This window comes from Rhamphochromis longiceps, linkage group LG1 (assembly GCF_057381845.1).
Source record: "Rhamphochromis longiceps isolate RC_006_pf linkage group LG1, R_longiceps_female_GT1.1, whole genome shotgun sequence".
Taxonomy (NCBI): Eukaryota; Metazoa; Chordata; class Actinopteri; order Cichliformes; family Cichlidae; genus Rhamphochromis; species Rhamphochromis longiceps.
In genome coordinates this window covers 8,944,701-9,197,341 of record NC_140557.1, presented here as the reverse complement: position 1 = coordinate 9,197,341, position 252,641 = coordinate 8,944,701, and the positions used below count along the sequence as shown (strand labels likewise).

The 252,641-nt window shown below is 40.0% G+C and overlaps 7 protein-coding genes and 1 long non-coding RNA gene across 15 annotated transcripts; 3 read left to right on the top strand and 5 right to left on the bottom strand.

Annotated features, from left to right (window-relative positions):
* Window positions 1-17,525: 17,525 nt before the first annotated feature.
* On the top strand, window positions 17,526-25,170 carry LOC146678254 (uncharacterized). The gene is made up of 2 exons (XR_014913900.1): window positions 17,526-21,880; window positions 24,921-25,170. It is a non-coding gene; the product is annotated as an uncharacterized LOC146678254 (long non-coding RNA).
* On the bottom strand, window positions 22,693-32,324 carry gpib (glucose-6-phosphate isomerase b). Its single transcript, XM_085424247.1, has 18 exons — window positions 32,134-32,324; window positions 31,835-31,925; window positions 31,545-31,613; window positions 31,209-31,328; window positions 30,957-31,040; window positions 30,714-30,860; window positions 30,524-30,595; window positions 30,390-30,434; window positions 30,239-30,292; window positions 29,029-29,089; window positions 28,744-28,787; window positions 28,457-28,609; window positions 28,209-28,338; window positions 27,573-27,649; window positions 26,134-26,262; window positions 24,108-24,183; window positions 23,572-23,638; window positions 22,693-23,135 (listed from the first exon to the last, which is right to left on the bottom strand). The coding sequence occupies exons 1-18, from the start codon at window positions 32,250-32,252 to the stop codon at window positions 23,012-23,014; spliced, it is 1,662 nt and encodes a 553-aa protein (XP_085280373.1). The 5' UTR covers window positions 32,253-32,324; the 3' UTR covers window positions 22,693-23,011.
* A 2,410-nt stretch (window positions 32,325-34,734) lies between these two features.
* Window positions 34,735-76,243, top strand: garre1 (granule associated Rac and RHOG effector 1). Of its 3 annotated transcripts, XM_085424233.1 has the most exons (15): window positions 34,735-34,837; window positions 48,740-49,074; window positions 49,610-50,178; window positions 58,774-58,986; window positions 59,579-59,719; window positions 59,982-60,077; window positions 60,414-60,575; window positions 60,796-60,954; window positions 64,607-64,704; window positions 67,719-67,844; window positions 67,929-69,046; window positions 70,029-70,194; window positions 72,417-72,554; window positions 73,267-73,342; window positions 74,174-76,243. In XM_085424233.1, exons 3-15 carry the CDS (start codon window positions 49,675-49,677, stop codon window positions 74,492-74,494), a joined length of 3,318 nt encoding a protein of 1,105 aa, XP_085280359.1. In that variant the 5' UTR covers window positions 34,735-34,837; window positions 48,740-49,074; window positions 49,610-49,674; the 3' UTR covers window positions 74,495-76,243. The 3 variants fall into 3 exon arrangements, with proteins under 3 accessions (XP_085280359.1, XP_085280269.1, XP_085280322.1); XM_085424143.1 differs by having other exon boundaries at window positions 48,740-50,178; XM_085424196.1 differs by lacking the exon at window positions 34,735-34,837 and adding an exon at window positions 48,036-48,175 and having other exon boundaries at window positions 48,740-50,178.
* A 989-nt stretch (window positions 76,244-77,232) lies between these two features.
* On the bottom strand, window positions 77,233-78,436 carry ss18l2 (ss18, like 2). The gene is made up of 4 exons (XM_085410922.1): window positions 78,276-78,436; window positions 77,868-77,944; window positions 77,700-77,784; window positions 77,233-77,611 (listed from the first exon to the last, which is right to left on the bottom strand). Exons 1-4 carry the CDS (start codon window positions 78,342-78,344, stop codon window positions 77,549-77,551), a joined length of 294 nt encoding a protein of 97 aa, XP_085267048.1. The 5' UTR covers window positions 78,345-78,436; the 3' UTR covers window positions 77,233-77,548.
* A 4,028-nt stretch (window positions 78,437-82,464) lies between these two features.
* On the bottom strand, window positions 82,465-92,133 carry lsm14ab (LSM14A mRNA processing body assembly factor b). Its single transcript, XM_085424057.1, has 9 exons — window positions 91,804-92,133; window positions 91,033-91,196; window positions 90,079-90,229; window positions 87,858-88,040; window positions 87,352-87,432; window positions 86,878-87,057; window positions 86,609-86,756; window positions 84,754-84,994; window positions 82,465-84,290 (listed from the first exon to the last, which is right to left on the bottom strand). The coding sequence occupies exons 1-9, from the start codon at window positions 91,925-91,927 to the stop codon at window positions 84,267-84,269; spliced, it is 1,296 nt and encodes a 431-aa protein (XP_085280183.1). The 5' UTR covers window positions 91,928-92,133; the 3' UTR covers window positions 82,465-84,266.
* A 4,047-nt stretch (window positions 92,134-96,180) lies between these two features.
* LOC146678249 (transcription initiation factor TFIID subunit 4) lies at window positions 96,181-200,994 on the top strand. 4 transcript variants are annotated; one of them, XM_085423932.1, is made up of 15 exons: window positions 96,181-97,620; window positions 99,015-99,187; window positions 115,114-115,266; window positions 116,421-116,573; window positions 117,250-117,372; window positions 117,914-118,003; window positions 119,058-119,267; window positions 124,040-124,115; window positions 125,194-125,308; window positions 131,861-132,030; window positions 140,725-140,855; window positions 149,066-149,191; window positions 154,876-154,932; window positions 170,153-170,275; window positions 198,742-200,994. In XM_085423932.1, the coding sequence occupies exons 1-15, from the start codon at window positions 96,207-96,209 to the stop codon at window positions 198,913-198,915; spliced, it is 3,288 nt and encodes a 1,095-aa protein (XP_085280058.1). In that variant the 5' UTR covers window positions 96,181-96,206; the 3' UTR covers window positions 198,916-200,994. The 4 variants fall into 4 exon arrangements, with proteins under 4 accessions (XP_085280058.1, XP_085279823.1, XP_085279906.1 ...); XM_085423697.1 differs by lacking the exon at window positions 115,114-115,266; XM_085423780.1 differs by lacking the exons at window positions 115,114-115,266; window positions 154,876-154,932; window positions 170,153-170,275; window positions 198,742-200,994 and adding an exon at window positions 149,380-149,526.
* A 1,631-nt stretch (window positions 200,995-202,625) lies between these two features.
* kctd15b (potassium channel tetramerization domain containing 15b) lies at window positions 202,626-228,438 on the bottom strand. 3 transcript variants are annotated; one of them, XM_085423578.1, is made up of 5 exons: window positions 227,781-228,438; window positions 224,951-225,126; window positions 218,320-218,464; window positions 213,470-213,775; window positions 202,626-205,078 (listed from the first exon to the last, which is right to left on the bottom strand). In XM_085423578.1, the coding sequence occupies exons 1-5, from the start codon at window positions 227,787-227,789 to the stop codon at window positions 204,920-204,922; spliced, it is 795 nt and encodes a 264-aa protein (XP_085279704.1). In that variant the 5' UTR covers window positions 227,790-228,438; the 3' UTR covers window positions 202,626-204,919. The 3 variants fall into 3 exon arrangements, with proteins under 3 accessions (XP_085279704.1, XP_085279617.1, XP_085279537.1); XM_085423491.1 differs by lacking the exon at window positions 227,781-228,438 and adding an exon at window positions 227,444-227,773; XM_085423411.1 differs by lacking the exon at window positions 227,781-228,438 and having other exon boundaries at window positions 224,951-225,168.
* Window positions 228,439-246,050: 17,612 nt separating this feature from the next.
* chst8 (carbohydrate (N-acetylgalactosamine 4-0) sulfotransferase 8) lies at window positions 246,051-251,494 on the bottom strand. The gene has a single exon (XM_085423081.1). The coding sequence runs from the start codon at window positions 250,081-250,083 to the stop codon at window positions 249,004-249,006; it is 1,080 nt and encodes a 359-aa protein (XP_085279207.1). The 5' UTR covers window positions 250,084-251,494; the 3' UTR covers window positions 246,051-249,003.
* Window positions 251,495-252,641: the final 1,147 nt, after the last annotated feature.

Genomic DNA, 252,641 nt, shown 5'->3' with positions numbered 1-252,641 from the left:
GGAGTTTATCCATCTTCTTGATGCATGCTCAATCATCCAGGTAGGTATATCCCCAAACGTTGATTCTGTTCATTTGGACGTAGCATTTTCAGCAGGAGAAACGCTACATCACTCATCCAAGTGACTTCTTCAGTCTCAGCTGACTGCAGGTTTCCCCAATCTTATAAACAGTACATTTGCATAATGACTGAAATTAGCACCACTGAAGGAACTGGTCATATCATATGACGCTGGTTTGAAGCCATTTACGTGAAAAGGGAAAGGAGGCCTAAGGGTACATCTTTTCACCATATTACATATTACTACTGTGATTGCAGCCATTCCCCAACTCTCTGTGAATGGTACTCATGGCCATTGATCTGTGGTCTTTGATCAGTGGTTGTTGATCAATGGTCATGAGAATTTGCATAATTATGATGAAGGAACTGACCTCCCAGCCTATTGTTCCTTCAGTGGTGCTAGTTTCAGTCATTATGCAAATGCACTGTTTATAAGATTGGGGAAACCTGCAGTGAGCTGAGACCGAAGAAGTCACTTGGATGAGTGACGAAACGTTTCTCCCACTAAAAACGTTACGTCCAGATGAACATAATCAACTTTTGGGGAGTGAATCCATCGATCCTGAGAATGGACTGAAAGTTGTTTGATCAATCTCCCAGCTATCATGCAGAACATGAACATCAGAAATATTTCTCTATTTCAAAGCCACAAACTATGTTTGCAAGTGTTTAAACATGAAAACTCTGGGAAATTGTTTTGGGACAGAAGGAATCTTGGCTGGAAGATGACTCTGGTATCAAAACATAGGTAAAAATAAAAAAGAGACCTTTCAGATGCTATGACTTGTTATAAAAAGCCACCTAGTCACACATCTTGAAGAAAACCGATATAATATCCAGGCGACCAATGCTTGGATCAGTTAACATTATAGACAAATAATTGGTGTTGTTTTCTATTGAAACTGTGATAAATCGCAATACAGTTCATGTGTATCTCCTTTGACAGGTGAAAATTGGACCCACCCTATATTTACCTCAAAGACCTGTAACTCTGACAGTTTTCATAGTATTATTGTTAGATATACAAACATTATTGTACATAAAAAGATCAGTTAATATGAATGTGGTCAGATGGGAACTTTTTCAGTTAGATTTTACATGAAATCTCCTTTTTTTCTTCTGTGTTCCTGATATGACCCTGCAGGATTTACCGGCTCTTAATGTCAGTGTTTTACAAATTCTAGTGTGCTGATACAGCCAAAAATAAGACTGACATTATGAAATAATAAATAAATCCTTTAATTAAAAACTTTAATTACAACCTTACCCCCCCCCCAACCACCTTCCCGCCCCCGCTCAAGTGGGAACAACAGAAAGTCCCACACAACATCATTAGTTGCATTAAATATGTGCAAGTGGGCAGTTTTGCCCGCAGTTAGTAAAATACTGTGATATAATCACGTCCTTGCACGCAACCCTGTAGCATGCCATGGACTCTCTCTCCTGGGATACAGCCGAGATCTCTTACGGTCAAAAGTCTGAAAAAAAAAAAAGACCATCAGAAACCATTTATCTAAAAACTAAAAAAGGAAAAGACAAACTAGAAACAACTAACAAACACAAATTTAAACACGATGGCATAAAATGATAGAGATAAGCATAAACTATGTCTGCTGGCTGAAATCCACTGATGAGGCTGATCCCTTGGTACTGACACTTTCAGAAAACTGATCTAGTGCACAAACGTTCCTGTAAACATCACATTGGCAAGATAAACCCATACTGCAGGGACAAACGTGGAATTTCCAAAGCTTTTTAATTACAGACATGAAAACAGCCTGAAGTCAAGCATAAAATATTTAATGCATTTAGAAGCACAAATATTTTACATACTGGAACAAATTGGTTATATGCTGACAAAACCTCTGGGCATGAAATAAAGCAGTAAAGATTATTTTTCAATTTGTGCAGCTAAGTTATAGAGTTAAAGTTGTCCCTCAATGGTGCTTCCCTTTAGATCTTACAACTGTCATGCAACTGCTGGGTTGTTGGGATGAATGAAGAGACTGCACCCCTGTGGTGCAGCATTATACAACATTTGGGCTAATTGGAGCATAAAGTAGGTTCATTATCTCTGCCTAATGTCAGATATTAAATTCTGAATATTCTCCGGACCCTTAGGCTAAATACATAAAACCCATCCGGTACAAGAGCAGTTAAAATATTATCGGTTACTAACGGGTGATAGAGAGTCTCCATTAGATGTTCTTCAAGAGAGGTCTGTTGTGTTTTTCTTATTTCCTCTGAATGCTCACTTCAAATGAGATTGAGAGTTTCAGAGAGTTTGAGATGCTCACTTTTTTTCACCCTTGGCTCTGTATGATGCCGAATAGAATGGATGTCCCTAATATTGTGATTTCAGGTACACAATACTAGCTTTGATTGCAGAAAACCTAGCCTCCTGCTGTCTGAACCCTCTGTTTATGAATGGAAGGAAATCTGAGGACATCTGGAGAGGAAGTAAAACAGCTTGTCTGAGGTAGAAGATGAATTGATGATAAAGTATGAAGATGAATCATGCAAAGCTAGGTGCGTCCAATGATGAAAATATAGACGCTGAAAATGAGAATTATAATTTCCCTTTAACTTTGTTTCAGATTTAACATTTTAACAGCCATACTATAAATAATTATGACCTCTGTGACTGAATCACTGACTTTAATGCTTCTATAAATAAACTTATAAAAGTGCAGACACGGGCAGATTTGGTAAGATGGTCTTTAATTGGAAGGGAAGGTAATACAGTTTTTACATGCAAACAAGTCAATTAAATTAAAGCAGGTGCAGAGATTAAAGACAAGCAGCGGGTCAGAAAAAGATGCTTGAACAGAGCAGTTGAAAGGGAGAGTGGCTTGAGCAAAGTGGAAAATCTGACAAAGAAGATGTGGGAGCAGGGGGTAAGAGTGGGTGGGGATGATCAGGTTACGGTGTGATGCCGCAGGTAGGAATGTTTGTGGGCATCTGAAGGAGGAATAGATCATCAAAATGACTGCAAAATGTTATAGAAGTGCAGGAGCATGGGGCAGTGGCTGAACAAGAGGACTGTGTAAATAATCATTCTGTACAATATGATAACTTTTAAATCTACAACTGCATAGTTCACATTTCTGTATAGCTGTGTATCTCATATTTCTGTATAGTTTTTTTTATTTTATTCATTCATTTTATTCATATGTTATTCATATTTATATCCTGTTCATAGCCTGTACATACTTATAGTTATAGCATATTCATAAGATACTTCATACCGTGTACATTATAACATACCATAATAGACCCATTTCTGTAATATACTCACATATCTATATTATTGCTAATATATATTTGTAATATATCTATATCATGGCTAAAGCACTTCTGGATGGATGCAAACTTCATTTCGTTGCCTTGTACCTGTGACATGTGCAATGACAATAAAGTTGAATTCTATTCTATTCTATTCTATTCTAAGAGACAGAAAAAAACACCTTAGACGCTTTCAGCTGAATCTGATTGTATTTACTTTTATTGTTGCTTTGGAGACATGAAATAAAAAATGGGTAAATGAGGAATGTGTCACAAAGCTTTTGGGGTTCTAAAAAAATCACAGCAAGGAAACTAACACAGGAAGTATGAGTAAAAGTGGCTAGTTTATAAATGCAGGTCAGGAAGGTTTTTTCTCAGTACACTGGGTCACGATGACAAACTGCATAACAACGAGGGGAAGTGAGCACTGAATAAAAGCTTCTTTTTTTAAATTTCTGCCAACATTTCCAAGAACATACTTTTACACAAATAATAGCTTATCATTGGCTTTTATCAAATATTCCTTAAAAATATTCTCCACTGAAGAACACCAAGTGCATCTTTTCTCAAGGTAAAATGTTCTCCTTTACCAAATTCAGATCCTTGGATGATAAGATTGAACGTTTTCTAGACAGATCTGATTTCAGACAGAAAGAAACCCAAACACAGACAGAAAATCAGGTGGCACTGCAGACGATGGTAGGGGAAAAAACCTTTAAACAGGATAAATCATACTTGACAAAATCTGAGGACATAGCCACAGACTAAATAAGCAAGCAGTTAAGGCTGACCTTAACTAGAAAATAACAAGGGTTGGAAAAGAACAAAGGAAGGAGCTGAAAACACGGAAAACCGCACAAGGATCTTACCTTCAAAATAAAACAGGAAGTAAACTGAAAGTGGGACTGGGATGACACTGACAGAGCCAGAGGGGAACACAGGGGGCACATGAAAAAGGAAACAAAGCAAAACAAGAAGTGAAATGAACAATAACAATCGAAGAATTAATATTTAACTGCACAAAAAGAAGAGGAAATGTAATGTGACTACAATGAAGTTTGTGGAGAAATTCTTCCTATATGATCAGGAGCTGAGCAACCATATTTTTGGCACTAAGGTATTACCTTATAAAAGTATGAAATTATTTTAAATTCATGATATATGTTGATGTTTCTATGCATTTTCTCAGCTAGCTCTGTTTTCACTTTAGTTCTTTAGTTTTGCATTATTTCATTGAACTTTTCCTTTAAAAAAAGCATGCAAGGCTTTAGCTTTAGGTTTTAGGCAGGTAGAGATTTAACAGATGTTTTTGCTGTAAGCACCTGCCTTCTGAGGCTTGAAACGGTGCTAATGACAGCAAAGCAAGTGAACAAAAACCATAACAATGAACCAACAATGCACTAAAAAATTCTTTGGAACTGAAAGGAAACTGCAGTTTTAGGCCATAACCCTCTGTGTGTTCATCAGTATAAGTGTCATCTTATACTTGTTGCATCTTCAAAAACAAAAATAAAATAACTGAGACTTACAATGGAGTATGTTGCGACTTGTTTACTGAACCTTCTTTTCAGTACATGTACAGAACATCAGTGTCCATTTTTACTGCCTCCTACAGGACACTCTCTTCTTCCACTTTCTTACAACATAAATGTAACACAGAACCAATACTGCCTCTCCTTGCGTTACCATTGTAACGACACACTCATTCTGTTTCTTTCAGATGAATAACAGGAATTTAGGATGTAGGTATCTATGAATAATAACTATTATGCATACTCATATATTTATATAACCAACTAATTTCTTGCGATACCACAATACTGACATAAAAAGTCACGCCTCACTGTGTAGTGGTTGTGTAAAAGTAAAGGAGCATGCCACAAGTAGCAGTACTGTCATTTCTCTGAAGATCCTGCAGGTGAGTTGATGGGATTTATTAGATGCAGAAGTCCCTTTTTTTTTTTTTTTACTACTCACTGGCTAAATTACTGCTGTCTGGCTCCTTCCCCCTCTTTTTTCATTTTCAGGAAATACTTGTTGGAGAGCAAGGCTAAAAAAATCCAGTTATAAAAGACTGAATAACTTTAATATAAAATGAAAATGAAGGAAGGAGACTTCACCTGAACAGAAGTTGAAAGAAAATAAAAAACTTGCTCGTTCTTTGTGGCTTTCAAACCACTTGTCTGAAAATGTAATTACAGTAGGGGCAGCTGTATTTATGAGTCTGTGATACACAGTCTGTTTGAGATGTAGATAAAGTTTGTGTGGGTGTACATGAAAGTGCAGCTGCCCACTGACTGAGCTCTCCGGTGTGCTGAACAGTGGTGTTCACTGTGAGGAGCTCTCTGGTGTTGGTTGACAGCTCCATGAGTCAGGGCACAAAGCGCCCTTTATGTGTGTGAGGGTTCCACCCTGAGTGTGTGTGCGGTTGTGTGTGTGTAAGCTTGCAGAGGTAGCCGAGCCCCAGGGGATCGGCTATGAGGTGAGCTCTGTTACACCGCACAAAAGAACCGAAGAACACCTTTCCTCTGGAGCACACGGCTCCCTCCACTGCCAGGAAATGAGTGAAAAAATTCTTGCCACAAGATTACCTCACACATGCTGAATCCTTTGTTACTGATGCATTGTCTCCTTCCTGCTACCAAAAATTCCAGCCTCAAGAAAAAAGGTGATGTGCAGAGCTGTACTACAGAGGAATGATGTTAAAGAGTATTACCATGAATATTTGGGAAAGAGACAGTGAAGATAGGTTAAGCACAGTGGTGATGATAAGTGAGCAAAGTTGTGTCTTCACTGCTGAGAATGACCACTGCAGATGCAATGTTTGCTTTGAGAGTGTTGATGGAGAAGTACCGAGAAGATGCAACAGAGTTGCACTGTGTCTTTGTGACTCTAGAGAAATCATATTATACAGTGCCAAGAAAGGAACTTCAAGAGGAAGTCGAGAGTGACAGAAAAGGCTGGTGGAAGATATGTGTGAGGACAGCAAGACAGCGGTAAAATGTCTGGATGAAGTGATGGATGGGTTCAAGGTGGGAGTCAGATTATATCAGGTATCAGCTCTGAGCCCCTTCTTGTTTCAGACGGTGATGGACAGAATGACAGATGAAGTCAGCTAGGATAAACTATGATGTTTGCAAACAATACTAATATTAGCAGTGAAAGTAGAGAGAAGAGAGAAGAGAAGAGAACCTGGAGAGGTGGAGGTATGCAGTGGAGAGAAGAAGAATGAAAGTCAGTACAAGAAAAGACAGAATGAGTGTGTGGATGAGAGAGAGACAGGTGGAAAGGTGAACAAGCAAGGAGTAGACGTAGTAAAGATGGATGAGTTTAAATACCTGACGTTAACTATCCAAAGCAATGGAAAGAGCACAAGAGTGATGAAGAAGAGAGTACAGGCAAGGTGGAGTGGGTGGAGACGATGTCAGGGGTGATTTGTGATAGAAGGATAGCAGCAAGAGTGAAAGGGAAGATTTATAGAATATGACCTGCTATGATGTGTGGCTGGGAAATGGTAGCACTGATGAAAAGACAGGATGCTGCCCTGCAGATGTTAAGATTTTTATTATAAGGGACTAGAACTGACAAGATGAGAAATAAGTACATCAGAGGGACAGCTCAGGCTGAGTGGTTTGGACACAAAGTCAGGGGCAAGTTTGAGATGATTCACCACAACTGTATTAAATTCTGTGTTCCTGTTCTCCTCTGTAGATGTAAAACACACAAAATAGTGAGTCTTCATCATCTTCTCATCAATATAATTTATTTAAGTTTCTGCATCAGTAGCAGATAATATTCCGTACATCCCCTCACTCCTACAAAATAAAATGTATTATTGTATCTATAAAGGTACAAGAACAACATCCCCCTCCTGCCATCTTAGATTTTATATACTGTAGATTTCATATAGCTGAGCAGTTGGAGCAAATTCTAGGAACTTGAGTTACTGGCACTCTGCACTGATTTTATTTTTGTTGTAACTTGGGGCCAAAGATACCACCATTGTACCCTCAACAGAGGGTACCATTGTGGTTTGTAGTCAGTAACTGTAAAAAACAGTCATTGTTTGTAGCTTAAAGGAGACCAGTCTTGAACATGTGCTGACAATTTTTCCCCTTAATGTAACCATATATATGAATACATATAAACAGACTAAAAAGTACAAAATTGGTTCATAATGCCCTCCTAGTCTTTCTGAACACTCAGAGCTTTGTTTATCTCACATCTGCACCTTCTGTTAACATGCAAGCATGCATGCATTTGAACTCTGGAAGGAAACCAGAGCCTCCAGAGAGAAATCACCAGGCATATGGGAACAAAAACTTTTAAGATTCCAATGCAGAACCTTGAGGAAAGAAACTGTTAAAAATCTAAGACTAAATTAAAACATTTTTTTTACCTATTTCCTATTTGATTTCAGCCAAACATAGAATGTGTTTCTTCATATTTTAATCTGCAAAAAACATATATTTTGACCCTCGAAAAGGTACACTGAGTTTCCTCGAAGTGCAATCATTAGCTGTGTGTAGTGCAGTCATATAGCGCGTACCTGTAGGGAAATGAAATTATTTCTACTGTGAACCTGAAGAAAATCAAATTTCATGCACTGAAAATTAAAGAGAAAAGACATTAAACTGGCAGGAGCTACACTGGTTATGAGTCACTTCATAAATCATTTCAGTTATTGAGTGTAAGCACTAAAAGCAAAGTTTTGTTTTTCTCTGCCAAAACAACGATGTGTTAATTTTTTAAAGTGCATACTCAGTACAACAGCCATATAAAATAATACACTTGAAGAAGTCCGCAGCAGTGCGACTTTTCAGAAACTACGCTGTTTTTTCTGTACACAGATAATACTGACAAACTGTTTGATTAAAGGTGACACAAATTTTTACACAGAATTCACATTCAGTGCAGGTGTAATTTATTTGGCAGGCAAATAATTAAAATCCAAGTGCCAGAGTATGCCAGTAATTTATTAATTTAAATAAAGTAATTTGAATGAAGATCTTTGACCAAAATCAGAGTTCCAAAATATGTGAATATTATTTAATCCCCCCCCCCCCCCTCCCAAAACAACAACAAAAAAAATCAGGACTATTTGGACTATATTTTTTGTAGCTTCTTCAGATTATAATGTTTTCATTCTGCCCATTAAAGAGTTCAGAATATAACACTATAGCCGGTTAAAGCCAACATATTGGAACTGCTAGTTTAAGTTAGATTGTTATAAATATATATATATATATCTATTAGGGGTGCAACGATACACAAAATTCACGGTTCGATACTTTGGTGTCACGGTTCGATATTTTTTCGATACAAAAAAAATGTTCATGCCTTTTTAATTTGTCATTTATTAAAATTATAAATATATATATTTAACTCAAAAGTACAGTTTTTAAATTTAATGTTGCTGAAACAAAAATAATTAAAAAAAATAAATATATCTGATTGAGGAATCACTCATCTTTGGAAAAGAGAGTTTATTACAGAGAAATGGCTCTTTCCAAAATAAAAGCTATACTATACGCTTCTTCTGGGCTATATTCCCAGCAGCATATTGTAGCGGGTCAGGGCTGTTCGGGGTTCTGTTTGTACAGTTATGTTTTGTTTATGTTGCCATAGTGACGGGTGACGCCCTCTCGCTGCGACGGTGTGTCCTTCCGGGGTCAGAGGGCGCCCTGTGTGTTGTTGTTGTTGTTGCTGTGCGGTTGCCGCGCTGAGCAGTTAGCTAGCGGCAGTGTTCTTCTGCAGATGTCAATAAACGGCTGTGCTCCCTGGCTAGCTCACGGGAAGCAAGACCAAACAACACCTCCGTCTCCTCGTTGTCTGAGCTCGCCACATTGGTGTCAGAAGTGGGATGATGGTGGCACCCCATGTTCTGACCCGAGTGACTTTTCCCCCGCCTGTCGTGACCGGCGGTGCGCCAAAAGAAGGCACCTGGATATTTGCAAAGTGAAAGCAAAAAACAAGCGCAAATTCAAACGCGATTTCAATATGTCACATATTGACAGTGGCTCACCGATGCCAATGACATAATTACCCAGCTACATTTCCGAAAGAATGCAAAAGCATTGACATATATTTTTCCTTCCTACAATAGCCCGATGGGCAGGGCAGAGATAGATTTTGGTAGCCCGACTGGAAAAATCGCTAGCCCGATTTTGCAAGCCCTGTGTTACAGGCATGGCCCTTTAAGGATGAAGCCTGATGGGAAATGTATTCGGGATGTGTGTAGCGGGACTGCCTGGTGTGTGTGTGTGTGTGTGAAGAGAGAGAGCGGAGAAGGGGAAAAAGTAACGGTTAGCTACAGAAGAAACGGAAAGAAAATAAATAAAAGGAATATAATAACTCCCTCGACAGCCAGAGTTGTGTCGGCGATGCTCGCTGTGAGTAAACTGTTTCAGCCCACTGTACGCTGTGTTCGTGCCTTAGAGAAGAAATAAAGTTCGGTGAAGCAGTTTCCTACGCCTCCTTCGATCTTTTTGCTAGCGGAGTTGACCTGTATAGTAAGCTGTTGCCGGCTACGAGTCAGTTACGGAACCTTCAAGTAACTGCCAGAGGTTTCCTTACTACGGTTCGGGGCCGCGGATCTGGCGCGGTAACACCTGTATCTGATTGAGGAGTCACTCATCTTTGGAAAAGAGAGTTTATTACAGAGAAATGGCTCTTTCCAAAATAAAAGCTATACTATACGCTTCTTCTGGGCTATATTCTCAGCAGCATATTGTAGCGGGTCAGGGCTGTTCGGGGTTCTGTTTGTACAGTTATGTTTTGTTTATGTTGCCATAGTGACGGGTGACGCCCTCTCGCTGCGACGGTGTGTCCTTCCGGGGTCAGAGGGCGCCCTGTGTGTTGTTGTTGTGGCTGTGCGGTTGCCGCGCTGAGCAGTTAGCTAGCGGCAGTCACTTAAAAACATAGTTGTAAATGATATAATATATTCTGACATCTCCCCCAAGTTAAGGCAATTATATATAGATGGTATTCGATTTTGTGATGTTAAATGCAACAATAAGTTTCTTAGATCTTCATTAAGGAGGCTTTATTCTCCAAATTTACTTAGACGTAATTACATATTAAAAGATTTCCAAAGGGAAGAAATTGAAAAAATAAGAACTGATTATATCACCTTCCCTATCCCTCCTAAAGGGAAAGAAGTCCAATTTAAAATCTTGAATAAAATTTACCCGACAAATAGACTCCTTAGTGATAGATTCAAAATAGAAACGGGTAATTGTGTATTTTGTGAAACAGAACAGGAGGATTTGGACCATCTATTCTTTTTGTGCAATTTTATACAAATATTTTGGTTGGATTTTCATACCTGGCTTTATTCCAGTGGGATTCAAATTACCCCATTTACCTTAAATATGATAATGTTTGGAGTGTTTTTGAAAGAAAAGAAAGCTAATTATGGTGTTAATGTGTTATTAATCTTGTGTAAGTATTTTATACATAAATGTCGCTTTTTTAAGATTAAACCAACACTGGCTCACTGGAAAAACGACCTAAACCTGTTGGTTAAATCTTTGACTTTAGTTAAAAAGAAAAAGGCTGCTTTTTTGTTTCCTTTGTAGAAGATTTTGATTTAGTGAGTTAATAATCTGTTAATTTATGTGACCCCATCTTTATATTTTATTTTCACTATATATGAAAGTTGCTAATATGTAAGAAATGTTTATTCTCTGAATCTGTAATATATGGTGCATTTTGTTTGTATGTTTATATTACTAATAAAAGAAAAAAACAAAACAAAAAAAAACAAACAAAAAAACCAAAAAACTAAAAAAAAAAAAGTTAGCTAGCGGCAGTGTTCTTCTGCAGATGTCAATAAACGGCTGTGCTCCCTGGCTAGCTCACGGGAAGCAAGACCAAACAACACCTCCGTCTCCTCGTTGTCTGAGCTCGCCACATTGGTGTCAGAAGTGGGATGATGGTGGCACCCCATGTTCTGACCCGAGTGACTTTTCCCCCGCCTGTCGTGACCGGCGGTGCGCCAAAAGAAGGCACCTGGACATTTGCAGGACTTTGTGTGGGGCAATGGGGTCGTCGGGGACGACTGACCCCTTAGGCGGGGGCTATGTAGCGGGTCAGGGCTGTTCGGGGTTGTTTTTTTTTTTTTTTTTTTTTTTTAATAAACTTTATTTAACAAACAATGAGTATACAACATACGAACAGATGAAGTATACAAAACAACAGAACATGAACACACAAAGCCAGGGGTAAAAGAAAAAGGTAACAATTATAAGAATACACGCAAAAATTCACATACATAAATTGTTTTGAGAGCCTTTTTGTTGGTGGAGTCTGATATTGATTGTATGTACATTTCCACATCCTTAAAATAATGACAGAAATATGGTGTTTTGTTAGTAAACTTACATTTATGGATATAAAATTTAGCTAAAAGTATTAACAAATTTATCATAAAAAAACATTTATCATGCTTCTTGGGGAACTTAAAGAAACAGAATAAAACATTTTCCCATCGTAAAGAAAACTCCCTTAAAATATGGACAATAACAAACCTGCTAAATTCCTTCCAGAATCTCTGTGTAAAAGAACAGTACCAAAAAAGATGTGTCACAGTTTCTGGATGATCCCCACAGAAAGTACAATTAGTATTTATGTCCCTTTTAAATTTTACCATGTAGTGACTGGCTGGATAACATTTATGTAGAATTTTAAATGAGACTTCTTTTACCTTATTTACAATCAAATATTTATGGGGGACCATCCAGACTGTCTTCCACTTGATATCTGGAACAAATCGGTTCCAATAAGATATTATATATGGGAGAGAGACGATATCTTCTTGGAATAAACTACGTATTCTTTTATTGCTATTACCAAGTTCCTGTGAAAAGCAGATTTTTCCTATTGGTGACTCAGCTGGACCAGAGAGAGTGACTGAGGTAGAGATCGAGCTGTCAGTGTTTTTATATAACATTAAAGTCCCTGAGGGTATGGCACCAAGCACCATTGAGAATTCCTGAACACTGATTGGAAAATTATATAGTGCAATAAAGTCGTTGTAAGTAAGTAGTTGTCCCTCTCTATTAACCAGCTGAGCCACCAACAGGATCCCATTTTGGATCCAAGTTTCCAGGAAAAGTGATTTATTTTTATATAAAATATCTCTGTTGTTCCAGATAAGGTATTTGTGAGGTGAGAAGTTGTGTTTATAAATGAGGGTCCACGCTAAGAGGACCTGCTTATGGAAGGATGAAAGCTTTACAGGGAGTTTCTCAACATTGTAATTACAATTTAAAACAAAATTAAAGCCACCAAAACGAGAGAAAATATAATATGGTATAAAGTTCCAGATAGAGGTAGGGTTTTTAAGAAAATGTTTAGCCCAATTAATTTTGAAAGTGTTATTTAAAGTAGAAAAGTCTAAGACGTTAAGCCCACCTGATTCGTACTTATTCATCACAACAGTTTTTCTAATATAATGCGTACGGTTTTTCCATATAAAATTAAAGAGCATACGGTCAATATCTTTACTAATTTTCTTATCCAGATGTAAGGAGAGAGCAGCATATGTTAATCGGGATAACCCTTCAGCTTTAGTAATTAACACTCTACCTTTCAAAGACAAGTCCCTTTGCAGCCACTGGTTGAACTTTTTTAGGGTTTTCTGTATAATTGGAGTGAAGTTTGAAGAGCATCTTGATTTTTGGTCTTTGGATATTAAGAGTCCCAAGTATGTGACTTCTTGTTTAACAGAGATATTACAGATAGTATTTGCAGGGCAGTCTTTAATTGCTAGTAACTCACACTTTTTAAGATTTAGGCATAAACCAGAGGCCTCAGAGAAATCACTAATCACAGTAAGGGCTGGAGGGATTTCGTTTGCATTCTTCAAGAAGAGTGTGGTGTCATCGGCTAACTGGCTGATGACGAGCTCCTTATCAGCTATGGTGATTCCTTGTACAACACTGTTTGAAATATTAGTTGCAAGAATTTGTGTACAAAGTAAAAATAAATATGGTGAAATAGGACATCCTTGGCGAATACCACGTTTCAGGTCAAATCTCGGGGTGGAGCCGTTAATCATTTTAATAGAACTATTGCCATTTGTGTATAAGGTTTTGACAGCTTTACAGAAAAACTTGCCAAAGCCAAATTTTTCCAAAGAGTGGAAAATAAATTGATGTTCAATTGTATCAAAAGCCTTATAAAAATCCAGGAAGAGAATGAAACTATTGTCAGGTATCAGATCAGAGTAATCAAGTAAATCCAAAACCAGTCTAATGTTATTAGAAATGTGTCTGTTTCTCATAAAGCCTGATTGTGTCTCATCAATAATTGTTTCCAAGACCTCTTTAATTCTGTTAGCAAGTATTAAGGCCATAACCTTATAGTCATTATTAAGCAGGGAGATGGGTCTCCAATTATCAATAAAGAGTAAGTCTTTGTTTGGTTTTGGAATAAGTGTTATGAGACCTTGAGTAAGAGAAGGGGGGAGGGTGTTATTCTCTATACTTTCTGTAAAAACCTGCAGTAAAAATGGAGCCAGGAGATTAGAAAATGATTTATAAAACTCTGCAGTCAAACCATCTGTGCCGGGAGATTTATTGGCCTTAAGTGCAGAAATGGAATTACAAACTTCCTCCACAGTCAGAGGGCTGTCACAATAACTTCTATCTTCCACAACAATAGATTTTAGGTTTTTAATATTATTGAAAAATCCTGTTGAGACAGCCTCATTATATTTTGAGTCGTATAGTTTAGTATAGAATTCGGCACAGAAATGTGAAATTTCTCTAGGATTGTCAGAGACAATGCCATTAATATTTAGTTGATGAATAGAGTTTGTTTTTGATCTGTATTTTTCAAGTCTGAAAAAGTAAGCAGAATTTTGTTCGCCCTCCTCCAGCCACCTCTTCCTGGATCTTATGAAAGCACCCTCAGCCTTGCGTCGATATAAACCGTCCAATTTATTTTGAAGTTCTAGTAAACTTAATTTATCTTTCTCTGAGATTTCTTCTGGGGACTTCTGGTAATAAGAGGCAATTCTGCTTATTACTTCTTGTTCTTCAGCTTTCCTTAATTTAGCAATTTGACTCCCGTATCTTCTCAAGAATTTGCATGCTTCAAATTTAAAAAGTTCCCAATTGGTACAAAAGGACTTCTCTCTGTTAGCTTTGTTCCAATAATAAACAATTAAGTTATTAATCTGCATGTTAACCATTTTATCTTTTAGTAAAGAATTATTTAACTTCCAATAAGAGAATTTATGAGGTATAGTATCCAGTGTAAACATTTGGACGTTAATGTGAATTGCTCTATGATCAGTGAGGGGGGTGGCAAGTATAATAACGGTAATATTATCTTTATCAATACAGTCAGAAACAAGCCAAAAGTCAATACGTGATTGCCTGGATCCTGTCTTATTGCTCCAAGTAAAGAGTCTATCATCTGGAAATTTTTCTCTCCAAATATCCACAAGATTAAATTTTCCCATAAATTTTTTTAAGTTTGCACTGTATGAAGACTGCTGCCCTGGAGGCCACCTATCAACCGTATTGTCTAAAGCAATGTTAAAGTCTCCACCAATTAAGAGGACTGAATTTGGGTATTTGGAGAGCCAGAAATTAATTCTTTCTTCTAAGGAGTCAAGTAATTTATCATTTTCAGTTTTATTATTGTAACCATATATATTTACTGCAATGAAAGTACTGTTATTGTGTCTGATTAGTGAGCAGAGGTAGTGTCCTAAGGTGTCACAGTCAGAGTGTAACACATCTCCAGAAAAAGAATTTTTAAGCGTGGCAACTCCAGCAGAACGCTCAGAGCCATGGGACAACCAGACTTCATTACCCCATTGTGATTTCCAAAAATTTGTATCAGCAGGTGTGGAATGACTCTCTTGGAAAAAGCAAAAATCTGTTTTAAATTGTTTGGCAAATAAAAACAAAGCTTTGCGTTTACATGTTTGTCTTAAACCCCTGGTATTAAGAGAAACAAATGAAAAAGACAAAGTTATTAGAAAAAAGAAAGAGAAAAAGTAAGTTCTAAACTTCCACAGCTAAGAATAGATCTATAGGATAAGGGGACCGGGTGCTGCACAATTTAGGTAGTAGAACAGTAAAAACCCTGAGTGACTAAGCTTACAAAAATACAGTTTTTAACTATCTACTATGGTTTAAATATAGCTTTTTATAGATAAACACACTCTTCAACACAAAATAAAATTTTAACCTGAGGGTGAAAATATCAAGTTCACCATGCAAACAAGCTCACAGAAATGTCATTTCGGAGACTGAATAAGCGTCTCTATGAAGGAGGGAAAACTTCTGATCCACTGATGAATCCTCGGCCTCCCACGAAATAAGCCGGCTTACCCTCCTTACGGGCTTTGTCTATCATCGGCCACAGTTTGTCACGACGTTCTCTGTCCTCCCTGGACAGATCTTCAGCGAACCTCAAATGATTGTCCTGCAGGTAGGAGGATGTTTTGGCTGCTTTCCATACAGCATCTCTGTAGATTCGGGAGGTGAACTGCACGATGATGCCTCTAGGTCTGGTGCTACCTTGTCGCTTGGCTCCGAGTCGGTGTACGGTGTCGATAACGTCAGGCAGCCTACGATTTTGTTCTGGCAGAACAGACTGGCATATCACAGTCACCTTTCCCCTTACGTCTTCTTTCTCAGCCTCCTTGACTCCATGTAGTCTGAGATTCCACCTCCTGGAATATCTTTCCAACTCAGATATTCTCTGTTGGCAGTTGTCCACTCGACCTTCCTCTTTAGTTACTTTTTTTTCCAAGTCGCAAACTTTCCCCTTCATATCTTTCATTTCCGCGCACACAAAATCAATCGTCTTTTTGAGACCCTCAATCTGGAGCGTATTCTCTTTCACCATGTTCGAGTTCTCTCTCACCATGCTCTCAATGTTATCAGACCTGGTGTTTATTAGTGCCGACAGACGAGAAATTATCTCATTTACATCAACTGGGTCAGAGCTGCTGCGTTCGTACATCACCTTCTTCGGAGCTGGCGATTGGAGAGGTGTAACAGGGAGAGGTGGGAACTCATCCATTTCTTCTTCGGCTAACTTGAGTGCCACCGTAGTGGCTGCGTAGTTATGGAAGCTATCCATTAGCACGTTGCTGGACGTAGCACTCTCCTCGTTAGCATTCTCAGGCGCTATCTTAGACTTGGAACTTTCCAGTCCCCTTTTCGCTCCTTTCTGATTCGGCATTCTGCTGCTTCTTGCCCTATGATTGCTGTATCTTCTCTTATTTAGTGAATTGTTAGTGTTAGCAGCATAAAGCTTAGGTTTTACCGTTGTTCACGAACTTTCTGTGCAGAACTCGGTAGAAAGCGTCTACTCACTCCGCCATCTTGGCACCCCCCCCTGTTCGGGGTTCTGTTTGTACAGTTATGTTTTGTTTATGTTGCCATAGTGACGGGTGACGCCTTCTCGCTGCGACGGTGTGTCCTTCCGGGGTCAGAGGGCGCTCTGTGTGTTGTTGTTGCTGTGCGGTTGCCGCGCTGAGGAGTTAGCTAGCGGCAGTGTTCTTCTGCAGATGTCAATAAACGGCTGTGCTCCCTGGCTAGCTCACGGTAAGCAAGACCAAACGACACCTCCCTCTCCTCCTTGTCTGAGCTCGCCACAATATTAAACATATCAGGTCCCCATAAGGAGAATCATGTGCTAACGGCTGTCTAAATGACTCGGGTAAAGTTTGTAACATGCATGCTTGTTGTTTTTGTCTGCTTCCACTTGTCTTTGCACTAGGATGATGTCGGCGTAAATGTGCAGTCATATTCGTTGTGTTCCCACTAGTGCTCCGTTATCGAGCTACCCCTGCGTGGGGCTAGACGGCTAACACGTTAACGAGCTAACTGCTCGCTAACACACTAGTTCCCACCCATGTAATTGAGCATTGCGTGGCACATCCAACATACTGTTTTACTTTAGTCCATGACGCGCTTACCTTCAGGGTCATATGTCACATGAAAACCAAAATAATTCCAAACGCCACATCTGAATGAGGGTGGGGAAGGTTCAATTTGCCATGTTGCAAGGAGAGCTTAACTTCTGTCTCGCTAGCTTGCCCTGCGCTTGTCCTTCTGATGATGCTGTCTGTGTTGAGCGCTCAGTGGATCTGCGCTCGACAGTGCAGCCTAGGCTGAGTAGTCGAACGCAGATTTACTGAGCGCTCAACACAGACAGCATCGTCAGAAGGAAAGTTGATAAAATAAATTACAAATTTTGCATTGTTCGATACATATGCGTACGGAACCGAAAGCACTGTATCGAACGGTTCAATATCGATACGAGTATCGTTGCACCCCTAATATCTATCTATCTATCTATCTATCTAGATAGATAGATAGATAGATAGATAGATAGACTGTCTTACTGTGTTTGAGGGTGCAGAAAGACATTTTAGGAAGAGGTCAGAATAATCTGAGAAGATCAGACTTTAATCACTGTATAATTCCTATTTATCCTTTTTACAATCACTTCCAGTATGTTTTAAATATCTTTGAAGATTTTATTGATAACTTTTAATTGGCCTCACTACCTTGCTCCTAGCTATATCTCTGACTTCTTAGTACCATATGAACCAGTGTACACTTTGGGATCCTTGGGAAGCGGACTTTTATCCAGGCGCATTGGAAGGGTCTCCCTGAAGAAATTGGCTGAGTCAGTTATTTTAAATACTTAAAACACACTTTCCCGATTTTACAAGAGTTTGAATTTCCATTGAACAGACCTTATTTACAAAACAATTTCTGTTATTTTTGCAACGTCTTCACACATTTTTTTTAATGTCAATTTATTTTGTTGCTCCTGTGAAGTTTGGATTTTGAAAATTGCTATAAAAATAATAGTTATTATTTTATTTCTAAAGAAATTTCACTAGACTCAAATCTCTTTTCACCGGGGTTGTATCCAGAAGAAACATAATAAGACTATAAATTAATAAACATCAGTAATATGTTAGTTTGATTAATGTTCGTTTTTTAAGTATTTTATTTAAAGTATTTTTAAATAAAAAAGCTGATAGTGTTAATTTTAGGAAACACATCCCCTCAGAGATTACGTTTTGTGGAATAAATAAGACAATTAAGCCAAACTAGACAGAATAACAAAATAACAACAACAAAAAACAAACCCTCTCCGGAAATCGGTAATCTTTTCCTAACAATGTTAAAGACATGGATCTAAGACGGCCATATTTAGCGATGTAAAATGATTTTGACATCCTTGAACAACAGGAACCGATTTTTGTCTGTTTCCTATTTTTATTGCTTGATTTCTTTTTGCTTGTTTATTATTTTTTAATGATTCTTTAAAGATAAAGATGTTAACTATAAACGGTCAACCTCCTAATCGTTCACTCCAAAGATCAGTTTTTTCGACATCTGCTAGTCACCCTCCTCTGTGTAGCGTCTTTTGTGGCTCTAAAGGGATTTGAGAAAATAACCCCTCACGATGTCATCATCATTATGCTGGGCAGGGCTTGAAACCTACTTTAAACAGGAAGTCTGACAGACAATTACCAGTAATTTAGTGTCTTGTTTATTTTGACACTGAGTGGGAAAAGAGCCAGATTTCTGTCATGTTAGAGATTCACAAGCAAAAACTACAACCCCAAATGTACTCCACATGTTTACTGATGAAGATGGGAATAGTGAAAGATTAATGAACGGGCCAAATGCTGCAGTTTAGGGAAGGCCTTATCTTCTCGACCTAGTAGAGCCGCGTGATGCCTCTGAGAGAAGATGGCAAACAGACAAAGAGGGAAGGAATGGAAACAAACAAGCATATGGGGCCTTTAGACGAGTTTGATGTGTGGTTGTAGTTAATTACTACACTACTTCAATTTACATTACATGAGTAATTGCTTTTTTGAGGTTTAGCTAGCAAACTAACACTAAATTGTTAACCAGAAACCAGTAAATAAATAAGAAAGAGCACAAAGGTGACCAATTCACTCATTTACAAGACTTACTGAAAAAAATCTCTTATGCTGAACTATTAAATTTTGAAGGTTAAAATAAATAATCGTATCTACACTGCTCTAGCTCGAAGCTACACAGTCATGTCAGCTTGGTTTGAAATATGTCACCACAATCAGAAATAAAAGCTTTGATGTACAAATCTTTTAAAATAAATCAACATTCAACACAATCCTTGTGTTTGTCGCTGTGATATTATGTCTCCTGCAGACTAACAGAGGTTGATATCAGCGTGGGAGTATTATGTATCTCTCACTTTGTGATGCTGACTTAGAGCCAGATGTTGGTCAGTTTATCTGCAGAGGCAACAAAAAATATGATTCTTACAATGGGTGCTTAGTATGCAAAAACCCACACAGAAAACCAGATAACTGACTTTGGGCCTTCCCAGAGGGAAAAACCAGCCCAGCTGTCTGGTAGCTTGGCAGGGAGAAACCACTAAAAAGCAGCCTCTGATTGACCTGTGAGGTCAAGGGCATCTCAAAGAAGTAATTCTGCTATGAAGGATGCATATGTTTGCATGTGATGCTTTATGCCAGAACTGCCTGTACACTATCTGTGTACTAATGTTGGCAACCAATGTTTAGCGTTCTGCTTTAATACCTGAACAAAATCACACAATGTGCACTGGCATGTAGCTGTAATAGTCCTCAGGATTTTGTTCTTGTTGCGGTGATGGTGAGAATGCAGAGAGCAGTTTTTTTCGATGTGGTCCTCAAAATGGGGAGCTGTAGAAAGTTGAGGAGAAACATGGAGTCTGAGCAGTGGTTAGCTGAAGCACTCTGAGGCCTCGTGCGACTCCAGCAGGCTTCCTTTGCTGCAATATGACAAGCTCTGCCCACGTACTTAAGTTAATCTTTATATAACTCCTGTAGTCATGGGAAAAATGAAGCTGGGCTTGACACGATGGCTTTTTTTTTTCTTTTCTTTTTTTTTTATATCCTCCAGAGTTTTTCAGTGGCTGCTTTCAGTGGCAGCATCAGACTACAGAGTCAGAAATCGGTCATGTGTTTGAAAGGCTAATGTTTTGCCCAAGAGAATATGTTCCCTGAAGGTTTCTGGCAGGGCAGCAGAGTTAAACTCATGCACATTACAAGCATGCCAGTGAAGGTCAAGTGAGAATGGCAGCTGGCTGAAGACCTGCAGGCACTCTCCTCCTCTGAGGCCTGAATTTCCGAGCTTTTTTACATGCACGGATGCTGACCGTCAAACTGCTTCCACTGTGGCGCACGATGAATACAAATGTGTTGAGAACATGCTGATGAAGAAAACATGCATCTCAGAGGATCTTTCCATACAACAACAAGCACTTCATGCCATCTGGAAGAATTCCAGTTTTGTGCTCCAAAGCTACACCTGACATTGTCAGTAACATTATGGCAAGCAATGTTGAAGGGGGGCAACTCTTAAACACTCCAGGAGGAAAGAAAAATAACCAAGTGGCCAAACCAATAGAGTATGAAGTGGAATGTGAGGGTGTGCAGCGGCATTGTTCAACAAAAATCTCAGGAACGCACACAGATCCTGTTTAATGCTTTCCCGCTGCAATTTGATTCCACTCTCCGCTGAACCGAGTCGGCCCTGTTACTTCTTCATGTTGATTTGTTACAGTTTGTTTATTCCTGCCTCGAAAATTAACCTGTTTTGAATAATAGTGCGCAGAGTAACGCAGAAGTACTAGAGGCTTTCGCTATTTGTGGATGCAGGTGCACATAGGAAGAAGAAGTCTTTATAGGTGTGGCCATGTTCAACTGTTTAGATGTCACAAGGATGAATATTTCAGCCTTGCTTTTGGCCAAATAGCAGATTTTTCTGGTGAATTGTTCACTTATTAGTTGCTGATACGGGCTGCTATTCTCAAGTAAAACAGATAGAGTCATATGTATGATAAATTCCATTATGTAAGTCTCAGTTGATGCATTTTTGTTTTGCTTTGATTGATTGATTGATTTGTTGATTAGGCCCATAAACTGGTTGTGCTGTCAAAAGCAAAAATGGTTCATCAAAAACTCTGTCTTTTTTTGTCAGGAGTTCCTTTGTTTTTTCCCGGTCTGTTATATTTTTTGAAGATAGCTCCCACTGTGTTACTGTTTTTGGTTAAATGTACACTCGCTTTCAGGTTAGTCTGTGTCTATTCTTTAAATCGTGTCCAGTTTCTCCTGTTACAACCAGGTTCAGCAGCAGTTGTTTACGGAAACATTGCTTTTAATTTAAACCACTTACTAACCTCAGTTAAAAATGACAACTTAGAGAGCGTAAAGGCAAGAAGTGGTATTTTCCCCAAGATTTGAAATGAAACTCGCACTGTCACTGCGAGGTAAGTAAGAGGGATGAAATATTTTCACTCCTGTTCAGGTGCTATAACGTTTTCTTCTATTTTGGAGATTTTTACTGTTTGCTTTTTGTATTTTATTAGTTCACTGGACTTTCTTGTTTCAGTAAGCAGAGTTGCAGGTTTGCTCAGCCTCACCACCATGATGTAGCCAGGGCTTTGCCCCTTCATCTAGGACTCAGCTGAGAGTCATCGAGGGATGAGTTTCAGTGAGAAAGGTAACACCATTTACAAAGAATACTCCAAAATTATCTTCTTTTTTTTTCTAGCTATGAGTCGAAAATGTGTTCTTTTTGGACTGATTTCACTGATAATTCACAATAAGGCAGAATGTTCTCCTCAGACAAACTCACTTTCTTCTGTATCTTGTTTCAGAGCTAGAGATAAAAAGCACAAGTTAGATTTGAAGTACTGTATTGTTGCCTGGCAACAGGACTGAAAACCCAGCAGTGTCTGGGGGTCTCGGTTTCTTTTTTAACTTTCTGTTTGTCCTTACACACACTCTGTAATTGTACCCGGCAGTGGGTTTAAAGTGAAGGAAACACCGTGAAATATATTTAAGGCTCAGGCTGTTTTGTGCATCAAACAGTACTTAACACAATCATGATTTATTCAGAAGCAAGCTGCCTCTCATACAAGTATTATATGTGATCCTTCTGTTTATCAGGAGAATACAAGGAGATTTTGTTACATGTGTCCAAAACGATCATAAAATTAAATTCTAGTTAAACATAGTGCTGACTGACTTGCAGTCCAGATGCTGTTTAGTCCAGTTGTTTGTTTTTCTCTCTAAGCTAAATGGATGCTGTGGAGTCTGGGGATTTGTGGGGAGGAACAGTACAGATGGACTGACCTTTGACCCTTTGTTCCACTGAATAACTAGTTGATTACTGGGTGGCTCATTTGCTCCCAGCAAATAAATCTGGCACTCTGATGCCATCTAGTGGTGTACTGCTTTTTGTTAGTCGCACGCTCACATCATCATTACATACATGTACATATGTATGAGAAAACCGAACATATCTACATATTCTGTGTGAAGATTTTTATTTCAGGAACAAAATTTCGTGTAACAGTAGAGACAGAGTGGGGGCATGCTTCGCTCTTCCTGTCACGACAGTCTAATACAAAAAGCTTTTCCTCTCACAGTGGTAAACGAACAAACGTGGAAACGACAGCATACTAGACAGTCACGATATTCATAATGCGAGAACAAACATACAGAGTGCTTCAGCTCAACTGCGTGGGAGTGACCAGCTGCCACTGCGGGACTCCTGTCCACGCAGCTCCTGAGCTGATAAGATAGATAATACTGTGGAGTCAAGGGGAAGTTATTGAGGTCACTCAGCTCAGGCAAAATTCTTCTTGAGGAAGTTGATTAGTCCGTTGGTGGAGGAGTCGTGGGAGTGAATCTCAGCAGTGTCCTTGAGCTCAGGCTCAATCTTCTTGGCGAGCTGTTTGCCCAGTTCCACTCTAATAATGCGTGTGTGAGGGGAGAAGACATAAATACAAGAGATATGATGGGTTCAGTCATGTGTTAATACATTTTGGAAAATCTGCAAAAATGTATCCACAGTGCCTCAATCTGAAAGCTGCACAGTATAACATTAGGCGTCAGACTTCTCTTAAAGCTTGCTTATTTGAGCACAGCAGCCCCTGGTGTTCAAACCTTTGGGTCAGACAATGAGAAGAAAGTTGGCCTAAAGTGGGGGAGAGGCTTGTTTCGGAAAGGGGATGAACGGAGGGGCCTACACCAAGGCATAGTAAATGTTAAATAAGGTTAATTCTGACTGTGAATCATGCAAAATTTCAGCAGAGTCCAGGAATAAACATGTGGAGCTGCGAATTAGCACAAAAGAGAGACTTTTATTAGGAAACTTGTTGTGTATGCTGAAAGAAACAGACTCACCCCCACTGGTCAAAGCTGTTGATCTCCCACATTAATCCCTGGACAAAGATCTTGTGCTCATACATTGCTGCAAAAATGGGAAGAATAATCACAAATTCAACAAATGAAATGAAAACAAAGATTGAATTTCTGAAGCAGCACAATAGAGCTGTTCAGAATAAAACCTGCTCAGTTAGTTTCCCATCATAGGTGCAAACACACTGACTGTTACTATGCAACAGTGTGCAACGTCCTGACTGAAGCTCAGCTGGAAATTGCCGCTCTTTGGCTGTTTCAGGAAATTCCCACTGTGTGATCATTACCACCACTGTCTCAGATATCATTTATTATTGTGCAGTCCAGCGCATTTAAAAACAGTGGAAATTATTTCGTAATGTCTCATTTTCAGATAAAACTAACCGGGTTAAATTAGATAATGGTATATGTAGAATTAAATTGATTAAAACGATGTTTAAAAGGACATTAAAGCTTCAAAAGAAATTGTTATTGGTAACGTTACCAATGATAAAACCAGTACAGTGACAAAAGTGGTTTACCTATAAGTACTCCAAGTGTATATGGAGTCAGTTTCTTGAAGATGATTGAGTTGGTTGGTCTGTTTCCCTGGAATACCTGCGGCGATCAAATAGAAACATTTTAGAATACAATTCACTATTTTGCAAAAATGTTTTTTTTAACAAAGTATACATTGCCATGTCCATACATGTCACTGGAGGGCACTGTCCCCCTAACACAAGATATTCATGGAAAGTTTTTGGGGGGGTTAACTTTTTTAGCTGTTACAATGACTTGACTTTAATTTGAACAAAAATCAGAAGTCTAGTTTAGACACAGATGTAAACATGGTACTTAGCTGTCAGGGCTAAAATTAAATGTTTAAGATTGGTTCAAAAGTGGGTCATTGTCATTTCAGTTTAAGTTTCAAGTTTAAATGTCCACCCACCATGTCACCATCTCAGATTTGCTTATTTCTAATAGGCAATTCCTATTCCTATTTGAAACATATCTCGTTACTGGAAGCTTTTATTTATTTATTTTCTTTATTTTGGTGAACTGAACTGAAATGACACAAGTGAATATCTCTCAAGATCTGGAGAGGTCGTGGTGTGTGTTTTATTGTCTTCGCCTTTCCAAGGCGGAACTGGATCTTGATTCCTCGCCTCTGAACCCGCCCTGAACACACACCTGTGGCTCATTTACACTGATGCTGGCAGACTACTTAAGATGGCAAGAGAGACTGCTTCCTTGCTGGATCGTCACACTACCTAGCATCAGTGTAGCCTAGCCTTTTGAGTATTCCTTGTGCTGTCCTAGAGCTCCCTCCTAATGTTGTTTTCCTCTGTGTACAGGCTTTCTAGATTCCCTGCCGGCTGGATTCCTGTGGATGTGTGTGAGTGAGCATGAGCATTTTGGAGTGGACTATCTGAGTGAGTTGTGGATTGAGTTGAAGAGGAGGGTGCGTGCACCTGCCTTGGACCTTCCCTCCCCTTCAGACCCCCCTCTACTCCCTGGAGCCCCGTGTTATCTGTCTCACTGTATATATGTATATATCCTCACTTGGTGCCACATTGTAAATAAACCCTCACCTTCTCTCTAAAACTTCAAAGTCCTGTGATTGAGTCCTCTGCCTAATAATCTGTGACAATCCCCTCATTTTTTAAATTGCAAATACATATGTCTTTGGGGTTTTAGTACAAAGCTGGATCGAAATTTAATTTGAAACCAGTGTGATTGGACAGGCAGATGATAGAGGATGACATTTAAAAAAAAACAAATATTAAAACATGAATGAAATTCTGTTTTTAATGCAGTTAACTCTGGTTTTCTGTTGCAAAATAAGCTTACTGGCTTGTGGACAGTCAAAACTGAGGTTTTTTTCACAAGCTAGGGTGTTGCTAGTACATTATAGCAAGAAGGTTCAGAGTTTGATTCTCCTGGTTGTCTGAGGAGTTTGAAGATGCACTTAAATGGTTTCTGAAAAAGTCTGCATCCTTGATTCAGACTGTGTTTGTTTGCGGTCCTCTTTGGATGAGATACATATAAGCTAAATCATCAAAGAAGTCAAAGGCAATTTATTCTTCAAATAAAATCAATAAATGCCTCCATTGTCAGACCATGGTCATATTTAACCTTTAAAAAAAACAAACTCCAGTGCATTTCAGCAAAAAAGCCTTCAGTAAGCCTCCAGGGTTATTTGAAAAAGAGAGTGCTTTGAACTTCTTTGATGTTTTAGAGTTTGCAAATGTAGCGAGAAGAAAAGGTGTATTTTCATTTTTCAGCCAACGTTAGACATAAAGAGAGATGTGGGTTTTTTTTGGTTTTTTTAGATGTCTTTTCACTTTTCAAAGTGACACAGTTGTCTTCAACATCTGTTTACAGAGTTTTTACTGGGTGAGTCTCTCTAACCTGCTGTCAAAAACAATTTGCAATCGGGTTTGTAAAAGCAACATGACAGGGAGCTCTCCTCTTAAGTTTAGGTTTTAGTTTGTTGCTGTTACATGCTATCAGCAGCGCAGCAGGTTCATTATCTTTGATAAGGTAGTTTCTCTTTATTCTACGTACTTTGTGTGGTAGGATTTTCTCCAGAGCCTCCCCACTCAGGCCGCTTGCCTCCAGCTCCCTCTTGGCCTCTTCGGTAGTCTTACCTTTCATCAGAGCCTCTGTCTGAGCCAGGAAGTTGGCCAACAGGATCTACAGTCAAATGAAACAGGCAGTTTTAGATAGTGTATTTCCTACATGATTAACAAACAGATAAGTAACAAATTAAAATAATATATTTAAAATGTCTCAGTATCTGGAACTGAAAGAATTCAGCACCATTCTTCTAAAAGATACTCCCTCATTTCTGGGACACATCAGTCCAAAATCTCCTGTACTTGTTTAGCTGGCCCTCGTGCCCTTCGAATTGGGGCATAGTGATCCTGAAACTGATTTCTCCCATAAATATTCTTTAGAATAAAGGTGATCACTCAGAGCAACTTTTCATTGATTTGCGCTGACCCTTTTTTCTAAGGACATGAGTGGAATCAAACCATTTTACAAAAATGCACAGCATAAAAGAACCAACAAATCCACCGCAAAGATCAAAAGTTCAATTTGTTGCTGCGTCTTTAAATAGATGTTGGCATAAACTGGTTTGACCACTATGACAAATTAGAAGGAAGCAGAAAATAAATTGAAGGTCAGTGGCTTGCACCTCAGCTCCAGTGCGCAGCTCTTGTTCTGATGCTAATGTCGGAGGTCTGACAATCACCTCAAGGTGCCAGTGCAATATCATATATGTTGCCAAATAACTTGTCTTGGAGCTTTGAGAAAATGCCCACAAAAGTTATATCAGAACATGCAGCTCTCTTGGGAATAGTTTATTGTGACTTTTCGTAGCTATTTGTTACACTGATTTTAATAATTTCTAATTCCACCCCAAGCTCTACCTCTCGGACAAACCTTATCATAAAACCATCATTTGAAGTTTATGCTTTGGACTTTCATCTCACAAATCCAACAAGCAGCCTCCGCCAACCACCGTTTAAAACAATTAAAAACAGCTCTAATATTGGTCTCTTTATCTAGCTTTATTAAATCTACTAACATTATGCATCCTATTAGCTTGTATGTGTTGCTGAAAAGGTGGTGTATTGGCATGCTTGAGATTTTTTCAGAAAAGTAGTGCTTACGGTTGACTGTGAAATATCTAGGAGGAAAGAAATTCCACAAACTATCCTGTAGCAACAGTGGAATCCTATTATAGTACCACATTTCAAGTCAGTGAATTCTTTCACAAATATTTATATAAGTAGACTGCATGGCTAGGTGCTTACAGGGAAACTAAAAGCACTGTAATTTTAAGATTAAGCGGTATGGCTGAATACTTTTGTCTATACAGTCTAGTAGAGTAGTCTAGGATGTGGTCAAACTCATTTAATATCCTAAACAAGAGACAGACTTCGCAATATCTGCATAAATGCTGCTTTAGACAGATACCTCTCTAACATCAGTGATACCTTGTGGTGCAGGTTGTCTCTGATTGGATGCTGTGATTGAGCTGGAATCAGGAAGTCACAAGGCACCATTCGAGTTCCTGAAATGAACATGTTGAGTCGCATTAGTGACAAACTTAACCAGGTAGCAAACTGGATTAAAGTCCTTTAGTCTGTGGGCTACATGCAGCTCAATTTGATCCTGGACCATTAAGATAATTCCAGTTCTTTAACTGTATATAAGTTTACTCTGAAGAGTTTCACCTGCACTGAAACCATAATATTTTTAAATGAAAACACACCTTATCACTTTCCCTCACAAATTTTGCTAGACAATAGAAATGTATATTTCTTGGTAAATTATTATTTTTTTCTTATATGCTGAGTGATACAAACAGAAATAATCACCAGCCTGAGGTGTCTTAAGACAACTGACAGCAATTTCAGTGATATGGCTCAGATTTCCACATTCACTGAGTCTGTTAATTACATGTAACTAAACTACAATAGTATATACTGTTTTTATGATTCAACAACTCACCAACCTCCAGAAATACTTTAATGTGCTGGTTTTTGTACACAGTCTACATATTTGACAACCCAGGACCAGAAAAAGACCAGCTGAATCAAATGTCTGTTGCTGCTCCCAGGTGGAGTTACCTTGGTGGATGAGCTGGTAGAAGGCATGCTGTCCATTTGTTCCAGGCTCTCCCCAGACTATTGGCCCAGTGTGGTAGTTCACACGTGTCCCATGATTAGTAATGTACTTTCCATTTGACTCCATGTCACCCTAGACAACAAACACTCTCAATATACAATGACTCACTTATATTATTAAAATAATCTATCAACTCTATAAGTTGATTTAAAATAATGTTTTGGATCACTTCTGCATTGTGGGGACAGACCTGTTGGAAGTAGGCAGTGAAACGGTGCATATACTGGTCATAGGGCAGCATAGCCTGGGTCTCAGCGTGGAAAAAGTTGATGTACCAAATGCCCAACAGAGCCAACAGGATGGGAGCGTTCTTATCCAGGGGAGCAGTACGGAAGTGCTTGTCCTATATATGAAAGGGTAAACCTAATTTACCTTTGTTTTCTGTATCATTCTTTAGGGAAAAAATCATAACAATAATTTTCAATATCAGGCAGGTGAAGAAGTGACACTTTGAACATCTCATTATGGTGTACCCACCATCCAGTGTGCTCCTGACAGAAGCTTCTCAAAGTTGTCAAAGCCTGGAGATCAGATGCACAAGAAAAGTTAAGTGATTGTGTAGACTTTTAGCACTGTACTTGGGATGAATATGATTGCTGGTCCACACATATAAGTTTTCATATATGTTTTAGCAATGATTTTAGATACTGACATAAAAATGCAAATATTTCTCCTCAGGATGGACCCAAGTAACCTTGGTATTCCTGTAGTTTAAGCCCCAGCGAGCTCCCTGAAATGTGTGGGTGTGTTTACTGTACATACCAATGTGCAGGGCAATAGCCATTCCAATTGCAGACCACAGGGAGAAACGACCACCAACCCACTACAAGAAAACACACAAAAATTATACAATGTTTTGTCCCATTTTAATAAAAGGAAGCCAAGGTTATGCACATATGCAATTAAAATAAACACCACACTTGATCTCTATAGCTTTGTTAAATAGTAGCAAGAAATGTATGATTTGCCTCTCAGCCTGGCTGGGGGGCTTCTTTGCCTCCCTCCTGCTGTGTGCCCAGCCTGGAGGCTACGGTCTGTGACCGGCTCCCGGTGCAGACGGCTCCCTGTTATAGTGTTTCCTCACTTGGCACATGTGTACCCAGCCCAATTTTACTCTTTAAGTGTGCATGTGTGCGTGTGTGTGTGTGTGTGTGGGGGGGGGGGGGGGGGGGGGGGGAATATGTGTGTATTCACATTGTTTATGTTAATGAGAGTGTGGGGAGTGAGTTGGAGGGTGGGGTGGGGTGGGCTGCTTTTAACCATGTAAAGCACTTTGTGCTACATTTTTTTTTTGTATGAAAAGTGCTTTATAAATAAAGATTGATTGATTGATTGATTGATTGATTGATTGATTGATTGCTTCAGTCTTAAATCTTTTCCAAAAGTTCTTTTAGGCATTTTTTCTCCCTTCTTCTCTCTTTTGGACTGAAAATACTGTAGACTAGAGGCGGACAATACATTTTTCCAAGGGGCCACATGAGAAACTGGGACTGATGTCGAGGGCCACATCAATAAGCTTAACTCAGTTTCATTTGATTTTAATTTTAGCTCTTTATAAGCTTATTGTGGCAGCCCTCTATAACAGTCCCAGTCTCCCATGTGCCCCTTTGGGAAAATTGATTGCCCACCTTTGCTGTAGATTTTGTGCATGCAGCCATTTTCTCCTGACATAAAGGCCACATTATAGCTGTTACCTTTAAAATACCAACAATGTAACTAAATGCAACTCTCTGACCTTTGATGCAACTCAGCCTTTACAGTAACCTCTGCAAGAGAGAAGGTCACTACCAATAATAACTGAGACTGAAGAGCTTCTGATTACCCGGCAGCTGCTGTTCAGAGAGTCTGTCTCACCTACTTCACAGGTCAAAAGTCTGCTTTATTTATAGCTTCTACTCTCGCTCCATGGCACCGTGTGGACGTGAAAAACCTGCATACAGTGTGTGTGTTTTAAAGCTCAAAGGGCACTCACGTCCCAGAACTCGAACATGTTCTCTGTGTCGATGCCAAAGTCTTTCACTTTGGGCTGAAGGGGAGACAGAGAAAAACAGAAAAGTTAGTATTAGAATGTGTAGATGCAGCGAGAGGCTTATTAACCCTGAAAAAAATTTGGTACAACTTACACCATTGGTGGAAAGAGCCACAAAGTGTTTGGCGACAGCAGCTTTCTGTTGAAACATATCAAATTTATAATTAAGAAAGACATCCTTTTAGTGTAGTAATGAAACTGTGCTGTGCAGGATTGCTGCAAACTCACATCTTTGGCATGTTCGAGGAACCAAGCTTTGGCCGACTCAGCATTTGTAATTGTCTCTTGTGTGGTGAATGTCTGTATATATAGGAATACACATATATTCATGCAGCAATTTATAAGGAACTTTCTGTCTGTGCTTGAAGATTTAGCAATAAATAAATAAATATTCCTCATTTCTTCATGAACATGCTACCTTGGATGCAATGATGAAGAGGGTTGTCTCAGGGTTGAGCTGTGCCAGGGTTTTGGCGATGTGGGTGCCATCAATATTGGACACAAACCACACACGAGGTCCATCTTTTGAGTACGGCTTCAGGGCCTCAGTTACCATCAGGGGGCCCTACAGGTCATGGTAAGGGAAAAAAAAAAGTCAGGCCTATTTGTGTTATTATTAATATATGTAAGATTAACAGATCTTTCAAGCTAATCCACTCACAAGATCAGATCCTCCAATTCCAACATTAACAACATCAGTGATGGCCTTCCCTGTGTAGCCCTTCCACTCGCCACTGCGAACTTTCTGCAACACATAAATCGCAAACATTATTTTTGTGGGTCTATAAACTGCTGATAGCTGCATCAAAAAATTCATGAGCAGGGCTACAAAACTGACATAGTGAATTGTTTAAACAGTTCTGTGGAAGAGCTTTTGTTGTGATTTTGTGCCTTTATTTTTGGGTTCACTCACATGACAGAAACCCTTCATTTTCTCCAGAACCTTATTAACGTCTGGCATTACATCCTTCCCATCCACCATGATGGGAGTGTTGGAACGGTTCCTCAGAGCCACATGGAGCACAGCACGGCCCTTCATTTCCACAGCACCAGGAGATAAATGTTAATATACACAGACTCTTACTATCAGCACTGAAGCACTGGGTATTTTTCTGCTGGCTGCTTACACTGCTCGTGAATGAGAAGTGAATGGGTTTTTCAGCTTGCATTTACTGTACTTAGTGTTCATTTTTAAGAGAAATAAAAGAAAGAGTGTTAAGCGAAGTTATGACTGTTTAACAACGAGCACCTCAGTGAAGTTTATCTTCTCTCCAGTAAACATCTTCTCTCTGGCAGCCTCAATGCCTCTTGACTTGGCCTAATGAAACAATAAATATGAATGCTATGTCAGTAACAATTTGGGAAGTTTTAAACTTATGAGCAGTCCTTCAAAGAAACACAACTTAAGTGAAGATGAAACTTGTATCTGATGAACTGACCCCCACTTTCTGCTTGATGAAAGGATTGATTGGCTAATGATTCGGTAATTAATATAAACAGTTTAAAGGCCACAGATCATTTAAATGTAAATTGAATTACCAGGTCAACCAACATTTTCATAACGTCCTCTGTGATGAGGTTCTTGGAGTAATCCAGAAGAATGTCTCCATCCTCAGTTTTCAGTGTGAGGCTATCGGAGACAAGATGAGGATATTTTCTGAGTATCAGTATCCAGACAAAAACTATCATTTTGTCGTTGTGTTGAGGTTTGACATGTGTGTAATGAAGCCACACAGAGGTCTGTTATGTGAACATGTCAACAGATGATAAAACAGAATTAACATTAACTTACCAAATACATCAAACATATCTAAATGTATTCTGTTCTTGTTTTATACCTGAGCTTGTTGAATCTCTCCTTGTCAGCCTCAAACATGTGCCTCATGTTGAGGCCCAGGGCGTGGGCTGTGTACCACTCCTGCAACTTTTGAAAGTTGGGGTCCTGAGTAAGTCCCATGCTGTCCAGAGAGGGGGGCTTGCTGTGCTCCACTGTGCTCAACTATCTTGGCTGAGTGCGACTGAGCAGGTCAGAGAGAGAGCTTTTTGAAGGGCACAGTCTAGATCTAAACTTGCCCCTCCTACAAGAGACATATAATATCCATGACCTGAGCGTGTCACACTTGCCCACTGTCTTGCAGGGTTTGAGTGCATGTAGTTCACTGTGCCACACGGATCATCACACAGGTCAGACAATGTGTTGTACCTTTTCTTATTTTTCTCTTAAATGGTTATACAGTAGTCAAATAGCCAAAAATGGCCACAGTTTAAAATAAGATCAGTGGATGACATAATCACTGTAAGTCTCCAATTTCTTTTCACTTGTTCTGTATCTGTGAAATTTCAGTGAGAGTGGACATCTCTAATATGCCCATCTCAGAGACAAAGAGCACAGCAGTGAGCACAGCAGCCCCTTCCAACTTCTGTTTGTGAGGGGAAGCCAGTCACAAAAAATGGAAGGTGGCCATAAATGTTAAGACTCAGTTAAGTTAAAACTCAGTTCATACTCATTTAAAACTGAGTATAAGGGTTGCATTTATGCCCAAGGCAAAGAAGAATTATATGAACGCAACAACTTTTCATTTTGTAATGAACTACTAATTTACATTTAGTAATATTCTTCTCCAACTATATGTGGGGGAAAAGGAAACATCCAAACTATAGACTAAGCTTTTCTCGCAGGTTTCTCATCCAAACCTGCATTGTAGTACGCTGCACTGAAGTCCAAAAACAAGCATATTGGCTTGTTACTAGTTATGCCTTATTTAGCATTACTGTTCTACAGCTAGTAAAAAAAGACAAGCGACCATTTATGCTCAGCTAGTTCTTGGTAAATGTGTGTAACATAATGTGTTTTAATATGCTTGATTTCAGTACGTGCATATTTTATGTAACACATAGCGATTAAATCAGTTGACCTAACAGTGCAAATTGTGGCTCCTCTTTAATTATCTAAATCTGAAAGTTGTAACCCTTGTTGAGACACTGCAGATCCAGATCAAGTGCAGGCGGTATCCTTTAAAGCTGTGCAGGTGTCTGCTACCTGGAGAGGTTGCATTGTTAAAGACAAGTTTGAGACCTTAGCGCCCCCAAGTGTTCTTATTTAAGCATGAAGTACAAGATGTAACATTCTCTAACAAACATTAGGGGGCGAGAAAACCTTATCCAGAAGCAGCATTAAATTGTGCTGGATTTTATTTCGTCTTAATCTTCATTCCATGTAGTCACAAACCCGTTCTACACTTCAAGCAAAAGATATAATGCGATTTTTTTCTCAGCTCACTATTTGGGTTCCCTTTCATTTGAATAACTAGGTTTCCCTACTTTTTCAATCATGATGTTTGATGCTTTCCATGTTTATTCTTACTTCGTGCCTTTGACTATATTGGTTATATTTATGTTATTTATAGTTATCGTTATTATTTATATTAGTTAGAGTTATATTACAAGAATCAAAATTGAAGTGTAAGGTTTAGAAACTAAATTAAACAATATGGTAACGCAATCTTATATTATTTTTAAATGGTATTTAAGGCGGTGTTGTAGGAAGACAAAATATCCGGTTGTTCAGTCTGACGTCACTAGCCGTGTCTGGGTCTAAACTCCGCTGCAGGTCCATATATCAAACGATCACTATGGCATTATTGAGAGTTGAAAAACTGTCTAAAGTCTTTCATCTTTAATAAAATGATCAGCGTTCTGCTCTACCAGGTGTAACAATTGAGTTTAACATCCAGGCATCCATGAAAACGGAATTTATGACATTTAACGGAGTTAGAAGTTAGCAGGGAGTTAGCTCGCTAGCTTCTATCTAAATACAATATAGCATGTCCTGACTGCAGGGTTTTGAAAACAAATTAAAACGTACATCTCTGTTATCACTTCCAGCATAAATGAAGACAGAAAACTAAACAGCAGTAACGTTTGTAGGGTTACTGAAGTTGGGCTAGCTGGTATATAATGATGTGCTACGTGACCGCTAGCGACACAGCTGTGTTAGCATAATATAAACAAGCTAACTTTTTTTCCACTCGATAAAAGTTAACGTGAGTGTTCTCAGTGGTCAGAAACAAATGTAATCGCATGGCAGGATGCTGTAAAAGGACCAAACTTCAGCCAGGAGAACAACTGAGATAATCCATCCACAATACGAGGTTAGTCATTCATATACTGCTGCATGGGCTGGGCTGTAGTTACATCGTAAGGTTTTAAAAACTGAGCTTAAATAAATGATTAGCGGTAATAAAAGCCGAGGGAGGTCAACAGTGGTCGCTGACTGTTTTAGGAGCTTTTTGAGATCAAACAGAAGAAAATACATAACATTAAACATGTTAACAACACAAAAGCCATATTAAACGCAGACTACTTTAGACCCGGAAGTAGGAGTCGTCGCGTCATCACTGAACAACCGGTATCTGATAAAATATTGCTGATTGACGGTTTTATTGTGAAAGTCTCAGCGGAAGTGTGAGTTTATTGACTTGGTTTTGATAGTGGTCACACAGACAGGGAATTCGCTGTCAAGAGGGTGGATGCCTAGAGCTGGTAAGCGATGCTTTGATTAACTGAACGCGTACTGTAATAATTTTCTTGTGTTTCACGGGAGCTTGTTTTGTCTTGGCCGCGGTAGTCCCGGCTGTTTTGAGTCTGTGGTGGAGCAGCACCGGGCCGCTTACGTTAGCTGGTGCTTTCTAGCAGCGCTTACAGTCGTGTCGCAGAGAGCTAGCTGGTTTGCTAACGCTAGCTCGCTTAGCTGTGTAGCTAGCTTGATTAGTACTGATGTGTCCATTATCGGACGCACCTTTATTTGACGTGCTTATTTTTCTAAGTCGTGTTAAGCAAAATAATGCAACCCCATAATCGCTAAGACAAGTGTTTTCAGTGAAGGCTCCAGAAGGACTTGACATATTTGTGCAACTGAACGCTCGTATGTACACAAGCCCAATTTCATGTGTGCTGATAAAGCGCATCCGCCTCGGCTAGCGAAGGAGGAGAGGTGGGTTGACGCTGTCTTTTGTTTCTGTTAACACTGCCCCTTGTTTATATCTGTGCACGATGCTTCAGATTTGATCATCGTCTTGACACTCTTACGTGCGAGATTGATGTAACAAGCCTTAAGCTTTTGTAATAACCTGGATTGACTGCGTGTCCGATAACGGACCTGGGCGTTCTCGGTTTGAAGTTACGCGCTGCAGTCGGTGATCATCCGCCGCACAAAGATGGAATGCAGGCTAACGTTAGAGACAAGCTGGCGACACGGACGTTATTTACGGTTCCTCTGGCTACATACTTGTTTCTGTGCCTTTCTGTGCTCCGGCTTGCTAGCTAACACGAAAGCGAGCGTCTGGTTCTAAGTGGCAGGCGGCTGAGTGTCAAAGACCGGGGAAAGCAAGGGACCTAGTGTGCTGGGTACCCACCGGGGGTGGCATTTCCCCGTCATTCGCTTATCCAGCGTTTGGCGTGTTGATGCCGCGAAAGGCTTTCCGGCGACACCGCGTTTAGGGCGTTAAAAGGCCGTATTAATAGCTGCGACATAGTGTTCCCATGACTTGGGCCATGTCATCGCAGAGTTTCGATGAAACCGGCTAACTGCGCTTGCGGGGATTCTGTTACACCTTCCTGCTAAATAGTGATCGTGTTTGACAATAACCCCCTTACAAAACTAGCTAGCTAGTTGGTTTTCTTCCCCGCTGGGGTTTCAGGATTAAGTAACAAGCTGTTGTAATAATAGCCCTAGAGTAGCCTTGCTGTGTTTAATAACACGTACAGAGCAGAGCAGCAGTAATGCTGTAGAGGTCTTGATATCGTATCCTCAGACATGCTATTATGGTCTTTTAATACTCGCCTCTTGGTTTACATTAATTTCGATATATTGACCTTAAATAATCGTACTATAAGTAAAGTAGAAACTTGATGTCGATGTTTTTATATAGTCTCTACAGTACAGAGAAGATGAGTGGAGTTGTATTAATAAATAACGTTGCCCCACTTCTTTGGAGGGGTGTAGCCATCTACAGTCTAGCCAGATGTCTGTCGTTTGAGATCGTGTGGATGTGCTTGTGGTGAAAGTAGAAGCTGTCCTACTGTCTGATCGTGTCTTGGCATAGGATATCACCTATGATTTGAGATGTCTGTGCGCTGATTGGCTATTCATACGTGCAAGGTTTGCCATGAGCAGCCACTCTGATGAAGACTGATAAAATTGTTGTCATTGCATGATTCATATTTTCTTGCTTGTTAGGTAATAGGGGTGTGCAGTTAATTTGATTTCAATTACAATTTTTGCCTTCCAAGGGCTTTTAAATTAAGATAATTGGTATAAAATCCACTTTAAGGCTCTTCTTTCACCTTTGAGGAGCCTCAGTTGATTCCCTGTTAAGCTCTGTTTGGTTTAGTTCAGCTCATGTCAGTTGAATTATAATTAATATTCATGAAGATCAACTTCATTAACGTATTTTCTTGAAGTTTAATAAAACCACTGTTTTTCAGTGGCTTTGTTGACCCTAACACACAATTTCATCTAATATTGTCCTATAGGTGGTTTAGGTTTGCTGCCTTCCAAAGTAAAGATGTTATCATTGAGAAATGCCTGTAAAAGGCTGTGATCTTTTAAACTTTTATTGAAAGTTGTTTTCACTCAGATGACTGTGTTTGTCACTGGTGTTCAATGTTTTTTGTTGTTGTTGTTTTTTTATTTTTTGTTAAAGTGAAGATGTATGGTAAAGCCAGTACGTTCCTTTTGTGGAGTTTTGCATGCATGTACAACTGTCATTAAAACAACCCTGAACCTTTGTGTTGACATCTGCCACAGCTGTGTCTCTGTGGAAATACATGCTTTGCACTGCAAAATTCCTGTCTGTTTTAAACTCAATTCCTTTGGATAGCCTTTGTGCCTGAATGGGCACCGTAGCTGGTGGACTAGCACTGAGGCTCCAGTTGTTTTCATACTATTATTTGTTGCCAGTATTTGTCAACATGTGATATATATGACCTGGAGTGCCATTTTCCTCAGTCTAACTTTAAATCCGGATACATGTATGAGGAAGTCAGCAGTCACAAGATTACTGTTTGCACTTGCATCGGGTGGAGTGCAGGCACTTCATGGGCCTGAATGATATTTCCTTAAACAAAGGAGTTTTATAGTCATTATTGTTCCACGTCAAATTTATGTAGGTGAGTCTTACAGAGACATTTCCACTGAGGGGGAAGTAGGTGATAAACAGGAATTCCTTCATTTTGTGTATTTAGTTTTACTTAAAATTTTTCATTTAGACCAGAAAGATTTGCAAGATGTTATGTAGCCAGTAACTACAACTTCCAGAAAGTTGGGAGTCTGTGTTAAATGTAAATACATTGCAATGATTTGCACTGTTTAGAGTTTGCGTTTTGTACGTAGGATTTAAATCTTGCATTCAGTTGGATAGTTCAAATACTGGAACTGGGAAAAGTTATTGCTTACTGAAAAATGGCTTTTCTAAGCTCAAAAACAAGCTTTTAATGGCGATTACTCATGGGACCACATCTGGCTCACATATAGCTAAGGCAAAGAATCATCTCAAGTAAAGAGCCTTTTTTAATGTAAATGTTTGTATTTTGTTGTTATTTTTGGCTGCATTTGAAACAAATGTAATTAAGCTTGAGTAAATTAACTATAAATTAAAGGTTACTTTTTTTTCTGGTAATTTTTGTTTAATACATGTAAAAAGTTCCTTGGTAGGTGCTAATTGATTCCCTGTTGCCATTAGCTGATGCTGTGAGTGTGACATGATTTTGACATATAGATGTCTCTAGACTTTGACTTTAATCAAACATGTGAAATTTGGGACAGACTGGACAATTTACATTTCACATGTCTCTGATCATATTAAATAATTTTCAGCTGCAACCCATTTTATTCTGTTAATCTTTTTCCTTTGTGTGGTTTGTGTTTGTATTTTCCTTTGGATGAATAAAACTAACAGTATTTATGTGTGTCAGAGGGCTTGGGTCTACCTCTTTCTCTTACATGGGCTGTTTCAACTCTGTCTGCTAGTGTGTCATGTACGTCAGGACAATATGGTCATAAATATTTATCATGATATATATTTGAAAATTTGGGATAACAATATAACTGATGATATAATTGATGCAAGACAAAATACTTTACAACTCCACAACTTTATTAGTGCAAAAAAAACCCCATCAATGTATTTTCAATTAAACAAGCAGCTAACAAGCATACAGTGCGTATTACTCTGCAAGGCTCCTGACTACAGTAGCCGTAATGCTCTGACAGTCCATCAAGCGGTCCATCCTTCGTAGCTTACGAAAGTCTTACTAAAACATTTTTTGACAAATTTTTGAGCGCCATGTACCACATAAAATTGGTTTGAGCTAAGTAAGCACAACCAGAATTCATACATAAGGTGCACCAGATTATAAGGGGCACTGTCGATTTTTCAGAAAATCAAAGGATTGAGGGAGGGAGGGGGCTTCTTCCTTGAAATCTCACCCTTGTCTCCTGGGAAACCAGTTTAGCCTTAGTTTGTGGTCAGCTATTTGCCCCTCAGTCAAATGTTCCCAGTGAGAAGCATGACTGTTCATGCACCAGAGATGATCAAATGAAACAAGACTACCATGAAACTCTATAGAGAAACTTCTCTTTATTAATCCCTGCAGAAAATATGCAGCTTAGACGTTGGGATCAGTTACTAAAAATCAAGCAGTGGAGATGGCAAAGATTTTATAGATTGTTGTAAGGTATTTCAGTAGTGAATCAAACATTTGTCCAGTGTTTAAATGTTTCATAGTCTGCACCCTGTGCCATACCTGCCAATGTATTGTATTGTTTTGAAGCACTCAGTCAGTAAACAGCCTTTCTTTATCCTCTGTGCAAAGGATTGTCATTTACTGAGTTTTGTAACTGTGTGAGAATTAGGAATGATAAAATCTGTAGTGATTTATGGGGTTGCTTTGCTCACTTCAAATCTTTGTTTTGTATTTGCTACGCAACGCTTCAGGAACAGTGAACCGGCTGCTGACAGCAAAGCGTCAGCATTTTGGTTGTTTTTCACATCCTTGATGCCAAGATCTTGTCTTTGAATGTCTTCAAAAGTCTGTAACTTAAATGCAAATTGCGATCAACATGCATATTTTATAATTTTGAGCTTTAAAATGAGTTTTTATTCCCATTTCATTTTGGCTTTTTAAATTCACTTTTGTTTTAAATAGTTTTCAGATTTTTGTTAATTTAAATTTAATTTGTTGTTTTGTTTACTTTAGTTTTCATTAGTTTAATTTTTTAATTTATTATAATGTCAATGGTATTTTTTTAGCTAAAAACTTTAAGTTCAGAACAGATATTACAATGCAAGCAGCTGACTCAGTCACTTCCTCCCACTGTCCAAAGAAATGCATGGGTTAGCTTAATTAGCGATTCAAAGTTGACTGTGTTTGTGAATGATTGTTTGTCAGTCTGTATCCCACCTTTAAGCTAATAGCAGTTGAATCAACTCAAGATAATTAATTAGCTGTAGAGCTGGGCGATAGAACGATAACGATATGTATCGCGATATAACTTTTACTCGATAGAGAAATTAAGCTATCGCGATAGACCTCGCCGCTCTTGTCCTCTTTAAAAAAAAAAAATAAAAAATAAAAAAAAAAGGTCAGCCAATCCAAACTAAGTAGCGCAGAGCCGAACCAATCACAGCCGCAGCGTCACGTCGCGTGACTTGTTACGTACAGCACAAGTGCCAAGCCGCACTTGTGTTTGTTTGGGAAGCAGCCAGCGGGTAATGGAGGAAATGAGTGTGCCGACTAGAAAAATCAACCGAGCGTGACCGAAGAGAAAACAGATGATGGTTCCAATGCCGGAGAGATTGTCGAACGGAAGAGCCATAGAAGTTCCGTAGTGTGAAGGTATTTCGGCTATTTCAAGTCTGACAAAAAACAGAGTAGCGTGCACTGTAAATTGTGCCGAAAGCAAGTCTGGAAATACAATAAACTGGTGCATGCGTCACACTGTGCGCCACGTTATTGTTTCGGTGAAATGAATTTCTACAATACTGTTACTGTTAATTCTACTCTCTGCAGTGTTTAAATGCTTACATATACACAGTTACTGTCCGTCCACACATACGACTCGGTTCTGCTTCTATGCCCCAGCTTTGTTTACTTTTTCCCACCGAGGCTTCTAGACTTCTGATTGGCCAACATTTCTGCACGGTTAGGAATCTAGCTCCACCTGCTGCTTTGGCATGTTCATAGCAGCGTTTTCCTTCATTTCTGCCTTTATGTGTGGACAGGATTATTTTTTTTAAAACGAAAACGGAAAATCTCCGTTTTCAAAAATACCCGTGTACGCGTGGACGTAGCCTCAGTCTCTGACTGGAAGCGCTAATTCGTCATTCGGCTTTTGTCAGACTAAAGTAACTGTTAAAACTGTTTGAAAAGCTAAGCTATACAACAAGGAGAGATTGAGAATTTCCTTTTAGTTCTCAGTTTATTTGATATTGACAAAAGTTAGTCAGTTTTGTCTGTTATTCTGTAAAACAAACTAAGATTTATTTTTAGAATTAATATTTTGTTTCTAAGTGGAATTGACAATTTAGTAGTCTGTTTCGTTTGTTCTGTTTTGAAACTTAAACGCTTTAGCGGCTGCCTTTTGTGTAGTTTGCAATATTTGCCTTTATTTATCTGAAAAAGTCTCATGTTCCTTAAGTACATCTACCCTGTTGAACTTATTATGGGAAATAAATATTTAAATAAAAACAAGCTGCTGATTATTTCACATTTTACTTGTGAGCAACGGCACATTTAAATCTTACAAATATAGTTATTTGGCTTATATCGTGATAGATATCGTTATCGCCTGAAATGAAAAAAACATATCGTGATATGAAAAAATCCCATATCGCCCAGCTCTAATTAGCTGTTGACAAAAGGGATGCGTACCAGTTTAATAAATTTATATAGCTTATTTATTTAACAGTGGGGTCAGATCAGTACTTGGTATAAGAAGATGCCTTAAGCCATGGTCTCGGGATCGAATAAGAAGTGGTAAAAGCTAGATTGGTGCAGCTATATTAATGATAACATGCATAGTGCTATACTTGGCTTGATTTTCTTTTACTACCCTATTTAGATTTACGGCTTCTGTGACACCTCTATATATTTTGTCATTGTGGCTAAACGGGAAAGGTAAATTCTATCTTTCTTTTTGGCTATAAATACAACTCTCATGCTTGGCATGTAACACAACCTGCAATCTCAGTATACAGTCTGCTCAGTTTAGGCTGAGGAAAGCATTTTCATCCCCACAGGTTGCCACCAACCTTTTATGAATGGAACTGACGTCAGAGCCTTTCATCACAGCTCTCACTTATTGAAACCCACTGGTTAGGCACAGTAAACATGGTCTATTGTACAGAGTTATTTGAAGAGGGTATTTGAGCTTATTCCGATTGCTTAATGTTGACTGTTGAAAGGTATTTAGGCTTTGTGCAAAAGCTTAGATTAGATCAGATGAGATGGGACTTTTATTTAATCAAATGAGATTCATGCATGCATGTCAGCTGACATCTTGATTCCCCGTTAGACTTTAATAAATTTGTGACATATGCTTTTTGTTTGTTCTTAGGGTGATGGAATGTATTAATATTTAATTAAGTCAAAAGCACATGTTGAAGTCTGTGCAACACAGACGTATGAGGCCTGTGAGTGTGTCCTTTGTGAGTGCGGCCTGTTCACTATTTTTATTGGAGCCATAAGCTACTTACAGTGTGTGTGTTAGGACACTACAGGTTAGTCTAATATTATCCAGCCAGCTGTATCAGCCTCTTGACTGATATGTCTGAGCAAACTCATAACAGTGGTACTTAAGCAGTAGGAAAGGTTTCACTACTGCTTTATAAAGTGCAAATTCTGCCAAAAAATACAATTTAGCAGAACTGGAAAAGTGTTTAGAAACAGTCTTTTGTAATACCTGATTATAAAATCAAATTTATTTTTAGTTTCAAGCCAAAAACGGGACCAAAACATAATTAGTTATGGGAACAAAACCACAACAATCAAAACCCGCAATGCCTAAAAAAACAGGGCCAGGATTAAAAAGAAAGAAGAAGACGAAGAAGAAACAGACTATATTGATGGGGGGAAAAAGTTGTTATTAATATTAATATTAAATTGTAGCCAAGACCTTTATTTTTCTCTTCCTCTTACAAAGTCATGCAGCTGCATGTGCAAGTGTGCATGTGTGTGTTTTTTCTGTGTGCTGGTATGAGGACACCAGGGCTGCCACAATACTCTCCTTGTGCTCTGTGGGCAAGAGGAGCCTGGCTCAGCTCCTATCACACAGTTGCTCACGGCACTTGTCCTGTCATTCGGACTGACCTCCTCGACCTGTCTGCCGATTCTCAGACTTCACTGTGACTTATCTGCTCTTTGGAATGTCTTCAGTAAAACACACAGTGTAAACTTTGCCTTCCATTTCAATTAGTGCATCATTTTTTAAACATGCATTTTTCATGTTTACATTACATTTTGTGGAGATGTTTTGCAGCATATCAGTTTTTCTGGCCCATTTTTCTATACTCGTATGAACCCACATTAAGAGTGTTCTTGGGGAAATGCATTCCTTTGCTTCATTGGCAACAGATGTAGAGGAGGACATTTTTTTACTTTGCGCTGAACCTTTTGGAGTGTCTAAAAACGGGGCAGTGTGGACTTTCAGGGCAGCTGTTTTGCCCATGAAGGCCGAAATAGACTTCATGAGAGAGCTAATGTCGGGCCTGTGGCTTGAGCATCAGAGGGCTTGTGTTTGCCTCCCAGTGGCAGATGGATAAGGAGCTGTCAACATGGGTAACAGCTGCCCCATCTACAGCTATTAAGCCACCTAGCTTTGAAGTAACAGTGACACAAATATGGCAGAGTATCCAAAAGTAACTGCTGTTATGAACTCTGAAGGTTGCATTAATTAACACAAGGGTGTTTTAATGTTGTAAAACCTATAGAGAAATTTGAATAAAATAAAATGCAGACCCCTGCCAATAGTCAAGTAGAGCTGATCAGTATGAATATCTGTTACAATACAAGTGTAGCCCAGACAGTATTATTTAAGTAGTTGTGGCATTTCTGAATTATTATCAGTATTTCAAGGATTTGTTGCTATTATACTACCTCATTTTTAAGGTAGTCCTTTGTAAGCAGTTGTTTGGCCAGCAGGTTGTAAAGACAGGTACCATGACTTTACTACATGCCCAGTGGCATACTTGGCTTGAAGTTTTTGTTACTGGCGACAAGGAGCTTGCTCCAGGAAACCTAAACCCCCTTCCTGTTGAAGTTGAGCAGCTGACATGTACGGCGAGTGGGGAAGTAGGGCTAACATTAGCCCTAAGCGGCTCCTGCTGGAGGAAGGACACTAAAGTGGGCTGGCAGAACTCCAGTGCATCCGGAGGGACGCTCTTATCACACGTGTTTGTTTGGGTGCAATCTCTAACACACTGTGCCCTGCAACAGGAGGCTGTCAGCCAACAGAGCTACCCTAAGAAGCCAATAGGCCTCATTAATATTGATGCCGTGTCTGCTTCTCTTGGGATATCCTCTGCCTGCAGAGTTTTGTTGCCAGGAAGGAAATGTAGACCATGAACACTCTCTAATAATGTCACTTTGTTGTTTGGGTTGAATTGAGTCTGACTTACAGCACTCATTTAATGTGTTGTTACTTTTGTTGTTCACAGCCCTAAAAAAAAAAAAAACAAGAAAAAAACATAACAAAAACACAACTACTGAACACTGGTATAGAATGATGGGCCTGCCAAATAAGATGGCATTTACTGACATTGGCTGAAAAATGTAGTGTGTCACCAATTTTAAGCTGGCTAAATGATTTTAACTGTGCTAGATTGTGTGACGAAGCTATTCACTTTTTTTTTTCTTTTTTTTTTTTAAAGTGAAAGATAATAGAACCACATTCCTTATACTAGGCTCAGATTAATACCATTGTGATTGTAGGGTAATCTCGATAGTATGAAGTTAATTGACAAATTTTTTTATTTGAATCAGCATTTTGTTTCTTCATTTTTTTTCCCACTATCACTGCTTTTTTGTTAATCTTAAGAGTTTCACTTCCTTTAAGCATATCTTATGACACTGTCCTGGGCAACATCTAGAGCTGAAGTGCGAAGTGGCATATAGACTTTAGGCTGACTCCAAAAGGGGGTCAGTCAACATAAGCCCCCTTTTCCATTAGTGCCGACATGGATCGACTTGCCGCAGTTCGCCATATTTATCAGGGTTTTCAATTACTTTATTGTACCTGGTACATAGTACAAAAATAGTACCTGCTTGGCCATGATTCCAAAGTGATCTGAGCAGGTACTGAAATGTGACGGCAGACTCCGTGGGACTGATTGGCTGGTTAGTGGTGTCACTAGATGAATCATGAGAGCATCTCTTTCACGAAAATAAGTCTGACGAAAAGCCACAGTAGCAGGTTTATCATCACCTTGACGTCGACCTTTGTTGTAGCTAATTATGTCACGGAACACTCAGGTGTATTGCTATAATGACGACCACACACATTAGGTGGTATTCGATTGTAATTGAAAACCAGACGATCTGAGTAGGGGCGAATGGAAAAGGGGCTATAGACTCAGCATTAAAAATCAAAGTCAAAGAATTCTTTTACTATTGGTGTATAGTTTCCCAATTTTTAACTACTTAGATGAGGGTGATTTTTCTTATTATCTTATTAATTTTTTTTTTAAAACTCATCCAACTCCACCTGGATTATTGACTTAACAGTTGCTTTGATTGGCATGTGTCTTAACACAGGGAGATGAAACCAATAGGTGTCTTGTACTTAGCTCACCAATTACTAGATAGCTAATCAAGCCAAGTAGTGTTGGCTGATGAATAACCACTCCATGTGCTTGTCCAAATAAAGGAAATTACAGCTAAAAAAACAACAACCTAGCATCGCTGCAGCCACAAGAAGCGTGGAGACTTCAGAATGTGGACTCACTTGTCACATCACAATAGCTGTCAATCTTTATACTAAAATAATATTATTGTCAGGCAACATTGCCAACAGTACTGCTCTGAATGTTTGACAGATTTGTTTTTAATTACCACTGTTAATAAAAACGTTACATCCATGTCTTTGTTGTAATGCACTGGCAGCTTGTGTTCCCTTCAGGTGGATTTCAAAGAACTGCAACTGAAATTAATTCATTTAAATACATCCATGTTGTCTCCAGCTACCTGGGTCCGTATCCACAACAGGGTATAATCACTGCTTAAGAAACGATGTCCAGACTTCTCTCAGCCTTGGCGTCCAACTTTTCTGGTTGATAACTGAGACATTCTCAAGCTAGCCAAGAGACTGTTTCTTTATTTTGACCTGGGTTGGACATGTTTGCAATGCCTCACCTCAGAGGCCTCCAGGAGGCCCTCCCGAATGACTGAGGTCCTCATCCTATCACTAAGGAGATTCAGGAGGCGGGAACAGACACAATTTATTTCTGCTGTTTGAATCTGCAGTCTCATTCTTTTAGTCATAACCCACAGTTTGTGAGGGAAGTAATGCAGATTGACAAGTCAGTGAATAGCTTTGCATTCAGATTGGCCTTCAATAAAGCAAACTGGTGCATCTATAGCACTGTAAATGCTAGACCAATCCACGTGTTAACCTCTTACTTTACTTCTCTGCTATTTGTAAACAAGAACCCTGAGATACTTGACTTCCTCTATTTGAGGCAGCAAATCTAAAGAGGGGAAAAAAAAGAATAATTTCATGAAGATTAAATATATCCAACCTTTGTTTTTCCAAACCACGTTCCTAAAGCTGTCTAACTGCTGTCCACAATTAGTTTTAATTGTTTCCAGCTGTGTCCTGGTCCTTTACGTCATGCTGTATGACTAGCAAGCTAGTTTTGTTCGATGTGGTTTCCTCACTGACCTGTTTAGTATATTCATCAAGTTGTTTTGAAAGAAGACTAATCTTCCACCCATCATTTAGCCAAAAATAGTGTGAATGTGTGAGAACAAAAGTAGCCAGCTCTGGGCTAGCCGAGCTTAGGTTTCACATTTACTTTGTAGAAGCTTATATCCTATTACTTATGTCAACTAGCAGGCATTGTGGGCACCTGGCAGGTTCTCACTGTGCCAGTAATCCCTGGGATTTAGAGGCCTGCTGCACTGTTGCCCTAGTTAGCTGCTCTTAACCATTATAGACAATCATATAAAATTAAAATTTGCTATTCCTTCATCAAATACTTCCTAGAGAAAAGTTTTGTTTGTTTGTTTTCCTGAAAGAGAGCGTATCTACAATGCCTAGAATTTCTCTGCATAACTTGGTAGGTGGTAGTATAATTGATATTTTTGTACCACAACTAGATCTGAAAATTTGGAAAGAAATTATAAAGTAATGACAAATAATCATTAATTCAGGCCTCTAAAATGAAAGGATTTCCTGCTTTTCTTTGTTATATAACCCTGCAACCCAAATATTTTCTGGTCTGTTTTAGAGCTTGAACAAATAATTGGTTAATTGAATATATAGTATAATAAAGTTAATTGCATTACATTCTTGATACAGATGTGGGGTATTAGATCTTTGAATAAGCACTGACTAATTTAAATGTACAGCCAAGCTCCAGACTGGTCATCCTAGTTATCCCTGCAGGGTTTGTCTTGTAGTAATCACCCAGTTTTGTTTAGGAAAAGGTTGGCGTTAACATATTTCACTGAATCTTCGTCAATTGTAAACATGCAATACTTGCTGAACAAGTGTTGGAGATGAAACCTCCTGACTACGATGTACATTTGTGTGGTTGTTTTTAAGTAAGGTGTCCTTGTAGCAAATTTTCAAAATAATAACTGAAAGACTAACTACTGTAATGTAAGGGTTAAAAAAAATTGAAAGCACATTTCCCTTGTCCCTTCAAGAGGAGGTCAGTAGTTTCCCTTGGCTCTGTCTCTCAACTCAGTGGCCCAGGACAGATAAGGGTGGGCTGATTTTTGCTGGGCGTCCCCTCTGTTTGTGAAAGGAAGTGAGGTTTTGAAGGTCAGGCGAATGTTGGCGGAGATGCGTAATGGAAGCTACCCTGTATGTGGGACTACCACACAGCTGCTAAACCTACAGTGACAGCATCCTGGATGTGTTACCTAGCTGGGAATAATATATATTTTTTTTTTATCTGCCGTTCCTGTTTCATTCCAAAACATAATTGTTTTCAGTGTGATGTTACAAGATAACAGTCAGATTTCTGCCTGGTATATGGAAAGCCGTTTCATGAAGAAAATGGTCGGTCAGGATCATGTTCAGTGTCCTATTGACTTTATTGTCATAAAGAGTGTCTGTTTTAGTCTTTAGTGCCACGAAGCTCTCTGCAAGTGCATAGCTAAGGAACTGGTTTAATGGGAATGTATTCTTTGTTCCTTCCTAAAACACTGCGACCTAAGATGAGAAAAAGGTTATTTTACACCTGCGGATTTAAGGCATGTTTCTTTTGGATCAGTTTACATGAAATGTTTATTTATTTAACTTATATGATTCCAGATTATGTTTAGTATTGTTTTATTGTCAGGAATCTTATTAACTGTGGTTTGTCTTGAGACCTTCTAAATTGCAAATCTTCTGACAGTCACAAGCTAGAAGAGAAGTGAGGCCAAATCCACTTTAATGTTAACAATATAAAATATTATATTCCTAATTCAGTGAAAAGGCCAAAGGGAGATGGAAAAGTCACACAGAATGAGAGTATTGTGACTCCTACTACGTGTAGTTCAACAGACCCCGCAGTGTCTTCCAACAATGGCTTCATGCAGGAATTTCTGTCTGCAGCTGTGTACTGCTAAACCAGACACTGCCAGAGATTCTTTGCACAGACGCTCAGTGAGGTATGGTATTAGTAATCGTCTAGAAATGTACAACTAAAGCACAGCTCTTTACCAAACTGTAATACAATATTAGCAGCAATTTCAGGGAATTGTGGCTGATCGCATCCTTCCCAATCAGTTTTCTAAAATAAAAGCCTTTGAGTGTCACTTCTGGTTTACAACACATAATGGGTAGTACAACTTTATGGTTGTGGTTTGATATCACTGATTGGATGTCACAGCAACTGAACAAAACTAAAGCAAGTTGATATTTTGTGGCTTGCCTATTGTATTGTAAAGTATACATGCTTTCTCTTATTGCTTTCCTTGTCACCATCCAGTAAAGGTTTCATACTAGAATATTAGTTGTTGTTTGAAGGCACATTACTTGACAGTTTATACCTGCGCCATTCTATGTACTAATCCTAAAACTTTAGAAGTCAGCTGAAATTAGCCATGTTTTGATTTTTGTAGAGCAGCCAGTTTATTTTAGGTTGTCACAGTAAAGCAGTTGAAATTAAGCTCATCCTTCCTCTTTGACATGATGTTAACACTCTTCTGTGTCTCTGCCCTTTCCTCCCTTAGGAAATGACCTAGAGGCCTTACAGATACATTTGTGCTTTTGTCGCTCTAATCTGCATCTGCAGAGAACAGCGAGATCTGGAAGCACACTTGTTTCCGCGGTGAGTAATATCTACCTCAGCCAGCAGACGTGGAGAAACCGGGAAGCTGCTGGAGACTTCTGACAGGCAGACAGAGCTATCAGCTGGCCGCTTGCTCACTGCCTGCCGTGTCCTGCTTTGTGAAGAGGATTTGAGACGGACTGGATCTGTCTGCCCTTCGCCTCCCACTGCTCCTCTGCCAGCCACTGCAAAAGAAAAGACGAAGCCACATCCTCTGATTCCAGCATTTACTTGCTTGTGTGTTGTTTTCCTTTTTAAATTGCCATTTTCCTTCCGTGCTGTTGACCAGTGTGTCATTTTCCTCGGATTCATTTTTGCTTTCAGCTTTTAAAATAATTTTCTACTTTTACTGGCTGAAGCTGGTATAGGTTTATATATGTAAATACATAAGTGTATATACTCTGCATACTGTATGAAGGATTCCCCCCCCCCCATTCTGAAGGAAAGTTAATGCACTTTAAAACTCGGCTGTAATACTTTCCTCCTCTATTATGATCGTTTTGTTTGAAGCTGAAAACAGAGTATCTGGACCTGTGTCTTTGCTGTTTTTTAAGCTAGCATGATGATTTTGCAGCAGGGCTGCATGTGAGTATTTTACTCAGCTTGTCGGTTTTTGATCACCCTTCAGCCTCACCCACTTCTAAGTTGCCTCTCTACAAGGCATACTGAGATGAACCTCTGTGAGGTAGAATCCTTGAGCTGTCTTTATACCTAACTTGAACAGTTTCAGGGCCGTTGAATTTGGCGTTTTGTTTTTTTTTTTTCTAAAAAGGACAAGAACACTTTGTGAGGAAAAAGAAACTACAAACAGGAGCTTCCGGTGCTGTTGCACCACCTATGTATTGTTGTAGTGCGCAGGAAAGTAAAATGGACTACAAGCGTCGCTTTTTGCTCGGCGGGTCCAAGCAGAAAGTGCAACAGCACCAGCAGTACCAGATGCCTGAGCTAAGCCGGACCCTGAGCGCCTCTCTGGCCTCCTCTTGCTCTGCCTCTTCACCCATGGGCACTGGGGTAGGCATGTCTGGCAGCTGCCACCCACCTCCTTCTGGCACCTCTACCGCTGTTGCCGATATCCAGCAAGGCATCTCAAAATATTTGGATGCTCTCAACGTGTTCTGCCGGGCCAGCGCCTTCCTAACAGACCTGTTCAGCAGTGTGTTCAGGAACTCTCACTATTCCAAAGCAGCTATGCAACTGAAGGACGTGCAGGAACACGTCATGGAGGCCGCCAGCAGACTGACAGCAGCAATAAAGCCTGAGATCGCCAAGATGCTGATGGAGCTGAGCGCTGGAGCCGCCAACTTTAAAGACCAGAATGACTTCAGCCTGCAGGATGTTGAGGTAAGTCTCCAAATCACACGCAGTCTTTCTATGTGAACTTTTAAAGTCCACATGGTTCACAAAGACAACGTCAGATTGTTTTGACTTCAGTAAAAAACTGCTACAAAGAAATTTTAACATCAATGTCTAAATTTTGTTAACTAAGCTCACAAGCTGGGGTACTAAAGTTAGCCATGACATACTTTATCATATTCATGCACTCTGGAGAGGGGGCTAAGATGCTTAGCTGGTCTCTGTTAGAATGCTCGCTTCATGAATCAGAGTTTCCGGGCTCAAATAACATTCTAATTCCCAATGTTAAGCTGGTGTCAAGATCTGAGGGTGAGGTGTGAAAAACACTGCGGATGTGAGAAGAAAAACAGTTTTTGTCACCACGACATCTTTCACCAGTACTAAATTTGTTGAAGTGCACAATGGTTAATGCAGGCTGCAGCAGAGGTGTTCCTTATGTAAGTTTAGTAAAGGGTCTGTAGACTGTTATCCAGAGGCTCACTGCTAATGTCATTATTATCTTGCTGTCTTCTTTTTGTATGTCTCCCACATTGTCTTTTATTTTTTTGCTGTAACAGTCCGGTGCTATGTATACACACAGTGGTGTGACAGATTTGTCATAGCAAGATTCATCAAACGGCATCCTGATCTGCATCTGTCATATTTTGAATAAAAACTGTGTTTCTGCTCAAGAGAGTTGAGGACTCTACAAAAGAGGAAATACATGGAGTCTATTGGAGACTAAACTGTCAATCCAAAAAATAACAGCATACAAATCCTATAGTTCTTATAAAAACCTGTTCAACTTTTTGTATGAAATCTAGGCTCTGTTTGACAAACTCTCAACTCAAGCCAGGTTCTTGCACACAGGTTAAATAACTTGCATTACACCTTTCAGGACACAATGATAAAAAGAAAATGGCAAGACTAAACAGGTACTTGTGTTTGTAATGGATAATAATCATCGGTTGATTATGGAAAATAAGGTATTTATCGTCGCAATTCCAGTTTTCAATTTTGCTGTAATTGTGTTGTCATAATAGTGTCTTCAAGGGTGCTGTGAGCATCGAGTAACTGAATCTTAATCTCTGCACCACACCCAAGCAGAAAAAAGCCCATATTTCCTAATGTTTACTATGCCTGCTTCTTTTAACCTGCATTGAATGCACATTTGTGAGCCCGTGGAACAACCTGTAAAAAATCATTGTGGCAAGGACATTCAGACCCAAGTACACACAAAATTGTTTCATGGGAGAAAACACTTATACTTGGTAGTAGACTAAAAGTTAGAGAAAGCAAAAAGTTGAATGGATAAATTTAAGATTTCCCATAAAAATGTTGGATCTGTACGAGAGCTATTTGAAACAGCTGATCACATTCGTCAGTAACATTGTAGTTTGAATGCATGTAACTGAAATTTGTGCCATTTCCGTTACATGCATCATTCGTAACATTGCGCACACATACTGTCCGATTAATTTGCAGTATGTGTATAATGTTAGCAGTGGTAACACCAACAGCCTTCTTTATTTGCAGCTTAACATCCACCTACCCATTCAGAATGTGGTTACACATTGCGCCAATGCTTATTCACCAGCTTGTTTCGACACACCTTATCCAACTGTTCATTTTCTAGATCAGAGTACTGCAGATTTGCACCAGCTCCTGGGGCTGTCATTCATCTTACTTTATTTTATTTTTTTACAACTTCCCGTAACACAATGAGGGGAACTGCTTCCTGATGGTGGCTGTGTAACATTTTAGCATCTTAGGTGTTGTGCATTAATTAAATATCAATGATTAATGTAACTCAGCAATCAGTATTTCTATTGCTGAATAGCAAGAGTAGCAGTGTTTAAACATCTAGTCTGGGTTTTTGTAGTTTGTGTAAAGATATTTTTATAGACTACACACAAATATTGGCAGAACTTAGACCAAGACTAGTCAAATTTCCATACCATTGCAGTGTGCCACAAATGACTTTGTATAGTTAAATACAACACTATAAAGCAAAAATTATGGGGATATTACTCAATCTATGCTACATGATAATACTTTATCATGTAGTAGGAGAGCTGCTACATTGCAGCGGCCAAGACACTGGAGGGCCTGCAGAACCTCAGTGGATGTGGCTGAGCCCAAAACAGGAAACACTTTTGCACCACAGTTGGTAAATCTGACTCTCTGTGGTCTTGGATATGCACAGATGAATATTAGAGGAAGCCCAAGTCTGTGAAAGTTTAGACCGCACAGCTTGGCACTCACATGTGCTGTCTAGCCTCAGGCATAAAAGGTACATTTGTTAAAATATTGAGAGAAACGTACTAATATTTTACTTTACAATGGCCTTTTTTCCAGTGTGTCAAATACATTGATCTCAGAGAAAACACTCTCCACAATAATGTTATGGTTGTAAAATGAAGGATAATGTCCCATGTGAACAAAAATATTTGAGGTAAGTAATCCAATAAGACTCTCCAGTATATTTTTTTAGTAAATATTTTTTAATTTTAGGACAGTGTTTAGAAAAGTGCAGAGTTATCAGATTGAAGTGTACAGCATACGTGCACGGGTTTGTGATGAGTCATCTGCGGCTCATGTTTGTGTTTCGGTTTTGCATTGTTTTTAACAAAATATCTCTACTACTATCGGCCATGGTGTGCTTTGGTAGAAAAGAATTCGCTATACTCAGATTAGACTTGTTTAGACCCAGCTCATGATAATTGCAGCTAATTCAGTCTGTCTCGTACAATGTGTTGTGTTTGTGACTGTTGAGGGGATTTTCCTTTGTCTGCATGACTCGAGGAATGCTTTTTGGCAGTTCGATTTATTATGAGGTCTTCAAAAAGAACCAAATGCATTTCTGGTTTTGGAGAGTTGTGGTATGTGAAGCCCCCCCCCCCCCCCCCCCCTTCTTTCCCTTGCTCACATCTTCTTCTCCTATTTCTTTCTTTTTTTTGGCCCCAGGCCTTTTTTCACCCCCTGGTTTGTTTTGTAGACCAGGTCTACAAAACAAACCTTCTTTTTCCAAACCACAGCAGAGCTTTCTGAGCAGTCAAAGTGAGTCTACTGCCAAATATGCATGAAATTGTCACGGTTTGTTTGGAGGCTGTTTGCTGAGCTTGTAAGTTTAAACCGCAGAGCAAAGACCAGAGGCAGATGGTGAAGTCCTCGCAATCAGAAAGACCTTCATGGCTGTTTAAGTCAGACGACTGAATAAGCACTCTCAACTTGGTGCACAATGGAAACACTGGAAAAACACCACCTTGGTCTTCAACTGTTAAAAACACTCTGAGGATAAACCTTTCAACACGGTTAAAACTAGGGACGTGGACAACATGCACCATACAGTCTTTCATGAGCGAGATTTTAATTTAAAAAAAAAAAAAGTCTACAGTCAGCCTAAACAGATGCACAACAGTTAGTTTGTAATGAAATATGGCATATCCTGCTGCTCACATGTTGGTGTAACAACATTTCTGGGCGTCCTTCTGTTTCCAGTTCAAACCAAAACAGATTAAAGGTTTAAAATAACCCCATGGAGTTTTTGACCAAGGGTGGGTCCTCTATCTGTTTGTATGAGAGCAAGCAGACTGACAATCTGATGTCCCCGATAAGGTGTGACGAAAAGTATAAGCTGGCATACACAGATGTAAACAATACAGGATTTAAAACATCAAAGAGCTAACTTTAAAAAAAAAAAGCAAACTATATGATTTATAAGGTCTCTACAAATATTAGATTGTAATAAATAATAAAATAGGCTCTGGTTAGAGTGGCCTCTAGGTCATAGCAGGTCTCCAAAGCAGAGCAAGGTCCACTGTCACTACCTGCAGTTTAAGACAACACCAAGATGGCCAGCTTGGTAGCACTTCAAACTTTTCAAAATAAAAGTGGCATCAGTTGTGGGTGATGTCTTTCTCAGATGAATTTAAAAGATGAGTCAGTTTAACATTTCTGAATGTTTATCAAATATTCTTGGGCAGTCCATCCAAGTTAAAATCCATTGTTATTACGGTCAGTATGTGAGATTGGGCAATTAATGAAGTTATTAAATCTTGGCTTTTTCACAACTGAGAGAAACGTTCATGTTTTATTCAATTAACATGCGTGTTTCTTCAGAAAATGCGCGATAGTAATTTATAAAGAGTGTAAACAAACAATAACAACCAAAGAAGTGTGTATGATAGAGGCTGGCGCTCCATGTAACAGTTAGACCAAGCTTAATCTGCAATATCCTTTTCGTTTTACACAACGGAGACCGCTCTGCTCAAATCTGACAATCTAAGAGAAAGCATTGGAAATGAAGTATTTTTTTCTGTCAGATCATAATGGCCATTTTTAAAATTTTCACAGCCGACATCATCCTGATTGCATCAGATCTGCTAATATTTACTTTGAACCCAGCATTAGACCTCAAGAAAAAATGTGCTCGGCACGATACTTTATATATCTCTCTTAGCCTGATTGTTGTGCCATTTAAAGATGAACCCCATTTTAACCAAACTATGAGATTATATTGGATTTTTTTGTTCTGCTTATTTGGCTGATGAAGTTCCATCCACATGACTTTAGAGTCCCGCAGAACAGCTGTTTTACGTTTTTGAAGACTAGAATATCCAATAGGCCACTTCTGAGAAATGTAGGGGTCAGGATAATTGTGACCTTCCTGTTTCTTAGAAATGATTGTGTAAGGGGGAAGATGCAGAAAAAAAGAAGTGAAAAGCAAGGGAGAAAGCAAAAAATAAATAAAGCATGACCAGTGACATTAATGAACAGAGGTAGGCTGCTTGTTTTCTTTTGTAGATCAGACAGCAATGCAACCCCACTATGTAAGCATCTGGTTGTTGTAATAGCTTCACTCTCCTTTTACCCAGAAAAGGTCTGGACTTCAGGAACTCTACTCTCCCAGATCTGGTGTGGTGATTGTGCAGGTGTTCTCAGAAAATAGAAGTATAAATGTTGATGATTGATTCATGATTCGCCTTGTTTGGTTCTGAGGGAGGCCAGCATGAGCTTGGCTCTGCTGCACTCACTATTTCTCATATTTTCCATGACTGTGTGGGATACTGCACAGCCAATCACATGTGTTATCCATTATCTTATGCTTTAGCCATGTCCTCATTTTTTTTTTCTTTCTTTGCTTGATTATAGCAGCCTTTGTAGCAGAGTAGTTTTTGATTTTTTTGTCAGCATGTGCTCATTTTGTTATCTTCATTAAGATATGCTGGTGATATCTACCTCGGCCCTCATTATCAGTGTTTGTTATGTTATTTTTCTGTTTGGCAAGCATACTATATCTCCATTGAATAATTGACCTCTGATTAGTTGCTTTAACAGCAACAACAGGTGTTTCTCATGTAGTGTACCCTGGAAATGAGCCCGTATTTATCAGATCTCCAACTGAAGGTGGCAGGGGGATAGGCATCATATTATCGTACATAGTTTAGTGAATCTAAGAGTTTTGGCATGAACTTGCAGTTATGGATTTCATTTTGAGGACTGTAGCGACGGAAGTGTTGGCTTCTCCACCTTTTGCTGGTAAGTTGGAGTTCACTGTCGACTTTTGTACAGTTTTTTTTTTTTTTTTTTATTGGCCTCAAAGGATAAATGTTGCTCATTTCAGTGATCCAGTAATGATTTTCCCAGTACTACCATAAAGGTTTTTCAGTTAAATATCCAACAGATTGTCAGTAGATTGCTTTGGAATTTTCTATAAATATTTAAGTCCCCCAGACATTCTAATTTAATCGAATTTAACTCATTCTATTTTTTCCTCTGACTTCTCACTTTGCACCATCAGCAGATTGAAATATCACAACTGATTTATATAACAACACCATCTCCCTGATATTCATGGTCCACATTGATGTATCTTTGTGATGAGTTGTTCAGAACGTATATATGTAAATGTGTATTTGCAAAATTGAGAACTTACTTTAGTGTGGCAGCATTTAGAACTAAGCAAAGACTGTGATGATGCATTGTCATTGTAGATATAAGCATCTTAGCATACTGACATTAGTTTTTTAGTCTAGAGCAGAGCTGTGCCATATAATATCTCAGAGCCACAAGTTTTCCTCTGAACTTGTCTTGTTTCTTTTCAGTCCAGGACCAGCTTGTTGTTATTTTAGTTGCATTATGAGGAACAGATTAAACAAACCACATGATATACTGACATTTTCAACTTTCAGACAGGATACTGACTCTGAGTCACAGAGAAACTTCTTGTTTGGTAGTTTTCTTTTCTTTTTCTTTTGGTGAGCTTTCATATTGCTTGTTGCACACTATATAAAAAACGTTTCTTTCATACTTACAGGGGTTTTCCTGGCTCAGAATGTTCAGTGAGTTGCATTACTTTCTCTGAACTGTAATTAAAAAAAAATGTAGTTAAAAAATTGTCAGGAAAGGTAGGTTCTCTAACTTGTTATGCTTGTTATAAGAAAACTCATTTTATAGTTCTACCTCAGGCTTGCTGTGGTAGAACTTTATTTATCCAATGCGCACACTGACTCAGAAAACATGTTGACATCTATAATTTTAAATGAGATTCCCAGAATCCAGTCAGTGCCCGAAGAACTGAAGTCTTGCAATCAGATTTTTATTTTTTATTTTTAATATAGAAAATGAGCCAGGAAGATACAGACCAATTAAAATAAGTTGAAACTGAGTTGCATCAGTAATTGGGAGGTATAGAAAGATTCAAACTGGTACTAATCAGAGCCTCATGGTGTAAGGTGTGATGATTCTTCAGTCTAAATATAAAAGCACATGTTTCAGTGTGTTTTCGCCTCAGCAAACAGTTCATCGGTGGAAATCAGAGTTTGTGCCAGCTCAGACTCTGCAAAAGATGCTGCTTAACAGCCTCTTCGTAGGTTTTCTCTTTTGCACAAACCACAATTAAACTTTGCAAAAGAACATGAAAAGAAGCCTGAATATTCAGAGGATATTTCTGGTCAGAAGAGCTCATATAAATTTGTTCAGTTTCTGTGAGGTCCAGCATGTTAAACATGAGCCCTGCTTGGAATACCACAGTGCATGGTCTTTGAATTTTTCCAGCACTGCTTTCGTATGGAGGATTGAGTGTGCCTTCAAAAAGACTTCATATGAAAAAATGGAAAAATAGACTAGAAGCTTGTCAATGAAATGTGTACCCACACATAACAGCGAGAACTACATTTGAGTTCCCGCTGTAATTATCGTAAACTTAAACAAAATCAATTTCATTTGAATTTTATATTTAGTTACTCTAAAGTTTCACTCTTGAGTCATTTGATATTTAAATGGAATCTGAATGAGGCAGTAAATTCCAAAGTCATGAGCATGTCAAATATGATAATTTATTTGGCAACGTGTCCTATTTTGTAGTTGTTACAAAACCAATGAAACTCCAAAGTCATGGCGGTTTTATGCCTCCAGTCATTTGTGCATCTTAGTTTTGGTGTCCGTGAATTGTGTTAAAGAATGAAGATGGCTTCGTTGTTGTTGTTCCTGTCTGCCATCATAAAGCAACTGCATATTTCTTACTTCAGAACTCAGCCCTATCCCTTGAGATATTTTCAGCAGGTATCTGAAAAAGAAAACCCTGTGACCGTAGCGAACCCACGGTGTCCTATTTCTCTTATTTTGCAAACTGAACAACAAACAGCTTGTCTGAACTCAGCAAGCACTTGCTTGGACACACTTTGTAGTGGAATGATGTCAGTTATTATTGTCAACTTTGCACATGCTTTTCCCACATGTGTGGAATAGTGGATTTTTCTCTCCTTGCTATAATGTTCTTATATAATTATCTATTTATCTATCACTAAAGTTTACTTTATCGTTAAGTTTAGGTTTGCTAAAATCTGGTAAAATGTTGTATTTTGGAAGTTGATGTATTGGTTATAGAGATTTGGTCTTGCCATCTTTCACATTACGATTCTTAAGTTTGTGTAAAAAAACAAATAGGAAATAAGGTAGCAAAGTGTTTCTGAAAGAGAACTTAAGTTTATTTGTTGGATAAGTTTGAGATTAATAGGGCATACAATCGTTGAAAGCAGTAGCCAGACTTTAATCTGCCTGGTATTCATTTGCTGTATGTGTGTATAAACAGTTTAATGGTTGTCGCTAGCATGTTTTTCAAAGCATTTATCTTAATATGCTGCAACTCGAGCCAAAACACATCATGCCTGCGCAACATCCTGCACCAAATTTACCGAAACAAGCATATATCACAGCTTTTGAGGTTTACCTGTCAAGCATGATGATGTTTTGTGTATAGAAAATAGTTGACACACTTCTTAATTCCTGGAACTTTATGGTTGAACAGGCAGGAAAATGCAAAAAAAAAATATTAGATGGAGAAATAACTTGTTGGTAAAGCAACCAGTCATTACTTGACGAATGCTTCATTAGATAGGCGCAAACAAAGCAGCAAGCAGTTTTGTTTTAATCAACAATAACGAAGCCCAGAGGCATGTGGACATACAGGATTCCACCTCTATGCTGAGGGCATCCATATTGTTTGGTTTCTCAAACATCTTGACTGAGCCACATTCAAATAATGAGTGCTCTTAGACTTAAGGTATGTTGTAACTGTAATCTCTGTGTTCTTTTTCCCAGGTACTAGGTCGGTGCTTCCTCACGGTGATGCAGGTCCATTTCCAGTTTCTATCACAGGCTCTTCAGAAAGTCCAGCCCGTGGCTCAGTCTTGCCTGGCCGAGGCTCTTGCCCAGGCCCAAGAGCGCTGTGCCAATGCCCGCTCCCAAAGCTCTGACCTTGGGCCCCTTACAGAGCTGGAAGAAGCTTCCCGCTCATGGAAAGGTGCAGCTGAGGTATGCAGCCACAGCCCCAGGACTTTTCCAGATCTAAGCTTTGGAAATGTGTGGTTTGTCTGTGTGAGGTGAAAAAAAAACAGCTTGCTACACATTCCTGAAAAATGCCAACAATTTATGATTTCCAGTCCAAATTTCCTATTTCCTCTTTTCTAGGCTGTAGCCTGTCTGTAAACTTGCATTGCTATGTTCTTTAAAGCCTATCTCTATGTAGGAGAAGCTGTTTTGTAAGAGGACCCAACTGATCTCCTGGCTTATCAGTCTCCAAGGACCCTTTCAAGATTTGTTGTATACAGTGAAGCAGAGAGGAGAATAGTGGGTTGATTGATTTGTTAAACTCGGGCATGCAGAGTGTTAGCCCTGCAGGGAATCAGCCTGGATAGAGGGAGACACCAGAGGGCTCATATTTCAGAAGCTACACAAGATAGGGTTTTTGCAGCATTGAAAGAAAACTATCAGTATTATATTAGCATTATACATTTATTCTCAAGTACTTCTTGCTTGTGGTGAGATTTTGTTGCAGTGCAACATTTCATTGATGTTCCTGCTGTAAATTGACCCAGAGCTCTTTTGTATGCTGCTGTACCCTCAGGCCACGGCGAGGCTGAGAGAGAGGGGCCGGGACGGCTGCCTGGCAGGCATCCAGGTTCAGCAACTCTTTTGCTCCAACAACACAACCATCCCTGAGCACCAGCTGAAGGAGCTCAACATGAAGATTGACAGTGCTTTACAGGTGCAGTATGAGTGTATAGATCAGGCTAGGAAATGAGTTGCTGTTATTCCAGAGTTAGACATATACTGAGGTATGTTTTAAGAATCAAATGGACTTTGGTCTTTGAGGTTTTCTTTTCATTTTAATGGAATAATACAATGGAACTAGATGAAGTCTTATATTATAAAACTATAATATAATTACTTAAAAAAAAAACGCAGAGAGGAGAAATAAAAACTGTAACATATTAAAGTAACTGATCATTTTCTTCTTCCCTGTCCAGGCTTATAAAGCAGCATTAGAGAGCCTCGGTCATAGTGAGTATGCTCTGAAGGCAGGCTTTCATCTCAACCCCAAAGCTGTGGAGGCAGCCTTACAGGTGTGTTCACTATCACAAATTGTAACCTTTCCATGTCAAGGTGGCATGCTCTCCCCATGCTTGTGTGTGTTCCCTTCCCTTCTGCTATTGTAGCGTGTTCGCTTAATTCTCCCGTCACTGTGGACTGGAGTTGGTGGCTGTCCACTGTTCCTAATACTTGCAATGATTTAATGCCTGTTAATTTCCCAGTAGCATAAAGTTTGTTTTTATGGTACTTGTATCATTTTAGTGTTGACACAGGAGTTGATTAAAGAATATTACGAACATATCTCATGTTTTTTGCTGTAATGAGTGTTTTGGCTGTTGTGTGTTTATATCCATGCGTGTGTCGTATAGGGTTGTTGCAGTGAGGCTGAGGCTCAGCAGGCGGGCAGGATGCAGACCACCTCGCAGCCCATTCAGTGCGAGCTGCCCACCATCCCCGTGCAAATTGGCTCACATTTTCTCAAAGGAGTGTCCTTCAATGAGTCAGCAGCTGAAAACCTCAAATTGAAAACGGTATGATCCTCATCTCGTCTACATTCTGTTGTTTTTTTTGTTTCATCATCAAAACATTTTTCAGTGTTTTGAGTGATAACCTTAGCAGATATGTAGGCTCCTGAAGTCTCAAGTTGTTGTTGTTGGGGGGGGGGTTTAATACAGGTGTCTATATTGTAACATCAGCAAATATTTGTGATAGGCTGCTTTGGTAATGGACCGCCATGTTTTGTTTCTTTAGCACACGATGCTGCAGCTCATTAAGGAGGCCCTTGGGCAGAACGGAGTGACACCCAGAGATGACTCTCCTGTCACTGAGGTCCTAAACCAGGTCTGCCCATCCAGTTGGAGAGGAGCTTGCAAGACAGCTGTCCAGCTACTGTTTGCCCAGGCTGGTCTGGTGAGTATAGATGTTAGGTCAGAGCACCATTCAGTAGTGTTTGTAAGAATTTCAAAATCAATGGAAAAAAAAAATAAAGTGACTTTTATTATTATAAATATTCCTCTAGATTTTTCTCAGTTTTTCTAAATGCTTAAGAAAGTCACCAGAAATGTAATTTATTTAAGTTATTTTATGTGTCTATGCCAAATGATGACTGGTCTTGTTAACATCCACTGTGTAGTTGGTACCTCAGAACAGTGGATAGTAGGTGGAATACCTGTGTGAACAGGCTTCTTCACTGCCACTGAATCCTCCATCTGAGTATCTGGTGGTTTGGCTACTTACATCCCATTGTTTGTCCGACTTGTACTGAAGATGAGCAGATCTGTCTGCTTGCTTTGAGGCAGCCAGGAGGTGTAAACGAACACCAGTGACAGACAAAAGGGAAGAAGCATTCCTTCAGCATCTGGGTGAAGGATAGGCTCGTCTGGACGGGTCTGACGAAATTCAAACAAAACTCCCCCACCCTTCTGTTGAAAAGGAGAGTCGTGGGCAGAGCCATCAGCAAGTCTTTCCTCAGAGTAACACCAGTGTGTTTATGCTTCACTGTTTATTTCCTCTGTGTGGTCTGCCCTGCTTTGTGTGTCAAAACGGAGAGCTTGTTCCCGTCCAGCCCCATGCTAACTGTAAAACAATCCCTATATGATGAATGAGCGCTTTGCATTAGCTCCTTATCTGAGCCTATTACCACCAAACCCAAAATAGATCTTGCAGCGAGTAAGCATGGACACCCACCCTCGCACACGTTGTATCTTCTCCACACATTTACTCACATGCTCATTGTCATGCAATGCACCAAATATGACTCCCACAGAAATGTTTCTCCTCCCTGTTTTCTTTACGCTCATGTGACAGTTACAGTGAGAAGCACCGTTTCTGTTGTGTTCCTGGCAATGTTGCTCACTTTTTTTATGGCTGCCAGAGTGCACCAAAACAACACGACCTTGTCTGTTCTGCTGCATTACTTCTCTGTGTGTGTCTGTTTCAACATATCTGACCAACTGACTGCATCTGTGTGCGGTTCTCACATAGTTTGCCCCCCCCCCCCCCCCCCCTTTTTTTTTTTTTAAAGGATGCACCTGCCTTTTTAATAACAATAGGGTAATTTCCTGCAATACAGGAAATAGACTCCTCCCACCTTCACTCCCTCTTTATGACCCAGCTACTCAGGTCTCAAGGAGCCAAGGCCACTTTCAAAGAACTTGCAAATATATTTGACTCCCAGCAGACAGGAAGGCTTACCTGTGTGTTGTGACTTGCTGATTAAAGTCATTCACCTTTCTCACCTTGAACTCTCGCTGCTAAGTAGGAAATTAATGAGAGGTACCAGTAACTAGCATTTGACTTCTAACTATTTTTCCACAACATACCATGCCTGGAAAAAAGTCTTAAATTAGACTGACATTTTCTTTGAGCATAAGTCATGTCCGGTTGCTTTTTAAGACTGTGTCAGTGTGTGTTGCTGTATATGTGAAGCAAGAAAACTTAAAATATAGAGTAACTTTTTTGATTTCTAAACTGTGACACATTTATATTATCTCTGACAGAACAGGTATACATTTTTACTTGATATAAAAGTGTCATGTAGCAGCATTATGTGTTTATTTCCTGAGTGGGCAGAACACGACAAGCCCAGGCATGTCTGACAGCAAGTGCCACATGTAAATGGTGAATCGACTGGTTCTTATATAACGCTTTCTACTCTACCTGAGCACTCGGTGTACTTTATAGCTCATTCACCCAAGTGCTTGTTTTCTGTGCTTAAGTGCTTTCTATCTAATATTCACACGCTGATGAATGCATCGTAGAGAAACCAGGGTCTCGCAAAGATACAAGAATACAATTTGAGTTTATCTTGCCCAAGTACCTCAAGTTGGGCCTTTTTAGGGTTTGAAACCCACAGAGATGCAGTGTTTGGAGAAAATGCATCCCAGCTGTCCGATAATCTTGACACATAAGGGATAACTAAGGGTTTTGACAATGGTCATGACAAATGCATATTAATGATCAAGAAAATGACCTCGCAGCCCATTTGTTCGTCAGTGGTGCTAGTTTCAGTCATTATGCAAATGTTTAAGGTTAAAGAAACCTGCATTCAGCTGAGGCTGAAGACGTCACTTGGATGTGTGATGAAACATTTCTCCCACTAAAAATGCTACATCCAGATGAACAGAATCAACTTTTTGGGTTGTCATGAAAGTGTTTTACTTCATCTGACAGAGTATATACACTTGTTTGTTTACTCATAGTTGCCAGAGTTTGTCTCCTCTACATAATGTTTAGTAGGTTTTTCACTTGCACGTACAGAAATGGCCAACAAGTTAATGTCACGTCGTAAGCGGTCACGTGTCCCCAAAATCTCTATGCAAGCCTCCAAGGATGGTTTGGTAAAAAGGGAGCTACTTCAAATACTTCAAACCTCCAAATAAGCACAATAAAAAGCAAGAATATGCAAGAAGTGCAAAATAGGCAATAAAACTGTTCTCACTAAAGGAGGAAACGGCAAACTTGTTTCACCAGTTAAGGGTCGAGCATGAAAGGAGGAGATGCTAGCAGCTGGTGACATGTAGACCCTGACCAGTACAGGATTTTAAAAGTTCTATATTCCAATATATCAGCCACTATATTTATTTTTCTCAGACATTTGAACTATACATAGATTTACTAAACATTTGTCATGTGTAGTTATTTCTGAGTCCTTGCTAAGATGATATGACGGTGCACTTGAGAAATGTTTTTACGCCAAAAACAATCTTGTCACAGGAACTTGCGGATTACTTTTTTCCTCCCAATTCTGCCCAGATCAGCTGATTGTTGTGTTCGTGGCGTTCCAAACATGGCACTAATAGGGAAGTGCTTATGAAGTTATTTGCACGCTTGAAGAAGTTGATCCTGGTTTTTCAAATGGCGCCAACAGGGAAGTTATGCAGTGACCTCTGGTGGACAAAATATGCAACACTGATACTGACTGAAGGGTGTTTCTCCCAGATCTTCTTTACTTTAACTTCATTTTAACCTTAAATTTAATTTAGAATCCATTATAAATGCAGATATGAATATATGAGCACAAAGATAATATTTGCTGAGAATTGGTCTGAACTGATATTTCCGGGGGGACAAACTGTGAATGAAAATTTCTGATATCGTTAGATGGTGGTAAAGGAGGGTTTTAATCAGCTGGGTAAAATTGTAATTGTATCTGTCCGTATTCTGTAGGGTTTTGTAGAGTTGGTGTCTTTATACTCGCCAAGTTTGACGTCACATATTTGTAGCACTTTGGACGGTCTTGCATTTCAGTTTTTGTAACCTAGTGCACTGGACCACTGCACTGCAGATGGGTGGAAGATGCGAGTGTACGTTGGGTCAGTTTTTACCGCGATTTTAATGATAGTCCTGTACTGAAGTTAAGAGAGCTACAGATATACAGAGGGAAATGGTGCAACAGTTTGAAAAGAAAAAACTTCGTGGAAAATAAAATAAAAAATGGCAAAAAAACTTAGCAGCAATCCAGCACAACCTTTTTTTTTTCAGAAGATAAATCACAATAATGGAAAGAAATGGCAGGAAAGGTTAAGATGGCTAACAGAAGGGTATTTCTGTGTCCTGTCAGGTGGTTGTCGATACTGCGCAGATTGAGAACAAGGAGGCCTATGCTCCCCAGATCACTCTGGAGGGATCCAAGGTGGTGGTCCAGGTTCCTTCTACATGGTGAGTACAACGTGAGAAATGCAACACACAAGTTGTTTTTATGAGTTTTTTTTTTTTTTTTTTTTAACGTGGCATATAGGTAATATGTATACATTCTTTAATTGTTTTTGTTTGTATACATGTTATTCAGCCTTTTTGCCAGGAAATCATAATTAAAACAGGTACCTGGGCTGTTTACTACAGTCGCAATCAAAAGTTTAAGATCACCTGAAAAATGGCAGAAAATTATATTTATATTTTATTATATTTTGCATTATTGGATCTTAACAAGCTTCCAAGTAGAGCGTCAACAACAACAAGAAGAAACAGGAGTGAGACAAAACAATTTTTGAGCATGCATTTTATTGAAGACAACACTTAAACTGAAACAGTTTAAATAGTTAATGTTTTACAGCTGATCAAAAGTTTCAGACCACATGCCTTTAAAAGGTGAAATCTGTGCAAAAATGTGGATTCATTGTCATTTTCTGTCAGGTAGTCACACTGTCATGACGTTCTGATGGTAAAGGCGAAAAACCTTTCCCTTTATGAACGTGGTCGGGTTGTTGAACTGCATAAGTAGGGTCTCTCGCAGTGTGTCATCGCTGCTGAGGTGGGGCGCAGTAAGACAAGTCATGTGGAATTTCTTAAATGAACTTGAGGGTTATGGAGCAAAAAAGTCCAGTGAAGACCCAAAGAAATTTCACCAGCAATGAGGCAGAGGATCCAATTGGCTGTCTGTGAAGACACTGGACGATCCTCGACCCAAATTAAGGCGGTTAGTGGTGCCAACTGCAGCCCCATAACATCAGACTGCATCTGAGGCTGAAGGGGTTGAAAAACAAAAAACGTCTTCAAAGGCCTCGTCTCCTTGAGCGCCACAGACCTGACCGTTTGGACTTTGCAAGAGAGCACCAAACATGGGACATTGAAAAGTGGAAGAAAGTTTTATTTTTTGATGAGAAAAAATTTCACCTTGATGCAACGTTGCTGGCATGACAAGCAGATCCCAGCAGATGTTTTCTATGCGCCACAGTGGGGGGAGCGCCATAACGGTCTGGGGTGTTTTCCTTTAATGGAACAATGGAGCTTCAGGAGGTGCAGGGGTGTCAAATGGCCGCTGGCTATGTCCCCATGTTGCAGAGAGCATCCTTCATGACTGAGGGCCCTCATCTCTGTGGTAATGACTGGGTTTTTCAACAGGACGATGCTACAGTACACAATGCGCGCAGGACAACGAACTTCTTCCAGGAGAATAACAGGGGGTCATCCTGCATGTTCCCCTAATCTAAATCCAATTGAGAACCTTTGGGGATGGATGGCAAGGGAAGTAGATGCCCTTCGTGCAGCCATCTTCAACACTTGGAGAAATGTTCCCAGGCACCTCATGGAAACGCTTGCATCAAGCATGCTGCAACAAATTTTTGAAGTGATCAATGGTGGAGCATTGTTTTCAATAAATTGCATGCTCAAAAAATGTTTTGTCTGACTCCCCTTTCTTCTTGTCGTTGAAGCTTTACTTGGAACCTTGTTAAGATCCAACCATGGAAAATGATTTTTTTTTTCCCCCCATTTTTTAAGTGGTCTTAAACTTTTGATTGGGACTCTATCAGTTCTTCGTCACACTGGCTTTTAATAAGTGTAAATTTAGGCAACCTTAAAAAGCTGCATCCCAGTGCTGTCTTATTTGGCAGTTGGTTTTATGATGGCAAATATCCACCGTAGACTGATTTTTATTTATTTATTTATTTATTTTTTTAAATAAATAAAATAAGATTGATGAGGCCAACCACTAGTTTTTGAAGACAAGTTATGATGGCTGGAACCAGACAGGATGAAAGACGGGCTGGATCTTATTGTGAAACAGGGGACAGACATGAGCATAGTCTGCAGTCATCAGAAAAGTGTTTACTGAGATCACAGACCAAGAGAGCTGAAAGTTTGTTTTTTGTTTTTTATTTGTTTTTTATAAACTTCTTTACAACAGGAAGTCTTTTTGCAGCCAGAAGAGTTGCCCCCTGCTGGCCATTAACAAGAATACAGGTTTAAAGTATTAATGTGTTGGCTTCACTTTTCAGAGCCAGAAGCTTTATTCATCCTTTACAAATTCTGTGGCCAATGCTGATGTTTAAATAGATGACAAAAAAAACAAACAAAGAAAAACTGCTCTTACACTGCAGAACTTCAACTTTACTCATTTATAGCATCAGCTGTAAATTTTCAAGCACACCTACACATGTGCTGACTGAGCTTTGGGTAATAAATCAATGCATTAGTATCTGAACCTTTTCATTGTGGGTTTGTGAGCAGACAGCAGAATTTACAGTCCCTTAGTAAACAGATAAGTAACATACAAATCTAGACTGTTGGAGACAGTTGAAAATTGAAGGCAAGTAAATTGAAGTTGGTATTATGGAACAAATCAACACATGCTGTTGATTTGGACGGTTTTATACAGACTTTAAAGCTTAAGGCTCAAGAGGGATTGAGAATGTGTTTGATATAAAATATTTAATAAACAGTGAAATGCTGGTTAGTGCCTTCATACTTAGGTAGTATATAAGAGATTTTTGTGTAAATGATGTGTACTTTAAAACTAAGCCATATCATTGGTATTTGTGGTGTTAGAAAAGTCAAACTGGTTTTTGATTCAGAGCACTTTTATAATGGTCCTGGAAGAAGGTGTTTCTCAGAGGCTTTTATTTAACTGACTTTTTTTTTTTTTAAAGTTATGTACTCTAATGCAGTGCTGATATTATGTGTGTTGTAAATCAAGTCAAACTAGTCAAAGCAAGTATTATTTTAGGGAATAGGGGAAGTATTTCTTCTTAAAACCTCTGTGTCGTGTCACAGTACATAGTTTTGTGATGAGTTTGAGTTTTTTGTTTTAATAAAAGGAAGTGTGGGATCTTTTCTTGTTTATAAATATCACATGCCAGATATTCATCTCACCTGAGCCTTTATGTGTAAGACATACTGTTGGACTCACAGATCATGTCCTGTCCTGTTGTGAATGTTTGTGTCTTTGGGTTCAGGTGTTTGAAGGAGGACCCAGCTACTATGTCCTTACTCCAGCGAAGCTTGGACCCAGAGAAGACACTTGGTCTTGTAGACGTGCTTTACACAGCGGTGTTTGACATCAACAGGTGGAAGGAGAGAAAGTGAGTAGATGTTAGTAATGATTAACGATTTCATTCCATGTTTTGACTAGCTAACACACATTTCTTTTCTCCTGTCCACAAAAGAGAGCAAGCCTTGCCCACTATTCAGATACAGCTACAGAGAGAGAGCCCAGACTATGGCATCCCCACAGACTTGCCTCCAGGTACCAGCTCCAAGACCTCTAGTGGACTGCCCAAAACTATATCAAAGCTCACTTCCAAGTTCACAAAGAAAGTCTCATCCAGCTCAAATAGCGGAGGCAGTTTTTCCATCCCTAGTACTCCATCTCGCAGCATGCTAACAACCAGTAACTCTGAGGACAAGGCAAAAGGCATGGGCCACAGTGATGGGAGGCTACAGAGCATCCTGCAGATGGGCAGCCTGCCTTGTACCTCTGACTCCACTCAACAAAACCAGCTGGCCAACGGTTCAGTTTCTGAAGACCAGGGGATGAACCTGCCCACAGACCAAGAGATGCAGGATGTCATTGACTTTCTCTCAGGATTCAACATGGGCAAATCCCAGCAAGCCTCACCCCTGGTCAAGAGGAGGAACTCTGTGGCTTCTGCTAATCCTGCTGAGCTGAAGCCCCCAAGTGGTCCTTCACAAGCCACCTCATCAATCTCTCACAGTGCCCTGCAGCCTCCAGCTCAGACCCTGCCTCAGCCCCAGCCTCAGCCTCAACCTTCACAGCCAGTACAGAAACAACAGCCTCAGCCTAATCCACAGCCGCCTCCCCAACAGCAACAACAGCCCCAGCAGCAGCAGCAACCCCCTCCTCCACCACCTCAGCAGCCCTCCCCACAGGCCCAGCACCTCTACTACCAGCACCTCCTGCAGCCCATCACTCAACAAGCGCCTCCCCCGCAGCTTCCTCCCCAGCAAACCCCACCCCAGGTCTTACCACAACAAAGAGTGGCAAGCAAGTGGCTGGGCACTTCTGGACAACAGCCTCCGCCGCAAGGACCCCCAGCAGGGCTATCACCCCTAGGTCCCATTGGGCAGTGGGCATCATCTGGACTGCCAGACTTGAGCTCAGACCTGTACAGTCTGGGCTTGGTCAGCACCTACATGGACAGTGTCATGTCAGAGATGCTGGGTCAGAAACCCCAAGGACCTCGTAACAATACATGGCCCAACCGGGACCAGAGTGAGGGAGTGTTTGGAGTCCTGGGGGACACATTGCCCTTCGACCCAGCAGGTGATGTTTACCTTACAGTTTCATGTTTGAGTTTACATCCATATGAAACAGAGTGAACATTTATTTATATAAGAACAGCTCAACTCTTTAAGTTAAAAAGAAGGCAGACACTCACATCCAGAATATGAAGAAGTTGAGAGCACAAAAATCAGCATGACTAAATTCACCATTTTTGTTACTTGCATTATGCATTTTGGTAGTGATATCCATTAACATACTATGTTCTTATTAAATAAACAAATAATGTTGATTGTGATGAGATGAGGGAACAAACCAAAGAGCCTTTTATTTAGTTTTCTTTCACTGGGTTAGGTTAAGTTTCAGCTAATCCTGCAGCATTGATGGCACTGACTTTCATTATTTTAAAACCTCAGAGAAGCTTAGTAGTGTCTCTAACACTTTGAAAGGTATAGCTGGAGACAAATGTTCAGGAAAGGGGTGTGGGTGGCCTGAGTCTCCCTACAGTACAATCAAGATGAAACCATTAAGAAGATGGTAGTGGGTATCAAGCTGACTGTAAAAAGTTTTTAATTTAAATTCAAATCTTAATCGTGTCATAAAAGAAAATTAGCTTTCAAACATCAGCTGATATCAAAAATAAAGATGCGACTACCAGACAAATATTACTACAGTGCATAAAAGACACTGTAATTTGACTAAATTGAGCAGATTTTTCTTAAAACCTGAAGGGTGACATAAGACACCTGATATAAATATTGGTCAGGTACGATGAGAAGTTGTGGCTAAAACTGTAAGTTGGTGATGTGCGCTGAATTTAGCTTGTGTCAGTTATATTTCTTACAGTGCAGCACACTCTTTTGATTGCGTCGAGGCCCATTGTGCAGAGTTGACTTAAGGCTATTGTGATTTTTCTGCTGTGGTAGACAGTCTGGCTGAATAGATTGAGCTCCAGGGAGCGAAAGAGAAAAGCTGAGGGTGTCAGAAACTCATAGTTGTGTTTATCCTCCCTTTCCACGCGCAGTTGGCTCGGACCCGGAGTTTGCACGTTACGTCGCCGGCGTCAGTCAGGCCATGCAGCAGAAACGGCAGGTACAGCACATTCGCCGCCCCAGCAACACGCGCAGCAACTGGCCAATGCCTGATGAGCAGCACAGGACCTGGTCCCACCCAGAATACTTCAGCGAGGGGTTGGTACCCATACATCTGCTTTTACCACTCATTCATTGCCAGACAAGTTGACATTTTAGCACGTGTCCCACATAGGGATGTTTAAGAATATATAATGACCCTCAATCAACCAAGCTATTTCAACTAGAATCTGAGTAAGGGCCTTTTTATTATGCATGGTTTTAGTTATTCAACCAATGCTGTTTCATTTATATGTGACAGAGATTCTAAAAATGCTCTTATGTTATTGGTTAAAAAACACCAATTCTACAAATAAATTACATTTTATAATATGTGTCTATTACTATTTCAAAAACAGCTGGTCTTTGGTTCAACAGTACTAAAACCCAAAACTTTGGGTATGTCTAAGTGAATTCTACAGTATTCTGTTATCATTTTAACTCAAAAAATATCAATAAACAAATTGTAATAAAGTCATCATGTTTTTCATCCTTTTCCTTCCATGCTTCTATTTAAAACTGAACCTAAACAAACCTTTGTAGAAAGGTCATTTGTTTATTATTGGGATCTGACCAATCAGTATTATATGTCAGTATTAGCTGTTTGCCAATCTATCTCTGTCAGCATTCATAAGCTGATAAATGAAAAATTAAAGAAAAGAAACCATGTTATGAATATTTACTTAGTTTGTCATAGTTAAGGTCATTCATGCATGTAAACCAGTAATAAGAACCGCGGCAAATGTTAAGATCATTTCTTTATTTTTTGTATGTCAGAAAGCAAAAGAAAATCAGTCAATCAACAAATGTCAGTTTTGGTCTTAAAATTCAGTTACACTCGGTCTATTGTAGGTAAAGATCTTAACATCAAACATTCAATTAAAAAAAGTATTTTTCTTATAAGACAAACTGGTAGTGAGTTGTTTTTAGGAGGAGTCTTTTAGCAGCACTGCACTTACAGGGGTTAATTTATAAGATTTTAGTGATTGGCTTTAAGGTTTGTTGTGACCAGGTTTCAGATAGCATCTCAGAGCTGCTCTCCCCTGCCACTGTGTGCACAGCCTGAGGCAGATAAGAACCTTCTTGCTGTTGATGTCTCTGAATTTAAGATGAGCAGATCATGGTTCTGCTGTTGGAACACCTAAGCTCTGGATAAATCTGCCTGAGGAGCTGTTATCATCTTTTAGCTCAAACATTTGTTTCTGCTGATATCATTCCTTTGATTGGCCAGCCATGGTTGCATTCCTGACATTGTTTTCACTTTGAGAGTCTGTCTCTGTGTGTGTGTGTGTGTGTGTGTGTCATTATGGCAGTGCTCCTGTGAGGCAACTAGCACAAAGGTGTTTTTGAGGACTTTTAAAAGTGTTTGTTTTGTCCAATTAATTTAAATCATGTAAACAGCATCCAGAAAGTCATTTAGGAAAAAAGAGAAATACACTATACAAAATAAAGTAAAATGCAGTACAATATTGTTCTATCTTCTGTTGATGTAGCTTTGACAAAATCATATACTCTTAACCACAGATAAATAAATGCTTCCAGAGCCAAGAGCCTATGAAGTCAACAGTAAAGTGTGTACAGAGGTCAGGGCAGGGGGCTGCCCCATAGATTTTTGAGACTGGAAGTCTTTTTGCAACCAACAAAGGTCACCCCCTTGTGGCCATTGCAAAGCATGCATGTATCAGCAACTTCACATTTTAAAGCCAAAAGCTGTAAATGACAGCAGTATGCAGCATCGTGCTGATTCTCAAATGTGACAAGTACAGATCAGTGCTTTCCTGTTTATATGTTTGCAATGCAGGGATGTCTGACTTTTGGTAGTTTGAGAACCAGCATACTGATGGGTTTCACATATGGTACATTTGTTTTGAAATGTGAAAGCTTTCATCGTCGTGGGCACTGGCATAGTTTTAAACTGTCAAACTGTGTCATGTGATGTTTTGATTATGTTTTTAATTTATCCAACATTAGCAATAAGTGAGGCATTTAGCATGTTTATCCTGGGTGCTCTTGTTTAATTCCACCCACATGTGACACACCATCCTGCTCACAGATGCAAGCAGATAGAAGTAAACAAGCCATCATTGCAGTTATGCGATCTCACTTTTAAACCCTATGCAAAAATGTATCACTTTTATGCAGCTTTTGCTTTGAATAAAGGCCGAGAGATACTGGGCTTTAAATTCATATGTTTAAGTTGTCTAATTTTGTTGGTTTTGTTATACACAGTTTTTAGTAACTAATAGAGAAATTGCTAACACCTTCTCTGGTTGTGCCCACAGTGATGCTGTAAACAGTGGTTGGTCAGCCAATCAGGGGGACTCGGCCAGCTCTAGTGACGAGACATCTTCAGCCAATGGTGACAGTCTGTTCTCCATGTTTTCTGGGCCAGACCTGGTAGCTGCAGTTAAACAAAGGCGGTAAGTCTGAAAGTCATCCACTTGTGGTGTTTATCTTGTTCTGTCTTCCTGGTTTGGTCCTTATGGAGCCCCGCAAGGGACATGGGAGAAGAAAAAAATAAAGCTGAAGTTTTGCAAGATCTTGCAAAAGTTTTGGCTGCATTCTTCAGAGGCCGCCAGCTTGAAGCTGACCGGGAGGTCAAGGCACGATGTGCCGGGAGTGCGGTGTTCCCCCCGACTGTAGTGAGCCTCGACCTCCCGTTAGCTTCGAGATGGTGGGTAACAGACGTCTCCTAAAATGTCGGAGCACTTTTGCAAATATGTGATGTCATGATAAACCGAGCAGATATTTGACGTTTACACAGCTACATTCACGCCTCAAAATATCTTAAAAGTTTATTTTGTGACCCACAAAGCGTAATATTAAAACTAAGTAGCTGCCGCCATTGTTGGAAACGAATTGGCTGGGCCGCGCTATGAATTCTGGGATAGGTTGGGTTACGAAGGATACACTGACTCGGCCTTCAAATGTGACCTGCAAAGTATGCAGTCTATTTTGCGAGATCTCGCAAGACTTTTGTTTGCAAAGGCTCATCGTAATTTGTTTTTCTCCCATGTGTCTTGCGTGGCTCCGTAGGTCATCGTGTTTATCTCAGTAAAAATATCTGCTGCAGTTTAACATTCATCAGATACTCTTTGTGAGTATGTTCAGTGTAGATTTCTCTGTCCTCAGGAAACACAGTTGTGGTGAGCCTGAGGTGTGCACTCTGCCTTCACCACCTCTCCATCACATCGGCGACGATAGCCAGGTAAAGTTTGAACCCCTCTGTGCCAGTGAAATGTCACACTTCATTTTATTTTACGCTGGACTAATTATAGATTCCTGTGTTTAAGAATGGTTCAGGAACTCCCCCAAAATAATAAATGTGTCAAACGAATGTGAACAAACAGCTGCTATGAGTCCTAAATGTCTAGGTATCAGCTGAACTACACCCAGATCATACTTTTATGCAATACCTGTTTGTACCACAGGATTCTGCAATGAGTCTGTGTAACATCCGTATAACCAGGCAGGTCATTAATGGTAGCACACAGTGGATGTAGCCACCGTGACATCATGGATTGGTTAGGGAAGTCCCGTTATGAAGCGTTTTCAAGCAAGGGTAGGAATTGGCTCCAGAAGTGCATAATAGACTGCTGTGAACATTCCCATGAAATCCTCCTTTCTGACTCTTGGAATTACCTGGATTTACAAAATGAGCCTAATATTCTGTTTAATATGATCTGAAAGTAGTGATTGAGATTATAAAGTCACCAGGAAAATACTGAAGTCACAAATGTCAGATTAAGTCACGTTCACTTCCTCTTCATTCTCAAACCCAGAAGCTACATCCGTGTTTTACACACATACATTAAAAGATGGCTGTTGAGAGAAAAATTACAGTCTAGGAAAAGCCAAAACCTCTTGAGGAGATTGGGGTAGGGCTGTAAATTAAAAGAGCAGGAGCACTGGTGAAATGCTGCCCCCTGGTGGGGAAGGTTTAGAAACAGTTAGCAGAAGATGATTACAAAAACGCCTTTAACCATTTCTACTATTTTTGATTGCATGTTGACTCGTCATGTTCCGGCCTCCTCCACAGGACAGCAAAACTAAAACTTGGCCTCCCAAAGCACCGTGGCAACACTCCACCCACACCAACACCATGCCCAATCCCAGTTCTTCCTTGTACCAGATGAACATCCCTCCTTCTTCCCAGTGGGGCGACTCCATGCCAATGCTCCAGTCTCCCGTGTGGTCTACTGCCAGCGACTGCTCCCCCTCCACCGGCATCTCCTCTGGTTTTCCGTTCACCCAGCAGCAGCAGCAGCAGCAACAGCAGCAACATAAACCGATGACCAAGGGCTTTAAATCCTTCCCCGTCAAGCATGAGCACAGACCCTCCTACCTTCACCAGTACTGATCCCGATCTAATGTCTAACGAGTCCACGGTGAAGTGCCACAGAGGACCCGTAGCTCTGTTACATGAGCCACTGAGTGGGCCGAGCTACAGCCATTAAACTCCACACCCAGCGAATTGGAAAATTTCAAAAGCCTCACAGGCAACGTAAAGTATACACACTGGCTTGACATTTTTTTGTATCTATATTTTTCCATGTCAAACATCCCCATCAGAAAAAGATGTATTTTGAAGTTTTTCAAACTGCCATGTTTTAACCATGAAAGGTGCGCATGTCGTGCTGGCAGCAGTTAGTCAGGTGGTCGTTTCTCTGTCTGTCGAGCAGAAATTTCCTCAGACAAGAGCTGGAGACGTGCAAAGCCGTCACCCACTTGCTTCTGCAGCTAAAAGTGTGTGTGTGTGTGTGTGTGTGTGTGTGTGTGTGTAGGGGATTACAAGGGGGCAGGGGCTTAAAATGCTCTCATTTTGCCCGTAATAAATATACTGTGTCTACATAGCTGTAACTGCCAAATCTCATGCAAGATGACCCAGAATACAGCTACCATCTACTGTTTCATAGCTTGTAAAATAGTGAAGTTGAAATATAAATATTTAGTACTTTTTATTAAGAGGCTTTGAGCAGGCTCAGCATAAATATAGTAAGTCACTGCAGAGGTGTAATTTGAGAGAAATACACTACTTTTTCAACAACTGACCAGAGTTAAGAGTTATAGCAGTAACTATGTGCCATGTTGGTATCGATAGCACTTGCAGAATATTATTTCCAACCAAAGCGTTGTTCGGAAGACGAATGGTGCTGAAGAGATGAGAGGCAGTCTGAGATTATTGATCAACATGAAGTTAAACACCCTACTAGATGTGAGCATTAGGGAACATCTTCATTTCCTCTTCTCTAATTGGCAGTTGTTGGCTCCAGATTGACACTAACTCCCATAAACCTAACGTTTCTTCTTTGTTTAATAACACAATATTTTTTGTGTACAATTATTGACAGTATTAATCTTATTTTTGTATTTTCTTACATGTTATACCATACTGTATGTTAGTATTCCTGCAGACATATTACATAAAACATTATTTTCCACCTCCCAATATGTGAAAAAAGCACATGTTTTTCCTACAGAGTTTAACTACAGCATCGATCTATAAAGGTTACCAAATACGCCATGCTAAACACTAAAACATTGTGTAACGAGGGTGGGTTTTTTGTTGTTGTTGTTTTGTTTTTTCAAGCCCTTGTTTCCTCCGTTCCTATGGCAGTGGGCTGTATTTAAAAGCCCAGAATGTTATCTTTTTGTGATGTTTGCGGATGCCAATGTTGCCTGTATTTATGAAATGACACCATGTTTTCAGAAAACTAACATACTTAACATGTTTACAGAGAATTGTTTGCTGTATATACATATAAATATATATCTTTTTATAGTTAATGTGCTTTGCACAATCAAGATATAGGGTTTGTTGCTTTTTGTCTGTGTTATCTCCCTAACTGTTGCAGCCTTTTTTAAGACATCAGTACAGACCTTGGACTGTAACTGTTAGCTTCTCAGCTGTGTCAAATGGTTTACTAGTGGCTTCTAAAAAAAACACAAAAAAAGAGAAAAATAATAATAAAAACATGTTGCCCTGATAGAAGATATGAAGGGGGGCTGCTTGGCTTATGTTGCTTATTGTTCTCTTGAGCTGGCAACTGAATCTTTCCAAGTGTACCAGCAATGCAAAAAATAAATAAAAATAACTAGCAATTCAAAATGCTGTTGTTTTTTTAAATTTTTTTTTTTTTTTTAAACATAAGTCTCTTGCTGGTTTTCATTTTTTTCCTCCCGCTTACTTCACCTATCGTCTGCTTTTTATCTGGGCCTGGATTACAGGGACTGCAGTCTAAACAGACCTCCTCCTTCACAGCTGTGTGCTCCAGCGCCAAATGGAGAAAACACACAGCCATTCCTAAGCCAGGCAAAAGATATCTCTCCAGCATGTCCAAGACACAAAACAAGACAAGGAAGCTTTCTTAATCGAGATACAGTTGACCCTCAAAATTTGCGGGGGTTACATTCCTTTAAAAAACTGCAAATTCTGGATGTGGTTCAAAAAAAGCCTTTTTTTTTTTCTTTTTTTTTAAATTTAAGGTTAGTTTAAACCCTAAATATGCTTTTGTGTGGCGTCTTATGGCTTTTAGAACAAAACGAACAACATGCAGATAGCTACACGCAGAGATGCATTAAGGAGAGCTGAATTACGCTCTCGGATTGGCTACTTTCTGCCTCTGAATGGTATCTCACCATCTCAAACAAAGATATCCTCTGAAACAAAACTGCAACTTTGTGGGGGAATACTGTAGCCTGTGTTGTTAGTTTCTGTATAATGTAACTTGGATATATGTAGGTGTGGTAGCTTTCAAGTTGTAGCTCAAGGCCTCAGAGAGGAAAGAAAAACAGCTGGGGTGTTCTAAACCAGAGTGATAAAAGATGCTCCTGCTGAAAGCATTTAAGTGGATGTGAACTCTACACCTCAGGTTTACTATAACTGCAAGCCCTTGTGAAACCCTACACCTGATGTGCCCCTTCCTTATAAATTTAAGTACCTAGTGCTGTTAACACACCTTTCACAGATATGAATGCTGAGGAAGGTGTTGGGTTGACTATAGGTTGTACAGATTCTGCAGAATAATTCAGGCGTAACAGGGGAATAGTGTGCATCAATACAATATAAAATCTGAAGAGACAAAAAGCACTCATGACTAGTGCAAATAAAATTTTATTTTGTTTCCAATTTTGTCCGCAGATATCCAGCTCGACCCTGAAATGGTTTACGTCACTGAAAACAGTTTTTTTGTTGTGAGATCATTCTCGACTGGCAGGGTGCTTTGAGAGGGCATTTTCTGCCAAGGCTAGAGACCTTTTTCCTGACAAATAACAGGAGGTGGATCCTTTGCTTTCATTGTCCATATCTCCAAGTTTTGTGAACTCCACCTTGGCAGTTTCTGTGCAATTATGCTGTCAAATGACCACAATCACATGCTTCTGAGGAAGAATGCAGCTGTCACAGAAACTGCAATCAGCTGCCCTCTGTGTGCCCATTCACAGCTGCTGCTGAAGCTGATGTGTCATTAGATGTGCACTAGAAACGAAGACAATAATAGAGCATTAGAAACAAGCCACCTCCATCCTCATTATTACTGCTGCTTCTGTGTCTGGGCTGTGTTTACATTTGATGTGGAAGCTGCACTGTCGGGACTTGCATCAGCTATGGTTGCCAGGTAGACAATGTTGCGATGCAGAATCTGTTGGTATCTGTTGGAAAATGGAAAAAAATAAATAACAACACTATGAAGTCAATCAACAGCATTAGTGGAGGAGAGGTTTGTGTAACTTACTGCACACACTCGACCGCGCGTCCTTTCTGCATGTACTCTGTAATGCATCTGATCAGTTGATCGTTTTCATCCAGTAACTGGAACAAAGCAGAGAATCCGGCAGGACCAGAGAGAAATTTAGAGAGCGTAAAGCCACTTACAGCAAAAAATGACAAAGGTTTTCACGGAGTATTGAACCATGTTAATTAGATAAGGCCCTACCACAACCACTTTTAACATTTTTTCTAAACCCGTCACCGGGACAAGTCCGTGTAAAAAGTCAACAGCCAAATGCGAAAAGGTTACCAATTTCCCCCCCAAATAAGGGTGAACGTATAAACCTGTTAGCAAGCTAATTGCTAATCCAAGAACGATCGAGACATAAAAACAACGTAAAAGCTTCTAAAATATACGTTCTTGGTGTCTTACCCTCTGTATCGTCTCTTGGTTGACTGTAGCTTTTCCTCTGAGTTTCTTTGGTACAAACACAATCGACATGTTTAATTTAATCCTACTACAACGATTTCGCTTTTACGACGCCAGCTGACCGGAGAGCTTCTTCTTCGTGGGACGTATTATGTTCGACTCACACACGGGGAGGCAGGCACAGCCCAGCGGCCGAGGGAAACGTCAGTGGCGGGAGCCGACCAAAGATGATATGTGCAGAAAGATGGAGCACTCCATTGCATCGAAGGCTGAACGCTAGATTAAAGAAGCTCGTTTCCGCCACTGAAAAGACGTACTATCGCATTGTTTAAAAAAAAATTAGATAACCTAAAAATTGTAGTTTTTAAGTCGAACTTTAAATAAATTAATTGAAATTTTGACTTAGGAATCCCCAAGTTTGTTGCAGGTTTTGATAGATTAACAATAAACTGGGGAGGAACTGTCAGGTGTTCAGCTTGATAAAGATGTCTTTCACGTGCATGTATGTGTATTTGCATATACACTCATTTGATTAGGTACTAGTGATGGGATTTCCGGCTCTTTCGGCTTGGCTCACTAAAAAGAGTCGGATTTTTCGGCTCCCAACTGGCTCTTCAGGTTGTTTTGTTGCTTTAATTAATTTATTATTAACAATAATATAAAATTATGCACAAAAGGAATTACTAATGTAAAAAAAAAGTGGTTTTATTTATATATATTTATATATAAATATATGCGGTGGCCCCTAGAGACAAAGCACATACACGTAAAAACTCCAAAAAGCATGTACAAATTCCAAAACACATTTCTAGCGTTAACTGACCTTCCAAAACAGAGCTACCTAGATCACTTAAATTGCACAATTGAAAGCATATGTGTATTGTTTGTGTATTTATACACAAGCATTCATATATATTCAAATAATTTTAAAAAAATGTTCATTTACCTGTTACTACCACACACCAAATCCGTTCGTTGGTACTTCCTGGCTTGTGTAGCCACTAGGTAACAAAAGCTCAACACTGCGCCTAGCTTTCTGGAGCACTTCTGTTGTCTTTTGTAAATGTCTTGGAGTTTGTACGTGCTTCTGAGTTTTTAAGTGTTTTAGAGTGTGTACGTGCTTCGGAGTTTGTACGTGCTATGGAGTTTTTAAGTGTTTTGGAGTTTTTACGTGTTTTGGAGTTTGTATGTGCTTTGTCTCTAGGGGGCCACCATAAATATACTTTTATTTATTCACTCCACATAAAATATAATAAATAAATCATATAATACAAAAAACAACTATTCACATTTCAATTTTTAACTATTTAAATTTTCAGCTTTTTCCTTTTAAACAAATTTTAAGTGAAACAACACAAAACACTGCAAACCACAACACAGTTAAATATAAATTAAATTATGAAAACAAAAAGAAGATGCATATTCTCTCTCATATGGGCCTGCATGAATAAACTTTTTGAATCCTTTATCATCTGCAACTGAAAATAGTTGTGGATGATTAGTATACCTTTCTAATGTGACGTTGTTGTCCCTGGCTCTCTTTCTTTCTCTCTCCCTCCAGCTCTGTTCCTGTGCTACTGAGAGTGTAACTACCGCCCCTCCCCCCCTCTTCCCACCGCAAAGCACAAGGCTCGCGTGCAGAGTGAAGCGGAAAAAAGTGCAAGAGAGAGGGTGAGAGACAGAAGGAAAAAAACCAAGATTCCCAATAAGGAGCCGGCTCGAGTCGTTCACTTCAAAGAATCGGCTCTAAGAGCCGTTTCGTTCGCGACCGACACATCACTATTAGGTATGCCTGATCCACTGTTTGTTTACCAAATATGTAACTAACACACACACACACACACACACACACACACACACACACACACACACACACACACACACACACACACACACACACAAAACAAAGACACACTTTAGAATGCTTGAACGCTCCTTGATAGGACCTACATGTGATATATTATAGTGCTTAAAAGGACCTTGAACTGACAGCAACCAAGAAAACATTGGAAAAGTTTTGATAGAGTTTTACAACAACAACCAAAACCATTTTCAAACGTTTCTCACCAATTTAAGAGCAAAAAAACACATTTCACCATGTCATGTGAAATATTTGAAGGGAGCATTTTGGGAAACCACTACAAGGTAGAAGCTTTTCTTGGAGAAGGCACCTTTGGTCTCGTAACCAAATGTCAAAATACAAAAACCAAGCAAGCAGTGGCTATTAAAATCAACAAGAGCAAACCTGAAATTTTGCAACAGGCAAGGTGGCAGGTATGTCCTCTGTGTGCAGCGATTCCTGGTACCATTGTGCAGACGATTTGGTATAGAGCACCCGAAGTTATGCTTCATATTCCATATAATGAAGCAATTGACATGTGGCCTCTGAGCCGGCTAGCTGTGGAGCTTGCTACAGGGTTGCCACTCTACCCTGGGAAAATGGATTATGATGTTTTAAAATCCATCACAGACACTCAGGGCCAGCCACCAGACTATATTCTAGACTGTAGCATGGCCACAGAATATTATTTCAGAAAAAACGACCACAGCGAACAGCGCTGGACATTTAAGACAGAAGAGCAATTTCAGTATGAGACAGGATACCAATCCAAGGACACTCGACATATAACACTGCAGCATCTTGATGACCTCAAACGAGTAATCACAGTTAGAACAGGACCTGAAAGTGGCACAGATTTATTGGTCAGCCTGATTAAACAGATGTTGGCCTTGCTTGCAAACCAGCGCATCAAACCCTTGGAGGTTCTCAAGCATCCCTTTTTTGACCCTGGCCTGAGAGTTCCCCCTGCATTAAAATGAGGAGCAGAGGGGGACACAAGTCTCCAGCATTGCTTCTTTGACCCCAGACAAAAGTGACAAAACCACAAGTAGGGGTTGGAAAAGGTAATCAACAGCAGAAATACAGTGCAAACAATGCAAATCCAATACTCCTTTAAACCTGATAACAACAGCTTAATATTTTAACAAAAAAATAATCAACTTGCTCCAATATTTATCACCTTGGCTTTTTTTTTTTTTTTTAATTTTCACTCCCTCCACCCCAACCAGTCACGGCAGATGGCTGTCCCTTCCTGAGCCTGGTTCTGCTGGACATTTCTTCCTATTACAAGGGAGTTTTTTCTCCCCACTGTAACTTAATGCTTGCTCATAGGGAATCCTCTGATTGTTGGAGTGGCCAATATTGTAGGACAGGGGTCTCAAACTCCAGTCCTCAAGAACTACTGTGCAGGCTGCAGGTTTGACAGGAAGAGTTGGAGTAAGAGAGCCATTGCTAAGAGGTCAGAATAAGGCAGAGAGGCTTGCCTGGGCCATGAAACACCACCATCGGACTACTGAAGACTGGAAGAAGGTATTAGGGACTAATGAATCAAAATTTGAAATCTTCAGTTCATCACTCAGGATCTTTGTACGCTGTCGGGTAGGTGAAAGGATGGTTCCACTGTGTGTGGCATCAACTATCAAACATGGAGGCGGAAGTGTGATGTCTCAGGCTGTTTTGGACCCAAGAGCTTGAAAAAGAAGGAAACTGGACTTGTGTAAATTTGCAAAGATGTTTCATCTCTCATTCGATTTCCCAGGAATAATGTTTAAATTGTAGATCATCCTTTGTTTTATTCTTTATGCTGCTGTAGTAGTAATTTTAATTGCAAGATTAACTGAAATGTCCTAATTACCAAAGAAAGTCATGTCTCAAACCTATCAAGCTGACAGAATCTGACTTTAGATCAGCGGTTTCTGAAACAGCCCAGAGGATCTATATATTTGATATCTACCTAATCAGGTGAGCAGTGGGTGAATATTCTTTTATCATGATTTTTTTTTTAAAAATTTGATCTTTTATTGACCATCGTATCAAAGAAAAGCAAATCTGCATGTGAGTTGTGTGTATTTGCTATGTCAACCATTTTTGCTATTTATTGCTTAATAATGCCAATTGCTGTGCAATAATAATGTAAAGACTCCAAACTCCAAAAAGACTCAAATATGAGAAACCGTGTTAAGGCCTTTTTTTTTAATGTTCTAATAGGCAAGTTCTTTAAAAATACAACCTTACAGACTGCGCCCGTGAGTGTGTACAGGAACTTCTGCAACAAAGGATGACCTAGATGCAACTCACTGCAGGATTTGTGGGAAAAATGTAGGGTCACGTGGAAAACAAAAAACCAAGACGTAAATCGTACAACTCTTTATTTTATGTAAAAACTCCATTTTGCTTCTCAAGAAAACTATTCCTGTTTTACAATTCCAGTGACTGGAAGCAGTAGCAAACATATGAAAACATGTCAGTTGTGAATCGTTCAGTAATATTTTGTCTCAAATTTAATCCTGCTGGTTATTGAGAAAGCCCCTATAGAATGATGCTTTTTACGACTACCATGCAGTGATCGGCTGTCTGTGATTAATCCGGTTAAACGGCCCACTTTCACCTGAACTGTTCTGTTCTAAACAACCAAAGCTACGGGAAAGGATCTATTTCACCTTGTAGTGCTTTTGATACTTGTCTGAAAAGGTAACCTTTTCGTTAAAGGGAGAGCTGTACAAAAACCCACCACTCTGAAGGCACTCCCTAAAGCACTAAATCAGAGCCAAAAAGAAAAAGAGGCATCCCACCACATCCAGTTCTTGTCCCTTTGTTCAAAGTCAATAAAAATAAATTCACTTCAGAGAACAATCACACTGACCACAATGCAACAAGAGCGCTACAAACAAGCTGGAAGGCTGACACCTATCAGCATCGCTGTCATTTGTTTGAACATATGCTTTGAGACATCATTTAATCCACAATATTTCCCATTTTCAGTAAATAATCTGACACAGCTGAGTGTAGTAACAGTAGGGAGGGTGGGGGAGACGACAATTCAGAGGACAACACTGTAAGACAATTCAAAAGTAAGCTGAAATTAACAGAGGACTCCACATGTTTGGGACATTTAACAGGTACTTAAATGATAACACATACTTCTGGCAGACAATCAGTTTAGCTCAAACACGTCATTGTTTTGGGTTTTTTGTCAGTTTTAACCTGTTTAGGTGTCCTTCCCTACAGGAAAAACAAAACACCTTCTACAGATTTTACTAATAATGAATATTTCCTCAAAAAAGGTACAAATAACAGGAAACTGTTAAAAAAAAAAAAAATTTAAAAAAGAAATACGGCAGTCAACATATACATCTATACCTAATATGCTGTAAACTGCATATATCAAATGAATGGCTGCACTAGGCTGCCAACCTAAAGCTGAAAGAATTCATCTGATTTATGAGGACTGACTGATCTACTTACTGAATACATACGTCTTAAAAACTAGGAGGGACTGGGGTTTTTTTGGTGGGCAATAAATTTGCTGTGGAGCAGGAAGAATAAAATGAGATCAGAATACATTCAGTAAAGTTCAGATTTTTGCTTTTTCAGCTGGCTTTGATCTCACTACATTTGAGAATGAATTAATGAAAAATAAAATGCTTAAAGTCGAGAAAGGATACTGAACACATGCGTCTGAGAGGAGAAAAAAAAAAGTGCAACAGGTGATGCATTGAATTTTGGTGTCAAAGAAATATATCAAACGGAGTCGAGGGGAACTGAAAAAAGATAAAATAAAGCTATCGATCACACCGACTGTGATCCGCTCACAGTATCAGAGGGCACTCTGGATACAGCATTCAATATCAAACAATACTGTAAATTAAGAGAACAAACTCCAAAACATGGTATATTTACACGTGTTCCTGTCCATCCGGTGACTGCTTATCAAACTAATATTTCTGGGGCAAAAAAACTAAACAAAAAACAAAAAGCCTCATTGTGAAGCTGAGAGAGGGAGCGGCACTCTCACTGCCTGAACAGTCCACCGTGGTGCTGGTGACCAACAAGATGTCTTCATTTTTTGTCTGTTGAATGCTGAGAAAATTTGTAGGATGAATATAATTTCATGATGACTGGCTACCATTCATCGTGGATCCATCACTGCAGTACTACGCAGCCACCTTGTTCTCCTTCTGCAAAAATGCAAAACAAAAGTTAATCATTTCTTCCAATCTGCTTTATTTGCTAGGAAAAAAAATACATGTGAGATCTTCAGAGAGCATAAGTGATGGACACAGCCTCGATGACACCTCACTGTTGAGCAAAAATCCTGGTACGATGCCTTAAGATGAACATTTTTGCTGTCATGATAACTGAAGAGCGAAGTCAAATGAAACTGGACTTTCACTCTTAGAATGGCCATATTTTACACAATGAACTTAATGTTTCAGACAATGTCCTTAAACTAGTGAGTTCTCAAGCTCATTGGGAAGGTGCCTACTGATATACTGAGTCTTTGTTGCTCACTGACCCCTACAAGACCACAAGGGTGGCCACTGAACAGAACACAATGCACTAGTAAATTGCAATTTACTTTTCACATCTGGAAGCTAAGTCCATCTTATACCGTCTATAATGAGTTCATAAAGGATTTACCCTGTATTCGAAATCAGAGAAATCCCGGCCTCCTCTGCCACCTCTGAATCCGCCTCTGAATCCAGGTGGAGCACCTCGGGGTGGTCCGAAGGAGCCTCTGCTTACCGGTCGCCCTCTGCCTCCACGAGGCCCCATGAAGCCTCGACCGCGGAAACCACCTCTTCCTCGGTTGTGCCTCAGAGGGATGCCGAATGTCTCAGCGTTCATTCGTCTCTCTTCAGCCCAGGTTGGCCTACGATCCCTGAGACACAGACATCAATAAGGATACAGATTTTTTTTTTTTTTTTTAAAGTCACATGAAAATAAATTTACACGACATAAAGCGAGGCATCACAGGCTAACATGAAATTTTTTTAAATCAAAAATTCATTAGAGAGTGAACAAACCAAGCATTAAGAACTAAAAAAAAAAAAAAAGCGGCTGTACATTAGTGAAGTTCCAACTTTGAGCAGATGACAGAACATTAAAAAGTTGTTTTTTTTTGGATTTTCCTGCACACACGAAAAACCCAAACATCTTTAGTGCTTCAGTGGGCGGCAATGGATGGACTAGTAGCAATTCGGTGTCCCATTCACATGCGAAGCCTCGACTAACATAGAAAAATTCTCCCTTTGGAAAAACCTCTTTCACTTGTTTTATTGAAAGAGATAGAAACAAAAGTCTTTCAGCGTATTGATTAAATACAAAGCATAGTTTATGCAGAGGCAGACTGCAGAATCTCCAGAGGGGCACAAAAAACACAGATTCTGACCTTTTTTTTTTTTCTTAAGTGCAGCTCTACACATCTTTGAAGAACCTTGCTGACAGTTCACATGCCAAATCTGCTTGTTGTGTAAATCTCGATTTTTTATTTTATTTATTTTTTTAATATATATAATCTGGCCGGGCTGAAAACACAAGTGTATCTTTTTAAATCTATTATGACTACATGTGAGACTTCACATGAGAGATATAGACGGTGCAACTCTCAGATAAAATGAAGTGCTCTGTGACTTTCTTTTTTCAGTTTCTATTAGGGCTGCTCAATTAATCGAATTTTAATCTCGATTACGATCTGGGCTTTCAACGATCATTAAAAATGACTGAGCCGATTATTAGTATTAGTACCAAACGACTCACGGACCGGTACCGGTCCGAGGCCCGGGGTTGGGGACCTCTGATTAAGAGGACCCGAGAGAAGCTCGGAAAGCTAAGCACAAGTTATTTGGAGAGGAGAGTGACTGCTGTTGATTGAAAAGAGAGGTAAAAAAACAAAAAACAAAAACCTTTAGTGGTGTGGAAACATTATGGGTTCGCGGAGTCAGACGTGACTTAAGTAGACATAGTGTGTAAACTTTGCTACAGTGTCGTAGCTGCACCACAGAGCAACACTGCAAAGTTCACTAAACATAGATGTTTACATTTTTCATATTGCAAACATTTGCACTGTTATCAGTATTTGCACACTATTTTATGACAATCTTTAAAGTCATTATTCAATACATTGTTATTGTTAAATAAATATCGTCAAATAATCGAGATCTCAATTTCAGTGAAAATAATCGTGATTATCATTTTTGCCATAATCGAGCAGCCCTAGTTTCTATTATTCATGTACCAGTCAGAGTTGCAACACCAGTTGTTTAGAAGACTGCAGCAGGTTCACTCTTATCAAAAGTGGTTTTAGATGCCCTGTTACAGGTCTGGGAAATTTTTGATTGCAGAATATTTAAAATTTGGTTTCCCTTATATTCGCTGAAAATAAATTCTACAGATGCGGTGACAAAACTTAAGTCACTCAAATCTTAACATGCCCTTGTGTAACTAATCCACCACAGAATAGATTAAAAATAAATAAATGGATGTATTGAGGTACCTGGTATCATCACAGGACAGGTTATCAAAGAAGGACTTTGACTTGTCATAGTAGCAGGTATTTATCACAGCCTCCTCTTCCTCAGCAGCACCTTCATTGGCTGGATGCTCTGATTCCTCTCCATTGAGTGCCTTTTCAGTTTTGTCATCTGTAGGAAGAAATGTTGTAAAATCAAACAACTTAAAATGGCAGAAATGTTCACATATGTATCATGGTATATTTAACCTCCAATTTTAGTTGCTGCAGTTTAGAACTTGTTTAAGTGGTACCTTTGAGTTTGAGCTTGTTCTGGAGCTCTTTGTCAATCTCGTCTTTGTGAAACTGGGCGTTGGCAGTCTCAAAGTCAAAGTCTTCGTCAAACTTCACTGTGCCATCCCTGCGCACATTTACTTTGCCTCTGCTGCGGTTTCCTCTTCCACGGCCACGGCGGTTAGAAGACTGAACACCAGCTGAGAAACAACAGAAACAAACTTAAGTATTAAACTTTAAAAAAGAAAAATAGTGCTTCCCACTTGATAAATTACAAAAGTACATTCTGAGGGAACTTTTGAGAATTGGCTGACGTGAAATTAGCCCAAAGCATTTCAGGAAAGGCACTGCCATCCCAACATGAATCCAATAAAGCTTTTCATTATATATTTAAATTTTCAAAGCTGAGTAGCTACAAAATAAAAAAGATGAACACATCAGTAAACAGCAGTAAGTGTTGTGGACATTACTGACTGAAGGTGCAAATTACTCACCACCTTGGCGCTTGTTGGGATCCCGGTTTTCAACTGCACCCTGCTCATTATCTGGCTGCGCTACCTTCAGAACCTCAGGAGCTGAACAGGAAAAGAAAATAGTCATCAATTTAACTTGGCAGGGCTTGGCACTGAGGAAGACAATAATATGAGCTTCAACTGCAGCATGGGTTCAGGTTTATTTGTATTTGTTAAAAAGAATAAATTCAGAAGTTAAACTCTAGTTTTTGGTTCTGTAGAGTAGCCACCTTGTTTATGACTTGCCTGATTAGGCTGATTCTCTATTAACAGCAGTATTTGATAGCCAGTGCTAAATTTTAGTTCTTTCCACACTAACAAGCTGATAATTAAAGACACCAGACAATTTGTATTCTTTACATCCTGTGGCTTTGCATTCTTAAAATAAATAAATAAAATGAATCAACATTACTGATTAATGTCTCTTTTGCTCTGTTATGAACTTACTACAAATAACTTTTTAAACCAGCCACAACCTACACTTTTACCTTTTCTCTGCTCCAGGAGGTCTGGAGGCTTCTGGATGCCAGTGGTGGTGGTTCTGGAAGCTGCTGCCCCTGTCTGACTCCGCTGTCCTGCAGGTGGAGCTGGGGCGGATGATGGTGGGGCCTTCACTGACTGTTCCAGGGTGGGACTCTTTCTTATAGAATCCAGCTGGGGACTAGTGCGTCCTGCAAACAAACAAACGGCAATTAGAAGCTGTTCCAAAGTAGCTGCTGTTATGGAGGGGGAAAAAAAAAATTCACATTAAAAGTGTTAAGTGAAAAACATACTGTCCATTAAAGTCCTGCTTGTGAAGGACTCCACAGTGTAAGCATTTCCCTTGTATTTGTAATAGATTTGTGTGCAGTGTAAAACATTTTTGGAGTATTTGTGAGTAAAAGTAACCTTCACCCCAGTCTACTTAAAATATATAATACACGGTAGTAGTGAAGATGATTCTGTCAGAGCTGAATGATAAGCTTCAGCTACTCACACACTTCCATTTTACTGGCAGTGGATGACACAGATGTTCACTGACAAAAAGGTAAAAATCCAATCTGTACATTTAGAGAAAAAATCTTCACCAGTTTATTAGAAGTATGATGCATAACTGTCTTTGCTGTTTCCAGTTCAAAACACAATAGGGATCAGGTGTGTAGCAGGAAACTCAAAGCAGCATGCAGCTGTGCTCTATTCAAATGAGCAGGAATCAGGTGTTGCTCCAAATTTGCTTGAGAAACAGATGTTTAGCTTGTCTGAGGTCACTACGTAGCATTTAGACAGATATCAGCAATGAAAGATTTAACTGCATCTGCTACATTTCCATCCAAGAGAGTGTTTGGACAGGTTTGAACTTGAAAAACCTAATGCTTTTTAATGTGGTTTAGGGCTGCTCGATTATGGCAAAAATGATAATCACGATTATTTTCACTGAAATTGAGATCGCGATTATTTGACGATATTTATTTAACCCTTTAAGACCTACTATAGAACCAAGTCCACCAGAGCTTATATTATTTTTTTTACATGTTGTAGTGCCATTTGTGGGAGCATTTCAAGTTGCTAAATAACTGTTATAGCCCATATTTTAATAATATGTATGCATTAAGTCCATAGTAACTACATTAATTGCAAAAAAGTGCAATAAACTACAAAAAAATTTATATTGTTTTTGTTTTGTTACATATATTTCTACTTGGAGAAATTTAAGAGGCTTATCCCTCAAAACTTTAAATACAAAAAAGTTGCAAAAAATAGTTTACAACAACAGGAAATTTATTTTGAGTGTCTTCATAGTTTTATCTTGGAGATACATCAATTTTTATATACTGCAGGAAAAACAAAAAAAAAACAATCCTATGATGCAAATTTGCAAAGAAAACAGCATGTGCATCAAAACAAACTATTTCCAGCAGTGCAAGCATCCCAGAAACTATTCAGAAAAGTCAAACATGACCAGTAGAGGTTTTTAAGGCCTACAAGTAAAAAACTACATTTCCACGAAAATGACGTCACTTCCGGTTTCGGCCAGGAAATGGCGGACATGCGACAGTTCGCGCTGACGTCTGTTTCACTGTGGGAAGTGTTACGAACAGCTGATCGGATCGGCAAAGCGTGTTTCTGGAATATTATGTTTTTGTTCCTGCAAGCACTTTTTATGCAATTTTTGCAAAGCTTTATGTGGAAGGAAACCGTGACCGAGGACAAGCTGATGGCACAAGATGTAAGTAGAACTCCTCCGGTTTCATATGCAAAACAAATTATTGCGCTAGCTTACGTGGTTCAGGTTCTACAGGGATTTAAAAATAGTTACACAAAGCGGAGCATGCTGCTCTGACCGGATTTAAAGGGTTAACAATGACTTTAAAAAAATAATATAAAATAGTGTGCAACACCACTGAAGTTTTTTTTTTTTTTTTTACACCTCTCTTTTCAACCAACAGCAGTCACTCTCCTCTCCAAATAACTTGTGCTTAGCTTTCCGAGCTTCCCTCGGGTCCTCTTAATCAGCGGTCTCCAACCTTTTTTGCGCCACGGACCGGTTTATGCCCGACAATATTTTCACGGACCGGCCTTTAAGGTGTCGCGGATAAATGAGGGAGGGGCTAATAATCGGCTCAGTCATTTTTAATGATCGTTGAAAGCCCAGATCGTAATCGTGATTAAAATTCGATTAATTGAGCAGCCCTAATGTGGTTGACTTGCTTATTTCACACAGCTCCTTACCAACTGCTCCAGTAGATCCAAACTGTTGAGAACCAATGGGTGCAACACCAAACTGGCTGTATGATGGGGCAGGAGCCCTGCTGAAAGGTGCATAGGACCCAGGAGCCTGGAATGATGGAGGTGCTGCAGCACTTGAGGATCCAATTGATGACTAGACAAACAAATATACATCCAGTTAAAAACATTACAAGACTTTTAAACATAGCTGTTGACCATGACTGAAAATACTATGATACGATTATAAATGTCTGATGCCTACATTTCAAAACAACAAATAACACAAAATGAATGGGCAACTGTTGGTTGGACACAAAGCTGTTAATAAACCTATGTACATCTTAGAAAGTGTTATCTAGAAGATAGATAAGATACCATATCTAGAAGGAAAAAGGCCTGACTCTACTTTGAATACACTTTATTTTAACAGACTCCTTTGTTTGTGAATCTGGTTTTCAGGGCTTCTACAACAAGTGGTCACTTTATTTTTTTGTTGCTTATTGTATTTTCTAATTGGTTTCTTTATTTTCTTAAAATGTGCAATAATTAAAAACATTGATAATCACTTATTTTCTGTAACAAAGAAAGAAAAAGCAGTAAAACAATAGTTGTCACTTTCTACCTGAATTTCTTTATAGTTGATCCTTGTAATACACAGGTGTTTGAAATAATGTTAACGATGGCCCTACAGCAAAGTTCCTTTAAAGCAAGCTTTGCAACTCAAAATGCCACTAGGCAATTATTTCAGTAATTATTTTGAATGATTACCTCAATTGCTATTATTTAATTATAAAATCACACACACAAAAACTCTACATACAGAATAATTAGTGAGTGTCTCTCCCTTATGTCTCAATAAAGCCATGCCTGTGCCACCATGAGCTAGCATACAAGAAGCCTTAAAGAAAAGCCTTTATACAGCTGTTTTATAGTAATGGAACGCACCAATTGACTTACTTGGACTATGGCAGGGTCCTGCGGCAGGGCACTGGTGGCTTTTGGTGGCTCACAAACTGTTAGGTCTTTAATATCACTTCCTCGGAAGATGATGTACTCAAAGACCTCATCCCGAGGAGGAATAGGCCTGTCAGTGGGCCGATCCTCAGTGCCAAAGGAGCGAACTGTAGGGAAAACTCACAGGTTAACTTACACGACTTTACTTTTATTAATTAAGGAGGAGAATTTCCTTGCGTTAAGAACAAACACTGTTGACTTCACATTAACTTTCAATGTTAGAACTGAATATTATGAATTAGCGTTGGAATAAAGACTAAAGAAAACAGACGCCTCAAGTTATATCAATTTTTGTTAACCACATTGTTCAAAAATAAATTCCACATAATATGAGCTCGAGATAAAGTTAGTACTCTTCCCATACGCACAGTCTACCAGGTCTTAGCGATACTGTCAGACAAGAGTATTATAATCAGAGTTTCTAAAACGCATGTTAAAAAATAAACACTAAAAAGAGCCAATAAGCCGCAATTAATGCTTTGACAAGGTATATCTGGTGGTAATTATGTGTCACTTGGTGCACATCATTTGACTTTACCACAATTACAACGTAAACAAAGGACTACAGCGCTTAACTATAGCGCCAGTTAGCTCTGTTGGCTAACTAAAAAGCTAACCAACAAAGCCAAATACCCTAAAAAATGCTGTTCTCCTTCGCTTAACACTTTTACGCTCTTTGAGTCTTGTATTCCCTCTCTGTGTGCCTTAACTTACCTTTAGCGAGAGCTACAGTCGAGTTTTCTGTGTCAATCGTGTACAAAATTCCTTCATAGCGGATCTCGGCCTTGGAGATGAGGCTAATTTTGCTGCCGAGGTACGGTGTCCCTCCTCCGCTCATCTTCGTCCTTTAACTTTATTTACACGCGTACTTCCGAAGAAAACGTTTTGTGTCACACGAAGCGTCGGATGCGTTCTTTTCAGACCTGCAGTTCTCAGACTACATAACATATATCGTCAAACGACACTATGAATCCCGCTCGCAACTGATCTCTACCACGACATGGCCGTTTTCATTTTCCTTCCCCTGCCGCAAAGGATTTTGGGAGATAGGTAGAGGCCTAGTCAACTAAAGTCGCCTCCTTTTCCTCTTCCATCCCTTCCACTGTTTCCTTTGCTTACAAATAGAAACGAATGATGTGACAAATATATTTTTAGCGGTACTAACATTTTCGATACAGTTTTGGCTTTTATTTTGTAATTATTATAATAACATTTCCTCAAAGGGATTAAATAAGTCACTAAATAAGGATACTTAATACAGGTTTGAAATTTAACCACACAATAATCTCACGATATTACACGAGATTACATCCGGAGGTTTAGAGCAGAAAATTTCGCAGCCATTAAACAGTCTACATTTTTTACGTGTCTCCCACAGCTGTGATGACGCTGTCCCTGCAAGGCAGTTCATTTTAAATGAAAAATAATAACAACGGTTATTTTTATTTTAACGTCAATGTCTTTAGGCAGAGGCTTCTGAGCAGTTATAGTTAGGCTAACTCAAACTAAATACTAATTGTGAAAACATTTTTACTTAACCACAAATAAACAAATAAACAAAAATCTAGATTTCTTAAAATAATCAGAATAAATAAAAAACAAAAAACAAAAATAAAGTAAAAAAACACCCCCCCCCAAAAAAAAAAAGGAAATGTCTTTAGCTTTAGCGTTTGATATTATGCCAATAAAACTGAAACTAGTTATTCCCTGGCCAAACAAATTCATAGTAATGTCGTGGTGATGTAATGTTGCAGTGTTGTGATTTATATTAAAAAATAATGCTTTCAGTTAAATTGAAGTTATTTAACGTTACTTATTGGGTGTTTTGTCTTGTTTTGGCAGAACATAAACTGTAGCTATAACTGTACAAAATGTACAAACATTTCAAAAAATTATAAGAAAAAAAACTCCATAATTATTGCTTATAATATTATTATTTTCCAAAGACAAAGAGGAGTTGAAAAGGGTGCAGAGAGAGTTGAGGGGACTGATAAGGAATGGGAAGGACAGCTACAGGCAGAAGATGGAGAACCAGCTTCAGCAAAACAACGGTGGTGAAGTCTGGAGAGGCCTCAGAACCATCTCAGGCCACAAACAGCAGAACTCTCTGCCTGGGAGGGATGTGAGGTGGGCGAATGAACTGAATCATTTCTTCAACAGATTTGATTCAACCATGAGACAGTCTACAACATCGGCTGCAGACTCACCCACCCCCACTGCTGCTGTTCCACCTCTGACACCTCAGACACTTCACACCTCCTCTATTCACCCTGCTCACTCCCCCCCACCCCCAACAACAGCATCCAATACACACTCAACACAAGGCTCCAGCCTGTCTCTCTCAACCACCCAGGTTAGGAGGGAACTGAGGAGGATTAATGGCAAGAAGGCAGCGGGCCCAGATGGCATCAGCTCGAGGGTCGTCAGGTCCTGTGCGGACCAACTGTGTGGGGTGATGGAGCACCTCTTCAACCTGAGCCTGAGGTTGGGAAGAGTCCCACAGCTCTGGAAAACCTCCTGTGTTGTACCAGTGCCAAAGACTTCACGCCCCAAGGACCTCAACAGCTACAGGCCGGTGGCTCTGACATCCCACCTGATGAAGACCCTGGAGCGGTTGGTCCTGGCTCAGCTTCGGTGCCTAACAAGCTCATCACTGGACCCACTTCAGTTTGCCTACCAGCCTGGCATTGGCGCGGATGATGCCGTCATTCACCTCCTACATCGTTCCCTCGCTCACCTGGAGACTGCTGGAAGCACTGTGAGAATCATGTTCTTTGATTTCTCCAGTGCCTTCAACACTATTCTTCCCTCGGTTCTGAAGGACAAGCTGGAGAACTCTGGAGTGGACCATCACCTCACTACCTGGATTTTGGACTACCTCACCGACCGACCACAGTATGTGAGGACTCAGGGCTGTGTGTCGGACAGGGTCGTCTGCAGTACGGGGGCCCCACAGGGAACGGTTCTGGCTCCGTTCCTCTTCACCATCTACACTGCAGACTTCTCCCACAATTCCACCCAGTGCTTCCTGCAGAAGTTCTCTGATGACTCTGCAATAGTCGGCCTCATCACTGATGGGGACGACAAGGAGTACAGAGGACTGACTCAAGACTTTGTGGACTGGTGCCAGCTGAACTACCTCCAGATCAACGCCAGTAAAACCAAGGAGCTGGTGGTAGACTTCCGCAGGCACAAGCATTCTCCACTGCAACCACTGAACATCCAGGGTATGGACATTGAGGCTGTGGACAGCTACAGGTACCTTGGTGTTCATCTGAACAACAGACTGGACTGGACTCATAACTCAGACGCCCTCTACAGGAAAGGGCAGAGCAGGCTGTACCTGCTGCGGAGACTCAGGTCGTTTGGGGTGGAGGGCCCACTCCTGAAGACCTTCTATGACTCTGTGGTGGCTTCTGCTATCTTTTATGGTGTGGTCTGCTGGGGCGGCAGCATCTCTGCTGGGGACAGGAAGAGACTGAACAGGGTGATCCGAAGGGCCAGCTCTGTTCTAGGATGCCCTCTGGACCCAGTGGAGGTGGTGAGTGACAGGAGAATGGCGGCTAAGCTGTCATCCCTGTTGGACAACGTCTCCCACCCCATGCAGCAGACTGTGACAGCACTGAGCAGCTCCTTCAGTGGGAGACTGCGGCACCCACGGTGTGGGACGGAGAGATTTCGCAGGTCTTTCCTCCCCACTGCTGTCAGACTCCACAACAAAGACTTTAACTGAACAAACACACACATCCACACATGTGCAATAACACTAAGTGCAATAATCTTTTCTGGCATCGTTGTATTTTTACTCAGTTGTATATAGCATTCGTATTCTATTTTTATCTTATTGTATATTTTTATTCTATTTTATTCTACTGTATATAGTATATTATTTTATTCTATTCTGTACAGCTGTGTACTGTATTTATTCTTATTGTATTCTAATTTTTGCGTCATAACTTTTGCACTGTCCACTTCCTGCTGTGACAAAACAAATTTCCCACGTGTGGGACTAATAAAGGTTATCTTATCTTATCTTATCTTATTTTAGTATTTAACTTTAAATATTACTGTACTTTTTACTAAAATTACTGTACTGTACTTAATATAATATACAACTTATTACAATCTTTCAATCTACAACAATCAAATACAGCTACCATATATATTTTTTTTTTAAAATTTTTATGGTCATTGTTGTTGTTATTTTAACTACTATAACAAAAATATTCCCAATTATTCCTGATTCTTTTCTCATAATTTCATTTCATTTCAACCCTGCACTGCCTTGCTATGTTGAGCCACTTTAAAGAATAATTTAATAATTTATTTATTATCATATTTATTATTAATATTTATTATCATATTTTAAGAAATTCTAATCTTATTATTGTATGTTGGATTAAAGACATTTTAATTTAATTTAATACTTCATATTTTTATTTAGTCATATTTTACCCAATTGTATTTATTTTTTATTTCATATTAGTTATTGCCAAATTTCTTTTTATTTGATCTAAGATACAATCCTAATGATTTAGGCTATTATTTTACAGATTGTGTTAACTTCATTTTTAACGGCTGTAAAAAAGTAATTTACTAACTGTTTGGATAATAAATGATATATTTCCCATCTTACCTTTTGCAAAGGTAAAAGAAAAGATGCACAGAAAAGGGAAAAACAATACCAAAATCAGACCTAATAATTATATAACTTCTGTGTAACTGCTTTGTTTCAGATCTGTTTTATTTATTCATTAACTTAGTAGCTTTATGTACATTATAACTGTCTTATATCGTTTTAAAATAATCTTTGCTTTCTTCCTGAACCTTTTTCTTATTTATATATCATTTTCTTTAAATATGGTCAAAGCTCCTCATATTCTACTTTGGGATGGCGGTGTAACTGCACGGTACTTAGTATGATTACTAATTAATACTCCGTGAAGGTAACACATAATAAATAGGATACAATAACCACAGACTTACGGCTACACCTAGGACGCCCCTTCCTCCATTTATACCCCCCTTATTTGATGACGTCAGATCCATTCCCACAATGCCTAGTAACACGCAGGCGCATTGTAAAAAAAATAGAAGACGGCTATCTGTGATCAGAGATGGCGGGCGCCTCCGACCCCCTGGAAGATATGCTCTTTTCGGAGGTGGATGAAAAAGCTGTGAGCGACCTAGTGGGCTCATTGGAGTCACAGCTTGCTGGACAAAGCAACCCGGCTGGTAAAGCAGACGAAAACGGAGGCGCTGGCTCTGTGGCCCCCGCTAACCATCACTTAGGAAAAACGCTACCAGCTCCAGTGAGCACCACAACACTAGAACAACAACAACAACAACAAGGACGCCGTAATAAAACTGAGATGCGCCAGGAGATCAACTCTAAAGACGTTAGCCCGGATAAGACTGTCACATCTCCTTCACCGGGCTGCAGCCCTTCTTTTGGCGAGCCTTCCACCACTTCGGGTGACTGTGTGAGCGCCACTAGCAGCGGCTCGCAATCACATGGAGCATCCATCACAACACTGACTGCATCTGGTGTGTCAACTTTGGCATCTCTGCCGCCAGCCAGCATCAGCACCACCACATCCAGCCAGGGCTCTAAGGTTACCGTGGGCACAGGTGAGACGTCGACGGGAGCAACCCCGCCGAGAAAACGCATAACGACGCCGCGGAGGAGCGCTTCGGCGCGGATAAAGAGTTTGAACGGCGCAGCTGTAACAACGCGGAGGAACAGCAACACAGCGGTGGTCGACAGCGTTAGCCAAGTGGATACGAGTGCAAGTACACCAAACTCTGGACGACCCGTCACAACCTCTATTAACACTTCGACGTTCACCTTATCCAACGCGAGCCTGCCTGTGGGTCAGTCGGCTATTGCTCTCGACAGGGGGACTCCTACTATTGCTTTGCATAGACTCCCGAGTCATATTGTTGCCAGTATAGCCCAGAACGGCAACGGGACCAGTGTTTCGGCCTTGGTCCAGCAGGGTGCTCGTATAGGACCCGTTACCTCTTTAGCTTCCCCGGGGAACCAAACCAAAATGGTCACAGACACTGGGGCTTCCAAAACAGACGATTGTCAGTCCAAAATTGTAATGTTAACCCAGTCTAGCGTTGTCAACTCTGTAGTAAATACTGTTTCCACTTCCTCTCCTCCTCTTCCTCCTCCTCCTCCTTCTACTTCTTCATCTATTGTCACACCAACAACTACTACAGCTGCAGCAACAACAACAATAACAATAACTCAGCCTCTGAACTCCATCACACCTGCTGCGTGTGTTACAGGGATGGCAACTAGTTCAGTATGTGGAGCTGGTCAGACCACATCGGTGACCACCACTATTACTATGGTTAGGCCAACAGCTCCCTCCCCAACACCTGCTGTGGCCACATCTGCACAGTCACAACCCCGTCCTGGACTTACAGCCCCACAAAGGATTGTAACCCCCCAACTGATTGTCAGACCGCCTCAGCAGCAGACCACCATTCAGCTGCCCCCTGGGTTTACCATCCCACAAGGTAAGGTTAGCAGGAGGGCTAACAACCAAGCCAGAGAATCCTGGTTGTGGTTGTTAAAAGGGCTCGGTGTGTGTTGGACTCTCCCATAATAGAAGATTGTGTGTGACATCCTCCGGATTTTCCCTGGCTCAAAATAGGCCTTTGGGCATGAATAATCTACATATATGTATGGCAAGGAGTGTTGTACCTTACATAACAGAAGTTTGTGGATTTCCATGTTATTTCTGATCATTTGCTAAATAAATCTGTGTTTTATGTTTGACTAAATGTTTAAGTAAAATATTTTCATTACAGTCCTGGTGATTTTCATTTACACAAAGGTCAAAGTCAAAATTTTTTGGAAACAGGAAAAACCCTGATTTTCTTGTTTGGTTTGTTTGTTTGTAATTGGAAAAAAGATAAAACCGGGGTGAAAAAGACAGAAATCAAAGTATTTATACAGATAGATGCAATAAGCACAAACACCTTGTGTGTGTGTGTGGTAAACCTAGAGCAAAAAACATCAATTTAAATGTTTATTTATGCAGGATAATAATAGTACACTGAAGATGAGTAGAATCACAAAAGACCTCTAAGGAAACTTTGAGAGGCACAGAGAAATGCTTTGGGCAGCTCTAGTGTGCAGACAGTGGCCACTGATGCTTTGAGACTGCAATATGTTGTCAAAAAATATTTGAGTAGATATTGTTTTTTTTATGTAGCTAACTTTTGTTATTACAACAACAATTCAGTAGTCCAGGATTCCAGTAGTTCAAATTATAGCTTACCCAATAGATGAGCCATATTTATATCCCTTATTTAGCTGTTATATTTTAAACAGTGTAAATTCAATAGAAGCTCATATTCTGTACTTGTAAAGGGGCAGGTAATAACAGAGGAAAGTGGTCATAATGGTTTTTGTGCTGCACTGCTTGAATGAGTCATCTGACCTCAGAAATAATAGCTCAGTTACATTTTCAAGAGCATGATCAGAACATGCTGTTAACCTTACTATTGACCTCATGTCCTTTTCTCTTTATGGAAATTCTGCAAAGATAAACAAATGTGTAATAAAATATTTTATCACGGCCAGGTGTGGGGTTATAATAACTGCAGTCCTGGTCCTTTAAAACGAAGGGAGAGTTTGTGTAATTCGCTCATGATCAGAGCCTGAAGCAAATACTTCAGTCTTTGATTATAATATGTGCACTACTGTAACATCTTACAAAGTCTAGATCCTGTCATGAAATATTACTTTTGTAAAATTGCAGTGTTTTATAAGGTTGTAGTGCAGTGATATACCTGCAGTATAACATGTGAAATATACAGTATTTTTTTTAGTGGCTGCTTTAGCTGTTCTTCTGCGGTATTTATGTTGTGGTGTTCTCTAATTTATGTTTCCTGCTCTTCCTTAGGTATGGTGTTGGTACGCACAGAGTTAGGACAGCTGGTGATGGTTCCCCAGCAGGCTTTGGCTCAAGCTCAAGCACAAGCACAAGCTCAAGCCCAAGCCCAGGCCCAGAACAACATTTCTCCACGACCTGCTACCCCCACCACAGGGACATCCTTCAGAGTAACCTCTCCACAGGTGAGACCACAGAACCCACATGATAGCTGGCAGCTGTAGACTCTCACTGCTGCAACCAACGGCACACAGTGTTGCTGTTCAAATGAGACAAAAGGAAGGAGAAAGACAGAAAAATCAGAAAGATTATTATACTCATTTGCAACTCTACTAGTGTAGCGTTGCATTGGTTTAACAGTTTAAAATTATCCATGTTGTTAAACTAGACCTTTACGCTGGCCCTTGTTCAGTTGTTTGAAACAAGCCATTAGTTTTGCTTCTTCAAGCCAACCTTCTGATTGGCTGCCTCTTGCAAACAGATGGTTTGGTTTGAACTGCGAATAGGTGGGGCCAACTTCCCATTTGATGCAATTTGTGATTCTGGGAATTTGGCAGCTATCTTGAATCTTGAATGAGCAGACACCCATAACTTTAAATTCACTAGTTAGTGGGACATTAAAAATGCATGCACTAATTAAATCCAATACAAAGCTCTTCGAAAGTTTAGTAAATCTTCTCCAAAATAAGGTTAAGAATTAAGTTTTCCTGTCAGATTGTATTCCTAGTACTCAACATTACAGCTTCATTACTGGCTCAGTCCAGAGAGCTGATGTGAAAAAAGCATCTCTACGTATCCCACCAGAGCACTGAACAAATGGCATGCCTATCAATGTGAAGGATATAGTAAGCCAAGAGAAAGTAAAACATACATGCACCTACATTTTTCCTATGATAACATTTGCCACAGCACACCTGCTGTGACTGCCTACCATTTACATGGATAAGTGCAAAAACAACTAGTTAAAGTTTCCTTTTCTGGGTGCTGATCTGCTCTTAAGTTGTGTATGCACTGGAAATGAGTTGCTTGTCAAGCATCGCTTTAAAACTGCCTGCTGGTCACTCGCAGATATTCCAGGCTGTAGTGTGGATCCTCTAATGTATTTAGAATCAGAATCAGAATCAGAAAGGGTTTTATTGCCAAATGTTGAGCAGGTTTACAACATTAGGAAATTGCTGGGGTACTTAGTGCAAAACATACTGTCAGACAACGCTTAAATAAACATAAAAATAAAAATTAAAAGTGCTAAGTAGATAGATATATACATGAGTGCAGGTGGTGATCAGTGCCAAACATGGAATGATGCAGTGAACACAGCGTAGGGTCATGTGTAAGTGGTGGGAACAGTCATACGGTTATTGTTCATGTGTCCAACAGCAGAGGGGAAGAAACTGTTCTTATGGCGAGAGGTTCTGGTGCGAATGGACCGGAGCCTCCTGCCTGAGGGGAGCAGGTCAAACAGACTGTGTCCAGGGTGAGAAGGGTCAGCTGTGATCCGAGCTGCACGCCCCAGTGTCCTGGAGGTGTACAGGTCCTGCAGAGATGGGAGTCTGCAGCCAATCACTTTCTCAGCAGAGCGCACAACACGCTGCAGTCTCTGTTTGTCCCTGATAGTGGCTCCAGCGTACCACACGGTGATGGAGGAGGTGCGGATGGACTCGATGATTGCAGTGTAGAATTGCGTCATCGTCCGTGTTGGCAGGTTGAATTTCTTCAACTGCCTCAGGAAGTACATCCTCTGCTGGGCTTTCTTTATTTTTTTTGACACTTTTTATTTGTTTAGGAACATTTTTATGCAACAAGATAAAAGAAAAAAGAAAAAACAGAAACAGTATGAGGTCATGGGAAGATAACATACACCTGTACATACATCTGCACATCCACACATACATACGTCAACAAGTCTGCATTGCTAATTCTATGCATCAAAGGGTGCTGCCACAAGCTGTAAAGTCCAGCCATTTTCTCCACCGTCTCCTTCCCAAATCTCCCTGCAGTCGCAGAGTGAAAGTCATACATTCCATCAATTTGACGTCTTCCACTATAGAGGTAAAAAGTGTTACAGTGGGAGGATCTCTACAGAGCCAGCGTTTTGTTATGGCCTTCTTCGCAGAAGCCAAGAGAACTTTCAGAAGGTAAACATCATCTGCAACTAAATCGTCTGTAAAATATCCCAGATACAATGAGGTAAATGTACAAGACACGTGGAATCCCAACACCTCTGTAATTATCTTTATAACTTCCGTCCAGAAGGGTCGTATGAGTGGGCAGGACCAGAATATATGACCGTAATCAGCCATGACTTCCCCACAATTCCTCCAGCAAAACGCAGGTGTAGCACTGAATTTAGACTTCTGTTTAGGCGTTATGAAATAGCGTATAATGTTCTTCCAGCAGAAGTCCCGCCACATGTTGGAGTTAGTCGTGGTAAACTGTGTCTCCCAGATCCGTGCCCACCCATCTTCTGTAATCACAATGTCCATTTCTTTTTCCCATTTCTGCTTTATGTAAATCGTTGAGTGCCCTTTGAGCTTAATCAGACATTTATACAGTTTACTTATCAAGGCTCTGTTACTCCCAGAGTCATAAGCATCAATGAAAATATTAACAATCGAGAAGTCTCCACGGACACAGCTCTTCAGTCTTTTGCCAATATAGTCACGGAGTTGCAAGTATTGAAAAAAGTCTTGTTTCCCGAGATCGTAAGTCTTGCATAGGGTATCAAAAGCCATAATTTTAGATTTTACAATAACCAAACACCCAGCAGTGATTCCATGCCACACCCATTGTTTAAATCTACTATCGTGGGAAGCAGGTAGAAAATCAGGGTCATACGCTGGCCACCTCAGAAGTTTTATCTCTTCCTGGAGTTGCGCCTGCTTGACCACTCCCCTCCATATTTTTAATGTAAAAGTGACCCAGTGGCTGGGCGTCAAGGTATCGTCCAAATCAGAAGCCGCGTGACCAAGTCTAGACTGGATTGGCGTGTCTGAGAGAGACATCTCAATAGTCTTCCACCTCGCACAAAAAGATGGATTACACCAACACACCAAGGACCTCAGCTGAGCAGATAAGTAGTAATTCCTTAATGAAGGTAGAGCCAAGCCCCCTTTGTCTTTCGGCAACTGCAAAGTAGAGAACTTCACCCGTGGTCTTTTGTTAAGCCAAATGAATCTCGAAATCTGCTTATTCCATTCCCTGAATTGCTTCTCTGGAATTTGAATAGGTAAAGCAAGAAAAAGATAGAGTAGTTTGGGGAGAATATTCATTTTAATTATCTGTATCCTGTTGCCAAGGTCGAGAGGGAGCAAGGCCCAAATGTTGAGATCGCTATATATTTCTCTATTAATACGACTGTAATTAATATCGTACAGTTGTGTCAGATCTCTAGGCAGAAACACTCCCAAATATTTGATAGCAGTTGCCTCCCAATTAAACTTGAATTTTGCCAGTAGTGTCTGGTCCGGAGAAAAATTAAATGACAGAACTTGAGTTTTTTTGACATTAAGGACATACCCTGAATACAGGCCATATGTTTCCAACATCCCCATTAATACTGGTATACCTGAGCTGGGATCCATGATTGTCACCAAGACATCATCTGCATATAAACACACCTTGTACTCGTCCCCTCCTATTACAATCCCTTTCAACGATGTTTCCTGACGTATAGCCTGGGCTAGAGGTTCGATAAACAAGTTGAAGAGGTAGGGGCTTGCTGGACACCCCTGTCTACATCCTCGTTCTAAAAAAATAGTATCGGAGAGGCTACCGTTAATTTTTATTCTGGCAGTAGGGAGAGAATAAAGAGCTTGGAAACATCTTATAAACTCGCTACAGAAACCAAATCTTTTCATCACTAGGAAGAGGAAGTCCCAATTCACTGAATCATATGCTTTTTCAGCATCGAAGCTAAGAATAATTGAGCTTTTTTTCTTATTATTAATGTGTTCGATGATGTGTAAAGCTCGTCTAATATTATCGTGGGTTTGTCTATTTTTCAAGAAACCCGTTTGGTCTTCATCAATCAAAGAAGGCATTACAGCATCCATTCTTCGCACCAAAATAGTTGTGTATAGTTTATAGTCTAAGTTCAGGACACTTATAGGCCTATAAGATTTGCAGTTTAGTCTATCCTGTCCCCCCTTTGGCAAAACCGATATGAAGGCCTCCTTCCAAGAGGGAGGTACCAGACCTCCTTTCAAAATGTAGTTAAAACTAGTTTCCAACAGGGGAAGAAGGCTTTCCCTCATGGTTTTGTACCATTCGGCAGGGAGCCCGTCGGTACCTGGTGATTTATTGGATTTAAGGCTGGAGATAGCTTTAATTATTTCTTTCCGAGATATTAAGGACGTTAACTTACTATTTGCTTCTCGACCAATCGTAGGCAGGTCTAAGGAATTCAAAAAGTCAGTCATCTTATTTACATCACCCTGAGTAGATTGACTATATAAGGATTTGTAATACTTTTCAAACGCTTTTTGAATTTTATCCAGGTCAGTTACAACATTGTTACCAACCGGGTCTCTAATCTTATAAATATTATTTTCAGCTTGCTGTTTTCTAATCCGCCACGCTAACTGCTTCGCCGCCTTAGGCCCCGCCTCATAATACCTCTGTTTCATGAACCTTATGTTTTTCTCTACTTCTTCGCTCAATATCTTATCTATCTCCTGCTTAATCTGTCTGATCTGGTGGGTTACTGTAGTATTTTTATCCTTTAGACCTGACTGTTCCAAGGCCATTAATCTATTCTGCAGTTGTAACAATTCTTGTGACTTTTTCTTTTTAATCATGGTCGACCACGCAATTATTTTACCTCTGAGGACAGCTTTGGCTGCATCCCATACAATACTGTGATTTGTCTCTCCATTATCATTGTCCTGCAGGTACAAGTTAAGATCGGCTGTCATTTGTTTCACAAAAGCGGGGTCATTTAACATACCGGTATTTAGTCTCCACAAAGTTGTCTTCCGTGTCCCGTCCAAATGTAACGTTATATAAAGTCCACTGTGGTCAGAGACATCTCTTGGACCTATTCTGCAATCTTTTATCCTGTGTAAATCCCTATTAAACATAAAACAGTAATCTATCCTCGAATACACTGAGTGTCGAGCAGAGTAAAAAGTGAATCCTGACGCTGACCCATGGATAGATCGCCACACGTCAATAAGCCCTAATTCCGTTAACATTCCTTTAACCCGTTTCCCTCCAGACGTGCTTTTCCTGTCCCTATTATTTGAGTCTAATCTGGGATTTAACAGTAAATTAAAATCTCCTGCACAAATAAGAGTTCCCACCGTTTCCTTAGAGATCAAATCAAATATCTTCTTAAAGAAGCTTGCGTTGCTTCCTGGGGGTGCATAGACATTTAATAGTGTGACCGTCTTATTCTCTATTCTACCTTTTACTAAAACAAACCGACCTTCCTTATCACTTATAGTAGATATATGTTCAAATTTTATTTTATTTGAGATAAGGATAGCTACTCCTCGTTTTTTCCCGGCCCTATACGATGAATAAAATGTATGTCTGAAACCCATCTTTTTTAATTTCTCATGTTCTGCATTATCTAGATGAGTTTCTTGCCAATATGCCAAGTCTACTGTCTCCTTTTTCAATTTGGCAATTAATTTGCTTCTTTTAATAGGGCTATTCAGGCCATTTACATTTAGTGAAAGCATTTTATAGAAATTATAAGCCATCAAGTGGATATGTGGAATACAACATAATCAACCCAGACCTCAGAACATCACAACCAGAACTCACTGAACAGCAAACACACAAAACATTAACAGGAGCTTCCAATACAAAGGATATAACAGTATCCTTTGACATTGAGGGGACTGGCCACAGGGTGGGGCCCCTCATCCGACAAGAGGGGAGTGACCGACAAAAAAGCCAAAAAAGGGCAAAAAATAAACGAAACAGTCTCTTATCGCTACTAGACATAACGTGGTGGTTCTCTAACCATGTCCGTAGGCACCAACCTAAAGAAATATGAATTCTGAAGGATACGAAAGTCAGTGTTCCTGCGGTTAGATTATCAAAACTCTACCGCCAGCTATCTCACCGTTGTCCCGCCATCAGCTGTTCACTCGTCTGCTGACACTTTTGCTTGCTCCCTCCGGAATGCTTGGAGTTTTTCCCGCACGTGCTGCTGGAAGCCGCCCCCGCAGTGTGCTGTCTGCGTTTCCCAAGGAAGTAGCTGCTTTATCGTGTCCTCTGTCATCCTGTTGGTTTGGTTCCCCAAGGTGATCTTACCCACGGCTATTCCCCGCTTTCTTAAATCCTCGGCAGCTTGGCTCGCGGTATTATATAGGACATTGCCTGACGCATAAAACACTCGCATCTTACTTAGTGGTGTCTGGAAACGGATCCCGTTGTCCTTCAAAGCCTTCTTAACTGGGATATATTCCCGTCTCCTTTTCTGCACTTCCAGAGAGTAGTCATGATCGAAATACACCCGTTTGTTTTGGATATGTACCCCTTTGTTCCACGCCGTGCGGAGAATCTCTTCTTTAACAGAGAACCGGAGGAAGCGCACTATTATTGAGCGTGGTGGGGCGTTCGGGGGTGGTTTCGGTCCCAACGCGCGGTGTGCGCGCTCAATGCCGAGAGCACGGTCCGGGCCGAAATCTTCGCCTAGGTGTTCTTTGATCAGATTTTCAACAAAGATAGTCACCGACGAGCCCTCCGAGTTTTCCGGTACGCCGTAGATCCGGATGTTCTTGCGTCTAGCGCGGCCCTCCATATCGGACACCTTTTCCTGAAGCGCCCGTTGATTTTCCAACAGCTGCACAAGTGTATCCCTAACACCAATGTCCCAGCGTTCCGAGTCAGCCTGCTGGGCTTTCTTTATGACGGAGGTGATGGTGGGCTCCCACTTCAGGTCCTGGGTGATGGTGGTACCCAGGAAGCGGAATGAGTCCACAGTGGTGATGAGGGTGTCAGTCAGGATGATGGGGGGGAGTGGAGCTGTGTGCTTCCTGAAGTCCACAATAATCTCCACTGTCTTCTGGGCATTCAGCACCAGGTTGTTGTGGCTGCACCAGGACACCAAACGTTCAACCTCCCTCCTGTAGGCAGACTCATCCCCGTCCAAGATGAGTCCACCGTTCGAGATGAGTTACTAGTAGGTCATATGTTAATCAACTGTGTTTTTCACTCTCATTAGTAATCTCTTCAGTTCCTTGCATCAAAGTTTATTGCGCGTCCACCCACTTCGCACTTGCAATTGTAGTTATTTTCTCTGTAGTCTGAAGTCGTAAATGTTATTCAGTTTCTTTGTCTCTGGTCACTAAGTCACCATAAATCACTTACAGTGTGTGGAACAGCTGTCCTCTTGGGTAAGGAGGACAGAGGTGGACCAGCCACCAACTTTAGCAATTGAGTGTTCTTCAGACGATTTCTAATCAGGATTCTTCTCATCAGGTTGTTGTTTTTTTTTTTTTTTTTTTACCTGAGCCATAGTGCAGAGACTTTATAATGTATGTATGTATGTATTTATTTATTTATTTCCATTGTCACTCATAAGGAAACACTTCTCTGTTTCTTCTTTTTTGGTATCCATTTGTTGAACTTCATCCACTTTTTGGCTTGCAGCTAGCAGCACTCAGTTTAGAGTCATTCTTATTCAGAAACCTACACAAGTGGTGAAATCTAAACTTGCTGACACACATTATGGGTAGAGCACGCAGGAGGTAGGAACCTGTAGAAAACTACGCGTGTTAGTTACACAAGGGCTCATTCTGATATTACTCTGACTTTCTACTAGGAAGCTGGCAGGTTAAAGTCCATTTAATGTCTGATCTGACATGTCTAGACATTTGCGCTCTCACACTGATAAAATGAAAAGGTGAGGTTTTAGCCTTGGGGAATCACTTTTACTATCCCGACTTCAGTGGGAGCTCATTCATCTCTGTGGAGCCAGAACAGAGAAGAGTCGTAAATGACCCTGTGGTTTTCTTGAGTGATGGGATGACCCAAGGGATATTTGACCGTGACTTGGAGGTAGGAAGGAGCTGCCCTGTTCTTGGCATGTAGATAAGCAGGAGAATTTTGAATGACTGGAAGCCAGACAGGTGTACATGGAAGGAGAACTGTGCAGGAATACAAGTACTAGGCAGACATCAGCTACTTGGACTAATGGTAGTGGCCTTATGGCACAAATGTTGTCTCCAGCATTTTTACTAGTCTGGGGTAATTTTCGCATAAGAATTTTGGACAATTTAGAAAGTGTCCGGGTGTTTTCATCAGTTATTTTGTCTTGATGTCCATTTCACATGCACTGCTTGAAATACTCTGTGGTTTAGGTGTAGGAACTATCTGGATGGAGTGCACAGGAGGCAGCACATATAGTGTCCACTTGATAGGTCTATTAGGTAATTGTTTTCTTTTTGTTTGTTTGTTTGTTTAATTTAAGGGCGATCGTGGCTCAAGAGTTGGCCGTTCGTCTTGTAATCAGAAGGTTGCCGGTTCGAGCCCCGGCTCGGACAGTCTCGGTCGTTGTGTCCTTGGGCAAGACTCTTCATCCGTTGCCTACTGGTGGTGGTCAGAGGGCCCGGTGGCGCCAGTGTCCGGCAGCCTCGCCTCTGTCAGTGCGCCCCAGGGCAGCTGTGGCTACAATGTAGCTTGCCATCACTAGTGTGTGGATATGGGTCGATGACTGAATGTGTAAAGCGCTTTGGGGTCCTTAGGAACTAGTAAAGTGCTATACAAATACAGGCCATTTAATTTCGGAACTGACAGGTTTAAGACTACATTTGATACCTGCCTACTCGCGTGGAACTCGGTTGCCTACTCTTCCTAGAAGAGTTCAGTCCCTGCGTGAAAAGAGGAGATACCTCAGAAGCCTCACTGTTGAGGATAGAATGCAAGATGGCCATCTTTTATTGCAGTATTTGCTGCAAATGCTATTTTGTTGTTCAGGGTCACTCGTAGCTTCCTCGCCAGCTGAGCGAACAAGACATGAATGTATGAGTTACGACTCTTAATAATCTTAAAAAAAAGACCCGAAAACAGCCGACTCCTAGCTACTGTGCTGTGACTGCTCGCTGCTCCTGAAACGTTAGGATGGAGCTCAGCGATATATCACATCACATAAAGCAGCGAAAGCATCTGAATGCAGATGTGCATTTTGCTTTTGGGTAAATAATTCTGCAACCTTCAGAAAAAGTTAGATGGGATTTATTTTTTTTAATAAACAAGTAAATAACCTGCGTAGTAAAAGGTGTCCAGATGTTGTTCATCTATCAATGAATGTCAGATAAATGATTGAAATGGAATCGTATGTTTTCAGTGAGACAAACAGAAAAACAAATTGATTGCAGACATATAGTAGAATTAAAAAAAACCTCTAAATGAATATCAGATGAAACAGAAAGGCCTGATGGTAAGAGTGATAGAGAGTTTGTATAATTTTTTTTTAGCAGCGTATAGAAAGAAAAGGAGATGTTTCACTTTAAAGCATATTTAAAATGCCATAATAATAGAATTCAACAGATGTGTATCTTTACTGTACCTCTAAAACCTGCTGATATTCCACTCTGTGCAAACTCAGCTTACACCAGTGCCATGCATATGATTTACTAAGATTACAAAAACATCGAACTCCAATCCTCATGGGCACATTTCAGGTTTCTTTCTCTCCAGCTCTGCATAATTTCCGTCAATGTTAATGCCACAGGTGGTGACCTTTGTAAAAGAATAATCTGACTGATGAGATTTGAAAAACTGTGATCTAATTATACGTGTGTTCACACAGTCGATGTTGGGTGGGCACCTCCTCATTAAATGAACACTTTATTAGTTGTAGACCCTAATTGGGGTGTGATTAATGCGTTAAACTGTGTAATTATAACAAAAGAATATCCTTGATTTTTTTAATCTATAGATTAAACTGAGATTAATAGGTGAATTAATGTCTCAAGGCTTTTTAATGACTCCATGGGGTCCTCTCATCAAAATTTAACGAGCTCCTGAATCATTAATTGGAATTTGCTTATTATCACCTGTGGATCCATCATTCATTTGATAACTTGAGCTTGTGCTGGTGGCTGTACACCTTTGGAGCTTAATTGCTTTTAATAATGAGGTTACTTGATAGTTGGTCCCCCACAGTTCTCTTTAAATCAAGTGGGACAGCTGAAATGGGCTGGTGACAGCAGAGCACTAATAGAGCTGAAATGTGTGCACAGCTTAATATTTGAGCGTGTTAATGTCTCTGGGCTAGTTTTTCTGTTATTGATCTCAGAATGCAAAACACTACCTCTGCAATGTGAGATGGTGTGTTTTATCGTAGGCCATTTTGGGTGAATATTGTTCCCAAACTATTATTACTATTATTACTAATAACTATTATTCCCATTCCCAAACTACACCCCAAATCTGTTAATATTCAGATATGCGGAGCTGGAACCAGTAAAATCTCGATTATTATGAAAAACCTGCAATCAGTTGTCTAACTGGTTAAATTAGTAGTTGCTTCAGCACTTGTATTGGTTTAAATACACAGGTTTTGTCTGCGTGTAAAAAACAAAACAAAAATGTTGGCACACCACAGAGGATTTGGCCTTACTCTAAAGAAAAGTCAGCATGACTGGGATATTTTTACCAGTTTTTTAAGAAGGAAATACACTCTTCATCTTTTTTTTTCAAATAATAGGAATATGCATAGACCAGTTATGTAGGGTGAAACCAGCTTATAACTCTAACTATATGTAGACTAGTCATGCTTACCTGCATAGTTATTCCCTCGAGACCTGTTTTTAACCAGGAAAAAAATCCTGGTACACACTCAGTGCTACTTACAAATTGCTAGTACTGGGCTTTTTAGAGAGTTTGGTCCATTTGGTCATTTGTCAGCTGCACATCCATGATTGGAATCTCCAGTGCTACTACATCCCAAAGGAGCAGTACTGCATTGAGATCTAGTGACTGTGATTGTGATTGAATACAGTGAACTCATTGTCATCTTCAAGGAACCAGCTTGACATAATCTTGCTAGAAGCAACTTTCAGAAGAAGGGTGCGCTGTATTCATAAAGGGATGGACCTGTGAGCAGCAATACTCAGGTAGGCTATGGAGCTCAACGTGTGCTGAAAGAAATCCTGAAGGCAGAAGGGTGTTGAGCCCCGTACTTGGAATTTGTGCTGTTAAGTGTATATCAGTTTTTTTTCCTGGTTAAAACATAACTTTAAGCGATAACTACACTGGTTTACATATAGTTAAATTAATATTTTTCATCTTAATTATCTGAAATTTATGCCTGTTAAGTGATAACTCAAAATATTTTGGCCATTCCCATCTGATCTCTGGGCATTTTCACCAAGAGAACTGCCTCTCTGAATATTTTCTTTTTCACACCATTCGATGTATACTCTAGAGATGGTTAGTGCGGGAAATTCCCAGAGGATCAGCAGTTTCTCAAATATTCAGACCAACCTGTCTGGCACCAACAACCATGCCACGTTCAAAGTCACTTAAATCACCTTTCATCCTCATTCTGATGCTCGGTTTGAACTTGAGGAGAATATTTTCTATGCATGCCTAAATGTTTATTGCCATGTGATTGGCTGGTTATGATTGGTTCATATCTGTTAATTTGCTAAATCTCAAAGGTTTAAATCTAATATAGCTAGTTGTTGTCTTCCCCCCCCCCCCAGGCTTTCAAGGTTGCACTTTTCATTATAACCCTAACTGCAAAGACAAAAGATTAGCACTAGAGGGCAGCATTTCATTGCCTATTTTAACTTGACGTGTCTTTTACTCTGAATTTTGATGACTGTTTGTAGTGTTTGCTGATCACGTTGGGCTATGGTAAGATATCCATTCATGCTACCTTATATGATTTCTCTCAGTTTTACAACTTTATATGAAATTAAAATAGAGACTGAAGAGAGTTTCACTGCTCTTACATAAGGTGCAAGAAGAACTGATGTTGAATTTAAGCCTATAATGTTATATACATATAATGCAAAGTATCGTTGTAAACTTTAGTGTTCAGGTGTTTAGTGTTATTGTGCTCTATAGTGGGTAGTATTACATTTTCAGGTAGGACTGAACTGAGAGACATAATGTGATATATTTCAAACCTAAGTCTAACCTCAGGTGCTCTGTTACTTTCATAGTGTAAAAAACTGTAAACTGTGAATCAGAGTCAGTGTCACACAGAGCATGGTCAGACATTCATCTCCTTAAACGTCATGAACAGAATTCTGCATTAGCTGCACAACAATCCTCTCTGCTCATAGTCAGCCAACCTATATCCACCCTGATACGAACCCTTTTCAAAAGAAAGTCGCAGATTGTCATCGCCTGTCACAGTTGATGACAAATTAGTGGGCTGCGGCGTTGCCATCTCGACAGGAAAAGCAGTAGCAGGGAAATGAAAGGGAATGGTGTTTATTCCCAGAGCTCAACCCCTCTGTCGGCCTGTCACTCTTCCCATGACCCTAAGGGGAGAAACGGAAGGCATCCTGAGCTTCCTTCCTTCCATACCTGTTAAATCATTCATCATCCAACTGCCTGATTATTTTAAAAAGCTAACAAGGCTTTGGTTCTCAAGTGCGTTTGTGTGCGTGTGTCTGTCTGAGGGAGAGAGAGTGAGCGAGAAAGTGGCATAGCTAGCGGTGGGATGCACCCTGTGGCTCTTAGCATCACCCTCCTTACCCCCATCGCCTCATCTCTCATACACTCACTTCCTCCAACTCTTCAGTGTAACATTCATTTGGATCCTACTAAACTTTTAGTGGAGGCAAACCCCCTCCTCCTTCTTTCTTATCCCACTTCTTCTCCTCTGCACTGTAGTCTTTGTTTCTTTTCTTCTGTCTGTGACAAGTGCAGTTAATCGTGTGCACGAATTTGTGTCTGTTAGCGTGCTTTGGTCTGTCTGTGAATGGAAGGCTGAGTGCCAGAGGTCAGGGTTGAGGCCCTCCTGGGTTGTTTTGACTAATAGACAGGGTAGCAGGGAAGCAGCCAGGAAGTGTTTATGAACGTTTGTCTGTGTGGTGTGTGTGAGTAAGAGATGAACCTCTTTGGCTTTGTGGCACTTGGCACTGTCCTCCTCATTCGTTCTTCTGCTTTTCATATGTTAGCAAACAATCTTAGGTTACGACACATTTCAGCACTAGCATGAATCCTTTTATAAATGCTGCATTTGTCAAGTTCCATTCATTCTTCCAGTCTTCATTCAATTGCGCATACCGTATTTCGATATGTCACTGTGCTTTGAACCTATTCCACAGATTTTGCAGCCTAACCTGAATTTATACTTCATGCTAGTATGTAGTATGTTCATGCTACTGTGCATCTGATTTATTCAGGTTTTTCAGCCTTTTAATAATCTGTGTGCCCGTAGTTTGCATTTTTATGCCTGGGTTAACAACAAAACAAGCTAACATACCTAAGAAATATTTGAGTTGTCTGAGTGCTTTTGGCCCTGCGTAAATATGTGATGAAAATTTTTGTTTATAGTACAAACAGTATGCATGTAAACATCCTCAAATTGCAACTCGGAGTCAGCAATTTAAGCTCCCAGTTAATGTGTCATTTGAAATCTAATGAGCTAGAGTAATACGGTACTAAAGAGAATCTGCTGAAATATCCCTAAACATAATTTATCTGTATGAGTTGAGTGATTAATTCCTACTTGTGTATTCTGTGTGATCCTTTTGCACTCATTGGTTTTGTCTCTGTTATAGTAAAGTGTGCCTTAATAAATTGCTTGCAGTATTGCCTTACTTTTCTGCAACAACTTACAGTGGAAATTCTAGACTGTATAAAAGCATAATAATAAGAGGAATGTTTTATACAGTCATTGACACTTAATAGTGAAAGGTGAGTTTCAGAAAAGTCATATTCATTTTTCTGTTTAATTATTTGTTGACTAACCCATTTGTGTGTTTGTTAGGTCTTCTATTCATCCATTAATTTGCTCATTAACTCACTCGTAGTGCATATCAAGTTTAATAAAACATTAAAATGCGATGGTCAGGTGTGTTGTACACAAATATCTGTGGTCTTTTAAATGTAGGCAGGTTCAAACTTTAAATCTGATACTGTTAATATACTGTACTTGATGCACTTTGTTTTTACATATTTTCCTTGGTGCCAACATCAAGGTTAGGTGAGTATTTAGATGCTAATATCTGTATTGGTTAAACAGATAGAGGACCCAAGCTTGAAGGCTTGAAGTGAAGGAAGAAAGGATTTCTCTTTTTTTTTAAACCATGCATTGTGGCAATGTTGGTCATCATTCAGCCAAAATTGTCACCTCGCAGAAGAAATTTGGCAATATATATTTCAATTTAATTCAATTTAGTGTTATTTATACAGCACCAAATCACAAGAACAATCACCTCAAGTCACTTTATGTTTTAAGGTAGACCATACAATAATACATACAGAGAAAAACCCAACAATCATATGACCCCCTATGAGCAAGCACTTTGGCGACGGTGGGAAGGAAAAACTCCCTGTTAACAGGAAGAAACCTCCGGCAGAACCAGACTCAGGGAGGGGCAGCAAACTGCCGCGACCGGTTGGGGTGAGAGAAGGAAGACAGGATAAAAGACATGCTGTAGAAGAGAGCCAGAGATTAACAAGTGTGATTCAGTGCAGGGAGGTTTGTCAACACATAGTGAGTGAGAAAGGTGACTGAAGAAATACTCAATGCATCATGGGAATCCTCCAGCAACATACATTCTGCAGCAAGAGTCAGTACTCTTGCTGCAGAATTTTGGATTAACTGAAGGCTTTTCGGGGAGTTTTTAGGACATCCTGATAATAACGAATTACAGTAGTCCATGCTTGAAGTAATAAATGCATGAACTTTACATGCTATACTGGGGTCTCATCATCAGCCCTGTTTTGTGATTCAAGGCCACATCACCCCCTTGGTTCTCTTTGCCATGTTCGAATCCTGAGCAGTTTTTGTAGTGTGGCGTTATTCTTCCTGGGAGGCCACTGCTGTTGGGGAGTGCCTTTGCAATAATTGGGTGTGCACCAATATTTGGGTTTTTATAACCTCTCTGTCACCATGAGTCTCTGGACTCAGCTTAGGGCTAGGTGATGATCTATATTTTAATTTCATATACGATTTTGCTTTTGGTTTGTGTTATTTGTTGTATTACAGATCAAGAGCACCTCCAGGGTTTCTTTTGTTTTCAGTAGCAGGGCATTTTCAGTCCTCCTTAAAATCTCAGACTCACTCCAAATTTAGTTCTTGAGCTAAGATGATTACATAAATCTTTTTGTACAAAAAGTAACTTTTTAAGGTCTTCTGTAAGTGAACCTGTTGAAGGATCATTAATAGTTACCTGTCTGTTGGTTGTTCAGTTACTCTCCACAGGTCCGTGCAGGTCCCCTGAGCCTCATGTTGCACCTGTTAGCTGACAGCAAGTGATGGTTGTCCTTACGAAACAGCCTCCTTACTGCATGACCTTGTTTGCCTCTACCACATCCACCTATTTTTCACATGTATTTGCTTTTTAAAATTATTTTTATTTTTTTTATTATATTCAAAGTTTAAATATTTCTCCTGTAAAAGGACACATTTATTTAGTCAATGGATAACTCAAGGTTTCCCAGCAAAGCATTTCACTGTAATGAAATCATCAGTGTTATTCCCTTTACCTGTCAGTAGTTTCAGTGTCGTCGCTGATTGATGTAGGTCTCCTCTGGAATCAGACCCCAGTAGTACGTCACTGTGAGCCAGCGCCACCTGACCAAAGTGCTTTCTTGAGTTAAATCTTCATGTCGACAACATGCTGCCACCTTCCTTCTTCTTTCCTGCTGTCATGACCTTTTCTCATCTGTCTGCAAGGCACGATACTGCTCTTTTCTTATTCTGTTGCCCTGTCTCTCTCTCCCTCTCTCACACTTTCCCCCGTCTTTTCTCTGGCTGCCATCCTTCCTCCTCACTCTTTTCTTTCACAGCTGAAACTGGCACAGCATCACTGTCGCTGTGTTTCTTCCTTTGTATCTTTTAAGGTGGCTTGTATTCAGTTATCTCTCCTGTTTCTCTTTCGTCACCTACTTCCTCTGATATATTTATTCTGAGTTCTGTCTCTTTTTCCTCTTCCTTTTTCTTCTGTTCTCCTTTTTCCAGCAATCTCCTGTGACCTCTCAGGCCAGCAGGCAATGTCCTTTGACCCCAGCCAAGATGGCACCGTCTCCTTCTCCTACTCCTTCCAGCCCTGCCCTACAGACTTCTTCTTCCTCTTCTTCTTCTTCTTCCTCCTCCTGCCCTGCACTCCGCCCAGTGAGACAACTCCTCCTGACATGTTATTCAGTCCTCTGCCTGGCATTTTTTTCCTTTGCTATACCAGATAACTGCCTAGAAATAGTGCTGACTGAGTCTAAAGTTTACTTGAAGGTTGTGTACAAGCTGATAATTGACTTCTAGTATTTCGGAGGAAATTTTAGTAAAACCCTTTTCTGTATATATTATACCTGATGTAAGCACTAATACTCACTACTATAATTAAAATTTATTTAGTAACAGCAAAAAAATCATGGGGACATTTTTTTAAGTATATATCAATTATGTAACGAAGTAACAACTTCCTGTTGTTACAGGAAAGAGGATCCTTAGATTATATGGATGTCAGGTCCAGTTAATTGCAAATACCTAGAAGAATTTAAAAGTGATTCCAAAACAAAAAGGGTCTTAGAAGGTCAAACCATTTATTTTCAAAGTGTGCAGACAAAAAAAGGAAAGTATGAGTCCCCTGCATTGATGCCCTAGCTACACATAATGCATAACCTGTACTAAATACTGGCACTTATTGGCAAGGAACTAGAACACAGTATCCTCTGATCCAGATCAAATTCGGATTGTTTTGATTTAACCAAAACTACACTACATAGTCACATCACAAATATAACTGTACACGTAGCCTTGTTACCATCTACAGTATATGTCACTCAAATGATAGGACCTTAATGTGTCCCCTTCATCTGGCTGTATTCACACCTGTATTTAGAGCTGTCCACTTATGACCACGTCACATAAGATGTATTTTATTGCCAAGTGTGAACAGGCCCTGAGAGATTTAAAAGAGGTGATGAGGGCCTTAGAGTGAGAGACTGCTGTTGGCACCTCATGAGCAAAATTGTGTATATGAATTTTATTCAACTGCGCACACATCATTATGGGTAGCCAACATTTGTTACAGATCTTCCAAGTCAGGTGGGTGACGATTTAGAAAAGCTTTGATGTGCTCCTGTGCTTCCCTGCCTCTAGCTTGTCACCTCCTCCCCTTCTTCCTCCTTGTCTGTTAAGAGATGTCCACCAAAGTAAGGACACCAGATGTGACAGGAGCGCTGTGGCGCCTGCCTCCTGTTCTCTGTGGCCTTGCTGGGAGCGAGGCGTCACGTCCTGTTTATCTCTCTGTCTCTTCCTTGCTCTTCCAGAAGGGCCCTGTGGCACCGGTCGTGGCTGTGACGGCTCCGCAGCAGACCCCCGTGGTTTTGCCTCCCCAGGCCCCAGCCCAGCCTGCCTCCCAGCCAGTGCAGCCTGCACAGCCGGGAATTGCCACGGCCTCTGGAGCTTCTGTCGCATCCCAGGTCTGTTTCCTTTGCCACACTGCCCTCCTCTCATCCTCCTCCACTACCGCCCACATGCCACCCTAAAGGGTGAGGGCACTGTCACAGCTGCCAGGAGGCTGGCTGTGTCACAAGCTCAGACCCGGACCTACAGCTACACCACGTCACACAGCTGGCCATGGACAAAGAGTCTTGCACATGCTTGCACTCATACATTCACACTATTGCGTACTGACCCAAGGACATAGAAAGACATAGAAGCACAGATTTACCACGAAGTCACATGTATGCATATTCTCTCTCTCTCTCTCTCACACACACACACACACACACACACACACACACACACACACACACACACACACACACACACACACACACACACACACACACCTGTCAACCCAGGTGCTACATTTTAATGTCCTGAATGTAGACTATTCACTGAGTTGTGACAGATACTTTTCAGCCTCTTTTATCAGCCAAGTTAATTCCACTCTTTAAGTTAATATTTAAGGACATGCACCGCAGTTATAGGGCCACTTCCTCTCTGCTTATGTTCTGATCCATTGTTTTACACAGCGACTTTGAGGTTGGGATTTGGTAGTGGTGTCACTGGGGTTTTTTTTTGTTTGTGTGTGTGTGTGTGTGTGTGTGTGTGTGTTTTATAGAAAATGAATTATTTTGTTGTCTTCAACAGGAAATGCAAGAGAATGTTAAGAAGTGTAAGAATTTTCTGGCCACACTTATCAAGCTGGCATCTCACAATTCTCCGTCCCCCGAGACGTCTAAGAACGTCAAGGCTCTTGTTCAGGACCTTCTGGTGAGCTTCACAAAACGCTGTTCATATCATATAGGAAAAACTAAATAATATCACTTGTTTAGATGGGACAATTTTGGGGCAAGTATTAGATTTACAAAAACTGCTAGGGACCTGCCGTATACCTCTTTTTTTTGTAGGCAAATAATTTTAACACCATGTTTCTCATGTATCTAACTAATTTAATGAAATCATAACATGGTAAGTGTGAGTCCATTGTTTTGGGGGTTTTTTTCCCTTTTTGTTTTGCGGTGTAACATATTTTAAATTTTACATTAAAATTGACACTTTTCTGTGTCGTTGTATTAAATATTTCCTACCTGTAGATGGCAGCATGAAACTCTTTCCGAAAGTCTCTTTTCTGTGTCATGAATTTTCATCTCATACAAAATGTGCACCTTAAGTTGTACCCTGAAGTTTCAGGATGGAATGGTTGATGATTCCTTCTGGTGATGGGCTTTCATCTAACTGTGCTTATACCCTCTGGTGTACTGCATGGCTTCTCTTTTGAAATTTAATATATTCTTTACTCTTAACCTGACAGGATGCCAAAATCGAACCGGAAGAGTTCACCAGCCGACTACAGACAGAGCTCAAGTCATCTCCGCAGCCTTACCTGGTACCCTTTCTCAAGGTGAGGTTCTTGCTAGTTAACTTCTTTTTTTTTAACCTTCTTCCTAAGCTATATCATCCATAAAACTGATTCCTACACTGACTAATGCAATGGCTCATTGAGCTCATCTTCTTTATAAGTCTCTGAAAGTGCCTATCTAACATTGAACCCTACACCTCTGTCATCAAGTAGTCTTCTTAACCTTGGGCCTGTTTATTCAGTTTATAGCACCTGTAGATACTTGAAATTCTCATCCATCCATCCATCCATCCATTTTCTTGTGCTTAACCAATTCTGGGTCCTGGGGTCTACTTGAAATTGACCCCTAAAATTGTTTTCTGAACTGCCCCTTATCTTTCACCTCTACTTATTCCCTAACTTGGCTCCTTAAGCTGCCCCTCATAGATTTTTCTGAAATGATCCCCCTAAAGTAGTTCTTTGCATGGGACCACAGTCAATGTTAGCCTGGTCTGACAGTTGAATGAGACACACACACACACACACACCCTCCCTCTGGCCTGACTTCTGACTGCGGTGACGGTGGCCCCTGCAGCCATTCCAGTAGCCAGCAGGTTTTTTTCAGCCAGCCATGATGAGCATCACATCAAAGCACTCACCCGCCCAACAGGGCCACAAACACATGGTGTCAGGCAATGTTAGGTCATTTACGTCAAAAATCTGCCCTAAAATATTCTCTAGCGAACGACATCAGCTCCTTAGGTCAACTGACAGTGAGTTATCATGCTAATAGTTATGGTAACACTGTATACAGTTTTAAGCATACTGTAGGTTTATTATCCTGAATGCAAATTAAACAATTTCAGCACACAAATAAGCATTTTTTTAAATAACAAATAAAAGTCACATGAATCATTGTGCAAACATTCTACAAACATGTGGTCACATGCATCTGCAGATATTTTTTAGCTGTCTATAGCCATATTTTTTTGATAGCATTATGCTAAATTAGCCAGTGACCACAGCGGTAGTTGTTGCAGCTGTGTATGGTGCTTTGTAATGCATGTCTATTTCTCTATATGACTGTAAACTCTGGCTGCCCTCTATCCATCAACAGAAGAGCCTCCCAGCCCTGAGGCTGTCTTTGCTGAATAGTCAGCAGTCTCTGATCCAGCCCCCGCAGCAGGGACTAAAACCAGCACCCTGTGGCACCCCTCCTGCCATCGTCGCTGGGCCAGCTGTCCGTATACGCCACCCTAATAGTGTCAGCACCACTACGGGTGCCAGTGCATTGCCCGCTGGGACGCTCGGACATGCAGCTGCAATGGTATGTATAACGTGGCCCAGTTGGAAGAGTATCCAGTGCAGACACAGTCATCACAATGTTTAAATTGGGAGTTGCTTTTTAAAACTTTTTTGTCCAAACACAAGAGTTTGTTCCCCAACATCACAGTCCAAATGAAACTACATGTGATCTTTGAAGTAAAACATAGCAAATATAAAGATCGATCCTAAAATGTGTAAATGTTCATATGTGTTTCATTTGTTTTTTGTTTTTTTAGCCATGTCCAGGAAATGTGTATGTATGTATGTATGTATGTATGTATGTATGTATGTATGTAAGGTGTCTGATAGAGCAGAAGTTGTACAGTAAATGTGACGCATTTTCCCACAACAGCCCACCATGCATTTAAAAAATGGTAAAATGCAATGAATCCAACCTGCTGGGGGTAGTGTGCTTGTTGATGATGGGTTTTGTTATTTTGGAGCAAGTCACAGTGTGACACCCAACTCACAGATTCACTGAGGACTCATATATTTAAAAAAAAAAAAAAAAAGGGAAAGGGTGACCCAGGCCTACCCATTTTCTGTCTTTAGAAAATATTTATTTTGTCTTATAGGTTGTTTGCGTAATGTGCAAGTGGCTCCACTGACCATAGCAGATGGCAAAGCACAAGTATCCAATTAGAGGTACTCAATTTACAAACTTTGCTGTTACACTGTTAAGTTGCTCAAAATGGGAGGTGAGAAGAAGTACTAATAACAATGTCTGGGTTGGAGAAAGAGCCAGAGAAAGCATATGGAGAAATAAAACAACTTTTTAACAGAAAGGTTTAATTTTAAAAGATGGGAAAGCTAAGCTATGTCTAAGAATAAAATAAAAAATAATAAGGCAACAACAGATTATTCATTGATACCACACTTCTTCACAAGCATGATATCAACTCCCAACACTTATGAAGCTCGATCACCAGGCTGACCAGCTGCTCTCACTGGCTTTTTATACGTGAATGCTGAATGCTGAGTGAAGTCAGCTGTGACACCTGAATTCACCTGAAAGCAGCACAATACACCCACACAACACCACATAGTAGGTCTTTTAAAGCTATGACATAAGGTTTGTCTCTTTATTTGTAGGATTTTGAAAAATTTGTCAGTGAATTTGGAGGATTTTGTTGTCAGACTAAAGTAGTTTTAAACATGAAGGTTCAGTTATTCCACAAAGAAGTCATTTGGAGGCATTACATTAAGCTAGGAATACATATGCCTAACACAGAGGACTGTATTATATGTCTTTGTGAGCTTTCTGAAGGACTATTTAAAGATCCTTCCCCCAGTTTAATGGAAACAGTTTAACACCACCATCTGTCCTACAAATCTGTGATATGATTCTTGGTATGCAGTACAGTCTCTGTGATGGTTAGTCACACCCATATGTTGCAGATTATAAAAGTGTCATGATTATTTGTGTACAGGAGTCAAAGAAGCAGGAGATTCAAAAAACGACAGGAAGTAAACCTACAAAAACATCGAAACGCCACGAAACCTGGGCTGAGCGCACACACTGAGGAAACACAGACACTACAACAAAAGGGCAATGTGAAATTGTTGCCTATTTATACAAACTGACACGCTCTAAGAGATAATCAGGGGAATAGGGAACAGGTGGGGAACGAGGAACAGCTGAAGACAATTAAGACAGTTAGGAACAAGACCAAGAAGACAAAAGACTACCAAAATAAACCTGGAAGTCACTGACTGACAAAGAGACAAGACTCTAACACACTTGAACTTGACACAGGGGAGACAAGGGGGAAGGCTCGGAGAAACACAAGAGATTATAGAAAAGGTTGAGACCATCTCAACCTTGCCCCTCTAACTTTGTCTCCAAACGCTCAACCTGTGCTGTCCCTCTGATATACTCATTTCTAATCTTGTCCGTTCTGGTGACTCCTACTGAAAATCTTAACATCCTCTACTCTGCCACCTCCAGCTTGGCCTCCTGTCTGTTTGTCAGTGTCACAAAAAGAGGCCGAGCTTTGCACCTAAAGGTAGAAAAGAATTCAAAGTCCCAACAAAATTCATATTTCAGGGTCAAAGACGCAGTACCATGACAGAGGGGGACTGTACCAAGAAGCAACAGCCTTACTTTTTCTTTGGTTTTTTTTTACCGTTTGTCTGATTTAGTTTCCAGATTTGATTTGATTGTTTCAGTTATATTTGAAATGTTTAAATTTTTTTAATTAATATTAGCCTTTATAATCATAATACTGTAGTCGGTAGTGCCAGGAGCAGATTTAATAAGTTCAGACAAGGTATTGCAGAACAAAAACCTGGCTCAGAGTCAATGCCTTCTTTTACTTAATGTATTGAATAATATGACAATATTAGCAAAGACTAATAACATGGACCTTTCCTCTATATTTCTAATTGGTTTGGTATTTTTGTTAGTTATTTTCTGTTAGTTTTCTATCCCCAGTTTCAGATCGTGGTATAGTTTTAGTTAACTATAATAACCGCGTTGTGGATACTGAACGTGTGTTTGTGTCTGTGTGTGCAGATGTGCTTGTACATTGAGAATCATGCAACCCCACAGAGCCCAGATGTCTACAGATGGGTCAAGTGAGGTCAGACTCAGATTGGTCTGGTCCAGGCAGAGTAGTGGGCAAGCTAGAGGGGTGTCTCTTTTGTATTTCTCTCTCTCTGTTTCTCTTTCCTTCTCCCTCCCTTTTTCTTCGCTCACTCCTTCCTGGTTTACTTGGGCTGTCACTTGCATACACACACTTTCTCTCCATGCCTTTCACTGTATCTGCCCCCGCATCACCCTCTCATTTCTCTCCCTCTTTCCCTCCCTCTACCCGTTAACCGTTGAAGGGTGAAGCGAGGTAACTAGGTCAGCCCCAGGTCAATTTTAAAGCAATGTGGCGGCCGCAGTCTATGTCCAGAACATGCCTCTGGTCTCTCGCTCTCCCCTTCTCTCTCTCTCTCTCTCTTTCTCTCTCTCTCCCTCCCTCCACACACACACACACACACACACACACACACACACACACACACACACACACACACACACACACACACACACACACACACAACCGCAACATAAGCTATCACACAAAACATTAGTAAATGATCGCCGCTGGCACGTCAACAGTCTGAAACCAGAACGCTAGTTGAATTAGCCTAAAAAAAATCTGTTCATACTACAGTGTTATGGGAAAGATTTCTTGTTGTAGTAAAGTAGAGTATATAGATGTGGGCTTACATTATTTAAGGTTTCTTATTTAATTACAATTAATGCTCCAGGATATCCAATAAGCCACAATCATTTTTGGTTTTGAACCCACAACATTTGAAACAATGCTGTGTTTCAAATGTCAGGGGTTTAATTAGATAAAAAAAGAAGTATTCTACGTTTCTAAACACATGGAGGATAGACCACTTAATAAAGACATTATTTAGAAAATCAAAATTAGATATTTTTAAATTATATATATATATATATATATATATTTTTGTATTGTGCCAAAAGCTATATGGGAACTAGACCATAAACTTCCTTGGGGCAAATTTTATATGAGGTGAATGGCCTTGATGAAAACTCGAGAGGTGTAAGTAGGCCGCACCACCACATACCATAACAGCTCATTCTTCATTGCAACAGTGTGCAGCGTCAGTACATGTGATGTTCTATGGATGTTTGAGCTAAGAGGTTGAAATAATATATTCTAACTTTGCTGGTCAAGTTATTGGGCATCAACAGCAAGGAAAATGAATAATTAATGAATAATAAATAGACATAAATAGTATTTTTTCTGTATTATTGTTTGAAATCTGTTTCTCTCTTTACATAAAACTAACATGTTATTCTTTAATCTAAAAAACATCTAACATTTAAGATCGCTCTAGATGTTAAATGTAGGAAATATGAATCATATGAAAGATGAGCAGTTTAGGTTTAGTGTTATTCCTTCTGCCCCTGATTCTAAAACTTCTTACCTGAGGGTTTCCCCTCTCTCTTAACTGTGTCGCCAGCTGGCCAGAGGTGCTAGCTATCTTTGCTCATTCTGAATGTATTTTTCTCCCGTTCCCCCCCTTACTCGCAGACCCCTGCAGTGGATCTCTGGGGAAAATGGCCTCTGTCTTTTTTCAGTAGCTTGAACAGTAATATAGCATGTGTCAGGGAATGGAAAACAAGGCTAAAAAATATGCAGCAAGAAGCAAACTGGTAGGAATGGATGGCTGAGCCTGAGGCTCGGCCCGTAGCTGCTACCAAGGAAGGAAGTGACTCTAATAGCCCAGCATACTCTCCCACCCCCCGCACCTTCTTCTTCTACTACTTTTTCTTCTTCTCAACTACTTTTTCACCGTGGCCTTGACTTTTTATTGCCTTTGTCTTATCTGCAAATGCAAGAAAATGTAGGTCATATACAGTGGGAGAAATCCATCCTTCTTGTGCATTTAATTTGATCTCTAGTTTCTCTGTACTGTGTGGAGATAGCCACTGTAGAATTCACCACTCTTGTATGTATTATGCATTTATTCTGTATATACTGCTGGTATTTTCACTGTGTTACAATTGAAAAGAAATCAATATACAAAACTCAAGTGGGTCTAGGTCTACAGATTATGTTTTTTTCCTATCCAACTATGACAAAAAGTTTGATTTTTCACTTTCGGTTTTGGGGATCACACAAAAATTGAGCAATGCTTTAGTAGGTGTTCAGTTTCATCCTTTTTAATTTCCATTCTTTATCTCTTCCTTCTCTCCAATTGTTTCCTTCTGAGAAATGCTACAATAAAGTTTTGCTTCCTCAGGGTGTCAAGACAGGAGGCGCTGTTGGTGGCCAGGTCCGGATGCCTGTGGTGATTACGCAGTCCATCAGAGCGCAAGGTAAGACATCTGCAGGCCTATTACAGACACATTTGATTGGGGATTGTACATGTAATTGAATTCATTCTTATACCAGGCATTTGGAGGACTAAAGTATAGAAAGATGAAAGATTGAACAAACATTTCTTTATATTTTTGGAAACTTTGACTCACGGTTTTCCTCTGATTCTGTTATGCAATATTTACATCCTTCGATTAAGACACCATTGCAGGAAAAATATTCAAAGACGTTCAGCCTTAGTTTAAATGATGAACCAATAAAACAGGTTATATAGCCTAAGATGGCCATTAGTGAAACCGTAAATGTTCTCTCGGTAGGCTGAAGGATGTGTAAACAGGCAGGAACCATAGAGAGAACAGGTGTTTTTTTTGTGTTTTTTTTTTTTCCTGTCTGGTTATAAAGCCTTCTCAAACATTTGCGCTACTGCTTACTCACACTGATTCACAAACACTCTTCCCACAGAAGCCCACAAATATCGCCCCAACACCAACCGGGTGTAACGCTCCCCTAAGAGAGCTCTGTGCTCTCAAGTGGTGTGTGAAATGAGTGTATGTGTTTGTACCTGTTTGTGCTTGTGCGTTTGTGTTAGTGTGTGTGTGCGTGCGTGTGTGTACAATCGGAGGTGCATACAAATTTGATCTGCCCCCTTCCCCAAGATTGCCTGCAGTGAAAGATCTGTAGGTTGTTTTATGCCCATAAATTGGAATGCGGGGATAGTTCTAAAAATACTTTCCTGTGCCTCTTGGCTAGGAACATGCCTGTTAAAATCAAGTTTAAATTCACTCTGGCAGTCCTTGTGCCTCTCTGGAAAACGTGTCTCGGAGCAGGATGCGGTTTAGGAGTGTAAGGAAAGGCGGTGAAGTGCAGTGATATTGACAGAGCGACGCTCTCCGCACCAACCTGGGGAGAGCGACAGCCCCTCACCCTCACCCCTGTGAGGATGACAGAGACAGCTGAAGGTAGTCGTTAGACAGAATAAATATTTGATGCAGATAGAAGGGGACACTTCAATGATAACATTAAACCTTTCCTTTTTGTTTAGTGTTTTCTTCTTTGTTCCCCCCCTTTCTTTAACAGGCACAATGGGAAAGGGAGCCATAATCCAAGCAGGCAAAAGTCCCATGGGCCTGCCTGTTCAGATCACCGGGAATCAGAAAAACAAGCTCAATGACCCCGGAGGAGGCACATTCAGGTACAACTCCTCTCGCCAGGAGAGTGACTGTGGAGCATGTTATTTGTGGCTGCCAACACATGGGGGCAGCATTTCACTAAAAAGCTTCTGCATGACTACAGGCTACACTCTCAGCTAAGGCTGTGAGTGTTTATCTGAGTCGCCTGCCTGGCCACCTGGCTGCCTGCCTGCCCGACTGGTTGATCGGTGGTCCTTTCTTCCCATGCCCACCACATAGCAGCACACTGTCAGTTAACAGATCACCCTCACGTTCGCCTTCCTCGTGTCACTGTCACAACTCATCGACAGGATTCCAAATGAGCTACCGCTTAATTTAGAAATAAGATAATTGTGCCCATATGGTTGGAATTTCTGGATGCGGTTCTGAAAATACCTTTTGGTTAAGTCAAACATACAGTATTTAGCCTGCAGCTTTCCTCTCTCTCTCTCTCTCTCTCTGGTCTTGTCTCTGCTTCAGCTGTGCCTTTGTCTCGAAACATAAAAGGTTCATCGCCCACATGCTGGCCTTTGCGGTCCATGTTTTGTGTGAGTCTTTATGTGTTTTATGTTTGCATACATTCCTCTATTTGTCTGTGTTTGTTTGTGTCTCTGCTTGGGTGCACATGAACATATGTGTATATTCCAGAAATCTAAGAATTTGTGTGTGTATGTGTGTGTGCATATCCAGCGTGCTTGTACACATGTATTGACAGGTGCCGGAGGTTTAGGATTGCCCCTGTGTGACTGGGACAGGGCAAGAAGAGTCTGGGTCACATGGGCCAACGGGTTCATGGTAATGGCTCCCATCTCCTGAGGGGAAAGGCAGCGCCCTGGGCTCTGATTGATAAACCAATAAATCTTTAGCTGCGTTGGTAATTAAGCTGTCAGGCTCGCTTGTTACTGGCGACCTTTTTCCCCCCTGCCGTGATCACAGGGGCCTACTACACACAAATGCACTGGTTTCAACACAAGTCCAATAACACACAGTACCACTGTCACGGAAGAATCATGTCAATGATATTTTGTAGTTTATTTTCTCTTTATCCGGGTCAGGTGACATTTTGCCTGCTCTTCATTTTATGCGTTAGACACTTTATTGTCTATATTGTGCAGTCAACCATCATTGTTTTCATCCCTTTATTTGTCTCTTTCGTTTTCTTCCAACGACGCATACACGCTGACCTTTCTCACCATCACACTGTTACTTGAAGTCACATATGACTTTTCTGACTCCGATATAGATTTAACTGTTTGATGAGTTGACCTCCGTATTGTCGAATTATCTTCATTTCTCACTGTCGCTCCTAATTTTCCTCTTTACTGAAAAATGCCTGTGCGTTAAATTCTTAACTTGTTAATGTTTCGGCTGGACCTCGGTTGGTTGCTGTTGACTGAAACCTCAGTTAGAAATCGCTGTTATTTTTTTATGCTGTTACGTTTCGTACCTGAGGATATAAACATGCTGGAACAGAGCTCATTGTTACAAGGTGATCCATCTGACGCCACACTGTCTTCACACCACGTCCAGTCAGACGCGATGACTTGTGTCTGTGAACAGACGCTGTTTTTCATGTTTACCATGCTGAAAAATGCAGACAAGTTGTTAAAAAAAAAAGTTAATTTTGAGTTCCTACAGCCTTTTAAAGACGCTAATATTTAAACACCAACAGCAGGTCATTTGCATAAAATAGTCAAGTAGATCAGATTTAATTAAAAAATGTGTGCCACTGACATAATTTCAGTAATTACTTAGAAATCAAAAAAGGATTAAGACAAGTGGCCAGCACACAAAAAAGTCTAAGTGAACTAAAGTCAGGGGGAATTTGGACATAAAGCCATTTTGACTTAACTGCTTCCTTAGCAGAATTAGAGGGGTGTAGAAGGTATCTGTTGACTGTAATAAAGAAACAAAAAAACAAACAATGGTCAGTCAGCATCTCCGTGCTCTCCCCCACCCAGCCTGCACCATGTTCAGCTGCAGTCTGGGACTGATGTGTGTATGGCTGTCACTCTGAACCGCTGGTCCCAGCAGGCCAGCTGTAGCACAAACACACACATACACACTGCAGGGCTTGTGGGGTTTCCAATGTAGCTACAGCCTTCTGTGTAAGTGCTTGTGTCAGTGTGTGCGCATGTGTGTGTAGTTTACAGTACAGAGTGAAAGCAGCTGTCTCTGCGTCCCCCCCTCTACCCCTCCTCATCTCTCTGTAAACACTCGACATCCGCTGTAATCACTGGCGAGCCAGCCGAGGCCCTCAGCCCTCTGCCAACCTCCGAGCTCAGCCTCAGCCCCTCAAATCCAACCCTGTGCTTCATGGTGGACACACATCCCTGCGCATTAACGAATACTGGCATGGTTGCATAGGAAAAGACACACAGATACACATGCAAAATTAGGATCAAAAGTTTTCGTTCAGATCCAGTGGACGCAAAAGTCCACCAGCTCTTTTCCATCATGTACCAGCAAACTGACTTCATTATGCTTTGCGGTTATATCCTTTGTTGCTGTATAAATTGCTATGTGATGTGCCCGTTTTGCTAAGAAGAACTTTAAAAGTAAATTAGAACTTAAAAGTGATCTCTGAAAAATGTTGATGTTGCCACTTGTAAGCACGGCAACCACAAGATTCGATTATGTTGAGATTTGGGGGAAAAATTGACGAAGAATGAGCAGAGGTAGCTAGCACCTCTGGCCAGCTGGTGACAAAGATGTTCAAAAACTCCAAAGAAAGTGGCAGCACTCCACATAGATACAGGAACGTTTAAAATGCTACAAAATATATTTATGACTCTTAGCATTGATCAGATCGTCACCTACATCACACCATTTCCTTGCCAGGTATTTTAAGTGCTTGGGAATATTAACAGCCTGAGTGTTGTAATGAATTAATAACACTTACCCATTAAACATGAAACAATACTTGACCTGTTGTTGGTCTTTGGAAGGCTCTTAAGCCTATGCTATCATTCATTTTGGTCATTAACACATGTCCTGTCAGCTGCCCATTGAACTTAAGGCTGTTTTATGGAGAATACTTCTCCAGTGGCGCATGTCTCTCAGTGTGGGCACAACAACATGCATGGCCTGGGTGTTAGTCACAGGGATCAATCAGGGCCCCCTGCCTGGGCACAGAGACCTTTATCCACAGGGATAAAGGGGGTGGATCAGTGTGGTAGTCTTGGAGAAGGGGGAGGGGGGCGGAGGAGATCTGAATGCACCCCACACCTACACAACCTCTAAACAGCAAGTGCAATTCTCCAACCTCCTATGGCATGCCCTCGCTGAAACACAAGCTTGATGTGGAAACGACATGCATATGTATTTATGTGGCCTCTGGCTCCGAGTCCCTGAGCCAACCCAAACCAATAACTGAGAGCCTGCTCTTTAGCTTCCGTGGAAGCTAATTGCACATCTGCTTTATTAGTGCAGAGATATAGTCGGGAATATTTTGCATTTCATATCTCACTCTCTCCTTTTAATGTCAGACCTGTCTTTAGCATTCTCGTTTGATTTCAGCCTTGGTGATCTCAAATGGCCCTGAAAACAGATCATCAAAGAAAAAGGGATTACCAGAATTTTTGGATACTGGTTGATATTTTGTGTGCCGATACACAAAATGTTAACTCTGCAGATCCATTGTAAATAATTATTCAAACTACACATACATTTCCTGTAAAGAAATCCTTGGGCTATAGTGCAGCTATAGCTGTACCATCTTGATTTAAAAATAGCACTTTTTTCCTGCAGTATAAATTGGAGATCTTGACCCTATGGTATTATTTTATTTTTTATTACTCAGATAATGAGACTCCATTAGTACAGTGAATACATCTTTTTCCTTTATTCTTCTTTTATTCCAAATAAGTTAACTTTCTTTGTCATTTTTAGTCAAATTATTTGAAATAATACTACTAATAATAAAATGCTCAACTGTTAATCCATGTAATATTGACCAAAAGAATCACTGAAAACCTTTTTATGTACTGAAATTGTATGTACTTGATTTAATTCAGTGGTTCTCAAACTTTATCTCACATGCACAACTTCAGAAGCCGAAACAACACCCTACACTTCTAATTTGTAATCAATCATTAACAATAAAAATGGATCCAAGTTGACCTTCAGTGAATACAGGTTAGAATGCTGTCGTTCCCTTTGTAAATCACATTAACTCAGCTTAGTTTCATTCGATATTTTCCCCCAGTGCTCCATGCCCCACCTGGAGTGGCTCAGTGCCCACCCCACAGTTTGCTGTAATATAACGGTTCATGTAAAAGTAGCCTAGCCAGTTTTGCAGAGATTTTCTAGTCTAAGACTATGTGATGTGTTCTGCCAACATGAGATTTCGGTCTCTATCTCTGTCTTTCTATCTTTGTCATATGCAAGAAATATATTCATCTATTCTCAACCCTGAGAAGAAAAGCTTTTCATAACCTGAACCTTTTCCCACAATGTTTTTAGTTCACCTAAAAGAAGCCAGATTAAAAAAAATGAGTAAAATATTTTTGGAACCACGAGTTCAGTGCACTACACGACTGTAATGAAATTTGGCATGGTGGTGGGTAGTTAGCACTACTACTGCCTCACACCAAGAGTTTCTTGGGTTTGAATCCACAGGTCATCTGGGGCCTTTCTGTGTGGAGTTTGTGTGTTTTTCCCTGTGGCTTTGTGGGTTCTCCCTGGGTACTCTAGCTTCTTCTCACAGTCCAAAGACATACATATTTGGTTAACTGGCAGTTCTAGGTGTGAATAGCTGTCTGTCTCATTTTAGCTTCCCAACAGACTGGTGACCTGTTCAGGGTATACCCTGCCTCTCACTCCAGCTGGGGCAGCTGGCACAGGCACCAGCCCCCTTGTGACCCTTAATTAGACAAGCAGGAGACAATGGATACATGGCTATATAAAGCAAAACCTATAATTTTATGTCCTGACGTTCAGTTTACAGAAAAGACTTATGATTATTGTCATTATCATATTATCATCACATTATTGTCATCAGGTAGAGATTTTTGCATTGGTTTTTTTGATCTCTTTGGATGCATTGATACTGAGATTTTGCTTTGGCTTTGAGTGATCTTGTGTAGTCACTTTTCCATCATGGACATTGGCCTGATGTGTAGTTTTTAGTTTTTCTTTACTTAGCTGGTTGAGTATGGCCTAAGGTGTGTGTGTGATTTTAAGCCAGGTCAAGTTATCCATAAGGACGTGATAAAGAAAGGTGCACAGCCTGAGGTGCAACACAGATCATAATCCTATGCATCCACGCTTGCGTTGGTGTGTAGATTTTCTCTGTGAAGGCTTAATTAGAGAGCTGGAGGAGAGGAGGAAAAGACGAGAGAAGGTTGAGGTGTGTAGAGTTCAGGGAGCTACTCTAATCGTCTTTGTCAACCTCCTGCCGTGGTGTCAAGTTTCATATCGGCTCTCCGCGGCCGCAGTAAGGAGCAGGAGGGCCTCGGTGGGGTGGACTTGGCTGACGGTGTGTGCCCCGTGCTGCACACATGTGTACGCAAAAGCACAGCAACACACACGTAAACTCTGTCGCAAACCACAACAGTGGCATGAACGTAAATGACTACGGAGGTTAGCCAGTGAGTGGCAAGAGGCCACTCTGTGTGTGTTCTGTGGTTCTTTGTTCTCTCCGTCAAAGCCACTCAGAAAATCCGCTCCTCGCTCTAGGCCAGTCCTGTAAGCACAACATGTCACTGCTCTGCTAATTCAGGCCAGGATCATAATCATTACTTGCCAAGTATAATAATTGTAAAGGAATTTTTCCCAGTGACAACTCACAAAGAAACTTGCAGCCTTTTACAGAATATGTAAACCTCTTTGAGAAAGAAACACAGTGACCATAGCACACATTCTGCATGTTTATACTCCTTTGTCTTTGCTAAACTGTAATACTGTGTAAACATAGTGAAGTCTGCATTATGACCATGAGAAATGACCAGTGCTCTGAGAAAATACATCACTGTGTGTTGCACATGATTGTGTAAATAGAGTTTGTTGACATTAGTCTATAGCCAGATTCATTGCAGCTCTTTGCCAATTCTCAGGAGCATCCTTACCGAGCAAAACACAGCTTCCAAACGCTCTTCATCTCCCTGACTCTCAAAGTGTTGACGCAAATAGACCCTGGAATGGGACTTCTGTGCCATTATGAGCAACGTATAGCCCCTTGTAACAAAACTAATGCATAATTTTGTCCAGGCAAATATCCCTGTGAAAAATCTCCTAGTTGACAATGTAATGTTAGGGTGTGAATACACAATTAAGGATAGTGCAAAATGAATTTTCCTGGTGATTTTGGAGCTAAAAAGAAGAGAAAATATTTTGAACACAGCTTCCAGTAGGAGTCAGTAGAACTGTGACAAGGGCCTCTCAAGTTTTCTGAGAGACCCTTGGAGAGCTGTAGAAATTTCACAGGCTTTACCTAAAGTAAAACTTGGACAGATGCATATTCGTCTTGTTGCATGACAAAAATGTGTTGTAAAAATGTACCACAATAAAATGCGTGTTTCCGTATTTTTTTTGTATTTTCGTATTTTTTTACCATCTACCATCTCGTCCTTCAGGGACGATGATGATATCAATGATGTGGCTTCTATGGCTGGGGTGAACCTGAATGAGGAAAGTGCCAGAATACTCGCCACCAACTCTGACCTCGTGGGAACGCAGATCCGCTCATGTAAAGACGAGGCCTTTCTTCATCCGGGGCTGCTACACCGACGAATTCAAGAAACAGGTGAATCCTGACCACTCATTGCAGAAGTGACATATAAAGACGTGCCAAATGTATTTGCCCCCTTCCTGGTTTCTTGTTTTTGCATATTTCACACACCTGACTATTTCAAACAAATTTAAATATTAGACAAAGTTAATCTGAGTAAATACAAAATGCAGTTTTTAAATAATGATTTCATTTGTTGGGAGGGGGGAAGCTATGTCATAAATTAACTGTAATTAACCATGCTTTCTGGAAAGTTGAGTACAATTTCATTATTTACACTTAGGCCCGATTACTGCCAGGAGCCTGGACAATGCCTGGACTTTAGTGCAATTGCAATGGTTGGCATGAGCTTAAAACAGGTTGCTCATGCTCAAAAACCCTCCATTGTGGCTGATTTAAGACAACTCTGCAAAGACAAGTGGGCCAGAATTCCTCCACAATGATGTCAAAGACTCAGTGCCAGTTATTACTTCATTTCAGTTCTTGCTGCCAAGGATGGCACAACTAGTTATTAGGCTTAGGGGGCAATTACTTTTATCCAATACAGCCAGGTAAGTTTGATGAACCTTTTTTCCTTAATAAATGAATCTCATCATTTAAAAACCTTATTTCCTATTTGGTCGAGTTATCTTTGTCTGACATTAAAATTTGCTTGATGATCTGAAACACGTAAGTGTGACAAAAATGGGGGAAAATAAATAAGAAATCAGGAAGGGGGCAAATACTGTTTCACAGAACTGGAGCTTTTAGGTGTTCTTAATGGCAGATAAAAATAGTTACTGATGCAGTAGGAAAATTCCTCATGTCATGTCATGATAAAAAGATTCTCTGTTGCCTTTTGTGTAAGGACCATGTTGTTTTTGTATTTATTGTGTCATCACTACAGACAGTTTTGATTTTTTTCTCCTTCTGTGGTTCAGACTGAGCATTTCTTGTTTGGCCTTGGTTTAAATTTGATACACTTAAAAATTCTTTCACCTCCTTTAATGAATTCTTCAGTGGCTGTCTGAACTCACTGGACCCCAGGCACATGCATAAATACTTTATGGGTTTGTCTTTTGAAGGCTGGCTGTCAGATTGTCCTCTGGACTAAAGGAACAGAGTTTAGAGGGATGTAACTTGCCAGTGAAATTTTGAATCTTTCTCGGCTTATCAGAGTGTCAAGATCCACTAAAAGCGCACAATATTGCCTGAGCTAATCAATATAGGCGGAGAAGTCTTGCTTGTATGCAGTATCACATACGAGTGATGGTGTCTTCATTACCTCTTTTTGCTAGCGGCAATCCATTTCATTGCTTGATATATACCTAAGGCTGTAGCTGCACGGTAAAACCTGTGAAAACGTGTAATGAGCATTATTGCTCAAAATAACTGTGCCTGGCATCTTGCTCCTGTGCATCAGATCAAAAAACACACAGTATAATTCCACGTGACGGGGAGTCTAGCACCCTCATCTTGTTTTTATCTCAATTAAAGTATCTTTAGTGTAGCATGGAGGCCTGCGGGTCATGTTTCATTACGTGGACCCTTGGCATGGTTGTTATCCCGTCACCTTGGGGTAGAAGAGTTGTTTAAAAATATAAATCTTTCCTCGGGGGGGGGGGGCACACAGCATGATACGGGGCAGGAGGCTAGGGCGCCCCCTGCTGGGGAAGTGGCACTTATGCAGCTTTGTTGTGTCAGTGATTGGCCCCTCCACACTCCCAGCTGACAGCAGTCCGAGGGAGGCTCCCCGAGCCTGCCAGCTCCACTCAATCAGAAAGGCTCGGCTGCTCTTCTTCCTGCAAAAGCACTAACTTTGTTCCGATTTAACATTTAGCATCCTGCAAAAAACTTAATTGTGACCTTTCCTGCCCTGGTTGCCCCCATGGAAACACTGGTTGTAGTAGCTTTCTTTCTTTTCTTTTCTTTTCTTTTCTTAGATGTCTTAATTTCCCCTTTCTAACCCCCTTTTGATGTATTTTCTGAATTGTGAATTCAAGAGGGGACTGGCTCTTTCTATCCCCTTCTTTATTTTCATCTTCATGTCTCTCCGTGTCTTGCTTCCTCTCCTCTCTCATTTATCTCCTGCAAACAAACACTTGGGCTGCCCTCGCCTCCCAAACCTGTCTCCCTTCTCTCATAACTCTCCAGGCTTGTCCTTGAGCTTGTGGTGGTGGTGGTGGTGGTGGGGGCTGCAAAGCTAAAAAGCAGCACTCCACCCCCATCTCAGGAACCAGAACACAGGCACAGCTGGAGTTCTCTAGGAAAGCTCCTCAAAGTAATGATAGTCCACTGGTACCTTAAAGGTACACACACACACACACACACACACACACACACACACACACACACACACACACACACACACACACACACACACACACACACAGGGAGCCCACATTTATTGAAAATGTTTTTTGTTTTTTCATTTTTTTAAAAAGCTAAATCTTAAGATGAAATACAAATAATGTTTTGCTGGCTTATTGCCTTTTATTTGTATTTGGAATATCTATAAGTAGTATTTCCTGCTAGCTGCTAATGATCTCTAATGCTGCAAACCCATTTTAATTTCTTTTCTTTTTATCAAGAAACTTGCATACCCTGAAGTGGCTAACACAGACATGGTTGGCATTAGAGTATATTTAACCATTGAACATATCCCTGCTTAAATTCGTTTCAAATTTGTACAAAATAGTACATTTTACTAATAATACAAAAACCTTCTTAAGCAACATTACCAAATCTCTGTTTTTTTTTTAGTTTGATTTATTATACAGAATATAACAGGAATGAGGTACTTATGCCAATCCGCTAAGCTTTTTAGCACTAATAGTATTTGTTTGTGATCTCTGAGAAAGAATTATCACTATTGCTACATATCCCCGATATAAGACATCTATCGTCCAATGACGATATAAATCACAAAAATGTAACATTTTCTGTAAATTCTGTGAATCTCGGGCAGCTCGACTTGCGTGAAGTGTTTCCAGCTTGGCATCGTGTACCTGGAGTCGAGTGTTTTAACGATGTATGAAACTATAAATTTTTAGACATAAGTTTTAACGGCCGCTGTTTTCTTTGTAAGCTTTTCCCCGCAGTGTGCTGCGGGGAAAAGCCTGTTCTAACGTTTGAGTCTAAGGTTTATTTTTTTAGCACCTGACGGCTCTTTTTTGCTTCTCATCCGTAAATACTCTGCATACTCTTTCACGTGATTCAGTTTATTTTGAAAAGTCTCAACAGGATCTTGAGCTTTATTGTGAAAGGTTTATGTGGAAAATAAACAAGCGGACACGCGATGTTTTTACCACAACGCATAAAAACAGGCGCTTGTGTCTGTAGTGTGGTTATATTAAATATAAGAGAAAGAGAGAACTTTAAGAAATTAATATAGCCACTACAGTGACCATGAAAACGATGAAAAAATATTACCGTAAACAGTTTATTTTGCTACACCACGAAACAAACAATAGCGATAGATGTTTTTATGTCATCATCTTATATCGAACAGCCCTACTGCTACAACTCCTGTGGTCGTAGAAAGATTACCAGCTCTATAGAAGCCTATTGGCAAACAGCCATCTGCTCTCTTTCGCTGAACTTTTCTGATTTCTGAGTGCCAAAATGCAATTATGTGTTATTAAATATAACATGAAGTTAGCTTTGTAAATGATAGACCTCAATAATTGCAATAAAACAAAGCATGCTGTATCATCTATTTCTTATGTTGTTAGCCAAATGAAGGTGCCGTGTCCTTTGTTTTGACATTGAGCACTGCCCTTGACTGGTGATGTAGCTACATCCATCTTTTATATCAGTGTATAGTTGAGCTGAACTAAGATACTGGTTGACCAGTGTTATTGGATGGATACTACATGCTAATACTGTCCAACTTGTCCAGTATAACAGGGTTTCTCTGTAATTTTCTTACTAGTTAGTGAAATACTTTGCTGAAAAGAATTAACGATTCTTTGTCCCATTTGTTTTTTCGGCTCTGCACCTGCTTCATAAGAGGAGGAGAGAAGACTATCTTAAACTCCTTGGCTTTTGTAGTACAGTGTTCAGACTTTGCTTTTGTGAGTAATTGTTTCTCGTTTGCTGTAAGAATTTGCTTTGGTCTTTTCTTGGCATAACATCAAGCATATGTAGAATGGGTGTGCCTGTAACAGGAAAGTGACTCTGCATGATGGCATCTCTGTCATTTGAAAATGGAGTGGTCCTTGTTGTGGTCTTACTTAAATACTGACTCATGACGTGCAGTAGAGAAGTTTTTTTCTGACTTTGTAGTGGTCAGTTATGGTCAATGGATGCTGAAATAAATATCAAAACCAGTTATGGAAACTTGTTGTGTATTTTGAGAAGGAATGGCATAGTTGCAATTATTTTAGATATAAACTACAACAGATGGGACTTGTCCATTTTCACTGCCAGGTACTTTTCAGGGAGACTCTTTTTCCAATCAATACCAGCAAGTTTCACAGGAACTAAAAAGTCCAAGTATCATTGCAGATTGAGTCTCATCATGAGATTTCACTATGTCTGTTGTTTTAAAAAGTATTTGGCAGCTGAATAAACAACTTTCAATTAGCCAAATTATTTGGGTTTTTTTATTTATCAGTTTTTTATTTATCAGAGTTGACATGTAATACATGCAGATTTAGCGATGAAGAACACAAATATGTAAATGGTAGCCTGTAGGATTAACTTTGGTTTACTGACTAGTAAACTCTAAAAACTGACTTTTACTGTGTCATGTAAATAAAAGTGGGGGGGAAAAGCCAAGGACAGTTGGTCACCTGGTGGGGTCTGAAGTCAGTGTAGCATGTTATTTTATTTATTTTTTTAAACAAATATTCTTTCAGTTAAACCAGCTCCAACAGGGAGTTTAGGTGTATACCATTTGTTTGCAGTTAGATTTCTTGCCATCTGGACTTTTGTTACGGAGCCACTCAGGGAACTCATAAGTTTTGAACACAATATTGATGTGTCATCATCTTGTGATGGTTTTTAAACTTTTAGCAGAATTGTAGACCTGTTATTTTTTTTATGTGTGGTTTACCTTTTTGCTTATCTTGTGTATACTAATATGTTACTCATATGCACACATAGGAATTTTAGCAATGTGTCAATGCAGACAAGAAAGAAAAAGACTGCTTGCAAGGAAACATGGTTGGTGGTTAAAACAAATTTAATAAATAAATATTAAAAAATCAGTTTTATGTCTTTTCCTAAACAAATTTTTGGTGGAACACATTGTGAATTCAGAGAAAGTTTTGAAGAAGAATTTCTAAGGTCTTAAAAACCACAGCACTCCGAGAAACCGGCTGCATTTATGCTAAGTTAGGCAATTACACAATCTTGGATATACTTGAGTTTTGAGTTTTTAAAACATCCTGTTTCACAGACAGCTTCTATTTTGACAATATCTGTTTATAAATTTAATTTTCTCCAGATAGAAGCATTGGAGGTAATGTCAGAGGTAATGTCACCTTGTAGAATCTATATATCAGTTTTCAATATAAATGTTTAGTTCTTTATTTCACTGAACAACACTGCCATCATTAGTGTCAGTAGTTTGGCAAAAAAAATCATACACAAGGTAGCTTAAATGAGTTGAATTAACCACGCAACTGGAAGTGTCACAGTCTTTGGTGCTTGTCTTTTTATTCTTAATGCTATTTTAATCAGAATTAAACGAAATGTTATAGCAGATCATTAGTCGTTTTCTCGCTGTTTTACATGCTTTTTCTAGGTGAAGAATAATGATCTGTATCAAGTTGAAGAATATGTTTTTGTTCTCTCTCTGCGGCTAAGTCTCTTAAACTTTGTCTGAAATATTAATGTCCCTGATAGATTGCATTTTTTAGGGAGCAGGAGCCTATTAGCGTTTTTCTTTGACCTTGTGACTTTGCCACATGTATTGCCACTGTAATTATAAGGCTAACAGGGCTCCTTCCATCCGTTTCAAAGCTTTAGCTGCTGAGAAGTGTATGTATTGTTCAGCTGATTTAAATAATTGGTGTGGTTTACTTAAAAGGGTGCCAGAGAGAAAATTATGTTAATGGAATAATTTAAAAGGAAGTTGGAAACAGATAGTAACCCTACCAAAGTCTGTCCTCCTCTCTTTTGTTATGACTTCAGATGAGTTTTGCTCCAAGGAAACTAAATTATCCTTCTATGAAAAGAGATGGTCAATGTCGTTTACACACTTGAAGGAGATTAGCTGGTAAAGCCACTTGAGAATTTGCACTAAGACTGTGAAACAAATTAACTTTTCTGTGCAATGAGTCTTCTTTCTGGGAGTTAATTGCACATACTAATCCAGACAGTTTTTCTGTATGAATGTGTAAGTACAGTGGGTGTATATGTGTGCATAAGTGAAGGTACTCAATGGAGTTTGTGGTCATCTGTTGATGTGCTTTTACTTCTTGACTTCTTTGGGAGGGGTGTGTGAGCTTGTGCACTGGATCTGAAAAGTATTCACAGCATTTCATTTGTTCCAAATGTTGTCATGTTACAGCCTTAATCCAAAATAGATTATAATCACTTTTCACCAAATATCCCATAATGACCAAGTAAAAAGTGAGGTTTGAAATTCTTGCAAATTTATTAAAAATACTAAACATAAATATAACATGTACGTACATATTTACATCCTTTGCACAATACTTTGTTGAAGCACCATCGGCAGCTAATACAGTTTCAAGTGTTTTAAGCTTGGCGCTACAAGCTTAGCAAAACTGTTTTTAAGCAGCTTCTCCCATTCGCCTTTGCAGGATCTCGCAAGCTCAGGCAGGTTGGATGGGGAGTGTTGGTGCAAAGCCAGTTTCAGATCTCTGCAGAGATGTTCAATCGTGTTCAAGTCAAGGGCTCTGGCTAGCCCACTCAAGGACATTTACAGGCTGGTGCCAAAGCCCCCTTTTGTTTTTGGCTGTGTGCTTAGGGTAACTGTTAAAAGGTGAACCTCTGAGGTCCAGAGGGCTCTGGAGCAGGTTATTTTGTGTAGGGATGGTGTTGGCCGGGTGATGAGTGATACCTGGATTCCACTAGACATGACACTTAGCATTCAGTCCAAAGAGTTTCTCGTGGTCTGAGAGTCCTTCAGGTAGCTTTTGGCAAACTCCAAGCGGATTGTCATTGGGCTTTTGCTGAGGAATGGCTTCCATCTGGCCACTCTACCGTACAGACCTGATTGGTGGAGGGCTGCAGAAATTATTGTCCTTTTGAACTGTTCTCCACTCTCCACAGAACAATGCTGGAGCTCTGTTAGAGTGACCATTGGATTCTAGGTCACCTCCCTCTCTCTTTTAAGGCCCTTCTACCACCATTGCTCAGATTGGCCAGCCGGTCATTTCAAACTTCTTCCATTTATTCATGACTGAGGCCATTGCGCTCATTGTGACCTTAAATGCTGGAGAAGTTTTTCTGTACCCTTTCTGAGATCTTTGCCTGGATATAATGCTGTGTCCGAGGTCTACAGACATTTCCTTGGACTTCATGCTCTTTTGTGCTTTGACATGCACTGTGAGCTATATGACCTTATATAGGCATGTGTGTCTTTCCAAATCATTTCCAGACAACTGATTTTATCTCAGGTGAACTTCAATCAAGTTTTAGAAACATCTGATAAAATATCAGTGGAAACAGGATGGACCTGTATGTATATGTTATATATTTGTTTTTTATTTTTAATAAATCTGTACATCAAACAAACTTTTTTTCCCTTTCTCATTATGGGATATTGTATTTATAATTTTGAGGTGAAAAGTTAATTATTCCATTTCAGAATAAGGCTGTAATATGACAAACTGTAGAATAAGTGAAGCATTGTGAATATTTTACAGATGCACTGTATGTGTTTTAATTCTACCTGCTTATCTGCTGCTTTTCTTAAGTCTTAGCAGCAATTTAAGTGACGATATAACAGTGACTTATGACCTGTTTTATAACATTAAGTAAATTAAATGTGGAACAGATGTTACATTAGAAAACTCCTTGTTGGTAAAGTGGAGGATCAATATTTTAGGATTTAATGAAATAGATGAAATTATAAGAAGCAAAAGTACTATGTACTGGTGTGTCCAAAGAATGCATCTGTTTGACACTAATGATGTACTAATCCAGTGATTCCCCAGAGTTTTAGGTTCTGTTTTTAGGACATATATGTGAGCACATGTACACGAGTCTTCGCCATTTATGTTTGCAATCAGTGGCCTCTCAAATGAGTCTCTCATCCTTCAGATGAACTCCAACTTCACCTTCTTGGCCTGCAGCTGGCAGTGATTGTCCTTGTTCTCTTTGTGTAAAGGCACATGAACCAGTTCTTCAGTGCTGCAGCAGGTGCTAGTTGAAGTGGCCCTTCACCTCAAAGTAGGTCTCCAAAGAAGAAGGGCTTTTGGTGCCAATTGCAGAGCAAGATAGTGGAGTTAGAGTTTCTCAAACTGTAGAGGGGGACCCTACTCGAGAAAGGAATGTTGAAAACTGAAAGAACACCACACCGGAAATGTGCTTCATTAACTTACTAGTGACAAAAAAAATGAACAAATGCAAAAAAGGACTTATTCTCTCAGACAAATTAAAAATATCTAAATAAAAATCCTAAAATAGTCTCCATATGTATTTGAGCAGTTGTTGATAAACCTGGGCAAAGTAAGAAATATTTGCAAAACCCTATCTGATCATAGAAATGTCATCTTGTCCTAAATGTGTGTGTTAATATATCTTTCGCAGCTAAAAAGTTTGGAATTACGGAAGTCCCCATGGAGACAGTGACATTCATCTCACACGCCACGCAGTCACGGCTTCGGACGGTAGTAGAAAAGGTTTCTACTATCGCACAGCACCGACTGGACTCCTGTAAGGTAGGACGTTTGCAAATAAATATGTTCTGCCCCCTACACACACACACACACACACTCAAAAAAGATATGTTGAGGGGCTTGACAAGGGCTGTCACTTTGAGCTCAGTACAGTTTCAGCATGAAAAAAAATGTAATAATCATGCAGCTGCATTTCTGAAACCGTAGTCTTACTGTTGCATGTCACTTGAGTGAGGCAAATGAAGCACCACGAACTGAAACACAGCAAAACACAATAAAAGACAACTATGATCAGATCAGCCACCTGCCAAGATTTAATTTTATGAGCCTCATACTTTATAACAAGTATGAGTTTTTTTGTGGTGGCCGTTATCCAGTGAAGGAGGGTAGAGTGAACAGAACAATAAATGAGTACATGGGATTGATTACATTTGAATAATAATGATTTACACTGACAATGAAAAATTGATTATTTGGGGGGGGGCTTTCTCCTTTTTATGGGAATTATTTCCTGTCATATGAATATACCAATGTACTGCTATGTGTCGTAGAATTACAGTATTTATAGACCTTTTTATAGCGATATTGTGATAATACTGAATAATGAGTGACTGTGTGTCTCACACCCTTACCACACATGCCCCAGCATGCAGCGAGTACTATCCGGTTTATTATAAGACAATCTGACTAAGTGCCTGTTTAGGTAGTAGGGGTGCAACGATACTCGTATCGATGCTGTCTGTGTTGAGCGCTCAGTGGATCTGTCAAGCGCAGATCCACTGAGCGCTCAACACAGACAGCATCATCAGAAGGAAGAGCGCAGGGCAAGCTAGCGAGACAGAAGTTAAGCTCTCCTTGCAACATGGCAAATTGAACCTCCCCCACCCTCATTCAGATCTGGCTTTTGGAATTATTTTGGTTTTCATGTGACGTATGACCCTGAAGGTAAGCGCGTTATGGACTAAAGTAAAACAGTATGTTGGATGTGCCACGCAATGCTCAATTACATGGGTGGGAACTAGTGTGTTAGCGCAGTTAGCTCGTTAATGTGTTGGCCGTCTAGCCCCACACACGGGGTGATCAGGGGTAGCTCGTTAACGGATATTTGCCATGTTGTGGCGTTAACGTCATTTTAATGAGATTAACGCTGACAGCACTAGTGGGAACACAACGAATATGACTGCACGTTTACGCCGACATCATCCTAGTGCAAAGACAAGTGGAAGCAGACAAAAACAACAAGCATGCATGCTACAAACTTTACCCGAGTCATTTAGACAGCCGTTAGCACATGATTCTTCTTATGGGGACCTGATATGTTTAATATTGTGGCGAGCTCAGACAAGGTGGAGACGGAGGTGTCGTTTGGTCTTGCTTCCCGTGAGCTAGCCAGGGAGCACAGCCGTTTATTGACATCTGCAGAAGAACACTGCCGCTAGCTAACTGCTCAGTGCGGCAACCGCACAGCAACAACAACAACACACAGGGCGCCCTCTGACCCCGGAAGGACACACTGTCGCAGCGAGAGGGCGTCACCCGTCACTATGGCAACATAAACAAAACATAACTGTACAAACAGAACCCCGAACAGCCCTGACCCGCTACAATATGCTGCTGAGAATATAGCCCAGAAGAAGCGTATAGTATAGCTTTTATTTTGGAAAGAGCCATTTCTCTGTAATAAATTCTCTTTTCCAAAGATGAGTGATTCCTCAATCAGATATATTTATTTTTTAAATTACTTTTGTTTCAGCAACATTAAATTTAAAAACTGTACTTTTGAGTTAAAATATATACCGTATTTTCACGACCATAAGGCGCACTGTGCTAAAAGGCGCAGTCTCAGTTATGTGTGCCCTTACTGTATTTAACACACACATAAGGCGCACTGGATCATAGGGCGCATACAAGTACCGTATGCGTATTTAAAAATAAAGCGGGAGCAAACCTGAATTCGGTACCTTACTCACATTTCTATTGCCGGTAATCGTCATCATCAACAACACACAAGCATACAAGTGTGCATATTTAAAAATAAAGCAGGAGCAAAACTGAGTTTGGTACTCACATTTTTATCATCAATCAAACCCATCGAAGTCCTCATCCTCTGTGTCTGAATTGAACAGCTGCGCTAAATCTCCATCAAACATGCCAGGTTCACTGTCTTCACCGTCAGAGTCACTTTCCGTGCCGTGCGGCTCCTCGGAAACGATGCCGGCTTTTGCGAAAGCTCGAACAACAGTGCCAGCAGACATGTTAGCCCAAGCATCTACAATCCATTGGCAAATTGTGGCGTAACTCGCCCGGCGCTGCCTTCCACTCTTAGTGAAACTGTGGTCTCCACCGGTCATCCATCGCTCCCAGGCCGCTCGCAGCCTTACTTTGAACGGGCGGTTCACACCGATGTCCAGCGGTTGGAGTTCCTTTGTCAGGCCTCCTCCCGGAATGACAGCAAGCTCACAGTTCATTTGCTTCACAAGTTTTTTCACATCGGCTGTGAGATGGGCACGCATAGAGTCACAGATCAACAGCGATGGTGATGCGTGGAAAAAACCACCTGGTCTCCTTACATACACCTCCCTCAGCCACTCTTTCATCATTTCCTCATCCATCCAGCCCTTTTCATTTGCCTTAATGATGATTTCTGCTGGAAACTTCTCTTTAGGCAAAGTCTTTCGCTTAAAAATCACCATAGGCGGCAGTTTCTGTCCATTAGCATGGCAGCCAAGCACAACAGTAAAAGAAGACTTTTCATACCCCGTTGTGCGTATCGCTACCGTGCTGGTCCCCTTCTTCTCCACAGTGTGACTCACCGGGATGTCAAAAGTGAGCGGGACCTCGTCCATGTTTGTGATGTGGCTGGGCTGGATGTTTTTGTCGCCGATGTGTTTGCTGCAGTAGGAGCGGAAGATGGCCAGCTTTTCCTTATAATCCGCTGGAAGTTGCTGCGCTACCGTAGTCCTGGTCCGGATGGAAAAATGGCACCGTTTCATAAAACGAAAGCACCAAGACGGACCTCCTTGGAAATGTTCAATGTTCATCTCTTCAGCTAGTGAAACTGCTTTTAGCCGAATGGTGACCATCGAAACGCTTCTCCCGCTCGCTCTTTGCTCGATGATCCACCGCTCGAGTCTTTCCTCCAACTCGGGCCACCTCGCCTTATGTCCGCGGAAACTCAGCTGCGTTTTCTTGACCTGCCGGAGCTTGTTTTCCAGCTTCCTCCATTTGCGAACCATCGATTCGTTAATCTTAAATTCTCTCGCCGCTGCTCGATTTCCATGTTCCTCCGCGTAGCTGATGGCCTTCAGTTTAAACTGTGCTTCGTAAGCGTGTCTCTTTGCCATTTTCAGGGTTGTTAAAACAACGATGTCCTGCATAATGCACATACCTGTTCTTTTATACAGGTATGTGCGATTGTCCCGGTATATACAATCAACGCCCACACTTCACCCTTTAACGTTCTCATGGTGTTCTCTACTATGTCCTCCTTACAACACATAGGGCGCACCGCGCTATAGGGCGCGCCGCACTTTTTGAAGAAAATCTAAGACTTTTAAGTGCGCCTTATGGTCGTGAAAATACGGTATTTATAATTTTAATAAATGACAAATTAAAAAGGCATGAACATTTGTTTTGTATTGAAAAAATATTGAACCGTGACACCAAAGTATCGAACCGAACCGTGAATTTTGTGTATCGTTGCACCCCTATTAGGTAGCTACCATATGATTAAGGGCAGCAGAGAAAAAAACACATCAAACGTATAGTTTGAGATTGTAATGTGTAATCAGAGTATGGTGGTTTATACACTCAACAAAAATATAAACGCAACACTTTTGTTACTGCTCCCATTCCCCATGGGATGGACGTAGAGACCTAAAATTCATTCCAGATACACAATATAACCATCCCTCCCAAACAGTGGTCACAAATCAGTCCAAATGTGTGGTAGTGGGCACATCTGCTATATTGAGATAATCCATCCCACCTCACAGGTGTGCCACATCAGGATGCTGATCTGACATCATGAGTAGTGCACAGGTGTACCTCAGACTGCCCACAACAAAAGGCCACCCTGGAATGTGCAGTTTTTTGCGCTATTGGGGGTCTGGGGACCCAGAACCGGTCAGTATCTGGTGTGACCACCATTTGCCTCATGCAGTGCAACACATCGTCGCATGGAGTCTATCAGATTGTCAATTGTGGCCTGTGGAATGTTGGTCCACTCCACTTCAATGGCTGTGCGAGGTTGTTGGATATTCGTGGGAACTGGTACACGCTGTCGTATACGCCGGTCAAGCACATCCCGAACATGCTCAATGGGTGACATGTCCGGTGAGTATGCTGGCCATGCAAGAACTGGGACATTCCCAGCTGCCATCTGCCCTGAACAATGTAAACCATGATTCATCTGTGAAGCGCACACCTCTCCAACGTGCCAGACGCCATCGAATGTGAGCATTTTCCCACACAAGTCTGTTACGGCGACGAGCTGGAGTCAGGTCAAGACCCCGATGAGGACGACGGGCATGCAGTTGAGCGTCCCTGAGACGGTTTCTGACAGTTTTTGCAGAAATTGTTTGGTTGTGCAAACCAATTGTTCCAGCAGCTGTCTGGGTGGCTGGTCTCAGACGATCTTGGAGGTGAACCTGCTGGATGTGGAGGTCCTGGGCTGGTGTGGTTACACGAGGTCTGCGGTTGTGAGGCCGGTTGGATGTGCTGCCATATTCTCTGAAACGCCTGTGGAGACGGCTTATGGTTGAGAAATGAACATTCAATGCACGGGCGACAGATCTGGTTGACATTCCTGCTGTCAGCATGCCAATTGCACGCTCCCTCATTGCTTGTGGCATCTGTGGCATTTTGCTGTGAGACAAAACTGCACATTCCAGGGTGGCCTTTTGTTGTGGGCAGTCTGAGGTACACCTGTGCACTACTCATGATGTCAGATCAGCATCCTGATGTGGCACACCTGTGAGGTAGGATGGATTATCTCAATATGGCAGATGTGCCCACTACCACACATTTGGACTGATTTGTGACCACTGTTTGGGAGGGATGGTTATATTGTGTATCTGGAATGAATTTTAGGTCTCTACGTCCATCCCATGGGGAATGGGAGCAGTAACAAAGGTGTTGCGTTTATATTTTTGTTGAGTGTATAAGGTAATTGTCATGTTTGTTCTGGTTTATAGTCTTTTCAGCCATCACTGAGAGGACAGACAGGTTTCTTGAACCTGCGTTGTTTATACATCGTAAGCTGCTTTTATGGGCAGAACACAAGAGCTGAAATTAAAGAGAAATGCTGCTGTAGTTTTTTTTGGCACCACTTTATCATGATATGACATAAACTGTTGATGAATGAAAGGTTCAGTCAACAATTTTTTCCTTCTTCTGTTCAGGGGCTGCATACAGTGTTACAAAGGGCCACCAATGGTACTAAATGAATCCTAGCTAGACTGTCACCGTACTTAGAAATACACAAAACACTCAAGATAGGGAATAAAATCCATGGGGATATTGTAGCAAACATGCAAAACTAAACTGCCATGGATATGAAGGCATTTGTATGCTTCAACAGTCATGTAAATACACACTGGCATATGCACATATGCATTTTTTCCCGTTTACTTGTTAACTCACAGACAAAAATGGAACTATAAACACGTAAAAGTTAATGTCAGAACTCTTATTTACCTTTAAGTTAATACAAAGCGCCAGAGCTCAGAGTTTTCAGCCAGTCAAAACTTATAAAAGAACTTGTAAGTGCCCGTCTACCTACAGCTGCATACTTTTGTTATTATTGGTGACTTTACTTCTTGTAGCCCTTAAATATAACTATATAACCACATTTAATTGGTAAACATTAAAGCACAAATTCATCTCTGCTGGAAGGCTATATCTTTGCATCGTTATGAGAAATGGGGGTGTGTCGGGGGGGAGAAACTTTTGAAAATGTGTTTTTCTTGATGCCAAGACGGGAGGATGAGGAGGAGCGAGGAAGAGCATTGCTACTGCTGTCCCCGTCTTGTTTTGTGATTCTTCTTTCCATTCGTTCTTTGCCTTTTTTGTGGTTTTGTAAATGAGGTGTGTGTGAAGGAGGCATGAAGCACTGTGAGCCCAGCTCTGTTGACATCAGCAAAAAAAAGAGAGAGAGAGAGAAAAGACCGAAAGACAAAGCGGCCTTAAAGTGCAGCCGGGCTTCGGCAGGAGCGGCGGCGGGAGGTACGGCAAGAGTGCAGGCTCAGCGCTGCAACAAAGAGGAGGGAAGCTGGATGAGAGAGAGAGAAGGAAAAGGGGGGCGGGAGAGTGGAAGGGGGCTGGTGATGAGTCTCCTCTGATGTGTCTTTGTGCTCTGTGCCGCTCGGCGTCTCTCATCCACTCATGGAAATACACAGAAGAGAGTGATATAGAAATCAAGTGCAAGCAAGAACAGAGATGCATGAGACACATGCAGTCACACAGAAACATGAGAAATAAGCAATTATCCTATTAACTTTTGATGGCCTAAAAAAGTTGTTTTTACTCTTGCCTTTCTATCTCCCAAGTGGGAAGTGATGTGACATTGGTAAAGAGAAGCAATGTCTGTAAATAGAAAAAGTTTGTTGATGTGTTCAGACTGGTGGTGTTCCAGTTGACTTGTGTTTTAAAGTTTCTTTTCATTGTTTAACCAAAAAATGCTGAAGGAATTATGGTTGCTTCTCAACAAATAATTGATTTTAAATATAGATTTGTATGGTCATAGCAATCTACTGTAATTTTTTAATACAATAGTTTAAGAAGATTTAGTTAATCTGGAACTACAGTTAGTCACTGCGCTGGATAAATATCCTATCTGTTTAGGGGAAAAGGATTAGAAAATTAGGTGGATTTTTTTACACCATTAAATCAAAATCAGTGTTTTTAAGGTAATTAGTAATGATATGACATATTGAAAAAGGCGTGACACTGCATAACAACAGTCCACAGCCTGTTGAGGACTGTTCCCTCATTATTGCATGACAGCTTAAGCAGATAAAACATCTGCAGTTGATTCCAAGTGTTGAACTTGCAGAAGGTATATTTTCACTGGAACTCTTAATATGAGGTCCAGATAGATAACAGCGTAAGTGAAGAGAGATGTCAAAAACCTTAGGAGTGACCAAATAAACAACCTGGTACTTTCTCAGAAAACGTGAATGTACTGGCCAGCTCAGTAACTTCAAATCATCTAACCAAGTCGAAACCAGATGAAACCTAGACTAACTTGTACCAGAATGATGGGAAGAGAAAAGTATGGAGAAGCATTATCCCAAGCATACCATATTCTCTATCAAAAAGGGTGGAGTCAGTGTTATGGCTTGGGCATGTATGGCTACTATTAGGATTCAAGTGCACAAGGCTTTAGTCTGCTGAGATTCTACAAAATGCTGCAAAACTGATCGGGCAGCTCTTTACAATACGAATGAATAATAGCCCAAAGTATACTGCAAAAGCAGATGGGATATTCTTCGATGGCCAACTCAGTTACCTCATCTCAACCCAATTGAGAGTTGAAATTCATTTTCTGAAGACAAAATTGTATGCCGAGAGAGAAACAAGCAAACAGCAACTGAAGGTGGTTACAGGAAAGGCCAAGGAGAGCATGCCAAGGGAAGAGACCCAGCATTTGGTGATGTCCATGAGTTCTAGCCTGCAGGCAGTCAGTGACTGCAGAGGATTTTCATCCAAGTATTGAAAACAGTTCATATATTTAAAATTATGTTACCATGTCCATTTACTTTTGAGTGCTTAAAAATGCTTTAAGTCCTAAATGGTTAATGTGATAGTTTTGTTAAACCCCTCCAATTAAAGATGATGGTCTGTAATTCAATCACATATTGATTGATTTAAAATACACTGAGGTGGTAGAAAACTGGAAAACTGTGTAACTGTCCAAATACCTACATACCTAACTGTGTAGTATTAAATGTGCTGCCCAGGGAATATAGATGTACACTAGCAGACACGTGAGAAGACTAACCTCAAATGTAAATCATGAAGTAAACAAATCATTAACAGCGAGGAAGAGTCTTCTAAGTGTCTTACATTTGAAATATTCTGTTTTCTTATTAATATCACAACCATCTTGACCTTATTTTCAGTTTGAAATATCTGAACTGAAGGCAACCCAGAGTTTTGAAGTACGTGGCTAAAGCCTTAGAAGTAGCTGCTGAGTGGGACTTGTTCAACTATTACCATTGAAACAGTAATTATTTCTATCTGCTTGTCAGGACGATGAGTGCTACGAGCAGTCTGCAGACGTTCGCTCTCAGCTTCGCTTCTTTGAGCAGCTGGAGAGAATCGAGAAGCAGCGGAAGGATGAGCAGGAGAGAGAGATCCTTTTGAAAGCCGCTAAAGTAAGTTACTGTCGCCTTATCATCCTGTTGTGTGTGTGTGTTTGTGTGTGAAAGTTATGTCCCTGTGCAACAGTGTGAACTTGTGTACCGTTGTGTGCATGTGTGAGCATGTTGCTCGTGTGCAGGCCCTGACAGATGAATTAGAGTGTGACACCAGTGGATGAAGTGACCTCCCTTTGTCCTCCCAGGCTCCTGGCCTAAGGGCTCCTCTGTCCTGGCTCTTCCTCCCCGGACACAGCAAGGAGGGGAAAAACCTTACACAACCCGCATGCACTATGAAGCTAACAAACACACTTATCCGCAGCATGTATTACCTGTAAAACATCCTTCTATCACAAGTCCTGACAGCTCAGGTGCAATCTGTATCACCTGAGCTGTTTTCAAAAAATAAACAGCAAGTCAGATCAGATCATCCAAATGTTTTTCTAATGATGTGCAAGAAGTTAATCATTTTGGGGTTTGTTTGGAATAAGATAGCATTAGAAATTAAAGACTGTTCTTTAGTAATATCTAGTCTTACCCACTGGTGCTCAGTAGTCATGGGTCAGACCTCAAATATCTTCAAACTTAATTCATTTTGATCTCATGTAAAAAATAATATAAGATTTTGAGAAATTCTGTTTGTAGACAAGTAAGTGACAAATTAAGGGAAAACCTGAACATTTGACCCCTACAGTGAGGGGTTCAGGGTTCAGGGACTGTAATATAGTGGGCACATTTTGCCCTAACGATAATGTAACATTTTTTATTTACCTTTTTATAGGAAGCGCCTTGAGACAACTAAATAAAATGAAATTGAAATATAAAAAATAGCCTGAAAGATTTATAAAAAATGGAAGAAGAGAAAATTGAACGAGGCAAAATTACCTCAGTTTACCTTAAGCTATACATCAACTGTCCTATTTACAATAGGCTGGATCACACATCGCTTTCTCTCGCCGTTTCCTTGCAGCAGCTACAATGTATCTGAAGCCAGAAGCACCTATACAGCTGTTCCAATCTTACTACACAGTGTATGTTAGGAAGGGTGGATAGTGCTCTGTTAATCCAGGGAGTGGTCTTAATTCAATTCAATTCAGTTTTATTTATACAGCGCCAAATCACAACAACAGTCGCCTCAAGGTGCTGTATATTGTCAGGTAGACCCTGCAATAATACAGAGAAACCCCAACAATCATATGACCCCCTATGAGCAACCGCTTTGGCGACAGTGGGAAAGAAAAATTCGCTTTTAACAGGAAGAAGCCTCCGGCAGAACCAGGCTCAGTGAGGGGCGGGGCCATCTGCCACGACCAGTTGGGGTGAGAGGAGGAAGACAGGATAAAAGACATCCTGTGGAAGAGAGTCAGAGATTAATAACAAATATGATTCAATGCAGAGAGGTCTATTAACAGATAGTGAGTGAGAAAAGTAACTGAAGAAGAAATACTCAATGCATCATGGGAATCCCCCAGCAGCCTTACACCTATTGCAGCAAACTTTACATGGTTCATAGTAAGAGCAAAAACCTAACCTATCTATACTTTTCAAGGAGTTACTTAAAGGCTTGAGTGTGAAAATAATGGGAATAACATAGTTTGGTTGTAACAGTCAGCACAGCGTAACCCGACTGAATACCTGTAGGAGATTCTGGAACAATATCAGCACCATCATCAAAACTTAAATAACCGTTTGAGTAGTGATGTTCCATCCCTTTTGTAGAAGTTCAGGAGATTTGTGCAATCATTGCCAAGGTGAGTTAAAGCTGTTCTGGCAGCACTTCTCCCAAAAGCTTTCTAAGACTCAGTGTTATTGTTGTTTTGTTTTTTTCCCTTAATTTGTCGCCCGTCTCCATAAACATCTGACAAAAAAACTCAGAACTGCCTTTGAGCTACTTCCCGCTGCAGTATTTTTTACAGGCCTTTACCCTGATGATGCACACACATGGACAGACTCACAAAACAATAGCAGCTATAATATATTGGTGGAGATCATCAAAGAATTAGCTGATAGGTTTGTTGGGTTTTGCAAAAACATCTAAAACGAAGCGTGATCCATATTTAATATTAACCTACAAACCTTAAAAATAATGATTTACTTTCAGTGTGTAATAGCAAAAACCTTTTGCTCCATGTGTAGTCAATTGAAAAAACAAAACAAAAGTTTTTTCATCAGATGACAGATGAGGTACACTTTGCTAGGACAGGGTTGGATCCTTTTTTGCATTCAGAACCACCTTAATTCTCTGTGGCGAAGATTCACCAAGGTGCTGTAAACATTGCTCAGATTTTGTCCGTATTGACGTGACAGCACTACACAGTTGATTTGTCATTGAATATGATGCGAATGTCCTGTTCTACTATATCCCAAAGGGGCTCTGTTGGATTGGTGCATCTGGTGATTGTAGAAGCCATTTGAGTACAGTGAACTTAACCTTTTTGTCTCTGTGACATAGCACATTATCTTATCTCAGCAATGGTCAGCAATACTCAGGTAGGCTGTCCCATTTAAATGATGATAATTAAAGATCCTTGAGGTAAAGGTGGAAATACAATAACGGAGTTTTATTTTGATTATGATCTCCTTTATAAACAAGCAAACAAAAATGATGCATAAGCCTAAAAGGTGGTGAAATGTGAAACTGGACAATAGTTAGACACCTAATTCTCTGTTCTTTAAAATTGTTCCAGATTGAAGGTTACTTTCGTCCAGTTAAACATTGTAGCACAGGACATTTAGAACAGGACTACTTGCCCTAGCCTTAAAAAAATGATCAAAACTAATTGGGTGCTAGTAGCACTGACACATGGCCAGTATTCTGATCTCAGCTTTGTGCATGTAAAGACATTTGTCTCTCAGTAAAAGAAGATCACCACTGACCAGAAAAAGAAAGAGAATCTTTTGCAAATGAAAATGCCCTGCAGTGTAACATTAGCAGAAGCTAGGTTAATTTAATTAATTTTGAATGGAGCCAATGTCCCACAGTAAAGATTCTCATTGCAGCACACCTCACTGTCTTAATTGCATTATTACGCTCCAGTCCTGCCATGCAGGATATTAGAAAATCCTCTAGTTGATGAACAGGGCCACCAAACCCCATGACCTATCTGTTTTTTTTTTTTGTTTTCTGTTTTTTTTTTAAGATGGAAAAAAAAGACATTGCCTCAGCAGGAAACTAAACTGTAAAGTTGGTTGTTTAAAAAAGAAAAAGTGCAGCTTTAGGATCCTCTTTGTCATGTCACAGTTCTACATGGTTGAGCACTGTAATCATTTTTTTTTCTTTGGAAAGCTCTCTTTATTAACAGGATTACTGAAGAACTTTTGCAAATGTAGCCAAGTTCTGTTAGAAGGGCTTACCTCGGGGCTGTTTGGATTGCCTGAGCTTTGTTGAGGAAAGTCTGACTTCACCTCAGAGCCACGTCTGTGGCTTTTTGGCTCTTGTTGCCATGGCGTTTCAGTTCAAGGAGAAGTTTGGAAAGAAAATTGAACGATATACTACACAAACAGTGCTTGATAATATTGTAGTACTTTCTCTATTATTTAATCATGTATTCGTTTTACTTTTCCTGCTTTTTTTCCCTTTACAGCTTTATAGGTATCACATCTGTTTTATGGTACACTTGCTTTGATACTCTGCAGCCAATATAACAGACTGATTTAAGGGAAAGCAGGAAAAATCCATCCTAAAACACTTACATACTGTTAGGGAGTGGCTGATGATTTAACTTGAATTTTTGGTTCGATTTTTCTGACTTCCTCTAATAACTGTTTCACTTTAAATGTTATGTTTTTGGCTCAGTTCACTAAACTAAAAAGGAGCTTCTTTATACATAGTATTTCATGTTCATCCTTCATTTGAGAGATATAGATCGCTGAATATGTTAAAACTCTCAATAATTCATAATGTTATGTTCTTATATTGCATAAGTGAGCCATTTATTGACTTAAAGTTTCATAAAAAGAAAGATTTACGGTGAAGCTTGATGCCGGCGGTTTGTTGGTGGATATTATTATTTTTTGCCTGTAATTTGTAAAGGAAATAAGATTGATCAGATTTATAAATACTATCAGCGGTAACTTAAAGAAGTATGACAAGTTTCACTCTAAATATTTGGGAGAATATGTTAACTTTGCTGTTTCCACATAGAACCCAGAGCTTAATCAAAGAAAAATAACCCTCTGATTGTCCTCATAATTCATTTTTGGCAACAAAATGAAATTTCAACATTGCAAAACAGCTCCAGAATACATTCCCAGACTGTTTGTATACTATACTACACTGCATTTTTTAAGCACAGTACACTCAATTACACAAAACCAACAAAGCTTGTCAGCATTTAGTACGCAGTCCTCTTTTCCCTTCTCGACTCTGTTCACTCCTGTAAGTGGGGAAACCAGGGCAGCTGACAGAGGAGATGTAAAGCATGCCAGTGGCACCACTGCCCTTTGTAAACAGTCCATCTGTACCTACCCCTCCTATCCTCCACCCACCTCCCTGCCTGCCTCTTTGCTGCTCGAGCGCCCGCTAATTTGACCTCTTGAATAAGAAACGCACTGAAATAATCCTTTCCACCCCCTCCTCCTTCCTTCACAACAAGCCTTACCCTCTGCTATGCCAGCCATTTACAATATGACTCAAGTCTTGAGGGATGCTCTGGCCGACTGGAGGGCAAACACATTAGTCTTAGTTGAGATACCGACCACTACGTGAACTGCCTGATATATTTAAAGCCAATTAGCAGTAAGGCTATGAAGAGCAGGTCTCCGTCCATCAGAGGGAGTACATAAGGAGAGGAAGGGAGGTAATGTTAAGGAGGGAATAGGGATGGCCTGGCGTATGTTCTCACTGATTTGTTGTTTGAAGAAATTAGATGAAAGTAAGATAGCTTTTCACTTCACTGAGATGGAGGCTGTATTGTAAAAATAAAATATGACAGGTTCTCTACATATGTAGAACTACACGATTAACCTTTTGCAATGTTTCAGGGAATAAAATGAAGACATTATAGAGCTACCAAAATCAGGTTAGACAGTAACTGAGAGCTTTGTTTGCACAAAAACGTTAGGGTCGATCAACTTATGCTCATCTTAATAGGGAAAAAAATCAAATGGATAGATTATTTCCAGATTAACAAACAACACGCAATTACTGTGTAGTGCCATAATCTGCCTCTGTTGCCTGCAGTGGTCAGCTGTACATGTACATTTGGCTGCGTGGTGAAGGATTCCCAGGGACAAATACATTCACCCAGATCTTAGCAGCTGATTAAAATAGAAGTGCTGTGTTGTTATACCAGGGACACACACACTCACACAAACACAAAGCAACGGATAGCCACACTGGCTCTCAGTGACACATAGACAGCTACTGCCACTGATAGTCACCAACATCCTTTCCCCCTTGTGTGTGTGCACGTGTGTGCGTCCTGGCTCGAGCAGAATTTTTAATAACCTCTTTTGATTAGAATCCCCCTCCAGCGGCTTATTTAGGGCTGGATTTGGAGCGGGTTTAAAGGCCACTGCCCCCCGGGGGGCGCTCCATTGCTGTTCTCTGAATTCAGATACAATGTCCTTGACACCTCTGTATCCTGTTCTCATTTTGCACTATTTTTGCTGCCGCAGCAACAGATGAGTAGCGGAGAGGTTGTGGGCTCCTTAAACCAGCTGTTAACCTGTGTCCCCCCCCCCCCTCCTTTGCTCCACAGAGTCGCTCCAGGCAAGAAGACCCAGAGCAAGCTCGACTGAAACAGAAAGCTAAGGAGGTAAGCTGCAGCGGAGATCATTACCCTTGACATTTCCCCGACTCCAACGTATTAATTTTTCATGCCTCACTACATATGTAATGCCATTTAAAGTCCGACTTAAAAAAGTTTGAAGAATTATTCGCGTAGATTGAAGCCCAAGTGTGGAAAATGATTTTCTGCGCACCCAAGACACCCTCCACTTCTTCCACTCCACTTCTTTTTTCTTTTCCTCATCTGTGTCGTCTCACAGCAGTGTAAATTTTGACTAATTGCTTTTCATTGGGCCCGGTGTCTTTCCATAGATGGTGTCCTTTATTTACTGTTAATTTCTCAACTCACTTTTGGCACATCTGTATCTCGTCTTAAAAGTACATTTGTATTAATTTTATGTAAATTTTGTTGCCACATAAAAGTGCGATTATCTTAGCCTACACAGTGCAACAGAATTTATAGTGAGAGAGCAAAATGGATTAACTTTTTATATCTGTTTGTAAATTAGTCCAGTTGCAGCGATGCATAGTTCAGCAAAAGCATAAAAGTATATGATGAATGAGGTTTTAAGATGTACCAGTTCATGGTCTGCAATAACTTTTCCTAGTAAAAAGTAGTAAAAAGAGTTATTTCCTTTTCCAACAGGCAGAGGCATAACACTTAGCTCTGCAAACTGGGAAGTGTTTAAACTGGTATAGTGCATTTCTTTTCTGTACAACGGGGGCGCTTCATCTCAAGTGCAGGTCTTGTATAAAATGAATTCCCAGTGGAGCTCAGAAAGTAGACCACACCGTGTTTTAGTGGATGGTTAATGTTGTTTACGCAAAGGAAAAGGAAATAGCACTTTCACAGCGGAAGTTTGCCTTTTTAATTTTTTGTTTTGTCTTGTTTTTTTGTTTACACCCGAATAACTTCACTGGGTGCTTTCAGTCCTTGGCTTGCTAACAAAGATCAAGAGGCCTGCGTGGAGCTTCCATTGAAAAGTCTGAGTAGGCAGGAGGATAAAACGAGCAGCATTCACCTGTTGTTGTTGTTGATGTAGAATGTAAGGAGCACACGGGGTTTTGTCTAACTTGCTTACTCTTTTAAAGCAAGCCTTTTGTTTATTTAAGTAAAGTTTACTGAGCATGCATGCACTTTTTTGACTTACACCATCATTTATACTCACACAGTTCTACACTTTTGGCCACTTATATTAAGGATTAATTGCATCTATCTCGTTCAATGGAAACTCTTGTATTGTTGTTTGGCCAGAATATTTAATTTTAAGATGCACTTAGCCAGAGTGTGATATTGAACTTGTGACCTTAAAGTGACAAGTGCACTTACCTCAGGCTACTTGCGGCACTCGATCGTTTGTCTTCTTCTCTTCCGGACATTTCTTTCTAGCAACAGTGAGCCCTGCTGCAGTTTAGAACATTCACACTAGATCTCAGCCTTCCCATAAGCCCCACATATGCAAATGAAGCAGCGTAATAGGCAGCGCGATAGGTTTGCCCCAGGGGCCATGTGATCAAAGTGGATCTCCTCCCTGTTAAGTGGCAGTCCGCTCGTCATCTGGATACGGCCAGATTAGTGCCTCGTGAGGAGATGCCGCGTGCATGTATGCACATTTTCATTTTCATCTGGAATTTTAAGAAGGTGGTTTGGAAATTGTTACTTTATGTAATGCTTTCTCCCGCTAGATAGAGACGAGGAAAACTCACCAACCCCTCCAACTGCCCCCACCCCCACATACACACACATACACACACATTCAGCTCCCCTTTTCCACCCTCCCTCACCTCTTTCTTTTTTGCTTAATGGCCGTCGTTTCTCAGCCCCCGTGCCGCTCCAGTTTTCATCACCTGACTGGCTCAAGGGGACAGAGCTGGCTGTTTGTGTCACTGCAGAGTCTGTCGGCAGCTCACACATCTGCGCAAATTTCATCAGGATAATGAGCCCGAGCTACTCTTCCAGGCGACGGGCAGAGGAGCCGACTCTCTTTAAGCCCTTCTCCCTGATCACACACACACACACACACACACACACACACACACACACACACACACACACACACACACACACACACACACACACACACACACACAGTCTAACACATATGCACACGCGCACACACAACCACTACCACCAAACAGTCATCATTTTGGGGAGATGGAATTACAGAGTGTTATATACTCGAACCAAGTGTTGGCATGTAAATTGAGCTGGCGCATGATTTGTTTTTAAAAAGGCAGGTACATTGTGCTGTGAAACTACTTTTGCAGACCTGAATCAGTGCTGGAGCCTGACAGCCAGGTGTTAACCATGACTCGCAAATAAATTGTATGAATTGAAATGCTCAGGCTGAATGTCTAGTTAAGTCATTTTTAAAATCACACATTTACCTTATAGAGTTTGTTACATATATAAAACAACTGCGTCATCTTACCCTCATTTAAACTGCTCTCTGGGAGTTTAAGTGTTAAAGAATTGTAATAGGTGGGACACTGGTGTTGTGGCCCACTTGGGGCCTTTCTGGATTTTGCATGTTCTCCTTGTGTCCCACCCAGCTAATAGGTTGGTTAAGCAGGAGAAAATAGATGGATGTATATTTAATATGTATTCATTATCAGTGTTATGACCAAGTTTTACAAAAAGCAGAGATAACATTTTTGACTCCTGTTGAAGCCAAAGAAATTAATTGTTTTTAACTACACAGCATTGTCTCTGCCGATTGTCCATATTTAGCTTCCCAGCATGCACCTGTCTTTTTTTGCCCCACATAGTATCTTTGCCTGAGGACCCCACTTACCTTCAACCCGACGAGTGGGCATCACACCCTGATTAGTGCCATGATTAGACCAGAGTTTTCACTTGTAGCAAAGAAATGTTAGAAATTAATAAGCAGATTTCTGGGACATTTATTAAATGCTCTCTAATTGATGAACCATTTCTGTTTTGAACAGTCCACGAGCTTTCTGCTGGCCAGAACACTAACTTTGTTCAGACTGCCTCATAATTTAGGCACTTTGTTCTTAAGTTTACAGAGACTAGACCTGTGTTTCTAAGGGGATAAAACCTTCTCTTTTTAATTATGCAACAATCTGTACCTCTAGCCCTAACCTTAGGACAGACTTAGCTTCACTAAAAAAAAAAGAAAAGAAAAGAATGCCAGAATACAAAAGAAATACAGTGTTCTATTCAGTATGGGTTGTAATGAACATCTTATGTTCTAGGTGTTTCCAGCTGAGCTGCAGGATTTTAGTTTTGTATATTGATGTAGCTAATCCTGTGATTGTGCTTATGTATATAAACCAGCAACCTGAAGCTCAACCTTGTCACCAGCAGTGTAGTCTGGTCAGATAGTTGTTGGCAGAGGTTTTGTGTGCGATAGGCTTAGCACTTCTGTTTCCTCTATTCACTACCATTTGGCCGAAAGGTCAGATGGGCTATTTCAGAAATGCCCCCAGTAAAAATCAATCGGCAAATCGTGGAGCTCAGTTCCTGTTTGTTTTTGTTGTTGGTGGGTCTGTGTGTTCTGTCTGTTCCATCACTGAGGCAGGGGGCCAAGCAATGCCTAATCATTGAAAGTGAGAGAATAAGCGAGAGAGAAGAGAGAGAGAAAGGAGGAGACAGAGAGACAAAGAGATGGAGAGAAAAGAATACTGAGGGTGGGGGCAGTGGCGAGATAGAGAGGGCGTTAAGGCCAGTGGAGATACATCACAATGTCAGAAACACAGACACACTGCAGCCACAGATTCATCATCACAACCGCGTCTGCAGGCACAACTGGATGCAGGAAACGAGTGAAGTGGAGAAGAGGTGTGGAGAGAGGACAGGACAAGAGAGACGAGGGAAGAGAAAAAAGACAAATTGGCTACTACAGCTGGCCAAAATCTGGCCAAAAGCTCCTGTTTGAGTTTGTTCGACCCCGAAAGCAAATAAAGCCACGAACAGTAACATTTCCACTATATGGCACAGTTCATATAAGTTGATTAAAAACTGTCACTAAAGCATTATGCAGTACCTACTCAGCTTCCACTACGATTCAAATTGGACAAATGATAATCATAATAATACCAGCTGACTTGGGATGAAATTGATTTTACAGCTGTGCAGCTACAGGTAATTTTTACCTGAACTGGTGCATTGGGGAGAAATTTAATAACTCAAGTGCCACCTGATCATACTTGGCAATTGCTTCATAAGTAGGCTTGTAATGGTGTGTAGTGTGACTCTTTAGTGTATGTCCTACATAGGTTTCTAATAGAGTCACAAAGGTTTTTTTTTTTTGTTTTGTTTTGTTTTAAATGGACAGATCCACATGTGTTCTAGTACATGTTGTTAAAAAATGTTGTTTGCAACTTGTTTTCCTTGAAGCAGAGAACAGTGTAGGCACATATTTTATGGGATACAGCATGCATCAAGTCAGATGACCTGTGCCATCTGTATGTGAGGCCACACCTGTACATATGTACATCACTTCTAAGGGTTCATTGCAGTTGTTTGTCTTCACCAAGCCCAGTTCCACAGCAGGTCCATTATTTGCTGTACCTTGTGCCTCTCTTTAAGTTAGTTAATCTAGTACAATACATATTGGATATGGATTCAAGACTCACAGAGAAGCCTCGTGCTTCACCTGAGCTACAAGGACAGTAGTGCAGTTAGGATATATCGCCTAGTGAGCTGTCACATACTCATGGTGGAACCAAAGATAAGGTTTGCAATGATAACCAACAGACTGCAGCAAGATGCAAGTTTATATCCCTTTCAACAGAATCTATGACGCTGCATTAGCCTTGATCGAAATTGCGCTATCTGAGAGTGAGGTAAAGGAAGACCTTTGTGACTGTAAGCTTTTGAGAAAGACTTTACTATGCTATTATATTTATGAATGCTTAAGTTTTTGTTAATTGATATTTATTCAAGTCATTATTAACATTTTTTAAATAAATAAAGAAAAAAGAAGTTATAATATGAAGAAATAAATGTTGACAATCAAGAATTCAAACAACACATCACCAAAGTGCTGTTTAGATAGAGATTTACTTCTGGGGATAAAAATCCACAATCTCCAACAGCAAATAACGTAATCTTGGCAATCCAAGAATAAAATATGGAGGTTGCCCACCACCTTTGTGGAAGTGAGAAGCAGTGGAGTTTTATATCAAAAAATATCCATAAAAATCTTATCTTGAACAAAAATAATTATAGAGAGTTAAAAACATATGTTTGTAATGACGAGTTTGTGTGCAAAACACAAAACCGATGTTTCTGTTTTTAAAATGAGCTTTAAAAAAAGCTTAAAAAAGCTTTATTTCCAATTTAACCAGCCAGCACACCCATTTAAGAAGAGCAGAACCACCTAGCCTTATTCTTTCAGACCCAACATGATAGGCAGAAATACCCACTTGCGAAATAGACTTAATTGACAGAATGTCTTCAAAAAGCAATGAAAAAAGTCTGAAAAATTCTGTCATTTACACCACTGCTTCAATGAGTGCCTTTTATAAAATAAATGTTATTTAGAAAGAAGAATTATGGCTACATAAGGAGCAAGTAGTTGATTGTTCACAACACACTTGAAAGCTATTAAAGAGGCTCCCTTCCTGTAAGCGCGAAGTCATCCACATTCCCCAATATAGAGTAAGAGATGAGAGCCAGGGCTTTGCTACCAGGTTTCATCCTCTGATAAACTGGCTATCTCCTACTGTGGCTGGTTAGCACTCTCAAAGGGCTCCGGGTCAAATAACCCCTCAATATACTCCATGTGGTCAGCCCACTTACCAGCAAGGACTTCATCCCAAAGCTCCTCAGTGTTGGACTCAGACTTTTCTCAACATCTTGAGAAATATGACATGCATTTTCCAGGATTAAATACTGAAGCTGAGGACCAGTCTGATGCTCAGCTGGCTCTCCTATTGTGCATTATCCCCAGACTGGACATACCTTGTCCTGAATCTTGGTGTGCAAAGATAAGCAGCATTGGAAGACTTCTCCGGCTTCCGCTTTGTGATCTTATTCAAACATGATGATGGCGAACTTAAAAAAAAAAAAACGAAATAAAAAATTGTGCTCTGAGGGCAGCCAGGCTCACTACTTGTAGCTTGCAAGTCCAACCCTGTGGAGGAATAATAGAATAGCATAAAAACAAATTTAACTATGTTTTCCAGGAAGTGCTTCACATTTGTCATCACAAGTCATGTCCTTTAGGGTCTGAATAGAGGATGTTTTCAGACAGGTGTCAAGGTTCTGTGATATCCCATAGAGAGTGAATCTGGATTTACCCTTAGTCGAACAAGTGTTTCAAAATTCCTAAAAAGAAAAAAACAAACAAAAGACTTAGATATTGACTTATATTCTTCTCTAAATTGAAAAGAGATCTACATACATCTTAAAAATGATTTCCCAGCATTTTATGCCTTTATTAGACAGTTGATGTTGTTAATAATACAAAAACAAATAAGTGGGGCATTAGTCAAAGCTGTTTGGCTGGGAGGTTGAGGGAGCTCATGGTTTAACACTTAAGCCACTGAGGTCTTAATTTTAGGTGTTTTTGCTAAGATGCTTGGACAACTGCAGACGTGAAGCTTGTGTGCTGTTGGAAAAAACGAAAAGCGCAGGAGGATTGAGATCCTTGTGAGATGATCATCCTTGCTGTTTTAAGCAAATACAAGGCAGGACGAGAGACGCACAAAGGGAAATTAACACCGCAGAAAGCACTAAAACTACAGAAGAAACTACTAAAAGTGAACATTCAGCACATTTTCAGCACTTGATTCAAATTCTTTTAGTTTCCACAGCAGAACTCTGTGGTGAGATTTAGTAACAGGGTGTTTCTTAGAAGCAGCGGGGGGCTTAGTCAAGCTTCCCTGGATAAATAAAGGTTAAAAAATGGTTAACACAGTCTGTCTCCCACTGCCAGCCCAATCACTGGCAGACCTTTAGATGATGTGGGAGGGAGCGTAAGGGAGTACATGGTCTTCTACTCTCCTCTTCTCTCCTCTCATTCTTTTTCCATTCTTCCACATTACCATGCCCTTGCAGCAACACTCCACTTCTAGCTTAGAGTGATTCCAGAAGACTTGTGTGAAACCGAGAGCTCTCCAATGGGAATCTCAAAGGTTTTTGTTAGAATAATTTTCCTCAAATATTTTTTCTTCTTCAGGCATTGAGAGATTTTTTTTGCCCATTTGACGCAGCAGCATTGCTTGAAATGTCTTGAACCTCTACCAAATTAATTCTGCTCTTGCTCAACTTTGAACCTTGCATGGCTCCAATTAAAAGCCTGCAGGTATATATCCTTCCTGAGGTGCAAACATATATGTTAGAGTCTGAATTCACTTAGACCACTATTCACGTGAGATATGCAGAGCCTTTTTCAAAGGAATATACTTTACCCATATATTGCCTATATTCTCAAGAACTGTTTGCATTAATGTTTTGTGTTATTTAGATCGTACCCGTTTGTTCAGCCAGTCCTTAATACACATATACATGTGTTTGACTGGCCTTGCCTTCGCCACAAGTGACCAGGTCGTGGCGAAACTGGAATCCACCCACACTATGAGCCCCATCAGCTGCAGCCTCACACTTTGTCAGAAGACGATGTAACAGCCCCTTGCTTTTTATTAGGCCAGTTATATCTCCGAGTTCATAGGCTCTCATCCTCTGGCCCTCCTCAAACTGCTCTGCTCAAAGGAGCGCTGTCCCCCATTAGGTAGGCCCCAGGGCAAAAGCCTGCTACCCTCCTCCACATTTGCTCCCTCTCCATGCTGACTTTCAAAGAGAATTCCTGCTGTTATGTGTGTCCCAATTCATAGTTATTATATTCTTGTCTTCTAGCCTTACAGATACACAATACATTCATTTCACTTGAGCAGCAGCCATCGTGGTCAACTTGCACAATCATGGTTACAGGAACATGCATGTGTGCTTCTTGAGTATATTTTATATATTAGGTTCTTTAAAAAAAATCATTTTTCTAAAAAAAAGAAAAATTTAACAAGAGTGCTTTTAATCTAATATGTTTTCAACTTGATTTCAATTATTTTTCTGAAAGATCACGAAACAGGTTAAGATGGATAATTTAATTATCACATAAGAAAGGTCTGTTTTGTAGGTCCTCCAGATATGCAGGCTACTTAATAGTACACTGTAACCTTATTTTTTATTTGTTGCTTTGTTGTCTGTAGTTCCAACTTCAGTTTTTTTTTCTTCACCTCAAGACATATTACATGAAAAAAAAAAATAGAAACAGGCTTTAAAAGTACCTTTGGTGTTCCTGTGTGTTTTCGAATATTACAAAGTGCTGTAATGAGAAGGAAAACAACAAAAAAAGGAGATTTTTTTTTTGCCTCAGAGGGAGATAGCGACTCGTCTAGTTGCTGTACAAGCCTGTAGGTTCACTTTTCTCTTTGTGCGCCGGAGCACTCCTTGGGACTCAAGCGACAAGGGAATTGGGCATGCTGAGCTATGCTGAGCTATGCTGGTGGCGAGGTGCCAGCCTCCTTTGCCTGGGATATAAGTGAGAGGGAAGCAGGAGGCAGGACATGTTTCAATTAGGCAACAAACACCGCACACAGAGGATAGGAGAGGGGAAAAAATAGCTTGCCCACATCAACTACCTTCTCCCTCCTGACCTTTCCCAAAAATACACTTCCCTGAACTGCTGTGCCCCACCTTTCTCTTTTTTCTCATTTAAAATCTAAAGAGTCATTTTTGTGGAAATCTTATGGGAAGGACAGTAGCGGGGGTCTTTGAGAGGTGATGCTAAGTGTGCCAGCTCGGCCTGCATGTTTCCATTAGATTGTCATGTTGGCTAATTAGAGAGCGGCAGCATGATTCACCTTGTTAATTAGGAGGACTTGCACACCATGTGCCTAGGGGCGGTGTGGGGAAGAAGAGCCCAGCCTCAGAGCCTCCTAGTCGCCTGCTGCCTATGAAGATTCCCCTTCTCATCTACCTTCCTTTCACTCCTTTTTTTTGATTTGGAAATGAATAAATCATTGAGATCGTCCTCTCTCAGAGTGTGAATATCTGAGTTCTCATCTTTTCCTGGATGCAAATGAGGCGTGATCAATAGAAGGTGACGAGCGGCAAATCTAAATGTTAAAAAAAGAGAGCAAGACAGGGAGAGAGAAGATTGCTAGACGAAGCACAGCAGCATAGAACGAGACAAAGCGAGAGAACATTTAAAGTAGGAAATTTTCCCTTAGATAAGCAGTATTTTTAATGATCACTCCTCTTTCCCTGTCGCTCCGGTGTAACACTGTCAGAATCTGCTTAACACTGATTTCTGGCTCCTTCATTAAACACCGTTCCTTGGCAAAATGTGTCGTGCAAATGTTATTATTTATAGAAGCATTACTTACTCCAAAGTAAAGGCACGAAGTCTGTAAGACATATTCAATTTATTCATGTATTTCATGCAGTGTCCCTTTATACATTTTAATTCCTGCAAATAAGTTGCATATGAAGAAGAACCACAGGGCTGTGATAGTGACACTCACATAATGACCTTAGCTCCAGGGACAACTGAGGGCTCTAAATAATTGGTCCTTCGCCCTGGAAGGACTTCAGACATACTCAACTTCAGAGGAAAAGGAACACACTGCGCTAAGACTATTAGATCTTGCACATTTTGCTCCATAGGTAAAATACCACAATCACAATTTATGTGCAAAGAATTTATGATGAAACTGAATTTCAAAACAGTTTATGTCGCTTTGTTATTACATTTTTAACTTTGGGTGATTTATTATCTATTATATCTGTCTATATTATCTATTGCCTATCTATTCAGAAAGACTAGTATCTTTGCAAATCCAAAGTTTTAAGTGCCGTATATAATGTGTCAGAACATATTAGTAATGCACACTGAATATCGCATAGTTTAACTTTAAGCGTTATAAATATTATAAATCTTTAAATATAAATTCACTATAATAATAATACAAAATATTTTATGGTGTTCTCCTATTTGCAGTTCAGTTTGTCTAATGAAGCCAAACATGTCTCTATCCACACTTGCCTACATTAGCAGGTCGTGGCTCAACTCGTCTCTTTGTAGTGTATGAGTGCAGATGGAGAAGGGAAACCTGATTGGTTACTGCAAATGGCCCCTCTGCCTGCAGCAAACTAACTGCCAGGCACTTCACATGAAGAAAGGCCTCAAGATGCGGCTCACAGATGTTCACGTAATGTCGGCCATGTGGGTGTCAGGTGAATGAGTTGCATGGATTACAGACATACATAAAAAACATACATAAAATGTCAACACACACACACACTCTTATGTTAGTGGGAAACTTAGACAAATGAACACGCAATGTTACAAATACCTGAATTTCAAAAGCAGTCTTTATTAAGAAACCAAACAAACAAAAAATCTATTATTCGAATTCATGCTAAAGAAAAGACATTGCCTTTGCATCAGATTAATTCATTCATATGAAATGAATATAATATAATCAAAAATATTTAATGTGCACATATCCTTTTTTCTGTTTTGTATTAATTATTAATAATTAAATACTAAATAAACATCAGTCTGTCAGACCTACACTGCTATGCACAGTTACATATAGACATGCAATAGTTTCCCAGTGATAATGTCTGCATTGATTTAGCAGAGATTTTTTTCTTTCATGCAAATATTACAAAATACCAAACCATTCTTATGAACAATCAAAAGTTATTACTTTTTTTAAACCTTATATTAATTTTATTATTACTTCATTAATAAATAATACAAAATAGTGTCATCTACACAAGGTCACATGACAGTCTAACAGAATGTTACAAATTTTAGAAATTCATCTAACATTGTCGTGTAAGACTGACACTGCAATCCCTGGAACCACACTGCCAGTGAAGCTAAAAACTAAAACCTTATTGTGTTTACTTATGGTTCCATTAAAAAAGAATAAATATAGTTTTTTATAACTACATTTTGCATGCATTTGATTATATCCTGGTCCTGTGGACGTAATGTACTTGAAGCTGTGTAATATATCCACAAGTGTATTAGAGGCAGACCATAGACTGTTTCTGTAAATCCGTGCGCAGACTTTTTATCTTTTTACAATTAGTGAGTTGACACACTGCCAGTTAAAGCCTTCCTGCCTTTCTCTTAAACTGCTGGCATTGACTACTGTTATCATTAATTTAACACTTTTTATGTAGTCAGCATCAGATGACTTATTTTTAATGCTGGCAATTTGGCTGTATTTTAAGAAAAAAGTGATACACTTTAAATTTATTGAGACTGGGTAGTTTAAAAGAGCAAAAGACAATATGCTGTGGTTGTAGTATTTTGGTACATTTTTGTCTCTCAAACTTTTCTACACTATTAGAAGATAAAGAATGAATGTAGAAACTGCAAAACAGCGAAGTTTGTACCCATCACTGTTTAAAAAATGTTTGCACCAGGGGCCTTGGGTCCAAGAAAGACATTCACCAAATACAACATATGCTTTGTCTATATAGTAAAAAGCTGCCTGCTTTGTTGTATTGGATCAAAGCTTTTGAGGGGTGTTTGGAGGGGGTGTTAGGACAGACACTAACTGAAAACCCAAAAACCCATGATCTTCCTTATACACTATATTGTGGGCTTTGCAGGGCGAACAGCCCTTTAGCTTCCTTCATAGCCCTGTAGCTGCTTGTGACGTCAAGGAGAGCATGTTCTGCTCTAGCAAGGACATCTGTCTGTAAGCGTCTGGAGGGCCGCAAGCAGTCCCCCAGGCCAGGAGCAGGGGGAGAGGAGAGAAAAGACTTTGTTAAAAACAGCAGAGATGGAAAACGGCAGGTTGGCCATCATGGCTCCTACAGCTTATCCTCCTCTTCACTCCAAGCGTGTCAGACCGCTCTAAGGTTCTTTCTGTATTTTAGACATTTTTGCATCATAAGGGGGCATACTGCTCTTTCTTCTGTGATAAGAAAAACCCATGTTATTTCTTACTTACGTCTTGACAGATACTTTAACGAATCTATTAAGGGCGCAGAGCTCGAGTTAACTTGTAAATAATTCATGATGTTGGGAAGCAGGTGACTGAAAAGAACAAAAAACAGTACAGTTGATCACAGATCAAATCAAGAGGATTTTCCTATTTTTTGCTATTAAAAATATGAGTAATAAAATACGTGAACTTCATAAATTTTAAACATGCTTATACAACAGGTTTCTTCTTATCCTGGGAACTTAATCTGCAGTACAATGTTATAATAAATCATTTTAAAAAGCTATTTAAATCCAGTAGTCATAATTTACATTTACAAAAGCAAAGGAACAGTTTAATTAGAACAATTGTAATATTCTCATTAACTGTTTTACCTTACTTTATAATTGCCACCTGCGCGTATATAAACTTAAATCTCATAGCAAAGCTGTAGATTGATTTTCTGGGTTATCTCAGAAATGTTCTACATCTCCTGACCTTTGCTAATAATTTGACTTTACAAGTCCCATTTCCTTGCCTACAAAGGGCATACCGGCAGACTGGAAGCACTGGTATTTAAGTGACTTCAGAACAGCAGATATTTATGTGGTACCATTGATCGGACTTGGCAAATGTATGCATCTTGTCAGCTGGTTATTTTCCCAGTCCGGGAAGAATTCCAATGGTGACCTTTGCAGTTTTTGGCAATGATTGTACCTATCGCTTAACAGTGCTGACAGCGTACTCCAGAAGGTTCAGAGCGATTATTGCACTTAGAAGTCACGGTTCTGCTTTTTTTGTATTTCTACAAGATTAAAGAATGTGAAAAGATGTCCTCCTGCAAAAAAATAAAAAATAAATCATCAGCATTGTCAGTCTGTAAAATCTTTTTCAGGAACATCATTAGGAAAGATGAATAGCTCTGTTTGTAAAAACATACTAGAAGAGACTGACGGTGTATTTAACAGTATGGTGTCAGAACCTTATTACTGGATCTTGGAAAAGGTAAATATTTTTGCTGCTACCATTTTAAGTCAAGCGGTTTTACTGTCATTCCAAACGTGCAGTGGTACAGTACACAGTGAAACAGGACAATGTTCCTTGCAGGCCATGGTGCTACATATAACATACAACAGACAATCAAGAAAGGTTTACAAAAGGGGAGTTCATAGCATTTGTACACCTCTGTGTGACCATATGAGCATACATATGTAAACATTTAAGGGTAGCCAGAGAAAGTTGTAAGGCAAAGCAAGTCTGCCCCAGCCCTACTCAACTCTGGCTTGTATCCACTGGCAGTCAACAAAGGAAGGTAGACTCTGCATAATGGCACCAGATTGAAATCAGAAATAAGTCTCCCACTGTCACGGCGGCCACTTTACTGATGGGAAACGCAGACTGGAGGGTTGCAGATGGTAAAATGAAGTCTACATTCATCATACAGTCATAAATCTGAAAATGCAGGCAGTTGCTGTGGGCGCTGGGAGCCCATGCCTGGTGCCAACTGCCAGCCAGAGTTGCCGGCATCCTGGTGCCATCAGTGAGATAGCGGACCTCACTCACTCTCTTTCTGTCTCTCGCTCTCTCACTCTCTATGCTCTGTCACGGCTCACTTTTCAGTGGGATTCTTTAAGGTCAGGCCTGAAGAGGTTTGTCTGTTGTTTGTGGCAAAGCCTAATAAGGATAACAGTGATAATATTAATGCAGCCTTTTCCATGTAGACAGGGGCAAAAATCATATCCACTCTGTTTGCCATATCCAGCCACAATCCCTAGTGTGTGACTCTATTCTAATGCCTGTATACATTTGCATGACTTTAAGAGCCTGACTCAACATTTGTCCAAATTGTTACTATTAGTCAAAATCTTTATTTTGACCACTATCCAATGTAAAAGGAATAAATAAATGTAGTTTATTCATTGAGCTGGTTGGTACTGCTGCTATTATTCCCCCTACTTTGTGTTGTCAGCGTGTTTGAATCTTTCAACATTCCGCCGTGCTAAATGTGAAGTGGCAACACCCTAAAGGGCATGCCTTGCCAGCGGGATTTTAGGAAAAAATCAGAAGCAACTGCATGCACATTTAAGATCAGACTTTGTACACCAAAGCAACCTTTTACAGAGCGCCATCTGAAAGTAACATGAAATTTTCCCCTGATCAGACAACATACATGCCTCACGCAAACACCAGTGCCCAGCGAACACATGCTGAGAGATAACATAAAAGAACATGAAAGACATCAAGGCGCACATTGATTGTCACTGTACGCTTCAACCCAGGCCTCACTCCCCCAGCGGGCAGACACGCAGGCAAGCTGGTGGGTAGGCATTCCCTGTGCTGTGGCCAAGATTGATAGGCATGTGTGTGTGTGTGTGTGTTGTGTGTCTGTATACTTTGTTTGAATGTTGAAGGGAGTGCTGACACCCTCTGTACCGTGGCCCCAGGCCCTCACACCTCCACCCAATATAAAGGGCAGCTCCCAGCAATGCTGGATTCCCCCTCAACCCTGAGGGTAGGCATGACATTACCTTGGGCAGTGCCTCCCCGCAACCCCCACACATCCTCAGAACCATGTGACTACACACACATAGTCTTTGAGAGGAGCTCGGTTAATGGCTGAGAACAGTCTACCATTTTGTTTTGCTCAGGAAATTCTACTTATACAGTTCAAGAAATCTTGTTTTTTTTTTTTTTTTTTTGCAGTCTCCTTTAATTCTTATTCTTACATTTGATCTTAATCTTATATGCCTGACAGTTGTTGTTGTTTTTTTGAGCCTCTGATTGCAAATTGCAGTTTGGGGGTTAGTATTACTGGCTGGCTATATGTAACTGCTATGGTGCCCCTTTATTTGGTTTTGGGTTCATCACAGGGAGATGGTGATATTTTGAAGTTTTGCTCCATCAGTATGCACAAGTAAAAAGTTTAATTTCAGAGTTCGAGATCGAGTTCAACATTTATTGTCAATGAAGAAGCCCAGTTAAATTAGGAATATGTCAACATTGAGAGTGACATTTAAAACAATACAGTGATATTGATGAGAGATCTGTTATTTTATACTTCTTATGATATTCAAGAAAAGGAATCTTGAATATCATAAGAAGTATAAAAAAACGATCTCTCAGCATTATGAAAGAACAACAAGTACAACAACAGTAAGTACATTTGGGAGGAGCATTAAGCTAATGTGTCTGGATGCACTGCCATGATGCAAATTTATTATGTGCATAAGACTTAGAAGAACTGAACAACATGTGAAAATGTGGAAATACTAGATGTGAATCTTATGTTCATAGTAAGGTCTGATTGTTTCTTATGTTTTCACTAGATGCAACAACAGGAACTGGCCCAGATGAGGCAGCGGGATGCCAACCTTACAGCACTAGCCGCCATTGGACCCCGAAAAAAACGTAAAGTGGATTCACCGGGGGCCACGCCATCAGGGACAGAGGTGAGAACTATATTGTCAATGTTTTTTTTATCATCACCAGTTTGTAATGCTGACTTGCTATCGATCTTTGGGAAATTAACAGTCGAGAATTTTGGATTTAATCTAATTTAATCAATCATGTTCTACTATTTCTAGTTAGTGGACATGCCTAGGCAATGACATTGTTATCTTATTTGACAGAAATCTGTGCACTTTCTTGTTATTTATGAGGAACTGATAAGATAAAAATATTTTTTTAACTATGAAATTTTAAATAACTAAATTATTACATGAAGAAGAAGAAGCGGTGTCCCAGAATTCATAGCGCGGCCCAGCTCAGTTTCCAACAATGGCGGCAGCTAGTTAGTTTTAATATTACTCTTATTATTCTTTCTGAGTCACAAAATAAACGTTTATCATATTTTCAGGCGAGAATGTAGCTGTGTAAACCTCAAATATCTGCTCAGTTTATCAAGACACCACATATTTTCAAAAGCGCTCCGATGTTTTCGGAGACATCTGTTACCCACTAGCTCGATAGCAAGCCGGGGGCTAGGCTCACTAGAGCCGTGAGAACACCGGACTCCCGACAGATCTTTTCAAACACACCGCTGTCTTTCGATGCTCAGGTTAAACATGATATATAAGTCACTTAGATAACTTAAAAATGTTATTGTTTGGCTTATTTTAGTATTTTATTTGTTCCTGCGTAAATCGGTTTGGCTGAGATTAAAGTTATAGTTTTTACATGGCTGAATAAACGTCAAGCTGACAGCTGATCATCAGAAGTGTGAGATGCTCGAGAATATTCTCCGGTGTCTTGTTATACAGTGGGGCAAAAAAGTATTTAGTCAGCCACCGATTGTACAAGTTCCCCCACTTAAAATGATGACAGAGGTCAGTAATTTGCACCAGAGGTACACTTCAACTGTGAGAGACAGAATGTGAAAAAAAAATCCATGAATTCACATGGTAGGATTTGTAAAGAATTTATTTGTAAATCAGGGTGGAAAATAAGTATTTGGTCACCTCAAACAAGGAAAATCTCTGGCTCTCACAGACCTGTAACGTCTTCTGTAAGAAGCTTTTCTGTCCCCCACTCTTTACCTGTATGAATGGCACCTGTTTGAACTCATCATCTGTATAAAAGACACCTGTCCACAGCCTCAAACAGTCAGACTCCAAACTCCGCCATGGCCAAGACCAAAGAGCTTTCGAAGGACACCAGGAAAAGTATTGTAGACCTGCACCAGACTGGGAAGAGTGAATCTACAATAGGCAAGCAGCTTGGTGTGAAAAAATCAACTGTGGGAGCAATCATCAGAAAATGGAAGACATACAAGACCACTGATAATCTCCCTCGATCTGGGGCTCCACGCAAGATCTCATCCCATGGGGTCAAAATGATCATGAGAACGGTGAGCAAAGATCCCAGAACCACACGGGGGGACCTGGTGAATGACCTGCAGAGAGCTGGGACCAAAGTAACAAAGGTCACCATCAGTAACACACTACAACGGCAGGGAATCAAATCCCGCAGTGCCAGACGTGTTCCGCTGCTGAAGCCAGTGCATGTCCAGGCCCGTCTGAAGTTTGCCAGAGAGCACATGGATGATACAGCAGAGGATTGGGAGAATGTCATGTGGTCAGATGAAACCAAAGTAGAACTTTTTGGTATAAACTCAACTCGTCGTGTTTGGAGGAAGAAGAATACTGAGTTGCATCCCAAGAACACCATACCTACTGTGAAGCATGGGGGTGGAAACATCATGCTATGGGGCTGTTTTTCTGCCAAGGGGACAGGACGACTGATCCGTGTTAAGGACAGAATGAATGGGGCCATGTATCGTGAGATTTTGAGCCAAAACCTCCTTCCATCAGTGAGAACTTTGAAGATGAAACGAGGCTGGGTCTCCCAACATGACAATGATCCAAAACACACCGCCCGGGCAACAAAGGAGTGGCTCCGTAAGAAGCATTTGAAAGTCCTGGAGTGGCCTAGCCAGTCTCCAGACCTCAACCCCATAGAAAATCTGTGGCGGGAGTTGAAAGTCCGTGTTGCTCGGCGACAGCCCCAAAACATCACTGCTCTCGAGAAGATCTGCATGGAGGAATGGGCCAAAATACCAGCTACTGTGTGTGCAAACCTGGTAAAGACCTATAGTAAACGTTTGACCTCTGTTATTGCCAACAAAGGTTATGTTACAAAGTATTGAGTTGTATTTTTGTTATTGACCAAATACTTATTTTCCACCCTGATTTACGAATAAATTCTTTACAAATCCTACCATGTGGATTCATGGATTTTTTTTTTCACATTCTGTCTCTCACAGTTGAAGTGTACCTCTGGTGCAAATCACTGACCTCTGTCATCATTTTAGGTGGGGGAACTTGCACAATCGGTGGCTGACTAAATACTTTTTTGCCCCACTGTATTTTAGATAGCAAGGAGTTTATTAAACTTCACCGAAACAATCTGCAAATTTCATTAAAATTTAATAAACTATCATCTTGTCTTTATTTTTAGTTAGCACATACCTTAAACACTTAAAGCTGTAAGCTAATGATAGTTATATATGAGCAGATGCTGCTGGTGCAATAAGCTGAACGTTTTATGTCCAATGGATGATGATCTGATTAGTCGACTAATTGCAAAAATAATCGGTGACTAGTCGACTATCAAAATAATCGTTTGTGGCAGCCCTAGTATCCATGTACCACGATGAAGCTCGCATAGCTTATAAATGTTGGGCCATGGCTGGAAGACCTAAACAAGGCCCAGAATTTGAACAGAAAAAATGTGCGAATGCCAGATATAAGTACGCTGTTCGCTTTATAACTAAAAATGAGCAAATGCTGAGAGCAGATTCTTTGGCCAGGAAAATGCTGTGTAATAATATGGCAGATTTTTGGAAAGAGGTGAAAGCTCTTAATAACTGTAAACCATCTCTACCATCAACTGTTGAAGGTGTTTCTGGGGCAGATAACATTGCAGCATTATGGAGACAGCATTACAGTGCGTTGTTTAACTGCATAAAAAGTGATCCATATGAGGACAATCTTGACATGAGTAATGACACAATAAGTGTAAGGACACATGAAGTATATGAAGCCATTCATAGGTTGTCTGATAATAAATCCTCTGGTTTGGATCACATCACTGCAGAACATTTAAAACATGCTAGTTTAAGGCTAGCTCCTCTTTTAGCACTCTGTTTCACTGGGTTTATGATTCATGGCATATTACCAGACTCAATGCTGTGTATTTTACTGGTACCAGTTATGAAAGACAAAGCTGCAAAAGTGAGCTGTTTGGATAATTACAGGCCAATTGCACTAGCCAGTATTTTATCTAAGGTGTTAGAAAGAATCTTGTTTGACAGAATGAGTGTGTTCATCTCTTCTCTGGATAATCAGTTTGGCTTCAAACCAAAGCATGGCACTGACATGTGCATATATGCACTCAAGGAAATAGTCAGTTTGTATAGGGCTAAAAATTCATCTGTCCTCATGTGTTTCATTGATGCCTTTAAGGCTTGTTAGATTATTCTGTTATTATATGTTACCTTATATATGTAATCAAAATAGTTGAATTATGTTAACTGCTGTAGATCATGTTATACCCTTTAACATAGAGTGTGTGAGCTGTATGTAGTTTAGTTCTCATTATACTTTTGAGTTAACAGAACATATTCACATATTAGTTCATTAGATAAATGTGCATCACTCTGTATCCTTGATCTGCTGGGAATGTGTTACACTGTTTTCTTGACATGCTTAATTGTTGAATCATGAAGAGAAGGTTGTAAGCAGGAGACTCTGTGTCTAAAGACAGGGGAGATAGATAGACCACATTCCACACCCCCACCTTACAGAAAGCAGAGAAACAACTGCCGAGGTCATAACTTAGGCGCTGTAACAGAGAAAGAATGTGATGTTTTGGCTTTTACGACTAGATGGGGGCCACTAGAGACTATAAAAAGCTGAGCAACCCGTCACCATTTTGAGACATGTGCCTGACCCTCTGGTAGCATCTCTCCCGTCCGGACGTTGTAATGCTCTGACTGTTGAATTGTATGGAAATAAATGATTGTTGATTGAGCATATATACACCGAGTATTGTCCTTCCTTCAGCCCAAAGATTCAAAGAATTGGGTGATTTCAACAGGCTTTTGATCGAGTGAACCACAGAAAACTTTTTGATAAACTGAAGAGACGGGGAGTTCCTCAATACATCGTGAGGATTCTCTCTTACTGGTACGCTCATCAGAACATGCAGGTTAAATGGGGAAGCAGTATTTCTGCCCCCTTTGGTGTCAGCAGTGGTGTTACACAGGGTGGGATTTTGTCTCCAATTTTATTTAATTTATATGTTGATGATTTGTCCATACAGCTGAGAGCCTGTAACACTGGGTGTATATTAGGTAAAGCACTGATAAATCATCTTATGTATGCAGATGACCTGGTTGTTTTTAGTCCAAGCAGTGCTGGGTTACAGGATCTTCTTAATGTCTGTACTGAATATGGTGTGCAATATGACATTGAGTACAATGCTGCTAAAAGTGCTGTTTTGATATGTAGAACCAAGCAGGATAAACAGCTAAATTTCCCTTTGTTTAAACTGGCACAAAAAACTCTTGAAGTTCATAAAAAGGTGAAATACCTCGGTCACTTTATTACTGAGCAAATGAATGATGATGATGACATATACAGACAACGATGTAAGCTCTATGTGCAGGCAAATACTATTGCACGCAAATTCAGCTTTTGTTCACTTCCAGTTAAAGTGGCTTTGTTTAAAGCGTATTGCACACCGCTATATACTGCCCCCTTGTGGTCATCCTACAAGCAATGTAGCATGCAGAAGCTGCATGTTGCATATAAATGATGCGATGAGAATCCTTTGCAGGATACCTAGAAGTGGTAGTGCCAGCCAGATGTTTGTAGCTGTGGGTGTCTGGACTTTTAAAGCACTTTTAAGAAAGTTAATGTTCAATTTTAGAGAACGACTGGATGGTTTGAGTAACAGTATAATTGTAGCACTTACAGATCCGACAGTGAGTGGTTCCCGTTACTCATCCAGTCTCAGAAAGCACTGGTTAAAGTGTTTGTGTATTTATTGATTTATTTTAAGTAATTGTGTTTTATGTATATTATGGTTTTATATTTTTACAAATGCTTTATATACTTATTTATATACATATATATATTTAATGGTTTATACCTTGTGTTGGGGGGTGGGGGGGGGGGTGGAGTTGTGTGTGTGTTTCTTGTGTCTTGTCTTGTTTTTATGGACATGAAGTCTGCCAATAAAGATTGAATTGAATTGAATAACAATAAACATTTCAACATATTAGAGTTTTACCCAAAGACATTGTTTTCCCCTCAAAATATTGCTTCTTTGTTTAAATTTCTTGTGTAGGCAGTATTCAGTGGTAATTTTACATAGTCGTGTCATCCCCAACTGCGGTAAGTACTCGATAGTAAAAATGAGTCACTGAATATCTTATCTGCAATACAGTGAATAAGAATAACAATGGATAACTGCAGGTAATGTTGTGGTTTCTGATACTGACTGCTGGTCAGATTGCTGGAACACATCTTAGGTGTTCAGTTTTTAATGCCGTCTATTCTCCTGAATCTAATTACCATCTTGTTGTTAAATCATACTTTTCACATTTCAGAGAATGGTCAAGTTTTTTTTTTTTTGGTAGTCATAAACTTGGCACTTGGTAATGGAAAAAAAAATTAATTATTGCAAATTTTAAGCCTCTGCTCAACGTTATGGGATGCAACTGCTATAGAGGACACCCAAATGCAAGACATGAGGCCAGGTTATGAAAGAAACAAAAAAATAACCAGAAAAAAACTGATTATATTTCATGATGTGACTCTCAATTCTCTTGTTCAACTTTACCACTAAGTGCTTTCTTGGAATAAATTTGGCTACAGTGAAGACCATTTGAGTGCAATGAGCTTGCGGTCATTGCGATGGTCATATCTGCTAATACAAATTATGACCCTACAGTTGTGCTGAAAAAAGTTTGACATGATCTAAATTTTGATGCGTTATCCTGCTGGAAGCAGCCATCAAAGGTGGGTATACTGTGGTGATTATTCAGGCAGGCATTTAACTGTTGTTCCGTTGGTGGTAAGGGGCCCAGTTGTGTTCATTGAAAATATCCACAACATCATTGTACCACCAAACTGAACTGTTGATACAAGACAGGATGGATCCATGCTTTCATCTTAGTTAAGCCAAATTTTGATCATGTCATCCAAATGTAACAGCAAAAACCAAGACTCATCAAAGCAATGTTTTTCCAACCTTCTGTTTAGGGGTGGACGATGCATTGAATATACTCGATGTATTGCGAGTTTTTCAATGTATGCTTGTTAAAATAGCTTTATTGTAACCATCCAGTATAAATAGCCATGGCAATATTAAGCTGTCTGCATGTAATTTACTGTGAGTTCTTTTTTCTCCCACACACTTCAAATGCATCATTAATCCAACCAGAAAATTGTCTACCTGGCAGACTACACTGAGCATGCGTTTTATATACTACCAGATAGGGAAAATATGGCGACAGCGGAAGTTTCAAACAAGCGAGGGAATTTGGATTTCACATGGAGGGTGTTGAACAAGATGCGGTAACTTGCAAAACATCCCGTAAAACGATTGCCGCAAAAGTTAGCAGTACCACGAATTTATTCCTCCAGCTGAAAAGTCATCCACTGCAAAATGAGGACTGTTTTAAACTCTGCATGTCAACGTCTCCTCACACGCCAAAGGAAACGTTAAATAAACCAGCTGTGATACCTGTGACTATTCTTGGTCAGTTGTTTTTAGACTTTTATTATCGTTTTTATAATTTTAATATGTTATAAGCACAAAGAGCATTTTTAAAAATTCAGTTGTTTTATTTTCTCTCATTAACCTCATAAGACCCGAACTCTTCCACGGCATGCATTTTTAATTTCTCTTTCATATTTGGTCATATTGGGGCCCAATGAATATAAAAACAAAGAATTACCAGATTTTTTATTTTTTTTTTACCTTATTTTTGTTTTTAAGAAAAATAAGAGCCACATGAAGATATTTGTTTAAAATGTTGATAGAACAGTAGCAGTATAATGTCCTCATAAGTGGATATCAGGCCCTTGTAGAGCAAAATGCTCTACAACGTGCTCTCCGTTGTTTTTTCCCTGCTGATTTTAGCATCACACAGCACAGCTTCTGTATCACGTGGTATAAGGCTCCGCCCTTGTCATTTGTTGAGCAGGAAGAGTGAGCGCTTGTTTTCATGCAGAGTACGTCCCTGATCAAAATGCGGTATAATCGTCGTTGTCGTCGTCTTTTTTTTTTTTTTTTTTTAAATCGTTGTCATTTGGAAATGAGATCGCACATAAGTATGAATCGAGATCGCGATTTTCTAACGATTAATCGTGCAGCCCTACTGGAAAGCCAAACAAAACACACATTAAGAGGCTCTAATGCCCGTGTCTCAATCTCGCGGCCTATGTCACCTCTACTTGCGGCCCGCATAATGAAAATATTTTTTAAAATTATTGTTCAAAAATTCTTTAATATGAAGGCAATAGGCAGAGTGTTACAGGCATAGCCCTAAAGAATGTAGCCTCATGGGCAGCGTAGCCCAGCTGTAAGTAAGCTGTTAAGACTCAACTGTACACTGTGTTCGTGTTTTTCTCCTAAACAATAAGTTCCGTTGGAGCAGCCTTTCAATGCCTCTCTCTGTCTCTCGCTAGCAAAGTTGACCCAGACAACAAAGTAAAGCTAGTTTTCGGCTACGAGCCCAACACGAACCCGACATATTAGCCAGAGGTCCCTTTACTACAGTTCGGAGACGCGGACATATTTTATATACACGCGGAATAGTTTTCTGTACGAGATCGCTGCAAAAAGTGCAGCTTTACCTAATGTCCATCCTACTGTTACTCATTTATATTAAGATTTAAAAATCTAGTTGGTTTTGGTATGGTGAGTAGCCTTCTGTAATAGTAAAAAAACACAGCAATAGTACATTCATGTAGTTGTAAAAGCATGATAAAATATTACGTAATCCAAAATATTCAGAATACGTTAGTCTCATTGAGTAACGTAACAGAGTGCGTTACAAAATACATTTTGGGGCATGTATTCTGTAATCTGTAGTGGAATACATTTTAAAAGTAACCTTCCCAACACTGGAAGCAGGCATGGTTTTAGAACTACTGACACAACAGGCGTCGAGAGTAGCAATGACAAGCCACATTGACCGTGCGACATTCACATGAGGTTTATATGGGTGCCAAAAGGGTTATTGTCATTTTGCACTAAAGTTATTCATTTTATTTCATATTAATACATATTATGAACATTTTGAGCCAGGTAGTTCATTTTTTTAGCAGAGGAACAGTTTAGCAGAGGGCCAAATTTTCATTACCAGATGAATGAAACGGAGCGTTTCAAAAACAGTCGGGCCTGTGGCGTGCATCAAATGATCAGCGATGATTGCCTACAAAGAAATGTCCAAGGAGTGAGTAAATAAAGAGGATAAAATCTTAATCTTTAGAGTGATGAGTCAGTACTTTTCTTGAAATACCAGGAAGCAGGTTTGTCTTGCAGACTAGTTTTGTTGGTCTTATTTATGCCTGTCTTTATCTTTGAGCTCAGTTGTGTTCTTCTACTGGTAAGAATGATTTAAGTTTAGAGATACATCTGAAGACTCAACCTGTTTCACTCAAAGTTAGGAAGGATGAAATGATGGATGTAAGGAAATATCTGCACTGTACAGACAGCACAGCGACACACTTCTATGTGACTTGCCTGTTATGGTTTTAATTAACCTGAACTCTGGTATTACAAAGAAAACTCTTCCGTTACAGGTTCCAAAAGCAACAACCTTAGTATCACATTTCTGTAGCACAGGGTTATACATGAAGTCATGCCTAGTTGCTGTACCAAATCATATTTTTCCTTTACGCAGCTGGGAAATATTTAAATTCCACATATTCATCTGTAAATATGATGAATCTAAAATAAGCCTGAATTTTGAATGTCAATTGGTCATTTTAATAACCTGCTTATCGAGTTGCATCTTCACATCCTTCGCTTAGCAGCAATATGCTGCAGAGGAGCATGGTAATGCAAACGGTAAAAAAGCATAAATAACAAAATAAAAGCATTATTTCTGGTCCTTGAGTACAGTGCCAACCTCTTTCAGAATGTTTTACCCTGATGGGTATTAGCCCCCGACCTCATGCTGCATTAGAAAAAAAAAAAACCAACCCTGAATTTTCAAACTGTTTCCCTAAATGCAGTTACACAACATAAACATGAATATACATTATGGCAGAGTTGTTGGCTTTTTTATGTTTTTCTCCCTTTTTTAATGTCCTGTATATGTTTAATTATACGGCATAATAAAGTGAAGCCACAGTGTGCCCCTCCTCTGGAGTGATTGCAGAGGGGGCGGAGGAGGAATCTTAACTTATTTTCACTTCGTTTTCACCTCCTCACATTTCTTCATTTCACATGGGCTGGAATCGCCTGCGGCGTTCTCTTTCCCTTCTCCAGAGCAAAGTGAATGTGACTTTTCTAAGGGGGTCACAGGATGCCTGGAGGCCTGTGGGTGTTACTGGACTGTTGCCTGCTCTTAGCTTCACTGAGGGGCTTGTCATAGATTTCATCTCCACAAAAATGAGCCGGGGGCCCTGGCCAGGAGCACAAGCAGCCAACGTTATGAAGGGCCCACGCTGATTATTTCCCTCTGACATCGCATCCTGAGCTTTCCGCATTAATCCTAGACAAAGGCAGCCCTTCAGTGCTGTGCCAGAGCTCAAATTAGGAGCCAGATAATGGCCTTGTTGAGATCCTGTTCTGTTCACTGAGAGGCAGAACTCCTGCTGAAATCCGCTTTTTTTATATTCCTTTACTCCTGCTTATTTTTTCACTAAACAGACCACCTTTCCACCTTGTTTGGACTGTGACGGAATTCACGTGACACAATTTTGCTTCTTTCCCCGCAGCCCGATCCCCCCTTTCAATCACCTTTAATGTGATGGCGGCTTGGCCGCAGTTGGGCCTGTGCCTGGATGTAGATCGCTAGAAGCTGTGAAATTGATAGCCAGTCAAGACTGGAGTGTCTGTCTCCAGCTTGATCTAGTCTGCAGGAGGGAACAAAGGGGGTCTTACAGGGCTCCTCGGGGTGGATTAGTTCCAAGGAACCAATGGCTGCGGCTGCTGGCTGGCTTGCTGGAAGAGGGCCTGCTGTGGCCCCAGTGGTGGGTCAGCACACAGGCAGAGGGTGCTCAGGCGCACATACTCCAACTCTGCCTCCAGCTTAATTGTTCCGATCCTACAACCCTTACCCAGCTATCTGCACACACAGGTTCAACACAAAAGTCAAGGGTGAGCTACCAGTTTTAGGAGTTTGTGATGACGTGTGCTAGCAAAGGGTGTTTGAAGTTGTATGGAGAAATGACCTTTGGCCTCATGAATGCTTTAACAAGTATAGAATGAAAGGGAATTAACTTTTAGGATCATTACTTCTACACATTACTACTGCATCCTACACAAAAGTCAACTCTATTCCATATTCAATTCTTTTCTCCAGCCACCAACATTTGTATATTGTATGTAAAAGCTGGTAAGATGGTATAGATATATTACAGCTTTTACAGAGCTATTTTTGGCTTGTCTGTCTCTCATCCTTTACGGACTTGAGTTCAGTGAATAAAGGATGAGAGACAGACAAGCCAAAAATAGCTCTGTTTATAATGATTATTCCATGACACCCTCTGTACTCTGTCCTTTAACACATTTAATACGATTTGAACACTTTACTGTTTCATTTCCACCCATTGATTTTTGTATGTTGTGATCTCCTCTCATCTCATATGGTGAATCCTGTCTGAACTGAGTTGCTGCAGTTTTGCTAGCTTATGATAGGCAGAGGCTCCTCTGTACATCTAAGGTTAGCATTAAAGGTTCTGCGATGTAAACTGTGCCTCAGTGCACAATGTCCTGCAGTGTTAAACATGCTCAGAGCTTTGAAACATCCTTGACACATTTATGAGCTCTGAGTTATCATCCAGGCACTTAGGCCATTTATCACATCAAAGGAAGAGCTTTGTTTGTTGACGTAAAAGCGACAATAGCAGCTAAATTGCCCCAGTTTGTACAGCCACACTGGCTTTCTCCTATCTGTCTCAACCAGGCGCAATGCGAGGGACAAAGGTAGGCGAGCGATTTAATAGTGAGCACAGTCTATTTTTCCATTTGAATTCATTTCACCTTCTTTCTTTGAGGCTGTAGATCAGAAAGAAGGAGTGAGGCAATAGAGTGAGAGGCATGGGGAGAGAGGGGGAAAAGCACAAGGAAAACTGATGCCCTTTCCTCCAGCTAAATTAACAGGAATCACGTGGAAAACAATCTGAGTCTCCAATGAAGGAGGGAGGGGGGGGGACCATTAAAATTAGCCCCAAGCTATGGACTGCACCCAATATCACTAAAGCTGCACTCACTACAGATGTGGAGGCTGGCTTACAGGCAAACTATGCTCTGTTCTATAGCTACAATTAAAATCAACCTCGCTGCCAAAAAATAGGAGGGGGAAAGAGGGGGTAGAAAGGCAGACATGGAACATCAAAGACAGATTGAAATGTGTAGTCAGTAATAAGAGTGGTCTCCAAGCCCCGAGGTTCTCCACGGTCCCCTTGTTAATGAGAAATTTTGACCTCTGGTTTGTAAGTTAAACTTGTAATCTCGGTTAATGAAGTAAATCAATCCCAACTCGGGAGTGTTCAGTGTCTCTCCCTTTGCCTTCGCCCGCCAACCTCCCCTCTGTCCTTCTCTCTTGTGCTTTTCTCCTTTGCTTACTCCTCCTCCTCCAATGTCCCTCCCAATGTGCCGCCTGGGAGTAAAATGTCCAGGTCTTCAACCAGACAAACAGGAAACTCTGAGAGTACAAGGCTTCCGGAGCTGGAGGGGGTGTGTAAGGACTCAGAGGACTACGACCAACCAGGCTGTTTGGTTAAGAAGGAGACAGGCCAACCGAATGATTGTAGAAGGCACAGCATAAAGGAAAACACTTGCTCCTCCTCCTCATCGCTTTTTCCTTTCCATCTTTTTCCCTTCTCTGTCCAGAATCTGTTGGGGTTAGTATATGGTTGGAAAGTCGTGGCTACTTGCTAATGTTGAAGGAGCAGGGGCAGTAATGAGCAAATATAATGTAGTCACAGCAGCTGCCTCCTGTTTTGTACCTTCCTTTTGCTCCTCTCCGAGTCATACACCAAGTGGACGGTTTTAATGGAAAAGACAGCTAACTTAACCTTCTTGTGGAGCTCTGTTTTTGCCCTTAACCAAACAGAGCCTGTTGTTAAATCCACTGGGAGCCTTGACATTAACCCCTGATTAGCTCTTGCATTTCTAAGATTTTTTTTTCACCTCTAATGCAAGTAAGGGTGGGATCTGAGACGAATGCAACGACTTTAGCATGACTTCTGTGAGGATGCAGTGAAGCATAAGGATTCCTGTGTGAGCTCCCCTTCTCTACATACTACATAAATATGATTAAAGAGGGCACGGAGAGGCTGCTATTGGTTTCATAATGTCAAGAAGATTTTAATGTTAGTTTGACTTTACGTCTCAAGGCAATTCAGTATTTCTACTAGTGAGGACACAAAGGAGACAGAGTTGAGTCTTCCGAATGGTTACAGGGGTTTTTTGGCCAGATGCCATCCGTTTTGAGAGCTTTAACACGGTGAACTTAGCCAACTTTCTTTTCCCCTACACAATGCGGAGCACAGTTGTATCCACTAGGATTTTAACATTATGTTCTGTGGGTTAAAGCATTTAAAATACAGCTATATCATGGAAAGACAAAACTGTTGGTTTTTGCTTTAATTATATCAAATACTTTTCTTTCCACTCCCATTCAGTTCCATTGTGAGCTAACGTGAAACATTAAAACATGAAATTCATGTAATCAATAGATACGCAGTTGACCTGAAATGCTTAAAATCATAGTCAGAGGTCCAGCATTTTAGTTCTAGGTAACAATAGACCGATTTGCAAGGGATGGCATACCTCCATACAATAGTCACACTTGTCACATACGTTTGCGAGCATGTCTGGAGTCACTTCAGGCACTGCTGTTGTTATGCAACCTACCGGCAACACCTGAAAGTCACGAATCCCGTCTTTTAATAGTACATGTTTCAGTCATTACCGGTGAACAACTGTAGAATTAAAAAAACTCTGACATTGGATGATTTTTTTTTTTTTGATACACCTTCCATGCGTGTTTAATATACACCACATGAAAATTGTTGTTACCAAGTCTCTGGACTGCTTCTTTGGGGGCCACTAATGTTTGTACTCAGTTTTGTACATGTACATATCCAGCAGATATTGAGATACTGAGAAATTTTGTAAAACCTTTTACTGCTGGAGGTGCTGCAGGAAAGGTCACAGGATCACAAAGTTGTAATTCGGGTTCCTACTTTTTCCCACCATGGTTATATATGAAAATGTTTAACTAGAAATTCAAGAAAAGTCAAGATCATCAAAGTCTTAGGATTAATCCTCTGGGCATTTTATATGCATGTCCAGCATTTAATGGCAGACCAACAGTTTTTGAGACATCTCAGTCAGCACTAAAGGGTCGGAATAGCAAAATGACTACCCAACCATCATTGCCTTACATGAAACCAGTGCTGCTAAGATGATAAATAAGCACAAATTTCTAATAAAGATTTTGATAAACTTCAAAAATTGTTATCTTCTTTATGGCCTCTTGCTTTAGGATAATAGTTATGAATATTTGTGCAGTTGCTTATCCTGTTTTAACATGATGGCAGGATTAAAATAAACTTTAGTGTACTTTTATTTCTCAATAGCCTGTTTCCTGTTTGTTTCTACACCTCTACATATTTAAACATATTGAACGTATTTAGGGGGCATATAAGATCTTACTCATATGGGTGTATCACCTTCTTTTCTTTTCCCTACAACTACAACCAGTTGATTAAAAAAATAAAAGGTTTAGCTCAATATACTTTACATTGAAAATATAATTATAAAGTTCCAATGTCTTTTTGTTAGTGATTCCTAAATAGAGCATACATCTATACATGTACATGGTAGTTTTAACACAGTAGTCTCCTTATTTAGATAAGAAGCTTCTATATATTCATATTCATGCCAAAGTAGATATCCCCCTCATTTCTGCCTTTAAAACTTTGCCCTGAAATAATGGTTAAATATACAGTTTTGACAACAAAGTTGAGCCCCAGGCACTTAAAAGATACCCATCTTAAAGAAATTAATTACCTCCCTTGTTAATCTTGATATAATTAAATTTCTGAAGAATGAAATTTGCTGCATTTTTTTCCCCCTCCGCCTCGCTGCTATGGAGGCGGCTCTCTAGCTAGCCTGCTGGCCAGGGACGTGGGGACAGCCTAACATCGTGGGCCCCATGCTGTGCTATACCGCACTGTGCAAACCCACACTCCTCATCCTACGCTTTCACCACTCATAGGGATAGGCAGTGAAAATGCCTCAATCACTCTTTGCCATTCTGTGCTGCTTATATTTCCTCCATCCTGGAGGAGATGGAAACTCCGAGCCTCAAGTTTCTTATTCTTAACATGTGAGAATGGCATCGAATGACTCGAGAACGCAAGAGCTGCTAATAAAGTTGTCAACATAGAGCCTCTGAAACTTACATGGTGGAGCCCTGGAGAGGCATACATAGAGAGTTCTTTTTGTTATGGCTCACTTAAGAAACTCCTGTGCCTTTGTGTGACTTACTGTCGTTATTTATAGGACCTCCTGCGATGCTGTTAGATTTAACCCTGATTGCCTTTTGCAGCACAGCACTAGCATTACAAAGGAGGAGTGCATTTTAATGTTGCTATGTATTTAGGTTTGTTGTCATTCACTGTTATTTTATGTGCACTCCATTGTCAGCGGTCTAGGTTTAGGTTTGATCCCGTGGAAAAAAGAAGAAAAATATAGTAAAGATGCTGGTAGGAGGGCAGAAGAATGCCAAGACGGGAGGAAGAGTAGCTGTATGTATGGAGATGGCAAACTACAATTGGATGCTAGAAATGCCTGATCAGAGCATAGAACAACGACTTTATGGAGGTGCACATCACGCATCCTGTAAGCAATTCCTCTCCACTCATAGGTCGGTGCTAAATAATTTAGAACAATCTTCACTGTGTAATAGTTGAACTATACTAGTTTGCACTTTCCTATTTTTCTGCCAGAAATAGTTTCTGTGTAACCTACAGACATACATTTACAGTTGTTTGTATATTTAATAATATATGTGGGAATATATGTGGAAACGAACCCTTGAAATTTAAATAATAGTATAAACTGCTTAAAAAGGTAGAAATTGTTAAGTTTAGTATAATCTATCATGATAGATGTTATTTTTACTACAAATATCACATTATTCTAATGTTTTTAGAAAAATTAAAAATATATTGCTCTTAATCGAGGTAATATTTAAGAACTCCAAGTCACTATTTCTAAAAATATAATTTAAAATGCCTTTATTCTTATAACATGAACATAACAAGTTTCATTGTACAAACCTTCATGAGGGAGTTAAACAGAACTCCTTCCATTTCTTCCAACCTTATTGTGTGTTTTACACTTAAAATGCTATTCGGGGATTTATACGTTTCTGTAGAAAGCAGTATAGAAAGAACAATTAAATTATAATTTATGTGATTTTATCTACTTTCTATTATTAACATGATGCCAATGTTAGTGTCTTTAATTTTCACCTATCATGGTTATTGTCAGTATTATATTAATATCACACTGGTTGAGCAGGTAGGCAGAACTGAACTTGTCCTAATTTTGAAAACAAAACCAAAAACATGTCCTAACACATCTTGGGCGTCAGCTTTACCATAGATATTTGATGCATATTTTAACCAGCCATGTCGACTCAGTGCCTTTTATCAGCTTAACTGTGAGGTGGATTGATGTTAATTATATTCCCTAACTACTAACTTAGTGATATACATACTAATAATAGTATGTATATCACTATGTATATCAGTAATCAGTATCAGCAGGTGTAAATTCATATTATTCACGCTTGGTCTACAAAAAATGTGTACATCTGTAACTAAAACTGAAGCTTCAGATATATTTAAAAAGTTAAAGGTTGAGGCAAAATTGAAATCCAGACAAGCAGATATTTTAGTCCCAGGCTTAAACCGATCAAACAGCTGATCATTACCACTCCTAAAAGCTACTGCCGTTTTCTACCCACCATAAGTCAAGTCTGACTTTGTTACTGCAACCCATTGAAACCTTTTTCTGTAACCCCCCTCTCTGAGACAGGCCCTGTTATGGCTTTCAGTTACACAATACCTACCCTTCATAATCTGGATGAACAACCACATGATTTACATGCAGAGAATGTCCATGCATAAATATCATATCTGTTACAGCTCCCTTGCTGTTCTTCATCTGTTTCATTGTTTTTGTTAAAATGTTGTTGTGATACAGTGTCCTTTATTTTGTATTTTAACAGGAAAACAGAACATCTAAAATTAGCTTCTGAAAATGGTAAAAGAGAACAAACAAGGCGATCCATTAGTGAGGATGGGTTATTGGCTGACTTGCCTCTTCTCATGGCGGCCCATTAAAAGTGGTAATGTCTGCCTGCAGCAGTGCCTGGGGAAGAAGAAGGAGGCCATGGAAGGCATATTTCACATGCATCAGACACTGGAATTAAATAGACCAATGTTCCCTAAAAAGACTGAAGTACATCTCTTTCTGATGTGTGTCCCGGGCAAAAATTCATTGATCTTAGAATGTCCCTTGGCAATTATAAAATATTAAATCCAAGTCGCACTTTTCGGCTCAGCTTAATTTTTTTTCCTCGCTTTTCACTGCTTTCCATTTGACCAATTTAGAAAAAAAAGTTAGAAATGGATGGCGTGAAAAAAACGACACTGATAATAAAGGCTGTGCACACTTTCAGATGTCTTTTGTTATGTTTCTGTATTGTTTGTGCAGAACATCTCACATCATTAAATGAATTGAGGTCCCAGCAAAGCTAGGAGTGTCTGAAACATGTCTTATTACACCATCAGAGCTGTGTTAACCAGGAGCACTAGTGATTGAAGCAGACAAGGGAGTTGACTCCCTGTATATGACATCTTCATTTTGAAGCACAAGGTCTTCTGAGTCGCCGATGCCTATTTCAGCGCTCTGGGGACGACAAATATTTGTCAGCTGCTTTCCATTAGGTCTCTGGCCCTTGTGCTCAACTCCCTGGCCTCTTTATGTCCCTCAGAGATTACAGAGGGGGTCTAACAGTTAATTGCCCAAATCATTAAATTTAACATATATCTCAATAAATATAATCAGCCAGCTGTTTGACAAGGTACACAGTTCATTAAGTCCCATTGCTTGTTTGTCGTTTCCCTAATTAAGATTTAGAATCGATCATTGAGTGTGTAATGTACAGTGTAGCTCGGTTTGCACAGGGAGTCTCTCTGCTCAAATGAAAAGGAATGGCATCCGCTTGCTAAAGCTTTACCATTTAGCACACTGACTGCAATGGGAATTAGACATCCTGTGCTAATTAGGGAGGCCAATTAACTGTGAAATTCAGGCATTTTTGACAAATAATCTCAGCAGAGTTCAGACATCACCATGCACATAGATGTTATGAGCCCTGAATGAAGAAAGGATAAAGGCTTATGGCTCTTTCACTGTTTTTGATGTCGGCATATGTTGCTCCTGTTGATTTTGCATTTTCTTTTTTGTGTCAAGTGTCATTCACTCTAACCTACTGTCTCCCAGGTTGGCTTAATATGTTTTACATGCACGTCTTGTAAATTCCACATTTGCTGCTCAATGGCGTATTCTGAGTTTAATAATGTACTTGACTACGACACAGACAATAGACAAATACAAAACAATCTTGTCTGAATAAGAAAAGAGTTGTAATGACCATAGATTGCTGCTACTTTTAATATTGCCAGGGCTGGCTTTGGTTTAGCCTCTAAGAAGAACAAAGATGCTGCGGTTGGGCATGTTTGGCAACATTTGACCACTTCTCGTTTTTCCAAAAAAAAGGAATTGGCATCATCAGAAAGCTTCAGTGTTTCTGTGCCTCTCATTCCCATTTTGATTCATGATCACATGTATATTTTAGATTGCATAAATTATGTATTTGTTGGACTAATGAACGGCCTCCACTGATAGAACTTTGGGGGAGTTGTGAATAGCTGGCTATGGTCCCTATCGTCCGCATCAGCATTTTGATTACATGTCACGGCATTTCTGAGCAATGAGATGTGGTTTGGCTTTAAAAGGCTTGTCTGGCCTTTGGAAAAAAATTTTATATACACATACCACAAGGTCCAGAGAGCCACAGAATGCAAACATACCTCCTGGGCTGGCCTCTGTCACTACACATGATGACTTTGTTGTGTGTTTGCGTATACATTTGTATCGAGGTATGTGCAGTTATGCGTGTGTGGTCTTGACTCATTGACAACTATAAAACAGGCCCCTGCTGTCTTTATTACCTGTTCAGCCGGTCCTAACTGCTTTGTTCCTGCAGTACATAGAAACACATTTACCAGTGCTTGCGTTGGCATTTTCTCTTCACTTGGAATCTAATAGAAAGGCGCCATTACACCATGGAAGGCAATGGCTTTGGGTGCACGCTGAAGCTGTTTGGATACCAGGCAGCGCCGGAGGTGTGTTTGCTGGGCGCCGAAGGGTAGCTCCTGCAGCTGCCCGCCTCAGGTGCAGGAAGAATTGAGTACTTTCTTTTACAAGATGTGTAATTATTATGGCAGACAAGAGTGTGGATTTATACCAAGTCAATATGTAGATAAGCACTATACACACATATATACACACAGCTGCTTGGGAAAGGATGCTGTTGTATGTGGTATAATAAAGCAGGTTGCCAAAATGCTGTGCAGGTAGGAAGTAAGCCTTCTGGGCCTGTGGAAGAGCAATCTGATGGGAGGAATGAGGCCTCCAGAAAAGTGCCAACAGAACCATAATGAGGAGCTCCTTAACTGCGTTGAAATTTTGCAAAGCTGCCAACCATTTTTACCCCGTTTGCCTCCCACACATCTGGATTTTTTAAATTAATTGCATATTACTCTATACGATTTGAATTTCGACAAGTGTCACATACCATATTGTTAGTCAAAAGACTTTTTTGCTTAACAAAAAAACTAGTAGAAGTACAATATAAGTCGGGCATTTTACTGTAACTTTACTGTAAGTTGATTTAACACCATAAATCCCCAGACTGGTAAAGAGATTTGTTTCAGAATAGCTTAGAAAACTTTGGCAGCTTCTCCCCTTCAGCTTTTTGGATAAAAAACAGTGACACTGGGGGTCACGAATGTTCACAGAGACACTCTATTTAAGTTTTGGTTCATCTTTCTGGGCCATCTATATAAAACATGAAACTCCACTCTTTCCCCTGAAGAGCGTGGATTTTAATCAGACCTGCTCTTCAGACAGCCATTTTCCTGCTGCTCATCTTAGCAGGCGCTGCATCAGGTGCACGGGGACCAGTGTCAGCAGCACGGGAACGAGCCTGTGATGGCTAAGTGATGTCAAAAATGGCCCCATTAATGTCAATTTAAGATCAAGGGCCGATTCATAGCGCGAACCTCTGCCATAGATGTGCTCTCTAAAACCCTACATCTGCAAATCTACTGTGGCTCCTTGGTGTGTTCCTTTTCTTGTAAGTGAAATGTGTCACTGCTCATATGAGGATTTATGTGAAGACTGACAGCTCAGGATACAGCACATGTCTGCCGAGCAGCGGGAACTGTTGTGCTGCTTTTCGTGTCTCATCCTGTGCTTGAGTCAGTGTCTGTTATTGCGCATGGGTTCTGTGTTATTCAGTGCCATGCTATTTTGCTAGTGTACCATTTTCCCTAATTAGGCCATTTGCAGGATGCGTTCTTCTTAGTATGGTCATTTATGTTTGATACCATTCTGAACCGATAGGCTTTTGTTAACTGGTTATTCCTATTTGGAACGTTTCGCAAAGACATCAAAGGGTGGACCACAAGCCTCATTTGGCAACTTCTCGTAGCTATCCATCGGCTGCAAAACACCCCGGTGCCTTGATTATTAACTCAGTCACCACCCTCTCATTCAACTTGAATTAAAAATTAAAAACCAGCAGAAATGACAGTGCCACACCATTGAAAGTAAAGTGTGTAAAACCAACAAGGGCTCATTAGCGAGTAGTTCTGAAGACAAGCATTCTGACTAGAGACTCATTACACTTCTCCTATTTTAACTCTAATTGGGTTCATTTTATATATGAAACGCCTTGAATATTTAATGCTGAAAAAGTTCTACTTCTGATACTTTATGTAGCCAAAGATACTTGGCCTGTGTTAATTGTCCAGGTTATCAGGGAGGCTGTTAGCAGTTTCGTAGCCACTTGTGCCTCACTATAGAAAGTGCCAGAGAAGCAAGACATTGAACACATTGCTTGGTGGGTTATTGGTTGGATTATGATCTTCAGACAAATAAAACATTTATTAATCACAACAGCAACAAACGCACCATCTGGATCCTTGTTATGTTAGCTGTTCTGCTGGTGTACTACTCTGGTTGTGGACAATATGGCTTTCCTGTCATTTAGCAGATAATAATTGGCAATATGTGAACAAATGTTATTACCCCCAAATCCTAAGCGGGGTTGCCAACTTAAGCTACAAAGCCCCACCTAATAAAGCCTTTGTACTATTTAACAAGTTGTTCAGCTAGCCAGGCTTAGAGCATTTTAATTAAAAAGATTAAAAACGGTGTTATGGTTTCTTCCTCTAGTTGCCTTCACAAAATCTTTTGTTTCTCTCAGGTTGAAAAGAAAGAGAGAGGGGAAACAAAAGCAAGATTGTGTTTCCAGGCAGGAAAGTTTGAAGTTCTTTGTTTGGAAGTAAGGTTCCGGGTGCAGCAGACTGTTTAGCTTGGTGACCCTGTGACTGTCTTCTGAGGAATTGTATGAGCAGCCCTGCAGAATAGTGCTCCGGGGTCGGCTTTCATCTTAGCAGTAACCTGTGGACTCAGGGCGATGGAATTGCAGCTTTGTCAGTACACTACTAATTAGAAAATTCCTGACCTCGAGCAAGATGTTTTAATTATGTGTTGTGTCAACGAGTTTGCAGATTTAATCCACCGTTGATACACACTCAAGTGTGCAAACTGTGTCGCACATTGTAGTAGATCAAGTGGAATGGAGCACTTTTTTTTCTACTTCGTCTTTCTCTTCCTCGTGTAACCTTACGCCTTTCCTGCACCGTGTTATTCAAGAGCCATCACATGCTTAAGTAGCCAAATTAGACGTGGAGTTAATGTGTTAGCTCGTGAAAAAGCTGGTCTGATTCGCTTTGGTTGTGGGAGGCTGAACAATGTGACAGTATTGTGCTGGGTGTGAGCTCTCTGTTGCAGTGAGTCAGTGTGAGGGAAGGCAGGAAAGGGTTAAACAGAAATTGAGCGGGGATGCTGGGGGCAGCAGTGCTGCAGAACATAGCAGTGTTCGTGCGAAGGCAAGTCATTTCCCGAAACACTGCAGACACATGGCCTGCGGCGCTCTAAAACCTTTGGAGACCAAAATGGCTTGCAGGAGTTAGAAGTAATAAGGTGTTTTTTTGCCTTCTTTCTCCTTGACTGAAATTCTGCACGGTTGCTATGCATTGCCATGGAGCTGTGTAGCTGTTTTTATGGTTTATGTGGGTATTAAGATGCTCTGCAACTGGCCATTTTTGAGATTTGTTGTTGTTTAGTTGTGAAGCAAATGGAAGTTGTTTGTTTTGAAAGTAATTCCCTCATCCTTTTTGCCATGATCAGAATGCTAGACCTCACTCCTGTCCCATTGTGTTTTACCCTTTATTCTTTTAGTTTTTCTTTTTACTGTTCACAAAATGACAAATTAAAAATAACATGTTTGTGACAAGAAAAGAAATATATAGCAAATGGGCTTCACTCGCCTCCATTTTTGAAAGCATGGCGACACTGGCTGCCTCTTATTTAGAAACCTCTGATAGGAACAAAGGCCATCTGCGTCAGTGCATGAACATAAAGCTGTGGTATTAGTCCATTCTGACCTCTGTGATTATTGGTGGACTGAACCAAAACCCTTTTCATCCTTTCCCCTGGTTCTGTTAATCTTGGCTGCCTTGTCTGCTTCAAAGGGGAGCTCCGGCATATAATCTGGGTATGTACATCTGTGAATTATTATTCTAATTCTTTATACGTTTATTAGAGCTGAATAAACTCCACATCAAATACATCACTCGGGCAATGTCAGAAAGCCTGGGGCAAATCAGCCGACATCTGTTAACTCTTTCAAAATGGCCTCATCCAGCATGTCTGTGGGCGTAGAAGAGCGAGAAAAGGGAGAGGCGAGAGAGAAAGTCTCTGTTGCTGATTAATGGCGCCCGGAGAAGAGGCGTTTCAGGCCGAGTGTGGAGATGAAGCGGGGCTGCACTCCCACGGCTGGGCTACACACTGTAAACACTGAAGGGACGAGGCAGCGTTCCCCAACTGAAATGCAGCATGGAGGAAAACATGTGGGAAAGCTTTGCATCCTGGCACATAGTCAGTCAACCAGGCAGTCAGTTAGTCAGCCCTTCAGTCAGTAAATGAGTCGGTTGGTCAGTGAGTCAGTCAAGCTCTGAGCCAGTCAGCCCAACAGTCAGGTCTTCAGTTTGTCAATCAGCAAATCTGCGAGGCCTTCAGTCAACCAGCATGCATGATAGTTTGTCAGCACATCAGGTACTCATCATGTGAGGAAGCCCAACAGGAGTAGGACCTGCAAGCCAATTTAAAGGATCTAAACACCTAATGCAAATATAATTGGAGCACTAAATCATGACTTTGTGCTCTTAAGAGTGACCGAAATATGAAAGAGAAAATTTTCATAACTAAATAGCAGCTATCGTTAACTTCCGCCCAGTTTTTAGCTTTAAAACACTACTTGGTTTAGCTTTTGCTTCGCTTATTTGTCTATGTTATCAGCAGTCTATCATTGTTGTTCTATATATGTCCTCATTGCCTGAGGCTTAGACATAAGAGCTATCTCACCACCAAAGTAAAAGATAAATGTTGTATTATGAACAGCTTCTATTTTTCTTAACCAAGAGTCTAGTATTTGTCTTTTAGCATGACAGCTAAGCGGTGTTTTCTCCCCATGTTGCAGTTTTAGTTAATACAGCGTGATTGTTAGTGTGTTGTCGCACACTGGTACATACAGTACACCCTCTCTCACCACCCAGCCTCTGTCTGCAACTTCTGCCGTGAGGAGTGGAGTGCTGAGACAGCAGGTTGGACTGTGCAGGGCCGAGCAGCTCTGCGTGCCTGGCAAAGTGGGCCATTAACCCACCGCCCTAAGGTGTGACCTGGGCCAAATCCAATATTGGCTTCGGCATCAAGGCACAGGTGCCACTCAGGGTTCAAAGACACAGATCAGCAAGAAACCCACCACCACCGCTACCCTACCCCCTTTCCCTTAAACAGTAAAGGACTGAATGTAAATTGCATACACATACAAGCACCACTACTGTTACTGTTCAACTGGAGATAATAAGTCAAAAATAAGGGCAAGATTAAGAAAGACAGAGAGTGTAAATAGAAATATGAATTGAAAGTAAGTTTAGCAAAATATGAATTCATTTTAGTTCTGTCAAAGTTAAAGTGAGTTTTGCAGTCCATATATGATCTGATAATCTGAAATTGTGATTTGCTGACTTTGTCCTTTCTGGTAAAATATTCTTTTTTTTCCACGAATCTCTGATTATCATATAAAAGTAGAAAAAAAATTAATGTCCAAACACACCAGCCTTGTCATTTTCATGAAATCTGTCCTCACTCATAATTTTATAATTGCATTGGGACTTAAGAAGATAATAACACTAAATAATACAAGCCTTGTATTTGTTGTTACCTTTGTCATTATCTTGAAATCTGTGTGTTCTGCCAAACTGTCTGCTCAGATGAAACAGTGGGTTTCTCTACTAAACAAACAAATAAAAGATAAATGAAGGAACATGTGGAACAGTTTTAATATGTTCCAGTTCACTCTTAAAATCACAGTGATACCAGCGTGTTGACGTGGCTATGCACCATTCTTGGTTTAAAACGATGTTAGATTCAGGTGGTCTCTAGTCATTGTTTAGGGAAAATCAAATCTCCTCTCCCATATAAATCAGTTAGAGGGGATGAACTGTCAAACTTACGAAGGAAATGGAGTGTAACAAGTTGAAAATTCTGTCTGGTATCAGGCCATATTTATTGTGAATAACTTCTGTAAATCTTACTTCAGTCATTTAAAGTATGCATTCATGTTCTATTTATAAATCTAATCTGAAGTTTAGCTTCACAAGAAATTGCTGAAACTATTTTTTGCCTTATTATAGGGTCACAACCCAAGAATGTGCAGGACTTGTCCTGTGCTTCAGTGCCTCTCTCATTATTTTCCACTTAGTGTGTTATGCTAATTGCAAGATAGATAAAGCACATTTAGACATGCTTTTTCTGCTTTTTCGTGCATTCGCATATGTGCTGGAAACCACAGGGAATTAAATAGTGTAACATAATGTGTCTGGACCATTGGCGCATTGTCATGTATGTCAACACACTGTCGCTGAAGACCAGAGCCAGCAAAAGAGGCCTTATTACAGATGAGCTTTAAAGCCTCTGCTCTCCCCTCCTCAGGTTCTATCCACCGCACTCTCTGTGTTTTTTCTGTCTGTCCCCCGCTCCAAACAAGTCAAATGTCTGAAGAGATGTATCGAAGTATCCCTGCGCATTCTGTACGATGGATATGTCATATGACATAATGCCTCCGAGCGCCCATCACAGATAAAATGACAGATGCTGTTTTTTGCCTCATGGATCTTTCTTGGCCAAGCTGATTTTGAGATTTTCCTTTTTGCTGTACTCCTCTGTCTGTCTTTGTGACTCTGCTCTCGTACTCTTTCCTCTGCTCACGTTTTCTTTTTATCCACCATGACCTTACAAAAGTCTACCATTTTGTTTTTTTTTATTGAATTTCAAACACAATTACAGTGTAATTGCTAGACAAGGAGCGAATAGTCATTGATGTCTCACTTCCCTTTCTAACTGACACTCCACCATCTGCTTTGTTTAGCGGTGGTGTTTACCATGCCCATCCCTCTCCTCCCTCCTCTGCAACATTATTTCCTGTGTGTACTGGTGAGAGGCATTGGTCTCCATAGATACTGACAACAACATACCACTGTTTGGGTTGTTGGCATTCCTTATGACGACAGCATATAAAGACAGAGGGGAGAGGAGAGGCTGTTTTGAGTGAATTCCTCTATAAGCGCTGGACTTTCTGCCTGTATTATTTCAATCACTTACGACTGCCCTTGTCCCCAAAGGGAATAAGGCATTCTGGGATCTGCAGTGCACTACCTGTTGACCATGATCTGTCTGTGCTTTCTGCCTCCCTCCACCCCACCATCACCCACTTTAGCCACTGCACCACCCCAGCACTGACTGCCTGCCTGTGGCCAGTGGTGGATGGATGGCTTTGATTGGTAAAATCTGTGGCCCTGTCATCAACCTTACTTGTGAGTGGCAGTAATTGGCATGGCAGTAGGCAGGCCCATCTTTCACGTGTGGTCAGCTATGATTGACCTGATTAAAGTGGGGTTGCTCCCCAAAGTGAGGGTCTGGTGTGCCCCAGGGTGCTGAGGAGCATGCTGTACCCACTTGCCCCTAGATGTGGTTGAGGTAAGTTGGCAGGAGAAGTGGCCTGCGAGCCTCAATCATCATACAGCTTCCAAAAAGGGACAAAATGTGTTCTAAGGGTAATTTGAGACAAGGCATCATCATACATTGTACACAAACACAAGCATATGAGGGGGTGGGTACTGGAGGGACTTTGGTTTTGTTCTTGTAAATTCATACCCATCATATGTTTGCAGTTAAGGCCTGTCTGTACTCTGTGTTTACAGAGTGGTGCAATCAATGTAATTATGAGAGGGTGTTCCTGACTGAAATGTCTGTCTTATTTCTCTGTGCCTGGGTGAAAAGTGGGCACTCGCTGGATTTGTTTCCCAGTGTTTCTCATTTCCAAATGTAAATGCATCTCTTGATTTGTATCAGCCTCTGTATACACTCCCTGTTTTTTTATCGTTCTCCTTTTTCCTGGATCAAATACAAACAACAAGGTCTCCATTTCAGACTGGAACGTCAGCTAAGATCTATGTCAGCAGAGTTGTTTATTTAGAGGAAAAATCTGTTCATAGTCCAGGCAATGTAAAGAGCCATAAAACATACATGAGCAAAAATGTGGCCTTTGGTGCATGTTGCCAATGTTTTGTTTTGTAAGTTTAAAGAATTTGTTTTTGAACATTTGCCTGCACCTGAAGATCTGGACATTATTAGTGTGTCTTTTGATCTCATCCAGCTCTTCAAGACAGATTATTTTTCTTTATTGGAGGTGTATACTTGCTTAGAGGCCACATTCCTTACTATTGATACTGTCAATGTGTTTGCCATTGAACAAAGATTACTTTATTTTCTGAATGGAAACCACATATTGCTTGACTCTAAACAGTTTTGTGTTTTACTATAGAAACTGTTCCAAAGACTTACAGAAAAGAAAGTGAGGGAAAAACTCTTAGTAAAAGGAACAATAAAAAAAGTCATACTGAGTTTGGGGTTTGTGTTGAGGTCACAGCATGGTGGTGCACTGATAGGAGGTGGTATACAGGGCTTTGCAGACCCATATGTACATGTTGTAACTGTAGCTGCACTGTCACCAAGGGACAGTGTCAAAAATACGTAGAACAACCAGTAAACTGGGCTACTCTAGGTTAAGTTGGGAGTTTAGCTTAGCTGTAAAAAAAAAAAAAGCCATACAAAAAGCTTGTTTGCAGTGAGGTGAAACCAAAAATAATGAAAACTGTCTATATTTGAGCTATATGCTATCTTTGATGTCTTTTTTGCAATTTGTCTTCTTTGTGGTGGACTTTACTGTCTGTCCCATTCTGTTCAAGCCAACCTTTCAACCAGTTGGCCATCTGTTATGCTTTTGGCCTTTTAAATGAAAAAAAAAACAACAACCATCCAATGGCAACAGCTACATTACATGCAATGTAGCTGCCGCATTAGTTGAATTCCCACAATCCCTCTCTTTGCATAGCCAAAGTACACAAACAGACACCAATGTGGGATCAAAAATCGATCATTACACACCACAATTTAACTTATCACAATTTGCCATTCAAAAACAAAAGTATTCTCTTCTCTTTTTAGCTGCATGATTCCTACAAAGTCACAAATGAGTTGCTAGAAAGTAAAATACGATTGAGTAAATCTGTCGTCAACCTATCAGTTTGCGATTAAATGGGGTCAAGTGGGCAATTGCGTGGTCTCTGTGTGGCCATATGGCAATTAACTGTGATAAATTAATGCAAAATTGCAAACCTCTTTATCTGCTGAATGGCATAGGCACATGGCAAGCTTCTTGTTATATAGAAATATAACAAAAATACAGCCAGCTGGCAACCAGTTGAGTTGAGTCCCCTTTTTTGCAAAGAGACACATTGCAGATGAGATGTGCTTATCAGTGCAGATGGAACCAGATTTACTGCAAAATATTTGCAATCTGTTTGCATTTATAAATTAAACGTCAGTTATTTGCAAATCTTTGTCAATCTGTCTGAAAGTAATTGCAGTCTGACTGAGTCGGACTGTAGTAATTCAGAGACAGGCTGCCTACCCCCAGGCGACCCATGCAGTCGCCTCACAATTCAAAGTGGCTGCCCAGAGCTTGAAGGTTTTGCATGTGTAATGTCTGGGCAATCAGTTGATCATCCAAACTCTTTGGTGATGAAATGCACACAAAAAAAAATCAATATTGACCACCAACTTTTCTTAGTTACAAGGGGACCGTTATGTTTTTACTGTAGTGTGACTAAGCCATAATGTCAGCCTGCTACAATGCTCACATTCTAAGATGCACGTTGCATTTGTTTAGAAAGCATGGATCCACTGTGTCATAAAAGAGACCTTTCAATTTGAGTTTTATTTTAGGGGAAGAAGTCACAAGAAACAAAATCTAGCAAGTTTGCCTTGTCGAGATGTAGCTCTCAACCTCAATATGAAAGCTGAACCATTATGGTATAAAAGTTGATGTTAGCTCTCGATACATGTTTGAAATGCAAAAGTAAAAGGGTTCAAAACGGCAGCAATCCAAATGTAGTAGAAGTGCTGGGAACAGTGTATGGCTGCACAAGGAGATGACCTTGAAGTGTTTAGCGCTTTTACTTAAATTGGATGAGGGTTTTACTGTTTTACTGCTGCAGAACTGCAGAACCTGGCTTTTACATGGATAATATAGCACTTGATGAAAAGCATCGACATATCGTATGAGTTATTTCATTTCACCTTTCGACCTCTGCATTGTCTCCAGGTTTCCGGCAGTACGGCAGGCTCCCCAGCCAGCTCATCCGCCCCATCCACCTCATCACGCCAGTATACACGGCAGCGCATCACTCGTGTCAACCTCAGGGACTTAATTTTCTACATGGAGCAGGAGAGAGAGACCGCCCACTCGCTCCTCCTTTACCGTGCCCTGCTCAAGTAGCCTCTGCTCCGCTCAGCGCCCACCTCAACCACCTCCTCCTCCTTCCCAGCCACGTGCCTTCAGATCAGGTCTAATGTTTCAGCTCTGTGTCTCCATATGTATTGTAGTGTGATGTTTGATGTAGCTTTTAATAACAAGAAAGAAAGTGAGAGAGATATAGACAGAAAAAAAAATAAAAATAAAACTGGTGTTCCGTGTCTTCTCCTTTAGCTTCACAGTGTGTAGTTAGATCATTCAGTTTAAGGGCCCCATCATTTCCTATTGCTGAAGTTGGATTTGCCAGAGGAATGATGTGTTTACGTCATAGGACTTGACCAAGACCTTCTTCCATGTTTGTTTGACATTCTTGGCAGAAGCTTCAGTGAACCACCTTAAAGTAGAAATTTCCTTGGCTAAGAAAATATAATGGCATATTGATACAGCCTACAATATTATCCATGAGTTATTTGTTGAACACAGTTCAATGAATGTAGTCTAGCTGAACCTAATAAGTGGGACTTTACAGATTTCTAGACCAACTCATGATTCTGAAACATCCAGATTCCAAATAACAGCAGTAAATTCAATTTCCTTACTATATGTGTAAATAGTTCTTTTTGAATTATTTTACAGCATGTATATTTTTATCACATGTAAGCTTTGTAAGAAAAGGAATAATCCATGTGTCAATATTATGAAACCTGATGTTTTGTACAACCATGTGCTTTGAAAGAGTCAAATTTAGATGGTATATTCTGTAGAGTGTTGTTACAAAGGAGACGCCTCTTGAGCCTTCTTGAAAGGTCATTTAACAAAAAAACACATACGGCACTATGTGACACCAGTTTCAGACTGGTTTCCCTTGTTGAGTGAGTCAGTATTTTTTAAACACATAATGTGAACATTGTTTTATGACTAGCTGTTTGTAATTTGTCTTATGGTATCATGCCCACAGTAATGGTTTATGAAGGTCAATTTTGCTGTTATTCTGAGTGCATCAGTGGCATGGGAGAATGAAAACAGACATTCCTCTATCATCCACGTTCATAGTTCTTTCTGCACATTACTGATGTTTGGCAAAAACACTTTTTAACTATTTCAAAGCAACCCACACCCTCACTTAATTAATTGAATGGCCAAATTAATCCATGAGATGTTTTAGTGCACAACATTTATATTTGTGTGACATTTGATCCAAAATATAATGTCACAGCAACAAACTAATGGTAAACTGAAGCAAGCGGCTCTGATTTGTTTCTGTTGTTGTCTTTTCTGCAATATCACTGACTGACGAACACTATTTGACCAGAAAGTCCTTTTTACATGTCTTGCATTTTCGTCATAATTACTTTCATCCCCCTATTCCTTAATGTGTTATGTAATGGCATTCATTATGGGTTTTTGTTGTTGTTTGTTTTCGCTATTTAACTAAACATTTTGGCCTCTATGCAGCTTTTCTTGTCATTTTGAAATTTATTTAAATATGGATGACATTTGCAAAAGTCGTGCATTGTAAATTTTGACGGCACTTTTTTGATATCTATTTTACCTGACAACTGAAAGCTGTCATTGTATTATAGCAAAGAAACAGTATTTGCCACTTTCTGTCAAAAGACACTTATTTTTTAACAATTAATATATTTGATCTGTTCTGCTTTTTTTTTAGATTGGCTTTTATGCTCAAGACATTTTCATAAACTTTATCTCTAAAATACCATGTTTTAAAAACAAGCACAACAGTACTTATTGTAGTGATTTCAGATGATTTTATGAATTATTTCTATGGTTTCCGGTCGTTTCACAGGAGGGCATTTCTACTGCTACTGCTACTACTACTCCTAGAACAACAACAACTACTACTACAGCTTTTTAGCCAAAATATTAGGACAATATTCCTGTGTAAACAGATGGAGGAAATACATTTCAGTGTAAGGATGATTTGTAAATATTGTTTACAAAACTATGTGTTTATTAGAACCACGTTATTTTTGGTAAACTCTTGTATATATCTTGAAAATTTCCTGTTTGTGTGAAAAACAATACTTATGTATTTGTACCTATTTTGTAAAGGAATAAATAAGCTGTTTACTAAACTGAAAAGACGACTTTTTCCAGTTTCATCTTTGTATCATTCTGGCAGCGTATGCATAAACATATTTTGTAGGTAGGAGTTTTTTACTCTAAAATGTCTCTAAATGCAAATAATAAAACAACTAAGCAATGTGTTCACCTCTTAGATTTTCAAGGGAGAATGAGATATGCTGGTTTTTTTGGGGTTTTTTTTACCAAAGTCTACTACTAATTCAGCCTGCTTCATTTCCATTTCTAACATTGCACATGCTAAGTACAAACTGAGTCAAGCGCTGCTGCTCAACTATGAAAAGTCCCTCTAGGTTTCTGCTGCTAATTAAGCAGAAGCATTTTCGAAAAGACCAAACCATTTAACTCAGTGCAAAATATTGGGGTTTAGGAGCATATTGGTTTTTTCAGGATCTCGGCCCATTCAGCCCTGAAGACGACCTTCCCCCTTTGCAAAAATGATGAACGGGGAGCACACACATGCCTGGGTAGAGAAAGGCTGGTGAGATTGCATCAGTTCAGTGAGAGAGGACAGACAGTTGAAATTTCTCATCCTATGGGGGTTGTTCAAAAACATGAGAGCAATGTGACACATGTCAGATATACAGTACATCCTTTTATTATCGCAAATATGCAAGAAAAGTCAAATGGAGACACTGTAAATGAACACATGCCCTTTAATACCACAGTCTAATGGTTTTTAAACACTTTAAATAATATACATTTGCACCTTATTATACCCTTTGAAATGTTTTAATCCATATTTACACAATGTTACGCTTTGAATTCTTTTCATTCTTTTCTGAAGAGGACTGAGGTGTCTCTTAAAAACACGAGGCTCCCATAAAACCCAGCGTCCTGATAATTCAATTTACAATAACTGTACAACTGACCCGCCTCAGAAGTGGAGCAAATGTCGTGTGGACAGGCTGAACACTGACCAGTATTTTTACTTAATGGGTGGCATGTGAACATGTCTATGAACTTTCCAGTCCAATTACACGTTCCTGTCTCTGTAGATAACCTGCTATTTCTATACTGAGGTTTTATTGCAGAAACCCATATCTACTCTTTTTTTCTCACAAATACAAATCTTTATTTATTTTTTTATTTCAAATGCGTAACCCCTTAGCTCTCGGAAGTTGTTTAGAGTCCATTATAATATAATTAACCGTGCCACTTCAGGGAGGCAAACTAAAACTGCTTTCTTTTCCTCCTTCCTGAAAAAGTTGTTCTTGTACGTGTAGTTTTAGAACACTGATCACTGATTTTTACCACTCTTCCTCAAGAAGCTACCCAGATGGAGTTCCACACCTCATATCACATGAATCAAAGATCTTCGCATCTACACCACAGTAAAGTGGACTGGCTGCACAGTACAGTCTGCTCGGAGTATGTTCGTATTTTGACTCATCAGTTTGTTTGGTTTGCTGTGGTGTGGTCCAACGAGCTATGGCGTAGGAGGGCATTTTGAAAATGGGGCATGAGGGATGACACAGCAGCAGGGGGTACAACCCGTGTTTCTACTGGCACCACTGAGCTTGGAGCCTTCAGGGAAGCAGAGGGGGGTGAAGATGACTGTGAAGCGCCCAACATGCCTTGGCACATGAAAGGGCTGGTTGACCATTCCCTTTGAGGCGACTAGATACAAAGGCGCAGGCCACTGGCAGGTCAGAACAAAGGACTTGATTGTATATTTTTTTTAAAAAGACCCGCAGGGAGGACTGCATTTGACTTGAAGCAACACTTAAACTCAGTCCATCTTCACCCACTAATTGGCCTCTTTTAATCAGCAGCATCCAGAAAAACTAAATATTCTATTACAAACAACATAGTCTGAACAACCACCGCCCATTTTTAATGGACTGCTAAAAACAACCCCAGTTTAACTCAAAAAACTGCCAGCACCCACAAAGATCAGAATGGGCTTCTTTTTTCTCCTCAGTCTTTTGGAATGGAAGAAACAGCATCTGTAAGTTACACACAAATATAAAGCATGAAAACTTGGCCTTTCTTGTTTCTGTCTTTGATCCAGAAATGTTGAGAATAAGACCAAAAGAACGAGAGCAGGAGAGAGTAAATGCCGCCCACATGCCTCTTTGTGAATAATATGCTGATGCTGTGAGTATAGTTCAGTTTGGGTTCTGCCATACATACATGTGAAGAACCAATGAAATAATCTTCACTTAGAAGTGACAATCCTGAAACAGAGACCTTGTCTTTCAAACTTGCTCTGGAGGTTCTGTGAGCTACTCTCAAGAAAACTGTCAAGACTGGCAACCTGGAGGATCAAATATTGGTACCCTTCATACAGCTCTGAATAATGCATTTAGTCTTATTTCGCTATAAACTGCAACAAAGAACATCTTTATATTTGTACAATCAACAAAACAGGCACCTCGTCTACTTTGGTACCAGAGTGTTTGTTCAGTTGGAGTTTTTTTTCTTTCTCTTTTTAAATATTTTAATGTCACAGTCTCCTAAAACACGAGAAGAGAATCAGCTTGACTTGGTGCCGTTCACTGGACTCCAGCAAGTGTGTTGAGGGAGCAGGTCAGAGCAGCTCTGTTGGAAATGTTGAAGTGCAAAGAAACATTTAGCATTTAAAGTACATCTCGTGCTGATTATGAGATATACTGGTAAACGTCAGCTTTCTCCGTTGGTCCTCAAGTCTTTAACATTCTAACTCAACAAAACTGCAATACACTTGGAGCGTGTGCAAATTTGACCTGAATTTCAAATTTACAAATGTTCTTTAACTAAGTGTGAACAAATCCTTTGTGCTCGTGTGAGAGAATCCAATCAGAGACCCGAGATATGTTTTAGAGCTAATAAGCAGAAATTCTGGAGCACTTCTTTTTTTTTTCATGTGCGCTACACATTTGACTAAAAACAATGTCAAAACATCCAGGTTTTCTTCCATTCTGGTTCGAACAATGGGACTTTTTCTGGCTCTGAATGCATTGCCAGTCAGATTGCTTTAGCCACATAGCCTGCAGACATCTGAGTTTCTGCAGCTACTGCCAAGAAAAGCTCCCTCACAAGCTCTCAGAGCCTAATGAATACAATTTTCATACATCCTTCATATTGGAGAAAGAAAAAAAGAGACATTAAAAATAATCCTATTAATAATAATTGTTTACACTATGTCATGATAAGAACAGCAAAAGGAGCAAGAAGAACATACTTTAGAAACAACAATGAAAAATTGTAATAAACAATCAGTTGGCAAACGATGTCGTGTTTGGCAAGGTCCTGACAGTCGAAGCCAGGCCTGTAGGGTGAGGGTCATGGGATCTTGGGGGTTGTGGGAGAGGGGGTGGGAGTTCACAACATTAAATCATGTCCTCTTGTTGTCATCCTTAAAAACATCCTGTCTGCCAAATCTTCCTTGTCCCACAATAGACCAGACTTGTCACCAGTCAGAGAAGACTGAGGCCTCACACACAGACACGGACGAAACAAAAGATAGAGGGTTGGGGTGTATGTGGTATGCTGATGATGAAGTGGATTGGAGTTCAAGGCATGGGAGGGGGGAAAACTGTGTCCCTCCAAGAGTCTCGGGACACCTTTTTATGACAAGGTAAGGGAAAAAAAACAACCAGTCACTGTGCTAAAATGTTGAGCTGTCAGCTGCTGTGGTGTCCGTTCGTCATTGTTGTTTTCATCACAGTCCCAGATTCTTTGGGCGTTGTTTAACATAATTAAAAACTTTTGTTGCTGATGCTTTTTTTTTTCCTTTGTTTGGTACTACATTCCCCTTAGAGTTTTTGCAGAGAACTGGTGAGGTTAACAAGCCTCTGCTAATACTTAGGTATGTTGGGGGTGGTTGTGGTCCTATTAGGGCAGGAAGGGAGTTGGAGTAGGCAGGGGTGGGGTGGTGTGAGAAGATGGAAGAAGTATTAGGGGGAGGTGGGGGTGTTGGCAGTCCCTCGCCCAGAACGCTCTAGTCCAGGGGTTCTTGTTTTATCCTGATGGGTGTGTTAATGGAGAGACTTCGCCGGTCCTCACGACACAACACATACTCGCTAAACTGGGACGAGTCCACGCCGCCTCCGCATGATGCTGCCACGCTGAAACCTTTCTGGAAAAGACGCTCCAGAACCTGCAGAGAGGACAGAGAAGAAGGCATTTACAACAAAGGTACCATGTCAGTAAGGACAAGTCTAAATGAAACAGTTTGCAGATAGGATGCAGGTTTCAGGTTTTATACAGCTCTAAGGAATAGTTTGACGTTTTGTGAAATATGCTTATTCTTGCCAAGATGGGAAGATTAATAGTGCAGCTCTGTCCAATAACAAGTTTGTCCTCCTGTCACATCAAAAGCTCACTAACACTTTCGATTTTGTTTGTTTAATCTGCACAAAATCCAAAGAGTAAAAACAAAACAATTCCCTGTTTTACTGTGCTCTGCTTTATGTCTTGGTGAGGAACAGTTGCCAAAGCCACCACCAGACACACTAGAAAGTTAATGATCTCATAACTGCTTTGGCCTGTAACCAATCAGAAAAATTTGTTGCGTTTATACTTCAGTTTTAGTGCAGAGTAACAGATTACAGCATCTTTAGAGGTGCTGGTAGGTTAATTTCCTTGGCTAACCTTGTTTTTAGTCTTTGTGCTGATTATAGTTTAGTATTTATATATAAGACGTATAACATCATCCTCAACAGTTAAACAACTTTGTGTATTTTCCCAAGAATTGGACTTTTTCATTGTTTTAACTTTAACTTTTTGTGTGATAAATCTTTTTTTGTTTGTTTTTGCGTAAAAATTTTGTTGTTCCAGAGTCTGGCCACGGCCAAGTCTTTCTACTGTAAAAATAAAGTTTGCTATCCATTTTTACTAATGAATGAGCATTTTTACTAATGAAGTTTTTGATATCTACACATCCAGTCAACGGACATCAACCTCCGATGTTCATCAGTCACAACGTGCACCATGTGTCATTAACCCTCCCCCACCTCCAATCGCACACAGTGATGAGATAAATCCAGAGGGCACTCCGACATCACACCATCTCTGCAATATTCATGCTGCTTGTGCTAGATTGGCTACCGAACTGAGGGCATGAGCTCAAAGGGATGAGGAGAGCTGAGAGTGAGTGAGGTGTGTTAAGAGGCTGAGTGTAGCTCAGCGTGGTGATTACTGGAGCTCCTAATTTGAGTAATGAGGCTTGGGTGAGAGGAGAAGTGAGGTCCGTGAGCGAAAGAGAGAGCGACGTGTGGGGAATGACGATGAGGAGTTATGGGTCATCTGAGTGTGGACAACGTGTTGGAGCTGCAGGGAGAGAAGAGGAGATGGGGTTCATGTTACCCCTCTAGTCTGGACAGTGATACACACAGTAGTCCAAACAAGAGATGCGCTCAGACTCAAACGCGTGAACTTCAGCATCACTCATCTGGGGTACTCCATGTGGGATGTTGTTTTTTTTGGAGGGGGTATAGATCTAAATCCCAGTGAGAGGAGTGCCGTGTATTTACTTATCCCCCCTTCCTTTTAAAGAAGTGTGCAGCGCATGGAAATGAAAGGTCTCGCCAAGGGCTAACTCTTTCTGCCAGATAGAGAGCCAGAGAAGTTCACGAAAAACAGAATGATTTCTTCAGATGCTCATACACACACACACACACACACACACACACACGCGCGCACAGACACACATTGACACGTGCACTCGTGGCGAAGGATGACCTCTCTAATTACAGCTTAGGCCCCATTGGCGTGCTACGGTTGAATGTTTAGGCCTGCAAGTCAAAGGGCCGCAGCCTCCTCAGTTGGGGATACAGTGAAGAAGAGCAGATAAACTCACACAACGTGCAAGAATTAAAATGTACAAATCCAAAATATAACAAATGCATACAAACTTGTTGAACAGACCTGAAAACCCCCAGCACCCATCTGCTTTCAAATTAAAACTTAAATGTGCACCGACATGCTACTTGTAAGCAGAAAGGACCACTTGCAAAAGTTAACCCCCTCCCCCTTTTTGTCCTCTAGCAAAATGACAACAACAAACTATGTAATTTGTGAGACAGAAGGGGCAGCAGACAGCTGATGGTGAGGACGGCTAATTAAGAGACCTGCCCAAGCATCAAACACTCCCAAATCCATGACAGACGACGGAGGAGCCTAACGATTATGGAAATGATATTACATAGCCTTCTTTGATCATTGCATCACATTGCATTTTTCCCCATCATCTCTTAACGCATGTGGGACTCCATCATGTTCAGCAATGAATTTGGTCACAGAGGAGAATGGCCTGATCAATAAAGATAGTCTGAAAACACTTTTATCATTAATGCATGGCAACACAAAAGACTTAAGGATATTATTATAGATAGTTGTAACTGACTCAAGGATACTGTAATGACTATAAGATGCCATAAAAAAAAAAACCTTCGCATTCAGTTTGACACAGTGAGTTAGTGCCATGGGGGAATAAACAATATAGTGAATAATTAAGACGTATCCAAGCAAAAGGTTTTAATGTCCACAGGACAATGTCCCGAAATCAGTCCCCGTTGACAAGGAAAAGTAATGCACCCTCTTAAAAAGCTAAAACATGTCTGGTTTCTCAGTTCTGCAGAACATACTTCTGACCGCAGGCTTTCAGATCCCAGCTTATGTTGTACTTATGCAGATTTCTTTGCTTCCTTTACTGCCTCACTTGAGCGAAACCATAACAAAATATTCTAACGGCGAGTTGCATGTGGGCACCCTCATTGGTCGATCCCTCATCTCTAACACGGTGATTTCCACGAAATTGGATTACAGCTAATTAGCAGTCTTTGTTTTGTTTTTTTGTTTTTTCCGTTTTTCATGTCCACCACTTTCAACCTAAAGACAGGCTTCTTTTCAGCACGACACCACAATAATCAAAGCAGGAAATCAAAATAACAGTGAAGAGGATATTGCAGCACCAAACTTTGCTAGTTGTTCTATGAAATCAAGCACTTCCTTTTGTCTTCTCCTGTCTTTGTGATTGAAGCTGAATACAAGTGTCTCTTCAGCCTCTTCATCCCCAGTGATCCTGCATTTGAAGTCAGTCTCGCGGTTGCACGGTCGACTTGGCCGCACAGGGATCTCCCCTCAAACACACGCACACCATTCAGCATTTAACCATCCATCTGAGCTGCCACTCAACCTGGAGTCACCACGGGGATCAGTAGGGTATACATCAGCCTCACTCCTCTAACCTCCCAGCATCTTAGCCAAGATGGCGAGGCATGTATCAAAGTGGATGAGTCTCAGGCCTGGAAACCGGAGCACAATACAATATTGATGGCCACCAGAGTGCACAGACACACTTGCAAGACTTCTCAGGAGGAGTTGTAAGACACTTGCTCCTCATGGCGCAAGACACAGAGATGATTGACACATTATGACACACACACACTGTAGCATGAGATGGGCGCCACACTCAGGGGGTTGCTTTTGTTTAACTATGCAGTCTTCAATATGTGACAAGGAGCACTAACTGCAGTCTCTGCGTCGTATCCTCTGCTTATCACAAGCATCTGGCATAAAACATCCGTGAAGCTCCAACTCTTTCTAATTCTCTAAGCCATCTGCCAGCTTTTTAAAGAGTCACAGACAGCAAAAACACGTTGACAGAACAGTCTACTTGCAGCTGACTGAGCTCCATTACAAATAGGCACTCTAAAGTGTCTTTAAGCATCATGATTCACCGAGGATTTTTAGCTCAGGTGACCCTTTTGGGAATGCAACACTTAACCCTGGCACAGTAAATACATACTGAGCACAGAGGTGTTTTGGGTTAGGTCCGTCCTCAAAGGGACTGCAAGTAGTTCAACTACTAAACTGAGGAGACTTAAATACACAAGGGCTCCACCTGACTCATCCGCTGACCTTTTCTATTTCAATTTTAGTTACTTGTTCTCGTATTTAAGACACCAAGAGCCATCATCAAAGAAAACTTTGCGAATTTACTCATGTCCTAAAAGCACAATCTTTAAAACTCTTTACATTTTATACCACTTTATACTCCCGCACCACTTACAGAAAATGCAAACCATCATCCAATCTAGATTAAAACAATCCTGGAGTGGATATAACTGTTACAATTATCTTGATCAGCTATTAATAATAACTATTAAATTATTGCTTAGCCCATAAGCAATAGTGTAATATTCTATAAATCTCTTTTTTTTATATTTTATAAGCTCATTTTGTTGTTAATACATCTTTTCCTTAAAATTAGACTTGGAATAAATAAGTTTCATTTGTAGTGAAACATATTCTCATTGGAGCATTTGACTTCGTAAAATTTCCATCACTGATGTTCACATTTACAGTACACTTATTGTATGAGCCATTTCTACAGAGATAAAGATTTTGTGACACTTGATCAATAAAATGTAACACAGAAAAAAAGTGCCATATATTTGATTCATTTCTTTTGATTAAACTACGACTTGTTAATTACCTAATTGTCTTCAGTTGAATTGTCCTTCTCTGTCATTATTCTGATTTACGTTCCACTACCTAATCAGCCCGTGTCCAACAAATGAATTAGAACAATTTTTTAAAGATTTTTCTGGCATCAACTGCTGAAGCTGTCAGCAGCCAGAATTTCCCAGCTTTAATCCTCTCTACACACTGGCTTGCTTACTGTTAATCTTGACATTGTGCTTTACCCACAGAGCCACACAGAAAGCCAAGGGACCCAAAGCCATAGTAGTGTTAATGTCTTACTCTGCCACTCGGGCCACTGAGGAGCGCAGCGGAGGTGTTTGTGTGGCCGTGTCTGCTCTGATGAGCTGTGCTTTCTCTTTTCACCCAGCGCTGGATTGATGGAGTGGCAGCGTGACATGTAAGAGAGTGTTGCGACGTGTTGCGTTCTCCGCCTGGGCAGCAGGGGGACAGGGGACCCTTCTCTACGACTGCCTCCGCTGTCACATTGATGTAGGACGGATTGGTTCTGGTCTGATCTGAGTGCTTCATCATGGTGATGTATGGAACAGCAGGCCCAGCTCTAGCGCTGGGACGCGTGTGTGTACACCTCTGTGGCTCTTTGGCTAAATGTTTTCCCTGCATTCAGTGCCTTTGCTGCTTTTTGTTTCCCCCCGCTGGATCTACATCACAGCGCAGGTGGTTTGCATTACTCCCGAAATTCCATTCATGACTTCATGGAGAGTTACTTGCCAAGGTGGATTTGTTTATTCTCCCTCTCTCGCATTTAAATACACAAGACAACAGATTAAAGAAGTGGCTAAATTTACAAGGCAACAGAATACATATATATCTCAACATGCAAAGAATTACTGCTGCCACATTTCAAACTATAAATAGATGATACAGTATAATGATATATCACCAATTTTAAAAGCATGAAAACCGAGTCATGGAAATCTTTTCAATGTTCATGAATTATCCTCATGTTTTATCTTATTAAAATGGAATATTAAATGTTTAGAAAACAGGTCGATATACTTAGTGTACAGTAAGGTATGGAGAAATGTGTGTTATCATTTTGTGACCAACTATAACAAGGTCTAGCAGTGTCCAGCCTGGAGCACGAAAGCAACAGTACCTCAGCTTCAATAAAATCTCTACACCTCTGACATAATAAAGTGAAAACAGCACACATTTAAATGTCATCCTATATCCATCTCTTTCCTGTCAAGACCTCTTCTGAAACTGATCCAATCACACAGTAAATAAGTTTCAGACGGTGCTGCCGCAGCCTCCCCATGCTCTCCCTGAACTTCCTCTGTGGGCAGGGTGTGGTTGTGTGTGTGTTCCCCTGGGTTAGAGTCCAGGCTTGAAATCAGATCAGAGGCTCATTGTCTGGCAGGTAAGACAAGGATTATTTTCCTAACCTTTTCATTCCTTCACGCAACAATGAAAGAGAACAGAATGAGTAAGTTGTTTGGAAAAATCTCCCCTTACAACAAAAAAACACCTCCATCTGCTCCTTGTGTCCTCATCTACATCGACTCAATGAGCCGGGCCCCTTCACTGTGTGTGCATATGTACGTGTGTGTGTGTTTGTGCTTTTCATTATTTTTTTTAACGAATGCCGTAGAGCTGTATCTTAGAGGGCTCACGAGGAGACACCAAGGAGAGGCCAGAATATGAGACAAGAAGGGGTCGCTGCCTATAAATCTCGCAGATCCGCCTTGTACGAGTTTGTATGAGAAAAGGGTTTCGGCTCACCTCGCCTTCAGAAGAACAGCCTAATAAAAGCCTAAACAATAAAGATGCCGTTCAGATTGTGTTAGTCAGATGTGCTCACATCCCATAACCAGTCTCACTGGTAAACAGAGTGGGAAAATGTTGTGTTAGTTGATGCGGCCAATTAATTATATTGTAAGTCATTTAAAAATCTATAAAAGAAGTATAAACCGGTTTAGGCTGTTTGAGAAATTGTAAGTATGGTATTAAAAAATGCAATACGTGTATTTCAATTGCCTTGAGCGGTGTTATATTGGAGTCTTTTTAAAAAAGGAGCTGTGTCTTAAAAAGGAGTAAAGCGTAAATTATGCATATCATTTTCCCCCCTTTCCATTTCTCTTCTTCATTTTTTCGCAGGAAAACATGGCCGCAGTCCACACGTGCTTTGTCCCACTCGCTCTGCTCTCCTCCCTGGAGGTGGTCTCTCACGCTGGCAGGAAGGAGGTGGAGGTGTCAGAGTGCACTAGCCTGCCTGGGAGAGGCTCTCTCTGGGTGCTGAAGGGGTGAAGGCTCCTCTATGTGTAGGTTTGTTCATGGCTGTGGGCACTCAAGTGTGTTATATCGAGCCTGTGGTGTGAGACTGTTATGTTTCCCCCCGTCCTCTCTTTCTCTCACAGGGTAACACTACTGTAAAACTATTTTTTTCTGAAGTTGCTTTTAATCTCTTACTACTTGACTCCACAACATGGTCAACTCTGCTTGACCAAAAACGGATGTTCATCTCACACCATTTTTCAAACCGGTGCCAAACTTATTCAAAAACAGATCATAAAGCAAATGTATTTGATATGATATTGGCGGTAAATTGCTTTATGGTAATACCGTGCTGAGATTTTGCATCATTCTCATCCCCAACAGCCAACTGAAGACCATCGTTTGACAAAATGAAAAACTCCAAAGGTTTTTGTACACCTGCACACTCCAGCTGTTGCTCCAGAGTGGCTATTATGCCAGTTATTGACAACAAGCTATTATCTCTACTGTGGCAAAATGCAATATAGTGGGCCACAAATCATGCTAAGTGCCTTACAGCAAAGTTTTGAGGTGTAATTCCAGCTTACTGTTACTGAAGAAAATCAGTGTATATAACAGCATTTATCTGGGAAAGCAACCTGAAAATAAACTCTGCAGACTGGCACAGGACTCACACAGAAGGTGACCAACAGAAAGCCACCTCTCCCTCAGCAGATGCCATCGTGTGCCATTCAGCAAAACAGCTAAGTGGATCTGCAGAGTGGTCACAAAAGCCCAGGTTGAGCAAATCCCAGCCAGGTGTTCAAATGTTTATGAAAATGTTGAAAGTTGGTGTGAAAAATGGTTTGCTTGCCAAGCAGAATACTCTGCTGGATAAATGAGTAGATAAATACATAAGTTCCTCTTTGGAGTCTGCATCCTGTGGCTAACATTAAATAAAGAATTGGTAAGAAAAGAGAATGGAGGGGTATACAAGCACAGTATCATAAAACATTGTGTACAGTTTCACTATGCGACAGTTAGAAATAAAACAAATATTCAATATTTTATCTTCATGTTGAAAGTAAGCTAAACTAAGCTGTTTGGGTAAAGATAATGAAACATAATGCACATAGGCATTTTGACACTTTCCGACTCTTCTGCAAGTGCGCCACTAAAGTTACTTTGTGGCTTTCCCCCCCATGTTGCACAATGTTCATATTAACTACCACTGTTAGTTTCATGATCACGTTGTAAGTTTTGTTGTTAGCAGCGAGCCAGTAAGTTGGATCTTTGCATATTCACGTTAAAAATGAAAGTTTTAAAGGTTGCATCTATAAGATTACAGTTTATTCCTTTTCAGCTGAGGTGAGGAGGTGTTGGAAGAGCTGAATCAGCTCTATATGAGCAAGCAAATTCCTCACAGCTGAAGACAGCTGTCAGTTACCTAACTTAGCTGATTTGGTAGCTACAGAATGCAGCCTTGATCATGATGCCGCCTCCAGTTTTAGAAAGACTGTGACTATGCTGCAGTCACATATTAGACACACATCAAAACTTTCTGTTACACAAAGCCATTTTGCTCTTGATTCTCTGCAAGTACCATGATATCACGCTTATTAGTGAATAAATGTAACAGAAAAAATAACTACGCATGAAAGTCATTGTTAGATATCAGCACATATTTGTTATATTGGCACTACACTCAGAGGTGTACACACAGGACAATCTAACTCAAGTAAAACTGTAAACACTGTAATGTGTTTTACACACAAGTCTAGAATGTGATAAATAAATCATGGGCAGAGAAGGAGATGAACAAAGGACAGGCATTTCAGCGTCTTACCTGGACGGAGTTGAGCCTGCAGTAGCCATTGAGGGGAAAGCGGATGACGTGTGTTGGGTCCTGGTTCCAGCCAGCATTGACCGAGTTACACATAACGTCTCCAGTCTCAGGAAAGATCTCCTCAATGAGGACCTTCTCTCCGCTCAGGGCGATCCTCTCGCCCAGGTCAGGTGTGACACGAACCACAAGGCAGTCACAGGGCTGTGCCATCCGTCGTTGCTCGCGCTCCTGCTTCCAGCGCTCGAGCTCCTTGATCATGGGTGTCAGCTGGTAATAACGCGCCTCTTCGTACAGCAGGTGGAAGTCCTGTACAGGCAGACAAACGTACAGATGAGAGCAGTGACTTTGCATGTGTATTATACTCCTCTTGGCAATATGTGTGACTAACACACTATGACTTTCTCTGGATTGCAACTCATCACCAAGGTCACAGAGAAACCCTACACATATACAGTATTGTGCAACATTAATATGACAGAGAAAAGTATATCTGCGGGACTCCTTATGGCTTCCTCACAGCAGCTAATGATGTCCTTGACCAAGACACTTAACCTCTAATTACTCCAAGAGTGGGTTCTTGCTGTATATGAACTCTGACTCTTCCACTGTAGTGAAGTGTGTGTTACCTGTGTAGCAAAGGTAACTCACAGAAGATCTAATAACTAATTGCACATTGACAGATAGATAAATTATTATTATTTTTTTTACAAATGGCAAAATAACAGTGTAGGATTTTAAATTTATAAACTTGCACGAATGACAAATTAATCTTAATATAATACAAAAATGTGACCTTTGTTTGTCCCCATGAAGCTAAAATTTTTTTTAAAATGCATTTGGTTTCATGTAATACGTCGACCAGATTGAAGAACAATAAACCAAGATCAGTGATGGACTCGGACCAGCAGGACAACACTCTCAATAAACAAAGGATAGCCATGCTGCAGCTCTCCTCCACAGTAGCTCTTGGCAGAGTGGTGTTAGCCTTTAGCATGTTTTAGTGAGCTGACTCCAGAAAGGCCGTCAGTTGGGCTCTGGTGAAGTGGGATGGTGCATTCCTGTGCACAGACAGTCTGCAGCAGATTGCCTGCCTCTCCCTCCTGGGCAGCGTTTGCTGGGGGCCATTTGCCCCTGCGCTCTTGCCTCTAATTTCCCACAAGACCAGATGGCACCATCATTCACCACTACCACAGAAAATACGGGAAGGCGGAGGTTCGCTATTGGAGGCAGACGGGAGGTGAGGAAAAGATATGTGCAAGTGAACATGAGGACAATCATCAGCCAAGGAGGTTTTTAATGTATTCCTCACATGGAGGGAGTTTTATGTTAATAAGGCTTGTGGCCCGATGTTAAGCTCCTATTAGAACAAGATTTAATTAGGTTACACCTAAATGCTGCAAAACCTTTTTGCTAAATAATTAGTAATTAATAAATCTGTGTTCTGATTAATGTTTCACAATGGCAAACAATGACAGCTTAATTCAATGAATGGACATAGTAAACTGAAGCAAAGAAGTGATTGTCCATTTGGTGACGTTTTTCGAGAAAGAGGTTGCTGGGTTTTTTCGTAGAACAAAGTCCAAACACCCAAGTGAGACAATGTGTGTTTGTGCTGCAAAAACAACATATGTTTCATATAGTCTGCATCATTGGTGGCTCTGGGTGTCTGGGTGTCTGGGTGTCGGCGCTGGCAGCGAGCCCTGATCTAGAAAGAGTTTTTCCCCTTTTCCTTCTCAAGACCACTGCTGGGCACAGAAACAGAGCATGGCAGCAAACAGCATATTCATTAACCCTGCTGCTTCTGTCAGACTCTTTAGCCTTGAAAAGCCTCCCTCACTGTTTTACCCCTTCATCTAAACTGTGCCTTCATCCGAGGCATGTGAACGACACCCAAATACAACTCCATCTGGACACGGCGTTGACGCAACACATCTTAAGCTGACGGTCTAATGTTTAAGATTTCAGAATGCGAAAAGAGGGGGTGGAGGTCCTTTTTTCCCTTTTTCTCTCCCTTACTCCCTGTCTTTTTTCTCCTGGCCTTCTTGCTGCAGCTGACAAAACTCATACTGAGACGCTCCCCTTCAGGCAGCTCTCTGTATCAAAGTGCTACTCCTCATCCTTCACAGGTCTGAAGCCATGGATGGATATGTTTTTAACAGGGGTCTGTCTGCGAGGCACTTTAGTCATCCTGAGTAGAGCAGAAAACAACAGAGTAATCCTAAGCGCTGAGGTGAGGATGAGAGGGAGACAGGGCCAACAGCTCCGTCCTGGCTGCTGAAGCTGCTGCTACTGCTGCCAGCTCTACGAGACAATTCATCCCCCAATCCTGTGTCCAGACAGCCCGTTTGAGCTTCAAAATAATGATCCGACCTGATCGCCCACTGGCAAGGCAACATTTCAGGGAAGGACAGAGGGAGGGAGGGAGAGACAGAGAAAGAGAAGAAGAAAATGATGGAAAATGTCACTATAAGGGAGTTTAGAGGACTAGTGAAGACGTAATGTAGGTTTTGGTCAAAAATGACCCCCCAAAAAAGCAGAAGTTCAAGGTTGTTGAATAACAATGTCACTCAAAAATAAAATAAAATCATAATAAAAGCGCCTTTCTGTCATTTCCAGCATCTGAGATGAAAAAAAAAATCAATTTAAGGAGTAATGCAAAATCTGAATAATAACAGAAAACAGTAACTCTTACCGGTTTATAACCATGCCCTCAATATGACTGAGCATTGCTTACTCTCTCGTGATTAATTGTAGTTTGAATAATGTGATGAGGGAGGATATTAATAGTGAATATTTTGTTCCAGTGATGCAGGCTGAAAAATTTCTTTTCCTATTCTGCTCAGACTTTCACATTGATTTAGCAAAACACACAGCGCCGTGGCTGCCAGCAGCAGAACAGACCCAGCCCTGGGGCGACGGCAAGCCTGATTGTGTTCAGATAAGGACATGCTCAATTCCGCCTCGCACTATTTGCATTTTTTTTCCCCGGCTTCACGCAAATTGAAAGGTATGCAGATCAACACAGGCTTATGCGAGGGGATCGTAATGAGTTGAAACAATGAAGTCCAATGCATTCTCTTCCACTGTGGTGCCTGATTGGACTGTCAAGATTTAACAGAGGGGAGGAGGGGTGTATGAATAAGAAGGGAAAATCTAATCGGTACTGAGTCAGGCCGTCATTTGCCAAAATATGCAGGGCTTTCATGTCATGTTCTGTTGTCTGTGGTTTGGCTCTTGTTCAGACTATCCGTGGGGCCCAAAGAGTTTGCCCCTGGCTCTCAGTGGCTTGGCTTTGCCTTGTTACCTCATACAGAATGATGAACAAGTGCCAGTGCAGTGAAAAGGTCATGAAAACTAAGGTGGGGTTGACGTGAAGCGAAGTGTAGAATACACCTAGGAAACTGTATCATGGAATGAAAACCTCGAGAAGGAAGAAGCTGTAGGAAGATAATCATTCTGACAACGTCGCATATGATTGTATGAATACTTGTTAGGTGAGACTAAATCTGTACTAGTGCCAAAAATAAATTTAATCGTTATCTTTTATATTACAGTAGATTAAATGGCATGCGTGCAATGTGAGCGGGGTCATAGGTAGTGATCATCCCTCTAACGCTTCAGGCTTTTTTAGGGTCAGCTAAACATTTTAGCATCTTTTAGATCATCGTTTTGTTTTCACAGCCTGTAGCTTTACTATTTTGGTTTACTCTCATCCCTCACTCTCATCACCCTCATTTCAAGCAGCAGGAGGCAAAAAAAAAGCTCTGTTACACCAACTAAATGTTACCTGGCCAGAAGCAAATAGCATGTAGACAAAGTCAACTAATGAACATAGGCAAGAATTTAACAACTAAAGACACAGATATTTTGGATTTATTGGACTTACATTGGCAGGTGTCCAGAAACACAACTTCAGTGAAATGCTAATGTTTAAAGTTTGCTAACACTCTATCACATCAGCTTCTTACACAACTTTTACAGCTAACACACACACACACAGTTTACTCTGTCAAACTGAAACCTTCACAACACAAAAATACAGCGAATGCAAAAAAGCTCGTACAGATAATACATTTAAATGTAAAACTTTTCACAATTTGCTTTTGTGCCCCGAACATGTGCTTTAAATTGTTTAATACAGGAATATGACAAAGCACCTACATTGTCTGCAATAGATACTGACATGCCACTAAAACAGGACACACATGCATGCAGGTTCATTGTCTCACAAAGAGCAAAGAGCAAGTGCAAAGAAGTACGCATATATGGGGCACCAGGTATTAAACTGGACCTTTCCCTTCCAATTCTAGACTCTGGATGAGAGTTACTGTCTGCATGGAGCTGAGTGGAAGTTCATAAGGGGTTATTTCACCTGGGATCACTTCTATAGAAATTATACTGGGTGAAAAACAACAGCTCAAGGCTTTGGCATGCACACCACCAGACCATGCTCCAGTTAACCAGTTAGCAGTTTACCTTTCCACCATTTAATAATAAGGCTGCATCCATTTTTTCCTCTTCAAAGTTTCTTAACTACTGTTTATGTTTCTACTACACATAATTCATATGATACACTTAAGGGGGGTAAGGCTGTGCGTATCAAGCACAACTAGTTGCACTGTTGTGGTATCAGGTTTATTTTGAAAACATGCTATCAATCAGAGAACAGAGAAACTGTAATAAATACAGAAGTATTCACACTTAAACGTGCAATCTTTCGAAAAATAAAGAAGCACACAGAGTGTGAGCTGATGTCTGGGCAAATGCCTTTTATGTTATGTTGTTCAAACAGTGAGTTGATGGTGCAGACAGGTACACACAATACAGTATACTGTGGTGCAGACACATACCTTGAAGTCATCTGGAAGGAGCAATTTGCTGGTCCTGAGGAAACTGAGAATGTAGCGGAATATCTCGCCATCCCGATCTATGAAGTAGTGCTGCTTCAAGCTGTCCAACACGATGGGCTCGGTGCCATTGAACAGACGACTGATTCTGGAAATTGAAAGACACACACACACACAAACACACGCACGCAGACAGCCGCACACACAAACACAACCACATAATGGAATGAGCCAGTTCCCTTCAAATGCATGAAACAATTACCCTCCATTTATTTTTCAATTTTATTAGCACTAAGCTTGAAATGCATTAGCATCCCAGGTTGAAACAAGGGGCTTAAGGCACCTTTCCTCCATTCCAGACTTGTTTGAAGTGTCCCTTCTGTAGAGAGATTACAACAACACACACGCTTGCTGCTTGTACTTACAGAAATTAATGGCATGAATGTAGCATTACAGCTCTATTATTCCATCTGTCAGAAGGCTGGAAATGAAACAGAGGTAGGAAATGGTGACGGGCCACATATTAATGTGAGAATATGTGGAAAAAGATATTTTACTTTTACAGTTTGATTTCGTTATTAATTCAAGGGGAATTCGGACAGACTCAATCCTACTGTAGGCCATACTGCTTTAATTTAATACAGTGTTACAGCTTGTAATAACACTCTTCTTGTGCTGTATTGTCTTAGTATGAGGGAAAATTGCAGAACGTAATTTTCTTAATGTATGTAATTGCAGTTCGCTTTAATGGCGAGAAGATTATTGTCTTGCAGCTGGAATCATAGGATATTAGTGTTTCTTCCTTTGCAATCTGTGCAAGTTTTTCTTGTAGAAGAATAAAAAGACAAAGCACCAGCTGATAATTCTGATCTAAAACATACACTTATATTTGTGAATATGAACCACCCCACTGAGAATGAACTCAACATATTGACTATTAAATATTTGAATTTGTTTTCAGAAATCCATTTTAAGATGAGAAACATGACCAGAACCCAACAAAGTGTGCTGAGTTTTCATTTTCTCCCTCTATTAAATGGGTTAAAATGAATTAAAATAACTATATTAGTCAACAGAGGTATCTCTTTCACATGTTGAAGCAAGGACACAATAACTTCTAAGATAATGTAAATATCAGTGCCCAAATGATGTGAATAATGATAAACTAAAGACAGTAAATACATATATACTTTTAAGCTTTCACTAAGTATTGACAAGACTTTGCTATAATAATAAAACACTTGTTGCCTCCTAGTATCCCATGTTTAACCCTTTCAGTTTACTGCAAGATGAAGGGGTGGGCTGAAGCCAGCTACAGGGGCTCATCAAAGCAAAGAGTGGAAATTGCTGTTATCTTTAAACTTTCATCACACCATGCTGGTGCCGCGCCTTGAGATACCCTTGGACAGATATTCATTTCCCCTAATATTTGTGTGCTTTTCCTGCCGCTTACCTGCAGGTTCCTCTCTCGCTGGTCTAATGATCTCATCCAGGCACCTTCACTTTATCTGTTTGTTCATTTCCAAGTACTAAATATCCCCTTTTTAATAATTAAAAAACAGTTTTTTAGCATCTCCCTAATATTGAGAATGTGCAAGTGTCCCATTTCGCTAAAGTTTCCGAAGTCTGAAGTGCAATAATTTAATTTGGTGACTCATTTTTAAACAAAACTCACCCTCAGCAGAGAAACCTGGAATGCCTACGCAGTGTAAATAAGCTGTACCGCTGATTTACACGAGAAATCTGTTGCACGTAACCTTCTTAACGTTTTCCGTGCACATTTACAGTACATCGTCTTGCAGAGAAACAGCTCTTGGCACGGAGCTATGTTGCTGTTATTATCATCATTTTGAAGTAATCAGCACTTTAATCACAACAACAGCTTCTAGGTTGGCTGACAAAGTTGTGCGACAAAAGAAAATCATAAAACCTATTTGCAAATATGACGACCAGCACACGCACGCACACGCACGCATGCACGCACGCACGCACGCACGCACGCACGCACGCACGCACACACACACACACACACACACAAAGCACTGCCTGAACACTGGCATTGTCAAACTCTATTACATGACAGAGGAAGGGAGCTGTAGTGGGAATGTCAATGAACAAACACCAAGACTTTACTCACAGACTCATTTCGCTTGAATTTACAATTACAATCGGCTGCTTTGTAAAAGTGTATGAGCTTGTAGTTATTGGCTGCATCAGGTATCTTCTGACCCTGATGTGTTGGCTCAACACACAGAAGCTATCAAATTTAATTTGCTCTGTCTCTTTTCTTTGACTTGACTGTGTGAAGAAGGAAAGCAAAGATGGTTCTCCCCCCTCTCTCCCCTCCTGCCATCCTTTCTCTTTTTCACTCTCTCCGACTTTCCTTCTTTCTGTCTCTCTCTCTCTGTCTCTATCCTTCTCCCTTACTTGCTTTCTCTCTGGAAATCGATGCAAAATGCTTTATAAAAAACCAATACTCATCTCCCTGTTTTGCCCGAGGTGTTCCTTTCTCATATGGTCTTGCAATTCTTCCAGCTAGAATTTCACCATACCCCTCCAGGCTAACTCTGTTTTTCATCTCCACTTTTTTAAAAAGCAATTAAAATGCTGCCTGTTTTTCTTTTTCTTTCCCTCTCTCCAACTCCCTTCTCTCTCGCTCTCTCTTTCTCTCTCTCTCTGTCTCGCTGTCTTCTCTGTTGGTCTCCTCATTTTTCCCTTTTCTGTTAAATCTCTGAATTGGAGAGTGGGCTGTTTTTAACAGGTAGGTAGAGAGAAAAGGGTGTGTCCATAGGGAGTGGGGGTTGTATAGAGAAATTAAGAGACAAGATACACAAACAGAAGGGCCAAAAAACAAAGAGACAGGCAACGATAGGCGAAAGTACAAAAAAAACAGAAGTACAGAGAAAAGAAAAAGAAGCACAGAAAGAAACAAACAGAATGCAGGAGAAATGCAGAGAGATAAAGTGGGAGAGAAAAAGGTTTGACGGAACTAAAAAACTTGGATAATGCGTGCTAGTCACTGAGAACGAGGGAGGTGGTGGGTGTTGGAGGTTATCACGGATGGCTCAGATCTCCTACCCTTGTGGTGCCAAGCGAGGGCAGGCAGTGGGGCAGTAGGTGGGCAATATCTGGCAGGATGTTTGCTTCACCAGTTAAAGCCAGCCAGAGGCTGAGAGCTGCCAAAGACGCATCCTCGCGAGGTTGGGAATAGGACCCAGGTAACACTGATTCTGCTTGAACAGACAATGTGTGGAAACTGTATCACTTGTGGACCCCTAACGAAGACAAAGCACCCAGTGCTTCTTGGAAAGTGAAACAAACACACCCAGGGATCTCGGTGAGGCTGTCCAACCTGACATCAAAGGCTGCCCACAATGGCTTCCGAGTAGGGAAAGTCAAATAAGAAAGTTCAAAACCAAATCGCTACAGTCCCTGGCTCTGATTCGCAAAGTCATGCTTGAAGCAACTGTGAAATACTAGATAAACTCATGGTTCTCCAAACAAGCTAACCCAAAGGAAGGGTGATACAGGTTTCAAAATAAGGAAACACACTTTCGCTTTTTCCGAAGATCGTGACTTATGGAAAATAAATGAGAACATTTAACTCAAGTTCCAGCCTAACTATAATGCCTTTGAAAATCTTGACGTGTTAATGCAATCAGCAGCAACAGAATTCGCTGGTTCTCTGGTAATAACTTTCACTGTGTATATCTCAGTTGCTCAGTATCTGTCCAAATTGGGGTTAATTGCAAGATTATGTGATTTTTAAAAAATAAAAAATACTATAAACATGAATGTATTAATGCAAACATCTCCACTTTGGTACTGCCAATATTTGCCTGCAGCTCTGTTTTCTTATCTGTTACTTTATGGTTGTATAATACGGCTATTTCTACTCCGGAGCAACAATTACTTCCTGTTAATATTTAACATTAAGTGAACAGAGTAAAAGATTTATCTGAAAGCTTCAGCTTTATCTCATGGTGTGGTGTTGGTACTAAAAAAGAAGCTTGTGATAATGAAACAAAATAGCAATAAAATAACACAACTCCAAAATTCTGTTACATATTTTGAGCTCAGCTTATAGAAAAGTACATTTCCAGAAACAGAGGACCACTGAAAAAGCATAAAGCCAGTACAGATCTATCATCTCTGGACATAGAAGTCTCGTCTTCATAGAGAAAAATGTCCAGTGGTCCTTTCAAAATAGTTTCCTTGTCTGTGGAACATTTCCCCTAATTTCCTCAGCTTCTGTTCAAGTGACTGCTGAGACTGTCCTCTTTGAGAGCTACACAGAGTGCACATCAATGTTTCATGACCCTTGTCCCTTAATATGGCCCACACAGAAGAAGATGAATATCCACACATTAGTTACTAGACTAACTTTCTCTTGGCACCCTGCATTATTTAGAACCCAATCTATTAAAAGTAATCAGCAACTTCAAACTCTTTAGCCCTGCTCTTTCAGTCGTCACGTTTTCAGTTTTGCCCGTGCGCCTTTTCTTGACCGGATGTAGCTGAACACAGCATATGCGGTTATGCCAGTGTAATTGTTTTGCTTTCTGCTGTCAGCCATTATACTAATTCACACAAAAGGGCCCCTCCTTCCACTGGCTCCAGTGGAAAGTGGAGCCCTGAGGCCAACTGTACGCTGAGGAGGCTGGGAGAAAGAGAGAAACAGTGAGTGTATGCATGTGAATATGTGCGTGTGTGCACGCGTGTTTGTGTGTGATCCAGAGTGAGAAAGAAACAGCACAAGACAGAGGGAGGGAGAGAGAGAAGGAGCAAAGGAGCATGTGTGAAAAGAGAAGGAGAAAGAAAGAGGAAAGAGCACTTAAACCAAACCAACACTCACACTGATATCCGGTCTTTACTGTAAAAACACTGCTTGGATGCTCTGACATGACTCTGAATGAATGAATGAATGAATGAATGCTTTATTGGCCATATGCAGGTTGCCCCACAGAGGAATAGGACCCTGCATTTGGAGTAAAGACCCTGTGCATCTCAGAGTGAATAACTTCTTTGTAAAGCGTAAAGCTGCATCAGAGCATAATAAATACAGGAACACAATAGCAATGCACAATTGCGAATACAAATGACACAGAAATGTAAAAACCATCTGTCCACTGGATAAACTGACTATGACACTGAAATAGTGGACAAAAAAAATTGTCTTAATAACACAAACAACGATAAACCCTTTTCTGGTTTAAGCTTTATCTTTCTCATGACATGTTGCACTGGAATAGAAAGAGAGTTGTCAGGGATTTCCTGTCAGCAGACTCTATGAATATCAAGACTTTATTACCAGGGGATTATGTGGATTATTTCCTGTAGCCAATTTGGCAGGTTTTCTAACAACCTGGTGTATGTTTACCTTGGCCCACATGGGATTCAGCTGATGCCGAAATGCAGGGAGCATAATGCAATAAATGACAAACTGCATTAGAGGAAAATATGGGAGGGGTCATTCAAATCAGCATAAAACGGAGTCGTTTTATCATTATTTGAATTTTCTTCCTTTAGTAGTGGCACCTTGTTTGTGGATGGAGCTAAAAATGTGTATAAAAGTGTGGGATGGTGGATTACCATCAGCTCTTACACAGCCTGAATCATCATGCTTTTTTTCTTAGAAGTGGAAATGCTTCATGTGTGACTATAGCAATCAGATAATGAAAACAATAGCTCACAAAATAAAAGGATAAGTCATGCAACTTTTTATTAAAATGTTTTGATAAGGTCATGTTGCAACACATGATAAATGGTGGTTGCAAAAAAACCCCTACAACTTGGAACATGCCATGATTTTAATCACATTTGAAGCTGTTTTACATCAACTTTGATTAAGGGGGTTCTGGACGTTTACGTCATTAATTTTTTTTCCAGTATTCCTAACAGCACCCTGATCTGTGGGAAAAATAGAATAAAATAAATAAATAAGGACTGTGAAAAGGGGGCGTAGTGTGAAAATGTGAATTCACACAAACACTACTACTCACATCAGCAGTAAAACATGTGTAAGGTTCTGCACAGCAGCTGAATTTTCAATAGCAGCTACCATGTGAAAGGAGATAAAAAATAAAAGCCCTGGAGGTATTTATTGGAAGATTGGAATAATCACCTTTAAAACAAACAAACAAAAAAGCAATCACATGTATCATTTTTAAGGTACAAAGTTGAAAGAATGAAGAGAAGAGAAATGCCCCCACATGATTTGAAAAGATATGTGGGGAAATTGTCCCCAAAGTTTCACTGGTGATGTCCCAATGCCAGTCAGCTAAATGACTTGCTAACATCTCAGATTCTGTTAGACTTCATTAACAAAACCGCCAGTCAAATCTATTTTTTAAACGATTCACTGTGAAAAATGCAACATAAAGCTACTAAGATAAAAAGTGACTGAAATCTAACTGAATATTTATTTAGGAAACATTTTCAATTATTTAGTTAAACTGGAATAAATGCATAACCGTGTCACATTTTAAACAAAAGCAGCAAGAGACAGAATAAACTACTCTTTAGTTTGCTCATATTTCTTAAAGTTGATTTTAAAAAATAAATAAAAAATAGATAAGCTATGAATTAATACATTAAGATCAGCAGCGATGCTAGAGGCAGGGACTGATCTTACCTTGAATCTGGGTACTTGGTGAGGGTTGCCAGGCTGCTAGTGTACATGTGTCCCCCGACATCGATGTGCACCGGGGCGTTCGCCTTGGTCAGCTGAGCCGGCAGAGGGATCCCCTGAGCGGCCAGAGGAGAGACCGGGGACCGGGTCAGGGACAGCCTTGACATGCTTCTTCCCTCCTGAAAGCAAGTATAGAGAAAAGCCATGGGAATAAAGGTAAAGAAGAAATAAAAAAAATCAGCAGAGTGCTCCTAAACAGGGAAGTAGATAGTATCCTTTCTGAATGGTATCAGATCACTTCCATGTCTGTCTGGTCGCATATTTAGCCTGGAAATTATTGCCACCGCTCTAATTAAGTATGTTTGCATCTTTTCATGCAGCACCGCAGGCGAGGATAGGAGGATGCTTATTAGAATCGGGGTGAGAGAGAGAGAGAAAGAGAGAGACAGAAGGAGATAGACAGATAGAAAAAGAGAGGGGGAGACGGAGACAGGGTGAGGGGGGAGAGAGAGGAATGCTAGGTGTCAGCCTCCAGGGGAATAAAATAAACTGCTGCTGCAATATTCTAATTAAAGGTCGCCTTATGTGTTAGACGTGATGCGCCCAGACACACCAACCACCAATCTAAGAGTAAGGAAAGCTCGACGGGGAGGGAGCTTTCAACTTTTCTTCTGACACGCACACGCATCCATTCAGTACACAAAAAGATTAAGATTGTCATGTGTCCGCAGATAGTTTGAGGCACACGGGCCTCGTGTATTGCACAAAAACGCATCCGATTTCAGTCGAAAGCAGGAGAAGTATCATGTTACTTGCAGGCCAAACTATTGTGTATCTACTTGCTGTAGCTCAGTGTCGTTGATTAACCACTAAAATAAAGTAAAGTACATGGCACTAGAGCCTACTGTATACAGACTGTGGGTGCATATATTTGGGACTGGGGCTTACTGGGAGCACGCCGGAGCACTCCGAGGTCAGTGCAGAGCTGAATTAGATTACCTGATGAAATGATTGACAAAATATTTTCAATTCGATGCGCCGTCATTTGATTCCGCACTGCTTCAGGAGGAGCGGAGGAGGCGTTTATATCCAACCTACTGGTGCGTAATTTGTTTGCCAACAGCGGCAGGTGAACCACAAAACATCAGTGTGGCCACATTTCAGTGTTACTATTATCTGTTACGAAGCATATTGTACATCACAGAGGCTGAGTTTATTTTTTTAAAGGAAAAGTAAACAAAGATATACTGATCTTAGTCAATTTTCTTTAATAATCACAGAATAAAGGTCACCGTTTCTCCACTTTATCACCACTAGTCCGTGCCTACAGGCTCTGGTTGAAATACAGACCTTCCATTCGAGGAAACCTAAAATAATAATAGGAGCTTCATAGTACACGTGTGTGTGTTTAAACAGACTGATATAATAAAATCCCAGCTTTCACTAAATTATGTGAACTGATCAGTTTTCTGTTGCACATATGGGCTGTTGCACTGTCATTACTGATAGACGGGAGACCTTTTGCCAAAGTCCAGATCATCCCCGCGGCTCTAAGAGAAATGCCAGTGGGCACACTATGAGACAGGAGACTTTTTTTTTATATAGACCTCCTCACAGCAGTATCGTGTTCGTTTAATGCGATTACAAGAAGACGGGATTACATTTCAAAACCCAGGAACAGAGAAAAAACTTGGAGAGACTTAAGAAGTTTAGGGCACATACACAAAGACACACACGAACACCCATCGGTCTGTCCCATCGCGGGTATTTTCCTCTTTCCTACTTATCCACCAATTAAACAATGAATTCCCTACACTGACAAACAATGAAGAACAAATGTGGAAAATAAATATAGAAATCTTCTTACTATCCCGATCACATTCTCATTGATTTCGCTTGTTCCCAACTCTCTTGTTCCCTATCACATACACACAAACAGTGAGTGACACACGTAGACACACAACACATAAATTCCTTCACAAAAATCACAGCAGCTACAGAGACTCAACTTTCCTTCTTTGAATTGCTTTCTTGCTGCTTCCCTTCGCTGACCCCTGCTCAGACATACTGCTGTCGAGCTCACACTTAATGACAGCAACATAAACCCTGACGACCGATCTTTAAAACAACCACGAACCACGGACACAGAAATCTCTGAAAAAGAAACGGTGCGATACAACACTCCCTCCGCAGGAACACCACAAGCCCCTGCTCTGCCTTTAATCTACCAAATGCTCAACATGGCGTCTTATTGCTGCTGTACAATTAAAAGCATAATCCCGACACGTGTAATTCACTACCCGATTGATAAAACACACACGTGTTAACTATAGGGTACAGTCTGGCAGAAAAGACAGAAAATACACTTTGGTTGAGCAGTAGCCCTATGCAGGACTCTCCAGCACAGTTCAACTGTCCTTCACGAAAACTGTACCTCCTAAGCCTACACTGTGCGTAAAAAACATTGGATTCTGTAATATTAAATTGTCACCCTACCGTTTCAAACATTGTAGGGAGTCCGGAGGAAATCCGTGCCGGCGGTCAGTCCCAGCTGCTGTCCGCGTAACCCCCCAAAATTTTCAAATATTTTCTCAAAATGCCCCCGAGTTTGTCACCGAACTACACCGCCGTCCAGTTCCAGTACCTATACTGCCGCACGGAAAAGCCAAGTATTTTTTCTGTATCCGACACAAAACTGCTTTTAAAAGACGCTAGGTTGTGGCCGGGATCGACTGCAAAGAGTCTCTGTGGCTTTAAAGGCTCAATTGCAAGGCTGGCTCGACCTGTCCTCACCAAGCTTCTTTGTACCAAAGCGCACAGGAAGCGTCCTTACCTTGAACATAGATGAGATGATCTCCTTCCCCTTCTCTGCTCTTATTTGGATACGCGTAAAATGTGCGCTCTTATTGGAATCCTGCTTCGTATTTCGGCTTCTTGTCTGCCTTTTTGCCTAAATGAAACTGCCCCTGTGGTTTGTTATGAGAAGAAGAAAGCCAATAATCCTTCTCTAAATAACAGAGCGGAGCTAAAAAAGAAAAATCTTGCTCCGGGCTGCCCAAGCGCCTCTGGGCCAGGGATTAGGCTACAATTAGCTCAACTACACTCTCTCACCCAGGCAATTTTCTCAAGGAAGAAAACGTGATACCCTCTATTCCCGAAATTATGACTACATAGATATAATAACTTATCTTATTTTTTCCGGCAAAAATTAGTTGTGATTTCGAGGGGGTAGGAAACCTAACAGGCAACTATATGTCGCTCAATAGATTTAGAGCAGCAAAAAGCAGATTTTAATCATTGTCATTTCGTCTGATGTAATAGTTCCCCAGGCTGTCCAGCTAGTAGGATTACATTTCCATCTCCATCTCCAAGCTAAATTTAAAGTTTAAAGCGGGCGGGCTGCCATAGTCCTTTACTCAGGCAACATATAATAAAGACGCAATAACTTGTTGATAAAGTCTCAGCAGGAAAAAATATGTTGAAAATGAAGCGATATCCTTGAACCAATATCTTTCATGCTGTGATTTTCCCCCCGTGTTCCCGCTCTCTATTCCTCTCCCTCTCTCTCTTGCCTTAATGTCTGGAATTGTAACGCCAAATTTCCTGCAGGCCATTAAAATCAAATGACGTCTATGGACATGCATGCATGCTGCTGCAGAAAGCGCCCTCACAACCTGCCTGCAGCCAAATGCGCCATTTCAATTATAGCGCAGGGCTTAGATGGAGATATCTGCCCAGAACACCCCCCTCTCTACTCTACAATGAAAGGAGGCAGCCTCCAGACTTTTGGAAAATAAGATTGTGCCTGATTATTGTTATTTTTCAACAGAGAAAGACACAATGCAAGTGATGAAGCGCTAAAGTGTTGCGCCACTTCAGCACAAAGTAAAAGGGGGAAGAAGGAGTCAAGCAGGTGCTCACGCCAAGGAGACGATTATTTATTTATTTGCATGTTTGTTTATTTGCGGGTAAATAACTGTGAATAATTGATGCAACATCGAGCCCAGTAATTACTCTGTACCAGAATCGTGAGAGGGGTGTAATATTCGTTTCTTGATATTTGGCGCCAACCAGTGTAGGAACTTATTATTGGTCCATAGGAAATACATCAATTCACTCAGTATTTTGGAGCCTCGTTTATCCCGAATAGTATTAACATTCTTTTTAAGCACATAGATTTCCAAAGCAATATCACTATGATACTCTTCTAACATTTTCTTATCATATATATATATATATATATATATATATATATATATATATATATATATATATATATATATATATATATATATATGTGTGTGTGTGTGTGTGTGTGTGTGTGTGTGTGTGTGTAACAAAGCGAGAGAGAGAGAGAGAGAGAGAGAGACAGATTTATAGAAAATCGGCATAAAATAACAGATATTTAAATATAAAATTAAAAAGTGCTGGTGATATTTGACAGCAAGCTGATGGATGTGTGAGAATGCGCCTCTCCTTGAAGCAAGTGAAGTCTTTATAATTAGAGAGACCTCAGCGTGCCTCAAGCGCTCCCTTCTTCCCCTCTGGCACAGATTTGTTGCTTCCAGAGGTACAGACTGGAGGGAAAGAGGGATTTTTTTTCTCATTAAAGGAAACAAGCCCGGAGTTAGTTCAATTACATGAAGTATGCAGGGATGTTGTAAATTTAAAGATTTAAATAGCTTACAAAGTGGCCCCGGGCCCCATCAGTTAATTTCCTTAATTTATGGATTTTATCGGTGTCTATGTGGAAGGGAAGAAGTAGGTCATCTTGAGGATTTGCATGCAGCTTTGAGATTTCCCAAATCTAAACATCTGTCCTCCTGACCAGCACATCAGCAAGTGAGAAGACAGACAGGTTTCCATTTCCATTTTCTTAACCGTCCAAAAAACTGTCCCTACGATTAGTGTTTTTTCTTAGTTAAGAGTTAAAAAATGTAGATCTGATTGTACTATTTGACCCAGGTAATGAGATTATAGATGTTTGGTCTCCCTGATGCAGGCACAGAGCGAGATAACAGCTCTGATCTAGTTTTCTTTAAAGGATTATTCCACATAATTTCTTCATTATTTTAAATGTTTACTTATGTAAAACTACAAAATGAACATAGATTTTTGCTCAAATCTGAGTCAAGATGTTTATGTTGCAACGTGAAGCATTCAAACTGCATACATCAGTCAAAATTTCAAAGTCTCCTTCAGACATATGTTAATGTAGTATATGAATTAATGCATGACCCCGAGAAGAATAACTTTGCCTCTAGGTTCAAATGCAAGGTGCTATTACTTATGTTGCCTAAAGTGGCACAGAGGACAATGCTGTGCCTTTCTCCAGCTTTATCACAAGAGGATAAAGCTGGAGAATATATATTTCTACTATATATTAATCACAGCATCAACGGTGTATTGCATGCTTTATGCCTCTGAGGGATAAATTGTACTATATTTTTTTATTAAAAACAATTTATTCCACCTTCTTTTTTGTGGTACAGACACATGCTTACCTTTTTTTTTTGTTTTTTTTTGCTGTAAGCAGGTCAGATATCTGACACCAATGAATGAGTGCATGCTGGTATTTATTTTTTAATCTGGAGGATATACTTATTACTCAAATGAAAGATGGAACATGGCACCATCTGCTGGCTAGGTGTAACACTGTGAACAAAAAAATGCATATTGATGAGTTTAATTATTATTAAATCCTTTATTTAAACATGTTGTCTCATTGAGATCAAGATATCGTTTTCAACAGAAACCTGTGTATGAAAAACATATTCAATTATGACATCAACTTTTTTTTTAAAATCCAGCCTCCCCCCCCAAAAAAACATAGGGTTGGATTTGATACTAGCATTGGGGTCAGAGTATCTCAGAGGATTAAAAAAAGCATGTACAAGGGATCTTAGTGTGGGATATTGCAAATTTTGGTATTGATCTAAAATCAAGCAAATACAGGGTCAGTACTGCCGATACTGATACTTTTAAGCTATAAAGGCAGCTTATCAAGGGGAGAGCCACGTGTCATGATTCATAAGATGAATCATCAATTTGCAAATTCAGAGCACGCTTGAATGACCACTAATTCAAATCGATTTTTTTACTTTCCCCAATACTTATTTAACACAGAACACAACTTTCACCTTTTATGCATTTTAAAGCTGGGGTTTTTGGATACCTGGAATGTAAATGTGCCCGTCACTAAATCACTTTGGATCATCTTCTGTTGTTCAAATGTGCTATAAGCTACAACTCAAACAGATGTGAACTGGAACACACCTATTTGATTTATAGCTTCTATTTGACATAACTTTGATTTAAGGTTCAGACATTTTTCATAGTGCATGTTTGAAGTTAAAAAAATTAAACGCAAATTAAACAAATAAAGTATCTATCCTATCTTGACAGAATCAATTCAATACCAATGCCAGTATTGGTATTAATACTTTCAATATCTGGGTCTATCCAGCCACCTCTAGCTTTTGGATAAACCTAAATGTCACCTTTTAAAAACGTTCATATAAAGCCATAGAATGAAGCTTCATAGTCTTCTGTAGCTCAGTCCATTTGTAGGCAGCAAAGTAATGAAAAATTCCTTGAAGACGTTTCGCCTCTCATCCAAGAAGTTTCTTCAGAAGCTCCTCGGATGAGAGGTGAAACATCTGCAAGGAAACTTAAAGAAGTCCAGATGCTTTTCTTTCCAAGCTCCTTAGACTATGTTGACCTGGATGACTGAGAACCATCACAGACGTAATGAAAAATTGTTTTTCCAGGTTCACTGTGAATAACAGGTAATGTTAGCACATTCTGTGACCTGAAATTGCATGCAGTGCGTTTAGAGCTAACCAAGCAATTTCTGCAGAAGAGCCTTGTAAATAAACACCACACACTGCCACTTTTTTCTGTTTCCTAAGGTTGACCATCCTACTTCTTCATAGAAGAGTGAGTAAGAAAAGACCTACACCAATTTATCATTGGTAAAGTACAATGTACTGTGATGCAAGAATCAAGAGGCTTCAAGGTGGATGAAGAAACACGACTATAAACAATATCACCATAAGAAATATGAATATCATTTTCTTGATTGGTGTTTCCAAAAGGGCTAATGAACTGCTCACTGATACATTTAGATGATCGCATGTACTTCAAGGGAAGAGCCAGTGGCATAAAACAGTGCCGTCTGCATAAAAATGTACATTATAATTTTGGGACCAGGTGTAATATTGTTTCTATATATGGTGGAATCTGATAGTCAGTAATCATCAATAATAATTCATCAGTAAAGTTGTTATTAATGTACAAGGGTAATGGGTAGTGTTTTCTCCTGCATTAAAATGATAAAATATTTATTGTCTCTTTTTTTATTCTTACTTTCAATTAAAGCCTTTAGGGCATTTGGCCAACATGTCCTTTTTTTGATCCACATAACCCAGGTCACCCACACAACTGTACTACATGTGCACAAAGGTGAAAACAGTAGGCACAATACAGTCGCCCTTCTAAATGTGAGCATTTGCAAGAATCTCTTTCAAGCATTCCACTTCTACTTGCCCCTCTGGCATGTGGAGAAAGTTTGAAAAGAACGCTCAGAACTTGCTTTTAGTAATCTGCATGCCTTGTGGAGCCCGGTTGCTGTCAATCGCTCCGTTCTTACAGCCATTTGACATTCTGCTTGATGTTGGTGTGTGTCTGAGGTGCAGCAGCGACACTTATTGTTCAGAGAGAGAGAGAGAGAGAGAGAGAGAGAGAGAGAGAGAGAGAGAGAGAGAGAGAAGGTAAAAGGGTGTCAGTTTATTAATAGAACGTATGGAGTTGTGTTGCTCACAAACACCTAACAAGCACAGCTCAGAATTCCCTCAAGTGCTTAATGCCAGCAATTAAGTTTCAGAAAAAGCTGAGCACAAGGAGAGTGTGTACACTCTGTGTACTTCTGAGAGTTGCTGTTATGAGACAGTTCCACTTTTACAGGTAAAACTGCAATGACTCTGATGTTGTCAAGTTCAGTCTTTGTTTATTCAGAATCTTAATGTGATTGGTTGAGACATTTACTAAATATCAGCCAACTGGAAGCCTGCAGAGTACCCCAAACATGCTAGACTCTGAACCTTGAAAAAGGCAGTGTACTTTGATGCCATCATGGTACTTAATATTACTTCGCTAAAAAACGGAAAATCTTACATATTCTACCCCCTTTTTTGACATCTTTATTGACTGGATACTTTTAAAATAAACATATTTCAGAAAAAAGGCAATTTTCCATATAGACCAATAAATCAATTATAAAAATACAGTATTGTGATAATTTTATATATTATATTACCTGTATTTTTAGTTTTTCTTCTTTGTGCAAAGAAAATATCCTCCTCTCATTCTGGGATGTTATAGATCAGATAAATTAAAAAACAGAAATCTGACATTTTAATAAAGCGGAAAATGTATTTTCCACATTTTAAGAATTGTCTAAAATCTCAAAATCTGCTGCCATCATGTGGTCTAAGGCTCTAAATATTTACAAACTGATGAAAAAGTACCTGTGAAGGAGGTCATCAGGTAATAGAGGCATTCGTGAGTACAGGATGAAATTAGAACATGAGAATGTTTATGAAACTTTGCCAAAATGCCAAGAAATTAGACATTTTCTCTGTTTTGTCAGAGGAGAAGAAGTGACAATGTAACTTTGTTTTATGTCATCTCTTGTATCCGTCACCAAATTTTCATTTCTATGTGCAGTCCTCTCTGAAGTTCTTTGGGGAAAAAACTAAATCCTCTGAAATGTGTTATTCTGCTTCTGGCTCAAACCAGTCTTACAAGCATCCAGCCTCATGCCTTGAATGTGTAAACAGAGGAAAAATGATCTTTTGCTTTTGTTGCTGCTACTATTTGGTTAACAGTAACAACGTGAACAGTGTGATGTCTCCAATCACATCTGGTATGCATCACATAGCATTCCCCCCGCTCAATGTGCCTTGGGGGAAGTCCCTGGCATTGCAGAGCACCCACAGTCCTCATTAGAGTGCATGTGTCATGATGGCATCAACCCACAGCCTTGACTTATGTTTTATATTTACAATCATCCATCACAGCACTGTCATCACAACAGTCAGAAAACATGGATTGAGTCTTGAATGGTTTGAGCTGATCCAGCTCATGTTTGTAAGTCTTGGTACGTACATTATCCTCGAGGGCCTTTTTCTGTCTGTAGCTATGTTGTTGAGACTAGTAATGGCCTGAGACTGAAGCTTGAGTCCCTGTCCTTTTGTTGTGCGCTGAGCTCCCTAACAGCACAGAGGAGGGACAGGGTTTGATGTGTCGTCTGAAGGCCTGCTGCTTTGTCAACACTGAGGCCTGTGCACTGACACTATGGAAGCTAAGCGCCGCAGGGTGACAGGGAGGGGAGTGGTGGGGTTGGGGTGGAAGGGAAGGGTGGGTCACTGCAGCCTGGTAAAAGAGAGACAGACAGAGGAGAGAGAAGAGAGGCAATGGGGGAAGGGTGCATGCTAGTGCGGCCAGCACCCAAGGCTAGAGGAGAGTGCTCTGTGCAGCAGACTGCCTGATAGGGACTGAGGCTGCTGGCTGATGACATTTTATGGTCACAACATGCAATCCAACCAACTTTAGTTGGTGAAAATCCAGTTTTCATATACTCAATGGTGGTGGGTTTTTTGTTTGAGTTTTTTTTGTTACAGCCACACAAAGAATGACGCAGTTTTGCATGTCATCATGTCCTTTGAGTTTTAGTTCTTTTACAGTAAACACAGCAGTTGTTGGTAAAAAAAAACTTCTTAAGTCATAACATATGGAAGCACAACACACTATTAAAAGTATTTTTGTAGCTTACACTTTACAAAACAGGACTATGAAAACATGACACACGAGTAAATGTGCATTTAATTCTGTAATTCAGAGTTACTGTTGATAAATTAGGCATATTGTGCCTAAGGAAAATGGTTAAGTGGAGTGAATGAAGGTAACTCAGGTACTTTTATTTAATTTCTGTACTTAAGTGGATTGTTGAGGCATTCTTTTGTTATTTTAAGATGGATAAAAAAGTGTCATCAATTATGTTATAAAAAAAAGATATACAGTAATGAAATAGTTAATAGAAAATAAAAAATAAACCTGACTTTTTTTTCTTTTCTTTTAATGACCTCGTCTTGTTTAGACTAACTTACTATCGCCAAGCTACAACAGTAAAGTTCTGCTTATGCTACAGCACTAGAAACCTATGCATGACTTTTAAAGTGCTTTGACAATGTCGGGTTATTAATTTTTTCCTTCATCACCGGAGTTCCTCTAAGCAGCATAATGCAGTATAATTTACACAAGGTAAAAAGACGCAACATCTGGGTTTTGCTGAATAGGGTGTTACGAGCCAGTTAACCCATGATATATCTGTTTTGTGAAGTGAATTACAGTCTGAATGTGTTAGCTGTCCTCCAGAAGGTGAAGCAGTGCTAAGGCTGGGGCTTGCCAGAGGCACTGCTCTCTCTCAGCCTGGGCTGGTGCAGGCTAAGAAGCCAGCGCCCCATAGACATTGCTTTCTTTCACCAACACTTTGTGTTAAGTGGCCATAAGTAATACTGGGTGTGTATTATGTGCTGAAAGCAGAGTTTATTCTCTTACACATAATTACTGTTCAGCCATGTGTGTGGTCTCAGTGCTTTCTCATCTGTTTCAGCTCAGACCTCATCGAGTCACTTTATGCCCCTGATAAATGATTGTAACCAGTGGTGCAGTGCAGTGAAGACCAGTCCCTTCATCAGCATCAACTTACTTTTCATTATAAAGTGAATCTTAGTGGTGTTTAGAGTTAATGAAATAGTAAAAGGGCTCATCTAGTCACACGGTCAATATTTGGCTTTATCTGACCCATTAATTCACTAATATTATTGACATACTTTGACATATATACATTACTTTCAGATTTTTGTGACTTTTAAGCATGAGCTAATTCTATTTCTTTCTGGACTATGTTCAGGTTATCACCTGCTGCTTAGGTGAACGTGAATAACATTCACCAAAGCATTCATCAATTATGGCAAAAATATTTAAAATATGTATTCATAACTCCTACTATTCCATTTAACACCTACTGTTTTTAACAAAATAAAAACTGTTAAATGCTTATCATACATAATTTTAACTGCCACCCCCCACCCCTATTTTGGCCTTGAATTTAATATGTCTTTTTCCCCCTGGCTATCAGGCCACGCAAGGAAGGCACAGTGAAATATAAAACTAGGACTCAATTAAAACGTAAGTGATAGTCATTGAGCTTTTCATCCTTTAAATTAGTCTACTGCCCTCTTGTGGCTGTTGGAATGTGTCTCTGGAAGGTGGTTAAACTCTGCTCGCCTACAGTTCTACTAAAATTTGTAACATTTCTCGATTTCAGCTATCTTTCCATGTCCCGTTAACATTATACTGTCTGTTAACAAAAGCTTGTGCATGCTAAGAATCCAGTAGGCTTTTGTGGTTGTTTGCGCATGCGCATCCCGGATAAACCTTCCTCTGACAGAAAAGTGACGGAAGATCTTTGTACAAGACAAGCTACTGCTGGCTCTGCTTTCACTGCTCTCACTATCATTTGCGACTGGTATGGAAACAGAGGTACAGAGTAAACAGTGTTTTTGTGATCCAACCTCTTAACAGATAAGTTTAGTCTTACCTTGCCCAACACGCAAGAAACTTAATAATTACTTTAGCACGTTAGTGAGAAAAGCCTTGAAGAAGCTCGACAGGAGGCGCCAGGCCCTGCCATGTCCGGTTTAATAGGTGACCTGAACAGGTGAAGGCTCCACCCACATTTTCAGATTACTTTAAATCTACCAAGTTTAATGAGCTATTTCACCTGTACCTCATCTTAATTTTTCATTAATATTTTTAATTCCCTTGTAGAAATTGGTAGTTAACCATGTCATACAGTGCTCAAGTCTTATAATATAGCTGATGTTTCGTTGTTCATGTATTTTAATATACTTCTTTAAAATCAAACTGAAAGCTTTTGTTTGTAAGTGCAGTAAAAACTGTCCCCCCCAGATATGCGGTCCTCGCAGGACAGCGGCACTACAAACATGATTTTGATATATTACTGTATATTTAAAATGAGCTCAACCGTACATATCAGCAGCAGTAATATTAATCCTTAATACACCGACAAGGAAAATTTTTCTGCAGAATAATTACTGTTTCTTCCGATACATTATGCTAGTAATACACAGTTTATGTGTCGGGATGTGTTTTCATAGTGTTTTATTGGTTTTACTGTATAAATGGCTCTGTAAAATTCTTCCAGCACTTGTCATTGTCAGCTAATTGTAAAAATGTGATGATAACTTTAGAAATAATAATTTTTACAATTCTTCAACCAGGAAGGAGTATAGCAGCTGTAGATGTCCACGCAGAGTGCAGAATATACAAAAGAATAAAAGAAGTGGAGCATGAAAAGTGTTTTTTAATCATGGTCTCTGCTTGTCTTTCTTCAGCGTATACCACTGGCTCCACTGTTTAAGCTCACTGCATGGTCATGCAGTCGTTAGCCTGGTAGCCTCATAGGAGGAAGGTAACTGGTTTGAACCCTGGCAAGGGTTTTTCTGCATGGAGAAAAGCCCTGGCCAGTGATCAAAACCTACTATAATCACATTATGGTAATACAATAATGTACATATCCTAAATCACAGTAATCACATTACAGTTACAATTATGTGCCTGTGTTACAAAGGTTCTTCAGTTGTCTGCACAGCGGTAAAAAAAATCATCAAACATGCCTTTTTCTTGAGCTTCAGTCAGCTGATTTCAGCTTGTGTGCATAGGATAAGAATTTGCGTTGGCGTGAGAGTCCACAGCCTAAGATTTATGATGTTAACTGTAATTATGTGACAGTGCATTTCAGAACATTTTACAGAATAATTTAAAAGTAATGCAATTAAAAAATACTTTCTCTGGGGAGTAATTAAATGATATAATGCATTACTTTTTAAAAAGTAAAAAGTAAGTGTGATACATTACTTTTTTGAGTAATGACCACAGTACAGTATAGCCAAACAACATACACGTTAATGTAAGATTAACTAGTCATCCTAAATTGGCTGTGAGCTACATAGAGTACTAAAAATACATAGAATAAAACCCTGTGTTTGTATATGGTAAACTGTGGCTTGTAGTTGAAAGCACTATATAAATGTCAATCCATTCCATTAATATTAACCTGTCATTTCTCTTTTTTTTATACATACAGCTGAACCTGCTCCTAGTTATATCTCGCTGTAGATGAGTACCATGCTTTAGCAAAACCCTCTTGGCTTTGACTCATTGCTTCCTTGTTGTGTTTGTTTTTTTTTTTTCTTTTTGTCAGATTAAATCTCTGAATTGTATCTAAAATGTTCTTTCATCGCATATCGAAACTTTGCAACTTGCTGCTTTGTTTTTCTTTTTCTAAATTATTTAGTAGTTGGAGCATGTATTAATATTTTATATTACCAAACTATACAATGCAGAAGATGAATAAGGTCACCAATGACCAGCAGAACCATGCTCCATATCTCTGTATCTCTGGGTTTTAAGGCCACAGCCTCCGTTTTTTTGGCTTACGGAGTTACTAATAAACTGCTTGTTCACTTTGCATTGGAGTTAATGGACAGAAAAGGAGCCGCTGATTTCAAACGAATGCTAAATCTGCTCTGTTGGATGCTGGAAAAAGTTATTAGTTTGCAATTAAGTGAAAACATGTCTGTGTTGTTCACTGTAGCCTTGCCCCCTAGTTGGGTATAAAAGTCATTAATATCATATTTAATGGGGGAATTATTTGATATTCACAAGTGCGAAGTTGCTTCTCCTTTGTTGCAAAAACAAAAACTAGTTTTTAAAGAATCCCCCAAATTTACTGAACTGATATTTTGTTTGTAATGCTCATACAAGAACTTCCTCCTCTTGTAACATGTGCCTTCACTTTCAGTACATAGAAATCTCTCTCTCTTTGAAAACTTGAGATTCATCATCCCCAGAGTCTAATATATAATGCCACTGCTGTGGCCTGCTCAGGAATGAACTGCTGTGAATCGGTGTGGTGCACCTGCCTTCTGCCAGGCAGCCACAGCGCTGCAACCACGCCAGCCAGCCTACAGGCACTTCTAGATAACTCCTGTCTGATTAGCTCCTTAGGAGGACATTGTTCCAAAAGCAATTCACTAGACTCCCAGTATTAATTTAGTCCCGAGAGAGAGGCCCATCCATCCTATGTAGGACGGGCTGCGCTCTGGGCCTACCCTACGGCCTGCTAATAGCACGGCACCTCCTGGCCTGTCACTATAAGTGATAGTCTCTGCAAGTTTGTTGCCTCGTTGTGTGTTTCTCCCATCAGGCAATGCGTTTCCCTCCCTCCTCTTCCCTCCTTGTTTCTCTCCCTCTCTATCAGTGGTGGTTCAGGGCAGGTGTCTTCTCTGTCACTTCCATCACTCACGCTGTTTGACGAAGGGAAGACACAGTTCAGAACATGGCGTGAGCAGAGGGTGATTCATTGAAAGCTTGCCTCTCTCCTTGAAAGGGAGGAGAAGAGAAAAGCAGTGGCTGCATCTTTTTGGGAGGATGGGGAGTTTGTGAGAGCTGCCTGCCACGGGAAAATAAAAGAAGGTGAGAAAGCTTTCAGTGCTGTTGAAACTCTGAGGGTGACTCCAAAGTGAATAAGGCTGCTTCTAAAAATCAAAGGTTGACTGTGATGCGTGATACACCTTAATAGATAAAGAAAACCAAACAGCTTTAAACTGGCAGGGGATCTCAACTTGTTTATGGAGAGAATGAAGTGTGTTCCTCCTACATATTTGTTGTTTCTGTTTGAGAAGAAGTGCTTTATTTTTTCGAATAGGCGAAGGAAACTGAAGCTGCACAGCTTTATTTGTGTCAGAAAAACTGATGGTTAGGTTCCACCAGCTTTAGAAAAAAAGGTTTTGAAGTTATGCTTTTGCTTATAAGAACAAAATATGTAAGACATTTTTCCATTTTGCTCCATGGCAATTAATCTAGATTATTTGAGTGAAAAATCCTTAGAGGTGTTGCTATAATCTCCATCATATCACCCACTGGTTTGTAAATTCTTCTGAAGGATATTGATCTTCTCTATAATTTTCTTTTTTTAAGAAACATCTGAGCATTTCTGGACAAGAGAGGGAAATGCGCTTGTCAGCAAATGCTAACAAGCTTGGTTATCAAAGTACGTTCAGAGATGGCATGTGTGATTCACAGACATGCAGGTACCCACCTAATTAGTACAAAGTAACTCCACCCACTAAAACTGCAGCACAGGCATTTTAGACAGGCTGTCAGCACAGTTATGTTCACAGAACCAGGGCAGGGATAGCTCAGTAGGTAGAGTGGTGGCCCCATGATCGGAAGGTCGGGGGTTCGATTCCCCTGAGGTACCCCTGAGCAAGGTACCGTCCCTACACACTGCTCCCCGGGCGCCCAGTGGCTGCCCACTGCTTCACTGAGTGAATGGGTTAAATGCAGAGAGAGATTTTCCCCACGGGGACCAATAAAGTACACTTTCTTCTTCTTCTAAATCTGTGATATTTGACAGACAACATTAGAAATTCTTCCAAAGGTGTTGCCACAAACTGTCCACTTCAGTGGCTTAAATTAGCTGTGGCCAAGGCTAGCACACAGCCGATGGATCAGTAGAAAACACCTGCTAGTCAAACGGGCCATGCTAAAAAATGAGTCAAAACAAAACGTTTACTCAAGATAGACACCAAAGCTGGGTTTTGTACCAGCCTGAAAACATGTCTCTTTTTGGTGTAAAACCAGGCAGTTATATGGAAGTCTATGGGGATTTATGCAGGTGGCCATGGTGCTTCCATGTTGGATTAATTCCTCAGTCTCTAAGCTTGCTAGTTGGAAAAGTCCACTATACTTTTGTGTGTTTTGACAATTTTTGACATAAGGAAAGGAGCATAAATGTCAGAAACTGTTGATTTTATTTTGAAGACATTGTTAGATCTGTTGCACTCTTGCACTTGATTGTTAACTGAATGCTGAATTACATGTGTGTGATGTTATCTGACTTTTTTGCACAGCCAAGAGAGTTGGCAGTGCTACTGGAAAGCTGTGCTCAGTGTATTAAGGCATTGTTAGGAACAAGTGAGTAACACTGCAACACAAATCAACTGCAAAAGCTTGCCTGCATTATTGTCATGCCAAAAAAACCCAACAACAAAAAAACCCCCAACTCTTTATTAGTGTTAGTGTTCCTTTTTTAAATATTTGCCCACCTCTCCAATAGTATTTTTCAGTTAACTGTGTATATCACATATTACTTTTCTCTACTGTGAAAATCTGCCATTACAGACTTACAGACACATTGTTCTGGTTGGAGGGTTTGAGGTGTTTCAGCTCCGTGTTTTTTTAAGAATTTTATACTTATACTGATATTAATCAATTTTGTGTCTGGTTTATGTCTTTATTTCATTATTTGCTTTTAACTCTCAGTGTTCTTCCTCATCTCCTGTCCATCATCATCACCACCCAGATGTTTGCTTCAACCCTCAATGTGTTTTTAAATAAATATACATACACGAAACGTTGCCATGTTTTAGAGAGTAGTGCTATGATATAAACACACAAAGGCAGTGTGAAAATGCATTTTATCAATGCAAATGTTTTAGCCATTCATGGCAGTTGTGTCAGTTTGGTAGAGACGTAGCCCCAAGGTAAAGAAGCACTTAGCCTTTAGCAGCTTGCGTGACTTCATTATGGAACCTATGTTTATTGATTCAAGTTCATTAAAGCTGCTGCATAATTTATATCAGTTTCAGCATATAACCTAATTAGAAGCCTTGCAAAGGCCTTCATTGATGTTTTAGTGAAGCATGACAGGCAGTGACAGCAAATTTGGTACCTAAGTTCACATTACTATACACACCTTTATGTCCATAAATCATTCTTTGAAAAGCAAAAGCATTGTTGGGGTTTGTCATATTTCAGAGCAGTACTGCCATCATGTGGTTGTATATGATATTTCTCTGGTTAGCAGAGGTAACAAACAGCATGGCTTTGGAGTTTTTAGAATAAAGAGTAATAACATAGCTGAATATAAAGGAATTTCCTTCGAAACCCCCAGATACTTATCATTTTATAGAGATACTTATAAAATGGAGAAAAGAGCAATCAGATTACTCATTCTGCCGTGATACCTTTTACATATATTTAAAAACACAACTCATCAAATTGCAAAAATACCCCAGTTTGGATCAATGATCAGTTTTGCTGAATTTTTTTATGCTTACAGAATTAAGGATGGAAATTATCACAAATATTTACTAAACTGGTATTTTGTTTGTGGTGGTCAAATGAGTACCTCCACCTCTGAATGCGTGCCTTTATTTTCAAGTGCACTGTGGAAATCTGTCCTTGAAAACCTGGGAATCATCATTGTGTGAATTGAATATATAACACCACTTCTGTGGCCTGCTTAAGAATGTACTGCTGTGTATCTGTATGGTTCACCTGCCTACTGCCAGGCAGCCACAGTTACTTTTGTCTCTGTCTTCAACTAACTAAATGACGAAGTTTTTGTTTTCAGATTGAGCTGTGTTGATGAAAACCAGCATACCTCACCAAATTAGATTTTGGGAAAGGTTGTGCCCTCAGCAGGACTTGAATTTTGAGATTTCGTCCGTAAATTTATTTTCCACTTGTCGTTTTGCGTGGCTTGATTAATAACAGAGCTTGAGCAAATCATTTTAATGAGGCTTATGTCATTGAGAGATGTGTCTGGAGCGTGCAGCACACTCATTGCCAAAACAAACAAGGGTTTCATGCAAAAGGCGGAGAATTAACCTGGCATGCGTGGGAATCAGCCAAGTTTTGTATTTGACATTTGAGGGAATTTCCTTCCTCTCAGATTTTGTTCTACTGAACCGAAGAGTCAACACCTTAAATTGGTTTTGTTCCGTTATTACATGGGAGATTTTGCAGAGGCATTGATGCAGTCATGTAGACAGCCCTTGCAAACCGCTTTGTGTCAGTCTTTGTCCTATACATGTGTGCGTGCGTGTGCCTGCTAATGTCTGTGTGATAGAACTGTCGTCAGCGAATCAGCCGAAACCTGTCATCAGCCATGTTAATGCTGGCTTGAAGGCAAAGAGGAAGATTAGCTGAGGAACTTATAATAATAATACTTGAAAAATGGAGCAAAGCCTCTTTTTACAGTCCTCCCAAGCAAGGCGAGGTTGTTTATCACTTTGGGAAGATGTTTGGTTGCCTCCCTTGTATGTCTGCTTTGGGCCCTTAAGCTGATTTTGCTACACAAGCACGTTCTCTTCAAAGCATGTCAAGATTTTCCACGCACACTAATGAGGTAAATGGATGGCTTTTGTTTTCTCCACAGTTTTAACTTCCCCCAAAGTGCTCTCATGACTTATACACGAGCTGTTGCGGAAATCAGCCTTGAGCATTTAATCAAATTTCTAACTCTACAGAGTGATCAATTTGTGCTGCAATATTCATCTTCCACTCAAGCATAAACATAACCGCACATTTACACAGACACGCACGCACGCATGCAGGCACGCACATACATACACAAGCATGCACTTACATACATACACAGATACAAGAGCATCGTAAGACTGCTATTTGTTTATGTTAAAGTAATGTCATTTTTGTTAGGTAAATTGAAAAAAAAATGAAATGCTTGAAAAAAAAATGCTGCTGTGACAGATTTTACTTCCTTTGAGTGTGTGAGAATCATACAAATGACTGTAAATTTAGGCAACATAAGGTACCTACTTTAGTCTATTAACAAAATGGAAATGAAACGAGTCCTTTCCCTCAGAACCGACACTTTATGGCTGTGTGATGGAAGAATAAAAGCACCAATTTGAAGGCACTTAGATCTCAAAATGAAAAGTTGTACTTGCAGACATAAAACATGCATTGACAGTTATTTGCCAGCATTTAGTTTTGTGAGCTGATGTGACTTAACCTTCAGAGATTCTAATATGAGTCCTATCCCTTTGAGGCACATAATGGATAGACATGACTTACTGTTTAAAGAGTTAATTCTCAACACTGTTAATTTAAATATTAATCAGTGCAGCAATAGAAATATCCTACTGAGACCACTGTTATGTAAAACAACGTTTGGAACTCAGGTCACAGACACAATAATTCAGAGTGTTGGTACATTTAATTTTATGGACAATAGAGACAGGAAACATAATCTGTGTTTGTCCCTTTGATCTTTTGAGGATTGTCCTAACACGTTTATTCATTTTGCTTTTAAAAGGGATACTCTTTTTCTAGAAGGACTTACCCGTATATGCTGGGATATAACACATATAAGCACATTTATGATGTACATTTATAGAGTAACGTTTTCAGTTTTGTTACATTTAAGTGACATTTAGAAAAGTACTACCTAACCAAAAAAGCATAACCCTTTGTAAAATAGGGAATAACTACTGGTAGATTTATTTAACATTATTATTCTGACTCTATAGTATATTGCTATATGCAAAACTGAGCAAGTGGATACAATTGTACTATTGTACTTTTTGTTTTACTCGCTTATAAATCCAGCAGTTTGAAGAAATTGTTTTTAAATTATGTTCTTTCTTTTTTTCACAAAGTTAACACTTGCTGTTAGTTGGGTCTCTCATGGAGGGGGGGACCTGCTCTGTGCATCAAAATAATTTCCATTACAGGATCTTGATTGGTACAGTGACATTGTGTGCTTGGGATGGCATAGTGGTGAGGCAGGAGGGTCCTGGGTTTGAATCTGCCAGCTCACAGGAGCCTTTCTCTGTGGACTTTGCATGTTCATGCTTGTCTGTCTCCCCCGTAGCCTTGACTGGTGACATATCGCTGCTGACAAACCACTTCATTGCAACTTGTCTGGGTGTAGCCCACCTCTCACCCCCTGACAGCTAGGATAGGCTCCAATCCCTCTGTTACCCTGAATTGGATAAGCAGTTAAGAAAAAAAGATGATTAAGTGTATTGATTGATCAGTAATAACCCTCCTCCTGTTCATGTGTTGATTACTTCACTCACCTTGACAGTTTGGCGGTTATATCTATTCTAGATTGATTGCCATTTGGCAGAGAGGGGCATGATCCCAAGAAGTCAGTTCTCCTTGTTGTATCACATTCCAGCATTGTCAGATGTGCCATAACAATCGTGGCTACATGAGTTCAATTTTTAACCGAGCAGCTTACATGTTCGTTTTTTCTTAATACCATCTTCTAATTAAAAGAGCATCAATATCGGGCCTTTGTTGTTTAAAACAGAATTTATATTTTGTTCTCATACCAGTATTACCATGGCTGCCAGCTTTCACAGAGTATCTTTTTACTTGTACACTTAATCAAACAAATTTCATCCTCAGTTGCATCCAACAACGTTAACATCACCCACTACAAACTAAAATATTCACTCATCTCTCTAACTGCCTCGCATTCTTGAATACCTCTCATATTAGTCACACACTGCTTTGTTTCAGAAAGACAAAAATGGCAACCTTATGAACCCTTCTGTGAATCATACCTGTTTTCATCTATCACTGTACAGTATTGCTCTAATAACACATTTTTGGAAGCCATGCGCTTATATTCTGAAATATACAAAAATGGCCTAAAAAACAACAATAGTGTCGATCAAATTAATTAAAGGCACTTGTAAATTATTTGTTGATTTCTGCAGGCCGGACCTCAAGCACTACATTGTGAGAGGGGAAACCTTTTATGGCAATCTTAGTTGAATAAGCAACTGGTCAATTTCAACCTGGAACAGCTTCATGTGTAAAAACCAACTTTGACTATTTTGGTAATTTCCTTAACTCCTGTAACCCACACAATATGGACTTGGGATTTGTAACTACAGGGCAACAGACATTAATGTCAGAATCATTTGTTGTAACTTTTGGTGATATTTGGTGAAAATTTAAAAGGTAATGACATATCCAGCAGCATTATCTGCACATTATTTTTAGTGCTAATTACAGAGTATTTGTAGAACTAAACTAATACATGGTAGAAATTTTATTTGGAGTCACACATGGCTCTGGCTCTAATGCTGCTGGTTTACATTCTGGAGCCCTTTAGCTCAACAAAGCTCACAAACTCGAGATTGACAAACAACATTTTTTTTCAATGAAAAAAAGAAATAACACATGAAAATGCTAAAAGACAGTTTATTAGCAGACACTCATCAGCCAGAAATAACCTCCTGAAAAATATCTTCCTGAAATACACCATTTGATTGGCAGTGTAAAATAAGGCAAAGGGCTTAAGATAATCTTTTTTTTTTCTTTTACAGATTTGCACCAACAATAAACTGTTATACATTCACTTGTTACTGTAGTTATGCTTTTGATCTGTCCGTATACCCACAAAACCAAGAAATCTTCTTTAGAAGGGGGGCAGGGACTGACAGAGTATTTACAAAAGTAATACTCATCATAATGCATTAGCTGTTTTGGCCAAAGATTGGCTACACCTACATAGATTTTGACCAGAACCTAAACAAAGGTTAGATTTTGGCATTGCAAAAGCCAACACTACACTGACAAAAGTTCATACAGTTACCATCACCAAAATTATTAAAGGTCTTAAAAAAGTATTATAGTGTATAGATTTGAATAATATGATTTCCCTCTTTTCTCTAGGCAAATACAACTTTTGTTACCATAAAATAAATTTCCAGTGAGCTGCAAAGGACATAACAGAGCTAAATAGTGACTACTATTTTATTGGAGATCACCCATAGGTTGTTCAGAGAATCGAATAAATCAAATCCATCTTTGCCGCCATTAAAATGACTTTTTCTTTAATCAAGGTGTTTAGTGTGTGTGGGTTGTGGGCTTTTGGTGTGTTATACACCATTTGTAACCACTTCTGATTGTGGCATGTTTACCATTTCACAGCTTAAAGATGAAACAGTAAACCAAGTTGATTTTAACTAAATGTAAATTTTTTGAATACTTGTCTGGGTTTTACGTTACGTTAAACTCAACATTTATTATATTTAATCTTTCCTTGTTTTTCTTTTTTTTTTAACTCAGATGAAAACCTAGAGTATTTAACCTCACAACTTTTTGTTCCACTGGTCTTGTATTTAAAATGTCTGAATGTCTAAAACATTTTTAAATATCTGATTGCTTAGGACCTAAAAACTGCTGTTTTTGGGGTTTTTCTTTTGCAGTTTTAACTAGTGCACATAATATATGTAGTCTGACCTGCATCATGTTGCATATTAAAAAGAAAGAAAGAAAAGAACAACATGACTTGCCAGTTGGGTTTTGTGTTGGGAATAGTAGTTTAGCCATGTTGCACAAAGGATACGATAGCTGCAGCCTTCTTGTGTATATATTTTTATGAAAAGATGTGCAGTGGGGTTAAAAACATCTAAACAGGTAGTTCAGTACTACACATATAAACACACAGCACGGGTATGCTATGGGTAAAAATGTCCTCAGCTTGGATGGCTAACTAGGTGGAATGCAGCTCATTTGTACAGGGTCTATTATCCCATTGAGCATCAAAATGAATCTGGGAAAAAAATAATCAAAGAGCTAATTTCCAAAATTGTACATATCCATTTATATTAAACAAAATCTTACCCTAACTCCAAAGCACCAAAGAAGATCAATTCATCACTCAAACATAGCTATTTGCACTTTTTAAATGCTGCATCAATAGTTTGCAGTCATTTCAAATTTTTTTGAGACGTGTTGGTTTTCAGCTGGTGGATATTTTGTTTTGGAAAGAAACTCTTCAGTTACACAACACTCTACACTGATATTACTGAAAGAACAACAAATGACATCAAAAAGGAAGTAACCATCACCAAGAAGAACTGAATATATATATCTATATATATATATATTTATATTTTAGAAATACATAGAAAAATATATATTCATCTGAATGCCCATTATACAATTTTACACAGTAGAGTCAGAAAAAAGCCTATATGTTGGTATTGAATAGCTATGATATATACAGAGGGGATGGGTTGCTTTATAATATTATGAGGTGGTTAAAGTGGCAGATAAAGAAGTTTGTGCAAACTTGTTATCTGTTTCTTGCTGGAAAGTCCAAATTGTACATTACTGAAAAATGTCATATGTAATATGAAAAAAGTGTTTATCTGTTTTTGTTTTTAGCCTGTATTTTTTTTTTTTAAATTTCCAATACCATCGACTGGTAAATCAGCAACACTAATAGATATTGAGAGATATTCATAGCAACACTTTATACCCTGCTTTTAGACACCCTATTGATGGAGGACCTACAGCACATGTATGTGTTAAGGAAAAGCACAAAATGACAAAGTTAGAAGTATAAAATGCTACAATAGGCGCACACAGCTTCCAAGTGGGCAGCACTTGACACATTTAAAGATTTATAGTATTTGTAGTGTTTCATTTAGTTATATTTAGTAAAGCCATTCACATCAAATATCTGTATTAGTATGCACTGATACATAGAGGTATATTGATGCCTAACTTGCCCTAGGTCAAACAGTAAATGCAAACATTTTAAATCATGAAAGGGTTTGACTGTGAACAATTTAAGAATACCAAGGACTCAAGCTACTACATTTATGAATATTGTTGTAAGTAAGATAAGGTATGTGCTTGAAATCTATGGTAAACTTGGTGCTTAAACCATAAACACACATTTACAAATGCTATTTGACCTAGAGTAAGGCATATTTTTTAAAGCCTGTTCAACAATAATAAATCTTTTTAGAAGCTTAATGTTTACAGTTTTAAATTTCTACCTCACCATCTGCTAGTAGTGAATAAACGCTTCGCATTTTAGGACAATTTAGAGTATTTAATACAACAGCACACAAACTGTCTACAAATCAATATAATCTGCTAAAAAAATGTAATTAAAGTGTTTTTGAGTGAAATTTGGTCTCTCTGATCTCTCTGCTAAGACGCAAAGACCTATTTGAGCATGTGAGTAAAGACTGGTATGGTAAAATTACAGTTATGGTAAAAATGTAGTGGAATGTGACTGTGAAAATGTGACGTGAAGCAGTCACGTAATTCTTAAGTCAGTATAAATCTTTAAAAGGCTTAGAATAGTTAAACATCAGATAGTCCATGTAGTAGAAGTCATATACTCGCTGTCTCTCCAAAGCGCTGACCTGTGAAAAGTAATTTTCCGTGATCTGCATAGAGGTCCGCTTGTCACTTGGGTTCCTGTCTTTAAAACTGGGCAATGTGAGGTTAGGTGGTGCCCCTGCCAATCGCAAGAGAAAGTTAGACTCTTCTTCCATGTTCTCAAACTTGCCGATAAAGTCGTAATCTATGAGGCAAGGGTTGCACAGCTGATTTGCCTGCTCCCAGTGGATGTCCATTCCTACGGGCCGGTGGACATCCAGCAGGTATTGGACAAATTCTTTAAATGTGACCCCATTTCCTGTCTTCAGGGCTGCTTTTGATGGGTTCACCCTGTATTTGGAAATGATGGGTTTCCCAAACAGGGAGTGGTAGTAGTTGTTGGGATTTTCAAACTTGTCCCGGTAAGCTGACACCATTCTCTCCAAGGGCTCACGGACAAATATGACTTTGGTGTAGGTTTGCAGACGGTGCATGATTCCCTGTTGGTCAAAGCTATCAAGCTTCTTGAGATGCTGCCCGTAGTGGACTGTGTCATGCTTAATACTCTGAGTGTTGGAGGCCTTACCCGCCAGCACCATCAGGGTTCTCTTCCAGTTGGAGCATCCTGCCTTGGGGACCTGGCAGTATAGCAACTTGTACTTGTCCTCCACAAAGATGCTTTTCACATGATGACGTGTGATGGTCTTTGAAATGCTGCTTTTGTACTTAGCACAGATTTCCTTCATCAGTTGCTGGCGTGCTTCCAGGATACCGGAGAGCTTTTGCCAGCTCTCTGGAGAAAAAAAGCCCGATGTAATGGAGGAGGACATTGGGGATGAAGAGGAAATTGAAGATGAGGATGAGACTGAGGATGAGGAAGATGAGGAAATGGTATTTTTGGTGTGTCGAATTGGAGGACTTGTTTTTAGCAGTTTGCGTTGTCTTTTCGTGACATGAAGGGAACCTATGTCCTGCTCCTGAGACCCAGGGGAGGCTGTTTTTCTGCTCTTCTCAAAATGTGGGAACTGCATTGGAGGGATCGCGCTGGACAGGATGTTTTCTGTAACTTGGAGGTCCTGGAAACTATCAGATTTGCCTCTCTCGCGGTCCCGAGTGGAAAGTGTCTGTAAAACAATGACAAAACAGGTTAGAGTTGATAGCTGCAGACCTCTTTAGACTAAACAAACAAGGACAGTTTCAGGTGGCTATGCAAAGAAGAACCATTAATATAAATATTTTTTTTATTAATATGGTATATATTATAACTTGTGTCAGAAATGTACCCCAGATTTTTTATTCTTCAACTAGCCACTTGATGGTGCTGTTTCACTACAGCTTAAAGGTCTAACTTTGGTACACACAAATGCCACACACTGCCCAATGCCATCTATGACCTATCAATAAACTGAGCTGTAATGCCATATAAATGTCTTATAAACACTTAATGAGGAATCCAAATTAGAATCATCTACTGCCTGATTACTATCAGATGATGCCCAAGGCCATCACGCATTCTGACATTTTATTTCAATTAAATGCTGTAATGGCATCATAAAGCCAATGGACTGGATGTATAATTTTAATTTTACAACAGACAAGGTGATGAGACCACCATGAATCTTGGTTCATCCCTCTCCAGACGTAAATGGTCATGTTCGTTCATCTGGAGGGAGGAAAGGATGGGGGGGAAGGTCCTTGTGTGTTTAAGGTGAGTGCAAGGCAGATATTGGTACACATTCTTCAGGGTTTACACCGGTGTGAGTCTCTCTCTGGTGCTGATGATCACAGCAGAGAGACAGAGAGAGCAAACAGGGGTCAGCTGAAAGAACATAGTAGGAACTACCTGACCATTGTAGTTCATAGTATGAAAACAGTTTTGTACATTTTCTAAGCTACAGATCTATATTTAAAGTGGATCCTTACATGTTTTGTTCATCAAAGAGTGAAGCCCTAGACCACGTATTGTTTTGAATGTCCATATGCATACAATGTAATATTCATAGCAGGTTGTCATTAAAAATAGATGATGTATCTTTATTTATGATATAATTTATTTTATCTATGATCCAAACGGAAAAAAGTGATTATTCTGGCTAATTATCTAAGTGTTTGCACTTCCTTTTTCATTCCCAGCCATCTCATGTTGCTGAAATTTATGGAAAAACGTTAAATCTTGATGATCAGTCTTGCTCTTTTATCTTAACTTTCCCTTTTGTGTATTTTGTTTTAGCAATTTAATTGGTTGTTAATGTCTTTTTTCTTTTTAAAAACTTTCTCATTACTTGATTAAAACTGGCTTTTAAGTGATATATTCTTCTTTTTTTTAGCACTTCACCATCTCTTTTGCTAATTTTAAGTGAACTCTATTCTTTTTGTTATGTATGTTTATTCCTGATATTATTTGTGCTAATGATGAAAAATATAGCACATTAAAGCCTCAACTCAAATCCTCATTGCCTTTTATAATGATGTTTAAAACATTTAGAACACATTTTGTTGTTTACTCAAACTTTTCAAAGGTTTTAATTTTGCTTTATATGTTCAGATGAGAAAAATTCCATTTACTTTAATTCTAACTTGTTTTTGTGCAAGTTACTGGCTAATAAAAACGAGTTGAAGTCAAAATATGAAGTGATGTGGAATCACAGGGAGGGATAATCATAAGTAATAATTTCTGTAGTTAATAAAATTCAAAACCCCTAATAATTAAAAGAAATGAATGAATATGACTGTTTTTCCTTGTTAATGACCTAAAACACAGCCACATATTTATTTATATATTACACTACATCTACATAATCTACATTATGACTAATAATATACAAATAATTGTATTGTTCCTGCCCATATTGATTGCATCAATTAAAAATTCACAACATAGATGGGGAAAATGCATGTGAACAAATGTGGAGGTGTAGGTTACAGAAACCTTAAGCTTATAAAAGGTATGTATGTAAAAGAGTGTGCTAACTGCCCCTTCTCCTCTGTGCCCAGAGCTACCAAACAAAATTTTGTTGTGTGAACACAAAATGGCAATAATCTTCTTATGAGTTTGCAAGATGCATCTGCAGTTTTTAGGCAGAGTCAGGAAAACCATTATGTATTTGTTTTAACTGCTTGTTAATGCAAATACCTAAGCAGACAAACACTTGGAAACAACTCCTTGCATGTTGGCACGACTAAGACAAAGTGCTGAAGTTTAAATCTAGCAACAGAATTGGGAAGAAGATTTAGGAGACTTTGAACATGGAATGATTGTTGGACCCAGTCAGACTGGTTGGAGTATTTTAGAAACAACTGATCTGCTGGGATTTTCCCACATAACCATCTCTAGGGTTTAGAGAGAATGATCTGAAAAAGAGAAAATCTCCAGTGAGCAGCAGTGCTCTGAGAGAAAATGCCTTGTTGAAGTCACAGGTCAAAGGAGAAAGACGAGACTGCTTCAAGCTGATAGGAAGGCAGTATTAATTCAAATAACTACCTATTACATCCAATGTATTCAGAGGAGTGTATCTGAACACACATTTATCCTTGAATTAAATGTGCTACAACAGCAGCAGAAGACTACACTGGTCTCACCAAAATTTGA

Coding starts and splice junctions, on each gene's coding strand:
- gpib (XM_085424247.1), bottom strand. CDS start 32,252: ATGGGACTTACTCAGGACCCCAACTTTCAAAAGTTGCAGGAGTGGTAC. Junction 30,435..30,523: donor TCCTCGAACATGCCAAAGAT/GTGAGTTTGCAG, acceptor ATGTTTCAACAG/AAAGCTGCTGTCGCCAAACA. Junction 28,339..28,456: donor TCACTGCCTACTTCCAACAG/GTCTGTCCCCAC, acceptor TTTGTTGTCTAG/GGTGACATGGAGTCAAATGG.
- garre1 (XM_085424233.1), top strand. CDS start 49,675: ATGTATTGTTGTAGTGCGCAGGAAAGTAAAATGGACTACAAGCGTCGC. Junction 67,845..67,928: donor AACAGGTGGAAGGAGAGAAA/GTGAGTAGATGT, acceptor TGTCCACAAAAG/AGAGCAAGCCTTGCCCACTA. Junction 69,047..70,028: donor ATTGCCCTTCGACCCAGCAG/GTGATGTTTACC, acceptor TTCCACGCGCAG/TTGGCTCGGACCCGGAGTTT.
- lsm14ab (XM_085424057.1), bottom strand. CDS start 91,927: ATGAGCGGAGGAGGGACACCGTACCTCGGCAGCAAAATTAGCCTCATC. Junction 87,058..87,351: donor TCCCAACAAGCGCCAAGGTG/GTGAGTAATTTG, acceptor GTTGTTTCTCAG/CTGGTGTTCAGTCTTCTAAC. Junction 84,995..86,608: donor CTGTCCTGTGATGATACCAG/GTACCTCAATAC, acceptor TCTGTGTCTCAG/GGATCGTAGGCCAACCTGGG.
- LOC146678249 (XM_085423932.1), top strand. CDS start 96,207: ATGGCGGGCGCCTCCGACCCCCTGGAAGATATGCTCTTTTCGGAGGTG. Junction 115,267..116,420: donor CCTGCCCTGCACTCCGCCCA/GTGAGACAACTC, acceptor TTGCTCTTCCAG/AAGGGCCCTGTGGCACCGGT. Junction 117,373..117,913: donor CTCTTGTTCAGGACCTTCTG/GTGAGCTTCACA, acceptor TTAACCTGACAG/GATGCCAAAATCGAACCGGA.
- kctd15b (XM_085423411.1), bottom strand. CDS start 225,153: ATGGCTTTTCTCTATACTTGCTTTCAGGAGGGAAGAAGCATGTCAAGG. Junction 213,776..218,319: donor TCCTTCCAGATGACTTCAAG/GTATGTGTCTGC, acceptor CTGCCTGTACAG/GACTTCCACCTGCTGTACGA. Junction 205,079..213,469: donor GCAGGCTCAACTCCGTCCAG/GTAAGACGCTGA, acceptor TCCTCTCTGCAG/GTTCTGGAGCGTCTTTTCCA.
- ss18l2 (XM_085410922.1), bottom strand. CDS start 78,344: ATGTCGATTGTGTTTGTACCAAAGAAACTCAGAGGAAAAGCTACAGTC. Junction 77,945..78,275: donor ACCAAGAGACGATACAGAGG/GTAAGACACCAA, acceptor GCTTTGTTCCAG/TTACTGGATGAAAACGATCA. Junction 77,785..77,867: donor CGCGCGGTCGAGTGTGTGCA/GTAAGTTACACA, acceptor ATTTTCCAACAG/ATACCAACAGATTCTGCATC.
- chst8 (XM_085423081.1), bottom strand. CDS start 250,083: ATGCAGTTCCCACATTTTGAGAAGAGCAGAAAAACAGCCTCCCCTGGG.